The sequence below is a fragment of the Urocampus carinirostris genome, chromosome 16, assembly GCF_059441175.1.
Source record: "Urocampus carinirostris isolate Australia breed hairy pipefish chromosome 16, RoL_Ucar_1.0, whole genome shotgun sequence".
Classification (NCBI taxonomy): domain Eukaryota; kingdom Metazoa; phylum Chordata; class Actinopteri; order Syngnathiformes; family Syngnathidae; genus Urocampus; species Urocampus carinirostris.
The window spans coordinates 20603468-20847260 of record NC_142364.1 but is presented as its reverse complement, the minus strand read 5'-3'; the positions used below and the strand labels follow the sequence as shown (position 1 = coordinate 20847260).

The window sequence follows — 243793 nt, the reverse complement described above, 5'->3', positions numbered from 1 at the left end:
GAATAGCCTACTTGTATACTTTTTCATGATATTCTAATATTTTGAGATAGGATTTTTGAGTTTTCTTAAGCTGTAAGCCAAATTCAGCAATATTAAAATAATAAAAGGCTTGAAATAGTTCAGTTGATGTGTAATGAATCCAGAATGTATGACATTTTTGTTTTTTTAATTGCATTACAGAAAATAAAGAACTTTATCACAATATTCTAATTTTCTGAGACAGTCCAGTATACTGATCTGTCCCTTCAAACACATGTGAAGAATATTACTAGCTTTCTTCCATCTTCGCAACATTGCCAAAATTCGCCCTATGCTGTCTCAGTCGGATGCGGACATTATAATTCACGCGTTTGTTACCTCCCGTCTCGGTTACTGTAATGCACTACTCTCCGGTCTCGCGATGTCCAAAATCAAGAGCCTGCAGCTAGTACAAAAAGCTGCAGTAAGGCTTTTAACTAAGACAAGAAAGTTTGATCACATTACCCCAATTTTAGCTAACCTGCATTGGCTCCCTGTTAGCTTAAGATGTGATTTCAAGGTTCTGTTGGTAGTATACAAAATCATGCATGGACTTGCTCCCTCATAAATTTCAGAAATAATTTCCCCCTATGTTCCGGTCAGGAGCCTTCGCTCAGAAAATGATGGTTTACTAGTGATCCCAAGAGCCAAGAAGAGATCCGCAGGTTCGAGAGCGTTCTCCATTCGGGCCCCGGTGCTGTGCAATGCTCTTCCCCCTGAGATTCGATCTGCAACCTCAGTGGAAATGTTTAAATCAAAGCTTAAAACACACTTCTATTCTATGGCATATGAATAACCTATATTCTATGTTAATAATGTGTGTATTATTTGCCCTCATGTAGGTTTTAGATGAGGGGATGGTGTGATAATAGTCTGTAGTTTGCAATAGTCTTTGATCTGTGCAGCCCTTTGAGACTCTTTGTGATTAAGCGCTATACAAATAAACATGACTTGACTTGATACCTGATATCAATACTCCATGCCTAGTAAAAATCTACATGACATATTCTTTCATTCATATCTGTTAAATTAGGTTTGGAGGGTTGGTCATTTTCAGGTAAAACTGGTATTTCTTGTGTTTATTAATTTATATTCGTGTAACCCCAATCCAAACAATATGTTCTTTTTTTAAATTCACAGACAGTAAGTATTCGCCACTCGAGACGATTAAAACAAAACAAATCAGGCGAACGACACTGTGTTCCAAGCCCATAAACATCTATACAGAAATGATTTTAAGAAGTGTGCTTCTGTACAAAAATAGTCAATGGAAAACAAAGTGCAACGGATACGTTTTTTTTTTCCAGTAGCTAAAATCCACATACAAAGACTCCTCAGTTTACAAAAGTGCTGTTTTCAATTACCGTATAAATAATTGTTCTATGATTATCAAATATTCACGCGACGCAGAACAAAAAGCCCATACAAGTACACAGTACATAATGACCTGTGAACACACTGACATAAGCCTGACAGACTGAAGAAAACAACTTCCTGTATGTAGATTCCATTATATACAGTACACAACTGTTAAGCATCTGAGGTATTACCCTGAGGTGTTTCTTGACAAGTCCTTGCCAATAGAACCAGAGAGTTAATGACGGGCTTCGTGACTGATCGATACATTAATCGATCGTGCGGACTTCCCCCGAATGTGTGGGGTTTCATTTATCATGACTTGGTGGCCGAACCGAGTGCATTAGTTAACTGCAAACCGCAGGCGTGCTGTTTTACACTTCTACTAGTATTGCAGTATTTACGGTCAGTGACGTGCTGTCTCAGGGGGACCTGTCATCATGGAAATCAAACGGTTAGATATATTCAGTGACAAAGTTTTTTCACATTATACAATTAGTATGAATAGAATATAATAGAATATACCTTATGTATGATTGTGCTGTGTGTCCGCAAATGCAAAGTGAGGCGTGCGGTTCTAGTGAGACCTAGGATTAGGCACACACCACAGCCGAAAACAGTAGCATTAGTGACAGTATTACCAAGCTGACAGCAAGTCAAGCCACACAGTAGTCGTTTTTCTCGTTGCATGGACATTTTTCATATTGGAGGATTGCTTTTGTTCAAAAGTAGCTGCATATAGACCTCGTTTATTAGTTTAAATAAACAATAAAACATGTTTGTCTGTAGGCAGCACGGCGGAACAGTGGTTAGCGCGTGTGCGGCACAGTTCTGAGGTCATGAGATCGAACCTTCCCGTGTGGAGTTTGCATGTTCTTCCCTTGCTAGCGTGGGTTTCCTCCGGGCACTCCGGTTTCCTCCCACATTCAAAAAACATGCATATCAGGTTAATTGGCTGTTCGAATCTCTGTGTGTCCTGTGACTGGCTGGCAACCAGTACAGGGTGTCCCCTGCCCACTGCCCAAGGACAGCTGGGATGGGCTCCAGCACCCCCACGACCTGACCGAGAATAAGCCGTGCAGATAATGGATGGATGGATGTTTTCTGTGCTACAGTTTATGTATTGCTTTTATTTGTAAATCTGACTGTGCCTCACCAGACACAAACCGCACAGTACTTCACGGCTTACTGACTATGTTCGCGTTGGCTTACAACCTCTTTGATAGGTAAAGCATACAATAATATACTTACTGTAGTCAAAATATTAGAATGAGACGTTTTTAAGAAAAATACATTTTGAAAGTAGACTATTTTCTCTATTAAGTATGTGTTAAAGGATCTGAACCGAATTTGGAACTTTGTTACTCTCTGCCGCATTCTCCTGGCTCAAGATTGCAACCTAAGTCAGCCTATTTATGATGCACGTGCAAGTATGTGCATTTCTTAGACATGCTCAAATAAAGTTCTTTTTGTTCATCTTTCTGAAAGTTTGGACAGGAATATGGACTTTATTTGAAAAAGGACTATTACTACTTTCACCATTTTCATGGTACACTGACTAATATAATCTTTTTTTTGAAAATTGTGGGGATAAGCATTCTATGAACTTAACTTGTTCTGCATCAGCTCTAATAAAAGTAACACAGTGGAAAATAAAGCATAAGGGCTCCTTGAACTCAGTATGACATTGTTAACACATACTTAATAGAAAAATATCACAGAGCACTTATAATTTTAGTATTTAATATTAATTAGTTAATTAAGTATTTAAATGAATTAATGAATACAAGTTTCTACTTCAGTTTTTGACTATCGTGGGACCTTTTTGGGATGCAACCCCTGCGAAAAAGGAGGTATCAAAGTACAGTATAGTCCAAGCGCCAACCCAAAACCCTAAGAAAGAAGAGTTCATTGTAGCGCAACTAAGAAATGCAAATACTTGAAGGTGCATCATGAACAAGCTGACAGGCTGCAATCATGACTTTAAGCCAGGATGTGAAGGCAGAGTTAAAAAGTTCCAAACTCCGTACAGCTCCTTTAAAGAGGTTAAAAAGTTGAGGCACTCTAATGCTCCTTTTTTGTGAAAATATAATCTCAGTATGTTGTTATAATGGCAGCCGCGTCAACATAACCATTTGTTGCTGTGGCAGAGTGGATCCAGGCGGGGGTCGTCTGGATCTCATCGGGGTTTCCGTCCTCGCCTACCGTTTCGTCTTTAATTTTCTGGAGCAACAGCAAAGTGTCGTCGCTGCCCACTCGCTTCACCCGACTGTAGTGGCGATCATTGAGAGTGAGCGGCCGAGGGTAGCCCTCCCTGGCGTCCCACGGCTGAAGGATTACCACGTCGTCCTCAGCCACCTTCTGCACGCCCACATATTCCACGGACCAGCGAGCGGGTGATTGCTTATGACCGGACCCGGCAATATTGAGCTCGCTGCGGGCCTTTATCGGTTTGCACACAGGCGCCTCAGTTGGCAGGGAACGGTCCTCGGCGGGGCCGTCCAGGGGCCGGTCCGGCGGACCCTTAAACACGGAGGGCCACGTCTGACCTCCAGTTTCTACTCCAGCATGCTCCCAGTCTTCTCGTTCAGCTTGCTCCCTGACGGCGTCTCCGTAATCTTTAGGACGGACGCACTTTTCCGTCAGAAGGGTGTGACTGTCGCAGCTACCCCGGCCGGAGTCGCTGTCGGAGGTGGAAATCTCAGACTTGAAACTGTCACCGCTGTCAAGCTCCTTGCTCTTTTCTAACATGGCCTCTCGCTCTTCTGGGACATATACTTCCAGGTACTCAACCAGTAACTCGTCGCTGTCTGACGTCGATGACATCGGGGGAATTCCAGACAGCCCCAATGCGTTAAAGATGTCGTTAGACTTGCTGTCCTGGATTGAAATGTGTATATCAGAGTTGGGGAGTTAACTTTACAAATGTAATCCAATACAATTACTAGTTACCTGCTGGACAATGTAATAAGTACCGTATTTTCCGCACTATAAGGCGCACCTAAAAGCCTTTATTTTTTTCAAAAGCTGACCATGCGCCTTATATATGGATCAATATTAAGTTGCAAAGTCTTGCAACTAAAGCAAGCAGCCGCCAACTAGATTTTCCCCCGAAGGCGAAGTCGTCCGCGGTGTATGCTGGGATTTATATACCGGCGTTTCATTTCCTAACCAATGTGTCAATCATCATTTGAGTCACTATTGGCTAAAGTTTTTCGGAGGTAAAGGGGGCGGATCCTTTTTATCATTTACAGGGTCGCATAGGCTAAAGGGGCGAAACAAAGCCTGCAATTGGCAGAAAAAAATGAATGTGAATCACACATTGGTTGGGTTGCACTACGGCATAGAGAAAACATTTTTTAATACTCTGTATTTGTAAATATTTTACTCTCCTGGATTTACTGAACTCACGGTTGTAAGAAGACCATGGTTACGTATCATTAATGAACGTGAAGGCTGCAAGAGAACTTAGGTGAGCTATGCAGATTTATATTTTCCCGGTATCTTGTTTTAGAACGATAGATTTTTAAACTAAATTCAACTCAAAGTGTTTATTGTCATATGCACAGTAAAGAACCCCGTTTCCCTGCACAATAAAATTCTCATTTTGCTGTCCACACAGTTGCCAGCAAAAAATAAAATGGAAACTAAGAAATGTTTGTTTGGTAACATCCTACGGACACCGCATCCGCACGTGTCTACGACACGTATTTGCTTCTTTGCAAGCTTTTAGAATGTTAAGGGGGTAATAAGTTTGACTGAACTATCTGACTGTTTTGTTGACGTTCCCATTGTAGCGCCTTATAATCCGGTGCGCCTTATGTATGGAAAATATAGGACCAAAAACAATTTTTTGGGTGTGCGCCCTATAACCCGGTGCGCCTTATAGTGCGGAAAATATGGTACACATATTCCAAATACCAAAATAATACTTTCAATTAATCCAATACAAAATATGTGGTTAAAAGAAAAAGCAAATATAGCATAAATACAATTTTGAATTTTGTTTAAGATAAATGAACAATGTCACTTTCCTAATATTTCAATTGACCAGGGAAGAGTATTCATCAAGGTTTTTCAGCAATGAGTTCTACTACTCAAAGGTGTCTCATGCACAACCAATGTGTATTCTAAGCGAGTTTCCCTACTCACTAAAGTCATTTGCCTCTTCTGAATTTTGTCAACCTTCGGCTCCCGGAAACTGAGTCAAGACCCAGTCCCAGAAATAGTCTCAGAAGCCGTGGCCACGGTTTTTCCTGGAAGTTAGCTCAGATTCTGGAAACGCCGGGTATATTGAAATCCATCTCGAAGGACCCATAAAATGTCAGGTTGTACCCAAAAATACCCAAAAGAAGAGGCACAGAGGCTTAATTCTATTCCAGTAGGGAGAAGGCTGAGAAACAACCCCTCATGGTGTCCCACAGCCTCCTCAAACATTTTATTTTACTTTGGAAGCCCACACACAGATGTAACTAGATCTGTGCCTTCTTGACAAGACACACATGACTCGGAGAAAAGCTAAACTTGTCTTGTTTAACAGAAGAAAACCGTTTTAAAAGCATATAAAATTACTATTACACCTTAATGCTATCACACTACACTTTATATAAATGTTAATAATAACCAAATGTGTGAAAACTCTTGTTGGCGTCGGACAACCCTCCGACAACCAGGGGGCCCCAACCGAGGTTTGAACTGGGCACAAGTGTGTCCAATCGCCAAACACCGTATCTTGCATCCTTTAAAAAGGAAATGTTGCTCTCTACACGTTGTTGGGTCGTTGTCATTGTTCATTTTGTCTTCCATTGTCCTTCTGTTTTTCATTGCCGTTTTCATATCTGCCTTCATGTCAGGTAAGTTAGTTTGTTTCTGGTTTCTTAGTCCCTTGCGTTATTCCATTTCTAGTTTTGATGTTTATAGTTTGGACTTTGTCAGGTTTTATTTTTGTTTCTGATTTCTTGTTTTGAGAATTTTAGTTGCTTTGTGCCCATTGTTTGTTTGGTACCTTGGTCCTGATTTTTGTAAAAAAAATCCCAGCTATCTTTGGGCGGTAGGCAGGGAACACCCTAAACTGGTTGCCAGCCAGTTGCAAGGCACACAGAGACGGACATCTCACTTGCTCATTCACAGCTCGGGACAATTTGGACCAGCCAATCAACCTGACATGCATGTATTTGTAATGTGGGAGGAAATCGGAGTCCCGGAGGAAACCCACGCTCCATACAGGAAGGCTGGTAGCTGGATTTGAACCCATGACCTCAAAACTTTGCCGCGGACATGGTAACCACTCATCTGCCGTGCAGCCTCAAAGTAATACAGTAAGACCCCGGTTATCGCGGTTAATGGGGACCAAAACCACCCGCGACAAGTGAAAATCCGCGATGTAGTGGCGCACCTTCAAAAAACCAAAAACCCCCCCCCCCCAAAAAAAAAACTCATCTCATTATCTGCACCGCTTATCCTAATTAGGGTCGCAGGGGGGCTGGAGCCCATCCAAGCCATCTCCGGGCAGTGGACAGGGGACACCCTGAACTGGTTGCCAGCCAATCGCAGATGCAAATCACATTAGTTCTCACAGCTAGCTGCATTCTTCATCGACGCACGAGCCGAGTGATCCACCGCTAAGAGTCGTACAGCTGGGCGATTTTACGTCCGCCCGGGACGATCAGAGACAAATTCACAACAGGGTTGTTACTTGCGCTGCACCGCGGGTGCCGTTCGGTCGCTCCCGCGAGCGAGCCCCTAACCCGCGGTGCGGGTACTTTCGGGTGCGATACGCACGACACTGACAGTTACAGGGGTAGCCCGATCACGCCCGCCGCATTTTCTCGCGTCGCGCCGTGTGACACCGTGTCCGCCGAACTTGCTCCGTCGCACGGCCCGGGAGTGATTTTTATTTTATTTTTATTTTTTTAACCATTACAGACCGCGAAGCTCTGAAGCTGCGAACGTCGAACCGTGAAGTAGCAAGGTCCCACTGTAATTATTTTTTTCTAAATATACCTGTATATTGATTATGTCCTTTTCCCCTGCAACTAACAGAATACGATTACATTTTTGGTATCCTGATTACGTAACAATGTTACATGTATTCATTTCTTTCCCAAGTCTGGTGTTGAGCCACCGTTGACAGGAGATTGTGGTGAAAGCATGCCAAAAAAGTAAATTTTCTGAAATAATGTCTACATGGAAAGGTTTGATGACAGATAGATAGCTACATAGATAGATGGACAAAATGTTTGATGGATGGATGAGAAAGATAGACAGAACGATTAATGGATGGATGAGAAAGATAGACGGAACGATTGATGGATGCAACGATTGATGGATGGATGAGAAAGATAGATGGATGAAACGATTGATGGATGAGAAAGATAGACAGAACGATTGATGGATGGATGAGATAGATAGACCGAACGATTGATGGATGGATGAGAAAGATAGATGAATGATTGAAGCATGGATGAGAGATAGATAGATAGATAGATAGAACAATTAATGGATGAATGAAAAAGATAGGCGGAACGATTGACGGATGAATGAGAAAGATAGAGAGTCGGAACGATTGATAGGTGGATGAGAGATAGACAGAATGATTGACAGATGAATGAAAAAGATAGATAGACGGAACAAATGATGGATGGATGAGAAAGATTGGTAGACGGAATGATTAATGGATGGATGAGAGATAGATAGATAGAACGATTGATGATGGATGCAAAAGATAGCTAGACGGAACGAATGGTGGATGGACGAGAGATGAATAGAGAGACAGAACGATGGATGGATGTATTAGAAAGATAGATAAATGGAACGATTGATGGATAGATGAGAAAGATACATAGATGGAATGATTGATGCATAGATGAGAGACAGATAGAAGGAACGATTGATGGATAAATGAGAAAGATTGATACACGCAACGATTGATGGATGGATGAGAAAGATAGAGAGATGGAACAATTGATGGATAGATGAATAATAGATAGATGGACAGAATGATTGATGGATGGATGAGAGATAGATAGACGGAATGATTGATGGATGGATGAGAAAGATAGATAGACGGAATGATTGATGGACGGATGAGAAAGAGATAGACGGAACAATTGATGGATGGATGAGGGATGGATGAGGGATAGATATTTGGACAGAATGATTAACAAATAGATAGAAAAAAAGAAGGATAGATAGATCGACAGAATGATTGAGGGACAGACAGAGGATTCATTTGATCCATGCCATCTATAATTGATTTTTTGGGGCAAAGAGGGCGGGAAGTGGGCAGCACGGTGACGCAGTGGTTAGCGTGTGTGCGGCACAGTTCTGAGGTCATGAGTTCAAATCAAGCCATTTTTAGCGGATCGTGGGCCTTTGATTTGGCAAAATAATGCTAAGAAGAAGAAAAAAAATGAAGGGGACAATTACACTCCTTAACAGTAGATGGCGACAATGCCCTGCAGAGTTCAGGGGCACCGCACGGCCCAGACGACCCGGATAAAGGCACTGGAGTGCTATCCACGTAGGTGAATACCAGACATGGGACCAAGTCACACATGTGCAAGTCTCAAGTAAGTCTCAAGTCTTCACCTTCAAGTCCCAAGTAAGTCCCAAGTATTTTTTTCTTGGGCAAGTCAAGTCACAAGTCAAGTCCCGAGTCTTAGATTGCCAAGTCCAAGTCAAGTCACAAGTCATAAAAACAGCGACTCGAGTCGACTCGAGTCCAAGTCACTAAGTCTCAAGTCCCCATGTCTGGTGAATACCGTTCCAGAGCTACTCAGAGAGGCGTAAGAGTCTTTATCATCAGCAGATAAGCCGGGGACGCAGGACTTGCAGATGTAAGTAGCTTGCTTATCTTGAATCGCGAGGCTTAGGTCCTGAACTGACAGCCCAGAGCACTTGTAATGAATGTAGTGCTTGCAGTGGCTGCATTGAATCATCGCTCCATGGTCCACGGCACCGCAAAAACATGGTTTAGAGACTGCCTTTCGAGGCGCCATATCGAATAAATCAAAAACTCAGTTCAATTATTGAGCAAAACAAAACAAAAACTTCGACTCGACTGCAAAATACGGCATTTAGGACCCGCCGCATTTAGCGTGCTCGATCCCTTTTTCTTGTTTAGTCATTCGGCGCATTTGAGTGGGACCATATCTTATTTTACAGTGATTTTGTTGGTTTAAATTCTTTTTTTTACAGCTCATAATAATGGGTCTTAATAAAGTTAGTGATAAGGCGAAGGAAAGGTGGAAAACAGTGACAACAGCGATTGAGTCGGAAAAAAAGAACAATTGAAAAAAATAAAAATGGTCTGCCATTGAAGCGCTGCTAGAAGGTACAGTAAATGGTTTGAAAATGTTATAGTTTTAGCTTTTTACCAGTATATTCGTCTTTATTAACTACATAATTAAATCATTATTGATGTTTAGGTAAACACTTTATTAATATTTTGAATTGTTTTAAGCATGTGGCTATTTTAAAACCGTTTTAGAGGGTCACTTATATGCGATGTGGGCTTGCGAGATATGCAAGAATATACACAACGTTTTGGTTTTGCTGGTCATTTTGTTTTTGGGAGAAAAAAAGGGGAATATATTATGCATTCTCTGGTTTAAACTGTACAATCCTTTCCATGTGTAAATTTGAGATGTAGACATGTTTTCCTGTTTGAGTCACAGCTCGTTACTAGGGTCTTGAAGTCAGAACAGTTGGGAAGAAGTGCTTTGGCGCACCAAAAAATAAAATTCCCTGCGTCAAGGCAGAAAAATAAACAGTGCGATGTTACCAAAGGGACAGTGTATCATATTTAGTTTCTCCTCATGGTACCAAAAACTTTCATTCAATAAAATAAACAATTGATTTGAATAATGGTAAAAAAAAACACTTGGACTATCTTACCAATGTTAATTTTAATAAAAAATTATAGGTCGAGAAATGTGTATTTATTTTATATAGTGGAATCCCTTCCTAAGGTCGCCGCCTTGTTTGTCTGGCAACTTGCTGCTACGATACGCTGTGTGGCATAGGTCTCATTCACATTAGACATACAGTGCCATCTAGTGGTCAAATATTACACACTTTAAGGATTTTGTGAGACTTCAACACTACACATTTGAAAGCTGGAGTTTTATAACCAGGGCAAGCCAGAGGTGTTTTGTAACTATCTCTATTTTGTAGAATCTATTTGTAACATTTGTGTTTTGAAATCAATAAACAGCTATTACCTTTAAAAGCTGCTGATCGAATCCTTTTATTTTAGGACCAGGAACCGGCGGTAGGAGGCAGTGTTTCAAGCTTAATGGATAAAAATAAAGAGACACCACAGGATTACAAAAAAAGGAATGGTTATAACTGACATTGATCATTCTGCAGTATTCATTCATTTATTTTTTTACCTGCGAGTATTCACGTGCAGCAGCCACGTGAAGATAAGGAACATAAAGGCACACACGACTGCGATGACGATCCATGCAGACTTTTCCCGACGGAAATCTGGATGTAGAATTCAAAGCAAAACATGACAAACAGCACGTTCCATTTAATCAAATTGCTGTTTACGAACGAGTCATCAATACGTATGAATCAAGATTACGATACTTTTTATGTGTCTACTATTCAAGCCTAGGGAGTACAGAATACATGGAACCGCGCTACGGAGTTAGGATACCCAAAAATGTGATTGTATTCCATTGCAGTTAGAGGGAAAAAAGACGTAATTAAATTACAGCTATCCATTATCTGCACCGCTTATCCTCAGTAGGGTCGCGGGGGTGCTGGAGCCCATCCCAGCTATTTTCGGGCAGTGGGACACACAAAACTGGTTGCCAGCCACTTACAGGGATACAAAGACGGACAACTCTCTCGCTCATTCACACCGAGGGACAATTTGCCCCGGCCAATAAACCTGACATGCATGTTTTTGTAATGTGGGAGGAAACCGGAGTGCCCGGAGGAAACCCACGTAAGCATGGGGAGAACATGCAAACTCCACACAGGAGGTTCGGTGTCATGACCTCAGAACTGTGCAGCATACGCGCTGACCACTGCGCCGCCGTGCTCAAATTACAGGTATATTAAGTTAAAATAAGGATTTTCTTCTACAGGGTTACAGTTTTTATTTAAAAGTATATATATATATATATATATATATACATATATATATATATATATACATATATAATGCGCCAATAGAATTGTGTCTATCATCAATTTAATTAGGGCAGCACGGCGGCGCAGTGGTTAGCGCATGTGCGGCACAGTTCATGTCTTGGGAAGCTTCTGCGTCCAGCTCCAGACTTCCTGTGCGGAGTTTGTATGTTCTCCCCGTGCTTGCGTGGGTTTCCTCCGGGCACTCCGGTTTCCTCCCACATTCCAAAAACATGCATTTCAGGTGAATTGGCCGGTCCAAATTGTCCCTAGGTGTGAATGAGCGAGTGAGTTGTCTGTCCCCGATTGGCTAGCAACCAGTTCAGGGTGTCCCCTGCCCACTGCCCGATGATTGCTGGGATGGGCTCCAGCACCCCCGCGACCCTACTGAGGATAAGCGGTGTAGCTAATGAGATGAGATCAATTTAATTACTGAGACAAGAGAGAGAGAAAAATTGTGCGCGTCGTATTTGTTGCGCGGATTGTACAGGCGGCCATCTTATCCACCACTGCATATTTGTCACTATGTGTTACATGTGAAAGTACTTTTCTTTACATCTGCATCTTATTTATCCTTCAATGTTGCATTTATTTGGTTCAATTGGCGCAGGCCTGCAGTTTCGTGAGGCTGCCTACGTGTGTTTGTGTATATTAGCAAGCGCAGTTGCGCGCTAATGATGCGTTCATGGACATTTAGTAAATTTGATTGTCTTTGGTTTGCATTCTGCAGTTAATTCTTGTTCAAAATCCACTATACAATCACTGTATTGTTATCTTGTGAGAATGTTTCACTCAGCCAAATAAAATTGAATATTTTAAAGAGGTTTGGCATCCTCACTGCAACAAGTAAACCTTGAACTGAGTAGTATGTTACATTAAGATGTGATCGTAATGTAAGATGCTTTGTAACAATTTTCTTAAGCTAACCAGGGATAGGGATGAGTTTCCATGTCTTTATCCCCCCTCATTGTTCATTTATCTAAAACAAAATATAGTAATTGTATTTATATTATGTTTATTTTGTCTTTTATTAGCATATTTGGTATTTGAGTAATCCGAAAGTAATTGAAAGTAATCAAATTCTATTTCTGCAATATTATAGTATTCGGATTATTTTACGGGTTACATTTTTGAATAAGTAACCAGTATAGGATTACATTTTAAGACACCTTATCAACCGTGGTAATATTGCAACAATTATATATGTGAGTGATGTCTTACATTCAGGAAATTCGATTTGGGAAGTTGAACTCCACTCGCTCCAAAAGCCGTGGTCAGGTTTGCATCGCACCTGAACGAGGTACAGGCCTCCAGAACGCAGGCTGAAAATATTAAAAAACTTCTGCTGGCCAGCCACATGAGTCTGAACACACACACAAAACGCCTTTTAAAAGTACAGCCTCATTCCATCAAACAAAACCTTCAACTTAATGTAATAGTGTGACTCGGGGGTCGGCAAACCGCAGCTCAGGGGCCGCATGCGTCTCTTTAGCGCTCCCGAGTGGTTCCCCAGCGCTTTTCCCAAAATGTTTACAAATTGAAAAAGATTGGGGAGGAAATATAACTTTCTTTTCATATGGCTTCTATAGGAGGACAAACAGCAACGTTTCTAACATTTTCCAATGCTTTAAAAAAGTGTGGAATAATTATTACATTTCAACTACCTCACCACATTTCTCCTTTCCTCTCCCCGGTGTTATCTTAAAAAAATGCTCTTTTCCCCGACCGATGACGAGACAAGATCTGCGTCCTTGCAGGAGACGGATTATTAGGTGCTGTACGGAATTTGTAACTTCTTACCCACGGCCACCATCCCCTGGCTTGTGTTATCATTGCAGCCCCTGTCAGCTCATTCCTATAGTGTGTGAACAGACGCTTCCCTATTTACGACCATTCGAGTTAAGAAAAACGGTAGATACTAACATTTTTTTCGGGATGTCGAAAAATATCCGGACATTGCTGTAAGTTAGATTTTGAATTGTGTGCACCTTTTTCTGAGTACAGGACCGTACTGTAGTGCTTCTTTCTGCCGCTACCGCCGAGTGGTGCTGTAAGAGGTAACCCAGCATACAACCCGAAGAAGAAATCTTCTTCCTCTTCATAGTTTGTGTGTAAACATTCTGTATCTCCAGCGTGCTAAAAACTTTGCATCTGTTTAATATGGTTGGTGTAAAGTGTAAAAAAAAGGCTAGCCGTTTCTTTTGAAATGAAAGTGGAATAAGAAAGCTTGATGCGGTTGAGAAAATGGTTGGATCGCTTTTTTTGGGCCACTTTATTCCACAAAGAAGGAAGTTGCCTAAGTCTTGAAGCTCATCTTACAAAAGTAAGTTAATCTTAACTTTATTTATTTTTGTAGAGCATATTATTTTACAAAATGTTTATTTTTTCAGTACAAAACAATACAAGTTACTTATACAAACATTAAACATACTTATTTGAACCTTAAACATACTTATATAAACCTTCAACATACATTCCATACAAAATATAGCACTGAAGCAACTTACTAACAAATTCAACTTACAAACGATCGTTGTTCGTGAGTAGTGCATGTGCTTGAATATTCTTATCTTTCTTGGGGTTTGGTTTGGAGAAGCCCTCTAATTACTTTCACCATTTTTATGCTACACCTACTAAATAGTAAAGTCATGTTTATTTGTATGGCCCTTAATCACAAAGAGTCTCAAAGGGCTGCACAGACCACAGATTATTGCAAACCACAGACTATTATGACACCATCCCCTGATCTAAAACCAACATGAGGGCAAATAATACACAGATATCGTCAACATAAAATCTAGGCTATTCATTAGCAATAGAATAGAAGTGTGTTTTAAGCTTAGATTTAAAAAGTTCCACTGAGGTTGCAGATCGAATCTCAGGCGGAAAATAGAAATAGGGAAAAACCCCGTGCTTGTTACTTATGGATATCAATGAGAAAATCTATGGTTTTATATAGAAGAGATGCGTAAAGGTTTCAGAGCAACTAGTATTCCTAAAAAATAATATTGTTGTTTCATAATCACTGTAAGTTGTGTTGTAATTTTTGCCGACACCCCCTGACATGAAAATAAACAACATTTCCCACTTTAGATTATGCACTAGTGGAGAGGTCAACATAAAGATAACATCACATTCAACACAAAGCCGTGAATGAATGCAGCCTCCTCATCCACGGGAAGCAGCTGGCACTGGGGCCAGAGTATATGAGCTCAGGTTTCACCTGCTGGCCGCAGCCTTGGAGACTTCCCCACAAGACGGTTACCTATGCGTACCTCCCACTCATTTTCCCCTTCTGAGCGGATGCGTAGTTCGTAGATGAGAGTGATCCAACCGGAGCGAGTGTCGGCCTTACGTGGCGGCTCCCACATCACTCGGAGGAAGGGCCAGGTTTTGTCCTCCATGATGCTAAGTGACACGTTCTCAGGGGGATTGGGCTGGACTGGAAACAAAGAGTCAAGTAGAAATATGCCATATTTAATAAGGATTTTCGACCCCCCCAAATACACAGAGAACTAATTGATTTCTGAGTTGAATTATACTGCTATCTAGAAGGAGCTGTTCAGACTTTAGAAATTTGTTACCCTCTTTCGCCATCTCATTGCTCAAAGTAATGATCGCAGCCCCAGTTAAGGTCAGTGTTCATGACTCCACTATAAGAAAAACACTGGCCAAAAATAGCATCCATTGGAGAGTTCCCACGCGAAAACCACTGCTGTCACAAAGAGTCATCTCAAATTTGACAAAAAGCATCTTGATTATCCTCAAGACTTTTGGAAAAACATTCTGTGGACTTACGAGTCAAAAATTAAAATTTTTGGAAGGTGTGCAGCCCGTTCCATCTGGCTTATCAATGACAAAGCATTTGACAAAAAGAACTTGCTGCCTCAGGACAAGGACAACTACCGTGGTTGACGGAATAATGGTTCCTGGGGTTTACCAGAAAATGAAGGAGAACATCCGGCCATCAGTTTGTGCCCTCAAACTTAAACGATCAGAAACACACCAGCAAATCAACCTCTGAATGGCTCCAAAAAACAAAATGAAGGTTCTGGAATGGCCAAGTCAAAGTCTGGAATCAAATCCAATTGAGATGATGTAGAGTGACTTATAACTGGTAGTTCATGCTTGAAACCCCCCAGTTATATGGCAGATATAACAATATGGCAGATTTGAAACAATTTTGCAAAGAAGAGTGGGCGAAACTTGCTCCACAGCAATGTGAAAGAATCACAACGTTTGATTTCTGTTATCCCTGCCAAAGCTGGTCCAACTTGTTATAGGCATAGGGGGCAATTACTTTTTCACAAAGGTTTTGATTCTTTTTGTAACTTAATACATGGAATCAACATTTCATAACAGTTTTTTTCCTTGGGTGTTATATTAAAATTGGTTTTCTGAAACCTTTTTGAGTGACAAATATGCAAAAAAAAAAACAGAAATCTTGAAGAGGGCAAATCATTTTTCACGACACTGAAGCTTTTAAGCCTGGCGTACTTTTCTGTGGCAGCCTTTTAGCATGGTGTTTGCTGACCACGGTAATCTGACCACGGTAATCACATGCTCGATTGCATGGTAACCCTTCTCGTTTTATATTATCAGTAAAAGTTCTGTTTGCAACAATTCTGAGTTTTAGTGTTGCTGGTTTTACTTGATTATACAAAAAACAAAATTGCTCTTAGATCAGCCTAATGTAGGACGTTTGGACAGGGTAGGACGGTTTGGCAGAACATCGGCTTTCCTGCATTTGCGTCCACCCTCGCAAAACGTGACATCGCATTTTGAGAAGTGTTTATTTTTTATACACGACATCAGCCTTACTTAAGGAAGCTAGCATAATTGTCCCCAATCTTGCTGCTATAGCTACCCATAAAACCTAAAACCTCGCAAAAATCTGGGTAAAAAATTGTGCCGTTTGGCCACTTTGAGTCTCTATAGTTTGTCTTCTTCCTTGTGCTTTTAAGCACTTGTTTTCTGTTGCAATAAACAATATATTCAAATCTACCACACATATTCCCTTTAAAATCATTTTCCTATGTACTGCCTTACCCTCCTTTTTTGTTTTAATTTGACAAGATGTTCTTAAAGCAGTGTCTGACAAAAAGTTACCAGACACCAGGACAGACAACTCTGAAAAGTTGCCTGCCCAGCCATAAAGTCGCCTGCCCCATTTTTCACAACTTGAAACACAATAAGATGACTAATTATAAAAAAAAAAAACCATTGTTGCAAAGTATTAAGGATTAATAATCAGAATATATAACAGAACAAAACTTTAAATTTAAGTTTATTATAAATCTACTTATAACATTCATTGCATGTTTTCCATCTGCCATCAGTATGTATCTGTATTTACTCATCTTCATTCATGCAATGTTTGAGTTTCGTCGTCTGCTGCAAGCCACGTGAACTCCTCTTTACACGATGCTTTTAATGTACGTTTACGTTTTGTAGCGTCATAATATTTTTTAGCTTCTTTTGAATCTTTCTTCTGGGGCTGAGGATTTGGCTTGATACCTAACCACTTATCCATTTTTCTTGTGTTCTCTGAGGGTCTACTTTGGAAAATGATATGCAAATGCACGACCTTATGAAGCTCGGGAAAGTCCGAAAGTACGAAGTTATTCGATGCAGGCTTCTGATTGGCTGCCGAGTAGGCAAATTGCCGAACGAACCAAAATTCCGAAATTTCCAAACCGAACAAAGATTTTGAATTCAGAATAAAGCAGACGTTATTTCAAACACTGCTTAAAGTAAGATGGTTATTGTTTTTATTGCACGACAAGGATCTAAGCATATATTTTTCCTAAAAAAAAGGGGAAAAAAAAAATCACACTTTAACAGTTCCATAGAGGTTACAAAAACATGTAATTGAGGACAAGGTAGCGGCACAAGAGCCCTCACCGATATAGACCACGTCGACATCTACGGGGTCCGAGGAAGTGCTTCCAAGTCGGTTGGTGGCCACCACGGTGATGTTGTAGTTCACCCAGATAGATGTGTTATTCTTGTTGAAGAAACACGAATTCTCCCCACCTGTGGTGTAGTCTGGGCACTCGTACACAAAGTCAGAGCTGGCGAGGGGGAGCCATTACTGTCGATTACTGAACTTTACTGAACCGTTAGTTTACAAGGTAAATAACTCGTGATTACTGATTTTAGAGGGCTCTTTTGTTTAAATACAACAGTCACGTGAAAATGGAAAAATAATCACAGCACAAAGCACTTAACTATATCGGAAATGGAATAAGGTACTCAGCATCGAGTCGGAAAAACATGTCCAAATTTCCCAAAAGGCTTTGATGAGTACTATATGGTTGCTCACTCTTGAAAGCACTAGTCCTCTAATGCAGTGTTTTTGAGCCAGGGCATGTTTTTTACATTGGCAAAATTTTGCGGCACACCACTAAACAAAAATGTTATGAAATGTCACTGAACAGTATGTTTAATTACAATACAATTTATAATACCCCCAGTTTTTACAGCACAGACACTTAAAAATGACATGACATTTGCAGAAAATGATTCATAAATGTTTTATAAAATCTTAAATTTTAAAAAGTGTCATTGGAGCATTTCTCACGGCACACCTGACGATCTCTCACGGCACACTAGTGTGTCGCGGCACAATGGTTGAAAATCACTGCTCAAATGGTTTGACTTCAGGAACAACCACGACACCGAAATCACAAGCTTTGACCCAAATCAAGAAAAATAATTTCGCTTCTCAAATGTATCCAATGAAAGGATTGCGGAGTTTAAAGCAAAAAAACCCAAAACGATTTCCAGGACCTTGAATTCTCACGTAAAAGCCCACATTGTTTTTAAGCGCCCCCCTTAAAACTGCTTTTAAATGGCCACATATGAAAAGAAACTCAGAACATTAATAAAATATGTCCCGAAAAAAAAACCCCATTAATTATTTAATTATGAAGTTAATACAGATTAATACACTAGTAAAGAGCAAAAATATATAACATTTCTAAACCATTTACAGTACTGTACCTCCCTGCAGCGCTTTAATCGTACACAATTTTCGTATCTTGCGTTCGTTTTCTTTTTCGATTCAATAATTGTTGTCACTGTTCCTTCCCCCTTATCACAAACTTTTTGGGGAATCTATAATTTTGGGCAGAAAAAGGAAAATAAAACCAACAAAATCACAGTGCGCTGATTAACTTTACAGGTAGAAGAGATCGAGCAGGGTACTATTGCCATCTACTGTTAAGGAGTATAATTGACCCTCCGTGGTTTTCTTTTTCTTAGCATCATTTTGCCAAAGAAAAAGCCTGCGACACACTGAAAACAGATCCGCTACCCACTTTTGGATCCCGACCCACCAGTTAAGAAACACTGCATTAAAGTGAGAAATAAAAGCAGCAGCAATAATAGCTATGAGCAAACTATTGGAAATTGACTTTTATGTAATAACTATGTTCAAGCGTAAAAACAACTTTGCAAGACCAATTTACAAAATCCACAAATGACAAATATAAAAATCAAACCCTCTCTTTTGTTCACCTAAGACTTTCCAAGGAAAAACAAGCACGAAACAAATTTGAGTCCTAGTATTTTGCATTCAGATCTAAGTCAGCTTCCATTTTGGTGTGACGTGGAACATTCTTAAAAAGGTGACAATTGTGTGTAATACTACAATACATAAACTGTGTTTGGAGACAAAAAAATACGTTCTAATAACAGGGATTTGGTAAATTACAGAAGTATGTATCAGTACCACCACTTTTGTGATTACTGCTATGACTGGATGCTGGTTCTTCTTTATTGGTTTACAGGAGGTTATTGTAATGTGCAACTTATGAGTTAGAGTCCACCGAATTTTTCAAATTTCTTGCACTGGCAGTGCCATATTAATACACCTGTTGAAAATGCCGAGGTGCTGGGCAGGTTTTCTGAGAAAAAAAAAATCATTTAATTGGTATTGGAATGTCCCTACTGCTCATAGGTGCTTTAGAACAGTGTTTTTCAACCAGTGTGCCGGAGCACACTAGTGTGCCGTAAGACCTTGTCTTGTGTGCCGCTGGAATTTTCCCAATTTTATCTTTCCAAATAATCAAGCCATTATTCAGTATTTTTGCTTTCTTCAGACAAGGAATTGCAATAGTCATCCATAACAGTAGGTGGCAGTTGATTTTTATATACTTTTTGTATACTAATTATCTGCTCATGAGGTAGCACAGTACAGTTAATAACTTAATGTGTTTAACAAAGCGGTTTAAGATTGCACTGTAAAAAAATAAAAACATAAATAAAACACATCATTCTTTTTTATTTTAAGTATTATTTTGTTCTTTTTATATACTAATAACCTGCTTATGAGGTAGTACAGTGAAATATTTGACATAACTTCATTTTCAAACATTTTCGACCAACGCTGTGCCTCTGAACTTTTTTTATAAATAAAAAAGTACCTTGGTTCAAAAAGGGTTGAAAAACACTGCATTAGAATGCTGACATTGCAAAAACACAAAAAAAAGGCAGATAATGTTGCTTAATCTTTGCTATTTTAAAGGAACAGTGTGTATTATTTAGTTGTCTCCTAGTGGTTACAACCCGCAATTAATTGAAAAAAAAAACAACAACAACAACAAGAAACAATGTTGATTCAAATAATAATGAAAAATATTTTTAATATACTTGAGAAATTAGCTTTTATTTTACATAAACATGAGGTTCACCGAAAATGAGCTGACATAAATGCCCGCCATCTTGCTGCTAAGGGTTCCCAAAAACCTTAAAAGGCTCGGCAAAAAAAGAAAAGGAAACACTTTAGTCACTTTGAGTGTCCGAAGTTTGTATTCTTCCTATACTATTTAGCACTCATTTCTGATTGCACTACACAATACCGCAAAGTCTAGTGGTCAAATAATACATGCTGTCCCTTAAAAATCATTTCACTTATACACTGTATTCCCTGCCGTTTTCAAGAAATAAAAACATAAGAAGAAAACAACTACTTACCAAAAAAATAAAGTAACAAATATAAAATAATACCTAAATAGAGCAAAACAATTTCCAAAGAACAAGAGTATTTAGTTTTCTTGTCTTACTTATTTTTCTCAATTGTTTGATTTGAGTTTTTGCAGTGAATAAGTCACACAAGAAACAGAAGGCAAGAAATAAGGGAAGTACTCACCTTTCTTTACTGTAGTACAACACATGTTTGGTAGGCAGTCCTCCATCAGAGCCGGGCTGCCACCAACAGGTGAAAGTTTCTTTTTCGGGAGAGCGACAGCTGGTCAAGGTGGGCTTCCCTGGCGGACTGAGACCTGACAGGTAAAGCAAAGGAAATCTTCAGATCACATTAGAAGGACTTGCATCCTTTATTTTTCTGGATGAAGAATAGAACCATCCATTTTATATGCCGCTTATCCTCATCGAGGTTGCGGGGGTGCTGGAGCCCATCCCAGCTATCTTCAGGCAGTGGGCAGGGGACACACAGAACTGGTTGCCAGCCAGTCGCAAAGCAGAATAGAACCAAGTTTTTTTTATTTCCAAGCATAATGCCCCGGTTTTGCAGGGCATTCTACTTGGATGAAGTTGTTGGGGCCGTGTTTTTTTGAAAAAAATACAGTACAGTACATGCTGCTATTCGCCGCTCCCAGAGTTTCCCAAACGTAGACAAACTGGCAATCATGCTCTTCGTGTCACTGTCACAGTTCACAGACGAGGAGGAGGAGGGTCTGGCAAGACACAGCCATCATTCAATCAGCCCAAATTGAAGACATTTTTGCAAAATTCCACAAAGGCTCTGATTTTGTGGAAGGAATAACCCGGAAAAAGTGTTGACAAGTCGGACTTTCGCTAGGTCTGCCTCGCGCATTTCCGACAGATTAACAAAAGCCGGGAAAAGCAGACGTCATTGGATCAATACGTCTACCCAGCTTTAAATTTCATTGAAACTGTAGGTGATGACAATAAAGGTATTTTATTGTATAGTTTTCAATCAGTTTTTCAAGAAATGCAAAGCAAAAAGGTAAATGATTATTAATATTATTTCTTTTATTCTTCGTTTTTTTAACATTATGTACCCCTAGTTTTATATGTGTTAAGCGGTAATCAAATTTCAACATGTATTTGTTTTATGTTCTGATGTTTTTTTTTTAGGATTTATCAAAACAATATCATACTGTTGTTTTGCGGGGCTTGGATATGCTAATAAAAGACAAAAAAATTAATTGAATAATTGAAAAATTACAAAATTGTGTTTAACCAAAATGAACAATGTAACCTTGAAAAAGAATAGGAGGAAACCAAGGTCACATAGTATAGTTTATTATGGATAAATAAAATATATGCTCTGTTTTAGTTTACATTAAGAGGACATTAAGAACCCAATATTGTTTGAAGTAATCACTTTCTAAATTTCTAACAAACCTTATTATTTGTTAAAAGTGGAGATGCCAAACCTTTTGAAAGTATTCAGATTTACTAGGCTAAGGTAATTGTTATCACTACATAACAATGCAGTCATCGAGTCGTGGATTTTGAACAATTACCTTCAAAATACAAAAAGAAGATAATCCCTCAAATTTACCCATTGTCCCTGAACGCATCGCTAGTGAGAACCTTCGCTGCCTCGTGCCCAATACGCACATGTTAGCAGCCTCACGAAACTGCAGGCTCACGCCAATTCAACAGTGTAAGAGCTACATTGAAGGATGAATAATATTCAGACAAAATGAAAAGTACTTTTGTCTGCAACACACTCTGACAAACATAGATAGATAGATAGATAGATAGATAGATAGATAGATAGATAGATAGATAGATACTTTGTTCATCCCCGAAGGGAAATTCACATTTCCAGCAGCATCCCTGAGCTGAGAACAATCGAGAACAATCGAAAACATGCAGTGGTGGATAAGGTGCCGGTGTTGTGCTTAAAAGATGCACCCGTGTGAAATGTCCCGCCTCGCCCAAATGTTACTAAAAAGACTTTGTATCTAATTTTCAGGGTAATATGATAGAACAATAAAGCACCTTGCATTTGCGCCTTGAGAAATCACTTTTGGGCAAGTTGACAATATGTACTTAGACGAAACGACTCGGCTTTTTCTTACCAATCATCCTTCCATTATCTGCACCACTCATCCTCAGTAGGGTCACGGGGTGCTGGAGCCCATCCCAGCTATCTTCGGGCAATGGGCAGGGGACACCCTTAACTGGTTGCCAGCCAGTTGCAGGGCATACAGAGACATACAAATCACTTGCTCATTCCTACCTAGGGACAATTTGGACCAGTTAATTAACCTGATATGCCTGTTTTTGGAATGTGGGTGGAAACCGGAGTGCCTGGATGAAACCCACGCAAGCACGGGGAGAACATGCAAATTCCACACAGGAAAGTTTGATGTCACCACCTCAGAACTGTGCCGCACACGCGCTAACCACTGCGCCGCCGTGCGCCTATGCCTTTTCTTACCAACCAATGGACAACTAAACGAGTTCCTTTAATTGCGATTGATCAGCGTTTCAAAACCGTAGTTTTCCGAATATCACATGTATTGAAAACTCTTATGTGTTCTACCATAAATCTTACTTGGCTGAACTGAACTGACAAATTCTCAATGGATACAACGGGAGACAAACTTTCAGAAGATAAGGCGACATTTTGACAAAATAAAGACTTTAAACCTGCTTAAAGGTGATGTCTATACAAGGTGCAAATGCGCCGTGTTTTTTTTGTTCTATAGAATTCCCCAAAATTAGAAAATAAGTCGTCTTAGTTATGTTTGCACAAGGGGGACATTTCACACAGTGGGTGCATTTTTGAGCACAACATCGGTCTGTATAATCTGTGCAACAGTTTGAAAACCTAATTCTCTATCAGTCTGTCATTGAAATTATGACACAATTTGTCTTTTGGTGCATTTATATACAAAATATATAATGCATCTAGTTTCTGCGCTGCTTATTCTCACTAGGGTCGCGGGGCGTGTCGGAGCCGTTCCAAGCTATCTTCAGAAAGACTCACTCATTCACACCTAGGGACAATTTGGACTGGCCAAATAACCTGACATGCATGTTTTTGGACTTTGGGAAGAAACTGGAGTGCCCCGAGGAAATCCACGGGGAGCAAATGCAAACTCTGCACGAGGAGGCCACAGTAGCAGGAATTGGACCTTGGACCGCCGCACCGTGGGTTTGCATGCTAACTGCCCAGCTGCTGTGCCGCCCATACGAAAAATAGTTGTTCATAAAATTGTAATTCTGCAAAGTAATCCTTATTTTGATAAATATACCTGTAAATCGGGGCAGCACGGCAGCGCAGTGGTTAGTGCGTGTGCAGCACAGTTCTATGGTCTTGGGAACCTCCTGTGTGGGTTGAAATCCAGCTACCGGACTTAATGTGCGGAGTTTGTATGTTCTCCCCGTGCTTGCGTGGGTTTCCTCCCACATTACAAAGACAGGCATTTAAGGTGGATTGGTCGGTACAAACTGTCCCTAGGTGTGATTGAGCAAGCGAGTTGTCTGTCCCCGTGTGCCCTGCAATTGGCTGGCAACCAGTTCAGGGTGTCCCCTGCCCACTGCCCGATGATTGCTGGGATGGGCTCCGGCACCCCCGCGACCCTACTGAGGATAAGTGGTGCAGCTAATGAGATGAGAGATGAGACCTGTAAATCGATTACACCTTTTCCCCCTGTAACTGTAAAATAAAACAATTACAGTTTTTTTGGTATCCTGATTACTCCCCGACCCTGATGGTTGTGTACAATGTACCTTCAATGTTTGGTGTGATGACCAGCAACAACAGCAGGCCTAGATCTTTCCTCATTGTGGTGCCAAACAACCTTGACTGCTGCGGGATGAGCAGAAAACATCAATACACAGAGTGAATAGAATGAAGCAGTCGCAGTGGGGGTCAAGAAATACTTTTACAAAACGTCTGTAGAGGGAAAGAGAAGTTATTGTTATGTTACCTTGGTTCTGTACTGTCATGGACTTCTTCCATAACCTGGGTCTCCAACCTTTTTCAAGCGGAGAGCTAATTTTTGTAACTAATTAGTGCAAAGTGCACCCAGTTTTTATATGCATTTTTAAAATACAGTAGCAACTTAGGTAGATGGCTTGCTAAAGGACGAAAATATAGTGTGATTGTTATCGAGAAAGGAGCCCAGCATTTAGCTTGATAAACAGCAAAAGAAAAAATGTGTGCTAGATACCGTGCAAAAAAATGTAAAAAGCTAGCCAGCTATCTAAAAAGTGAGGAAGAGAGATAGCTAAATAGCTAAAAAGGTAGCCAGATAGCTAGCTAAAAAGAACTGAACATTTACTTATTCGCTTTATAAAATCCATACATAGGAATGTAGTTTGTGAAAGCAACTATGGTTTCCTATTCCCAATTCGTTTTCAAGGTTACCGTTTTCATTAATCTTAAACAAAATTTTGTAATTCTACTTATATTACATTTATTTTGTTTATGTAGATTTTTGCATGGCACGGCGGCTGGGTGGTCAGCGCACAGCCCCACGGTGCAGAGGTTCAAGTCCAGCTCCCGCAACCTCCCCGTGTGGAGTTTGCATGTTCTCCCCGTGCCTGCATGGGTTTCCTCATTTTCTTCATTCAAAAAAAGTCTCTGTGTGCACTGCGACTGGCTGGCAACCAGTTCAGAGTGTCCCCAGCCCACTGCCCGAAGACCGCTGGGATGGGCTCCAGCACCCCCGCAACCCTACTGAGGATAAGCGGTAGATATATGGATGGATATATAGAACTTCAGTGGGTTTCAAGTAAAGAATAAATTAAAAAAAGTAACACAATTCTCATGTTACGTCAATCCAACACAAATATAGTGTACCTCAACAGAATTGTATTCTCCAAAATAAAAAGAGGATTAATCAATGTACTGCATTCCTCCATACAGCACTGCATTTCATTTCCCACTCGGGAGGGGTTTATGCTAAGGATTAAGCATAAAAATACATAGAATCCTCTCCATTTCTGTCTACCTCCAGCAGCTGGACCAGCGGGGTCAGCGGTTGCATAAGCAGGCTGCAGCTAACACTTAGCGTTGCTCGAACACAGCGTGACCCTTTTCGTCTCTGAGCTTGGCTAGGTCGTCTGATCCCTGTAAGCTAGCTCGCTAACTAAAAGGAGCGCATCTGGTGCAACATCCGTTTAAACACAAATCGTGAAGTGGTTAGCGATCACAATGCTAGTTTCATAATAACGTACTGCTCTAAAGTTCACTACACTTTTATGGGATACGGACGCTCCCCTACTTACGACCATTCGACTTACGTAAAATGGTAGATCCGAAAAAAACTTTAGGCATGTAGACGAATATCCGGACATTGCTGTAAGTACGATTCTGTATTGTGTGCACATTTTTCAGAGTATAGGACAGTACTGTAGTGCTTTTTTCCACCGCTACCAGCGTGTGGTGCTGAGAGAGGTCACCCAACATCCCCCTCGAAGAAAAAAAACAGCTTCCTCTTCTTAGTTTGTGTGTAAACATTCTATACTGTATGTCCAGCGCGTTACGAACTTTGACATTTTTATTGTTTGATATCTCATGCGTCAATTCAATATGGTTGGTGTAAAGCATAAAGAAGAGGGGAGCAGTTTCTTTTGAAACGAAAGTGGAACAAGAAAGCTTGACGCGGTTGAGAAAATGGTTGGATTGCTTTTTTTCGGCCACTTTTTACCACGGAGGAGGACTTCTTTAAGCCCTTCTTAAGTTAAAGTAAGTTAAACCTTACTTTATTTATCTTTATAGAGCATATCATTTAATGAAATGTTTATTTTTTTTGTACAAAACAATACAGGTTATTTATACAAGACTTAAACATACTTGTACAAACATTAAACATAGAAAATATAGCACTGAAGACACTTATGAACAAATTCATTTTACGAACGATTGTCCGGAACCTATCTTGTTTTTAACTCGTCTAGAGCGTCTGTATCTTAATTACACATGCTTTTCTACCATGGACTTTTTAAAATCTCAATATAATCAGCGATCTTGATTCAAAGACATGTCAGGACTTAAGAGTTAGCAGAGCTGCCACTGTTTATTCCTCTCTAACCTTATTCTTTCTGCTTCAGTGGCTCCGCCCCCGGTCGCTAATCCAATCAGAAAACGCCGGGGGGGGGGGGGGGGGGGGGGGTGGTGCGTCGGGGCAGTATCAGAGACAGACAGCAGGAGAGAGGGAGAGAGAAGCTTGGCTGCATCTTAGCCTAAATTACTATTAAAACCACTATATTTATTCAGCCTGTTGAATAAATAAGAATCCAAATACCGACATTCATCAAATTCCCAAATATTGGTGCTTATAATCGGCTCCCCTGATAATTAGTCGACCTCTAGTCACCATGATCTGTTAATTGGTATTACGGCCACGCCAATGGATTAGTTTCCTGCTGTATATAGCGGCGCTTACGTAACGAGAGAGCCCTACACCCAATAAGCTGCTAAGCAGACAGAAGAGCGCTATCAAATAGTGTCAACTATGAAGCCTTTTAAGTGTCATGCAGGGATAAATTTCGTGTTGCTTGTAACACCACTACCTAAGTGACCACGTCTCTAATTCTAGCGTTAAATATAAGTTTTCTAACACTCTACTATTATATTTAAATTATCCAAAATTATAAAGACATATGGAGGTTTTTCAACTTTGCATTCAAGGATGTTGCCTAAGTTGTTCTTTAGTATTTAAAAAAAAATAATCTGAATGTTTTAAATGTTTTATGCTGAATCTTCCAAATGGCAGTGATTAGATTGTTGGGATGCTGACATATGCCAGGAATATTCTGTGATAAAACTCTGAAGAAACTGCTTATCTTAGTTTTTATGTTGATACAAAATGAAAATGTGGCGGAAAAAAAGTGCTTCCTTCTTTCTGGACAAAACCAGAACTGTAAATTTCCATTAAGTAAATGCAATATTAAGAGGAAAAAATATTTTCAGCTTTATGGATTTCTTAAAATAAAATTCTCAATTCTTTGCTGAGGGAAAATAATTTCATAAACAAATAATGTTCCAGCATAAAAATAATTGTCAGCCATTTTGACTGCATACTTATGAATCCTAAAACTATTGTCTTGCAGCTCATTTGTGCCTGGAATATTCTGTAATAAACCTTTGAAGAAAATGCTCATCTCAGCTTTTATGTTGACTGTCTCACAATCTGGATACAAAATGAAAATGCGAAGGAAGAAAAGAGCTTCCTTCTTTATGGACAATACCAGTACTGTAAATTGCCATTAAATAAATGCAATATTAAGAGGAAAAAATTTGTTCAGCTTTATGGATGTCTTAAAATAAAATTGTCATTTCTTTGCTGAGGGAAAATAATTTTATGAACAAATAATGTTCCAGCATAAAAGTAATTGTTAACCAATTTGACTGCATATTTGTGAATCCTAAAACCATTCTCTTGCAGCTGATCTGTGTTCGGAATATTCTGTAATAAACCTTTGAAGAAAATGCTCATCTCAGCTTTTGCTTGGACGATCTCCGAACCCAAAACAATACAAAACAAAAATGCGCAGGAAGAAAAGCCTTTCCTTTTTAATGGCCAATAAAAGTGTTGACTATATTGTCATTCAATAGATTCAATATTAAGGGAAACTAATCCGAAAATAAATTATCTGTTTGGATTTACAGTTTTTGTAAAATAAAAAGATGTCATTTATTTTCTCCATGCAGGTGTATTTCTTCTTCTGAGGAGGTGCGTGACAGAAAATTGTTAAGAAGCACTGAGTTAAATCAATGGAAATGTGAAATTTTCGGGAATAAATGGTGGATTTTTGGTGTTGTGGGTAAACTGTGCATTAAAGTCTTTAAAGATTTTAGAAAACTTAGTAAAGGTAGGATCACGTTAATCACGCCAAGGTTGCCAATGGAGCCCAATTTGCCCCGCCCGTTTGGTGCCAACTGCGGCTCGTTGACTGATTCGCTTCCCTCCTGTTTAAGCTCAGTGCTCTCAATCACCCTTTGTCAGTCCATCAACGAACCTCTGCACCCGCAAGAAGTGGGTTCTGACTCTGTCCGGCTTCCTGCCCGTATCGTTCCTGTCTATTTTGTCCTTTTTAATATTGATTTCCAGTTTCGTTCCCGGCTATTTAGACCTGTTTAATATTGATCTCCAGTTTCGTTCCCGGGTATTTTGACCTGTTTAATATCAATCTCGTTTCGTTCCCGGCAATTTTGTTCTGTTTGATATCGATCTCCAGTGTCTGGTAGAGTTTCAGTCTAGTTTGTCCTGTTTAATTTTGATCTTCAGTGTCTGGTATCATTTCCGTCTATCTCGTCCTGCTTGTTATCGGACTCCAGTCTCCAGTGCCTGATATCAATCCTGTCTGTCCCGCCCTGTTCGGTATCGACCTCATCCGTCCAATATCTGCTCGTGCAATTGGTATCGATAGTCGGCCTCCTGTCATTCCACGCCAGACTACTGCCTTACGTCTTCCGTCCAACGATTGCCGAATCACTGCCGTTTGGGTTAACGTGCATGACTGCCCCTTTTCCCCTTAAAATAAAAGTTGTGTGAGAAACCTCACGCATCTGGGTCCTCCTCCTGTTCCGGTTCTTGACAAATAAAGCTTGTAAATGGTGCCGAGAATGACATACAAGTGAAGGCTGAGGCCTTTACACAATGAAGGCATAATGAAGTTTGCCGTACTTTATCCAGACTAATAATTGGGTGGACACTTTGTCTTCAACAAAGATAGTAAATTGCGTCGATCAGGGCGATAAAGGCAATTCTAATTCTGGTTCTAACGATGGAAAATCTGTGCCAAGAGAGTATACGATCATGTGAGCTGAATACCTGTAAGTGAATTCTCTTGCACATAAAGCTATCCTTTATTTATCATTTCTTCACTAGTGATTAGTATTTTGGACAATCTAGAGTTGAATAGAGTTACATAGATGGGATGCTTTTTTCCCCCCTCCTAAGTTGCTTTTGTGTATAAACACTGTTAAGGTCATGTGCATTCAAGATGTGTATACATTGTAAATAAAGAGCTGCACCAACTGCTTTTATGAGGCATCTCAAGGTTTGTGACCAGAAAGTCATTGCAACAAGAACTTCTTGGGTTTTCACAAGCAACCAGTGCATTCACAGTGTATGGTTTAGCGCCTCCTAGTGAAAAAATTCACTGAAGAAAAAAAAAAGTTATTATTTTAAACAATAAGCAAACATAAATAAACTATCCTTCACAGGTGCCATTTTAAAAATTATTGTAGGTTGACAAATTTGCATTTATTTTACATAACATGAGCCTAATGTTAGCTGACATAATTGTCGGCTATTTTGATGAAGATACCCCCCAAAAAATTCCTTTTTCCCAGCCATTTTTCTTTTAGTGCTTTTCCCCTATTTCTTTGTTTTTTCCCTCTTCTTATTTTTTTCTTCTACTCTTTCTTTTTCCCTTTTCCCTTTCTTCTTTTTTTATTTATCTTTCCTAATTTCCCTCCCACTTATTTTTCTATGTTTTCTTGTTTTGTCTCTTTTTTCCTTTTGCACACTGTCCCTTTAAACGTATTTTAGGGGTTTCGCTCAGTTGTGATGGCCTAAAAATATGTCACTATTGAACGGGTTGCAAAAAACACTTTCACATTTTGAGTTTTATGATTCATATCAAATGTAATGCTTTAAAAAAGGGGTGAGATACATTACTTTGCTTTATTTCTGTGTGTGTTTTCAAATCAACTTAATAAAAAAAACAAATACAAAATGTAAAAGTCTGCATTTGCATCAATTCAAAAATGCATATCAGAAAAATGCATATTTTTCCACATGCATTTCTGAGGTATCGGAATCGAATCAAAGAATTGTTTTTCCATCGTAGCCCCAAACCTCTGCCAAATACTTTTCACCCAATGCGGCCCGCGATTCAAGAAAGTTACTAATTTCTGCTCTAAGCCATATGTTTGTCCTTTCTTTGGGAAGTTTGCATGTTCTTGCAGTGACTGAGTGGGTTTTCTCTGGGTACTCTGGCTTCCGTTTGCATTCCAAAAACATAAAAAGTGGGTTAATTGACAAGTCTAAATTTTTCCTTGGTTATGCTTGATGAGATAGCTCTATGAATAACAATAATGATTGTAATTGTATGTTTGAGTAAAACCTTTCAAATCAGTCATTGCTAGAGAGCTGAGGTCTGGGCTCTATGTGTTGATAAAGAATTCAATGAGAGAATGGAATTCACACATATACAGTGAAGAAAACAAGTATTTGAACATGCTGCTATTTTGCTATTTCTCCAACTTAGAAATCATGGAGGGGTCTGAAATTGTCATCGTAGGTGCATGTCCACTGTGTGGGGGATAAACTAAAAAAATCCAGAAATCACAATGCATGATTTTGTAACAATTTATTTGTGTGATACAGCTGTAAATAAGTACAGTATTAGTCCGCCCATTAGAAGTCAACCTGCACTCCAGAATCATCCTGAATCAGATGCACCTGTTTGAGGTCATTAGCTGCATAAAAACACCCAATACAATCAGTAAGACTTGAACTTGTAACATGGCGAAGACTAAAGAGCTGCCCAAAGACACCAGAGACAAAATTGTACACCTTCACAAAGCTGGAAAGGGCTAAGGAGCAATTGCCAAGGAACTTGGTGAAAAAAGGTCCTCTGTTGGAGCAATCATTAGAAAATGGAAGAAGCTAAACATGACGATCAATCTCAATCGGAGTGGAGCCCCATGTCAGATATTACCTCGTGTGGTCTGAGAAAGGTGAGGAATCAACCTGGAACTACACGACATGAGTTGATCGATGACCTGAAAAGAGCTGGGACCACCGTTTCCAAGGTTACTGTAGGTAATACATTAAGGCGTCTTGATTTCATGTCATGTCAAGGCCCGTCTTAAGTTTGCATATGACCATTTGGACAGTACACTACAGAGGATTCATGGGAGAAAGTTTTGTGGTCAGATGAGACAAAAGTGGACATTTTTCGTCATGACTCCACTAAACGTGTTTGGAGGAAGAAGAATAAAGAGTACAATTCTAAGGACACCATCCCTACTAAGAGCACACAGCCAGGAAAACCAAAGAGGGGCTTCGTAAGAAGCATATCAAGGTTCTAGCATGGCCCAGCCAGTCTCCAGAACCAAACCCAATCGATTCTTTGGAGGGAGCTCAAATTCCATGTTTCTCCGCGACAGCACAGAAACCTGACTGATCTATAGAAGATTTGTGTGGAGGAGTGGGCCAAGATCCCTCCTGAAGTGTGTGCAAACCTGGTGCAGTACTACAGGAAATGTTTGACATTTTTAACAGCAAACAAAGGCTGCTGTACCAAATATTAACATTCACTTTCACAGGTGTTCAAATACTTATTTGCAGCTATATCACACAAAAAAAACGTTAAAAAATCATGCATTGTGATTTCTGGATTTTTCTTTTTAGTTTATCTCTCTCACAGTGGACATGCACCTAAGATGACAATTTCAGACCCCTCCATGATTTATAATTGGGAGAAATAGCAAAAGAGCAGGGTGTTCAAATACTTATTTTCTTCACTGTACATGTTAATAAGTAATTGACTGAACTTTAATTTAATAAAAAAGGAAAACAAGTTGATCAGGATTTAAGTGAATCCAAACAAAATTGACCAATAATTTTGAATAGCCATGGTCAAACAGGCCGCTATTTACAAGAAAACCATACATTGTTAATAAAAAGAAGAATAAATACTTAAAAATAATGAATCAGAAACACTGCCTACTAATTAAAACATCTTTTTAAATAAAATCCTCCCAATGTTTCCATTTGTGGTAAAAGGACAAATTGTACATTGATATCACTCAATGGGTAAAATCCTCAAACCATCTCTGGCCAGTAAATGCGCTGTTATGAATTTCCTTTAAACTGTGAAACAAAGGACTCAAGCAGCTACAATTATAACTCAAGTACTTTCAATCACAGTTAAAACGCAAGCTTTTGTGCTGCAGTTTGACAAAAAAAATCTCTATGAAAGGATTTGAGACCCTAACACACCGAGAAAAAAACATAGATGTCTTTTTTCGCAAAGGCTCAATATGAAAGTATAATATATATCGATATTAAATTATGGAAGGACCTTGAGTCGCTATTTATGCTGGGTTTCAGTTCAATACAGGACAAACAATAAGACAAAGCTACAGTCAGAAGCGGGTAGGATAGCTAAAACTTAGTAATAGTACTGTTACTTAAGAATAATATGACTAAAGAAGAAAAATACAGGTAGTCATCTGAATAATTACTTGAGCAAAAGTGAAAAAGAACATGGTGAAAAAACTACTCAAGTCCTGAGTAACCATAGCAATATCTTATTTATTGTTTTTTATTTTTTTTAAGGAGAGGAAAGAGGAGTAGAAAACCAGCGAGGAGGAATGCGCGTGATTACTTAAATAATGGGTTCAATGTAGCTTAATGTAGCGGAGTGAGAGTACAGTTTCTTCCTCACAAATCTACTCAAGTAAAAGTAAAAAATACTCCCAAATGTGCAAAATTCAAATTCAAAGTGTTTATTGTCATATGCACAGTAAAGTCCCACGTTTCCCTGCGCAATTAAATTCTTACTTTGCTGTCCACACAGTAGTAGCCAGTAGTAGCCAGCGTAAAAAAAGAGAAACTAGGAAACTATATACATAAAATAATTTGTCCCTAAACCCACTCAAGTAACTGTAAAGGAGTAAATGTAACTCGTTACTACCCACAAAAGATAAGATCAGGCCTAAAAAACTCAGCGCGACCCGACCCGAGTCGCAGTATGGAAACCCGAACCTGCCAAAAACCCATCGGATTAACTTGATTTGATAAACGAGCCCGAAATAAACCCGAAGCTTTAATTTGCCACCGGAATTAACATGAATCTTTACTTTGGCCGTGCGACATAAGCACTGAACTGTGCGCTTCGGCTGAACTACGCAGCTTGGGGTTTACTTGGGGCCGAGTCCCTAAAATTAAGTGTGCACTATAAGCGCAGCGCCATAATGAACGGTTTGGTGCTGAAGGCCGCATTTGGGGCAACGTTCTGAACGAAATTGAAATTGAAACTAAACAAGATGGCAGCGAAAAGAAAATCAAATTATGCAGAGAACAAGCTGCAAATAGTGAAATATTTAGCCAAAAAGCAGAAAGAAAGTTGGTAAAGCTTGAGGGAAGCAGAAATGACATCTGACGTGGGGAAGGTGGTGAGAGGAAGCCGCTTGTCTCTTACCCCAAAACCGAGGGGGGAAATTTATTTGGATTTAGTGAATTTGAGTTAAATTGAAATAGTGGACAATGAATTACATTGTCTACCATTGTCACCAAACATGTTTTGGACACACGCAAAAGCGTCTGCAGAGGTGGGTAGTACATTTACTCAGTACATTTTGGGCAATGTACTTCTAGGAGTATTTTTAAAACCCAATACTTTTACTTGAGTAAATTTGTGAAGAAAAAAACTGTAATTTTACTCTGCTACATTAGGCAACCGTGAAGTTGCTACTTCATTACTTATTAAATCCTTACTACGAAAGTACACGTCTGTCTCTATGATGACGGAGCTCCGGCAGGCTCTACTATGATTAACCAATCAAACGTATTGGCCTCGTCACGTGACCATATTCAACTCCAGCGGATGGAAATTGCTTACGGAGGAAACGGATCGAAAATGTCGCCTAGCAATACCGACTATGAAAACATAGAAGAGGAGGAGCAACCCTGGCCTTCTTACTTGCCTCAGTAAGATTTAGGTAACTTTCAAGCCAATACGGTTTTGATTACATGATTGTAGAATAGAGGTGTATATTGGAGAGGAATGGGCGCTGCCAGGCTGTATTTGCCCAAGCCCCAACAGAGAAATCTATCTATCTACCCTGGTCATATATTTCGAGAGGGGTGACCGACAGCAATGCAAGCACATACAAAAACAAAGAAAATAAAAAAAGGGAAAAATTAGCAAAAAGTTTTTGGGGGGGACCATGGCCAACCCAAATGCCCAAACACCCAAACAAGTTAAGCACCTCGGCACCCAAGTTGGTCACGCTTTTGTCCCTCCACATGAAACGGGACACAAAAAAGCGGCCATGTCACTCGGGTCAAGGTCAGGGTCGGTATAGTGCTAAACTATACTTAGTGGTCAAAATGTGAGCACTTTGTTGTAGGACTGCAAGCAACTACTACCTGATCTTCCCCCATTTCTTTTTTAAGGTTACATTGTTCATTTATCTTAAACAAAATTTAGTAAGTTCCTTTACAATTCGTTTATTTAGTCTTTTATTAGCATGTTTGGTGTTGGAGTAATCCAAAATTAATTGAAAATAATCAAATTACATAACTGCAATATTACAGTATTTGGATTACGTTACTGGTGAGCATTTTCAACAGGTAACTAGCAACTGTATCGCCTAACGTTTTTAAAGCAACCCAACCCTGTATACGGGTATATATATATATATATATATATATATATATATATATATATATATGAGTTAACACATATAAAGCCGAGGTGCAGTACAGTAACAGCGGCAATGTTTCCATTGTAATCTACTTCTGACTGATGTTCTTGTTGCTACAACATCACCTTCCCCCTCGACCGGCTTGAACCAGACTCGAGAAAACGCCAGCGGACATGCAGATCATGCTCAAGGAAATCCTATTACAGGATCTATTGTGAGGCTTTTAAGCAGGTGCAAGGCTTTTACGAAAGACAAGAATGGTTACTTTGAATGGCAGTGAGCAACATTTTTCGATTAACACTGCTTGTTAGTTGATGTCATGCTGTTCGCTTTCTTCATATTTTATCTAGCTCATAACTCATGGTAATTTCTCCATAAGATTATAGAACTACACGAGTTACAAATACACAGACAAATTTCAAATCTACCATGAATATGTTGTCAAAGGTGGAATGACATAAATTGACTGTTTTGCAAAATCCATGTTATTATTTTATTTGGTTGAGAAAGTGTAATGGGTGTTTATTTCTGTCAAATGACATGCACAATTGCACACTCAGACTTAAAAACTAAAACAAATATTCTCATACATATGTTATTTCCTTTACAGGTGTTGCAGTCTTGCAACAGGTTGCTGCTATTGAATTAATTACTGATAACCTTCATCTTATTTATCCATTATTCAATCAGTGTATATTTTCAATTAAATAGAAGTTTTCAAAATAATTCCATTGCATCCTATCCAAAGAAATTTATATTTTATAAGCATAACTGTGGATTCAAGTTTTATTTACATCTATATAAAATCGTATCCATATTAGCATTCTGTTTAAAAAACATATGTATGCACAACTTCTTGCAAAACCCCAATTATTAAATAATATTGAATTTCCGTGTACAATGCATGGATGCACGTGTCATATACAGCCTGGCATGAGTCCACATCTCTCCTATAAAATCTAGATTTGTAAATAAAAAACAATTGAACTTAATATGAAAAAAAAAATAACTTACAAGCAAGTCAAGCGTTTGAGCACCGTATAATCAGGCAGTGACCCTCCACGCAAGAGCAGACCAGTCCAAGTAATTCTGCCTGGAGGAGAGGCGGACATTTCTGACGAAGCTGCAGGCTTGGATCCGCCTCGGTGTGGGAGGAAACGTTGCTCCATCCCTCTGCCTCCAATCATATAGAGACCTTAGGGAGGGGAGAGCGACTGCCTGCTATTCCGCACGCCCTTTTCACACCCGACAGGCGGAGCTGAAAAACAATCTGCAGCCATTCAATTACAAAGTACACACCACAACCGGTGATTTAACTAAACTGGAAGCAAATCAAATCTATTTGCCTGAGATTGCCTTCTGTAAAGCTGATGATGCTGATGAGAAAGTGTTATGATGAAGAGGCCTGCTGCGTTTTATATTGGCCATGGTTATGTGCAGTCTCTACACTTGAGTGTGCTTTTGTTTTCTACACCTGTGAACAAAACTCTTGAAAAAAATGCTGTTCAGCAGCCGAGACGGCCTTGTGACAATCTCCTCTTCAGCTGTGTTTGGACTTATTTATGTTATATAACAATGCCATCTGCTCTGCCGTCCATGCAAAAGTAAACAGCTGGGTAGATTCCACTGCAAGGACTCATTGGTGCCCTCGGTAGATGGATGTCAATAGTTTCCATTCAATTTCCTCACTGTCCCTGGCATGTTTTTTGGTTAGTGTGTGTTCATTATGTCACAGTACAATAGTGGGGATAAAACTTCACGATGAAATCCACATTCATTTTATGTTTTTAGGACGTGGGTCATATAAGGAATGAGGATGATCATCATTTTATTGCACCTTTGGTCATACAATACATGAATATTGAATTCCAAAACATTTGGAGTGGTAATGTTCCGACCCACCCGTTCATAATCACTCAGCGGGGACATACTGCCCCCCATTGGTGAGATTGAGTTTACAAAACCACAGCATTGTTTCATTCATTGCTTGATTTACACATTATTTTTCCACGTTTTTCAAACACAACTTTTGTATAATCAACGTTTATTTTATTTATTTAACGTGGGTGGCTTTTATTTGAATGGAGTTATGTGAATCTGTCATTATCTCTTTTGAAAGTAAGCATACCTGTCAACTTGTACGTTTTTGCCGTGCAAAGTATGTTTATTATGCATTTTAAAACGTGTACGACGTACGAGAAAATCTGTACGGAAAAACGCAAATTTGTCAATTATGAGTACCATCCGGTATACACCGACTATCACGAAACGGCAAATCAATCGAGTCAAACGAGTTTGCCGCGGGAGCCACTATCTCGGTATCGGGTTTTTTCGTTGGTAAACGAAGTGAGCGGCATGATGTAGTGAAAGTAAGTCCGTCTCTTTTTGGAGTACGAGGTTTTTCGGCTCAACTCATTAAAGAGAGCAAGTAAGCCGTTTGAGAGCCGGCTCTCTTTAATGAGTTGAGCCAAAAAAAGCCGGTTCTCTAAAAAGAGACCGACTTCCTTTTAGCCCATAACTACCACATGAAATCCGAGGTGGCAGATGCATGCAGACAGTAGCATAAAACCGCTCGCTTCGTTTGCAACAAAAAAATAACGATACAGAGATAGAGGCCACCGCGGCAAACTTGTTTGACTTGATTGATTTGCCGTTTCGTCATAGTCGGTGTATACCGGATAGTACGAATAATTAACAAATTTGCGTTTTTCCGTACAGATTTTCTTGTACGTCGTACACGTCTTAAAATGCATAATAAACGTACAGATTACGGCAAAAAGGTACAGGTTGACAGGTATGCTTACTTTCAAAAGAGATAATGACAGATTCACATACCTAAATTCTAATACCGGTAAATGGCCACACACGTTGTAAGGCAGTTTTGCCCTCAAATAAACGTTGATTATACAAAAGTTGTGTTTGAAAAACGTGGAAAAACAATGTGTAATGTCAAGTAATGAATGAAATAATCTTGTGGTTTTGTAAACTCAATCTCACCAATAGGGAGCAGTATGTCACCGCTGAGTGATTATGAACGGGTGGGTCATTACCACTCCAACTGCTTTGGAATAGAATATTCATGTATTGTATGACCAAAGGTGCAACAAAATCATGACCATCCTTGACAAATTTGAATTTTTTGAGACAGATTTTCTTGTACGTCGTACACGTCTTAAAATGCATAATAAACTTTGTACGGCAAAAACGTACAGGTTGACAGGTATGATTATATGTATAGTACAGTGGAACCTCGGTTCTCGACCATAATCCGTTCCAGAACCCTGTTCAAAAACCGATTTGTTCATTCACCGAAATCATTTTTCCCATTAAAAATAATGTAAATCGTTTTAATCCGTTCCAACACCCTGAATGTTTACCATAAATGTTTAACGTAAACATAAAGCTAACCCAGGCTAATCGTACGTTCGAGTTGTCGTAATCTTCCGTACGAAAGATTACGCTAACATGAACGTGTAAAAATAAAAAAATAAGGTCGTTTACAAGTCATTCAGCACCCCAAGTGGCTAGCGCTTCATTGGAAACGGGGCTCCATTTTAGCCCCTAATTATGCCTCCGAAGAAGATCGGTGCGAGCAGGACAGGTGAAAAAAGACAAGTTGTTCGTACAACTATTGCCTTTAAGAAAAACATAATAGCTAAATATGAAAGAGGTGTACGAATTTCCGATCTTGGTAGTGGATACAGCATGGCTAAATCTACTATCAGTACGATAGTAAAGAATAAGGAGGCTGTGAAATCGAGTGATGCGGCTAAGGAAGTTAGCGCTATAAGCAAGCAACTGCCGCAAGTTTTGGAAGAGGTTGAAAAACTTTTGAGGATTTTTCTCTCCCCACCATCCACCACAAAGGTAAGAAATCCTATTCATAATCCTTTTTTTATTTTTACACGTTCATGTTAGCATATTCTTTCGTACGGAAGATTACGCTAACACGAACGTACGATTAGCCTGGGTTAGCTTCATGTTTACGTTCATGTTAAACATTCAGGGTGTTGGAACGGATTAAAACGATTTTACATTACTTTTAATGGGAAAAACGATTTTCGGTGATCGACCAAATCGGTTTTCCTTCACGGTTCTGGAACGGATTATGGTCGAGAACCGAGGTTCCACTGTATATGTATATGTATATATATATATATATATATATATATATTTCGTGATTGCCTAAGTGAAGTCACCTGGGGCAATCGTTTGGCGCGCTGGAGCGCACTTCCTGATTGGCTGATGTTCTCCACTTAATCGGTCTGCGTCTAGAGATGGTCGTCCGCAGGACGAGTGTTTCTCCAGACTACAAGGTACCCATGACTCCTCTTGCCTGATTCATGCCTGCCTTCCGGTTTTGACCTGTTTCTGTTCCACGTTTTGCGACCTACTCTCTCGCCCCGGCCATCGACTTACCTGCTCAGCTGTACCGTCCGTCCACCCGTCACGGAGCTGCCATTCCGCCCGAAGAGGCTGACGACCGACAAGCGCAGACGTCCCAAGCCAGCTTCAACACTCTTTCAAATAGAAGCACTTTTGAAACTAACGCTATTGGATCCGAGAGTCCGTTCTGGTTCATGACAATATCTATCTATCTATATATATATACACGTAATGAACTGATGACAAAATAAACCATAAACTTTATTGACACCGAAACACGGTGTCAAATGCAAATTAAAGTCGTCAACTTAATTGAAATATTGAATTTCATGCATGTTTTAAATTCAATTGTAAAACGTACACGTATGAATGCTGTCATTTTCTCTAGAAATTAAGGAGTATTAGATTACTGACCTCTTTGGTAGCTTTGCAACGACCATTTTAACTATCGACACATTGTCGGCAACTATACAAAACGTAGAACTTCGTTACCTGTGATTGGCTAAGTGTTCTAAGGCCCGCCCTCGACCTGTACACCTCAAATACAGATGCAGCATTGTTTTCTCTTTCTCCTCTTAATATAGTATGTTTGTACACTTATTTGTTTGTTGCATTGACATTTGAAAATCATTGGGACATAAATTGGGACATTTCAGCTCAACACCCCTGTTTACCTTCTGACAGGCCAACGGGGACGTAAAACACACAGTTGCCTCCAATTGGTCGACGTCCCTAGCAATCAAGCCTACCCGGTCGGTGATTGGTGGAATTGCCTCAAAGTCAAGTGTCACAACGTTTTCGACAAGAGGTGCATATGAGCGTTTGACAAAAGCGATCTTGTCTCCGCTGTAAGTGTTTTGGACTCAATTCAGAGCCTGGTCGTGTTGCAAAACCGTTTTGGCATCTTGGAACCTAAACCCGATCCTTCCTCAAGACTAGATTCGATCACAACGGGGGCAGAAAAGTGGGACAATTGTTTGAGGCTAGCTAACTAGCTCTGCCTCACTTCCACCTTTAAGCGGCGATTAGCGGCAACCGCCGGGCTTTATGGCTACGAATTACGAGCCGATCTACGGACTGTCAGAGGATGAGGTAAGCCTCGACCGTCGTGCCGCTAGACGGCGAGAAAGTCGCACGGATGCTGCCGATGCTAACGTTAGCCAAAGCGTCAAGCTGTAGCACCCCTCACCCACATACCGTAGTAAAGCCCAGTATTGTTTTCTCCTAAAACACCCCTCATTTGCATCTACGATATTATACATCGGTATCTATAAAAACAATACTGGGAAATAAACCCACCCGTGGAATCAATGAGATTCGACTTTGTTGTTTACATGCAAGGTGCATCACGCCAAGTTTGGGTATAAATAATATTGCCGATCACAGCATCAAAAGTAAATTCTTAGAGACTGGCCCAAGTTACAATAACCCTGCAATGAAAATATAGTGCATCGTCACAATAGTACAATGAAAAGTAGTGCAATATCATTAGCAGCAACAGAAATTACCATTAACATATTAGCCTTTTTTTAGATTTTCTCAAGATCGGGATATATTGTGTCCTAAAAAATAGAACGGAAGCAAATAAATGAGATAATTCAAGCGCATTTTCTATGCTTTCTTTTGAGTTTTAAGTTATAAAAATGACGTTCGATTAGGAGTCCCTTTGTTTGTTTGTTTCGCAATTGACACATAAGGTAAACAATCGAACAGAACCACGCCCACTAAACAAGTCCTTAATAAATCATGCACCATTTAAACCGCTCCCATTAACAATTTTCTTTGCCTTGCTAAGCAGCTAATTTTCTTTGTTTAGTTTACCACAAAATTTTAATTTAAAACAGTTTCTGATGTTGTAGTTTCGCCCGTGTTCGGTCTTTTCTTTACATTTTAAAATCACAAGTTGAGGTCAAATCAATTGATAATTTATTTGTATAGGCGTTGAATTGCAACTCAAAGTGCTGTATAAAAACATTCAATGTACAATACAAAATTAAAATTATCTCCAGTTCAATACATTAAAAAAAACACTTAAATATGGATTTCATTGTGAAGTTTTATCTCAAATTTATTTTGGAAACTGAATTCCAAATGTCCTCAGTAAAAACGGTAAGTTAATGTTTAAACACGTTTGGAGGAGGTTGCATATTTTTGTTACACTTGAATGGCTGAAATATACTTTTTTTTTAACGATTACAACATCAAATTTCAAAATGTTCAGAACATTTACACTTGCATGCGATTCACTCTGAGAGTCACTGATATTAGTTTAATTGTGGAACTGTCTATCTTGGCTAACTCAGATTTGTCACTTTATTTAAAATCACTTGATTAAATAATGTTTCAAAATGTTATCTTTTACCTCTAATTAGACCAGCCTTTTAATTGCAGTATTGTTCTGACATACTTACATCTCCAAACACTAGCCTGTAAATATCTTTTCCTATTATGCTTTTAGCCTGAAGTGTCATGTCTAATCTTGTAAACATGGTTCACTACGTTTTTAATAATTACAATAAGTACAGTTGTAATTTAATATCTGGTCTGCAGTTATCACTTTAATTAAAGGGGGGTGTTTTTATAATTACTAGAATATGTATTATTTGGGGCTTGGTAGATGCTGAACTCAATAATGAAGAAGTGTTGACTCTAATAATACCAAACAGGACTGAAATGTTTTAGTCATATTTCATGAGTCAGCATCGGCCTTCTTCTGTCAGTCATTATGAGAAAGTAACAGGACATAGGTGAGCCATACATTCCACTGCGTAGTGAACTCTGACAGGGGCTTGGCTCGTCTTCAGTCATCTACTGTGCAGTAACTACAACACGACAAATAGTCATTTGATGCCTGAGGCTGCAAAATTCTTCCTTGTCGGCTCAAGAACATGCCACCGATCGCAAGTCAAGGCTAAATTGATTATACTGAGCGTCTAGTTACAATTGCACTGAAGTGCCTATTAGGAAAATTGCTTAACATGTTTGTTATATTAGCTATAAATCAGGAATTAACTCGTCATGCCATATTGATATGCTTGAGTTTTAAAGTGGAGGTCAATCCAAAGAATTTCCTAACAATAATATGTTGTGTGGTTCACCATGAGTTCAAACAGGACATTTTTTGTTAATATTTAGTTGGTAGATAACAGATTAAAAACAAAATTCACCTATTTTTATATTTCTCTTGTAATGGCTATTATGAGAGTTGTGTTGAGTAAAGCATGATGACATAGATGAATCCCAGCTCATCCAACTGCTAATCTCAGTTAACCTGCTTTCTAAAAGAGGGCCATTATTGGTGATAAGCAGAAGCCCAATTGACTGTGATGTCACTTCTTGACATACTCTTTCAAAATCGCCTTTAAATGGATAGAAATAGGTGGATATTGCTTCTTTACTTTAGATTTTTATATGTTTTTAGACTATATACCACAAGAGTCACCAGCCTTCTTTAAGCTGAGAGCTACTTTCTTGTTACAGATTATTAGGGCTATCAGTTGGATATGCATGTTATTACTATGTTATTTATTACCAGGTTGTAATTATTAGAGGGTAAAATAGGCTCAGTCAACCACTAAACATAGTGACAGTTATAAATCAAATTTTCTTCAAAATTACAATGATCCATAAAACATTTTCGGAACCAGAGCGCGCAGTCAACCACTAAACATCATGACAGTTGGAAATCAAATTTTCTTAAAAATCGCATTGACCCATCATGATATTCAGGACCAGTTTGCGGCTACTCAGTCAGGTCAAGTCACATCACATTTATTAGTACAGCCCTTACCAAAAAGTCTCAAAGGACTGCACAGGCCACAATAAGACCATTTACTGATGTGAAACCAACATCCGGCAAGGGAAAACTCAAAACATCTACATGAAAAAAAATAAGAAACCTTGAGAAAGGCAGCAATAGATGTTGCATTGGAAACAATACACAAAACGTAGTGAACATCAATAAAAGAAAACATAGGTAATGTGTAAAATTGTCCAAAAAGTCCCATGACAGCAACGACGCAGCTTTCCATCTCAGGCGGCTGGTCAATGCAGATGGCATGCTTCAGGTCCAGGTGCTGGACAGCTGACTCATCTCGATCTGTCCTTCTCCCTTATTTCACCACAAACCAGCCAAAAGGATAGGAAAGGAAAAGCATTGATCAAAAGCTATAAAATAGAAGTGTGTCTTAAGTCTAGATTTAAAAACTTCCACTCGGGTTGCAGATTTTATCCCCGGAGGCCGAGCATTCTGCAGCCCCGGGTCCCGGTGGTCTCTGGGCACCACGGTGGACACCCCTGACATACCGACTACAAAACATTATATACTGTAGTAAGGGAATCCTTTGGGTTGACTCTATTGTAAATGTAAATTTGTCAGGGTATAACACAATGATATTTAAATATTTCAATGTATCCATTTATTTAATGCTGTTAAAAATTAGTCTGAACTAAACTTGAATTTGGTCTAACTGCACATGCATTTTTGAAAACATTAAAACATGCTATTTGTTGTTTCTCTATTGGTAACTGTAGGACAATTTACCGAATGAACTGTTGATTGTCTGTGCCTTTATATATGCGTCATTTATCAACAATTATGTCACATTGTCACTGTGCAGCCAAAAGTTCTTAATGTCCTTAGTGGTAATCAGTCATATCTGGGTTAGCCTTATTGCATCAGATGAGTGTCTGATTAAAGTACCCGTTGGCAGTCAAAATGGATATTGCCTCGCATGAGTTTGATTTTTGTTTTCCCTTCCCTCAGCATGAAACCAGAGTGCTACGTGTTAAGGTCATCGCTGGAATTGATCTGGCCAAAAAAGACATCATTGGAGCCAGGTGAGTTTTGCTGACTAATAATAATGGGAAATATTTGCTGGTAGTGAGTCAAAATGTAACCACATTATGATAACACGTTATTATCAGCATAGGCAGGTGTTATCCAATGAATTGCTATAATAGCACTGCAGCTCTGGTTACTCTTGCAGTATGACATTACTTGGAATGGTGTGGTTGCTTCTAGAAAGTTGCTCCGGATTCCCCGCTAGCTTATCAGACAAATAATAGGCTAAGAGCCAGTAAGTGCAGTATCGAGGTGGTGATCATGTAATTAGTCTTCTACACTTGATGGGAGGACAGTCACTCAAGAAAAGCAATCGAATTTACACAAGCAATATTAATAAATATTTTGATTTTTACTAGGGATGCAGCAAAATTAAAATTGGGGGCAGAAAACAAAATACAAAAATGTGTAACGCCTGGCCAAAATACCCAGGCAACACCAAAATCACCTGACAAAAGGAAGCAACAGCAGGAAGTTGGGCTTCCTCGATGTGTGAACAAAGACCTGATCAAAGCCACTCCTGCCATCTAATGGTGATTTATCATGCTGAAATCATACCCAGAGGCTTGATACATATCGATGAGTAGAGTGAAACTTTTTATATTAGTTTTTTTAAAATAGAACAAGAAAAAACAATTTTCAGGTTTTGCCTTCAGGAATAATGCTTCTGATAATATATTTCTACGTGATGGCATCAAATGAGTTAAACATGACACATCCTGAAGTGTGTTTATAATTCAAACTGTTGACGTCCTGGATGCTCATGTGCTGTCGGGGATTCCGACCTTGCATTTTTTAAATACAAGCGCCATGAGTGTTGCTCTCCTTGACGCTGTTGCGGTGCTTTTGTCTGAATCCAGCGTGTCCTTTGTTGTTGTTTTTTTTTTCAAGCCAGGAAGACAATGGAGAATTGTCAGTAAATTGTAGTCGCAGTGGCCCTGTTGTATCAGTTTAGTCAGAGCAGACATGCTCACTAACACAAAATTAGAGACAGCGGGGTTTCTTCAACCAGTAATAATAAAAAATCAAATTGAGCTCTTTGAGAGCACTTACTACAAACGCTCCGCTATTTACGTCCATTCGACTTACGAAATCGGAGTACATCCGATTATTTTTTTTCGGGATTTTGAAAAATATCCAGACATTTCTGTAAGTTAAATTTTGTATTGTGTGCACTTTTTTCTGAGTACAGGACAGTGCTGTAGTGCTTCTTTCTGCCGCGTGGCGTTTTGAGAGGTCACCCAGCATCCACCCCGAAGAAAAAAATCCGGCTTCAATTCCCTCGTTTGTGTGTAATGTTAAATACCTTGCACTGTATCTCTAGCACGCTAAGAACTTTGACATTTTTTATTGTTTAACATCTTGTGTATCCATTCAATATGGTTGGCGTAGAGTGTAAAGAAGAGGTGAGCCGTTTCTTTTGAAATGAAAGTGGAATAAGACAGCTTAATGCGGTTGAGAAAATGGTCATATTGCTTTTTTTCGGCCACTTTTTACCACAAAGAAGGACCTCTTGAACCGAATCGCCCAAAAGTAAGTTAAACTCAACTTTATTTATCTTAATAGAGCATATTATTTTATGAAAGTTTTATTTTTTAGGACAAAACAATACTGGTCACTTCTACAAGCTTTAAACCTACTTATATAAACCTTAAACATACAAAATATAGCACTGAAACAACTTACGAACAAAGTCAATTTACGAACGATAATCTCGTTTGTAATTAGGAGTTTTTAAAATTAGGAGTAGCACTATGATAGATTGACTTCAATCTCAATCAGGAGGAATTAATTTACAAAAGATTATAGACAAAACAAAGAATTGCTTATAACCATTTCATTTTTGCAACTCAGTAATGAGGGAAATTAATGAGTAGTTGGGCAATTTAAACCAAGCTCGTTTTTCTCAATAAATTCGCTGGATATCTCATGCTGTCTTGTGAGCTCCTTTGTGAATACAGAATTTGTTCGTAAGTTGCTTCAGTGCTATATTTTGTATGTTTAAGGTTTGTATAAGTATGTTTAAGGCTTGCATAAGTAACCTGTATTGTTTGTACTAAGAAATAAACTTTTCATAAAATTATATGCTCCATAAAGATAAATAAAATTAAGTTTAACTTACTTTTGGAACAGTTAGGTGACTTCCTCCTCCGTGGTAAAAAATGGTCGAAAAAAAGCGCTCCAACCATTTTCTCAACCACATCAAGCTTTCTTATTACACTTTCCTTTGAAAAGAAACGACTCGCCTCTTCTTTACACTTTATACCAACCATGTTGAATGGATGCAGGAGATATTAAAGAATAAAAATGTCAAAGTTCTTAGCGTGCTAGAGATACAGTTGCAGTGTGTTTACACAAACTAGGGAGTAGAAGCCGGATTTCTGCTCAGGGGTGGATGCTGGGTGACCTCTGGCAGCGCCACGCGGCAGAAAGAAGCACTACAGCACTGTCCTCTACTCGAAAAATGGTGCACACAATACAAAATCTAACTTACAGCAATGCCCGAATATTTTTCGACATCCCGAAAAAAATGTTTTAACTACCATTTTTGCGAAAGTCGAATGGTCGTAAGTAGGGGAACGTCTGTATGCTTTTCCAATGTTCAACCCTGCAATTTCATTAATGAGTTATTATTGACAGACATCTCATCACACAATTTTCAAAGGCAAGCTTATTTCTATTTCTTTGTGAACTACAATTCAATGGTTGTAAACGGGGCAGCTCTCAGGTTGTGGCACTGATCTAAAAATCAATTTTTCCTCATAATTTGGCTGGTGTAAGGGATGACAACAAAGAGCCTTTTTAGAATGTTGCTACTGATAAGTCTTAAGAGAAAATGTCGTTACCATGGTTAAGAGAAGAGTGCAGCAGGGACTGCAGATTGAATTTTCAAATGAGGAAAAGGTAGATAGTATTAATTATAACTCCACGACATTGAGATGACACTTGAACGGTGATCATTTTCTTCCTGGCTTCTCTCTCTTTCTCACTCTTTTTTTCATGTTTCAATTAAAAAAATAGGAAGACAGGTTTAGAAAATGGAAAGATCTAACCTTTATCCTATAACAAAATTGGTCCTTGGAGGTCTGAACTAAACCATTCTGCAAACCAAGTAACACTTAAATATATTCAATAAAAGTACAAAAGGAAGAACACAAATGTATTTTACACAAAAATGTGCCCTAAAAATGAACAGGGGTGGATTTTTGCGGTTAATGTTTTCATATTACTTGACATCAGATTCAGCCGTATTGTCCTTACGCCTCTCATTTAATTCAAATGAGACATAATCAATACGGTGCAGAGGTTCAGGGTTCAAATCCAGCTACCCGCAGTCTCCCTGTGTGGAGTTTGCATGTTCTCCCTGTGCTTGCCTGGGTTTCCTCCTGGCACTCCGGTTTCCTCCCACTTTCCAAAAACATGCATGTCAGGTTATTTTCCCTGTGTGGAGTTTGCATGTTCTCCCTGTGCTTGCCTGGGTTTCCTCCTGGCACTCCGGTTTCCTCCCACTTTCCAAAAACATGCATGTCAGGTTATTTGGCCTGTCCAAATTTTCCCTAGGTGTGAATGAGCGAGTGAGTTGTCTGTCTCAGTGTACCCTGCGACTTGCTGGCAACCAGTTCAGGGTGTCCCCTACCTACTGCTCGAAGATGGCTGGGATGGGCTCCAGCATCCCAGCGACCCTCTTTAGGAAAAGCGGTGCAGATAAGGGATGGACGGATAATCAATTGGATCAACTATTGGGAGCTTTTGGCCATTTATTGGCCATTTCCTCAAAAATAAACTCGCAGTCGAGGTGATGTTTTACTCAGATTATCAACGGGAATTCCAGGTGTGAAAATTTGAGTTTGAAAGGGCTAAAATCACAGAATATTTAACTATTATTTAAAAGTTTCCTTTGTGCTCTTGGACAATAACTACCACTAGAATGTCCACACCTTTGCAGTGTTATATTTTTGTCATTTGAGTTTTTGTTTTTTTGTTTTTTTTGTACTTCCAACCTCTCTAAATGTTCACAGTGACCTTATTTACTTGTGCATACAGTATATGCTTTTTCATGCCCTCCGTATTGTTTTTTGCAATGCTTTTTCTTTGATAATGACTTATCAAAAAGACAAAATAAGTAAAAATACCTCTCGAGGCTTAAGCACATAAACCAAGGGGTGTCATCAACCACTCTGACACATTCTGCAATGTTCCTTTTTACGTAGTATTTACGTAGCCATCTCCTTTGCTTCTTCTTATCTATGATCTCCTAAAAAAGTCAGACTGTACTAAAGAGAAATTGAGATGAAACGTGGCAATGTTAACCTATGTTTATACAATCGAAAATATTGTTTTCTTGTATTGTAATATTTGATGTCTGAGTAATGGAGTTTTCATTTTTGTTTTTTTCTGCAGTGACCCTTATGTCAAACTCTCTCTCTACGTCACGGATGAGACCCGAGAACTTGCCCTGGTCCAGACAAAAACGATAAAAAAGGTAAGTAGCGAACTAGCATTGTGCTTCTTCTTCTCAAGTTTGCGTGAGTTATATTTGGTTTGACATTATCAGATTAACCACGCCTGTTCTAATCATGTCCTCTCGCGCAATTACTGTCCTTGCTGCTTACGTTAGCTTCCTCTCACTCGGATGTTTCCGGCCCTCGTCAGGAAATGTGTGGCTCGCGTAATCATAGAAGTGGTGGCTTATGCTACCTACTACCTCCAACGGAGATCGTTCCTTTTTATAGACATCATGCTCCAATTAGTTTAAGCAAGGTGCTAGCCAATTAAAGAAGATACATGATACCTAAAACCGACGCCTCTTGTTCGTTAATCGAAAAAAAAATGGTCGTAATTTATCCCAGTTCACAAAGGATGTGGAGTATTTTTTGTAAGGCTGCTTATAATGTTTATTTTTATAATTTATGAATCGGTTGATTATCTCTTTTCAATTAACCAATGATTTGAATTTGAAAAAAAAACCCACATTTTTGATTTCTTTCTCTTTAGTCAAATATCGAATTTTTGGACGGATAGAAAAAACACAACAGAATATTCTATAATATATAACAATGAATTTGTTTTCGAATAGTTTAGCAATAAAAAAAGACGTGTACAAATTTATGCTAGACACCTGCAAATATGTAAGATACAGTACTATTTTCCTACCACCTTATCCAAAGATCATATTACATCTGGAGTTGTCATACCAAACAAAAACAAAGAAAGACCAATACATTTTCTTTCTTTTCAAAATGTTGTCAACAAATTTGTTTTTTTGTTAAATATTTGATTATGATTCACATTACCAATGTGCAAATGATAATTGGTATGCTTAAGAGTCTGCCCCTTGTTTTGAGTTAAACATGTCATCATTATCATTTTTCCTTTGACTTTCTCTTCTTTTGTTTCTTATTCAATTTTCTCATTTTTTTTCTCTGTATTTGCGCAACAGTTTCTGTTCCCTTGAAAAATGTAAACTTTGTGATGTTTGACTTTTTCATGCCAATTCAGTTTGAAATTTTTGCAATGTTCAATGAAAAAGGATTTTCCCAAAAACTACCATTTTATCAAAACGGCTTAGAAACGCCCTCTGCCGGACTTAAGTGGTACTACAATCCTTAAGTTCATAACAAAATTCATTGCACTTATTTGCATTGATTTAACATGCTTAGTGGCTCATTAATGGTGAGACACAACAAATTAATGATTAAATTAGTTGCCAGTGTCTTAATAATGGATTTTATTTAATTTTATCGATTCATTGTTGCAGATCTAATTAATTGCAATACAACCTCTCGGTTTAATCAGTATAAAGTTTATTCAGCCAAAATTAATGTACCAGTCAAATGACATTAATCGGATGTCATGGTATACTTGTGTCGAAGCACATTGTTGGAAACCTTTTGAAGTTGCCTCCACAATAAGCATAAAAATCCACCTGTTTTTATGCAATTATGAAGCGGCCATATTTGCTACTTGGTTCAACAATTGCAATTTTTCCAAAAGTGTCTGTCACTGTCCTAGGTGCATGCCTGATATGTTGCTTTTTATTTTTTGTTGTTTATGATTTTGAGTACACAGGCACATAGCCAACTATGTTAAGTCAAGCCAAGGTGAACCTGGGGAGGGAGTGTTGTTGTATTTATTTGTTTGCTTATATAGCACATTCGCGTAAAATGCAAAAGGTGCCTGGTTCAAGAACGGGCGGAAACATTTGTTGGCCTGGAGAGGGATAGGTGCCCACAGGCTGTACATGCCCAAGACACACCACAGGAAATGGTGCCCTTTCGACCCTAGTGGTTAAGGAAAACATGTATACTACGCTCAACAGGTCAAAAGGAGACTAATGGTTGCTCATACAACTTTAATAAAATTAGTGTCAAGATTAAAACTTGAGATTGTATTAGGATGAAGAAAATAACACACTCTGAGTTGGAGATTTAGGTTCAAGGTTTCTTTATTTTCCTCATTTTGAGGTTTTTGAGTTTTTCCTTGCCTTCATGTAGGTTTTAGATCAGGGGATGGTGTAATAATAGTCTGGAGTTTGCAATAATCTGTGGTACTCCTTGTGATTAAGGGCTATACAAATAAACATGACTTGACCTGATAGCTCTTCCATCGGTGGCGCTTCCAGAATCGGCTCAGTAAGGAAAACGTGCTTCGCCTATGGCTAGAGGCTCATTTTTAAAAAGCTCACGCATATAACAACACATCTGATTTGCTTAAGCGAGGTCTTATGAAGACAAGAAAATAATGTGATTGGTTTAAACAAAAAATGGTGTGGATAATTCTGGTATTTAGATGGCGTGTGAGCATGATAAAATGAGCAATAAGGATGGTGAAACTTTGAAACATAGATTATAAGCTCCGTCTCTGTAAGAACGAATGTAGGAAGGGAGGCAAGATCTTGAGCGGGCTTCCCGGCACTAAAGTGAAGGCCATCTTGGTTAAAAGTTACTGGGCCCCAAGAGGATACCACTGTAAGCTTTTCCCAGCACCAAAACAAAGGCTGTCTTGATTAATAGTTAGCAGGCCCCAAGAGAGCAACAATTGTTGCAAGAATGCTAACGGCACCTGGATATATCCTTTCGCTTCGTTAAGGTACTTTTGAGGATAACATTATACAAAGGCACATTCAAACTACTGTATGATCAAACTATAATTTCCCTTACAATTACAAAATCAATTAGTGGATTTCCACTTTAAACCCAATCAAGAGTCACTTCTGTTGAGTTTTTGAGTACTGGCTAACTTCCCACTTACCCAACGTTACACTGTTGTCATCCAGCCCAGCTAGCAGGCAGGCATTGGCCTCAAACCCCATGCAGGCAGAGACATATGCCGCCAGTAGCCATGCTTGCCTTAAAGGATATAAATAGCTGACAATACACCGCTATGTGGAGCAGAAAAAAGAAGCTTCCTCTTTAGTGCTTTGTGGCTTTAAAGTGGGACACCTTTTCATTGCTTTTCTTTTTGTAGTGTTAGGTTTGGGTTGTGCTGAGAGCCTCTCTCAGCACTCTGGTGGGGTAAACAAACATTCATATTGCATGTATTCCTTATTTGGATCTGAAGAGTGGAGGTGTTGCTAGCGATGATGTGTTTTTTCATGGTCTGTGATATCGTTGGTATTCTCGCTCTAGGCCGTGTTGTTGACGGATGCCTTTTAATAGTTATTGCAGGGATGTTAAACTCCGTTTGGCTCTGAAGACAGATCCAGTCTTTCTGTTCTCAGACGGGCCGGATAGGTAAAAGAAAGTCAACACCAAATTTTGAGCTTTCTTTTATGCTTTATCATTCAGCCTACAACAGCAATCATCCCTACATATTATAATTATGGATAACAACTGCCAACACTACTGCATTACGCATTAGGCTACCGCTTTTTGCCCTTTTAAAACGCATACCACTTTTAATAGAAATTACTTTTTGAAATTTTAACAATAAAAAACAAAAATTAAATGAAAAAAAAACTTGACTTGAGACTGGTATTTTGTAATACAGCAGTTTTTTTTTTTGTCTTTGTGCAAACATAAACCGCGCCAAAATAACATTAGTTTTCCGTTTTGCTAAAAGTTTTCTATGTGCAACGAGCAGGTTTTATTTTAAACTATCTCATGACGGATTGGGTTTTGTGTGCAAAAATGCCGCGTTTTTCATCGCATTGAATGTGTTCACGTGAATGTGGTTTTACACAGGGAACCAACTCACCTCACGATACAAACTCAACACTACACTCCAGCACCCAAAGAGCATTTGTTTTTCATTCATTTAAAAACTCCTTCCTTTTTATGTAAATTTCTTAGAAACTCCTTTCTTTTATTGACATACTCAGAAATTTATGGCAGGGTTTGATTAAATCATCCAACGTGCTGGATCCGGCCCACGAGCCGTTAGTCTGACATGTCTTCGTGCCACAAAGTCCTTTGGTGAATAGAATACCTAAGATCAGGCGATTTTTTTTTTTTTTTTTCTTTTGAAAAGGTTTCATTTGAGTTTGCAAACGTTGTAGTGTATCTTCTTTAAATAACATACTAAGATAAATGTAGAAATAAATTCATTGTTATGATTTGTAATAGATAGCTTCAGTTTCAATGCCAGTATAATAATTAAACATCCTGGGTCTGCTGTATATCATGACCTAATCTCCTGTTTTAAGCCCAGACAATAAGTTAAGTTCAAAACACAATTACTCAGGAATGATTTCCATTGTGCCCCCTATTTTTGATTGATGTTTTCAACAACTACTCCCCAGTGTACAAGGTCTCCAACAAGTTACCTAAGTAAAATTTTTAAATGTACATTGTGTATTATTTAGCACCTTCTTATGGTAAAAGTCAAGTCACGTTTATTTGTATGGCCCTTAATCACAAGGAGTCCCAAAGGGCTGCACAGACCACAGACTATTGCAAACAACAGACTATTATTACACATTCCCTGATCTAAAACCTACATGAGGGAAAGGGCCTGCAAATGAGGAAATCCCCCTTCCAGGAGGTTGCAATATCAAACAATAAAATTAGAAATTAAATATACAATAATCAAAGTATAATATCCATCCATTATCTGCCTTGCTCATCCCCAGTAGGGCCGCGGGGTGCTGGAGCCCATCCCAGCTATCTTCAGGCAGTGAGCAGGGGACACCCTGAACTGGTTGCCAGCCAGTCGCAGGGCACACAGGGACAGACAACTCACTCGCTCATTACATTTACACCTAGGGACAATTTGGACTGGCCATCGAACAATTGCATGTTTTTGGAATGTGGGAGGAAACCGGAGTGCCCGGAGGAAACCCACGCTGGCACAGGGAGAACATGTAAACTCCAACCGGGGAGGCTGTGGTAGCTTGACTTGAACCCTGAAACTCTGCACCGTGGAGCTTCGTGCTAACATCGCATCCACCGTGCCGCCCTCAAAGTATAATATAAAATAGAAATAAAAAGGATGACCTGGTTTCTTTTTTTTTTTTTTTAATAATGATTTGAGTAATAAGCAAAAAGAACTGAACTGGCATATAAACCCGCTTTTAAAAAAATACTCCTAGGTCAAGGAATTTGAATTCATTTTACATAACCTGAGGCTCACCTAGACGGAGCTGACATGATTGTCTGCCATCTTGCTGCTTAGGCTACTCCTAAGAACCAAAAATCTTGTTAAAGGCTGGGCCGGTTTTGGTAACTTTAAGTCCCTGCTGTTTGTATTCTTCGTTGTGCTTTGTAGCAATCGTTTTTGGTTGCACAACACAATACAGCGTCATCTAGTGGTGAAATACCACATAGGGTCCTTTTAAGTACACCTGTTTTAGCATCACAGTTTCTGACAATGCGTAGTGAAATCCCAGTCTTATTTACATTGTTAAAATGGTACAGTATTTGTATTACATTTATGCAAAATGAATTCCAGATGTGTTTTATTTCTATGTAGAAATGTGGGGATCTATATTCGTGATGTAGTTTCTCAATTGAATATGTGCAACATATTTCTTCACCAGACTAACCATTTTGAAACTTGTCGTTCCAGACTCTCAATCCCAAATGGAATGAGGAATTCTACTTCAGGGTGAGCACAAAATCTCATGTATTTTTTCTAAATTTTCATTTCATGTTAGCTTTGATTCTCGCTAAAGTTCTGTTTTTTTACTACAGTACGTTAATAGGTGCTGTAAAGGCGGACTTATTTCCCTCTTAGCTTGATTTTTCGGTGACATCGTTCTGTATAATGCAATTAGTGTGTGAAGGGGCTTAAAGATTTTTTCTCCTGCTGTTGGCAATCACACAGATTTTGTTTTTTTTTTTGCACTGTCTGGTTTGCGTATCCGAAAATATGACTATGTGTAATAGGCTAAGAGACATACAGTGCCTTGCAAAAGAATTGGCCTCACAAGAATTGTTTGTCATAGAGCCTTATTTCAGGCTTTAAACTCAAAATATTTTCTAAGAATCAACAACAGGGGAGATGCAATTATGAAAAGTATTCAACATTTGCAATTATGCTAACAAAAAAATAAATAAATACTTGCTTGTTTTAAGTTAATGCTTTGTACAACATGTATTGCTGCGATCACAGCCACAAGTCTTTTGTGGTATGTCTTCAAACAGAATATTTACCCATACTTCTTTACAAAAAAAGCTCAAGTTCTTAAAGGTTTGATGATAATTGATTGTACACAGCATTTTTCAGATTTTTTTCAAATAATCTACAGGACTGAGGTCTGGACTTGGGCTTGGCCATTCTAACATCCTTATGGGGGTAGTTTTAAACCGTTCCATTGGAGAGGCTTTATGTTTAGGGTTGTTTTCCTTTTTGGAAGGCGAACCTGCGCCCCGTTCCCAGTTTTCTTTCAAACTCCAGAAGATTTACAGCCAAAATCACCCTTTATTTGGCTAAATGCAGCTTCCTATCAATTCTGATGGTTTTCACAGTCCCTGCTGAAGAAAAGCAACCCCAGAGCACCACCATGTTTGACAGTTAGGGTGATGTTTTCAGTGTGATTTTTTTATTGTTAATCTTACGCCAAATGTAAAATTTTGAATTCAGCCAAAACATTTTGGTCTAATCTTTACCAGAGCACCCTGTTCCTTGATATTTTTGTCTGCAATGTGGCTTCTTGCAAACACCTAATGGGACTTTTCATGGTATTTTTTCAGAAAGGGCTTTCTTCTTTCCACTCTTCCACATAGGGCAGATTTATGCAGAGTACTACTAATAGGTGTGCATGCCTGCAGGTCATCTAATGTGACCATGGGCATCTTGGTTGCTTCTCTGATTAGTTTTCTCCTTGTTTGAGAAGACCGTTTAGAGGGACAGCCAGGTCTTGGCAGGTTAGCCGTGGTTTTATGCTCTCTCCTCTTTGATATCATTGCTCGCACAGTGCTCCAGGAGATGTGTAAATGTTTCGAAATCTTCTTATACCCCATTCCTGCTTTAAACTTTTCCACAACCCCAATCCCAGACCTACCTGGTGTGTTTTTTGGTCTTCATAATGATGTCTGTTCTCCAGTGTCTGCTTTCGCAGACCTCCCGAGCCTATCTCAGAGCATTTGCATTTAAACTGAGACTTAATGACACTGTCATTTTTAGTCTTTTAGGTCGATTAGATCATTCAGAAGTCATCAAGAAACATCTGGAGTCAGTTAGCTGAGCTGGGAGGACAGGGGACCAATATTTTTTTAACACCTCCCTTACCTTGGAAATATTAAAATTTGAAATAATTTGCTTCCACTTCGAGATTTTGTCTCACATGTTGTTGATTCTTAGAAAATTTTAGTTTTCAGCTTTTAAGGGACAGTTTGTATTATTATGTGCCTATTAGTGGTATAAACTAAATTCCTTTGGTAAAAAACAAACAAACATTGATTTAGATATGAGGCAAAAATGCGTGAAATATAATTCCAGTGTTAATTAAAGAAAAAAACCATAGGTCGAGAAATTTGTAATTCTTTTACAGAGTAGAATCCCTATCTTGAAGTCGATGCCATGTTTGTCTGTCATGTTGCTGCTACGCTGTGCTCTTGGCACTGGTTTACACTTACATTTGACAATACAGTGCCTCGTCATCAAAGATTACACACTGGGCTTTAAGTTTGAAGCCTGAAATGTGGCCAATATTTTTCTTGGCACTGTAAATGAGTGTCGATTTTGCTTTTATGCCCGTTTTCTAAACAATGTTTTTTTTGCTCTCATCCAGGTGTGTCCGCAGAATCACAGGCTTCTTTTTGAAGTGTTTGATGAAAATAGACTGGTAAGTGTCATTCCTTTTCGTTCTAAACTTGTTAATGGTTGTTTTCGCAGCATCATTTTTAGTTTGAATACAGGATTTAGTTTCACCCATGGAATTCATTGGCTGTGTGTTTTGCTTTTATAAATGTGTTTTATCCATTATTCTAGACATGATAATTTTTCCTTTACTTCCTACAGATTAATACATTCCAAATGTGATATTATGATGACAAATAATGTTTCCTACATGCTTTTACTCTATCTTATAACACATTGGGGTTTATTAGGTTTTTACTCCGTCTTACCACAGAAATCATCTTTCAACATTATGAAACTATGAAGCAAGCAACCTATGTGGTTCGTACGGGTGCTTGAAATCCTTGATTATGCTTGGTTTTTAATTTTATGTTAGCAAAAATTTAAAGGTGCTAGAATTTTGGGTGAAATGCATGTAAATGCTTGCCATGTTTCTCAAAAAGTATTCCTAAAATTAAGCTCATACTGCTCTCCGATGGCTTGGTTCGCCATTGCATTTCTTCTTCCAGCGTCATTAACGGCAGCTGGCCATAGTTTGTATGGTATTATCCTATGAAGCGGTAACCCCCCTTACAGGTTACGCCCAAGAGTTCGGGTGCATGCTACACCCAAACAGGGCACTACGAAATGTGTATCAGTGCAAGGATTACTTATAAATTATGGCTATTATTCTGGGTGATTCAAAGAATGAAGGTAGAGACTCACAGTCTTAAATTGTAATTGGAAACATTTCCTGTACCTGAAAAGTTAAAGTACATATTACACAGTCATTTTTACCAAATACCTGTATGGGGAGAGATTCTTCTCAAATATATAATATATATATATATATATATATTTGTTGTTTACTTAGGATCTAAAAATCATATGCATGTTTTGAGAAATGCACATGAAAGATTAAAAATCACATATGTGAATTGCAGATATATTTGTATCTCTGCAAAGTACAGAATTCACAATGGATTTCTTCGTTTAATAGTACTGGAGAAATGGGAAAACTGGCTATCAAAGTCCTAAAGAAGTGATTGAATCTGGCCCTGAAATAGGTGTATAACCCTGGACCTAATCTGCACCGTAGATTTTTTTTTTTAATAATCCAAACACTTTTAATTTAAATATCAAATGATTTTCTTCAAGAAAGAACAGCGACCATTGAAAAACGTTTTTCTTATCATTGGAAAAAGGGGTTGCCTTGACTGAGATTGAGTATGTAGTTGCCAAAACAACTGTGAAAGATAAAAATGTCAACAAAAGTATGTCACTATAACTAAAAAGACCGGTCTAAAACAGAATTCAATTATGAATCAAACATTTAGTTTTTGCTGAGAAAACCCGTACCAGGGAAACGATACACAGAATCTGTCTTCTCTGGAATTACTTTTCCTTTAGCAGGTGTTTTTTTTTTTTGAGCAGTTTCTCAGTAATTCTAGCTCGAGGAACGTCATTATAATGATGTTTGGTAGAACCATTAGTGGATGCTTCCCAGGGTACAATTTATGTCTCTGGCTGCCTAAGCCCATTTTACAAAGCCTTTCAGATTTTTCTTTGTGAGCTGATGAAGGACAAATCCTCAAGCAATTTCTGTGTCGTCATATAAATCATACGTATGTAATCCTTGCATCTATCATTACTGCACCCTAAACATCAAACGGCCGTGCTAGCGTGTGGCCTTCCTAGAAAAGGGCAGCTCAAATTTTCCCCGACACCAGCGTTGTGTTGCAGCGGCAGCGTGATGACACATGAAAGTGGAGCTTAGGCGGCCCCAAGACTTTTCTCTCCTTATATGTCTGAGGAGGGCTTTTTCATCTCACAGTGCATGCAAGGACATTATTTTCTTTTTTGATCTTCAAAACAAAATTCTACCTTCAGACTTAGTTGGAACGGTGCATTTTTGTTTGCATTCAAGGGATCCATGAATTTTCCCAAGAGGGTATCTTAATATGTGGCTTTTACCTTTTTTGGTTTTGAATAATTTATAATTTTTCTTGTCAAGTCATGTTTATTTGTATAGCCCTTAATCACAAGGAGTCTCAAAGGGCTGCACAGACCACAGACTATTGCAAACTACAGACTAATATAACACCATCCCCTGATCTAAAACCTACATGAACGCAAGGAAAAACTCAAAACCTCAGTCTGAAGAAAATGGAGAAACCTTGAAAAGGGGGACCGCACATGAGGTATTCCCCTTTCCAGGATGACCATGCTGCAATGGGTATTATATTAACAAACAATAAAATCAAAAATTAAAGAGAGCGATCGAGATCTCATGCCTTTGCTCTTTCTCTGTTTTTTTTCCCTATCTCTCATTCTTAGGATCTTTCTCTTTCTCTCTCTCTCTTTTTGATTTCTCCTTGATTCTCCCTTTTTCTCTCACTAGACTTAAGTACGTCCTTCCTGAATCGTTGTAAAAAATGTATCCTGTTAGTTTTTTTGTCCCCAACTGGGATTTGTACCACCACATTTCACAAATGCCATCATGCATTGACAGTACATAACACAGTGTTTTGCATTACTCAACAAACTTCTATTCTGTTCTTCTGATTGTTCAGTTCACTCAGAAGTCAGCACTGACAGTATCCTGGTTACGTGCTTTCTTTATTTGAGACTGTGTTAACTGTGTTTCTAGACTAAATCAGCCACACAGATCCATTATCCATTGTGACTCTAAAAGGGGGGGCAGCACGGCGACGCAGTGGTTAGCGCGTGTGCGGCACAGTTTTGAGTTGGTGGGTCCGAACCCCCTGTGTGGAGTTTGCATGTTCTTCCCATGCTTGCGTGGGTTTCCTCCGGGTACTCCGGTTTCCTCCCACATTCCAAAAACATGCATGTCAGGTTAATTGGCTGGTCCAAATTGTCCTTAGGTGTGAATGAGTGAGCGAATTATCTATCCCTTTGTGCCCTGCGATTGGCTGGCAACCAGTTCAGGCTGTCCCCTGCCCACTGCTCGAAGATGGCTGGGATGGGCTCCAAAGAAACAAAAGCGATAAAAAGAGAAATAGTAAGAGAGGTGGAAAGAGAGAGAAAGAAAGAAATCCAAAGAGAAACAGAAGTATAGAAATAGAAAAGGAGATAAAAAGAGAAGGAGAAAAGAGAGAATGGGGGAAAGAGAGAAGTGGAAAGCAAGAGAGAGATGGATAGAAAGACAGTAAAAAGGAAAAATGGAAAAGAGATCAAAAGAAGGTAAAAAGAGAGAGAGACAGACAGACAGAGACTCTCGCTGTTCACTTCCAAGAGCCGGCTTCTACAGTCGTTCTGTTCGCGAACGATTAATCACTGGTTTCATCGTGACCATTAGAGGGTGTCTTGTTAGAGACCCTCCCCTCATTCAGCCATCTAAACAAGAGGAGCGTCAGAAATACAAGCACGGCGTCTTTGTGAGAGGCACCTGGCTTTTGGCAACATCAAGGGGACATATTTCAACCTGCAGTTCGTTTTTCTCTTGCGCTTCTCAGAGCGTTGTCTCGCGGGCCGGATTCAATCCCTTAGCGGGTCTGATCTGGCCCACGGGCCGCCTGTTTGACACCCATGTACTAGAGGTAGACCGATTATCGGGCAGGTCAATTAACGGGCAGGCTGATACTCGGGGCCTATATTTGGGAATTTGACTGATATCGGTATCTGCGTTTTATTGATTTGACTGGCCAATTATTTAGGCCCCCAAAAGCAGCACAGCTCTCATTCTGCCCACAATAGGGGCAGAGCTACTGAAGCAAAAGCTTTTTCTGACTCCAAACACTGCAAACAGTTCTACCAACTCCGACATGTCCCGACATGTCTTCAGAGTAAATTAAGCCGCTGATATTATAATGCCCCTACATGTCGCTGATGAGGTCCAAACGACGATTTAATAAACAAATAACAAGCGATAAAAGCTACATGCTACAGACTGAGAACAGAACTTCACCATCAGTCTCCTGGCTCTTCCCTGACGCCACGTCTCCCTTAAAGGGTCCATCACGAACATAAACAAAAGCAACAAATGTACCAAACGTTTCAATATTGGCATTTCAAAAAATCTGTGGTAGAAAAGCGTTTTTGTGATCAAGCGATAGTGTACAAAGTCTAGTTACCTTGTTCAAGGAAAATGAGATAGAGACTGATTAATCAGCTCTTTTAACATTAGTTCGTCAATCTGGTTCAAAAACACGATTGGTGACACTTTTCTATTAGCGAGCTTCGTTGAAATTTCCATTGCTTTTTGCACTTTTTGTCTGAGGTTTTTTGAATTCATGTAGTTTGTCGTGACTTGCTTTTTTATTTTTGAAAAAAGAGAGCTATTTATGTACTTTTATTGGAGCTGCTGCTAAGCATCATTTTATTTCCTGCACTGTTAGTTTTGTTTTAAGTGAAAGATTGGTCATATTAGTTGTGTTGTTAATGTAATCTATTCAAAGCAGGGGTGTCAAACAGGCGGCCCGCGGGCCAAATCAGGCCCGCTAAGGGATTGAGAGGGCGTGTCCTGCGAGTCAACGCTCAGAGAAGCGCCAGAGAAAAACGAGTTGCAGGTTGAAATATATCCACTTGATGCTGCTAAAACCAGGTGTCTCACACAAATCTCTCGCTCTTTCAGAAGCTCTGTCTTTTTTTCCTCTTTCTCTCTGTGTCTTTTTACTTTCTTTTGCTCTCCCTTCCTTTTTTTCTTTTCTCTCTTCTCCCTTTCTCTCTCTCTTTCCCCTTCTCTATTTCTCTTTCTCTCTTTCTATTTTTCTTTCATTCTCTCTCTTTCTTTTGCCCTCTCTCACTATTACTCTTTTTATCTCCTTGTTTCTCATGCTCTCTCTCTCTCTCTCTCTCTGCTTTTCTCTCCCTCTCCCTCTCTTTCTCTTATTTCTTTCTCTCTTTTTTCTTTCTCTCTAATCTACTAGTCCGACCCCCAAAATAATGTTTGTTCTATCGTGTGGCCCCCGTGTTAAAATGAGTTTGACACCCCTGATTTAAAGGTTTCATAAAGCCAAGTTTGATTTTAATTTATAACAAATATTTTTTTGTTTATTTTTGCATGATTTGAAATTTTGTATGCCAATTTTTAAGCTTTTACACCAAATAAATATCAACTCCAAATATCGGTTATCGCCCTCTCAATACTAATAATCATGTGTTTAGGCCCTGAAAAACCCATATTGGTCAATACCTAGTTTTTACTCGTGCTCAAAATCCTTGAAAATGCTTGAATTGTAATGTTTTATTTTCAAGGATTAAAAAGTGCTTGAATTTGGGTGAAGTTTTTGTAAATGCCTGAATTTTTTGCAGTGTTTCTCCACAATTCTATTTAAAAATGACGCCAACACTGCTCTCTTCACATATTTCTTCTTCCCTCGTGATTCATGGCAGCCTTGGTAAATTCTAATGGGAAGGACTTGCTGCATTGGGAGAAATTTATCTCCAAAACAAAAATATTCGCGAATTATTCGAGATCTAAAAATCATATGTCTTGATAAATGCACAAGCATTATTAAAAATCACATTTGTAAATCACAGCTATCATTTGTGGCTCTCCAAAAAAACCTGATTCACACCAGATTTCTTCTTTTAACGGTACTGGAGGAATCTGAAAATTGGCTTAGTCCTTAAAAAGGGCTTCAATGGTCATGAACAAGGGTTACGAACCCTGTTCCTTGCCCTATTGCTAAACACCCCACCCTTCTCGATTTTATCCCAAGGGCAAAGGAGCCTCAATCCCCAATTTCCTGCTACGATGTATCGTGTTGCTTGTTATCACTTGGCAGAGCTTCGGCGCACACTCATGATTTCAGCATTTTGGACTAAAATAGTATCAAAGATTTGCAGTAACTTGAGATGCCTTTTGAAGCCCCTGGTAGCTTTCTCATCACAGTTTTCTCGTTTGTCTGATACCTCAGATATTTAGCTTTTTTTACTGATTTCCTTTTTCAGTATATTATGGGCTTTATCTGTCCTTTTTATATTTTTATATTTTATATCTATTTTTGACCCTGCTGTTTTTTGTATCTTACTTATTGCATGTTTGCACGGGGGAAGAGGAAGTAATTTAATCTTTGCTGTTGTGGATATTTGACAAAGTTAAAGGTGGAAGACCTCCCTGTCCTCAGCTGATAATAAATAGGAGGATTAACCACTTATCTGTTGTCCCTAATAGATATGTCACTTGTTTTTGTCAGTGGCCTGTCCAGTAAAGCGGTGTTTCCTAACTAGTGTCCTGCCTGGTTTGCCATAGGACATTGTCCAAACTAGATTTTATGCCTTATTTTTCCTTTTTCGCCAGAAAAACTAATTGAAATATCATCAAAGAAAAAGCTCAATTTTCAGATAATATTCAGATTTCAATATACATCCATCCATTTTCTGACCTGCAAGCTAATATAAATAAAATCAATTACAAAAAGGCAGGGACAGGTGAATTTAAAAACAGGTCACTTAAAAAGAAAATGTTGACACTTTCCTGGGACGTTTTACAAGGACTTTTCAGAGAGACTGTCTGTTTACCATCACTTCCATTATAGATCCTTGAAAAGATTGATCAATTAATAAATTGATCAGTTAATCTAAAAAAATTAATTTAAATAAAGAAAATTCTATGAACAGCCATAAATTAATAAATTATTTATTCATACTTCCTTCTTAGCTATGGCCACCGCAAGTGATGAATTATTTTAAAGACACAAAGAGCATTATTTTTTCAATGAAGGCTATATTCTATGTAGACTCCTTGCCAATTTAAATGTTAAGAAATTCTGCAATAAGAGTTTGATTTCCGTTGCACCCATTAATATGCAAATGTCAACAACCGTTCATGTCTTCAGCGATATGGTGTAATTACTATTGCTACCCAATGTGAGCCCCATTGCCACCATTGTTCTGCAAATGTGGTCAGCGTTAAAATTAATCGAATTATGGTTATTGCACAAATATGGTAACACTATTCCAATGTATGTATGTAAGGCGCATCCGATTATAAGCACATTTTAATTTGTGGCCAAATTTTTGGTGGACCTTATAGTCTGGAAAGTACGGGACCTGTGTTGACGCATTCTATGTGTGTGGGAGTAGGGGTCATGTATAGTCATGTGACTGATAGGCAACCCCACTGTCACCCTGGAAACCAGAAGCGCCGGCCGCCCTTATCCAATCATGTAAGGAATGCTGGCTGTCAGAAGGATCAGGCTATTTCTGCCGTTGATCGCGAGTGGTTGGTAGCGTTAAGAACTTAGTATACACGTTCTGTTTTTCTTTTACTTTCCTCATCCTCATTCAGAAGCGTGGTTTGTGGCCCTTGTTTTTGTAATATGACACTCAGTTTTCATATTTAGTTGTGGAAGGGAGTTGAGGGGGGTTGGACCTAAGGGGAGCGGTGCTAGAGTGAGAGGAAGAACAACAGGGATCATTTGGCCAGCCCAAAAAACCACAGTGGGAAGACGGACGACGGGACAACCATACAGCCCTTCGGAGGGAGCCGAGCCTGTGAGGCGGGACTTACAAAATGGCACGTCTGCGTTTGTATTTTGGCTCCAACCGCAGCAATACAGCCCCAGAGATCCTGGAAGGCGACTTAGAAGAGCACCAAGGAGACCCTGATGTCGCCATGACACTTCACACCGGTCCACATGTGGAATTAAGCTCCTCTCGGGAGTCTGGGGAGCACCCCATTCCTCCACTTGGTTTTAGTTCGCGCTCAGGACTACTGCTTAAGCGCAGTTCTTCTATGTTCATCCCCCAGCTTGCTGCCTATGCTGAACCACGACCCACGAAAAGTTCCTTCATGCATATCTCACTTCAGCGCTCTGATGGAGCAAGTAATGGAGATTCCAGTGATGAAGTTCCACCACCTTGCTATACGCCGCCAGGACCGGCACCCTCGTACGCCGAAGCGTCTGGTCAAGCTGAAGTTCCGAGACAACCACCTCCTCCGTACTGCGCCCCAGATTCTGCAAATTTTGGGCCAAACTTTCCGAAACGCAGGGTCTTTAGCATTGGTTCTAATGATCACAACGTTTACAGCAGGGGCCAGCAAAGTATAAGTGTTGGTGGCATTCGCATTCGGAGAAACTCCACGGATAGTTCAGACATCCAGCATCTAAGAATTTTTCCTAACAGTGGTTCTGGATGGACTGTCCAGCAACAGTCCCCCACTGCTAGTTCGGGAACACAGCGAGTTGTTTTTCAACTACAGCAAAACCAGAACCAAGATGTCAACCAATCCAGGCAGCCATCAGATTTACCCCAAGAGGAGCAAGCCAACATAGACCTGGCTAAACCATGCAGTGGACGCTTTGTCCGCTACCCCAGAATTAGACTGGAAAGAGGTTTGTCGCCTCTGTTAGTAGACAAAGCACCAGACAATGTGCCAGATAGTCGGACTGTTTGTCTAGATAGTCAACCGATCGAGGAGACTCTAAGAGAAGACGCACAATCGAATGGTTGTACTTTTAAAATCAGTGGGGATGCACCTCCAAGGCAGCCCCATCTCAAAATTTACTTCACCCCAAGTGGAGGCGGGGAGCAGGATGTGATCCTTGGTAATGACTCATCAACATGTAACCCCAAGGTAAATATTATTTTTTAACAAAACGTCCTTTTTAATTAGTTTTGAGTTTGACACTTAGCAAATACAGGCTCACTAAATGTTTTTATGGTGCGTTTTGCCTGCCCGTTGACATTCAGCTGTGTGTTAAGCAAACTGAGATGAGCATTTAATAATTTCAGTGAAAGATGGAAAGCAGCTGTTTTTTCACTTTTTTTTATCCCCTCCAACTAAGATCAGGAGAGACGTGCGTCAGATATGACTCGTGCAGACAGAAGGCGATGACATTCCATGGAGCTCACACACTTTTTTTTTACACTTGGCAACCACAAGCTCCCTAATGAGTTGTTAATTTCACATTGACTAAGAGTACTTGGCACTCAGCAGCAATAATGAATGGTTAATTTCACCGTACACTCTTTGATTTCACAGACATTTAAAGTTGCTGCTAATCTCAACTGAGGGCAGTGTTTCTCGGTTACTTCTATCTTTAGATCGCCTCAAGTGTGTTTGCTGATTTGGAAGGCTTGCAGGCTCTATTATGCTTCGGACTTGATCCTCTGCTTTAATGGTGGTAGGATGTTTGCTCAGGTGATGTCAAACAATTCTCAAATTTTAAACCACATTTTAAATATTTAACCTAGTAAATACTAGTAAATACAACTGATGTGTCATTATCCTAGCATCCTCTCGCAATTCTCACACAGACAGCAATGACAGGTCTTTCCCAATTCCCCAAATACGTTGTTATTCAAGAGGCAGAATTAATTGTTTTCCAACTTTAACATGGCTTACCAGGACTGCTTGCTCACTGGTGGCCGTTCACGAAAAACTTCGCTAACCAACGCGTGTTTTCCTGGAACCTTTCTTCAATTAGGTGCTTGAGTCATGCCGGAATAATGGGCAGTTTCACTGGGTAATGGATGCATCTTTTAGATTGGATTGCTTAAAATATCTAAGGTTATAACAATAGATTACATAGTTCTTTTTGTGGAATACGTTTGTCTTAGACATCTATCCAAACAGTAAAACCTGATATTATATATCAATTGTGTCCAAACTACGGCCCGGGGTTTCTAATGCAGCCCCCTGACCATTTTTCAGTGCCCTCAACTTGTGCTGAAAGGAGACTGAAACTTATTTTACACCACGCAACTTAAAAAATGCAAACTGAACCTTTTTGAAATATATATTTTCTTATAATTGATAATTTTGATTAGGATTATAATCTGAGTACTGTAAATCAAAAAATAAACCAATCTAAGAACAGAGTTCTGTATGCTTGTTAAATGAATTATAATTAAGAAATACTGCGTCCATTGGGGGAAAAAAAATATACATTTGTCACGGAAAAGGTCCTTCCCCTATCTCTCTATCTTATTCATCTATCTATCTTTATCTCTCTTTATCTCTTTATCTGTGTATCCCTGTATCTCCCAATCTCCCAATCTCTCTACCTATCTACCTATCTATCTCTACTATCTATATAGTAAATGGTCTGCATTTGTATATATATATATATATATATATATATACTGTAACTAGTGTGTATGAGTTACGATGCGTGTGCAAGAAATATTTGTGTTTTGTTTCTTTCAATTATGTGTGTGTTTTTTTTTTGCTGACCTCATGTTAAATGTGATTTCAAAAGGCATTCTAAAAGTCCTAAAAAGTATTGAATTTAACTTGCCTTAAGCTGTAGGAACCCTGATAGAGTAGTCACGTGGAGCCTCATTCTCCTCAGGATGCGCTGCATTAAACATTTTGATAGTAGGTTGTTGTAGATTATATAGTAGTAGCATTAAATTATATAAAATATATATAATATAGCAGTCTGTTCAGTCCTTTAAGACTTCTTGTGATAAAGGGCTATACAAATAACTTAACTTGACTTGACCTATATATATATATATATATATATATATATGCACATATACCAAAGCCTTATCCTTCTAGTGGAAGGTGGCTGGAGTCAAAAACACACTCACATTCACCAAACTTTTATTCCCATTTGCGCTTCCCAACCTGACACCGAACATTACGCCCCCAGCAGCATGTTATCATCCAAACATTTTTCCAAGAAGTACAGACAATTACATAGTTGCATCCTTAAAAGCATGTATGTTTATTTGTGACTTTAACAAGAGGTAAAGAGGTTGACGCTTATTGTAATTATACATTTCAGACATTGTAAAAGCATATCTTCTGAAAGCACTACAATTCCTTCCAGCATTTTCCTGAAATCGGCTAGATCAAGGAAATTGCACTCCATTATCCCAGTGCTATATTTAGTACCATAATTGTGCTTTTGTAAACATCTGTGTCTTTTTTTCTAAGCAAAGTTTAACCCTACATTTTCCCCTACATTTCTTTTTTTTTTTAAAGAACTAAACAAAAAAAGAGTTGGGCAGGCAGCTTCAGAGAGGTGGTTCAGAAATTTTGTCGACGTTTGGGAAAAGCAGATGTACGTGTTCCCGGCTGTAATAATCCATTTGCTGGCTGCCTCTTTGGGCCCTTATCCCTCATGCTGTTGGTCATTGGCGACACTCTGCCAAGCCCGAGTGTAACCTGGCCCAGGGAGGCAGCTGCATGGCTCAACTGTGACCCTTTGATGACTCTGCAACTGTAACCCTCGGCGTACACATACCCGCAGCTTAAAATGCTCCCCCTGCGTTAAAGGACACACAAAACAGCCGTGTCTCCCTAGGGCGCTATCGTGCATGCTGTTTATCACCATAATGAAAGTGCCGGTTTAGTGCTAATAGGTGGGGTACGTTGTTTGAGGTGTCCTTAAAAAGTTGAAAGTTAAATATTTTCTCTATTAAGTATATGTCAACAATGCCCAACTGAGTTCAAAGAGCCCTTATCCTTTACCTGCTGCGCCTAATTGGTTTTATCTTACTTTCATCGGAGCTGTTCGGGGCTGAACACATTAGGTTCGAGGAATTAGGACTGAGGGAGTGCTAGAGAGTGACGTCATGCTTGTCCCCATGTTTTTTACTTTATTTGTAAGTGTAGCAAGAACATTGTAAAAGTAATTAGAGGCCTTCAAGTCGAGTGCCCTCGATAAGGCGCCTTGAATGGCTGACTACGCTAACAGTGTATGAGTGTGTGTGTGTGAATGGGTAAAAGTGTAAAGTACATTTTAAAACACTTCTGGAGGTCTTAAGTGACTTGTTAAAGTGCTATATAAAGGCAGTTTTATTTACCATCGAGTCCAAATACCAACACAAACCCCCAAAAAGATGAAAAAAGAATATTCATGAATTTATTCAAACAAATCTAAGAAATGCACATACTTGCACGCACATCATGAATAGACTAAGGCCACAATCCACCAGGAGATGGCAGCAGAGAGTAACAAAGTTCCACATTCTGTACAGCTTATTTAACTTTTTAAGTGAGCGACTGGATGAATGGATTAGATTTAAATTAGATGACCCGTTAGAAGCAATTCATTAGTCAGTTAGTGTCATACTTTTCAAACCAAGGTGGTCAGTTAATTCAGGAATAGACACAGCAGCAATTCCTAGTTAAGAGTCGTTCATGTTAAGAATTTACTAATATAGGTATCCAATATCGGTCCAATCGCAATATTTTCGAATTTATTTATTTATTTATTTTGTTATCCACTCTGCATCGTTCTTTTTTGTGTCTCTGCCTCTCTCGCTCTTAAATTGCAGCACTGAACTTTGTTAAGACCAATTTGGTTTTGAAAATAAAAACAGTAAAAACAACAGGATGTGTAATAACTGATATCGGAACTCGCAGTACTTTACGGTGCAATATTGGTATCCTAACAGAAGTAAAAATATTGAATCGGGACAGCTGTAGTTTATGGTTCGCCTATTAGGATGTTTGATACTCATTAAGATTTTCCGCTTGGTTTACAAAATGAAAGGAGATGCTGTGATTCTTTGTACCACCTCTTGTACCCAAACAGGAATTGACTCAAAGTATCATTCTGTGTGTATTTGTGTCTCAGCGCAACAGGTGTTTTGAAGTGTGTATGAAATTCACTCACACTTTTTTGACATAAGAGCACTGCAATCACCAACAAGCTTTTCCATGTGACTGACCATAAGTATTCTAGGTCTGTTAGCCTAGAGCAGGCTTCACCAACATGGTGGCCACGGGCACCAGGTAGCTCCCGTAGAATTCCTGAGTAGTCAGTGGACTGGTTCTGTGAATAGCTCACCAGTGATGGGTCATTTTGATTTTCGAGGAAATCGGATTCTTAACTGGCGTAATGTTTAGTGGTTGACTGATCCTATTTTAACCCTACTTCCAAGAGGTACACCCTGGTTTTAACATAATTAAAACGTCGTAACAACATAGTACAGTGGTACCTCTACTTACAAATGTCTCTACAAACACAAGTTTCAGGTTACAAAGTACCTGAATGGGTAAATATTGCCTGTGGTTAGAAAGGCATTTTAGGATACGAAGTCAAAAATACACTACAGTACGCGCTGCCATCCGCCACTCCCAGAGTTCTACCTGGCAAATGGTGCATATGAGTGAATCCCGACATGCTCTTCGTGTCCCCAGTTAAAGTTAAAAGGTAAATAAAATTTTAAATTTCTTCCTTTGTTTTTAGTTTTTTTTTTTACATTATGTGCGCCTCATGTTATGTTTATTGTGCGATAATCTAACTTTAACATGTATTTGTTTCATGTTCTGATGCTCTTATTATTCAATCAAAACAATATCATTCTTTTGCGGGGCTTGGAATGGATTAGCGCATTAACATTCTCAAGGTGGCTCTACTTACAAATCTTTCAGGTTACGAAGCTACTCCCAGAACAATTTAAATTCTTAAGTAGTGGTACCACTGTAATAACAGTAATAACATGATAAAGTGTCATTTTAGAAATGTGTATCCAACTGGTAGCCTTTTACGTTATTCTTTCAGCTTCCTAAAGATTGGTGAGAGTGTTAGCAGCTGCAGAATGGGATGGGTGTATACGCCCGTTTTATCTAAATCTAGTCACTGAAGTTTTTTGTGATATTCTTTTCGGTGGGGTAATCATGTAGCAGTTAAGGAGTAAATTATAAACTTTCAACATGGTTAGAGGCTCTAAAATCTATCTCCCCACAGCCAAAATTTTTATAGTCTGCCATCTAAAGCAGTTATGTCCCATACACAGGCCTCTACCAAGAATGGGCTTTTCCACATTGGACAGGTAATCGTCAACCCTCTTGAAGAGGGGGACAACTGTTGAACAAGCCAAATCATTCGTCTGTATTTCCTCCCTCTTTTTCTAACCTTTCTAGTCTGCTTTGATCACTGCAAAGGGATGGACAAATCTACAGGTTTCTTTTTATTTGATTCACAAGCCACCTTTCCTGGGTTTATTCCTAATGTTTTCATGGCATCAACCCTCTTCTTTCTGTCCAGCTCATGTGGCTTCTGTGTTGTGGTTGTATGTTCTTCTCTGGGTTTATGGGGTTTCTGATACCGCATGTCCGCGAATACTGAGCTGTCCGTCTCGGACACAAGTAAAAAATCGTGCTCTTTGCTTGTCACATAAGATCCTGATAAAGATAATAAGACATAGTGTTTTGTAGCTGTATCAGATTCTCATAAAGAAATGGAGGCAGGTTATTTCTGGGATGGACGTGAAATCAATACCTTTCTCTTGGTCTTTGAAATTGTTCCTGTTTTTTTTCCTTATCTCCTTGGCAATACTACAATACCTCAACACTCACGGTGTTTTTTCCTTCTACTCCCCTTTTGGAATTGTGACTCCCTTAAAAAGCTTTTACTCCTCCTGATCCTAATTTTGTTCTTTTCTAGACTCGAGATGATTTCTTGGGACAAGTGGACGTCCCTCTCAGTCATTTACCGGTAAGCTCTGTGTGTTTTTTTCTGAAGCTTTATTTGCCTTGACAGGCTTTCAATTTATTGAATACTTAGTTGCCAAAGTGATTAGATCTTGAAAATAATACAGGTTTTGTGTCTTGTTGCTGACCCTGTTTCTTGAAGTAAGGCTATCTTGACACTCGCATGCACAAATCCTGCAGTAATAAAGTCGTGAAACTCAAAATGCAAGAAATGATGGTTATAGTTTTCAGGATGTGTAATTAAAAAAAACAATTGCACTTCCAATTTACCTCCACCAAAACCCATTTCACCTAGAAAGTTTAGAGATTGGTAGCCCTATAGATAACACAAAGTCTGGAACCCTATGCCTAAAAATAAATGTATTTTATTATTAGACTGTCCATTTGCTAGCACAATTTACCCAACCATTTTTGAGAGAATAGCTAAACATTTCAGTTTGTTAATCTTTTCATGTGAATAGTGCAAAGATTTATTGTTTTACCTCAATTTCTGTATATGCTACTCATTTTGTAAGAACACTTAAGTTCTTGTTTGATGTCCCTTCCAATTTTTCCCAGATTGTTTAATTTTATTGTTGTTGCGGTAGTTTTAAGTGTCAACTAAAATACATTGTTATAAGACCCTTTTCTCGCCCTCCTTTGACCTTTAATTTGGGGTTTTCTTTTCCAAGAGTGTTTTTTTGCTGTGGCTCTCAAATGAGGGTCCATAAACTCCATTTGGCATGTAAGATTTTAAAATAAATTTGCACTGCAGGAAAGAGGTCTAAATATAGTGGAAGCTAGAGCTCTTGTTGGTGATAGGAATGAGTAGAGAGGTGTTGTAGTGGGATGTTTGGATGCATTCTAAGGGATGGGCAGGGCACCCGTACAATCCGGCAGGGGTAAACCAGTGAAAGCTGTCGGGCCCTGCTGTTGAACAGAAGAATGTGTTGTCTCACCCTGACCCGAGTGACATGGCTGCTTTCTTGTGTCCCGTTTAATCTGGAGGGACGAAAACATTGGCCAACCTGGGTGCCACGGTGCTTAAATTGTTTGGGTGTTTGGGCATTTGGATTGGCCATGGCCCAAAAATTTCGGTGTTTTTTTTTTTTTTTTGCTACTTTTTCCCTTTTTTATTTTCTTTGTTTTTTTTGTATGTGTTTGTCTTGCTGTCTGTCACCCCTCTCGAGGGATATGACCAGGGTAGATAGATAGATGGATAGAAAATTATTTTTTTTGTTCATTTGTTATGTAGTCGTCTGAAAAAACCTTTCACACGGTCAGCAAGTAAATAAGAACCATCGCTCTGGTATAGAGAAAATGCTCACACAAGTAGCTTCTTGTTGTGGCTTTTATAGCTTCGCAGGGCTCCCTGTTTGGCAAGACTGAGACTCTGAGAGATATCCAGAATGTAAACAACAAGGTGACTGTCCCTGATTTGGACCGCATGGAAAAAGCCAACTCGGTCAAATTTACATTGGCCTGGTGGGAAAATGCAAGCTTCGGTGACCTGTTTAATATGCTGCTAAAATTTTAGTTATAAGGTATCTTAATCTGGTCCAATCTTTAACTTTACATCCAGTATGCTCCGATGTTTGCATTTTTTTTTAAATCCAATTTTCTCTATTTAGTTACAAAATATAAAAAATAAATTTTTAATCTGTATTATTTGAGTATTGTATCATAGAGGACTTTCATAGAAAATTTGAATATTTTGATAATGTTATTTATTTTATGTAATTTGATTTAAGAGTGGGCAGCACGGCGGCGCAGTGGTTAGCGTGTGTGCGGCACAGTTCTGAGGTCGTGGGAACCTGAGTGGGTTCAAATCCAGCTCCCGGCCTTACTGTGCGGAGTTTGTATGTTCTCCCCGTGCTTGCGTGGGTTTCCTCCGGGCACTCCGGTTTCCTCCCACATTCCAAAAACATGCGTGATCAGGGGCATGATCAATCTAAACCTAGATACTTTCTCACAAGCCATGGATGTTAACTTATGAATTGTCTCTTTGTCCATTGTCACAACTCTGAAAAGTGGCAGTGTTTGTTTGCTTTAAACTGCAAACGCTCTGGCTGTTGCAAATGACAAAGTAGAGTTTCTGTTTTTCCAATGTGCAACCGGAGAAGCTTTGCACAACCGCAGTCCAAGATCAGAGCCATGTTATCCAGAGCCTTGACTCCCCAAAAAAGCCTACTTATTTTATCATTGCAGACTGAGGACCCCGCTATGGAGCGCCCTTATACGTTTAAGGACTTCCTGTTGCGGCCCAGGAGGTTAGTATCATCCAGGTAAAACGGCAACAAATGAGTGGAAATAAATGAGATGTTGAATAATCATTGAGAAGATTTGCAGGTTTCATCCGAACTTGCAGGTCATCTAAGGTCATTTCTACCTCACTAATTCCTTGCCATTGTTATTTTTAAGTCACAAGTCCAGGGTGAAGGGGTACCTGCGTCTGAAGATGGCTTATTTGCCTAAACAAGGAGGACCTGAAGAAGATGCAGGAGATATGAGGGAGGAGGCAGATGTAAGATAATTCATACAATTTTAAGTACATATTTTATCAATGTTGTCATTGATGTGGTAATATTTTATCTTGACATATTTTAAGTAAACTATTAGATATATAAAGAACACATACACTAAACGGAAGTTCCCCAAGTTTATTTTGGAAGATGTTCTGGTGCTAAAAAGATCATTACCTACCACATGAAATCATGTGCATGATAAAGGGTTTGAATTGGACTCCATGAAAGTCGGCGGAGTATTTTTCACTCGCTTTTAAACATGATCATACAGCAAATGAGCTATGACACTTGTTGTTTCCATTGGTTTTTACAGTGCTTTTTTAATTTTAATTTTTTTACAAAACATTCTTCTAGAGATATGGTCCAACCATTATCCAATTTGGATGTTTACAATAGAAATGTGTTAGGTAAAATAACAGTTGAATCTTATAATGGTGTTGGCCGCATCCAATTTTCCGCTAAAGCTTACAAAGACAAATTTCAATATAATTGTGACTCAACCTTACATAAGCCATGGTAGGAAACTGGTCGTGATGCCTTCCAGTCGAGACGGAAGATTCCAATATTCCCATTTGATGTGGAAAATCGACATCAACATTGATGTCTAGACTGAAAGAAACGGGTGGGTTGGTATTTGTTTGCTAACATATTTTTTTAATCAATGTTTTCAGAATATAATAAACAAATATTTTATGTGAAGAAGTAGTTAAGTACATATTATCATTCCATTGAAGTTTTGGATAATGTTTAATAGAAGCTACATTGCCGCTTAATTATTTTAATTTATTATACTTTATTCCGGGTATATATATACAGTACAATTTTTCCATTTGGCATGTGCCCTGTTGAAGATATTTTTATGATAAATATTTTTTTAAAATATTAATTTGATTTTTTTTTTTTGTGTTTTTGAGTAGTTTTTAATGCTTTTTGTAACTTATTTAGTATTTTGAGAGTATCAATGTCCGTCAATTCTATGCCAATTGTTACTAATGACAATGTACTGACGTCACGTAATGTGAACTAATGGCAATGCACAAACACAAAGCTTGAGTCATCTCCACTATCTGCATGCCACCCACTCACTCGACTCAAAATCCCTCAAAATAAACCTTTTGATAATTTCAAACACGTGGGAGAATCGCAGTCAGTTTCACATACAGCACTCAACAAAATTGGCCACCTGTTATCGAAGAGATTATTGAACGTCATGAAGCACTTGAATAAGTACAGTTTTTCAATATACTAGAGCTTTCAATGTAGTAAGTAGAGGTAAGATCTTAGGCCCGAACTTGGCTCGAATTTTGGGCTTAAAATGTCAATTATTAAGACAGGCTTCTCTCTCGCCGTTTTTTGTTTTCTTTTTTTGTTCTTTTTTTACCTTCTGGAGGATCTACACTGCATGCACTTACTTTTCCTCAAGTAATTATTTAGATAAAGAAAATGCTTACCAAACTACAGACGCTGCCCTACTTACTAACGAAATGGTTCGTAAGTTGAATTTGTTCGTAAGTTGCTTCAGTGCTATATTTTGTATGTTTAAGGTTTATATGAGTATGCTTAAGGCTTGTATTGTTTTTTACTAAAAATGAAACATTTTATAAAATAATATGCTATATAAAGATAAATAAAGTTAAGTTTAACCTACTTTCGTGAGATGAGCTTCAACAGTTAGGCGACTTCTACCTCCTTGGTAAAAAGTGGCCGAAAGAACGCGAGCCAACCATTTTCTCAACAGGCTCAATCTTCCATATTCCACTTTCATTTCAAATGAAACTGCTCGCCTCTTCTTTACACTTTACTATTGAAACAACAAAAATGTAAAAGTTCTTAGCGCGCTGGAGATTCAGTATAAATTGTTTACACACAAACTCGGAAGAGGAAACAGATTTTTTTTTTCTTTTGGGCGGATGCTGGGTGACCTCTCACAGCACCACACGCCGGTCGTGGCGGAAAGAAGCACTACAATAATATTCTGTACCTGGGAAAAGGTGAACAATACTAAATCTAATTTACAGTAATGTCCGGATATTTTTCGACATCCCGAAATAAAATGTTTGTATCTACCGTTTTTCGTAAGTCAAATGATCATAAGTAGGGGAGCGTCTGTATTAGTTTAACTCAAAATCAATAAATCCAAAGAAATTCTCCTCCTCTGTGTTGGGGTAAAAGAGGCGTGGCTCCCTCCTCCCACTTTCCTCCCATCAGACGTCATTTCTGCTTTTTGGCAAGATTTTTCGAGCTTTACGAAATCTCTGCTTTTTGGCAAATATTTCATTATTTGCAGCTTTGAAACTGCAAAATTTGAATTTCTTTTCGGTGACATTTTTGTTTAGTTTCACTTTCGTTCTCTGCACGTCGCAGAGATTTAGGCCCTACACCTGCAGTGCACATTTGATTTGAGGGATTCGGCCCCAAGTTGTGTAGTTCAGCATAAACATACATTATTATTGATACTAAGCAAGTGGGATCGGTTTGATACTATTGTCCTGGGATCGATACAATGCTCCTTCATCAATTTCCTCAAAGTGCAACTTGTCTGTGCAGAATTTCTTTGTTTACTCTGTGTACCTTCAAAATATTGTGCAATGGAAGGTATAGTTGGAATTGTTAGATTTGTTTTTTCATTACCTTTCTCTTTTTTTGATTTTACTCTCTTGCCTTTCATTTGAAACCCTTGTGTGATTTAGTTTTGTTGAGTATTTGAAGTGTTGCAATGACGAAACATTCTAGCATAATTTTTTTTTATAGTGATAAAGGGAGAGTGTGTTTTATTCAGCATCCTCTTGTGGTAAAAAAATAAAAGAACGATTAAAGATCAATACACCTTATTTTGTCTATGGCCATATTTTCGATCCACAGTGATACCATAAATGTAACCCCAATTTTCAAAATGTGGTCATTGTTACAGGTTTTTGTCTTGAATTTTAAAATGTGATAAGCAATCCCAGTATACAAACGATGTATGATATACTAAAAGGGACAGTGTGTATAATTTATCGTAGTGGTAAAAAAAAGGGATTGCATTAAAAATCAACAACATCCATCCATCCATCCATTGTCTTCCGCTTATCCGAGGTCGGGTCGCGGAGGCAGCAGCGTTAAAAGGGAAGCCCAGACGTCCCTATCCCCAGCCACTTCCTCCAGCTCATCCGACGGGACCCCGAGGCGTTCCCAAGCCAGCCGAGAGACATAGTCTCTCCAACGTGTCCTGGGCCGCCCCCGGGGCCTCCTGCCGGTGGGACATGCCCGGAACACCTCCCGAGGGAGGCGTCCAGGAGGCATCCTTATTAGATGCCCGAGCCACCTCAACTGGCTCCTCTCAACGCGGAGGAGCAGTGGCTCTACTCCGAGTCCCTCCCGGATGACTGAGCTTCTCACCCTATCTCTAAGGGAGAACCCAGCCACCCTGCATTGATTTGTATTATTAATCAAAATACTTGAACGATTATTTTAATCGTGCATTTTTCAAAATACGCGTAGCTCGAGAAATCAGCATTTATTTTACATAACATTTTTACATAACATTAGCCTCACCTAAAAGGAAAGGAAAAAAGTAGTAAAATGTTGCGTTTTGCTCACTTTGAGCCTTAGTAGTTTGTATTCTTTCTTGTGCTTTTTAACACTTGTTTTCTGCTTAACTACACAATGCAGCAACATCTAGTGATTAAATGAAGTTAAAGTTTGCATTTGAGTTATTTATATAAATAATTTTTGTCCTGTGTTTATTATAACTTTGCTGTCCACCAACTACCCTATACCACATTTGATTTACATGCACTAGTCTGTCTCTTCTATCTGTCTGTCTGTCTTTCTGTCTTTCTGTCTGTCTGTCTGTCTGTCTCCTGAGTCATACACAAAGGGAAGGTACATTTTTCAATAATGACATTTCCAAGCAAAAAGTATCAATATCAGAATGGTATCAATTCATACTACCTAGTATTTACTTGAATCGGGTTGATAATACAATTCCAAGTGTCACTCACCCCTACTTTCTATTCATTTCAGGGGTGGGACGAATCAGCGGATTCAGGTTCACAGCGCCCTCAGCAGCTGTTGCCACCTTTGCCTCCAGGTTGGGAAGAGAAGGTGGACAACCTGGGACGTACCTACTATGTCAACCACAACAATCGTTCCACCCAGTGGAAACGGCCTTCCAACATGTATGTTTTTGTCACTTTTTTAACGTACACAGTAACGTACTTTCTGTACTATAAAGTACACCGTATTATAAGGAGCACTAACAAAAAAATATTCTTTTTGGATTTTTTTTTTCATGTGTAAGGCACACCAGACTATAAGTTGCATGGAAGTAAAACTTAAGTTTAAAATAAAAAAGTAGCGTATTTGTGGATTGATTGATCAGTCGGAATTCTTCACTGAGCCTGCTGTGGTTTTTAAACTGCACACTTTATGAACACGCATGCCGGCTGAAAATTGCAGTAATATGCATAGGAAAGGACTGAACTTGGCCTTTTTAGCTTGGCCTTGATGCCAGGTCCTTAGCTTGGCCTTTGCCATGATCTTTGATTTTTGCATTCCGGAGATGGAATAAGAGCTTGCTCTGTCCACTCCACGCATCGGCCCGGTATTGCAGTACCTCCGGGAACGGTGCATTCGCAATGATCGCAGCAAGGTTTTAGGGCTAGGACCTTAGCTTGGCCTTTTGGCTGAGAGTAAGTGTCCCGGCTCCTAGGCTTTGTAGCGTATTATGAACTGACCGATAACGGATAATGGATAATGAATAACGAAGATAGATCAATAACCCTTAAAAACCCCAAACCCCCCTCACAGTTGCTTTATAATGAATGCTACAGTAAATGAACCGGATGGCAGCAGGGTTTTTTTTAAGGGTTATTGTTCTATCTTCGTTATTCATTATCCATTATCCGTTATCGGTCAGTTCATAATACGCTACAAAGCCAAGGAGCCGGGACTCTTACTCTCAGCCAAAAGGCCAAGCTAAGGTCCTAGCCCTAAAGCCTTGCTGCGATCATTGCGAAAGCACCGTTCCCGGAGGTACTGCAATACCGGGCTGATGCGTGGAGTGAACAGAGCAAGCTCTTATTCCATCTCCGGATTGCAAAAATCAACGCCTTGTTGTAACCGTCACATGCTGACAGAATTAGAATTTAACATTCGGCGCATGCCAGACCCTATCCGCTTGACCACGAACGATACAGACGACACATGAAAAGGCATTCCGTTTTATCCCATCATCACACTATTTTTAGTCACGGTATCAAATTGTCTGCGACAGGTCCATGGTACAGAAAATGTTGTGGGACAACTGTAATACAGTATTGTATTGCAAACTCACAAAGTCTCTACGAAGCGCACAAGATTCTGAACTGAATGAAGATAAAGACATTGTGGGAAGTAATTTGATTGTCCTGATAGACAAATGGGCGCATGTGTTTAAAATGTTAAGTTTGAGGTGAGGAAAAGTGAAACAGGATTTTATACCGATTTTTCATCACTTTGTTTTCTCATTTCTCTAATATACCTAGTTGGTTGGTGCTTGGTTAGATCCCTTAACCACTTTGGTTGTAGGGCACTATTTCCTATGGTGTATCTTGGGCAAGTACAGCCTGGTTGCGCCCATCACTCTTCAGGCCAACACATGTCTCCACCCGGTCTCGAACCAGGGAGCTTTCGTGTATTAGGCAAATGTGCTAACCACCACGGAAAGTACCGTGACTTAAAAATAGTGAGATAAGACCTAATTCTTTATCATGTGTCATCTGTATCCCTAGTGGTCTAGTGGATAGAATCTAAGCATCCAATGTTATGCTATTGTGAACAACTATTCATGTCCAAATCTGCCTGGTGGTTAGGACATGGCGCGATCCCTGTGTCCATCATTGCTATGCAATTGTGGTCAGCTATAACATTTATCGACAGGTAGAAAATTGCCTAACTATGGTAACGAATTTCCAATTTTTTTCGCATATAAGGTGCACCGAAATATAAAATTCAAGTTCAAACCACTGATCTAGTTAGTTTTTGGGTGCGCCTGATAGTCCAGAAAATACGGTACTTTATAGATGACACCATCATTTTCTAAACCTTGTGTCCGCAATCTCGTCCCCACCTCTTAAGAGACGTGATTTCAGAAACTGAGAGTGACAATCGCCAGCGTCAGATGAACCAGGAAGCTCACCGCGTCTTCCGATCAAGACGACACATCAGCGAAGATCTGGAGAACGAGCACATGGAGCCCAGGGACCTCATTGATAACGTGAGAAACACACATATTTTAATAAAGTATTACAGTATAGTGGCTGTCTTTTTGCATTACAGCACTAGAGTTGTTTGAACAATGTTTGTGGCAAATGTGTTTTTGTAATCTTTTATAAATATATATATTTTCATTATCTGTTTCTGTACCTAGCGTGCTGAGGAACTTGCTTTTATTGTTTGGACCGGTGGTCAGCAACACGCGACTCTTTGGCACTCCCTAGTAGGCTCCCTGGCACTTTTTCAAAACAAAAATCAATATGGGAGTCTTAAAGGGACACTGTATAATATTTAGTGCTATCTTGTGGTCCAAAAAAACTTTAATTCAAAAAAAAAAAAAAAAAATATATATATATATATATTGATTTGAATACTAGGCAAAATTATCGGAAATTGTATAGCGATGTTGTTTTTATAAAAAAATCATGGGTCAAGAAATTTGTATCCCTTTTACATAGTGGAATCCCAACTTAAGGTTGCTGCCATGTTTGTCTGGCAACTTGCTGCTACGCTGTGCTCTGTGGCATTGGTTTTCGTTCGCATCAGACAATACAGTGCCGTCTAGTGGTCAAATGATTGATTTAAATACTTGTCTGGACGATGTCACCAGGCACTGAAATATGTCATGCCGTATATCATTGGAAAGCTTGAACTTTTGGGATTCAAGATATATTGACAATTTCAAAATATACTAATCAGAGAAACATCACGATCAGTCTGAAACAACATACCCGAAAACTATACAGCTGGTGTAAGTCGCCAGTACTTCCCCTGGGCTGTCTTTAACTTCCTTGAATGTCCGGAAAAATGGCTTTGTTCTATAAAGAACAATCCATTGAATCCAAGCGTGTAAAATATTTACTCCAACACACGATAATGCCGAGAGATGAATAGTCATCCGCCTTAAACATTTCTGGTTCGTTGGACGTTGCTTCTTTTAATTTTTTTGTTTCGTTATACTATTTCCATTTACAAATAAATAGCCTCGTGAAATAATTCCCAATATGATCGTTAGCGCTCCCCTATCTGATTGACACCTTTTTCCATGATGAGGGTTTGTTCATGCTAGTTTTATTCATGCACAAAGTTACATTAAAATTGCGTCTTCCTCGACACATACATTCCACCTGTCTCACTCTTAGAAAAAATAAATACATGGGCCACATCGTTGCATAAGCCGCAGGGTTTAAAGCTTGGAGAAAAATTACGGCTTATAGTCCAAATTTTATGGACCTTATGTGATGCGTTCCTTATAAGAATTATATGAATCTTTTCATTTTATGCAGCTTCAAATTCATGTTTTTTTTTTTTCGTGCAATAGGGCTTTTTCAACATTTTGGGTTGCCAACACCTGGGTTTAGACTTTCTGTTTTAACGGATTTGTTGTATTTTTCACAATCTTTATTTCAATAAAGCTGAATTCCCCAATTTGAAATTTGACCTAAAGTTTGCTGGAATACTACCTCACCTGTGCTCGGAATTTTAAACTTTTGTTCAACTTTTGTTCTTTAAATAATTGCAAAATGCTTTGTGGCCAAATGGCCAATAAGATACCATTCTCCATTTATCCTTGTCTTCTTAATTTTATTTTTTAATACCAGCTTCCAGATTTATGTAATTTAAAACGTGATTATTATTCCTTGACGAAAATACATCACACAAAACTTTACCTTGGGGTAAAATTTTAGTAGATGTATTAAAAAGCTTGTATCAGTTCCCTTAAAATGGTTTTCAAATTTAGAATACAAATGGAAATAAAAGAAAAATAATATATATGGAAAATAGGACACATTTTTAAATTAAAAAAGGTCAGACAGTAAAAGTATTTTTTAAATTAAAAACGTATTTTTAATCCCTCCTAAATTATTTTTTTCCTAAATTGGGTTAGAATAGAAATTAGAATGACAGTTTTCTAAGGAAAGTACTTAAGTATCTTATAAACAAAACAGTAAACAACCCCCAATAATCAGATGGGCGCTTTGCATGGCTGACTCCTATTGTTGTGTGAGTGTGTGTGTGAATGGGTAAGCGTGAAGCACATTGTAAAGCGCTTTGGAAGGTCTTCATTGACTTGAAAAGTGCTATATAAATGCAGACCATTTACCATTAAAAAAAATCTATGAAAATACAATTAACATTCAATTTGAAAAATGCATTCTGGGGCTTTTATGGCCATATCCTTGAAATCCTTCCAATCAGTAGTATTATTCTTCTGACATGGTGGACTCTTATCCTTTTTGTCTGCAGTCTTGGGAGCTTATCACAGAGGAAGACCCAAATGACAGCCTGCCCCAGGCCCAACCGGGTACGTCCTCCCTGCTGACCCCACAACCCCCATCGACGCCTGTCCCCCAGGAATTCTCCGATGATTTGAGCCTGAGGCTTTCCTTCCCCTCTGACGCGAATGGCGAAGTGCCTGGGCCCAGTTCAGTTTTGGTGAGGGATCAAACCACGTTACATTGTGTATAAACAGAATACATATACAGTAGTACCTCTGCATACAAGCTGAATTCAGTTCGGGATTGTGCTCATAGCTCGAATAGCTCGTGTAACGAGCAAATTTTCCTGATACGAAATCATGAAAAACTAAAAAAATGGCCAATAAGATACCATTCTCACTAAAACACATTCAAATAATAGTTAAACATAAAACATACACTAATTAGATGATATTAACAAAATCAAATACAAAATTATATTGATGGCAGAAAGCCGTTACGGAGGTGCTTGGTGGTGCAGGAGGAGTGACAACGCACGACTTTTGATGATACGTAAGTAGTGCTGCATCAACGAATCGATAAAATCGATTATTAAAAGCGTTGGCGACTAATATGATCATTGACTGTGTAGCTCAATTTATGAGCCACTAAGCACATTTAATGCAAACAAGTGTATTGGATTTTGTTGCGAAGTTAAGGGTTGTATGACCACTTTGGTCTAGCAGAGGGCGCAGAGACCTTTTTCATTAAAAAAAAAAAGTGAAAAGAAAAATAACAATAATGACATGTTAAACTCAATACAAGGAGCAGGTTCTTACGCATATTATAAATGGGGAATGTTTATCATGAAAATAATCTTAAATTGCAGACCTAAACTTCCTGTACGCTTAAAATTAAAGTTACTGCAATTTATTCTTACAGCACAATTTTTTGGGGGCTGTTTTATTTTCTTTCAGAACTTTCTTTTGCCCTTTTAGCCTGACTGGGAACACTCACTTTCTACAGTTCTTTTGAAAGAAGAAAAAAAGAAAAAAAACTCTGCCCCCCCTTCAAAATGGTACAGAAATGCATAAAGCAAGTGTCATTAAACAGAGCTTTCGCAAGACTAGTTTCCACGTTTTCTGGATGTTTGTTTATTTTCAACGAAAGCAGTGACTTCCTCCCACTTAGCCAGCATCTCTGTCTTTTGTGGATGCCAGCTTTTTTGGTCCGACCTATTCGTTTTTTTTTTTTTTTCGCAACAGCAATATAACCTCCCTGGGAAATTAATGCAGCGACACGCTGCGCAAATTCTTCTGAGACTTTGTGATCGGCACTCGCTGCTTCACTATTATAGTTTTTGGCTTGGTCACTTACTGTAACACCGCCCTTGTTTTTCTATTATTTCTTGCTTCGTTTCAGTTTTTTTTTTTTCCCAGACTCCTCTGTTTCCATTTTCGGAACTCCTTGTTAAGGTCATAAAAAGTCACAAAAAAGCAGATGCTATAAAAACGCGATTAAAAATAAATCTTGCTGAGGAATACCTTTAGAATACAGATATAACCAGGGGCGCAGAATCAGGTGGCGGGAGGCACATGAGCAAAATGGACCAAGCTGATGGCGGCAAATAGTCACGACCGATGAGCTGTCTCTATTGATAGCCTCTCTTGAACTGGATTTTCCTTTGTAAAGCATGCAAAATTAAGTTTAAAAAAACCCAAGCTCTTGTCTCGAAATTATTGTTTGTAGAGGTGCTCGTGTAAACAACTGTACAGCAAATGTGTAAACAACTTATTAAATATGTTTTCGGCAGAACCAGTTGTCAAACCGACTGCGCTCCTCCAGTATGACGGACGGCGTTAGCGATCAGGCCCAGCCACCTCCTCTCGCGGTAAATATTTGCCAACTTGGCATTTTCTTCTGTCCCGTCTCCGCTCTTCCTTTGTGTTCTGTTACTGTTGAGCATTCTCATTGACCCCGAGGGCTTTATAGGCTTTTCCTTCACATCTTCGTTGTGGGTGTACAACACATTAATCCCGCTTTCCCCACCTCCTCACCGGACAGGTGGTGTTTCTAACTCTTCACTTCTCCCCCTTGTTGTAGCTGTCTTTCCTTTCTTCTTCACTCAGTGGGATTACCGCACCACTTCCTTCCCGTCTTCATTGCTGACTTCAAAGAAGGCTCTTAATCCTCAGAACTAAAACCATTCCAGTTAGACACCCTTGCATGTTTCCAAAGTTCATTAGTCACAGTCGCTAAGTACCACTGTCCCATGATTCTTGAGGGTGTCACACAATTGAGTCAGCTATGAAAAAATAAAGAATACTCTAATGTCAGCAGCAATGACAAGCCATTAGCAGGTTAGGTAATCAGGCAGGAATTTGCTATCATCAGTCATTGCTTACCATCATTGCAATGTTGTTGAGGTCTGTATATTAACATACAATGCAGTATTTTTTTGCTGTGATAATATATTGCGGTAAAAACTGTACAACAGCACACACTGCACACAAACAGCTGCAACATGACTGCCGTACATCTGCAGTACACAATAAAAAACATAGTTTACAGCAGTGGTCCCCCAACCTTTTCTGTACCACCAGTTTAACGTCTGACAATGTTTTCACAGCTCGGCTCAATACTAACAATAATAATAATAACCCAAAATCCACTGTGTAATCCCCTGAAATATTTGGGTGCGCCTACTCACTGCAACACACTCTGGTCGCTGTCATAACCTTTAACGCAACATGAATGAATAGTCTTTATTGTTATTATACAATGAAATTGGGGCGCTTCTTTCAGTGAAAGAACTCATGTAGAGAGCGGCCCGCTAGCTGCACTCCAGCATCAGGAGTCCTTGGCTTGACCCAGGTCTCCATGATGATTAAAATACAACAGTCAAGAACGTAGCGATTTCCCACAAGTTGTAGCTCCAGGTATTCCGTTCCATGGGTGATTAATCTAGCGTTTATGAGATACTGGCACTGAAGAAGTGGCTTGTGTGGCATTTTACATAGCAGCTGAAGTGATTTAGCACCCCCAGTTTCTAGAATGTAAATGCAATATTACAATGAGTAAATCCAAACAGCAGTCAGGTCATTGTAATTATTTTGGGTAGACATTACCAGCAACTCTGTTGCCCACCAAAACAGTACCGCATGAAGAGGCATCTTAAAGTGTCTAGTTCTTTGTATAACATTTAAAGTAACTTTTGATTTATTAAACAGTGTTAAATTTAAGGTAGTTCTTTTTATGTGACCACACTTCTATTGAATAGTCACCTATTTTGAACTCTTATTTCCTCCCTCCATATTTTTTTCACTACTTATAACTTGGGCTATACTGTTACATACCTAAAAATAAACTTTTTCTTTGCTAAATCCAAACCAATCAACAACTGCACTCAACATGACAATCAATATTCTATTTTGCCTCTGTTGATTCCCCACCACTATCCCTCATCCAAAAATTCCCATCTTCCTTCCTGAACACAATCACTTTATATCTGCACCCTTTTGTATTTCCAGTGTCCCTTCAATATAATCCCCCATTTTAAACACAACCCCCCCCCCAAAAATCTTATCCCATTGGCTTAAAATTGTGCTTGTTTTAGGTATCGAGTTTGTTCCTTTTTCAAGTAAAATAAGAACAATCTTCCTTAAAATGAGGGAAAATGCCTGATTGAGCACATGGTAGATAATATTTCCGACTTCAGGCATTTATTAATTCTCTGATTGGAATGATAATACTTAAAATGAGCAAAGGCTTTCCTTTTTGGGAAATTTTGCTCTTATTAAGGATTTGTTTTTCTTATTTTACTAGAAAATTAACTATGCTGACATAAAAAGGCACTTTAAATGCCAATGTGGTAAGACTTTTTTTTTTTTTACATAAATACCTGCCCCACATATTAATGCCCCCTCCTGACAATACTGTTATTTACCACCAGCAGCGTTCCCATTCCAGAAGAACCAGAGCTCAAACAGTCTCAGGTGGTGAAGATACCACGGTAATGTCTGTTTATGTACAATACAAATTATTTGTACGTTCATAAAACAACCCCAGTTGTTTGCAATACTTTAAAATGTACCGTATTTTCCGCACTATAAGGCGCACCTAAAAGTCTTATTTTTTTTCAAAAGCTGACCATGCGCCTTATAACACAGTGCGCCAACTATAGTACAACGAAAGTGTAATATTTCCCGCTGGCATCGGGGGATACCCAGGCTGAGCCAGGTCTCGGTGATGATTAATATACAACCGTCACAAATGTAGCAGTTTCCCTGGTGTTGTAGCTCCAGATCATCCGTTTTTTTCTTTTTTGTAATGGATCCGGTGTTCCTGAGATACAGGCTAGGCAGGGGTGGCTTGTTACGTTGCTGCAGCAGTAGGCCGCTGCTGTGACCCCAATTATGCTTCATCTCCTGTCGCCGCCTCATACTACTCCCGGACACAATAACAATCCACGGAGCACTTTATGGTGATACCTGCGCTTTTCTGACTTTTCTTAAGAGTCCGATTTAATTGATGAATTCCTTTTCATTGTAAAGAGCTGCTAAAATACTAGCTGTCGCCGTGCTTCTGGACACATTGACTTTTGCCTCTGCCCGGCTGTTTGACTGACAAGGCTATCACAGTCGCACCCACACAAAACACACACGCACACACACACACACACACGCACACACATACACACTGTGTTTCATGACCTGCCCCCGTGAAAGCGTTCGGTGTGTGTTGTCTGCTAGAGAACACAATGCACGAAAAGTAAACCGGATACTGCAAGGGATAACTGTACCATGAATTTTTGTAGATTGTACCTACTTGAGGTTGGCCTCAGTAAACCTACCTGTGGACTGTAGCATTGAAAGTGATTCGATATTAATTTGTTGTTGTTTTTTTGGGTAGAGGGAACATATTGGAAAAAACCCTTCTTATTAACTGGATGATGGATAGGGTAGACTTAATTGACAAAATATTACATCAGGTATGTTCACTGCCATTTTTTTGCCCAGACCAATACCTATACAAGTTTTATAATACTTACTGATACTTAGTACCGAGTGCAAAGTATGAATATAAAGAATATATTGTCAGTCTTTCTTGTTGAACACATGAGTCTTCATATTTTGTAGAAGTTTCTAAACCGATATTTTGCGGTACACCGCCACTGGTATTCATCGAAAAATTAAAGCTTTCCCTCCTGGAGACGTCGCTTTCCGATCTTCTGACAGGTTTATTTTTGCTCTCTTTCCACACCGGGCGCGGCCAGTCTCCTACAGCGACTGCATTCAACCTGACCACCCCGGGCCTGCCCCCTGGATGGGAGGAGCGGAAGGATGCCAAGGGGAGAACTTATTACGTCAACCATAACAACCGCACCACTACCTGGACTAGGCCCATTGTACAGGTACAGCAGGTCAAGGAGGCGGAGCTGAACTTGCGTCAACATTGTCTCGGTTTTCGATTCACTTTTCGTCCACTCGTTGTCAGCTTTTTATGCTGCCTGTTTTTTGTGCGTGTATGTGTATTGTGTTTTTTTGAAACTCTGGTTTGGACCCATCTCTCCCTGTGTTTGTTTCCACGATGGCATTGTGTCGAGCGTAATGCAAATGGGTGTCTAATATCTCTTTTTATCCTGATGGTTGTTTTTGTGTCCATGCATTTGTCTAATTCTCATCAGTTTCAATCGTTGATCAGAAGGAAGAGATCGCAGTCAAATGATTTCTGATTTCAAACTCAGTACACCTTCGCCAAGGCTGAACAATCTAGAATTTTAATGTTTAGCGGACTGTCTTTTTTTATGGCAATTCTGGTCAGTAAAACAGGAAGAATAAAAACCTTGGCAAAGGGTGAAAGGTGTGTTTTTCCGTGGTGCCCCTTTTCCACTGCAAAGTATCTATGCATAAGATAATTAGAAAATTCAGATAGTATTTGTGAAAAAGCCTGGATAAAACGTGCGTATACCGGTATATTTTTATCAATGCATTATAAAGTTGGTAAAATGTATTTTGAAGAAATTGAAGCTCACTAGTTAAAGTAGTTAAATTAAAGTGGTCCCTCCTTTGTGGATCACTAATTTCAGATTTACTCTCTATATTTGCATTTTAGGCCAATTTGCTATGTTGCTTGTTTAAGTAAACCATTTTTAGCTTTAGATAATAAAATTCATTCATTATTCATTTTAACTGGTGCTTAAAAAGGGTTGCGTGCATTTTTCATGTCTTAAAAGATGCCTCGCCCGAATTAAATAAACAATTAATATCCCCAAATCCAAGAACTATGTTGTCCTTAATTTGAGTAATATAACTAACTATTTAGTGAATTCTATGACAAAATAGTGACTAATACAACCAAGAATCAAGAGTTAATACTTTTTTGTATTGGTTGTTCAATAGACAAGATAAGAATAAGTGCACACTAATGTCTCAAGGTACCATAGTTAAAAATAAAGTACGGTATTTGTGTACTGGTGCATAACGCGCATCCCTAATTTTTTTCTAAAAATTGGTTTCTCATCTCAAATTAAGCATTGTAATTAACAAACATTAAATACGTGCAGCCATGATTAAAATCTCCCATTGACAACGTAAATTATGAATACAATACAAACATAAAATTTACAATATATTTATTTAATAATCAGAATCAAGTGTTCTTCCTCGTCATACTTTTGTGTTTATATCTTTCAGGACGACTATGTTTTCTTTATGCACTAACATGCGTCTCTGGTACTGTGAGTAAAAATAGTGTGATAATGAGATAAAATCGAATGCTTTTTCGCATGTCATTTGTATCGCTAGTGGTTTAGTGGTTTTGAAACAGCCCTCAATGCCGCGAACCGGGTTCAATTTCCATTGTTCTGTGATTGTGGCCAGTGATCTTTCTCGACTGATCATTTATTGCGCAAATGCTGTTAAACCTCGTGTATCACGCGAACCCAAGATTTGAGCTCTTTTTTGGGTAAAAAAAAAACAAAAAACAAATCAACAACGCATAAATATAGTATCTATTTTTCTGTAGATAACTAGAAAGCTAATGCTAAGATTCCCCCGTTTTTTGTAATTTATCTCAGGAAGCTGCAATATAACAGTCCACTGTCAAGCCATCTTGTCGCTTTCATAAAATTTTCTATGCCATGACAAAGATGTTTAGGTTATTTTACTCACTGCAAAATAGGATAACGGTTCTGTATGAAAAGTATTCTTATCTGTCATTGCAATTGGAACCAAAATTCAAGCTTTTGCATGCAGTGTAAAAGGGGCTAACTGTTCTCAAAATATGCCTTCTATATAGTGTGTTTTTTTGCAGTTTTGGAATCCGGCTTCCCTCTACTGGAAACAGTGTGGCATCCCTATTGTTCGTTCCCAACCCGTCTTAACTGGAAAAGTATTTTTTTCCCTGGCAGCTGACTGAAGATGGAGCTAGTACCTCAGCAGGGGCGGCGTCGCCATTAGGAGCAACTGCCGCCTTGACACCCGCTCCCTCCCCTTCTTCCAATGCCTCTTCTAATGCCTCCAACAACCACCTCCATGAGCCCCAAGTCCGACGACCTCGTAGTCTCAGCTCCCCCACTGTAACCCTGTCTGCTCCCTTAGAGGTGAGACCCACTCGCCTGTCTTCCACAACCTTTCTAAACAAGGATTGGAGAACCTTGGCCTCCTTTATAATTAAGTCTTAAAAGCCACTTCATTTCACACATAGGCCTTCAGTAGTGCTCCGTCTGAATCCATCATAGGGTTTGTACAGATGCTTGGAATCCTTGTAATTGCTTGATTTTCAATGTTGTGTTTTCAATGATTGGATCGCACTTGAATTTTGGGTGAAGTGATAGTAAATGCTTGAAATTGTTGCCATGTTTCACAACGAGTCTGCTAAAAATGACGACGACACTGCTGTCTGGTGGCTTTCCCTTGCAATTGCATTCCCACGTGATTAACGGCTGCTTATTTAGTTTATATGGAATTGTCCTATGAAGCGTCATCGCCCCCCTACGGGGTCGTGTTTTAAGAGGATGGGGTTGTGCTACACCTAAACAGGGCACTATGCAATGTGTATTAGTGTCAGGATTTCATATAAATTATAGACATGTATTATGGGCCATGAAAAAAAGTGTCGCGTTTCCCAACGGTAAATTTTAATGGGAAGAACTTACTGCAACCGAAAATGTCATTTTTCGGAACATCTATATTGGGAGAGATTTGTCTAAAAAAATACTCTCGTATTGTTCTGATGCACAATTATATTCGCGATTTACTCAACATCTAGAAATCTTGAAAAATGCACGCGCAAAAATAAAAATTGCATGTGTAAATCACAGATACTTTTGTGGCTCTGCAAAATACATTATACACACCAGATTTCTTCTTTTAATGGGACTGGAAAAATTAAAATACTGGTTTTGAAAGTCATTTAAAAATCCTTGAATTTGGCTGTGAAAAACGTGTATGGAACCCAGCAATCAATTCCTATAATATCCTCAATAAGTATTTTATGGCTATGGATTATTTGCTGCAGCTTCAGTTGTAACACATATAAAAACAACAAATAGCCTTATAAAATTGCAATATTATTTTGGAATACAACCACATTCCACCATCCAAAAATCCTCCTTTCTTCACTTATTATTGGACAAGTAGTAATGTACCGTAAATCTGTTTCTCTCAGCAATGAGAGGAAGAAGGTCCACAAATTTCCTGCTTGCCCAGGTTATGACAAACTTACCAGCTTTGGAGTTGTCCAACCTTTCCTTTGATGCCCGGTGTTTTCTTTCTTACATTTATTTTCCTTCAGTAATTGTGGGTTGACAAAACCACTATTTCATAGACCCAACAATATATTTGTTTGATCAGCTCACCACAAATACAGTTTGCTAGCTCGGGTTAGCACATTCAATCAATAGCCAATCATTCTTCTTCATCCTCCTCGAGTTAACAGCGGTTAGCTCCATCACTTTGGTGCATTTGAGTCCCCTGGCCAATCACATTTTCTGAAAACTGAGATGTCCCTATGCAGGCTAGAAGGCCCTGGTTTTGCAAAATCAAAATCTGATTGGTCAAGAAACAGTTTTTTCAACACATCCGGGAGAACTGATTGTGAAGGCCTTGAGGTAGATTTGTGACCCTGGCAACAAGTAATGGCTGAAATGTAATCATTTAAATGCTTAAATATGAAACACATATCTGGAAGCAGCAAAACCCGGGGAAAAACAATGAAAGGAAGCTGGCAAACAATAAGAATTATTTAATAAGTATTAATGGACAAAATATAATTGAAATCAGATGATTCTGATATTATTAAGCCAGCATAGAAGGCTTTGCGAGGCCTGACGACTCACCACTTTTAAAAGTGTTAAAACAAAAGGGGAAAATACAAAGTTCTCCAATCCTTGTTTTCCAAAAGCACCCACAACCTCACCTGTCCGACTTATGTCCTTTTCTCACACTAGTTCTCCTCACTTCAACTTCATTGAAATAACTTTGCACAAGCTTTTAACAGTGAATTAAAGACAAGTTTTTAAAAAAAAAAACACTTTGTGACATAAGCACTAGCTACATCCGTTGAACCTTGCAGTGTTATGATAAGTAAGGAGGAGAAATGTGTCTAATTAAGATGTTCTTTGTCACTTGCCAACAAACTACCAAGAGAGCCGACCTGTTGGCGATTTAATTAAGGCATGTGTAGGTGTATGTGATAAGATGCCATACTGGAAAGGAAACATAATTAGGACTTAAAGAGAAAACTCATTAAACACTTATTAGCATACATCGTTTACAATGAATTTTAGGTAAGGTCATAAGACATTAGGTGATAAATCAACTCCAGAAACCCATTAATAGCATTATATTTTTGCTGCTCTAAGTAAGGTAAAGCATAATAAAGTAATGCTTGGTAGTACTTTGTAAACACGGACAATGGCATTAATATATTTTAATCTAGAAAATAACAGAATGAGCCTTGGTGAGGTTTTGTTTGTTATTCCAACTGGGTTATAAAATGACCGGGTTCTTTGTGTACTGAAACAATTTTGTCCTTTGCGTCCACTAATCATCTTTTCTTTTGGGGGCGACAGTAGCTCAGGAGGTAGAGTGATCGTTTTAGGATTAAGGGATCCCAGTTCGAATCCTGGCCTGTCTGTGTTACATGTTGAAGTGTCCTTGGGTAAGACACTGAACCCCCAATACCCCCAATAAGCAGGTTAGCGCCTTACATGGCTGCACAGATCACGGCCGCTATTGGGAAATGTGAAGCACAATGTAAAGCGCTTTGGGAAGTCATTGACTTGAAAAGCGCTATATAAAAGCAGATCATTTCATTTCATTTCATTAATCATCTTTTGTTTTCTATGGGGGACCAAAAACGCTAAAGTTTGAAATAAACAGTTTGAAATAAACAAATGAACAATTCATTGAAAGTAAGAATAAAGTGCTTCGGGACAAAAATCCGGGTGGAAACATATGTTGGCCTGGAAAGGGATGGGCGCCACCGGGCTGTACTTGCCAAAGATACACCACAGAAAATGGTGCCCCGACAAACCTGGTGGTTTAGGGATCCAACCATAGTCCAACCCAAGACTTGCATAGGACCGCCAACTCATTTAAATAACATTTCATGACCCATTTTATGCCTACAGTCTCCAGCATCAATTACATTATCAATATATTGGAATTTAATAAAATTTGTACTGTATATTTATATATATATTTTTTTTTTCAAAATAATTTTTACATTAATGTGGTCATTATTTTGTATTCATTCTTTAATTTATATTTTACTTTTTTTTTATTCAAATTTATATTCATTTCTATTTTATTTTATGATCATTTTATCATCAATTTGAATATATTTGTTGGGCCATTTGGTTATTTGTTATTATATTTAGCAATTTTGGTCCCAAGTATTTTTCTCCCACACCAAAGGCAGTGCCTTCCATTCCACTTAATAATCTATCGCTGCAAGTTGACCTAACCCAGGGTTTTTCAACCATTTTCACGCCGAGAGTTACTTTTTGTTACTAATTAGCTCAAAGCGCACCCATTTGATATGCATTTCCATGCATATCGACTTTTCATGTTATTACTATGCTTTTACAATGTTATTACCAGGTTGGAAGTAAAGTTTAATTGGCTCCGTCAACCACTTAAAAGAATCATTTTACTGGCAAAATCGCAACGGCCCAGCACTGATGAGATTTAAGGGCACCTTAGCTGTCCTTAAGGGGGCGCACTCTGGTGCCCGAGGGCACCGCGTAGGAGGCCCCTGATCTAACTTGTTCTAAATGTCTATCTTAGACATTTGGGGCTAAAGTTGTTGTAATTGCTTGTTCAGGGGGCCAACAATATCCAGGCAAGGCGGGCAGTGAAGGACACCTTCTCCAACCCTCAGTCGCCACAGCCTTCGCCCTATAGCTCTCCCAAGTCTCAGCATAAAGCCCAGCAGAGCTTCCTGCCGCCAGGCTGGGAGATGAGGATAGCCCCCAATGGACGACCATTCTTTATCGACCATAACAGCAGAACCACAACATGGGTGTGTCACACCTCTATTCACACTTTTATGAAAAAAGCATCAAATTGGATACTTTGCAGATCCTTTAAATTAGATTTAAAACCAAAAGTGTTACTGAAAATGATTTTGTTTTTCTGTTTTGCCCTTCCTTGGAAAAAACAAGGAGGATCCCAGATTAAAATATCCAGTCCATATGAGGAATAAAAACTCCATGGAGCCTGGTGAACTTGGTCCACTTCCTGTAAGTACATTTTGCTGCAAATTTATTTTTGGAATGTACATGCTGCATCAAAGTGGCATTGATAATTCTATTTCGTTAAGTAATTTTACACAAAGTAACCTAATTGCAGATTATTTTTCCTCTGTAAGTACATCATATTTATACTTAAAATGTTTAGTACAACCACAAAATTGAATTGAGTAAAGTCTACGTACCCTTTTTCAGTGATTTGCTAAAAAAACTTATTTATTCTGATAATTAAGCTATGATTTAGAGAGGGCATGTCAAACTCAGTTTGTTCTTGGGGCCAGATCTAGACTTTCTGTTCTTCGTTGGGCCAGACCATTTAAAAAATGTCAACTCTTAGTTTTTAGCTTTGATTTTTAGTGTTAGGCTTTATCCTTCCGCCTACAATAGTAACCTGCCCTGTATATTGTAATCACGCATGGCAAGGGAACTTTTCGAAACTCACCACATTTAATCACAAAAAATGAGCAAAAACATTTTCTTGTTTGGCATGGAAAGCTTGTTTAAAAAAAATCCTAAATTATGATGAGCTGGTTTAAATCATGCAACCAGCTGGATCTGGCCTGCAAGCTTTACTTTTGACATGCCCGATTGAGATCTTTTGCTTAATTTGGCTGACTCGGTGGAGACCATTTGTAAACCACAAAGGGAAAATGTCTTTGGTGATTAATGAAAATGAATAATGGCAAGCTTCTGACTTTGAATTAACTATATGTTTTTATCTTCCGATATGAGACGGACCAATTAATTTGGATACCCTTGTCATTCCGTGATAATATACACAAAAATCTTGAGAGCGATACAGTAAAAATTGTTACGAATTGCATGGTTTTTCCTTTTCTTGCATTTGCCCAGCCAGAACTCCACTGTTTGAAGAATGTCTCTTAGTATACTGAGAAAAGAGGCACCCAAGTTTGTAGTCTGGAAACAAGATTTTTTTGAAAATAGTTTTACAGTAGCTCGACTGTGATGTTGGCGGAGTGTGTGGCTAGCGTGCATGTGTTTGTTCTCTTATTTCTCTATTGTGTTTTGGTGGCTCTAATAATGTCCACTACTTTCTCCGCAACCCCCTCCCGGTGCCGTGTGTGTTTGGCAGCACCTACCAGAGGAGGTTGGTCGGCTCCCTCCCTTCGCCTGCCTTCCTACCTGTGTGGTCTGCCACGCTGTGGTCACGTCCTGCCTGCAGACAGCACTGCGTTTTCTTTTTCTGTTTTCAGTGTCTCTATTTCTCCTGTGACTTGCATGAATGGGTTATACCAATTTGTGCTTATTAATTTCCCCCTCCAGTTTTGTTTCTTCGCACGGCCCCATGCACCGGCACTCCCCCTGTTTGGCTCTCCCGGGGACTCTAAAATTACACCGTGTCCGTGTAACATTATCATTAAGGGACAACACAGCACATATTTTTAGCAAGCAGGGCAGTGAATGTGCAGTTGATTATTGAGATGGGACATCCAAATTGGACTAACGGTAGTTAAACCCAGGGTGTCAAAGTCAAATGGATGGAGGGCTAAATAAAAAACAAGAGCTATGTAGAGAACAGCCGAGATCCTCCATGATCTGCTACCTTATCGTGGTCAAGGAGTGTGTCCCAATGATCCTAGGAGCTATGTTGTCGGGGGCTTTAAGCCCCTGGTAGGGTCACCCATGGCAAACTGGTTCTAAGTGAAGTCAATTCATACCTCCGGCAGAACTTTGCCCATGTCCCGAGGGAGGCAGTGGACATTGAGTCCTAGTGGACCATGTTCCGTGCCTCCATCGTCGAGGCGGCTGATCGGAACTGTGGCCGTGAGGTAGTCGGTGCCTGCCGCGGTGGCAACTCTCAGACCCGTTGGTGGTCACCGGCGGTGAGGGATGCCGTCAAGCTGAACGAGTCTTATCAGGCCTTCCTGGCCTGTGGGACTCCAGAACCAGCTGGAAGGTATCGGCTGGCCAAGCGGAATGCGGCTTTGGTGGTTGCTGAGGCAAAACCCCAGGCATGGAAGGAGTTTGGCGAGGCCATGAAAGTAGACTTCTGAACGGCTTCAAGAAAATTCTGGTCCACCATTCGGGGTCTGAGGGCTGGAAGCAGTGTTCCATCGACACTGTGTATAGTGGCGATGGGACGCTGCTGACCTCGAGCTGGGACGTTGTTAATCGTGGGCACAGTACTTCGAAGTCCTCCTCAATCCCACCGACACATCGTCCTCTGAGGAAGCAGAGGCGGGGGACTCTGAGGTGGGCTCTCATATCTCTGGGGCTGAAATCACTGAGGTGGTCAAAAAGCTCCTCAGTGGCAAGGCCTCAGGGGTGGATGAGATCCGCCCAGAGTTCATTTAGGCTCTGGATGTTGTGGGCGTATCATGGTTGACACGCCTCTGCAACATAGAGAGTGTGTTCCAACAACGCAGAATCACACTTCTCAGCCTCCCTGGTAAGGTCTATTCAGGGGTACTCAAGAGGAGGGTCCGCCAGGAAGTCGAATCTTTGATTCAAGAGGAGCAGTGTGGTTTTCGTCCCGGCCGTGGAACACTGGACCAGCTCTATACCCTCTGCAGGGTACTTGAGGGTGCATGGGAGTTTGCCTATCGAGTCTACATGTATTTTGGAGAAGCATTCGACCGTGTTCCTTGGTAGTCCCTGTGGGGGGGTGCTTTGGGAGTATGGGGTAGCGCACAGTCTTATCCAGGCTATGCGGTCCCTGTTTGCGTGGTGCCAGAGTCTGTACCGCATTGCCGGCAGTAAGTCTGATTCGTTTCCGGTGAGAGTTGGACTCTGCCAGGGCTGTCCTTTGTCACCAGTTCTGTTCATAACTTTTATGAAAAGAATTTCTTGGCTCACCGTTGGTGGGGAAGGGGTCCTGTTTGGGGGCCTCAGCATTGCATCACTGCTTTTTGCAGCTGATGTGGTGCTGTTGGCTTCCTCAGGCTGTGATCTTCAGCTCTCACTGGAGCGATTCGCAGCCGAGTGTAAAGCAGCCGGGATGAGGTTCGGCAAGCTAAGTCCGAGACCATGTTACTTAGCTGGAAAAGGGTGGCATGCTCCCTCTGGGTTGGGGGATGAGATCTTGCCCCAAGTGGAGGAGTTCAAGTATCTCGGTCTTGTTCACGAGTAAGGGTAGGTTGGAACGAGAGATCGACAGACGGGTCTGTGCAGTATCTGCCGTCATTCGGTCCCTGTACCGGTCCATCGTGGTGAAGAGGGAGCTGAGCCGAAAGGCAAAGCTCTCGATCTAGCGGTTAGTCTATGTTCCTACCCTCACCTATGGTCATGAACTTTGGGTTTTGACCGAAATAACACGATCCTGGATACAAGTGGCTGAAATGAGTTTCTTCTGCAGGGTGGCTGGGTACGTCCTTAGACATAAGGTGAGAAGCTCAGTCATCCGGGAGGAACCCTATGTAGAGCCACTTCTCCTCTGCATTGAGAGGAACCAGTTGAGGTGGCTCGGGCATCTGATAAGGATGCCTCCTGGACGCCTCCATCAGGCGACTCAGGAGAGACTAAGTCTCTAGGCTGGCCTGGGAACGCCTCGGGATCCCGTCGGATGAGCTGAAGGGGGTGGCTAGGGATAGGGACATCTGCGCTTCCATGTTAAAGCTGCTGCCCTCGCGACCCGACGTCGGATAAGCGAAAGACAATGATGGATGGATGGATGGATAAGCTGAGGGTCGGACTGCCTAATTGTTGAACAATTTTAAAATAACCCATATTGTCTAGTAAACCAAATTGAACCTAATGAAAAGCTAACAAATATATTCTTAAATGATCAGATAAACAAAGCAATATTTTCTTGTGGCTCTGTCAGCAATCTCTAACTTTAAAACAGGGACAAAAGCCAAAATCCCCATTACATTTACATGAACAATGAAATAAGTCAGTGTTATTCAGGTACCATTGATAGCCTATATTTAATATTTTAGCAAAGGTGGGCTAAAATAATTTCAAATAAGAAAAATAATATAAATTTTCTATCATTTACTAAACCACATTAAAGTAACGTGTAAGTAGAGGTAACTAGGGTTAGTCTGGTTGCTCTAAATCTTTGTAAATTCTTGAATTTTAATGTTGTGTTTTCAAGGATGAAAAATTGCTTGAATTTTTGGTGAATTGCTTGTAAATGCCTGAAATTGTTGCCATGTTTCACAACAAGTCTGCTTAAAAATGACACTGACACGTGTCTCTGTTGGCTTCACTTTGCCATTGCATTTCTTCCCTCATGTTTAACTTTAGCTAGCATTAGTTTGTATGGCATTGTCCTATGAAGTGTCTTGACCCCCTACGGGTTAATTTGCCGGTTCAAATTGTCCCTAGTTATGAATGAGTGAGTTGTTTGGCAACCAGTTCAGGGTGTCCCCCTGCTCACTGCCCGAAGACTGCTGGGGTCCAGCACCCCTGCAACCCTAGTGAGGATAAGCCATGCAGACATGGATTTTTACATTCACGATTCACAATTTATTCAAAATCTATACATACATATGTAAAACAAAGATATATTGGTGGATATGCAAAATACATGATCTAATCTGGATTTATTGTTTCAATGCAACTGCATATATTGAAAAATTGGCTTTGAAAGTCCTTAAAAAGTGCTTGAATTTGAAAAAAGGTGATACAATTATGAATCAAGATTATAAATAAAAAACCTTCTTGGGGGCTGGATATGGCCCGCAGGCCTCGATTCTGGCATAGGTGACTAAAACAAAACAAAAAAAAATTAACCTTGCTGGTGTCAAAAATTGTTCAACCCTGACTGTAGAAGAACCCAAGAACTATACATTTGTATGGTAGGATGAAAGAAACATAAGTTTGTGAACATAACAGCAGATAATTGTAGATTCGGCATTTTTAAGCCCCCTCCCTACTCACTCCCACTCTTTATGTGCATACTTGAATTGCTTGGTGCTGCGTGAATCTGTCTAATTATGTGTGTGTGTCCTTTGATTATTAAGTAATGGCTCTTCGGTAAGAACCTCAAACCTGTCGTGAAAGTCGTGACGAGCCTTCTGTGTCATGTCACGTATGGTGTTATCTGTTGTCCTTGCAGCACTGACTCAAATAGTGAAGACTTGAAGGGAGAACATGTTTGAATGACGATTTGAGCACATCCTGTTCTTTGGTGGTGATCATATTTGTATTTTCATACATCTCATCAGTCTTTTTATTGTATCTTTGTAGCCTGGATGGGAAGAGAGAGTTCACACAGATGGACGCACCTTTTACATTGATCACAGTAAGGAAATCTTAAAACCTTTTTCTATGTGGTGCTTACTGATCTCCTAATGTGACAAACAATATGTCCTACATGCTGCAGTTAGGGTCCTCAAGGGCAAAACAGGTATCAACGTTTTGTCTGAGTTTAAAAAAAAAAATGCACTGCAAGAAAAAAATCTAACCCCATTGACAGTAAAAGGCCATAAATTTACTATAGTTAAAAAAAAAATTAAAAATGCGTTTCTCTATTAAAATAAGAAAAACATCTTTAAAGTGAGCAAAATAATATATTGCAGATAATTTTTTTTTTTTTGCATTTTTAAGAATTGTTTTTTTCATGAGCTATTTTTTTCCTTATTTCAGGTAGTTTTTAAAACTGTCTTACCAGATAAAACAGTTAAAATAATAAGTAAATAGATAAGAAAAAAATACGTAAAAATGTGTTGCAGTATGGCAATATTGCATAGAAAATTTCAACAGTTTTTGATGTTTTTAAAACTTGGCAAGTAAAAATCCACAAATGTGAGAACTAAGTTTCAGTGTACTTGCTAATAAGAGATCAAAGTAACACCAATCTAACAATTTAGACTATTTGGAAAAGGCTGATTCAGAATTAGGTTTATTGACCAACTATTTAAAAACATTTACAAGAATTTGTGTTGACTGTAACGACCCTAAAAATAGACAGAATGGGAAGCTCTAAGCACCTCAATTTATTGGAGGAAACAGGAGAATTAAAAGGAATGCAAAATGCTCAGTAAGAAAAAAAATGCCCAGAATAAATACACCTACTTTAAACATTTTTTCTTGAATTGAGCCAAAATGTATGGAACTTAGCTCTTTTTGAATCAGTGTTACTAAAGAAATGGTCGAAAATCAGCAATCATTGGTGCATTACAAATAACATTTCAAGTTAGTGTTTTATTTATATATTGTTTTAGATTTCCTATATTTTCGACAGTCCTTGAATGAATTTCATTTGTAGTTATTACAGAACTGCCTGGATTACAGTGTACATGCATGTTTGTGTGGATGGTTTTATTGGAAGCATTCCAATGTTATTTTTCCTCAACTAGATACAAAGAACACGCAGTGGGAGGACCCTCGTCTTCAGAGTCCTGCTATTACCGGACCTGTGAGTAGTTTCCCACTCTGCATTTGAACCTGCACACACTTTTTTTGTTAACAAAAAAGCCCTTGTGAGTCTGTTGCGCCAGTCACTTAGCATGCCAAAGCCTTAGGGTCGACATCGTGTTACACCAGTCTCACGTTGTGTTTCTCCCAAATATTATCAGTATCCACTTTTGGGTTATTGCATTTATCTGAGCATCACAGTTAAATATTACCGTCGCAAAGTATCACGTTCGTAAAGATGCTGCTGTTTTTGTTTACATTGCATGTCTTGTCCCCAGGCTGTTCCATATTCCCGAGAGTTCAAGCAAAAGTATGACTACTTTCGGAAGAAGCTAAAGAAACCAGTAAGTGCTTAAGCCTATTATTAATGCAATTGAACACCTTCCATGTTTTCATGATGATGCTTGATTGCAAAGACCTACTGTCTTTGAATGCTAATCACTGTTTCTTAACATCACTTTTAAGTGTATATGGGATATTTTCTGATCCTGGGGCTTCTGAAACTTATTAAAGGTCAATATCGCAATGAACGGAGTGCAGGAACAACCCCCAAACTATTATTCCTTCACTAAATCAAATATAACAGAAATATCTACATAAGGGGGTCAAGAAGTATGGCTCCAAAGCCAGGTGTGTCTCTTTTATTGAGTACATCTGGCTCTGAGACAAAACACCCTATTACTACCACTAGAAGCAGGAGCAGAGTAGTGCTTTTCTAGTAAGAATTGATGACATCAGGATTTTTTCCGTGTCTCTTAACCAATCCACTTTTTCTGCCCTTCACATTTCCTGGATTTTTTATTATTATTATGTTTTTTAGGAGAAAATGACAAATGGTCAACGATGTACATTTTAGACAATTGTTTGCAGATTTTAAATATGAATCGCATCTATAAAACAAAGGTTACAACTGAGACCATGTCAGATAGTTGGAGATGATGCATATGTATCCTTCTTGTCTGTTTGTGGCTGTCTAATTCGGCACCGCACAAACAAAATGACATGAACCATTGACCAACAAAAGGAAACAACACGATTTTTGCACCCAAAATTGTTGTGCAATACAATAATAGACCCTATTTAGTGTATTTATTTGTGCATAACGTGTAATTTTTTTCACCTAAAAGAACTCAAAAGTTTAGTAATGCATTATAAACGAGGTTTTAGAGAAGTTTAATACCGTATTTGTGCAATAATTGATCAGTCGAAAAACATCGCTGACCATAGTCGTAAAACATTGGATGCAACGAGAATCTAACCCTGGTAGCATTTAGTGACTTTAGTGAGAACGGGGCTATGAATTGAATCACACTGAATCCCTTCTTTAATGGTACTGGAGGAGATGGAAAATTTACTTTGAAAGACCATAAAAAGTGCTTGAATTTTGCCATGAAAAGGTGTACAAACCCTGGAGTTCCCATTCATCACCGACCATGCCCTTTTCACACTTCGTGTGTTTTATGGAAAAGTATAAGAACATTGAAAGAAACCCTGCTATTCACCAAATTGGATTTTTTTCATGTTGAACAGTGACTTCCAGGCTTATTACGTTTTCTGTAGGAAACCCAGGTAGCTCTCAAACGATAGATTTTCTTTAATTGCAGGCTGACATCCCTAACCGCTTCGAGATGAAGCTTCACCGCAACAACATCTTCGAAGAGTCGTACCGTCGAATCATGTCGCTCAAGAAGCCCGACGTCCTTAAAGCGCGCCTGTGGATCGAGTTTGAGTCTGAGAAAGGCCTAGACTATGGGGGGGTGGCCCGAGAGTGGTTCTTCCTCTTGTCCAAAGAAATGTTCAACCCTTATTACGGTCTCTACGAATACTCCGCCACGTAAGTCCAAGAAATATTTGCACACTCTTGATTGAGAACACAAAAATTCCACCATCGTCAAGCTCAAGTGTTTCTTTCCCCATTGGGACTTGTTTAACAACCCTTCACTCTTCCTTTCATTCAAACGCAAACTTGTTTCCTATTTTCCAAACAAGGGAATATAACGGAAGGTTCCTGATTGCCTGCTTTTGTTGGCACCAGCAAGTACAAAACTTATTATTTTTTGTAGAGCAAAGGTAGAACAAACACAACTCACTTCACAATTGGTTGAATAGGCATTGCTGCTTTGTCTGTGGTCTAAAATTAGTACAAAAGAAAAACCTTGTGCTTAAGCTGTTCCTTAGCAACGGCAGGTGATCTCACGTGTCACCGTCATTCTGAACTTCTGCACTAGCATTTGCACATTTGTAATGCATGATTTCTATTCAGAAGAGACTTAAATCCAACCTTAAAGGTAATCCCAAATCCTTAAACATGCTAAATGTGAATTTATGAAATTTATACTTTATCGGTATTCTCCACTTATTCTTCGAGATAATGCATTCTAAGGACAGGATGTCATGTCATTGTTATCCGGAGATATCACTTTATCGGAGAAACACCAGCAATCTAGCAAGCCAGTCGCCATATTGCTTTACGTGTTAGTCCAAGAGATTACGAGTGTTTTAAGCAAAGTTTTAGTAGTTTGGGTGTTGTGTCGCAGGTAGATGCTGTAATAATACTACAAAGGGCGAGCTGCCAAATAGGGGCTAACTGGCAAATAAAAAAAATACACGCAGACCGATCAGCGCAAAGGCAGCTGCAGCTTCGACAAAAAAACACATGGTGAGCTGCCAGGAACCAACAACAAAAAGCGGTTATGGCGACAAACGCAAAGTCGGTCGGGATTAATGCAAGGGACACTGCAAAACCGGCGCTAACGCCAGGCTAGCTGGCCAAACAACACACGGTGGGCAGCAAACGATCGCCAACCGAGAGTAGACAAAACAGTAATTTCCTTTGGCAGCCCCGACGCTAACGGGGAGCTAGCAGTATAAAATTATACCAACCACGCACACGTAGTGAATAACCTAAAGGGATATCCACAATCTCTTACCTCCAAGCAGATATGAGGGATATGCAATCGCTGTTCACAACAATGGCTGTCTGATTTACCGCTGGCCATACATGTTGTGTAATGTGATTCACCATTTTGTGTTGTGTTCTTTCAATGACGCCACAGCTCTTGAGGAATCAAGCCAAATGGGTCATTTGTAAGACAAAATTTCTAGATTTGCATACCTGTGGGTACGAACACTACCCGTTCTGTGCCTAATTAAAAAAAGTACATTGATTATACCTTTAAGATAAGAGATTTATTTGCCATTTTTGCACCATAATTGCAGTCATCAATGTTAAGTTCATCCATATGATGTAAATGGTCCCGATAACGTCTTCTAAATGCATTGATTGTTTGTGTGCCGCTTATGCAGTGACAACTACACCCTCCAGATCAACCCCAACTCCGGCCTGTGCAACGAAGACCACCTTTCCTATTTTAAGTTCATAGGGCGTGTGGCGGGAATGGCAGTGTTTCACGGGAAGCTGCTTGACGGTGAGCGCCTGGCATTGCATTTGCACCTCAGGTTTTCATATTTTTGGCATTTGTTGGCACCAGCCCACCTCAGATTCTCATGTTTCCAAACAAATCACTTGTGCCCCCTGCAGGTTTCTTCATAAGACCGTTTTACAAGATGATGCTGGGGAAACAGATTTCCCTAAAGGATATGGAGTCTGTGGTGAGTTATTGCAGTCCGGAAGTTTTTGAGTCAAGTTTGCAGACCCGGTTTAACTGTCTTTATTGTCCCCACAGGACAGTGAATACTACAACTCTCTCAAGTGGATACTGGAAAACGATCCCACGGAGCTCGACCTGCGGTTTTGCATCGACGAGGACAACTTTGGACAGGTATTTGACTCAACACCCGTTATTCCCTTAAGTTTACCTCATGAGTATTTGATTGATTGTCTGATTGAAGGTTACAATGAGTTCAGAATAAACAACTTTGATAAGCAAATGACAAAACCGAAGGAAGGGCAAAAAGCCAGAGCTTATCTTGGTCCCCTCTCCTTAACAATCCCAACACTTATCACATTAATCAAATCATGTAATCAAATTATTACAACATTGTTTTATAAGTTAAAAAACACAACTTATCATCACACTAGGGAAATAATCATGAACACTTTATAAAAGAGCACAGGAAAAGCGTCCTTCTCGTTTGAGATACGGAAGTCGAATGAATGATACCGATTCTTTCATACCTAGAAACGAGTGAAAATACCAAATTACACAGTTAAAGTTGCCTAAAAGTCGATGGCTCTGATGTTGTAGGGAGGGCTGGGAATTTTAGTATTGATCCAATCGAAGTACCTAAGTAACCTAAACTCGAAGTAACCTGGTCATTCTTGTCATTTTTTATTTTACTCTATAGTATACTTTAATTATTTTATTTTTAATTTCATTGCTTGTTAATGCAACATCCATTGCAGCCTGGTCGTCCTGGAAGGGGGATTACCTCATGTGCAGCTTTCCAAGGTTTCTTCATTTTCCTCATGTTGAGGTTTTTGAGTTTTTCCTCGCCCTCATGTAGGTTTTGGATCAGGGGATGGTGTAATAATAGTTTGTCGTTTGCAATATTTTGTGGTCTGTGCAGCCCTTTGAGACTCCTTGTGATTAAGGGCTATACAAATAAACATGGGCAGCACAGTTCTGAGGTCATGAGATCGAACCTTCCTGTGTGGAGTTTGCATGTTCTCCTCCTGCTTGCGTGAGTTTCCTCTGGGTACTCCGGTTTCCTCACACATCCCAAAAAACATGCATGTCAGGTTAATTGGCTGGTCTGAATTGTCCCTAGGTATCAATGAACAAGTGAGTTGTCTGTCCCTGTGTGCCCTGCGACTGGCTGGCAACCAGTTCAGGGTGTCCCTTTTCCACTGCCCGAGGATAGCTGGGATGGGCTCCAGCACCCCCGCGACCCTACTGAGGATAAGCGGTGCAGATAATGGATAATGGACAAATAAACATGACTTGACTTGACTAGAAACTAAACATTTTCCAGTCTAGTTTAAAACGTAATCTTGATTGTAAAACTTTTGTTTTAAACTTAAATCCAAGTTTAAAACCCCAAATGTATTATATAAATGAATGATTTGACGCATTCATTATTATATCTCCCTACTTGATCATTTTAAATGAATATATTCCCATATTACTGAAATTATAAAGTATTATTTTTATAATCTTAATTACAAAATGTGATAAAAAAACTCAACACGAATTGTAATTGATTAATATTTTTGAATATTGTTGCAAAGAATAAGAGAAAACATTTCTATATGGACAGTCACTTGTCATCGCCGTTTTTTGTTATTGTGGCAAGAAAATGGCAAAACTAAGAAAAGGCATGTTTCAAATACAATCCAAACGCTAACCCATTTCCTCAAGATGAAAAAATAAGAGTTTATTTGAGCGTGTCTAAGATACGCATATACTCATGAAGATCTGACTGAGGCGACGATCATGACTTAAATCCAAGAGATTGTGGTAAAAAAGACACATTTTCAAATTCTAGATAACACTTTTTTAAGATGAGGCTGATTTGATGTGAAACCAAAAGCTAATTTCTCGACCAAAAGTATTTCTAAAAATGCGTTTGTATGATACTTCATCTATTCTTGCTTGTCATTTAAATCAATGTTGTTTTTTTAGATTAGTGTTTTTTACCACTATATACACTCGTATATGATATACCTGTACTGTATTTGTTTAATACAAAAAGTAGTAAAATGTCTCTATTTGACCTACTTTTTTCTCTGGTGGTAAACAAAAACACCTAAAAAAAATACGTAAAATGCCCCTTAAAGCATGTTCGAAACAAATTGGAAAAGTGATATTTTTATGATTGATAACAATTGTTGGTTTCATTCTTCAAGTTTCTTGGAGTCTTTTTTTTTTTTTTTTTTTTTTTTTTTTTTAAAGGTGGGGTCCGCATCTTTAAGATATTCTACTCGCTGTTGCCATCTTCTGGCTAAAATCATTGCAGCTCCTTTGTTGCTCGTGCAAGTATGTGGAATTCTTACATGCGCTCAAATAAACTCATCCTTGTTTATCTTTTTGGGGGTTTGGGCTGGCATTTTGACTGGATTTGAAACAGTCATTTTCTTAAAAGAGCCAGCACGCGTGTGAAATCACTCTATACCCCCTGCTTCCTTTCCTCAGGCATAATGCGCTCCATGGGTGGAACACGAAGGTAAAAGATAAAAGCAGGAAGGCGCGGTGGTAAAAAAAAAAATATATAACGGAATATATAACGGGTCTTTGGAACTCATTTTGGCATTGTTAACACATACTCAATAGAGAAAATGTTTAAAATTAAACTATTTAAGGACACCTCAAACTACGTACCCCACTTTTAAAGTGTTGACAAAAAAACTATTTTTTCTTTCAATTAGGCACAGAACATTTAGTGTTTCTCCCCACAAGCATGCAAATATGTTGCCGCGGGACTCGAGAAATTAATCCTCAAAGTTGACCGATGGACCTCATATCCCCTAGAGCTGTGACGTCACTGGATGACAACAAAGACTCATAACAATGAAGGGTCCCGTTACAAAAAATAGAGTGGTTTTATTTGCTTGGCTGAATTGTAACTTTGCTTACCGAGTCCCTGGGCGACTTCTGTCCTGTCCAAGTTGCGGGTAAGTTTACCTGCCATAGTGTACAGGGTCAGTTCCATTTTGCCTTCGCCTCCTTTTAGGTAGGTGATTGTGACTTTTCCCTTGTGTTTTTTACAGCCCGTATTTCCATTGAATATAATATTCTTCTGATAGCTTCCCTGTTAGCGTCCGGGCTAAGGCTTTCAGTTTTGTTTGGTCCAGGTTAGCCCTGTTAGCAGTCAGCTAGCTGTCTAGCCTGCTGTGAGGATTTGGTATATTTACCAGTGGCTTTGTGTTTGCTGTTATGGACGTTTTTTTGTTGTTGGCCCCTGCTTATCTTTCTTTCTTACTGCATGCTTTTGGTCTGCCAGCCTCCCGTTTCTCCGCTGATTGGTTCGGGTAAGCCCCTTTTAGCAGCCAACTAGCCTGCCGTGTCCCGGTTGGTGTCTTCCGTTAGCTCTCTGTGTGTTATTCATGCGAATTTGCCCCTTTCCGGCTGCTCGCCATTTGTTGTTCCATTGCTGCACCCACCTGTGTCACAGAGCCTAGGCATTCAGATGATGTCACAGCTTAGGAAGCCAAAGATGAGACAGACTGTCTTCAAAATGCATTATCCCGGAATATATTTGGAATATACCAATGACATTAATAATATATATATATATATATATATATATATATATATATATTCAGATATACCTTAAATTCCGGACTATAGAGCGCACCTGATTATAAGCTGCACCCACCACTTTTTGAGTGATTTGACACTTTTGTACTTTCACAAGCTGCACCCATGTATAAGCCGCGGGCGCCCGCAGTAGAACTTGCGACATAGTCACTAGTTTAACCCGGGCTACACTTTAAGTTCCACAATTGTAACTTCATAAATCGTAGACAAATTCAGAACCACAGTTGACATCACAAATAGCAAATGATACCCGTAATTAAGGTATGATGCAGACTTCTAAAGTCGGGTCCCGTTGAAAGTAATCCAAGGAAACAAAATGTATATTTCCAAAGTTAAGGGTGGGAAAAATATATATCCACTATTGTTCGCTGCGACAACAGACAGATCTACCGGTACCTCAGCTTTACCACATTTCCCATCAGGCCGCGTTTTCTCCGCCCCTTATTTTTGATTCGTCCGTAGAACACATAACAGAATAAATCTCTAAAATAAATACATTACAAAAATATACAGTTGCAAATACATATTATACATGGTTACACATATTTACGAAGAAAGACTGTACACCGAGAGAGTTTTCAAAGCTTTAATAATGATAATATAATTTTCATCCCAAACCGTGCCTTTGAAAGGTACCAACACGCTAGTAGGATCACGCTCGCAATGTATCAAACATACTTGTGAAAAAAAGGCACCCCGTAAATGTGTAATTCACGGCAAATCGCCTTGAACTTCCTTCTTACAACTATCGTCATCATCCTCAGTATCGGAACGTACATTAACTTTACAGAAAATATATGCTAAAACTTAGAGATTACAGTCTTTCTTGGCTCACATATTCAACTGGTCTTAATCTTACCTTTTAAATTCCTGCGCCGCTGGTGGCCGTTAGAAAAATTCCATAAATTAGCCGCTTCACTGAATGTCATTCTTGTACACGTGTATACAGAACGAAATGTCGATACATCTGACCCGCAGTTTTCTTGAATGTACAGATATAAATAAATGTTGTACTGAGTTAGAGTATTGAAGTACTGATAATATGCTAAATAATTTATAGCTATGGTATAGTATTATACAGTAGTGCAAAGAGTGCAAGAGGAGCAGCTAACCAGATGTGCAAAATGGGCAGTCAGGTAAACAAGTCATTATACAATAACAATAACACTGGAGTACGATAGTGCAGAGGAGAACAGATGTGCCATGGGGTGGCTAGGTACATTGTATATATATATATATATATATATATATATATATATATATATATAAATCTTTGCTAAAAACGTTCTTTTTCTACCCCTTAGACGTACCAAGTGGACCTCAAACCCAGCGGCTCGGACATGGTGGTCACCAACGACAACAAGAAAGAATACATCGAGTAAGATCTTTAAATGTAAAACAATGTAGTTCTTTAGGTGGTGACCATTTTTCCTCTTGTCAGCCTGGTCATCCAGTGGCGGTTTGTCAATCGGGTGCAGAAACAGATGAACGCTTTCCTGGAGGTATTTCTGTGCTACAGCCTTATTGCCATTTGGGGGCAGTGTAACCCAAACTGAAAAACTTGTTAATTTGTTTTCAGGGCTTCACCGAGCTCATCCAAATAGATCTGATCAAGATTTTTGATGAAAACGAACTGGAGGTACGCATGATTTACCAGCGTTTGGCGTGATACTGAAAAAATGTAATTTGTTACAGTTGCTAGTTACTTCATTAAAAAAGTTACCCCCCAGATTACTGACACACAAAAGGAGCGTGTTACCGTGAAAGTAACTGTCCTGCTACAAATTACCTTGTATAATCACATTGAAGCTAACCCTTTAAAAATTATCATAGCCATATAATAAATGAAATAGAAGAAAAAGTGCACACACCAATGTGTGGAAGCTGTGAACTCTTCATATTTTTTTGAATGTGTAATCTTGAGAGCTTGCAAACACTTAGCCGAGACACTCTATATCAATTTTGTCTTTTGTCTTCAAAACACTCAAAGATTTCCTTCTCTATTTCTGAGTACTGTCAAAGTCTGAGTTTATTTCAACATGCATGGTGCATTGCAAAATCGTTAAAAAAAAAAAAAAGAAAGAAACGCAATACTATATTACTGTAAAATCTGTGCTTATCCCTGCCTCTGTGGTTTTGTTGTTCCTGTATAAGCCATGGCCCCTCCACTCAACCAAATATGCACATTTAAACTGACTCCTTATTTCCCATTTTATTTTATAGTTGTAAATACGGCTTATTTGCACATATATACGGTCTGTACAATATCAATATCAGCAGAGAGAAATGCAGCACCCTCGTACTCTGTGTTTGAGACAGCGCCACTGTAAATGTTTTCTGCTGTATTTTCAGGGTTTCCTGCAGTTGCCTGAAATCCTTAAAAATGCTACAATTTTAATGTTGTTTTTTCAAGGATTCGGTGAAGTGCTCGTAAATGCTTAAAATTGTTGCTATGTTTCTCAACAAGTCTGTTTACTAATGTTGCAGACACTTCGACATTTGGTGGCTTAGTTTTGCCATTGCATTTCTCTTTCCCCTGTGAAACGGCAGCTGTTCTTAGTTTGTATGGCATTGTCATATGAAATGTCATCACCCCCTCCAAGAGAACAGTATGCTATAGCTAAACAGAGCACTGTGAAATGTGTATTAGTACAAGGATTATGATGGGCTATGCAAAAAAATGAAGGTAGCGTCTCACAGTGGTAATTTGTAATGGTAAGACATTTTACCCATCACCTTTATGGGGAGCGATTCCTCTCAAAAATACTTACAAACATATTGTTTTGATCCACAAATATAATAGAGAGCTGAAAATCATAAATGCACACACAAGATTAAAAATCCCATATGTAAATCGAAGATATATTTGTGGATCTGCAAAATGGATGACGCACTACTGATTTTTACTTTTAAAGGTACGAGAGAAATTGAAAAAAAAATGGCTGTGAAAGTCCTTAAAAAGTGTTGGCCATCAAAATGGAATAACCCTTTGTTTTGTAGGTAAATATAAACATGCCCGCGCTGTGGTACTTTACTTGTGGATTGAAGGTTGTATCTTACTTAGGAAGAGGAACTGTCAACAAACAGAAAACATAGTAATTCATGGTCTGCTATCACAAAGTACCATTGTAGCGCACAATTTTTTAACGAGTTACAAAATGTTATTGAAAATGCGTCACAGTGTTCGTTACCAAAAAAAAAAGGCAGTGTCTTTCTAACGCTGTTAAGGTCAAACTTAAGTAGAAACTCAGAATAACTTATGAATGACCTATATTTCAAGTTGGCAATATCTGTGCATTATTTGTTATTGCAACATCCGTTGCAGCGTGGTCATCCTGGAAGGGGCATTACCTCATGTCCGGCTCCTTCTCAGGGTTTACCTCATGTTTAGGTTTTGATCAGAGGATGGTTTAATAATAGTACGTAGTTTGCAATAATCTGTGGTCGGCGCAGGCCTTTGAGACTCCTTGTGATAAAGGGCTATACAAATAAACATGACTAGAATAAGGCGAGAATAAATCAATGGATTTTGAACTTACAAGGGGAACTGGGAGAGGTGCTTTCAGATAAGAGAACTCCATCCCTCAGAATGAACTCATCAAACGTGTCACTCCGAACCTACCTTAAATCTACCTTTACTAATATGCAATAATCATTTGTGTTGGTGCAGTTGCTGATGTGTGGCCTGGGAGATGTCGACGTCAACGACTGGCGGCAGCACACGGTTTACAAGAACGGTTACTGTCCCAACCACCCGGTCATTCAGTGGTTTTGGAAGGTCAGCCCCGTTTATTCGCGTTTGTGTGTGCACAGCCAACTCTGTTGCTGTTATGTTTGGCCACGCTCGTACGCTCCGCCGGCGTCACCTTTGAAGATCAAAGTCTGTTTTAAAGGACAAGCTTGTTTGCGCTGATGAAAGTCTCTACCAGTCCCTGCTTATCATCTCAGTTGAGTTGAGGACTTAAGCATGCACTGCAAACACAACGAGCAAAAAAATCAGTTAAAAAAAAAAAAAGTATGTGGTTTTTGTTTTGTTTTCCTCACGCTGAGGTTTCTGAGTTTTTCCTAGTCCGCATGTTGGTTTAAGATCAGGGGATGGTGTAATTGTAACCTGTGAAGTCCTTTGAGACAACTTGTGATTAAGGGGGGGTTTTGGGGTTTTTAAGGGTTATTGATCTATCTTCGTTATTCATTATCCATTATCCGTTATCGGTCAGTTCATAATACGCTACAAAGCCTAGGAGCCGGGACACTTACTCTCAGCCAAAAGGCCAAGCTAAGGTCCTAGCCCTAAAGCCTTGCTGCGATCATTGCGAATGCACCGTTCCCGGAGGTACTGCAATACCGGGCCGATGCGTGGAGTGGACAGAACAAGCTCTTATTCCATCTCCGGATTGCAAAAATCAAAGATCATGGCAAAGGGCCACTCGGCCAAAAGGCCAAGCTAAGGACCTAGCATACAAAAATGTGACATGACTTGACAAACCTGCTCTTTTATTTGGGCACTAAAACATTAGCCACTAATTGCAGGGACATTGTTTATTCAAGTTTTCGTGTGACGTCATGATAGTGATTGAGAAACCGAAGCTTACTGACTCAGTGAATCAATATGAAGCAATATGTCGAAATGTTTTAGTATTATGAAGCATTTGCCACCAATCAGTGTGGTGAGTCACAACACTACTTCACCAATGCTTTATAAACCATTGAAGCAAATGTGTTGAAATTTTTCAGTGCTTCGAGATGTTTTACACAATTCAGTTTGATGCCATCTGCTGGACAAAAACATACAGGCGCTGCCTTACTTACGAAAGAGATTCCAGACGATCGTTCGTAAGAGGAATTTTTCGTAAGCTGCTTCAGTGCTATATTTTGTATGTTTAAGGTTTATATAAGTAGGTTTAAGGCTTATATAAGTAACCTGTATTGTTTTGTATTAAAAAATAAGCATTTGATAAAATAATATGCTCTATAAAGATAAAGTTAATTTTAAATTACTTTTGGAAGATGAGGTTCAAGAGTTAGGTGACTTCATCCTCTGTGGTAGAAAGTGGGTGAAAAAAAAGCGTTCCAACCATTTGCTCAACCGCATCTAGCTTTTTTATTCCACTTTCATTTCAAAAGAAACGTCTCGCCTCTTCTTTACACTTTACACCAACCATATTGAATGGATGCACAAGATATTAAACTATAAAAATGTCAAAGCCCTTAGTGCTGGAGACAGACATGGGGACTTGAGACTTAGTGACTTGGACTCGAGTCGACTCGAGTCGCTGTTTTTATGACTTGTGACTTGACTTGGACTTGGCAATCTAAGACTCGGGACTTGACTTGTGACTTGACTTGCCCAAGAAAAAAATACTTGGGACTTACTTGGGACTTGAAGGTGAAGACTTGAGACTTACTTGAGACTTGCACATGTGTGACTTGGTCCCATGTCTGGCTGGAGAACTAGGAAGTAGAAACGAGATTTCTTCTTTGGGGTGGATGCTGGGTGACCTCTCAGAGCACCATGCGGTGGGAAGAACCACTACAGCACTGTCCTCTACTCGGAAAAAGGTGCCCAATACAAAATCGAACAATTTTTCGACATCCCAAAAAAATGTTCGTATCTACCGTTTTGTGTAAGTCGAATGTTCGCAAATAGAGGAGCGTCTGTATATAAATCAGTGCATAAATCAGAGTGTCAATGAATGCCTATTTTTCTGCACTCTCAATGGAATCTAATGTATCATCTGATCTAACTTCACCTCACTCTTCGTCGTTTTCAATATGACGTAATGCTCGCAGAAGCTCTCCTTCTCACAAGCCACAACATTTTGAGGGATGTTTCCCCCTTTTAGAAGCATTGTGAGTTTGACTGAAGTAAATTGACTCGATCTCTCCTTACCTGAGTGACACGTCTGGTCACCTGCCAACGCGCGTTTGACGTCACCACGCTTTGCTTCTGTAGTCACGTGATTTTTTTCTACCACTGATCGGAACAACATATCAAGACCCTTAACATGCAAGCACTCGACACCTGTCGAGCATCTACTTCAAATGTCATGCCACTAAATGTGTCACTGGATCCAGCGAGACATTGAGAGCACTGTTTGTGATACTTCTACCGCGAGCACTTGACCCTTGTCTCGAGCGTCTGCTTCGAGCGTAACATCACTACTTTACGCACAGACCCGAGTGGAAACAGTTGGCCGTATTGGAGTCCAACAGAAGCTGTTTGATGTTTTTATATATATATAATATATATATATATATATATATATATATATACATAATCAGTCAGATCATCACAAAGAGCGGCTACCGATTCTGTAGCGGGACAGCAACTAGCCACCTATTCTACATGAATTACATCAAGCTGTACACCAAGAGTGAGTGATAAATAGATTCCCTGATCCACACCACCAGGATTTGCAGCAATGGCATAGGGATGTAATTCGGATGAGACAGGTTTGGCCAGAAGGTCTTGAAGAGGGACAAGATGATCAGAACCAAAGGGACTGACCTACCAGATGTCAACATAGATGACCAAGGTAGATACAAGTAACTGGGCATCCCACAGGCTAATATGAGACATGAAGAAGCCACAAGGGAGTCAACCTCGTGAAAATCTATAGAGAGTAAGGCAGGTCCTAAAAAGCTAGCTGAATGGTCGAAAACCAGTCCAATCCATCAACATATATACACTACCAGTCATCAGATACACTGCTAGTTCCATAAGTGGCCAAAAGAGGAGATAGAAGCTGCTAAAAGCTCCTTCCCATGCACGGAGGGTGTTAGATGCTAGCAGGATCAGAGAGAGAGGCACGACGATGTAGCTGGGATAGTATACAGGAACATCTGCAACCAGTATAGTATAGAAGTACCCAACTCCTGATAGGCCATAACACCGAACCTTGCTGACAAAAACGGGGCCAAGCTCCTGTGGGACTTCAGCTTCCAGACTGACAAGCAGCTCCTGGCTAACCCACTGGACATCGTGGGGGTTTGCAAAGAAGAGAAAAAGGTGGCGATCCCAGCTGACTCCAACATGAGTAAGAACAAGCATGAAAAACTGGAGAAGTACCAAGTGTTCAAAAAGAAGTTGGAACAGATGTGGAAGGTCAAGGCGCCTGCGCCATGGCAGTATTCCCCAAACTGGAAGAGTGGCATCAACAGATTCAGGGAACAACATCTGCAGCATAATAATATATATATAGCAGTGTGCGAGACTTGTGCTATCCTGTGGCCACAGACGTGCTGAAGTCATTCACAGCAGAGGCCTGTACACTTCCTGCCAATTGCTGACTTGTAACCTTCAAAAGAATGCTCCATGCCAAAGTCATTATTTTCCTCTAATTTTGATGGGTGTGTTTTCTGGAAAATACTTCTTTGTGTGAAATGCCTTTAGTCCTTTTGTAAAAAAAATGTTAATTTTGATCTCCAGTGTACCGGTGTATATAAGATTATATTTCATTATCATTTTCATAGTATCATTTGACATTTCCAGTAGCAAACTGCCGGGATGTAATTTCAATATTTGTCCAATTTGATGTTTATTACTTTGAAATAATGCAACAAAAATGCTTTATATGTGCCTTAGGTTGTCTTATTAATGGATGCCGAAAAGAGGATCCGACTTCTCCAATTTGTGACGGGAACGTCGCGGGTGCCCATGAATGGATTCGCTGAGCTTTATGGTGCGCCACTTACACTTACAAATGAAATGTATTTAATTTTTCATGCGTACACTAATTTTAAGATGACCCATTGTTGTTGTTTTTCTAGGCTCAAACGGTCCTCAGCTCTTCACTATTGAACAGTGGGGAACCCCAGATAAGCTGCCTAGAGCCCACACGTGGTACGTCTTTGTTTTTTGGGGGTTTTCTTTGTCGAGAATATTCAGTTTTGTGATGTAACATCTTCCTCGGATGGATAGTCTATCTTTTCCTTTTGACAACATTTCTTCGGGTTGTTTTATCCTAGATATTGAAAACAAACTTAAATCCATCTTGTTTGTACCTTATCGGTTTGTAGTTTGAAAGATTGAGCCTCAGTAGTTTGTGTTTTTTCTTTGGAACACTCATTTTTGGTCGAATCACACAATACAGCGACTTTTAGTGGTCAAATAACACACTGTAACTTTAAATAAACTAAACGATGGTTCCCAAACATCTCCTGAGAAAAAATATGTGATAGCATTTCAGTTATTGTGTATTACCTAGTCAGAATATGCCATACCCTATTTTCTGTGTTATAAGGCACACCCCCCCAAAAAAATATTCTTTTTTGATATATTTTTCATATATAAGGCGCATGAAGTTAAAACTACAGTAGGAACTAGTAGGGTCACATACCAAAAAAAAAACATTTAAATTAAATTATTTCACTAAACATGAGACATTGGGTTCACTTCTAAAACTAATTTTATCAACCAAAAATTAACATGTTAACCACCAGAGGGAACTCAAAGATCAATCTATATATTTATCAAAGGCAGAACATTTACCGTATGCTGTATCAAGTTCTGTGCTATCCTTTTTTTTGGCCTTTTAACAACAAAATATTCACAGGTTAACCACAAAAGGGTTAATGAAAAAATATATTTGTTTCTCAAAGGCAGAACAGTTACTATATGCAGTATCATTCGACTTAAACCATGCATTTTTAATCGTATCCACAGTATTTCCCGGTATATAAGGCGCACTTTCGCATTTCTGGTCAATTTGGGGTTTTTAGGGGCACCTTGTATTCCGTAAATTATAGTTATTTTCTTTAGGTTTCTTTTGACTCATGTCTAACTTATTTAATTTTTTGTTTTATATTAGTTTCAACCGCTTGGACCTTCCCACCTACGACTCGTTCGAGGACCTAAGGGAGAAGCTGCTGATGGCGGTGGAAAACGCGCAAGGCTTCGAGGGAGTTGACTAAACATGGGACGGGGCCCGGGAACAAGCATTTGACAAACTAGAAACAGATAAACAGCTGTCCTAGCATATGGTTAGCCAACGGCGAACAGTTAGCCATAACCTTCCGTACGGAGAGTCTACATGCTAAGTGTTCGGCAGGAAGGGGCAGCCTCCTCGCCCCCAGCAAGGAAAAGAGGGTATTTAATTCTTTGGCATGAGCATGAGAATACCTTCCCGTCACCATGACAACCTTTTTAAGCACTACTACTAACCACCGAACTACTAACATTTCATTACTTAGAACAGCAGCCAAGGCCTTAACACGGCTCCTAACACCGGATTACCTTAGCAATCCAACTAGCCAATGACATTTCAGGAAATCTGCCACCTCTTTCTCTCCTTTCCTCTTTCTCTTCCCTTATGTAGCCACCAGAACCTTTTGGCAACTAAGGGGATGATTTTTTTTTTTAAAACTATATAAAGTACATATGAATATAAATGATTCTTTTTTTATTCCTTGTTATGATTCCTTCAGGAAATAGTCTTTGTACTGATGTTTACTGTTTTGACAATTCTCAAAGATCATGCAAAGTGCACAATGAAAAAAACTCAATTTGTCACGGTGATTTTTTTGTTTTTTTTGTTTTGTTATTATTACCGCTGTCCTGAAAGTCATCATAGCGCGCCGCAAAAGCAGCATGAAAACAACACTGCTTACGTCGTGTCGCCTCGTGATTGAGAGATTTAGGGCTAGTCTCTGTAAAAATCAATAGTCCTGGCTTGTTGATAATGCTGTAAATGATCTTCTTTTTGGACAATGTATTAATTTATGTATGTTTTACAATTAACAATTACTGATCAACACAAAAAAATGAAGTGTGTGTGTGCGCGCTAGGCGAGCGAGGAAAAGACAAGCTGTGATTTCAAACTCTTGAATATTATCAAGCAGCACGTTTCGTACAAAAAAATGACTCGAATTTCTCCTTTTTCTAACAACGCGGAACTTAAAGGGCACTTTATACATCACTGAGGTCACCTGTTGTCGTCAACTTTTGAATGTGATTTTACTTCTTATGCAACGCTTAGCCGCTGCTATAGAACCCAGACTAATGTAGATAAGCTGCTAAATTCATCACATTTTGAAAAAATATATATATTTAAAAAAAACAAAAAACAACACTTTATTTCCACTTGATGCTATTGCTTTCAACCTTGTCATTTATCCTTTTTTGTACGTGCTTTTGCTCAGTGTTCTTTTTTTCTAAAATGGGTGACTATTATGTACGTGTAAACAGGTTTGGAAACACGTATGTGTGTGTATCGATATCTAGATCCAGAAAACGATACAGATTCCACTTCTCTCAATTCTTTGTGGTTCATTTATCTTCAGTCCAATAAAAGTAAAACTTGTTTTAAATCGATTGTCTTTTTCTTAGTTGGGGTGGTTTCTTCAGGTAAGTGCAAATGAACATACAGGAAATGGAGCTTAGTCTAACATTGTTATCTGAGAGGTCAGGATTTTAACAATTTATTTATGTTATACAGCTGCAAATAAGTATTTGAACACCTGAGAAAATGAATGTTAATATTTGATAGAGTAGCCTTTTTTGCAATTAAAGAAGTCAAATGTTTCCTGTAGTCTTTCACCAGGTTTGCACACACTGCAGGAGGGATCTTGGCCCACTCCTCCAAACAGATCTTCTCTAGATCAGTCAGGTTTCTGTGCTGTCACTGAGAAACACGGCGTTTGAGCTCCTTCCCAAGATGGTCGATTGGTTTCAGGTCTGGAAACTGGCTGGGCCATGCTAGAGCCTTGATATACTTATTACGGAGCCACTCCTTGGTTATCCTGCCTGTGTGCTTCGGGTCGTTGGCGTGTTGGAAGACCCAGCCACGACCCATCTACAATGCTGTGACCTAGCGAAGGAGGTTGTTCCCCAAAATCTCACAATACACGGCCCCGGTCATCCTTTCTTTAATGCAGTGCACTCGTCCAGTCCCACATGCAGAAAAACATGCCTAAAGCATGCAGCTACCACCCTCATGCTTCACAGTGGGGATGGTGTTCTTGGAATTGTACTCTTCATTCTTCTTCCTCCAAACACGCTTAGTTGAATAATGACCAAAAAGTTCTATTTTGGTCTCATCTGACCACAAAACTTACTCCCATGACTTCTCTGTATCATCCAAATGGCCATATGCAAACTTGAGACGGGCCTTGACATGTGCTGGTTTAAGCTTTCGTGCCGTGCATGATTACAAATCATGACGTCTTAGTGTATTACCTACAGTAACCTTGGAAACGGTGGTCCCAGCTCTTTTCAGGTCGTTGACCAAATCCTGCCGTGTAGTTTCAGGCTGTTTCCTCACCTTTCTTAGTATCATTCAGACCCCACAAGGTGATATCTTGTATGGGGCTCTACTCCGATTGAGATTGACTGTCATGTTCCGCTTCTTCCATTTTCTACTGATTGCTTAAACAATGGACCTTTTTTCCCCAAGCTTCTTGGCAATTGCTCCGTAGCCCTTTCCAGCCTTGCGGTAGCTGTATAGCACAAATAAATTGTTAATAAAAATCATGCATTGGGATTTCTGTATTTTTCTTTCTCATTTATCTCTCTCACAGTGGACATGCACCTATGATGAAAATTTCAGACCCCTTCAGATTCAGATTCAGATCTACTTTATTGTCATTCTAGTACACGTGTATACAGAACGAAATGTCGATACATCTGACCCGCACAGTTTCCTCGAATGTACAGATATAAGTAAAAGTTGTATTGTATTATGGCTACGTATAGTGTTTTACCATACCATAGTGCCGATAGTGCAAGAGGAGTAGCTAACCAGATGTGCAAAATGGGCATTCAGGTTAACAAGTCAGGTAAACAGTAACATTAACACTGTAACAGTAACGCTGTAAGTACAATAGTGCAGAGAGCAAATGTGCAAGGAGTGGCAAGCTATAAAGAACTGCCAGTAGTGCAAAAAGTCAGATTAGCAGCCGTTAAGATTTAGGTTAACTATATGTTAGATTGACCATTTAACAGTCTAATGGCCAGGGGGACTAGACTACTGCGGAACCTGGTGGTCCTGCACCGCACACTGCAGTACCTCTTCCCAGAGGCTAGCAGAGTGAACAGTCCATGATGGGGGTGAGAGGGGTCCCCGATAATGTTCTTAGCATGGGATAGGCAGCACTTCTGGCCAATGTCCTGAATGGAGGGAAGTGTAGTCCCGATTATTTTCTCTGCTGTCCTCGTTACCCTCCTCACACTACCCCAGTCGGTAGCGCTGCAGCCTCCACACCACACAGAGATACAGCTGGTCAGGATACTCTCTATGGTGCCCCTGTAGAATGTGATGAGGGAGGGTGGGGGCAGGTGGGCTCTCCTCATCCTCCGCAGGAAGTACAGGCGCTGCTGTGCCCTCTTAACCAGTGATGCAGTGTTCACGGACCAGGTGAGTTTGTTTGTAATGTGCACCCCTAGGAACTTGATACTGCTGACAACCTCCACAGCCTTGTTGTTGATGCAAAGTGGGGCATGGTTGGGCTGGTTTTTCCTAAAGTCGACAATGATCTCTTTAGTTTTGTCAACATTCAGGACCAGGCTGTTGTCCCTGCACCAGGCCACCAACTGCTCCACTTCCTCTCTGTAGGCCAGGTCGTTGTCGTCCCTGATGAGGCCCACCACTGTTGTGTCGTCAGCATACTTCACGATGTGGTTTGTGGCGGACCTAGGGACGCAGTCGTGTGTCATCAAGGTGAACAGCAAGGGGCTCAGGACACAGCCTTGGGGGGAGCCCGTGCTGAGGTAGATGACATCTGAGATGTTCTGACCTATCCGCACTGATTGGGGTCTGTCACTGAGGAAGTCCAGCAGCCAGTTCCGCAGGGGGGTGTTGAAACCCAGGATTCTCATTTTGTCTACCAGATGTTGTGGGATGATGGTGTTGAATGCTGAAATGAAGTCCAGGAACAGCATCCGCACATGGGTGTTCTTCTCCTCTAGGTGTGTCAGGCTCAGGTGAAGCGCAGAGGAGATGGCATCCCTGGTGGAGCGGTTTGTCCGGTAGGCAAACTGAAAGGGGTCGAATGAGGAGGGGAGACTGGAGGTGATGTGCTCTTTAACCAGTCTCTCAAAGCACTTCATTATGATAGGAGTCAGTGCAACGGGCCGGTAATCGTTGAATGATAAGATCTGGGGTTTCTTTGGCACAGGGATGATGTTGGCAATTTTGAAGCATGATGGTACTTTGGCTTGGTCTAGCGAGGTGTTGAAAATGTCTGTTAGTACACAAGCCATTGCTGGCCAGCACTCCCTTCACTTCATGATTTCTAAGTGTGAGAAATAGCAAAATAGCAGCGTGTTCAAATACTTATTTTTCTTCACTATATATATATATATATATATATATATATATATACGTGTGTGAAGAAAGTAAGTTATGGTCAAAAGTTTACAATTAAGATACACTTGTGAAGAGCAATGTCATGGCTCTCTTGAGTTGCCAGTTATTTCTACAACTCAGTTTTTTCTAAGTGATTGGAACAGATGGTTCTTTGTCACAAAAACATTCATGAGGTTTGGTTCTTTTATGACTTTGTTATGGCTTAACAGAAAAAGTGATTAAATCTGCTGGGTTAAAAATATACATACAGCAACACGAACTAGGAATTTTGGTGACTTAGAAAGATGTGTCAATGAAATGAGCTTTAAGCATGACCTCTTGACTTCTTATGAGTGATTATGAGCGACTACAGCTGGGGACTTCTCTTAGGCCATTTAAATAGGGCTCATTGGATGAAAACGCCCACAAACTCTACAATGGGAAAGTCAAAGGAGCTCAGCATGGATCTGAAAAAGCGAATCATTGACTTGAACGAGTCAGGGAAAGTTACTTGGTGTCATTTGGAGCAACAGTGCAAACAAACCTTTTTTTATGAAAAACACAGGAAACATAAATTAGAATATTTACAGATGTGCAAAACGAAAAAATAAATGTCAAGTCAACAGCACAGAATCCCCGGGGGAGAAAATGTGTCCAGAGCCGGTTCATTCACAAACGACACATCACTAATGTGACTGGAGTGAAGGCGTAGGTGTAAACAGCACACTCCGCCACTGAATTCTCAAAACTGTGTCAATGTTCCACGAATATATTCAAAAACATTGTCCGGAATACATCTTCACAATTGAGAAGAGTACTAAACAGGCATGCTAGCACAAACTGATTTAACCACCTAACCACACACACATCCTAGCAGGTCCCCCCCAAAACACAAATCCATAACACTCCTTGATAATTTGTGATGGGAAAATGCATAAGTGTTTTTCTGCTGAATTAGTAACTAAGAGTTTGTGTTTTTTAAACGTGCCGCACGTGTTTACGGTGGAGAGACGTCCGTTCGTTCACTCGCACAATCTCTGGAGTTATCAGCTCCAAGGACGAGCAAATAAAAGCCAGCCTGCCAGCACCAGGACATTTTATCAAAGCTCTCCATTGCCTTACAAACAAGCCGACAGCCAAAAATTAGGTCGAATGAAATTAAATATAAGGCTTCTTTGTGGCGTCTTTCTTTTAAATAAGGGTTTGTTCACAGAAGAGCACAAATCATGGGTAAGTATAGTGCGTGTGGCAAGTACTTTGCAGATAAAACAGGTCAGATGAGTAGTAAGCCCTTTTTGACCGACTTCAGCTTCTAACACGCAATACATTTAACTTTAACCTCACACATCCAGACTTATTCGGCTAAACACCCAAAAAAACTTCCATGTGGAATCTGTCTGCCTTATAAATGATTTCACAATCATAACTTTGGGCTGTTTTAAAATGGCTTTTCGTTTGGTTCATTTGCAATGTGTACTGTATGGTTTTGAGGTGGGATAGACCCATGTGGGGGAGACGGAAACTAGAAGCAGTGGTGCTACAAACAAGGATTGTATTTATTGACAAAACGAGGACCAAAGTAACAAACAAGTGGGTACAAAGCAACTGACAAAATGCCTGTAAAAGAAACCAGAAACAAAGTCCGAAACTGGAAATGTGAACCACAGAGAGCAAAGTAACAGAGTAACTAGAAATGAACAAACCTGGCGTCCTAGTGGAAATGAAATGGAAAACCAGTATAACAGTGTCAATAGAAATGAAAATGTTCAAAATGGGAATTCATAGGTTTCTGGATAAATGGTCAGTTCAAACCCCAGTTGGGGCTCTCCTGTAGTCGGAGGTGTATCAGACGCTAACAGTGTTACATGTCTTCATCAGGTTGGGTTATTTCCTGTACTCATCTACTCAATTGCTGGGCTACATTTGAAACTGAATGATCAATTATCGGTTTTGGATCAATAATGTAGATTATTTTATTCACCTGTTTTATCCAATGATCTACTGTTGAAATAGTATTACTGTAGGTCAGGGGTCTCAAACTCAATTTACCTGGGGTCTGGGCTCGGTTTGGTAAAATTGGGTTTTCCACAAGAAAATCTAAGAAAAAAATAATAATACAAAAAAATATATATATATATATATATCTATATATATGAAAAACGGCTACACAAAATAAGCAGCAAGACGTCGGCCAATTATGTCAGCTCCCTCAAATGTTATGTAAAATAAATGCAAATTTCTCGGCCTACAAGTATTTTAAAACCTGCTTGTGTGTATCATAGTTCATGTATTGTTGCTTATATTTTGAATTGATATTGTTTTTTTACTCTGTTCCTTTAAAGTTTAATACTGAGGCAGGGGCCTCACACTCTCATCCAGCAGACTGCAATTAGCCCCCGGACCGCGAGTTGGAGACCCCTGCTGCATATACTTAAAAAAATACAAATTAAAAATCCAAGTGTTAAAAAATAAGAAACAAAAATCTGGTTTATTCTCATAACCCAAAATATTGAGTCAAATCAGTGAATAGCATTCAACTCGTAGGTAACATATTACTGTTCTGAGCATCTGCAAACTGCACACAGAGTGAGGCACACGATTCTATTGCCTCACGGCTTGACTTGCTGTTAGCTTGCTAATACTATCACTAATTCAATTTGGTTGGGGCTTAGGTGTGCACCGAATCGAAATCTTTGGTTTCACAATCACCCTCTGCCATGAGGCAAGAGAATTGTGTATTGTAATCCTGTGCAGTCCTTTGAGACATTTTTGTGATTAAGGGCTATATAAATAAATGTGACTTGACTTGAATTGCATGCCATGCTAATCTTTAATCGAGTCAAGTCATGTTTATTTGTATGGCCCTAAAGTCTCAAAGGGCTGTACAGACTACTATTACACCATCCCCTGATCTAAAACCTACATGAGGGCAAGGAAATTCTCAAAAACCACAGCATGAGGAAAATAAGGAAACCTTGAGAAGGCGGCACACATGTGGTACTCCACCTTTCATTATAGGGTGCAATGGATGTTGCAAGGGCCTCAGACAAGACACAGACATGAGCAACTTGAAATACAGGTAAAGAGATAGTGTCCAGTTGACAGCTTCCTGAGGTCAACATCATTCATTAGGTATTCAATATAAGTGTGTTTTAATCCTAGATTTCAACACTTCCACTGAGGTTGCAGATTGAATATCAGACTGCCGAGCACTCCGTTATGTAAATCGCTCTCAAATCTGCAGATTTCTTCTTGGCTCATAGGATCACTAGTAGACCAGCATTTTCTGAGCGAAGGCTACGGGCAGAAACAGATGGGCGAATTAAATCAGAAAGAAATAAGGTGGCATGTCCATGTTTGCTCCCCCACATAAAACAGATAGTACTGGATTCCATGGTTACCAGTAGAAGGAATAGTCTCCGATCTGACTCAGAGACAGCACCTTCATCATCTGGTCGCCGTTGATTTTCTGTGTAAAGCGCCATCCTGCTCTTCAGAGATGAGCCGGACCTCGGCATTGACAGGCAGCAGAATTTGAAAATTTTTTTGGGGGGTTTGAACAAATTTATTGACACTAATAACAGCAAACAAACAACGTGAGGTTTTAACAACCCTTCTCGACAATCTTAACAGCAATCAAGCATATTCACAATTTCGTTATGTAACATCTTTGATAGTGTCAATAGATCCGTCCAGTTTGAACAAATTCATTGACACCAATAACATACTGATAGAATATTCTAAATCACTGGGGAAAACTATTTTGGAACAAGTAATAGAGTATCACACCGCACAATACGCATGACATCACTTGTGGCTTTCATGTTTTTGTTAAAAAAAACTTTGTGTCAATGACAGGTTGTCCTTTGCTTTTGTGACATATTAAAGTATCAAAGGCTCTTTACTCACTAAAATGCAGTACATGTCAAGTCAAGTCATGTTTATTTGTATATCCCTTAATCACAAGGACAGACAGATGATTGCAAACCTATTATTACACCATGCCTAGATCTAAAACCTACACGAGGGCAAGGAAAAACTCAAAAACCTCAACATGAGGAGAATGAAGAAACCTTGAGAAGGGACCGCACATGAGGTAATCCCCCTTCCAGGATGACCAACTGCAACAGATGTTACAGAAACAAATAATACACAGATATTGTCAACGTGAAATATAGGTCATTCATAAGCTATAGAATAGAAGTGTGTTTTAAGCCTAGATTAAAACAGTTCCACTGAGGTTGCAAAACGAATCTCAGGGGGCAGACAGAGCATTCCACAACACCGGGGCACGAATGGAGAATGCTCTCGGACCTACGGATCTCTTCTTGGCTCTTGGGATCACTAGACCAGCATTTTCAGAGCGAAGGCTCTGCCAAGTAACATAGGGGAAAATTAAATCTGAAAGATATGAGGGATCAAGTCCATGCATGATTTTGTATAAAACCAACAGAACCTTAAAATCACATATTAAACAAGCAGGGAGCCAATGCAGGTTAGCTAAAATCGTGGTCATGTGATCAAACTTTCTCGTCTTAGTTAAAAGCCTCGCTGCAGCGTTTTGTACCAGCTGCAGGCTCTTGATTTTGGACTTCGGGAGACCGGAGATTAGTGCATTACAGTAATCGAGACGGGTGGTAACAAACGCATGAATTATAATCTCCGCATCAGACTGGGACAGCATGGGGCGATTTTTTCTATGTTGTCAAGATGGGAAAAAAGCTGCTCTAGTAATATTCTTACCATGTGTTTGAAAGGACAGATTGGGGTCAAATGTGACACTTACACTTTTGACTGAGTCACTCTGGGTGATATTACATTTGTCAATGTTCAAAGCAGTTTTTGAGAACGATTCACAGTATTTAGATAGACCCTAAATGATTGTTCTTAGATTTATTTTCAAGTCGATCAAGATTTATTCACTTTTATTATTGGAGTCAGGGGTTCAAAAAGCAAGTAAATTATTCTACTATTCACCATATTCAAAATAAATCCATCACATTGTGACTGTATAAGAGGAACCACACTTGTTTTACTTACTGTCACTAAAGCCTGATCCATTTCTATATTCATCTGTTACTTATGAATAATATTTATCATAAAATGAGAAAATTCAACAATTTTGAAAAAGAAAATCCAGAAATTGTGAAGTTAAATGAGACAATACTAACAGTGAATGAATATAACCATCAGCATTGGAGCCAAAAATGAGGTACAAAGTAAAGGTAAGTTGGGCCTATCAGTATTTTTTTTTATTTTTTTTTGCATGCGCGCTGTTTGGCACGCTTACTTTTACACAAGTAATTATTTGGATGACTACTGGAGTAATATTATTCCGAAGTAACAGTACTTTTACCAGAATACCCCATTTCGGCGTGGAAGTGCACACTTGATTTGAGGAACCGAGCTCCAAGTAAATCCGAAGTTGCCCTTCGACACTGCATTTCAGCGCCTAATTGTGCGCTTTGATTTGGAGTTCAGCTTCTAATTTACTACGAGCCGGGTCCCCTAAATCAAGTAAATCGGTCAGGCACAGGCGGGTCTGTGTCATGAACCAGAACAGGATCAGGACCCAAACGCGTGACGTTTCTCACACAAGCCTTTTTTTTTATGGGAAATGGGGAGTCATGCACGTTAGGCAGCAGTCTGGCGTGGAATGATAGGAAGCCAGAGGCCGACGAGATCTATAGCAATTGCCCGAGCGAATATCGGACAGATGGGTCGATAGCAGACAGGACGGGACAGACAGGATTGATATCACAACAGGATATTGAAAATAAACAGGACAAACTAGGCGGGAATGAAACTGGAAACCAATATTAAACACGACAAAATATGTGGGAACAATATCGGACATGAAATACCAACAGGAAACGGGACCGAGTCAAAACCCACGTCTTGCGGGGCAGAGGTTCGTTGACGGACTGACAAAGGAAGAGTGAGAGCCATGAGCTTAGATAGACAGAAAGCCAATCTGTCAACGAGCCGCAGCTGGCGCCACACGGGCGGGGCTAATTGGGCGCCATGGCAATCGTGACAGTCCTGGCTTTTAAACTCACAGGCTGGGTCAGGTTGGGTTGGAGTTTTAGGGCCCGATCTAACCTCTAGTACAATTTAACAAACAAGTGGTTACAAAAAAAACAAATGTCAAAACTAGAAACAAAAACCAAACCTCTCAAACCAAGTTGAAACTGGTTTTAGGGTGCTGTATTTTAGTTGGTGCAGTAATGTTACACTGAGTCCTTACTGTGAGTCCGATGTAAGGTCTTAGGCCCACGCCTGAGCCGGCCCCAAAATGTAAATCATCAAGTCAGGTCAGGCTTCTCTCTTGAATTTTTTTTCTTCGTGGACGATCTGCACAGCTCGCACTTACTTTCAACTTGAGTATTTTTTTTTGAAGAAACAGTACTTGAGTAACACACTTCGGCGCTGCAGTTCGGCGCCGAAATGCGCACTTCGGAGCCGAAGTGTTCATTTTGGCACTGCACTTCAGATTTGAAGGACTCGGCCCGAAGTAAGCCCCAAGATGCTCAGTCCCTCAAACCAAGTTATTTAGTCGGGTTCCGGCTTATATACCCGCAGGCCGGGTAAGGCTGGGCTTAACTTTTTTAGGCCTGATCTTACCTCTAATGAGAGTCGTATAAGGAGGATTAGAAGCAGGTGTGGGAATTGTACAGTTCTTTGTTCTTTGGCGCCCTCTGGTGAACTGTGACATGCTAGGTCATGCCAAATGTATCACAAAGGAAGATAATTGCTTTTCTCTATAACAAGTAATGTAACTTGTTACTAATAAAATGTTGTGTTTGTAGCATCGTTACCACATTGAGCGTAATTGAGTGATTCGATGAATCCAGATAATGCGTTACAATGTTCTCCAACTGCTAAAATGAAATACATCATTTACCTTGTCACATAAAATCCCCTACTTAACTACAAAGTACCTCTAAGTACCATTACGGTGCCACGTCTCAAGCACAGAGTATGAGGGCACTGAATTTCTTCACATGGAGATATTCTCCCTAACCGTTTACTGTATTCTCGCGAAGCTGAATTGAGGTATTTTACACAAAACAGTAAAATCAGGGGGTTAGTTTATATAGGCATATTTGGTCGTGTGTCACCAGTAGCAAATGACAGGCATTGAATGGGGAGGGGGGGTCGTGGCTTTTATAGGTACAAAAAAACAACGGGAAAACAAAGGAGCAAACATAAGCACAGATTTTACAAGAAAAGTGAGCTGAATCTTTGTCTTTTTATTTTGTAAAATAAACTTTGCAATATACCATGCCTGGAGATAAACAGAAAACGTCTTGGACAGTACGCAGAAATGGAGTATGACATCTTTGAGTGGTTTGAAGCTCAGAGAACACATGGATATGGAGTGTCTCTACTAAGTGTTCCCAAGATTGCATAAGCCAAGAAATATGTGCAGTTCACTGTTCAGAAATTTTGGTTTACAGACTTTCTATTATATTTATAATGTGGCTATATCAAAGCTCTTTTAGGGAGTTGGTTGTTTATGCGAGTATATACGGTAATTTGTAATTTAATAGTTACTTTCAGAGAAACGTGCTTTTGTTTGTATCCCTGTGGGTAACCATGTTACTTTACAAAACAAGTGACTATTTATTTTAACTGTTTTTCTGGAAACACTCCCAACAGTGCAGGTGAGGCACAACTTCACCTGTCTCCCCTGACGTCACTGGTGCAAAATTGACTCATGATTTGAAAAAGGGCATGTTGGGAAATTTAACTTTAAGCGTAAAAGACCTCTCTTGCCACAGCCGGCCTTTATCTTCCCCTTTATTTTTCTTTTTTTGGTCCCACCTCAGCTCACCCCCGGTCAGGGTCGATCAATACTTCCCCTGTAGCTTATCACAAATGTGCAAGCTGCTGTTTGTCTACACAAAGACTTGGACGGGGCACGGACCTCCCTCGGCTCCCCGCCTGCCCCGTCAGCTTCTGGACTTTTAACCGCTTTGCAAAGATCCTGGAAACTATATGAAGAGGTCCGGACACATTCGGGACGGGAGACCGGAGAAGACCGTGGAACAGAGGTGAGCAGATTTCGATTCTGAGGAAATTTCTGGGATTTCCACAGATGGTGCTGCTTCACCTGGATGCTCTTATCCAACCAAATCTGTGACTTATATTGATGATTCCTTCTTATATTCTGTCTCTTTTTCCTCCCCAGTTGCCTGATGGGAGATTTTCATGACTTCCTGATTCATTCGACCGCCACGTTGTGTCCGTTCTAGGGAGCTGTGGAGTGTGACAATGGTGTTTGTGTCCTGTCAATCAAACGCCATCATCACACTATATAGCTACAGGGTGGAAAATTACACTTTGGAATTCCTGCTGTTTCCTTTTACTTCGTTTTTTTAAATTAGGGGTCAACAACCTTTTAAAAGGTGAGAGCTACTTTTTAATACCGAGGGTCTGACTACCTGTTTGATATGCATTTCTAAAATGACAACTTATACTGTTATTACTATCTTATTAATACATAACTAAGCTCTAAATTCTCTCCCAGGCATGCTTTCTCGTTTAGATTATTGTAATGCCCTGCTCTCCGGTCTTACCAAAACCAACTTTGCCAGCCTGCAGCTATTACAAAACTTAGCAGCACATGTGTTTAAAGGGGCCGGGTGGAGGGAACCCATTACACCAGTTTTTAAATTGCTGCACTAGTTCCCTGTGCGTTTCAGGAACGATTTTAAAGTGCTTTCGCTAGTTCTTATATGTCTAAATCAGGGGTGTCAAACAGGCGGCCAAGGGATTGAATCCGGCCCGCTGAGGGAAGCGCAAGAGAAATCAAGCTGCAGGTTGAAATATGTCCACTTGATGTTGCCAAAGCCAGATGCATCTCACAAACGCTGTACTTGTATTTCTTTCTCTCTCTTTCTGTCTGTGTCTCTCTCTCTGTCTCTCTCTCCCTCTCTCTTCCTACCTTTTTCTCTCACTCTCTGTCTCTCTCTCACTTTCACTATTTCTGTCTCTCTTTTTTTGTTTCTTTGTTCCTCTTTGTCTCTTTCTCTCTCCCACTGTATTTTTACCTTCTTTTGTTCTCTTGTCCTTTTTCCTTTTTTTCCTCTCTTTTCGCTCTCTCTCTCTCTCTCGCTCTCTCTCTCTCTCTCTCTCTCTCTCTCTCGCGTTCCCCTTCTCTCTTTCTCCCCTTCTCTCCTTTTGTTTTCTCTTCTTCTCTCTTTCCATTTCTTTTTGGATTTCTACATTTCTCTCTCTTTCTCTTCCTCTGTCTCACTTACTCGTTTCATCTCTTTTGTATTTCACTCTCTCTCTCTCTTTCTCCATATATTTTCTCTCTTTTTTGTCCAACCCTCCCCCTATCTCTCTCCCTCTCCTCTCTTCTTTCTTTCTCTCTCTTTTTCTTTCTCTCTAGGGTACTAGTACGGCCCGCGAGAGAATGTTTTTTCTATCGTGTGGCCCCCGAGTTTGACACCTCTGGTCTAAATAGTCTTGGTCCAGCTTATCAGTCTGATTTGCTTTCATTATATCAGCACTCGAAATTAAACGACACTATAAAACTATGTTAAAAAAGAGGTACTTTTCAGTGCAACAACAAATAAACTATGATTTACGAGAATAAACTCAGTTATTTTTAAATAAAAAAATTACAAAAGTGAAACATAGATCACCAAAAATAGCACAAAAATATTAATTTTGAATCGAGAAGAATTTAAGCGTGATAGAGAGAAAAAAAACATAGTTAGGAGAGCCAGCTCGCGTCATTCAGTTCAAAAAGCCTGATCATGGAGCCGTTACATTCATTTGGATACCGACATCTTTTATGTCTTTCTTTCGGACCTGCAGGGGTCAGTACAACAGTTAACAAAAGTTCCCAACTTCCTTTCAGGTAACAGGAACTTCCTGATAGACTGCCATATATAGAATTCAAACCCAACATGTGCTTGTGAGACAGTACAAGCAAAGGTTTGTAAAGCAAAGCTTGAATAATCTGACAGCAAAATCCTCAGATTGACAGTTAAACGCAACTGTTGGAGATAGACTTTATTAAGATACTTGCCTTGTTGACAAATGAAGAGCGTTCATTTAGCTCTTAATCTCTGGTGTGGAAGATGTGTGTTCAGGTTTTGTTTGCAATCGGTTACTTAAGTTTAATATTATAAATATTCCATTTTACTTTGGTTTGTAGTCTTACCTTGAAGAATTTACACTGTTTAATTGATTGTTTGAACTATTTGACTCTTGAAAGTGAAGGCCAGATATTACTTTGGCTTATGTTTAAATATAATCAATTTGATTACTTCTATGTCCATTTTCGTAGATTAATGATGCTTATAGTATGTTTAATGGTTATTTGAGTTACTTGCCTCAAAGTTTAGCTCAATCTCAAACCTGAGATGTCTGTAATGAGCCAACCTGATGCTAAGCTTTTGGATATTAGGCTATTTTATTTGTGGTTAATTGTAATTATAATCATTTGTTATTTGTTTTTTTATTTAACCTGAAACAATTTGTACCCTTTGTTTAACACAATTGGTTTTCCTCTCTTGTGTATTAAGGAGAGGTGTTGTAAAAGTATAGTAGGATGTTTAGACGCGTTTAAGGGATGAGCAGGGAACCTGTATGATGCGGCAGGGGTAAACCAGTGAAAGCTGTCGGGCTTTGAACAGATGAGTGTGTTGTGTCACCCTGGCCCGAGTGACATGGCTGCTTTCTTGTTTCCCGTTTCACCTGGAGGGACGAAAGCACGACCAACTTTGGGGTCGAGGTACTTAACTTGTTTGGGCTGGCCAAGGTCAATTTTTTTTTGTGTTTTTATGCTACTTTTTCCTTTCTTTGTTTTTGTGTGTGTGTTTGTCTTGCTGTCTGTCACTTTCTCGAGGGATATGACCAGGGTGCATAGATAGTGTATTAAGGTTTTCAACCTGATAACTGCTTACTCCCTGTGAACCCAATGATAAATAAATCCATGTCAATTACGATAAACCTAGAACCCCGTCATCCTTGAAGTTCAATAAAAAACAAAGAAGGGAAAAAGACTGAGATGTTCCTTGCATGACCAAAACTCTTGTAAGTTGGAGTGCAAACTGAGGACAAGATCAAACTAAACCAGACCAAACAACTTGTCAGATACGTTTTCAACGAAACACAAAACTAACAATTCTGTTACAATGCATTGGCTTGTTTACTTTCATAAAATATTAACATAAACATTACATAAGCATCAAAAATGTTCAAATATATTCTTTGCATGAGAAGTTCATCATTTTGATTTTCGCCTTTATATTAACGAAAGTCAGAACATTCAAGCACTCACAAAAGAAATCTTCTATTTCTTTGCCTCGCTGTTGCATCAAAATGATCATCCAATAAACCCAAATTAAGTCCAAGAACTCAATTAAACAATAAAATCAAAACTCAAATGAATGAGGTACTATTTTAGACCTGCACATCATTTCAAATCTGCAGAATATCTGCATTGTAGGACTAGTACCTTAAAGGGAAAGTGTGTACTATTTGACCACTAGATGTCACTGTATTGTGTTGTGCAACCAAAAGCGAGTGCTAATAAGCACAAGGAAAATTAGAAGCAACGGAGACATCGCGTTATGTCAAATACATACTTAATTCTCAACCTATGGCTATTTAAAAAAATGCACAATTATGTTGTTTTTTTTAAATTTATGAAATCATTTTTTTTTAAATAAATGAATTCATTTTACCACTAGGAGGCACTAAATAATACACACTGTCCTTTAACACCTGTAAACCTCAGCCAATTGATCCCCTTATTAATGATTGCAATCATCCTTATAACAATAACAAACCTTACAAACACAAGGTGGTACCTATTTACTCACAGCAAGATAAACTACGTAGAATATTGCGAGATTCTTATCAATCTACGACAATGTCGTATGCTACCAGTGTCCGAGATGATCCGGATTGGAGTCAAAACGGGCGAGACAAGATCGGTCTAACAAAACTTCCCGAACAAAACTTGTTAAACAGCGTACACAATTTGAAATGATCAAAAAAAGGATGCAAGACCGGGAAAGCAAATAATTTGGCAGGTTTGCATAAAAACAAGAGCGTCTGCTTGATAAACTATAATACAACAAAATCAGCACAAAAGAAGTCAACAATCAGCTATTTGCTAAACATTAACAAAATGAAAGGATTGACAACTAATCCATCATGAACAATAATTATATATCTGTTCTGCAGTTCATAGCAGCATTTCCTCCAATAAATTAAATAAACAGTTCATTAATTTAATGAACTTATATCAGAGAAGACGGTCAGTAGTAAGACATGAAAGTTCCACGGTGCAAATCCTATTCGAGTCCAAGCGCTTGTGTCCCTCTGTTAGATCTTGACCTTGGGCGCAGGTCCGAATGTTTTCTTTTTGGATCCGGCTGAAGGTTGCGCTTTGCTTCGGGGAAGACAGGCAGCCTTTTTGGCAGCTTTGGGTTGCAGGGAGGCCAGGCCCAATATCTCACAATACGTGTTGCACTGGTGCAGCACTTTGAACTGGTCGATGAAGGAGGTGGCGCAGTTGCCTTTGAAGCCCTTGTAGCTGCGAGCAGGAAAAAAACATTGAATTCAGGTTTGAGGACTATGTTAGTAGTGACAAGATTGGATAGACTGAGAAATGAAATTGTGAGAGACAGAACTGGAGTAGTCGTGGAACTGAGCAAGCGTGTTGATGTATTTCAATGTATTTTTTGCGACACTCACCCTTTCTTGCAAGTGGCTATTCCCACATCGGTGAGCTTCATTCCTACTCCTGCAAAACACAATTTGGTGTAAATTATGGAAATTCTGTTGTAATATTGAAATGTGTGATATATAGTCATGATTGTATGATTGCTTCATTTTTTCTTATTATTTTTGTCATTTATAATGTCTTCATTATTTGGTCGGAATTTATTAACTTCTTCATTTATTCATTTATTTGGTTTTAATTGTGTATGGTGGTACACCATTTACAATATAATGCATACCCGTCAACCTCCACGGCCCCATGCCCGTACAAACTGTCGTATTTTTCCTTACAAAATACAAAATAATCGTACACCATATTTTTTTTGCATGATGGGAAATCCCCAGGCGGCAGACGCATGCGCACATTAGCAGCAAACCGCTCGCTTCGTTTGCAAAGAAAAAAACGATACCGAGATAGAGGCTTCCGCAGCGAACTCCTTTGACTTGATTGATTTGCCGTTTTGTGATAGTCTGTGTATACCCATCATTGACAAATTTGCGTTTTTCCGTACAGATTTCCGTCGTACTCGTCTTAAAATGCATAAAAAACGTACTTTGTACCGCAAAACCGTACAGGTTGACAGGTATGATAATGGTACAGATGGTGTTGACTAAAGTCAGGCAAACTGGAGGATTTGCTTAGATCTGTAAATATGTCATTAGGAAGACTCTAGGGGTCGATAGTTAGCCCTGCTAATGCAATCCTCAGTTTCTCTAAAGTATCAGGAGGTAAAGTACTCGTCTTGGGATCAAGAGGTCACAGGTTCAATTCCTGGCTTCTCTGTGTTATATGTCGAAGTGTCCTTGGGCAAGACACTGAATCCCTAATGCCCCCGGTTGGCTAATAGTTGCTTTGCATGGCTGACGCTGCTATCGGTGTGTGAGTGTGTGAATGGGTAAGTGTTAAGCAAGGTGTTAAGCGCTTTGGGAGGACTTCAGTGACTTGAAAAGCGCTATATAAATACAGACCATTTACATTTTAACATGTATTCAGGTTTTCCATGCTCTCAACCCTGTTTTTTTTCCTGTAGCCAGAAAATACACGTTCCTGTTAGAACCGGTTTGGGGAATTTCCCCTTCAGGTCTCTTGAGGTAGAGTGGGAATATGAGAACTACAGATTTTGATTTCTCGCTACTTCAAGTTTCATTATTGTCATGGCCCGCCCTCCTAGTATAAAAGTGATCATCAGTCACTTTAATATTTGCACTTGTGACAGTCTTGTTCTGTAGCTCGTCTGTGCCCGGAATATTCTGCGAGAAAAAGATTCGAGGGACTGCTCAGCTCTAACATTTGTTTTTCCCATCTCACAGCCTGTATGTTAAACAAATAAGCGGAGGAAGAAAAAGTTGTTTTCTTCCACGATTCCCAATAAGTGACATGTTTGTGGGTAAAATTTCCCTTATTGAAAAATATAACACAACTTGCTGCAAATCGTAAAATTGGCCACTAATAAAAGGACAATCGCTATTTCGATGTCTTGATGTTATGCAACAAAGATTTTAATGTAACACACTCACTATTATTTTTATATCATTTACTCTCAAAAATAGATCCTGATGTTATAATACATAAAAGGAGCAAAACAGGGGGGCGGTGTCAGTCATTTATTCAATATTAACTACTCATAATATTTAAATTTTCTCATCCACAAATCAAGTCCTCAGTTGATACATCTGAATTGAACAGCACTGGAATTCAACTATCACAGATGCTTCTGTTCTCATTCCGTGTCATCGGAATCATTGTTAGGTTGCTGGAGTTTCCTGTTATCCTTAAGAAACGATTATAAGCGAATGCAATTTGATTCGTCACCGCAGAACCACCAATGACAACAACAGAAAAATCATGTTCATGTTGCGATCTGGCTCTCATATCCACCTTGTGGTTGCCTTGGCGTTGTCGTCTAGAAATATAGGGCTCACATTTTACGTGATTTTAGCACTCACTTGGTTTTCTTTCGGTATAAAAGTAAATATGTGATCGTTTTCATAATCGCCGTCTTGAATGGTCACATGATCTGAAAAGACCTGATGTAAACAACTTGGAGCAGCGCGGAAAACGGTGTCAGGTATGCAGGAGAAAGGTACCAGTAGCATTCTGCATTCAAAGGCGTCAAGGCCAGGTGTTGGCCGGGGTTTAGCCTGCGGCCTAAAATCTGGTGCGGCTTATACAAAGCCAAATTTCAGTTTCCTTCCCAAATTTGAGCATGTGGCTTTCGATCAAGTTTGCTCTCTAGTCCAGAATTTATGGTATTTTTTTAACCTTATTTTTGATTGTCATTTTACTAATATTCAACATTCTACCAGTAAGGCCACAAATTTGAAAGGACCAACCCTGCCCATAAAAAAATAAATCTTTCTATCACCTTGCATGTCTGTGACCAGCAGGTTCCCGTCTGTCCGTTGGTAGACCCAATGCTGGAAGGCGCAACATTTGCGCCCAGCTTCGGAGTCGCGCCTCAAAAGGTTGATCTCTTTGCCGTCCTTAACCGAATACTTGACAAAGTCGCCGATCAGCTCCTCCTCCAGCGTGGCGTACGGGATGTTGCTGGACGGCCGGTGGACCAGGTAGATGGGAATGATCCTGTGCCGGCAAAAATGGGAGGACACGGTGATGACCACTTTGTTTGACCCGAGAGCAGTTTAGGCCCCTGCTAAAATTTGGATATGGGTCAATGGAGGAGTTCTGGTCACTTACTCAGGTACTTCTCCGAAGGCGTCGAGGGACCGGGCAGCGGCGGTGTACTCTTTGATATACTCCCGGGCCGTGTTCTGAACGTGACACTCCTGCAAGACACGTTAGCACATGTTAATAATAGCATATATGCGATGCCAAGCGTCCTATCACGTCTCACACTTCGGCTAAGCATGTGGCATGATTTATTTACCGCAAGTCGACCGACTGCAGTAAAACTGGTTTGTTACATGAGTGGTTGCTGAAGATTAACAGTATGTATCACACATGTGTAGGTTCCTTAACAGTAAGCGTGTCATTGGCCTACTTCTCATCCTCACGAGGGTCACAGACGTGCTGGAGCCAATCTTAAGTGTCTATGACCAGTAAGTGGAGATACAACCTGAACTGGTTGCCAGAGTAATTCACAGTAGCCAAATCAACACACCTGAATACCGTAGATTTCCGACTACAGATGTTCTCCTACTTTCGACCATTCGATTTACGAAAAACGGTGGATACGATCATTTTTTTCAGGATGTTGAAAAATATCCGGACATTGCTGTGAGTTAGATTTTGGATTGTGTGCAGCTTTTTCCGAATACAGTAGATTCCTGTAGTGCTTCTGTCCGCTGCTACCGGCGCGTGGTGGCGCTGTGAGAGGTCACCCAGCATCCACCCCGAAGAAGAAATCCGCTTTCTCTTCTTAGTTCTATACTGTATGTCCAGCGCGCTAAGAACTTTTAGATTTGTATTGTTTAATATCTCTATAGTTGGTGTAAAGTATAAAGAAGAGGCGAGCCATTTCTTTTGAAATGAAAGTGGAATAAGAAAGCTTGATGCGGTTGAGAAAATGGTTGGATTGCTTTTTTTTCAACCACTTTTAGTAGGAAGTAGCCTAACTCTTGAAGCTCATCTTCCAAAAGTAAGTAAAACTTTATTTATCTTTATAGAGCATATTCTTTTATGAAATGTTTTTTAGTACAAAACAATCCAGATTCCTTATACAAGTCTTAAACATACTTATATAAACCTTAAACATACATTCCATACAAAATATAGCACTGAAACAACTTCACACATTCAACTTACGAACTATTTTCCAGAATCTCCTTCGTAAGTAGGGCATCTTCTCTACAAGTTTTTACCACATTTTAAACAACATTTTTTTGCTCTTTTCCACAGAGCATGCGCTCTGATACAAAACACCACTCCTAGGTCCAGAAACGTTTGTGACGCCTTTTGAGAGAAATTAGTTTTTTGGGTTGACATTTTTCATATAATATATAACAGGAGCAAAACGGGAAGTTTGACAGTACTTTATTCAATATTTACGACGTATTTATATTTCAACTTTTTCCCCCACAAATCAAGTTCTGAATTTGTGCATCTGAATGGAAAAGGGGGTTTGTATCATCTGTGTCAATGTCATGTCTCTAGAGTATGCTTTAATACTCGAGGAACAATAACAAACAAATTCTATTTGGTCCATTACCACAGCAACCACCAATGACACAACGCAAGGAGACACGTTTGTGTTGCAATCTGGCACTATTCTCCACAGGATGGTTGCCCTAACGCTGTTGTCTAGAAATTTAGGGCTCATATTTTACATGACGCACCCCTCATTCGCGTTTTCTTTCGGCGCAGTGAACATGTGCTATATGTGACAATAGCTGTAGCAATCCACTTGTGCGTAGACTAACGTGATTTACGATCAATCTTATACAAAAAAGGGCAGTCCTGTAAGCTGATTGAAAATCGATTCCAAGTCAAACATACAGTTGAATAGAGAACTATTCTAATGATGACAGCCCCGTCATCTTTGGGGGAATTTTTGATTAGTGCCTCGCTTTAATGCATCTGACCACAACTCTCTTCTTTTTCTTTGATCAGGAGCGTCCGCTGGGATCATGTAAAACTTCAATTTACGATAACTGTTTCTCTCCAATTTTGGCACACAAACACACAACATGATACCAACTAGCAGCCAAGATAGCTTTCTTTTCATCAGTCTTCTGACCACCGCTAGTTAGGGGAGGTTATAATTGTGGATTGTGCAGTCCTTGAGTCATATTGTGATTAAGGGCTATACAAATACATGGGATTTGACTTGACTTGCTTTGTATTTAGCTTCGTTATTAAACCATGATGTCAAAGACAGCCATTCTGATGATACAAAGCTAAACTTTTAGCTTGTAGCTTGAGGTATCATCTCGCCCTTGCTTTTGCCACCACCAGGCTAATCCTGCCCACTGGAAACATCACAATGTTTAATAACAAATTAAAGGTTCTATACAAATAAACATGACTTAAAAAAAGACGAACCTACTGATATCTTCAGGGTTTGTGCACCTTTTTCATGGCCAAACTCAAACACTTTTCAAGCACTTTCAACGCTTATTTGTCAATTTGTCAAGTTTTTTTCTTGTTGACTTTAAAGACTTAAATAAAGCTGCTTTTTTGCTGCTAGCACATACTTTGTGCTATTTCGCGCTGTTCCTTTTTGTGTCAATGGGCTGCTATAAACTGTATTTCTGCCATTCTGCTTTAACAATGCACGCGCAGCTTGGCTACGTCACACTTGTTTACGGAAAGGGCTCTACAGGTTTTGGGTCATAATGGTGTTCAATACGTAAGACCAAAGAAAAAAAGAAGAAAGAAAGTACTGTATGTATTGAAAATATATATTAGAACAGTAGAATATTGAGGTAACTTAGGAGTCAAATAGGTGTACCTCGGCCTCACCTGACAGCGCATGCTGCACACCCCAAAAAAGAAAAAAATGATCAAACTGTGACTGGGTAAGTGTGAAGCACATTGTAAAGCGCTTTGAGAGGTCTTCAGTGACTTGAAAAGCGCTGTATAAATGCAGTCCATTTACCATCAAAACTTTTCTTTTGGAACATACAATTTGGCCCCAAACTCAGACAGACCCTAGCTCCAAAGTAAATAAGGGTTTGAGAACACTGATGTAGAGGGAGGTGACCAAATTGTCCTCCATCTTGTTGATGAGCAAAATTTGGACTTATTATAAAATATTGATTGCTGTGAAGCATAGTGCATCGAATCTTTCAATCTTAGAGACTGCTGATCTTTTGCTTTACTTATTTTTAGCAACAATTTCAATATTTGTTAAGCATTGTTCCCCAAATTCAATCGTTTTCCTGACCTTGAAAACACATTCCAATTTAAGCATTTTACAGCACATATTTAAACTTTCATTGACAGTGAGTGCAGAGGAGCGCATTTGAAAATAATTGGCATAGATATATTTAAACTTACTTCAACCGCCAAGGTGTAATTTTTGTGGACGAGCTCGTCGTTGTCCCTGATGCTGTAGCTGATGGCGTTGTGCACCTTGAGGACGCAAGCGGGTCCCGACAACAAGTGCGGCGGTTCTTCACCTCTACGCAGCCGGGCTCGAAATGCACGCCGGTGCATTCCCTCCCCGAAGTGGGCCTTTTCCGTCACGATGCTGACGGGCCGATTCTCGCTGAAGTAGCGTTCGGAAAGGAAGTCGTCTTTGAAGAGTAACTGAGCGCATTGGATGTCCTCTGCCTCCATGGCCACGGCAACGGCTAGAAAAATGATAAAGAACAAGTTAAAGAGAGGTGAAGGAGCGGACGCCATTTTGTAAGGACTCACGTGTGACATTCTGAGATGGAGGGATGACAATCTCACGGAGAACTGGGGAAAAAAATATAGTTATTATTAACCAGTTGGAGTTTAATTTAGATGCTAAACGGAGTTTGAGGGCTCTTTCACAGCTGTGTGATGCTACTAGTGCACACTGGAACTGGTTTTGCTGTTAAACTGCTGTTAAATTTCACAAAAACGAACAAGGGAGATCAAGGATATATTTAATGTAAGATTTATTTGCATTCTATCATTTTCATGTTGTTAAAACTAATTTTTTCTTACTAAGTAAGGAACTGGCATGAAACAGATGTCAACATGCTTCCAAAGGGTCACGATATTATTGTTCCGTTTTTCTTTTAAAGCAGCCGCCATATTGGATTATAAACGACAATTGAAGAAGATGCAAATACAAATCGATATGCATACCTAACAGGTTCAGTCGTGGTTTCATGGACTAGATACAAGGAAGAGGTTAGGGGATTTATATTGTATAATTGTTCCCCTGATTAGTGATTGCGATTCCCTTTTTTTAAGCGATAATTAACCTTACCTGCACAATGCGACACCTATTTGCTCACAGCAATACTGAGACAACAGCAATCTAAGAAGACATTACTGTCTTCGACCTGTGCCCAACACAACCTGGATTAGAGTTAGCTGAAATGGGTAAGACGAGATCAGCCTAACAATAAAACAAGTATTTTTTACTTTTTATATTTTCCGTCCAAAATTTTGTATAGAGCGTACACAATTTGAAATTATTTTAAGGTTAATATACATAAATAACACTACAGACAACAAGTCCTCTGATCCCGGCTTTTCATACATCATGAACTTCTTACGTGTCCAAGAACAAAATGAATATTGATTCCAATTGATTTTACTTCTTTCACCCGGCAGTTGAGTTTCTAATGAGAGACATATGAAAAAAAGCCCAAATTGGGTTATTTTCTAGCATATAGGTCAGGATGTAAATTATTACATTCTAATTATTTCTTTAAATGCGTAAACATTTAAGACAAAAATTTTGTGGGCCATTTCTCAATATCCTTATATTGAAATAATGATGTTATAAATTCACCATTACTATTTGGAGCTATAAGGCGTCTATCAAAACAACTAGGTAAGAAAGAATACTTTGATAAGAAAAAAAACAATATGCTTGCATAAATTAACATTCTTTGTTTCAGGATGATAACATATTTTAGCACAATTAAATACATAATGAATATTTTCCAAGTCCAGTGGTTGGAATGGTGATTACTAGAGTGTTAAGACTCCTACCTTGGTAAGTGAGTAGGTAGTCAAGTGTGACGGAGCCCTGTAAGCTGGTAAGACGGCACTGGTAATTTCCCAAGTCTTTGTGGGAAGCATTGAGGATGTTCAAAGACGAACGACTCTCGTCCCCTGCACTTCAGAGATAAAGATTGCGTCACAAGGGCAGAGTAATTTCATAGTATTGTTAAATGCTTCTAACATAACATATCAGTGTTTCCCATAGAGTTTTGTGAAACCCTGGTGGGATAACAGTAAAGTGTAAGGGTCGGCGACACGTGGGTTAGGAACCGCATGCGCCTTTTTAGTGCTCACGAGCGCTGGCGCTTTTCCAAAAGTATTGTAAAAGATTGGGGAGGAAAATATATTTTTATTTTAATATGGTTTCTTCTGTAGGAGGATGAACATGACACAAATACTCTGAATGTTTTCAAGTGTTGAAACATTTTCAAATGGTATGGGAAACACTGCAAATCATATTCAACTTTTTTTGCCTGTACTAACAGAAACAGCATGCATATGAAGATTGTAATGCAAAAATGTGAATTTTCTTGCCAGAGGTAATCAAGTGACATTACCTATGCTTGACCTCAGCCAGAAGAGCGCCCTCTAGCCTCCAGGTGAATGTGTGCTCACCCGAGACAGTAGCAAACTGACACCACAGACTCAAACTTTGGGGGTCGTCGCTCACGGACACCACTTGGATTGGTTGAATTACCTTTGGCTCTGTAAGTCATTATTTAAAGAAATTGACTCACCTAATAATATATTTTTGTTTATTGTTAGAACAAGAATCATTAAAACAACACACAATCAGGGGCGGCAATAGCTCAGGAGGTAGAGGGCTCGTCTTGGGATCAAGGGATCCCAGTTCGAATCCCGGCTCGTCCGTGTTACATGTCGAAGTGTCCTTGGGTAAGACACTGAACCCCTAAAACCCCCAATAAGCAGGTTAGCGCCTTACATGGCTGCAAGGCCGCTATTGGTAAATGTGGAGCACATTGTAAAGCGCTTTGGGAAGTCATTGACTTGAAAAGCGCTATATAAAATGCAGATCATTTCATTTCATTATACTTGAGTATTAGTCAAAAGCTCACACCGTCTAACTGAGCATTTTTACAGTATTGGACTAATTTCAGGTTAAACTTTACTCAAATCATGAAAACACTCATCTGATACATGCATTTTATCACCAGAAAAATGGTTGCAACTCATGAGAACATACATGTGACTTATCCATTCCTTGTAAATTTAAAGGAAGAGATACAATTACCGGTAATTTTGGCTATTTATTAACCAAACTGATCAATCGTGAAATTCTATGCCTCGAAGTTTAAAAGAATCCATTAACTATTTTGCATTGGCTGCCTGTGTCAAATGAGACAGGTGAAACTGTGCCTCACTTGTCAAAGAAATACGAAATTACATTTTTTTCATGATTTTATTTATTCTGTGTTAAAGTTAATGTTTTTTCTATGCTTGATTTCATGTATTGCCTTTTTACTCTGACAAACAAATGATGAATAAGATCCATTTATTTGCATATCTAACTGTCCCACCAGACCCAAACGTCAACACACATAACTGACCACCATGTTATGGGATCACATTTAGTTGAACATGTATTTTAATGATTTTTTGCAACTGATTCAGGCACCATAAAGCCTAAATTTACTAACAAGTTTTGTCTTTGATAAACTAAATATTTCATAATTTAATGCAGATTCATCGAATCATATTACATACCAAACGGATTGGAATAGTAAAAGTTGAATAAGGTGAAACAGGGGAAGAAAATCTGAATTTTACCTCCTATGTGTGAGCTTGTTTTGTTTTTGACCACTTCAATGGATGCCCTCCTTCTAGATGATTTACCATCCATCTTTTGTCCCTCCGCTGCATTCGCCTGATTGGAAACGGTCCCTTTTGAATCTAAAAGCTTTGCAAACGTATCCTTGGATAGGCGGCGTTTTTTGTGGATTTCGTCATCACTCGTATTGTTGTGTGCTGTGTTGTACTGAGTATGTCCTCCTTGTGAAGGTTTGGAAGCGTCTGCTTTTTTATTTTCTACTTCATCTGACCTCCTTCCGTTGTTGCAGGCTTTGTTGTGTTTGGTGCTCATTTTGATCTCGAACATTTCGATCCGTCCTTTTGCGCCCTTTGCTTTTGCGCTGATGTCTTTCTCAACATGAGGCTTGGCCGCAGTCTTTGCCCCAGTGTGGTGGTGTTTCTTCTTGCTGTGTGGTTTAACGGTCTCAATGACCACTGTCTTCTCTTGAAGAAGCTGATTGCAAGTATTTTCCGAGGTTTCATTTTGTCCTCCGATTGTGACGTGAGATGAGTTCTCCTGTTTTTTGGGAGTGCCTTGTTGGTGGGCAGCAGATTTTTCCTTCTTGGAGTGGGGTTTTCCCTCTTTCTTATGCGGGTTTTTTCCCAATTCCCCGAGACTAGGTTTTGACCTAGCCACTTGATTGCTTAGATTTGATAGCTTTGGCTCATCTAGAATGGTGAGGTTTTTGTCAGGGATGATGGCGCAATTGCAAAGTTCCTTGGAGAGTTTGTGTTCCTCCTCGTCAGTTGGTGCCTCATTGCAGAGCGGTAAAGGAGTCCAGTTATGAGCCTGGATGTCATTGAAAGTCCTTATCGAATCTCCTTCCAAACTGCTCCTGCGATACTCCAGGGCAGATCTGATCTCAAGAGGAGCTACAGGCACAATAAAAGTGGGACACACCCCTTGTGAGCTTGCTCCACCGGGGTCTGTCAAAGTTACAGGCGCCAGAAGTTGTCCAAAGTGAGGAACTGGCTTGCGGGGGTTCATCTTGTCGTCCTCAGAAGCTATCAGTCCATTGCAGTCAATATCTGTTGACACAGAGTTGGGATTTGCAGCCTGATTGGATGAAGGTTTGGGAAGGGGGATAAGTTCATCCTCTGTCACCTTAAGCAACTCATCTCCCAGCAGCTATGAAAAGAATAGAGAAGTTGCATTGATTAGCATTAGTGTTAAGGAACACACTGATCAAGAGGAATCACTGTATGTTAACATCCATCCATCCATCCTGAATCCCATTTATGCAGCATATTTGTGAGCCCAGAGCTTCTAGCACATTCTGATGGTTAAAAATATAACTTGCCACATGTATAATGTAAGTGTACCGATTCAGTAAATAGCACTCCAAATACTAGTGCATGCCACTTTTCCGGCTAACAATACCCCTGGAAGCCTTTTAGACATGTTTGTATACTTCACCTTATAAATAATCCCAGGCTGGATACTTTTGGTCAATTTTCCTCTTTTTCAAACAACATCCTAGGAACTTTTGAACCAGTAAATATCTTAATCAGGGTCAATGGTTTACAGGGTCATCGCTCCCAAATTCCCAAGTTATTGGAATATTACCAACAGCATTTTATGTCTCTCTCCTGGCATCTGCAAGGCTGATTTTTGAAAGGCAGCGCTTCGTCACTGGGCATGCAAACATTTGCAAAGAATGAAAACTAAAGAGTGAGCCAAGCCTTCTCTGGTTTGTTTTAATTGTTCTTAATGACTTGTGATACGTGTTCTTTATACTTAATTTAATTATACTTAATTTAATACAAACCAGCTAATTTGGCTTCCTTTCCTTTCTTTTGCCAGGGCAGGGTGTTGACAACATATAATTAATATTAAATACATTTACAATTCAGATTGACAAAATAATAATTGCTTACGATGAGCTTCTTAGCAATCAATTGTATTGTGTCTTTGGTGACTTTGGGATCAAGGCAAGTAAAATGTTGGATAGGCAATGAAGTATCAGTCTTCTAACCTGCCTATTTTTGGGACCCTTACCCAACTTCGCAATGAGTTATTTTGACTCGAAAACCATTTGAGATGCAAGATACAAGGACAGTTTCACTGTAACCCGAAATGTCCTCTTACCTAATAAAATAAGTCCACATACCTTCTGGTCGATCTCCACAAACATCCCATACAAGAAACCCTTTGTTTGTATCCAAGCCCAGATGCCATTTGTGTTGCACACGAGTGACTCTTGTGAGCGACTCTCAGTCTGAGCTGACTAGCACCCGGTGCAAGACCCCCTTGTTGGTTCTTGCCTTTTCAATAGGAGGGATGTGATGGTATGGGGAAAAAGGGGTTCGTGTTACAATCAGCAGCTATGCCACTCCCACAGCACCCTCATAGACCATGCTATTATCATCGTTGTCCTGACCTAAATTTAGGCTGTTCTCTTGGTTGCCCCTCATTTTCCTTCACCTGTCACTCTCGCACAGCACAAATGTAAAAGCGGTATGTGGTCGCTGGAATTAGCAAGCCCGGGCGATAATATTTTTGTTGCCCCATTTGTTTGTGTTCACCTCTGAGACCGGGGTGGGAAACGGTGGACAGCATGAGAAGTCTGCAAATTTCTTTCCTAGAGGTATGTCACGACCACCAGTCTGTGCTTGCTGTGCTGTACATTATGTTCATGTGTGTGACTGTTTGTTTTTTATGAGGGTCCCTGTGACGTCATTGTCGCTTAGACACTTTCCATTTGTTACACGTTTTAACCTCAGCATTTGCATTTTGACCAAACCTCCACACTACACATATTACAGCCTCGCTTTAAAAAATGATCATGATCAATTTTGATTGCAGCAACGAACTTTCATAACGATACAAAAAAAAATGTTTTGGACTTTTGGCAGCTTTTTTAGTCAGTAACTGATAGAACAACATAAAATCTTAGAAACCTATAAGCTAGATACACTTTATACTTATCAATTAGTTTATTTTCTAACTTTTCTGTAATTGCTTTTGCTTCAATTGTAAATGGTCTGCATTTATATAGCACTTTTCAAGTGAATGAAGACCTCCCATTAAAGAGATAAACATGCGATGCATGCTTCAGAGTCTTGACTTCATTTAGTTTCTGACACGATTAGACAACCAACATTATGTCGGCAAACCGTGTCATTGATATTAGTCATCTAAAAGCTTAACTCCTCTTTATTTACTTTAAGCATTAATGTAACCATAGTTGATTATCTATTTCTACCTCCTTGAAAATAATCAATTAGGGCAATGTCACATGAGATACTAAAGTTAATTGTGGCATATCTGATTTGGTTTCTGGTGATGGTATTCAAAATTCTCCTTAAATCCACTTACCTGTTCACACATCGACTGAGCAGGTTGGTCTGTCTTTTCTTCATAATCCACTACATTTATAACTATCTTGTCGTCTTTCAAATCAATTGTCTCTGAAAGTTGGACAAACTGAAGAAAATCCACATTATCTATTGGAGCCCAAGCCGGGATTATGCTGTCCAACTCCAAGTCTGAAGAAACCAACGCTTGGTTGTCAAGTACAACGTTATCTTCCCAGGTTTCCGCTGGTTCATTTCCAGGGTTTACTAATGAATTGCCAAGAAAATTAACATTGTCCCCCATCTGTTTTTGGAAAGTGAAGCATTCCTGTTCACACAGAATTGATTCTTCTTGGATAGTTTGTCCAACTTGCTGGTCCTGGACTCCCATTCCTGTTTCCGTTTTGTTACAAGAGTTAATGTCTGCTAGCGCTTCAGTCAGTGCATCTATCTCAGCTCCTATCTCTGAGAAGGCAGCTGTGAACTCCTGCCTTGGTGTCACTGCAACGTTCCAATCTGAAAGTGCACTGGACCAGCTTTCCACTGAGGACCGCCTTTCTACTGATGTACCCCGACCCGATGTGTCATCTTTGGCCCAGCCAATCCAGTCACTGTTGTAACCAGACACGCAAATCTCTCCCAAAGATAAGTCACTGGAAATGGGTGAAACATCCGTCTTATCCATATACTGACAGGCGTCCGCCCACAGCTCAACAGGACTGACGCTCCTCTGCCCTCGCGGAGTTGTCAGGGTGACCTCAGCAGGTGGCTTGTGCCTTGAATCTGAGTCAAACATCACCCAATCCGTATTTGCAGCAGTATTATGTGTCACACTCTGGGCTAAATCACAACACATGAATGGAGAGGCGTCATGGTTTTTATCCAGTTTATCCTGTGGGACAGTTGGACTCAGAACAAATTCTTGTGTTTCGTTTTCAAAGATGTACAAATCTGACATGACGCCCATGGCTGAGTCTGTCCCTGAGCTATCTGACAAGGACCTCTGATAAATTGGATTATGGTGTTTAGGACTGTGGTTTGAAACCGTGGAGTCCTCCAGAATCGGTGTATCCACCCAGAACGAGTGTTTTGTGTCTTCTTTGTGTGTAGGTTTGGTGTATATATCAGACATTTGTGAGGTAAAGTAAGGTTGTAGGGGGAGCATTGGTTTAAACAAGTCCAAGTATCCACCAAAAAGAGAGAAATAGCCGAAATCCTGACTGATTTGACTTTCTGGGTACACAGACGGCAACTCTCTTTGTTTGTTGGCAGTGATTAATGTTGGATCCATCAATGCAGTCTGATTTTACTCCTCCTGGATTTCTGTCCTGTATAGAAATCCAAAACAAGATGATGAAATGAAGAACCTCTGATCACACATTTAAGACTCTAAACATTTAGTCTTGCCTTCAGATTATGAAAGTGTACCTTAGAGTATAATTTTCCAGATTTTAGCCATATTTTAAGAAAGCAATCAATTTTTAAATGGTATTATTTTTGTTTCATTAAAATATTAACTGACTACATATTAACAGCAACATTGTAAAAGAGCACAGCAAATTACTAAATGATTCTGGTAAGAGAGCAAAGCTTCCTTTATACATTGGCTTTTAATTTTGAAAAATTGTAATTTTAGTCAACGTGTCTTCTGGCCACTTAGTGTGTTTTAGCTGTCGCTGGCGTTATGATGTGTTGAAAGCGGCTTAGTTGATTTACACGAGTACTCGAAAGACCCGCTGGTGGCAAAGAGGCCGGAAAAATACCAGGGCATCTTCACCCATGGCCTGCATTTGTGGCATACTCGGCGAAGGGCACCTCGCTGGAGACACGCTATGTGACAACAACAGCACGTGTTTAATACCATTTTGCAATATAGACGACTTAGAAGTGGGCCATATACAACAAAGGACTTTCCGGCTTTGTGCGGGACTAACAATGAAGATAAGAATGGTGTCTGCATTCGCCAGGCAATGTATCCTTACATATGACCTCCGAATATCGATAAAATGGGTGGCAATATTTGCTATTCATAGCTGAAGTACAGTAAGTTTAATTTTCCCGCTGCAATTTGACCTAAACATTTTTTACATTTCTAGATATTTCATTCTCACTAGACTTCATCTTTAGTTCAAGACTTCAATTATTTATAGACTACAGAACAGGAAATTGTATCTAAGTCATGCAGTACAGCTACAATCTACTCCACAAAGTATCCAGAAGTGACATTTAGGTTGTGACCAAATGTGATGGAAAGTCCATCAATCAATCTTAGAAGGCAGTGCAACAATTTAGATCATGTGCCAGCTAAAATACCCTGTGGGCCATTTTGGAAACTAACAATCCTGTGGAGTGGACTCAAGGCTAATAAAAATGAATAGGCCGCAAAGTACGTACCTCTCCCATAGACGTGCTTGACGATTTAAAGTTGTGATGCAGTGCATGTGCCTGAACTGTCCCTCAAGTGAGTGGGGAGGGAGGTGCTATTTTTAGGTCCCCTCCACCATCACAGACTCCTCACAAGCGCAAAGTTACATGATAGTGCGAACATGTGCCAATCTTCAACATTTAAGTGGCTTATCTATATTTATAATGATGGCCTATTTGCTGGCGTCAACTAAAGTGCTTACGACGTACTGTTTTTATTTGCTAGTGAATTGGAATATGGGGACAAAAATATGTGGACGAGTCACAGTGAAATTCGTGGAACATTTGTTTAAATCTGGACAAATTATCTTCAATCCATATATATATAAATACATATATATAATATCTCATCTCTCATCTCATCAGCTGTACCGCTTATCCTTATTAGGGTCGCGGGGGGGCTGGAGGCCATCCCAACCATCTCCGGGCAGTGGGCAGGGGACACCCTGAACTGGTTGCCAGCCAATCGCAGGGCACACGGGGACAGACAACTCACTTGCTCAGTCACACCTAGGGACAATTTGGACCGGCCAATTCACCTGAAATGCATGTCTTTGGAATGTGGGAGGAAACCGGAGTGCCCGGAGAAAACCCACGCAAGCACGGGGAGAACATACAAACTCCACACAGTAAGGCCGGTAGCTGGATTTGAACCCACGCAGGAGGTTCCCACGACCTCAGAACTGTGCCGCACACGCGCTAACCACTGCGCTTGGAGCCATTTCAAATGAGCTGCAGTTCCCAAGAGCAACAGTGCAAACAATTGTTTGTAAGTATCAATTGCATGGCACTGTTTCGTCATTGCGACAAACAGGAAGAAAACGCTAACTGTCACCAGCTGCTGAGATAAAATTGGTCAGGAGGGTGAAGATTTAACGAAGAAACACTAAGAAGCAGATAAGCCAAGAATTAGAAGCTGCTGGAACACAGGTGTCAGTGTCCACAGTCAAGCTGAGAGGATGCCGAGCAAGAAGGAAGCTCTTTCTCCAAAAGTGGCACCTCAAGGCTCAACAGAAGTTTGCTGCTGATCACATGGACAAGGATAAGACCTTCTAGAGGAAATTTCTGTGGTCAGACAAAACAAAAATCAAACTATTTGGCCACAATGCCCAGCAATATGTTAATGAATTAGCTTTTGTCTGCAGGGCGTTTTTTTTTTTTATTCTTTCTTAAAATATATGGTGTGGCTCTCTTAAAATAAAAAATATATATATTTTGCTTTCATGGCTCTTTGGTTCAAAAAGGTTCCTGACCCCTACTCAAAGTGACCAAACAGCAACATTTTTTTTATTTTTCCCAGGCCTTTCGCAGGGGTTTTGGTTTGTAAGGGGTACCCGTAGTGGCAAGATGACTGACATTCATGTCAGCGCCCCCTCTTGGTAAGGCTTATGGTATGTAAAATAAATACAAATTTCCTGATTCACACATATTCATAGAAATGCACATTTATATGGTATTTCATGTATTTTGCTTTTTATTGAAGTTGATATTGTTTTGTTTTGTACACTTCTATTCTATAGCATATGAATAACCTATATTGTATGTTGATAATGTGTATTATTTACCCTCATGTAGGTAATAGATGATGGGATGGTGTCATAATAGTCTGTAGTTTGCAATAGTCTTTGATCTGTGCTGCCCTTTGAGACTCTTTGTGATTAAGGGCTATACAAATAAGCATGACTTGACTTGATAAAAAAAAAAAAATACAAATTACGTTTTTTACCACTAGGAGGTGTTAAAAACTACACAACGTGCCTTTACGAAAAAAAAAACGGCTGTATTTTGTTAAATTTGTCAGCGTTGAAAGAAATATTATGTACTTGTGGTGTCTGGCAATTGTATGAATGGAAACGTTAATCAAAAATAGAAGTGAAAGGTTTTGCAACTCGCCACGTACAGAAATGTTACACCTTGTGCGCAATGTTGTTGTGGCGTGTTGAATTGAGCTTATGCACTCAATAAGACAGAGTGAGACAAGTGTCCTTTTACAACAGCATGATGTATTTTTATCCCGTGTTGTTGCAGAGCCTGTCGTCTGCCTTCCTTACCAGGCTCAGATAGAAAGCGATGGGGGCTGGGTCATTCATTTGTATTGTTGTTATGACACGTCCTGGTACACTCAGCAAAATGGAATTACACGTCACATAACAGTCCTGTTTTTGAAATGTATAAGTCGTTGTTAGCAAGAGGATGAAGTAAAAAAATGAACAACGTATTTTTAAAAAAAAACATTTACGTAACTAGTGATGTGCCATTCAGTTGCAATGGTAGCAGTTAGATGCTAAACAAACCAAGAAAATAACAAACCTTTGTGCACAATAGATACAAAATATGTGATGACAGCAAAAAAAGTAATTTTATGAGAGATTGTAAACTAATTGAAAGAAAGTTCTCAAATTCTAACAAACAAAGGTAATTACTGGACTGTCTCAGAAAATTAGAATATTGTGATAAAGTTCTTTATTTTCTGTAATGCAATTAAAAAAACAAAAATGTCATACATTCTGGATTCATTACACATCAACTGAACTATTTCAAACCTTTTATTATTTGAATATTGCTGGATTTGGCTTACAGCTTAAGAAAACTCAAAAATCCTATCTCAAAATATTAGAATATCATTAAAAAATATACAAGTAGGCTATTCAACTAATCACCTGAATCATCTAATTAACTCGAAACACCTTGCGAGGGTTTCCTGAGCCTTAAAAACACTCAGCTTGGTTCAGTAAACTAAATCACAAGTATGGGGAAGACTGCTGATCTGTCTGCTGTCCAGAGGACCATCATTGATACCCTCCATCAGGAGGGTAAGACACAAAAAGAAATTTCTCAAAGAGCAGGCTGTTCACAGAGTGCAGTTTCAAAGCATATCCACAAAAAGTCTGTTGGAAGGGAAAAATGTGGCCGGAAACGCTGCACAACCAAGAGAGATGACCGCAGCCTTAACAAAATTGTGAAGAAGAGCCGCTTCCAGAATTTGGGGGAGCTTCAAAGACAGTGGGCTGAAGCTGGAGTCCAGGTATCAAAAGCCACAGTTCACAGACGTGTCCGGGAAATGGGCTACAATAGCCGTATTCCCATGGTCAAGCCACTTCTGAACTCAAGACAACGGAAGAAGCGTCTGACTTGGGCTATGGAGAAGAAGCACTGGACAGTTGCAGAGTGGTCCAAAGTCCTCTTTTCAGACGAAAGCAAGTTTTGCATTTCATTTGGAAGTCAAAGCGCCAGAGTCTGGAGAAAGGCTGGAGAGGAGCAAAATCCAAGTTGCTTGAAATCCAGTGTGAAGTTCCCACAGTCAGCAATGGTTTGGGGAGCCATGTCAGCTGCTGGTGTTGGTCCACTGTGTTTCATCTAGTCCAGAGTAAATGCAACTGTGTACCAAGAGATTTTAGAGCACTACATGCTTCCATCTGCTGAAAAGCTCTATGGAGATGAGGATTTCATTTTCCAGCATGATCTGGCACCTGCCCACAGTGCCAAAACCACCAGTAACTGGTGCACTGACCATGGCATCACTGTCCTTGATTGGCCTGCTAATTCCCCTGACCTGAACCCCATCGAGAATTTGTGGGGTATAGTTAAGAAGAAGATGAAAGACACCAGACCTACAAATGCAAATGAGCTGAAGGCCGCTATCGAAGCATCCTGGGCATCAATAACACCTCAGCAATGCCACAGGCTGATTGCCTCCATGCCACGCCGGATTGATGCAGTAATCCGTGCAAAAGGATTCCCAACCAAGTACTGAGTGCATCAATGGACATTTTCAAATGTTTGATTTAGTTTTGCTGTTATAAAATTATTTTTTTACTTGGTCTGAGGAAGTATTCTAATATTTTGAGATAGGATTTTTGAGTTTTTTTCAGCTGTAAGCCAAAATCAGCAATATTCAAATAATAAAAGGCTTGAAATAGTTCAGTTGATGTGTAATGAATCCAGAATGTATGACATTTTTGTTTTTTTAATTGCATTACAGAAAATAAAGAACTTTACCACAATATTCTAATTTTCTGAGACAGTCCAGTATATGGCATAAGGTGATATTACTGGATTGTCAAGAACCAGAACAGGATCAGGAACCAAACGCGTGACGTTCTCACATAAGCCTTTTATTTCATGGGAAAAGGGGAGTCATGCACGTTAGACAGTGGTTTGGCGTGGAAAGACGGGAAACCAGAGACCGACGAAATAGATTCCAATTGCAGAGTTCATAATGGACAGATGGGGTCAATACCGGACAGGACGGGACAGACAGGATAGATAATGAATCAGGATATCAAAAATAAACAGGACAAACTAGACGGGAACGAAAATTGGTGAAAATAATAAACAGGACAAAACTAGACGGAAACCAAAACTGGAAACTAAACAGGACAAAATAAAAGGGAACAATACCGGACAGAAAATACCAACAGGATCAGGACCGAGTCGAAACCCACGTCTTGCGGGGCAGAAGTTCGTTGACGGGCTGACAAAGGAAGTGTGAGAGCACTGAGCTTAAAGTAGACAGAAAGCCAATCTGTCAATGAGCCGCAGCTGGCGCCGGACGGGCTGGGCCAATTGGGCGCCATGGCAACTGTGACAAGAATTACAATAAATGAATAAATGATGTAGTGAATTTGAAATTTCACAAAAAATGACAGTTTATTTCAATTCCACTCATTGCCGTCGATGTGGAAATACTGGCATGTAGTGGCGCTGAGCTGTCACTTCGCATATTTTCGACAGTATTTGTGAGAAATATAGTTTTTGTCTGAGCTGCTTATTTTAAACCGATGAAATTTTAAGCTCTCTTTGATTTCACGTAATTATATTGTGGGCCACATTTGGCCCATAGGCCATGAGTTTGACGCATGTTTTGGACATTAGAGTTTTATGTAGGGAAAAAAGGGTTTACTTTTTCCATGCAACTTGGAAAACGAGGAGAAACAATTTAGATACATGGATTTTAACGTATTCGTTGATGTCTTCATTTAAGGGAAAAAGTGAGAATTCTTTGCGATCAAGAAACAAAACGATGTTAATGTATTAATGCTTTAAAGTGCAGACCTTTAAATTACATGAACTCAAGTAATTGAGCAAATATAGTTTGATAGAGAATGCATATTTATACTACAATATAATTTTACATCAAAGTAGATATCACATTTTGACTATAAAATGTTTTTTTCACAATAAAACCATAATTTATAATATCAAAGTAGATATCACATTTTGACTATAAAATGTTTTTTTCACAATAAAACCATAATTTATGATATGAAGCCTCATTCTAATAATGCAATATTAATAAACTAAGTACAATCACATTCATGATAAAAAAGACCATTGAATGAAAAACATTGTGTAAAATTGTTTTCATGTACTTAGTATCTTTAAAATAATGACTGAATGCCATTTTCATGAAACCTTAAGTTACTTTACTCTGTGCTAGTTAGTTTTTGAAAACACATGTCTATGATCCCTTGTTTGCCCTCCCAGTGTCAGACTTTCAGGCACCATCCAAAACGCCATCAAAGAAAGCCCACCATATTTGGGAGTAAAGAGTTACCAAGTTGGATTTAGGTCCGCTATGTGAGAGGACGTCATGCACTGCTTCAGAATCGCCGTCATGGAAGACGCACTGAAAGTATCAGAGATGCCATCATGTTAAACTGGATTACTACTCTAAGTCTCATAATCATCTTTAGCCCGCAAACTGCAAGGGTGCATATCTGAGCCAAGGATCAGCTAGTCCAAAACAACTCATTTCAAAATTTAGCCGAGAGAATACAATACTTGCCTGGGGCATCTGTATGTGATGTTGTTTCCTTTATTTTGTCTAGGAGCTTTTAGAACGTTTGTCTTTGCCTTAAAGCCCCAGGGTGTAATACTTGACCATTAGATGTCACTGAATTGTCTTATGCGTTCAAAAAACAGTGCCAAGAGCACAACTGAGCAGCAATATGCCAGAAAAACATGGAGGCAACTTCAGGGTAGAGATTCCACTGTTTAAAACAAATGCAAATTTCTTGACCTGATTTTTTTTTCTTTTAAATAAATCTTAACATTGGTATGATAGTTCATGTATTTTTGCCTAGCATTCAAATCATTGTTTTTTGAACCACTAGGAGGCAGTAAATCTTGCACACTGTCTTTTAACATCTTTGGTAAACAGTGTTGGGAACAACGCCGTTATGTGTTAAGTGTTTAATTTTTCAGTAGCAGGGTAATTTAACTAATTACCTTTTCTTCCGTAACAAAGTCAATATGGTTACTGAAGGTCAAACGTCGTGTGTTACTTTGAATAAACTGGTTTTCTGCTCTCCTCCAAATATGTTCACGTCCACATTCAAAATAGTGACTGCCATATAGTTATAGCGATTACGAACATATTCTTTACTAAAGCGCCGAAAGAAAAGGCGAATGAGGGCTGATTCACGAAGAATTTGAGCACCCCGAATCGTGTCGTTCATGAAGGAAACGTCTCCATGACCCGGTTCTTTGAAGTGGCAGAGGGCTACCCACCAATCAAGAGCGGATTTCCTTCGAGACGCTATTTTTCTTCTTTGATTGCTGGGATTCTGTGCTGTTAACTTTGAATTTGTTGAGTATAAAAAAGGATACAATTATTTTGTATCTTATTTTTTCCTTTGTTGATTCATAAATATTTTATGTTTCCTGTTTATTTCACCTTTAAGTGTTAATTTTGATTTATTTTCCCCCTTTTTAAGTCATTCATAATAATTCATGATAAATAAACATAAGGATTCAACAACCAAAACAACATGAAGAGCCATTTGGGAGTCGAAAAAGCCAGCTCTTTTTAGTGAGCCAAGCCGAAAAAGCCAGTTCTCTATAAAGTCTGAATTCCCATCTCTACAATGGACTATTCAAGTTAATTTTTTTATTGTTTAATGCTGATTGTTATTTTATGCTATCGTTAACTGTTTATTTTTTGTTGCACTTTAAGTGTAAGGTAAGTCTGTTGCTGGTGCGGTGCAATACATATCACAAGGTTCTATAACACAACTCGCTGTCTGTTGTTCTCTATTCAACTAACTCGAATAATGTTCAGAAAACGTCAATTTCTTTGTCATACAACTTATTAATATAACAGAAATAGAAACTTTCTCTGGTAATTAGTTACTTTGACTAAAGAGTAACTCAGTTACTAAGTTACTTTTTGGAAGAAGTAGTAAGTACCTAAAACTAGTTACCTTTCCTAAGTAACGTGCCCAACGATGATGGTAAATTACATTTGCCCATTCATCATGAGCAGCAAAGGATGGAGTTACTGTTGATACATTTGCGTAGTCGGCACACAAAAACAAACAAAACGACTTTCCACAGTTTTTTTTAATTTGCATTCTAAAAAATGTCATAATTTGTGAACACCTTTAATCAATGTCGTGCTGGGTTGGCTTTTGAAATACATTTGAGGAGGACGTAGGGCTTCTCGACCAGCGCTGTTAATATCACGCTCGACCCCAGGGTGAGCGCAAGGTGGCCGAGGAAAAGGTACATCTAAAAATTAAAACAAATAAAACATTGAATTAAAAATGTGTTTTAAATTATTTCACAATTCATGTGGCATTGCAATTTTTTTGGTGGGGGAGGATATTTATGATTTTAAGAAAGACAAAAATAAATAATAACCCGTTGGTAAGAGTTTTTGCTCTTTTAAGTTGTTATGTTCTTTCTTTAATAACGACAAATGTTTCTTGCAGATCGTGGATTGTTTTGCTAATTTTATGAAATATTCAATATAAATATTTTAAAAATACTTAATTAGCAAACAATCAAAACCCTGCCATATAAAATAATCAGGCTTTAAATAGAAATTATCTTACTTGAAAATAAGTTAAAATGTCTTGAAATTTAAAAAATACATTTGAAATAAGACACAATTTCTGCCAATAGTATATTTTTCCAGTTGGTAGATAGTTTTTCCTATTTTACGAAATATTTTATATAAAGGTAAGGAAAACATACTTAACTCATTCAGTGTCGTAATCTATAAATGTGTCCCTGAGTGCCAAAACATAGAACTACTTTTATTTTTTTTTAACATTTAAAAAAAAAAAAACTATTGTAAAGGGTCTGGCACAGCACATCAGTAAGTATCAGATTACTGGGAATGATCTCTGTATGATAAAACCATTAGATGGCAGGAGTGGCTTTTTTTCTTCGCCCACACGTCAAAGGAGCCCCCACTTCCTAGTGTTGCTTACTGTTTCCAGCAATTGAAGCGTGTGGGCGACACCATATAGCGAGTGGGAAGTGAAGCAGTTTGTGAAAGAAGCAAATACATCTAGCAGTACAGACAGAGCTTTTTTCTTTCTAAACAAATACATGACAGTCCCTTTGTCATCGTCGGGGCAGTAGGTTCTTCCATCGTTCATGCTTAAGTTCCGAGTTTTTGTAAAAATAATTATTTTGCAAGCATGGTATCCCTGTATTTATGATAAGCATTACGAATGCAAAAAAAGCACTGATCTGAAAGTCTTTCTTGAAATACATCCATTCAAAAAAGCCGTTTTTAGCAGAATTCTTTTAGAAACTAGTATTTTCAACTGTTGTTTACCAAACAATGGTAAAAGGTAGAAACATACTTTTTTTCTAAAGAAAGATGAAGGTTGAAGCTTTATTTTGATATGCCCTAGGCCTATATGGCTACAGAAGAAAATCTTCTGTTGGCCCTCAAAAATGAGTCGAAATAGCAAAATTTGGCTGGCCCTCGCTCTTTCCATTTGAGAGAAACGTATGGCATGAGATGAGTTAATCAGCAAAGAATCTACCATATAGATTAATCTTGCTTGAATAATAAGTTGAAATATCCTAAAACCTAAAAATATTGCACCTAAAATAAGATCAAATTGCTGCCAATTTTTTACAGAGCACAGTTCGAAAGAGCTAACAATAAAAAAGTTATGATGTTAAACGATCAATGAGTTTATTTGCATGTATTTGTTTCATAGTGTTGAGAAATCATTTATAATAAATAAAAGATCAGTATTTATCAAGGTTTCACAAAAGAAATCAATTTAGGTGTATCTTATTCCTTAGTTGTTTTTCTTTTTCTCTTTTTTTTCAGGATAAAGTTTTTGGGCCGGCCAATTTTAAGTAACCACAAAGTAGTCCTTACAAAGTTGATGTCATTGTAATGGATGGGCGTTTCTTGTAGTCCAATGTAGACTAATATGAAGACAGGATGGATCATGTAGCAGGCGAAACTGATGTTCGCCAGAGGAACCCACAGAGAGAATGACAAGAGGCTATTGATAAAGCCTGTGGATTGACAGAAAGGGTTTAATCCAATTCCAATTTGCACTTAGTTTATACTGGTACACACTCGTGAAAAGTTAGCAGTGTTTCCCATGGTATTTTGTGAGACCCTGATGGGTGGACAGTCTAAAAGGGACCGGAAGAAAAATGTGAACATTTTAATTAAAACTCATTAATCTTTTTTTTTCAAATTCGATAAGCCAGATCTATGAAGAATGTGTGCACTTGTCAAGTATTCAATCACGTATAAACTAGTTGTGAAAGGCAATTACACAGCAAACAAATCACACCCACAAATCACAGTAAATGAGTTCACTGCAGAAAAAAACTTGCTCTTCAGCTAATTAGACTAAAAAATAACTAATTTTGTCCTGATGCCGTACTATTTTAAGGTGTAGTATCAGCGAGTAAGCAGACCAAATCACCGATATGAGTTTTAAATTTGATAGAATGTAATACTCATGGCGGTGATTTGGTTAATTTCAGTATTAAATACCGTATTTTAACGACTATAAGGCACACCTAAAAACCTTTATTTTTTTTCAAAGGCTCACTATCCACCTTATAATACAGTGCGCCTTTTATATGGATCACTATTGTGTCGCAAGGTCTCGCAACTAAGGCAAGCAGCCGCCAACTAGACTTTCCCCTATAGAAGAAGTAGTCTGCGATGCATGCTTGAATATATATACATATATATATATATATATATATATATATATATATATATATATATATATATATATATATATATATATATATATATATATATATATATATATATATATATATATATATATATATATATATATATATGTGTATATATATACAGGCGTTTCATTTCCTAACCAATGTATCAATCATCATTTGAATCGGTCACTGTTGCCTTAAGTTATTCATAGGTAAAGAAGGCGGGTCCTTTTTAGCAATTACAGGCTCGCATAGGCTAAAGCGGGGCAAAACAAAGCCTGACATTGGCCGAAAAAGATGTGAATCACCTGTTTTGTTGCTCTAAGGCCTGGAGAAAACTTTTTTTGGTACTGTAGTCAGTAATTATAAACGGGAATTATGGGGCTAAACAGACAGCTAGCAAAAAGCAATGTCCATCGATGCAACCAAACCCCCATTAAATCGACTTTAGCTGCCATGTGGGTTAGCTAATGTTCAGTCATTGTTCATAAATATACCAAAAAGTATAGATAAAAATAAAACATTTGGCTAAGTAAATGCAAAAGATAAACAAATAAAAAATAAAACAACAACCGAATCAAAATAAGAAAATATAAAAAGTCAGATAAATGTCTTAGCACACTTTTCCACTCACTGTTCCTGGACACATAAAATAGTGAGCAATTTTTGTTTCTGTTTAAATCTCTGAATGTTTTTCAAATGTTTCAGATTTTGGCTTTATCGGGATGTCGTTTTGTGACAAAAGCCTGCAGGTTTTCCCAGCAGGCGAAAACTTCCTTAATTTCTGCTGTCTATAACGTGATCGTGTACCCAGTGAGCTCTTTTTCTTGCATCCATATCATAAGAAGCTTTTCCATATCTTCATTTGTTGCCGTCTCACTTTCGTATTTTGCGATAATATTTTGTTTATTTTTAAACGTAAGAGAAGCACTGGATCTCTTTTTCTCTCCTTTTTTTCGCAGCACCCATGGCTGAAAACTTAAAGCACAATGTCAAATATCAACTAAGCCAGGGGTCGGGAACCTATGGCTCGCGAGCCATATATGGCTCTTTCTATGAGTATCTGTGGCTCAGAGACCAATTTGATTGCATGCAAAATTTCTCCATCTTATTCAAAACCGGAGTTGTCTATCCTATTCAGGTACACGTAAAGCCAAACTAAAGCTAAATTTGAAAGTAACACTTCGCAGTATATATAGGGCACGTTTTTCACTAAAATTTACAGTCAAGGTGTCGCACAAAAAAAAAAGGGGGAAAAAAACCTCGTTTTGGCAGTACAACGCTAAAGAATCCTTTATTTAAAAGTTCACTATATAATCTGTGTTCAGTGTTCAGATACTTTATGATGAATCAACAGAACTGTAAATACGCCAAAACACCGGAAGAGAACTTAGTCATTTGATTGGGTGAGTGGGAGGGATGGGTGGAGCTATGCAAAAAGTACAAGCATTCCCTCCCATCTCTTGCCAAAGGTAAGCACATAAGGCTCCCTATTCTCAGAATGTTGTGACGTTTTTACAAAATAAATGCTTGCATCTGGTTTTGAAACCAATATGTATGAAAAAGGGGTCAAAAGGAGTTTAACCGATCTTGAGTAATTGCAAGAAAGAGACAAGTTTAAAGTGGTCTGTTTGTTGAATTTGGGACAGGGGCTCTGGCATTATTCTCTTTTCATAATTTTTATCAAATCATCAAAAATAAATGTGCTGAAGACTAAGCTTTTGTCTGGGGCGCCGGTTTAGCAATTTAGTAAATTTGTCTCATAATATATGGTGTGGCTCTTTCCCAAAATAGAATTAATATTTTTTGCTTTTATGGCTCTTTGAGTCAAAAAGGTTCCCGACCCCTGAACTAAGCCCTTGGTGGCTTAACGGACTAAACCATTTGGCAATTAAATCAGGGGTGTTGCAAGGGTCTCATTTAGCTGATAAACAACGAGGACGCTGTTGGAGCGTACCTAGGGAAACCATGAGTGGTAGCATCACTGACTTTAGATACTGGAAAACTGATCACATAATGAGGAGTATTTTAATTGGACAAAAACATTCATAAAATGGGTCGATCGTAAAACGAGGTACCACTGTGCAAATCTTGGGGGACCAATTAAACCCTAGCGACCAATGGTCCCTCTAATATTCCACGGGTCTGAGCGTTCACACAAAGTCGGTGAGTAACGCTTGAAACAACAGTGAGCAACAGCAATCCCAAGTGTGGCAACTAAATCATTATCAAGCATGTCCGAAACTTGACATCAAGTTACATTTTGCTGAGTTTCCGGCAATGCAAAATTATTTTTCTCTTTTGAATGAATTGACTCATGTACTATTGCAAAGGTTGTACGGCCTACAAACGTCGTTTGTTCTTACAATTCTTTCACAAGATATCCATTTCTTTTTATTTCCTGACATATTTTGTCGCATAATATTAACATTTTTGGGGGCTTATTTAGTCGGTTGTAAGATACGGAACTGTACTTAATCACATTTTTTAGTGGAAGTACAATGTTGGCAACAAGATTCACTTGATATAATTGGAAATTATTTGAATGCAACACAAACTTTTTATTCTTTTTTCGGTGTTTTTTTTCTACTTTTTTTTAAAATTCCTTTAAAAAAAATCTCATTGTGTTTATTTTTTCCGAGCTGTTACTTTTTTCTTTTTGTTCTCTATTTACTTTTTTCCTACATTTCTTTATTTTCTTTTTTTCTGGCTTTTTTCTAAATTTTTCCTTCTTTTTTTTCTCAGCTTTTCACTACTTTTTCATTTTGGTATTTTTTTCTTTTTTGTTCTATTCCCCACTTACTTTAAGTCATTTTGTGCATAATTTTACATAATATTTGGTCATGTTGTGATTAAAGAAGCAAAAACAACATGAAGAGCCGTTTAGGACCCAAAAGAGCCGGTTCCTTTTAGTGAGCCGAGCCGAAGAAGCCGGTTCTCGACAAACTCTACTAACTTTACTCAACTTCGTTCTACTTCGACTCGACTTCAAAATACCGCATTTAGGACACAACTACAGGGGAACTCGTGTATTTTTACCTTCATGCACTGTAACTTTGACTTAAGTCGCTACCAGCTAAGTAGCCTAGATGGTAAGGCGCCCGCTTTGAGACTGGGAGGTTCGGGTTCGCGCCCCGGCCGAGTCATTCCTAAGACTTAAAAAGTGGTCGGCGGCGCCCTCTCTTGGCTGCGGCTGCATCGGGTCAGATGCAATCGACATTTCGTTCTGTGTACATTGTTACACAGAATGACAATACAAGGAAATTATTATTATTATTATTATTATTCTTAATTAGTACTTTTGAGCCCTCATTTTTGTGCGCTGGCTAGATTTTCTTGTGCGCTGAGAATGTGCTAGCAGTGCGCAATTGCGCACGCGCGCAGCTTAGAGGGAACACTGCTAGCGACACGCCAAAATCTTATTATGCATGGGAAACACTGGTTAGGTTACCAAAACAGCCCCTGATCTTATACCTCCGTAGCCCTCCTCGCAGGCCAGGATGATCCAGGCGATGGCCAAAGCCCACAATGGTCTGTGCAATCCCTGGTAGAGCGCGTGAGGCAATGAGGGGTGCGCAGGGATCCCCCGCAGGGTGTAGGCCAGTCCTATCACTGCCGCTAGGACTGACAGGCAACAGGACCAGCCCAGTACTGCTTGCCACTGCAGCAACTGGACTTTAGAGCCTGACTCAAACAATCGTGAAATAGTTAAAAACAAATCCTACCTTCTCCTTCAACAGTTTTCCGTTTTTAGTCGTCAGGTATATTCCTGTTAAGATTCCTATTAGAAATGGTCCGTATCTGGTGTGGGGCTTCACGTAATAATACAGGACGTAATTCTCTGATGTCCTGGAAAATAAAGAATTAGAACTGAGTACTATGAGAGTCAAATCGTGAGTAAAATGTAAAAGTTGTTAATTTCACAGCTAAACATTGTGTCTGTCCTTGCAAATTTAGCAAATCATTTTTGTCTTCAAAATCATCCTGCTTTCAGACAATAAAAATGGACAACAATTACCTTAATAAAAGTTGTAATATACTTTTCGTTTAATTAATGTCCATGCTTTTTCTTTATTCTCAGCCTTCAATCTCATAAATCCTCTTATTTAGGATTTTTTGGGGGTTGTACTACTTCCTTTTGTAATTCATGTATAAATTAACTCTCATTTTAGGTGTGTGTTGTACACGTTGTTTTACGGTATTATATTACGGTAATTGTGCTATGATTGATCAGTCAAAAAATATTGCTGACCAGAACTGCAAAAGATTGGATGCAAATTGAATCGAACTCTGGTCATGGCGGTGAGAGCGCAGAACCGAGCAGATAGACCACCAGTGATATTAAAGACAAACAGAAAAACAAAAACACAGTTGATTTTATCTCATTATTGCACTATTTTAATTCACGGTCTCAGAGAAAACAAAGTCGTCCAGAAATATGTGAAAAAACATAAAAAAGCGCAACAGTGTATCTGATATTGAATCTGACTTTAAAGGACATTGTAAATTTGATGTTGGAACTGAGAATCCATCACTACGTTAAGCAAATGTGTCTTTCGTACAGGGTTTACCTAACAGCTCAACAAGTGGAGATAGAAAAGAGAATCCTGAAACATACTCAGAAATTTTAGGCATGGTAAAACATGCATCACTCCAACTACTGGTTTGATGCTTTTAACATGATAAAAAAATACAAATAAAAAAATAATATAATAATGCATGTTAACTTGTGTGTTTTGTTTTAGCGTAATTTTATTGAAGTAAATTAATGAATGTCTCTCTTTAGAATTTAACCAAAAAGGACCAATGTCACCACACTCAAATCTCCATTTCGACCCTAGTAGTCTACGGAAGCAGACATGGAAGGGTCAAGCAGTTAGTTTCACCAATGAACAGTGTTCCAGGCCAGTTTTATAAAGTAATCTTAACTCAGGTACATTTTTTTTGCGAAATAAATGTTTTCATTTTCGTCCTTGTGCATTAATTTTTGACATCAGGGAGACACTAACGTTTTTGAAGAAGAGAGCTACTTTTTTGTTATTAATGCCAAGACATATCAGTTTAACATGCATTTTTAAGTTATATTATTACTTTGTTGTTACTTTGATATTACCAGGCTGTAACAATTACAAAACAGGGTTAAATTAGGCTCAGTCAACCACTTAAACATCAGCCTTGTATAAAGGTACTGAATAAATTCTATTCAGTAATTAGGCTGATTTTTTAGCTGAGAAAAAGTGAAACAAAATTGTAAACACTAATAAATACGGTAATTTTTGAAATCATAATGAATATTTCTTATTCTTTTTTTATTTTATTTTTATTTTCAAGCATAAACATTGAGGGTCAATTCCATTACTTCCTCATTCACTGACCCACTCCATCTTGTTCATCTTTCTCTTCCCTTTTCCATATCTTTCGTGAGGGAAGGTGACGGATTCCTTTAGGATTTAGAAATAGACTTCCTGCCTACAACATCATAATTTTGAGGTGAGCAAAAATGTTCCATTTATTTTTATTTTTGTTTTTTTCACTCAACTTGAAACGGTCACATTTAATCGAGGGACATGGTGAAAATGAGCTTGCGTAAGGGATAAAATTAAGGGGGAGGTGGAGTAATCGGATTGAGCCTAGATATATTTTTGTGAGTGGTAAATAAAATGATCCTTATGATATTAATTTTCACAATGGAGTTCATACTAATAGTTATTGTCGTCCATCTTTCAAAATGTGCTTGCCATCAATGAAATGATATGGCCCTAATGAAAATATTTCCCTACATTTTCTTGTACAAGTAACTTTTTTTACAATATTCTTGAAGAAGTAACAATGGTTTTATTAGAATGTCATGTTTTGATTTGTGAAGTTGCAACATTTTCTTATAGTATTGTATAAACCTTAATTTAGAACAAATTACAGAGACCCCTCGCTACATCATGCTTCAATTATCACTGTTTCACTCCTTTGCAGGGAAAAAAATCATTAAAAAAAAAAAAAAAAAACGACAGATGCTTTCAGGACCAATGAGTAACATTTCAGGCATCCAAGATTCAACCCGATTGGCCAGCACCTTTCAACTTGAGATCTCCGATGCAGATTTGCCAATTCTTATAATATCATTTTTCATACTGTATTGTAACTGGACACCTGCTCTGCATTCCCTGAATCTCGCTAAGAAGAGTTTGTGTCCCGCTCCTTTTACCATGCCGCCTAATGATGCATCTTTCTCTCTCTCTCTTTCTCTCTCGTGCATTCTCGCTCTCGCTCCTGCTCTCTTTTGGTAAGTCGGCAAGTCCCCTCTAATGAAGGCTGCCAAAAAAAGGAAAAAAAAGAAAAAATAAGTGCGACACTACTTTGCTGATTTTCACTTTTTGCGGGTGGTTCAGGTCCCCAATAACCATTAAAAGTGAGGGATCTCTCTACTACAGTTTTCCTTAAAAATGTTGAAAGATCAGTTCATTGTTCAATTATTAATTTACCTTTGTGATTTAAAAAATCCTTTCTCTTTTCATTTTCTATATTTTGTATTCAAAGTTTCCACCCCCAAATTTGGCGAGCCTGTTAATCAGGGGTTGTAAAGCTTGGGAACATATTTCAACCTAGAAAAAAATGGGCAAGTTTGTCCAAATTTTGTGGGATGCATTTACAGCGGTATAATTTTTGGGGTAAAACACCAATTTGGGTTGAGCCGAAATTAGGTTGATAATGGTAGAAGAAAATTTGTAATGCGGTTGGCCATTACTATTTCTCCATAGCCTTGTGGTTGGACATCAAAAGTCTGGTGACCCACCAAGCTTATAAAGCACTAGTGAAAACCCTGGTTTATTTTCAGTTGCTAAAGCTGCTTGACTTTGATGTGTTTGACTGCGAAGTGTCAGCACCAGATTATGGCTGCTTCCTCTTACAGTGTCGAGGGCTGGAAGACAGGCAGCTGGAGGAATCCTGTTACTATCGATGCAGCCAATGTGGTCATCAGGAGGAGGCCTCCCGCTACAAATGCAAAGACCCCTCGATTCCTGACGGAAGGCGCACAAGATGGACTGACTGCTGTTGATTCAAAATGATTCAAAAGTGTAACATACCGCCTGTAGAAATAAACCAGGAGGGGGGTTGTGGCGTAGCACTGGAAGTCCAAGGAGAGGTACCACGTCCAAGGAATACACTGTACAGAGACACTTTTACCAACTATTTAAAGATCAGAAGTGTCATTTACTTACTATCTCATGGACTGGGAGCAGGTTGCTAATCAGCAACAAGTTCCCCCACCAGTAGGCTTTGCAATCCATCAAGTTGTCAATGAATGGAAACCAGTAAGGCCCCCAGTGCACCACTGAGATAAGGCCAACAGTCAAACACATTACAAAGATATGCAGCGGCTGGATCCTGGAATGGGAGAAGATAGTTTGTGTGTTCTGTTTCCGGACTTCTCTTTAACGGGCTAAGAATTGACCTTTTAAACCTCTTAAAAAGGTAGGCAACCACTAGACCTGGGCTCAGCTTGTCTTCAGCTCTTTGGATGGAGTTCAGCAGAGACCTGGCGCTGAGTAGACCGCTGGAACAGAAAGAGCCCTCAAGTAATCCAGTGTCAATTTTGGAAAGTAGCTGTTATCTCACCCTAGTAGAAGAAATGTGTCCACTGCCATAAATACCGGTCCACTGAGAGAAAACGCATACAAAGGGTTTTTTTCTACTGTTTTCTTCCAGTCTTTGTAGTTGTCTGTGAAAGACACTTGCATTCAAATATTCGGGAATCCAATCAAATTTTCTGAAGCACTTTTCAGGCAATAATTTGCCACTCAAAGTGCTGCATAAAAACATTCAGTGTACAATAAGACAATATAATCCCGTCTTTTATCCCCACCCAACAACCCGAAACATGTAATATAAAGACACACAAAATGGTTAAAAAACATAAAAACACAATAAACAGTAGAAGAAATAAAATAGGATTATAGTAATACATAGAATAACCATTTGAGAAAAGGCCCTGAAGGAGCCCTAGCCTCACTGATAGGGATGGCAGCAAAGGGCCTCAGGATTTTCAGCCATTAAACCTCTCTCTACCAGTGTGCCCCTGCCCCACCCCAAAACGGAGAAACAGTCAAACAATAAAAATATAATAAACAACTGCAGTAGGCGGCAGTAGCTCAGGAGGTAGAGCGCTCGTCTTGGGATCAAGGGATCCCAGTTCGAATCCCGGCTCGTCCGTGTTACATGTCGAAGTGTCCTTGGGTAAGACACTGAACCCCTGATACCCCCAATAAGCAGGTTAGCGCCTTACATGGCTGCAAGGCCGCTATTGGGAAATGTGGAGCACATTGTAAAGCGCTTTGGGAAGTCATTGACTTGAAAAGCGCTATATAAATGCAAATCATTTCATTTGGGGCGGCAGTAGCTCAGGAGGTAGAGCGCTCGTCTTGGGATCAAGGGATCCCAGTTCGAATCCCGGCTCGCCCGTGTTACATGTCAAGTGTCCTTGGGTAAGACACTGAACCCCTAATACCCCCAATAAGCAGGTTAGCGCCTTAGATGGCTGCAAGGCCGCTATTGGGAAATGTGGAGCACATTGTAAAGCGCTTTGAGAAGTCTTGACTTGAAAAGCGCTGTATAAATGCAGATCATTTCATTTCATTTCAATAAAAGGTAAAGTATGTTACAGTAAAATGTTAAACAAAAATGATCAGTTAAAAGCCATCCTCCTCTTAAAAATATTAACGGTCCGCAAACACCTGATGTCTTCCGGCAGACTGTTCCATAGGTGAGTACCAAGATGGATGAATGCTTGGTCCTCACCCTAAGAACAGTCAACAAACATCTGCCAGAAAACCTCAGGGAGCGCAACGGCCAATATAATAAAAGCAAATCCGACAAACAGGGTGGCCCAAGACCGCCAAGCCATTTAAAAAGCACCTTAAAATCGACCCTGAAACGCACAGGGAGCCATTGCTGCGAACGGACTGTCGTAAATATTAATTTGTATAGTTTTACTGTACCTAGGTTGTTTATCACAGGGAATTGTGCAGAATGTCCACACATGATCCACAAGAGGCTGAGGATGCGGATGCCGTTCAAGGAGGAGTAGACGCCTGATGAGGTGCTGAAGAGACCCTGGCCAGTCGTCTGAAGGGAGAATGCTTGGAGGCACTGCAACATGAAGGTTTTTCGGAAACCAGCAGACCCTTCCCAGGTACTGTCTGGGGGAGACCGGACCTCGTAAGGTAGCGCATACACAGTAAATAAACGTTTGTGTTTTGTTGGTGGATGGGTCTGCTCATTAATATTTTAATTTTATGATATGTTTCAAATGTACGGTTTGTGTCATGATTACTGATGTGATTCACATGTGCCCGCTAATTTGGCGCCAACCGCCGCGGGCGCTGATTGGCTCCCTGTCACTATTTGAACCTAGTCCTGTCAACCCCCGTTGTCAGTCCGTGTGCGAACCTCAGTGTATACTAGGCAAGCCTTTTTCGACCCTGACTCCCACCTGTCTCGTTTTTGCTCCCGTCCTGTTTTGATTCTGACCATGTCTGCTCTCCCGTCATGGAATACGACCTCTTTTTGTCCCCGACTACGTCTACTCCCGTTCTGGCTCACGACTCGTTTCCGACCCCGACCACGCCTTGCTCTCCCAGTCCCGGCTACCGACCAGTTTTTCAGTCCCTGACACCGCCATTGCTCGCTACGGAAGATCCACTTCCGTGTTCGGCTCACAATCCGAGTACGAGAGCGACTTACTTTGTGCGTTCAGGGAACACCGGATCGTGGGCGCTGCCCTTCCTCTTTCCTTTAATAAAACTTGTGTTAAATGCAACGCAATTGGGTCCTGTTTCCATTCTGGTCCTGACACTTTGTTTTTATTCTTTTTCTTAAAAAGAATATTTTGTGCTGACAGAGGAACAAATTTAGTCATATAGTGTGACAAACAAATTGTTATTAAAACTGTATCATAAAAAAATAAAAGATAATTAAATAATATCAATAAAGATAAAAATAAATCGTGACTAAAACATTTTTATTAGTTCATTATTTTATTTTTAATTTTTATTTTTTAATTTTATTTTTCTGGACTTGTTGCTGTATTGTAAGACAAGAAATATCATCTTAAATTTTATTGTTATCATTTTTCAATACAATTTTGTTAATTCATCTTCTTTTACCATGTTTGCTCTATGGAGCCATCAGAATTCAGCAAAACGAAAAACAAAAAACAAACAGCATCATTAAAATTAATATATTACTTAAGTAATCAATACATATTTTGCTTAAGTTATTTTTGTCTTATAGTTTTAAGTGTTTGAACTATACATTTTGCAGTTTAGGGATGTAACTATTGAGGGGAAAATATATTATCATAGAAATATACATTTATTGTAATAAGAAAAATACTTAGATACTGTCATGAACCAGAACAGGATCCGGACCCAAACGCGTTACGTTACTCACACAAGCCTTTTATTTTACGGAAAATGGGAGTCATGCACGTTAGGCAGCAGTCTGGCGTGAAATCATAGGAAGCTAGAGGCCAACGAGATCGATACCAATTGCTCGAGTTGATATCGGACAGATGGGGTCGATATCGCACAGGACGGGACAGACAGCATAATGAAACAGGATATCGAAAATAAACAGGACAAACTAGACAGGAACGAAAACTGGAGAAAATAATAAACAGGAGAAAAATAGACAGAAACAAAACTTGAAAATGAAATCAAACAGGGCAAAATAAACGGGAACATACCAGACAGGAAATACCAACAGTAACAGGACAGAGTCGAAACACACGTCTTCCGGGGCAGAAGTTCGTTGACGGACTGACAAAGGAAAAATGAGAGCACTGAGCTTGAGTAGACGGAAAGCCAATCTGTCAATGAGCCGCAGCTGGCGCCACACGGGCGGGGCCAATTGGGTGCCATGCCAACCATGACAAAATAAAACTTTACTCCAAACATATATTTGGAAAATACAGGGACCTCGGCTATCGCTGGTTCACCGCTTTGCGGATTTTTAATTGAATTGTCTTTGAGCAGAGAGCAAAAAGCAGACAGCAAATGCTATCACAGGGGCAGGTTAAGGAGGGCTTTGCGTGTTGGGTAGGTGTGAATGTCTGTACCTGACGGTGATAGGCTTGTTTATACTGTCAGTCAAACACAGAAGCCCTCCAATGTCATTGTACTTCTGTATATTAGCACTGGACCATTCATTTTACTACAATTCTGTGTTCTGTGTTTTAATCTGTAGATCTAGAGTTGCTATTTTCTTACAGCCGTATACTCTCAGGTAAGGATATCTCATCTCATCTCATCTCATCTCATTAGCCGTACCGCTTATCCTCATTAGGGTCGCGGGGGGCCTGGAGCCCATCCCAGCCATCTCCGGGCAGTGGGCAGGGGACACCCTGAACTGGTTGCCAGCCAATCGCAGGGCACACAGGGACAGACAACTCATTCGCTCATTCACACCTAGGGACAATTTGGACCGGCCACCTGAAATGCATGTTTTTGGAACGTGGGAGGAAACCGGAGTGCCCGGAGGAAACCCACGCAAGCACGGGGAGCACCTACAAACTCCGCACAGGAAGTCTGGAGCTGGATTTGAACCCACGACAGGTTCCCATGACATGAACTGTGCCGCACAAGCGCTAACCACTGCGCCGCCGTGCTGGGTAAGGATATCATCCCGAAGAAAGTTTGACCCTTTGGGTTTTTAAACGTGTGACACTACTTCATGGATTTTCACTTTTTGCGAGGGTTCTGGTGCCCGCTAACCGCGATAACCGAGGAATTACTGCATTTTATTTATTTTTTTTTATCTTGAGTTTTTGTCATGAACAAAATTCCAGCTTTCACCCGTTGATTGACTATGTTTTTTTGAAAGGGAACCATGCTTGGATAAAAAAAAAAAAACGAATTAGCCTGTAGGATCAAGGTCTTGGACTTCCTTGCATCCTAATTCCACAACTGTACAAGTATGCTTGTCCTATTCAAATGCTAACACAAGACTTATAAGAAGTGGTACATTGTGCTCACCATTGGCTTCTGTTGGACTATCCTTTACTTCACAAGCCATAGAACCATTAGGCTTCAAGGAACCATACTGATTAAGGCTGGCGTTTAAACAGGCAGACTCTGTAGTTGGCATCACAGATCTATCCCGACGCCACTTCAAAATGGCTGAGAACAGGGTGGCAGCAAGTGGAACTGCTAACATTGTGCAACAGACAAACCTGCCATAGGAAAGAAGTTCAGTTAAGGCGAAAGAGACAAGCCAAATATGCGATAAGGTCATCTTACAGGCATGTGATATCCGACGCATCAGGAGCCATCGTGTTTGACAAGCAGTGAGTCATAAACATCTCCTGAGTGGACTCATTAACCAGAATAGAAGGTAGAGGAGGTACAAGGGATGTGCGTCCCATCTTAAATGTGTCTGTTAAAATGTGAATAAATGCAATATTGGTTTGAATATTACAATATCCGGGCTTTTAATTGTCTCACCATACAGGACCAGAGTTTGGACCTCTTCTTCACCACAAGAATCCGGGACACAAATCCCCACAAAATACTGGATGGTTCCCTGGGAGTAATGATAAAATTATATCATTTTCTTTTTATTTTCTATGTGGATTACAATGGGATTTTTTTCTGACCTGCTTGAGGAATACTTGGCAGTACTGTCCAGAAAATGAAGGATTATGGGCAGAATGGCACTGCTGCAGCAGACCTGGCTGGTTGGCATTGCCTCCTTCCACGTTGCTGCCCAGTTTCCCAAAAGCATCATACACTATTATTTCAAAAATACATTAGTTTATGTTGCATTTTACAATTTCAAACCATTGCTCAATCAACATCAGCGACGCCCCAATTGCATACACATTGTTTGGCCGCCCCCTTTGGGTAATCAGAGTTACTAAATAATTTTCTTTCTGCCCGGTCATTTATCAATAATTATCTTAAAAGGTTTTTCTGACTATAAATCATTTCATAACGAAAGTTGGTACGGTTGCTTGAAATCCTTTTAAATGCTTTCATTTTATTTCAAGGATTGAAAATTGCATGAATTTTGTGTGACATGCTTGTAAATGCTTAAAATTGTTGCAATAAAGAATTTGCTTTCTGCTCGGTCATTTATCAATAATCATCTTAAAAAGTTTTTCCGACAATAAAACATTTCATAGCGAAAGTTAGTATGGTTGCTTGAAATCCTTTAAAATGCTTTCATTTTATTTCAAGAATTGAAAATTGCATGAATTTTGTGTGACATGCTTGTAAATGCTTGAAATTGTTGCAATAAAGAATTTGCTTTCTGCTCAGTCATTTAGCAATAATTATCTTAAAAGGTTTTTCCGACAATAAAACATTTCATAACGAAAGTTAGTACGGTTGCTTGAAATCCTTTAAAATACTTTCATTTTATTTCAAAGATTGAAAATGGCATAAATTTTGTGTGACATGCTTGTAAATGCTTGAAATTGTTGCAATAAAGAATTTGCTTTCTGCTCAGTCATTTATCAATAATTATCTTAAAAGGTTTTTCCGACAATAAAACATTTCATAACGAAAGTTAGTATGGTTGCTTGAAATCCTTTAAAATGCTTTCATTTTATTTCAAGGATTGAAAATTGCATGAATTTTGTGTGACATGCTTGTAAATGCTTGAAATTGTTGCAATAAAGAATTTGCTTTCTGCTCGGTCATTTAGCAATAATTATCTTAAAAGGTTTTTCCGACAATAAAACATTTCATAGCGAAAGTTAGTATGGTTGCTTGAAATCCTTTAAAATGCTTTCATTTTATTTCAAGGTTTAAAAATTGCATGAATTTTGTGTGACATGCTTGTAAATGCTTGAAATTGTTGCAATAAAGAATTTGCTTTCTGCTCGGTCATTTAGCAATAATTATCTTAAAAGTTTTTTCCGACAATAAAACATTTCATAACGTAAGTTGGTACGGTTGCTTGAAATCCTTTAAAATGCTTTCATTTTATTTCAAGGATTGAAAATTGGATGAATTTTGTTTGACATGCTTGTAAATGCTTGAAATTGTTGCAATAAAGAATTTGCTTTCTGCTCGGTCATTTATCAATAATCATCTTAAAAAGTTTTTCCGACAATAAAACATTTCATAGCGAAAGTTAGTATGGTTGCTTGAAATCCTTTAAAATGCTTTCATTTTATTTCAAGAATTGAAAATTGCATGAATTTTGTGTGACATGCTTGTAAATGCTTGAAATTGTTGCAATAAAGAATTTGCTTTCTGCTCAGTCATTTAGCAATAATTATCTTAAAAGGTTTTTCCGACAATAAAACATTTCATAACGAAAGTTAGTACGGTTGCTTGAAATCCTTTAAAATACTTTCATTTTATTTCAAAGATTGAAAATGGCATAAATTTTGTGTGACATGCTTGTAAATGCTTGAAATTGTTGCAATAAAGAATTTGCTTTCTGCTCGGTCATTTATCAATAATTATCTTAAAAGGTTTTTCCGACAATAAAACATTTCATAACGAAAGTTAGTATGGTTGCTTGAAATCCTTTAAAATGCTTTCATTTTATTTCAAGGATTGAAAATTGCATGGATTTTGTCTGACATGCTTGTAAATGCTTGAAATTGTTGCCATATTTCTCATCAACTCTGCTTTAAAAAGAGGCCAACACTGCTCTCGAGCGGCTTAGCTTTATCATTGCATTTCCTCCCTTGTGATTAAGTTGGCATTAGTTTGTGTAGCGTTGTCATGTGAAGCGTCATTCCCCCCGACAGGTCGCACCCAAGAGGACAGGTGCATGCTATACGTAAACGGGGCACTATAAAATGTGTATCAGTGCAAGGATTACAAATAAATTAAGTATATTTATCATGGGCCATGCAAAAAAATGGAGGTAGCATCTCCCTGTAATAAATTATAATGGGAAGAACTTCCTGCCACTGAAAATGTAAGCTACATATTACTGTTATTCTACTCAACACCTACTGGACATATACAGACATACACATGTGCATACTGTTTGTGTATATGTATATGTTTGTGTAGATAAATATATTATAAATATATATATAACAACAATAATAATTTTTTGTTATGTAAAGGGGTGAGAGCTAATAAGCTAGCTTCTGCTCACTCCTTTCTGATATATAGTTTGTTTTCCTGTTCTTTTTTTCCTGTTTATGTAGCTTTTTCATTTGTTTTTCTTTTTTACAGGTTTTTGTTTTGAGAAATTGTTTGCCAATCAGGAACCCTTGCAGTACTCGTAATGCATATTCAGAATAAATGACAGCGACAACAACATCAAAAACAACACGTACGCACGCATACACACACGCACAATGTATCTATATTTGATGTTAATAATTAAGACTGTAATCTTTCCTAACTTTTTCTAATCTCACTATTGTGAAATTAAATGTTGAAACTCAATTTACATTTTAAATAAACATTTTAAATATGATATCTAGAGTTCTGGTTTCTTGTTCAATTAATTTGAGTTTATCGTAAAAACATATTAAAGTCTTTGTCCCAAACACGCAATTTCTTTGTGTAGTGACAGCACATCAAAGTTAGAAAAGAAATAAACATCACAATAGTGTAATTAAGATTAGATCCACTTACTGAGAACAGCATATTCCTTGGGTTTTTCCTGGTTTATTTCTCTCAGGAAAGCACTGGTATCTGATGCACATTTTTCAGACACCAGCAACGATCCAGTTGGATTCAGAAGGGCACTTAAACCTGCAACAAGAAACAAGCTCACCCATGCACGGGCCATCTCAAGAGTGCCTGCATCTTTTTGTACGAGTACCTGTTTTTTAAGGTAAGGAGGGATTTAACTACTACCTTTAAATCTGTGAGACATCCACACTTGCTTTTTCACGTTGGCTGCAAGGTATAGAGTTTCACAGGAAGTTGCGAATCTAAGCACCAACACAATTAGCACCTTCACTTGACAAAAGGGGACTGATGCTCAAAGGGTTGGGTTTCATAGAGTTTTCCCTTCATTCTTAAGACGTGTCGAATGGATTTGTTTTTAATTAGCGACATTTTCCTTTTGGCTTTGCCTTGTTCGGGGGGAACTGTATTGTAGCTGACAAAAACTACGGATTTTCTAGAAATGCAATATACATCAATGTTTTTCAACCAGTGGGCCGTACAACCTTGTCTCGTATGCCATTAAAAATTTCCAAATTTTAACTGGAATAAAAAGAATGCCATTGTTCATTATCTTTTATTTCTTCCAGGGATCCGCAGAGTAATTCATATCAATATCTGTAGATGGCTGTAAATAACTACTTTATTCTGTTCTGCCCGTGAGGTACTACGGGGAAATATTTAATAACTTACTTTGTTTGATGAGGGTTTTTAAAATTACATTGCAAAAATGGTCAAATAAAGCAGATCAAGTAAAAATCTTGTCGGTATATTGCTTATTTAAATGTTTTTTAGGTAAAAAAAGCACAAAAAAGCTAGATTGGACGGGGAAAAAAATAACATTTTGTTCAACTGGCAGATATTTAATTGGATATATTCGAGTATTGTTTTTGGTGTGTTTTGTTTCTTTTTTTTTTCCCAAAAAAACTAAATTTAAAAAAAATTCTGCAAAACTGGGATAACAAATAGAATGAAATAAAAACTTATAATAAAACAGTGACCACAAAACTTGAATACTGTCAGTTAAGGAATCATTAAAAAAGTAAAGAGGTGTCTCTTGATATAGTTTAAATTACATTTTAACAAACATATGCACCCATAACCATACATTTCCTTATATGATTCGATTTTATGGACCATGATACCCATCAGTGATTACAATTTATAACCTTAAAACGGGTCACTGGAGACCCCAACACAGCATAAGAGTTCAATTATGACCTTTCCTAAATTCTTTCTTCACTCCTAACCCAAAAACAAATTCACAAAAAGTTGTGCGAATGGAGAAAAAAACCTGACTTTTGTTTTAATGCTTATTATTCATATTTTTAACTGTGATTTACCAAGAACACAGAAAACCATGCATTTGCTTTTAAACAGGAACCCAAATAGCCTTTTATAAAATCAGTATAGAAATCTGCATAACACTGTATCCTTTTTAAAGGTGGTGTGCATAGTTAGAGGTCTCCTTAAATGTTGAACATAAAATATTTGTCTCGGGAATGCCCAACTGAGTTCAAATAGCCTCTATATATTTTTCCCCCCCACCACCCTTATCTGCTTTTATCTGTTACCCTTGGTGTTCCAGCCACGGAGTGCATTACGCTGGAGTAAAGGAGGAAAGGGGATGGGGGTAGAAGAGTCAAGTCAAGTCAAGTCATTTTTATTTGTATAGCCCTCAATCACAATTAGTCTCTAAGGGCTTCACAAGTTATTACATATAAGAAGTTTAGGTTATTCGTATGCTATAGAGTAGAAGTGAGTTTTAAGCCTAGATTTAAACATTTCTTTCGCGTGCCTGCAGATTTATTTCATTTCAGGATGAAAATGGTGAAAGTAAGAAAGAAAATGTTTCAAATACATTCCAAATGCCAACGCAAAGCTCCAAAAAGAGGACAAAGGAAGAGTTTAAGAATTTCACATACTTGCACACGATTGATTTATTTCTCTCATCCTTTCGTCCTGTCTTTTTTCTATCTTCCTCCCTTCATTCCTGTCTTCCTTTAGTTCTTTCTTGCTCCTTTTCTCTCTTTTTTACTTCCATCCTGCAGCCCTTTGAGACACCTTGTGGTTAAGGGCTATACAAATAAATATGACTTGACTTGACTTGACTTGACTTGTTGCACTATATTGCCAATGCTATCTGCTGAGAAAAAAAAAAAATACAATTACAGCATTGGCCGCTAGAGGTCTACATTGTTATTTAAAAAAATACACGCAACCCTCCAGTACTAATGGTATGCTATTTTGCCTTGCTTTAACCTTTTATTGACATGAAGAGCATCACAAGCATCTGAATAGTCTAGAAAACAACATAACAGCAGCGATAGTTGCAGCAACAAGACAACATTCAAATTCACAGACTGCTTCTCATGTGCAGTTTTACAGCAATACTAAAGACGCCTTGTCATAAAGTAACTTCCTTTCCAACCCACAGCGTATAAATATGTGTGGCTGTTTTGTAGAGATGTGTTTTTCTATGCAATAGCCACCTTTACATTCTTTAATGTACTGTCAAGTTGAAATACAGTGACTGAAAAGATAATTAAATTAATTAACAGACAGGCTGATTTTAAAAAATCTTAAAAGAATAAAGAACTTCATTTTCCCCAAAGAATCGTGCATGGATAAAAAAAAAACAAAGGCATACAAAATATCCACATTTGAAAAGTTTATGTTGATGTTTTAATTTGACAAAATGTTTCAGCCGGACATCATCTAGCTCTACACAATGCAAACTCTTCAAAATAAAATGCTCTCCTATATAAGTAATTCAAGTCTTTAAAAACATGTACAAAAAATATTTTGTTTAAATAATACAAAAGGGACTCTCATAATCTGTGTTTATATGTTCTGTATGAGTGGTACATGGACTAGGTTTTTATATTGCTATGTTTTGTACATTTCAGGACCGTGTAAGATAAAAAGTTTTGATTCTATCAATCCATCCATCCATCATCTACTGCTTGTTTGAGGTCAGGTCGTGGGGGCAGCAGCCTTCAAAGAAGCCCAGACTTCCCTACACCCAGCCACTTCATCCAGCTCGTCTGAAGGGATCCTGAGGGGTTCGCAGGCCAGCCCAGAAACCTAGTCTCTCCAGTGTGAGACATGACCGTAACACCTCCTTAGGGAGGTATCTTTATCAAATGCCTGAACCACCTCAGATGGCTCCTCACGACTAGAGGAAGCCAACAGTACCATATCATCTAAAAAGCTGAAATGCAATGCTGAGGCTTCCAAACCAGTCGCCTTGCACACCACAGTTCTGCCTAAAGTTCCATCAATAAACGTTATGAGAATCAGTGACAAAAGTCAGATTTGGCTGAGTCCAACTCCCACTGAAAACAAAGCCAAGTTATTGCCAGCAATGATTAACCGGCGCCTGTCCTACGCTCATGGGATCCAGCTCAGCCCCAAGAGACGATGTGGGTCCCGCTATCTATCGGCACACCACCAAAAAGAGAGACCTATGTGGTTAGGAACGTGGAGAGCCGGGTGGCAACCAAAGGCTTTGACCGTGGTGGACCTATCTCTGGCTACAGAAACTTGTTAAGGAGAACGAGCTGGTGTGTGGGTTTTGGATTTTAGTTAAATCATTTATTTTTCAAGCGAATTGAATCTTTTGGCCTTGATGAATGCCATCCCGTGCGTCCGCATGTGAGTGTTCAGATTCCCTTCAGTCTCGAATTGCCTTCTGCAAACTTTGCATTTGGTCTTTGGCATGCCGTCGTCGCTGTCTGTAATTTGGTTCAGATGGTTCTCCCTCATGCTCTCGTCGTCATCCCGACCCCGTAGTCGGCTAAAACCTTTCTCCTTCAGCCGGTGTACAATAAAGAGGTGTCGGGCCTTGGAGCGGGGTGAGGTGTAGCACAGTCCACACTCCTGGCACTGGAATGATGAACCGTCCGACTTGTGCTGAGGTATGTGCTTGTGGAAGGCAGAGATGTCCTCTGTGGTGAAGCAGCAGACGGCACACCTGTGAACCTTAGGGATGTTCACCTTGAGCCTTTTCAAAGGATGAAAATCCAAATTCCTGGCTTTCAACTTTGGGGATTTTTCATCATCTTCGTTCTTTCTCTTAGGGCTGGCAGTCTGTGCAGGAAATTAGAAAGATATGAGGAGTGACAAGCGAGCGGAACAAATAAACGTTTTATGTCTTTACCATTTTCCTATCTGACAAATCATCCTTGTTATCAGAGGTTACTGTCTTCTCCTCTAAGGTCCCATGCTTCATCTGAATATGCTGATCCAGCAGAATTCTCTTAGTGAAATGCTGACTGGGAGTGGGGCAATGTCTAGGGAAATGCAGTAAAATCATAGTTACATTGTCTGCGGTCACAATTTAATTTGTATAGGGATTTTTGAGTCAGTGTGTTTTTCTGTAGTCTCAGTCATCATCTGTAAATTATTGTGTTGCACAGCAAAAGATAACTCACAATCTAGTCTTACTCTACTACTCAATGATCAGTACCAGTAACGTGCAGTGAGGTTCGCGTCTGGTGAGGCACAGTCAGGTTGACAAATAAATGAACCTATGTCTTAGTCAGCTTTTGATTGGCAGAGCAAGAAACCAATATCTAAACTGTAACAAATGAAAAAAACATTTTATTGTCCTAACTTATGATGGTCTATCCCGATACATCGTTTGAATAAAATCATCAGTAGATAGGTAATCCTTCATTATGGAAAAAAAGACCATTCAAGGAAAAAAAATACTGGATTGGTTGATTTACTGTTATATTTCCAATATAATCTCTAATTCTATTGTTTGGGGCTAAGTTGTATGCCAAATCACAGTACTTGGTCTCGTTATCGCCCTCTGCCAAGAGGCAAGATAATTGTGTGTCTCGCTCTGTATCTCCAGATGCTCAGCAGAGTAAATCTTTGTATACAAATTGTATTAATAATATTCATTGCATGTGAAAATTCTGTGATCTTGAAAAAGAATCACCTGCCTTCCCTGACTGCACTTCATTGAGTAGGACATGTGCCTCAATGCTAAATCTATTCCACCCTGGTCATCCTGGAAGGGGGATTATCACTTATGAGGCCCCTTCTCAAGGTTTATTTTTTCCTCACGCTGAGGTTTTGAGTTTTTCTTTGTCCGCATGTAGGTTTTAGATCAGGGGATGGTGTAATTGTAATCCTGTGCAGTCCTTTGAGAGTTCTTCCTCCCATCCATTTTGTAGGAAAATCAGCTGTTATACTCACGGACAAGTGTAGACCTTGCACACACCCTTGTGTTTAAAGCGGTTGTGTCGACAAAGACTGTGTGCAGAACTGAAGGACTTTTCACATTGTTGGCACGGGTACTTCTTCAATATCTAACGTTAGAGAGCAAGAATGTGCGGCTGCAGATATTATTTATAGCTGTTACTTAATTTAACTCACCAGATGTTTCTGAGAAATAATTCATTTACCTTGCCATGTTCTTGTTTCATGTGAGCCACAAAGACCTCCCTGGAAGTGAAGTCTGTGTGGCATTCTTTGCACGTATACCCTAGGTCATTGTGAAGCTTCCCTGAGTTGTTTTTGGTTATTTTTTGTGTCGATGAAGGTTTAACTTTATGTCCACCCTTGTTTTGACCGTTGACCTTTTGTCTATCTTTGTTATCACTGGGTCCATTCAAATTTGTAGTCTTAGTACTGAGTGGAAGGTTTGGTGGGGCCTCTGTAGTCTTCAGAGTTCCATGTATGTCCTAGAAAAGTTGAGTTGCTGACTTTAATTGAGGTGTGATTAGGTTAATAGATTTGTGTATGAAATATTGAGGTCATACCTTTATATGTTCCATCATGAGCTCTTTCTGTGCATAGTGCATGGAGCAGTCGGGACATTTAAAGACGGGAACTTTATGATTGGACACATGCTGGTCAAAGTGTGCGTAGAGAAGAGACTGCAGGGTGAATACAGTATCACACATGGAACATTTGTAGATAAGCCTGTTGGATAGAAATAGGGCAAAAATTAAATCGCTCCTTCGTTTTGTGGAATACAGATGTCACAGCCAGCATGGTCGCCGTGGCGACCGGCTGGCCCCGCCCCCTGGGCACCAGCTGAAGCAGATCGCCTAATTTGCGCGTTAGCTTCTTAAGGGTGGGTTGTGGGTATTGCAGGTGTTGGTTCATTGCATTTTTTGTTCTGTTTTGCTCTGTCCTGTTTTGTTTGAGTCGGAGGAAACCTGTGTTTGCACGTTTTGAGTAAAAGCCTGTTTTGTTAGTATTCCTAGTCTAAGTTTCTGATTGTCTGTAAGCCTTGTTTCGTTTTGTCCCATGAGTGTTGGACGACTTTTATTTTGCTAAATAAAAGTACGGATCGTTAACGCAAATGAGTTCTCCCTCCCTGCCTCCTGCCTCCGTTCTGGTCCGGTTCCCCGTGACAACAGAACCAGAGCTTGGCAATTTTTTTGAAAGAATTTGATTAATTCTTCATTTTAAAAATTGTCAATACATGATAGCGAGTGTATGAATTTTCATTTGATTTAATTTACTCATAGCTTTGGCTGACGATCAAAATATAGTCTCTAACTTCTTGTGTCTTTTAGGCTTGTTAGTTACAAGCTACAGTTAGGTTGTTATTTTTATACATAAACTTCGACATTTAACTTTCGTTTAACATTGATTCAAAATATGTTTTATTGTCCAAACATTTTGCACGAATCATTTCTTTTTCAATCAATAAAACGTCATTTTAATAAATGTATTTTGGTTGTTTTTTTAATGTATTTAAATCATAATTCTCGAGACCAGAGGTGACCAATGTAGTTGCCACAGGCACTAGGTAGCCCAAAAGAAGACCTGTGTATCCCGCAGACCACTTCTGAAAATAGGTCACTATGATGGGTCATTAGAGTTCTCTAGGAAATGTATTTTTTATCTCTCATGAGAAATCTTTGACATTATCGGTGTCTTTAAGTACATGATTCTTCCAAAATTTTTTAAAAGATATATATTAGTTATATCAGGAGGCTATACAAGGCAGTATTAGAAAGAGCCTATTTTAACCCCAGCTATCATTGAAATCTAGTATTTACATAATTATATCATAGTGATTATTTTATATATTTTTATTTTAGTAGTGTGTACCAAGCTGGCTTCTTTTGGCAATAATCAGTAGCAATAAAAAAGTAGGTTTCAGTTCGAAAAATAGTCGGCGACCCCGGCTCTAGACTGACAAAAAAAAAAAATGGCCTATATCACCCAGCCCTTTACAGGTTTTAATAATTTGCAAATTATTGTGTTACACCTGCTTGTAAAGTGTATTCAAATGAGTCAGTTTAATGATGAGTATGAAAAAATGTATTCGCATTGTGTCTAAAGCTTAAAAAAACTGTTAATGGGAGTGTGATTTTTTTTTCCAAATTAAGTAGGACACGGCAATAACTTATCACAATCGGTTTCCAAAAACTAATTTCTCTAAATTAACCCAGGATGTTGGACTGAAGTCAACAATTGAAATTATGGGTAATATTCAAAAGTCTCTGGCAATACGCTGCCAATGCATAAAGAAGGCCTACTTCAAGTCCTACCAGATTAACTGATAAGTAATATTAAATGCCTTCAAAAGCTTTAATTTTAGAGTTTTTTCCTGACAGCATGTCTTTCCATAGCAGCTGATTTGACTCTCTTCACGACCCACTGTGACCAACATTAATGGCACAACACCAATCCTTTATAAAGACTCACTTGGGTTCTTCTGCTTTCATTCCAGGGTGCTGTGTGTATGCATGTGAGTGCGTTGCCGGCGCAGACTTGAAGGCCATGGGACAAAGAGGACATTTATAGAAGCTCTCACAGTGTGTGTTCTGGATGTGCGACTTCAGAGTTGCAACATCAGCGTAAATCACACTACAGTGGATACAGCTAACAAGCAGAGACAGAAAAACAATTTTAAAAAATGTTAGCCACTATTAAACATGAACACACTCTCAAAAATACTTTCCATGAGATGGTTTCAGCCAACGTTCACTATTTAAGCAAAGCAGTTATTGTAACACCTGTCTGGGTGGCAGTTGTCACATGATCTTGGAAGTGAGGACTGTTATTATTGGGACTAAAAAAAAAACGGGAGCAAGAGAGAAAAGTGCGGCATTTGTGTGTTTGTGTAAATTAAAAGAATGTTGGAAAGTAACTCTCAAACATTAAACTTCAAAATAAAAGAATTGTAATTCAAGAAACTAACCGGTAGCCAACCCTACGGGTGTAGTGAAGGCAGTTCTTCGTAATGTGCGACTGGAAGTGGACAGAACGACAGCTTGCCCCACATTCGGGGCAAATGTATGGATTCTTGTGCTGGTGGATTCGTTGGTGGGAAAGAAAACTGCAATGGTTTGGAAGAAGCATTTGACAGAGGGGGCAGGGTTTCTGATAGAACAGAAAAAAAGAGAAAAGGGGATATACAGCTGTTAATATCCAAAATTTTATTTTCCTTTGTTTCTAATTCTGCATGCGTCACACTTTGAAATTTCATTTCGGGGCAAGTTTCTTTGAGTCCAAAGTTAGCATTGCCTGATTTCATCTTTAAGGTTGTAGTTGCATAGGCCCTGAAACTTCAGCATTCAGACTTTTTGTTAAAGTTCCCTCAAGATTGTCAAACGTTCCACCTCATGCTACACTTATAAGGTAAATGGAAACTTTGGACAGTGTCTCGATTCCATTAGACAAATATAAACTACATTTCTGAAGAACAGTGTTTCTTTTTGTTTTGTTAGTTTCATCCAACATATAGCTATATCTCTTCCTGTCACCTATTATTCTTACTATGTCTACAGTGTCGTGCTTTTAAAGGTGGGGGGCTCGATTGGAAAACGTAATTCTGCAATCATGACTTTAGGCCAGGACGTGGCGGCAGTGTAATATGTGATTTGGGCCCAAGAACATAGCATTTCTTAGATGCGCTTGAATAGACTCTTCTTTTTTCATCTTTTAAGGGGTTTGTTCCACCCCGAACAGGCCTGATAAAACTAAGATAAAAGCAGATAGGTGCATTGGAAAATAAAGCACAAGGGCTCTTTGTACTCATTTAGGCACTGTTAACCTTTACTTACTGGAGAAAATGTTTAATTTTTAACATTTTAAGGACACCTCAAACTATACACCCCACTTCTAATGAATTCTATTCGGTTAGATTAGCATTAAACAAATTTCCTTAGGCATTTGAGTTTGTGTGTCTTGATTAAAATATTATGACCCTCTAAAACTGTAATAAGAAGTCACGTTAAGTTGTCATTTCTAAAATTATGAGATTGAAAATGTTTTTATGATAAAACTATGTAAAACAAAAAACAATTTGGTGCTCCAAAAGGAGAGACAAGACATAAAAACATTAAGTTTGCCTCTTCAGATTTGTCGATCGATTATTTATTAAAAACATTTATTGATTCTGAAATATTCTACACATTCATTCTGAGGTTTACATATGCTTCAGTCATCACATTGTCTAACTTTGCCCATTGGAGGTGCCAGCAATCCGTTTGAACATTCATATTGTCAACATAACAACTGTCCGTCAGTCAAAGTTCAGGTCTTCAATGATACTTCACGAATGAAAAAACATTTCTCCTGTGCCAAACTAAGATTTATTAAACATCATACCTGTCCATTTGTCTCCAAAAATTGTTGATAATGCGCTGCTAGTGAGCTGTCGTCCTGGAACATTTCATTACATTCCCAACACTTGGGGTTGTTCCTGCTGAGCTTTGATGCGTCGTCCTCTAAGGGCATGGCCGCCTCGAGAGGAGAATTGGTTGGAGTTGAAATCAGTGCACTTGGTGACCCAATTGTCGGAACCTTTACAGTCGTTTGAACTGATAATGTTTGTGCATCAGAGGTTGGAAAGATTATACTTGATGGAGAGCCAGAGAATGGTGATGTTGTTATCATCTGGTCTGCAGGTATAGGCTTTAATATGAGGTGTGAGCATTGCATGACAACACCTTTATCCTTATGGCTCCTCGCGTGAGACAGAAGACTGCATTTGTTGTAAAAGACAAGGCTTTTTGAGCAGTAGTTGCAGGTAACCTCAATCTGCACACTACGACGTTCATAGTGTTGGTTAAGGCTCTTTTCAAGAGCAAAGGAATCGCCACACTCCAGACACTTGTAGCCCAAACTGGGAATCGAAATACAGGCTGAGGTTGGCGGTGAGAGGTTTGGAACATATACAGGAATAGGATTAATGCTACTCAGAATTTTATTGAAAGCATCAACTACAGAGCTTTGAGCACTGCCAAAGACTTGAACCCGGGAGACTTTCTTTGGCGACTGGCCTTTTAGAAGCGTCTGCTGTTTAAGTCCTTGTAATTGGTGTGCTTTGGCCTGTTGAGAGGAGGACATTGCTTTCTGGAGCTCACTGGCAGTCAAAGACACATTTCTAGAGAGAACATTAAGATTGCTAAAATGGACTGCCTTCGGTAGGAGTTTGGCACTAGCTAGACTAGAAGCAGGAACCACGACGGTTTGTTGTTGCATGGAGTTTGCTGCTTTGAGAATGGCATTGCCCGCACTTTGTACAGATGCAGCTGGAATGACCGTTGCTTTGACTGTAGTGTTATTAGACAGCTTCAGGTTAATGACTTGAGAACCAGCTGTCTTAACAGCTGAGATTGGCAGGAAGGCTGTTGCTACCGGTTTAATGGTCATCTGCTTAGTTTTTTCAATCAGTGGTCCACCACAGGTCGCAACAATTTTAGTTGGTAAAGACGGCACTGTGGCGGATGAAACAAGTGCACCCTTGTTAGCCTTGACTTTTAAACCTTTTACAAAATTCTCTTCTTTATTCACTTCAACGAGATCCACATTTGGGATGACTCGCGTGACTGTGCGCTTGATCTGTCCAGAAGATGTTTTGATTGTTTTTATCCTGACTTTTGGAATGACCTTGGTGCTGCTACTCTCACTATTGACGCTAGAGGGGCTATCCGAGGGTCCTGACAGTAGGCGATTTGCCATTTCCAGTGCTGATTCCTGCTCATGTTTCTTAATATGAGCTTTAGAAGTTTCTTTGTCTGTGTTTGAGCCCATCTGTGCAATAGGAGAATTTGAAATATGGTGTGTCGTTTTTTCACTTTTTGCGCTTAGAGCAGCAATGGCTGCAATGCAAGAAGAAAGTTTTGCAGAGGTCTTGGACTGGATTTTGCCTGTTATTTTATTTTCTCTGCTATGTTTCAACTGAAGACTTCCTGTGGGTTCGTCTTGGAACCAATTTAATTGAATGGTGTTATTGAATATGGAGTCCTCTAGAGTGCTATTTTGATTGTTATTATGGTCTGGCTTTAAGTCCTTTTTGGGGGGCTTCTGAACTTTTTCCACAGATGTAGGGTATTTCAACTGTTTCTCTTTCTTCATGTTTTTGATAGCTGAATCACTTTCTTCAATCTTGTCTTCCTCAAACTCTTCAGCAATGAAGATTGGACTGAACTGATAATCTTCCGTGGAATGACTCCACCCATTTTTGGTGCCTTGACTAACCGTTGGTGTGCCAGTCAAGAAGCCATTTTGTAGTTTATTGCCATTTCTTATGTAATGAACTTTGTTGTGGGACTGCAAATCGTTTTCAATATGCTGAGTTGTATCTGCATTTCTGATATTCTTGACGATGACACTCACACCAACATCTTCGTTGTTTGATGGGGGAAACTTTGCTTGGTCAACTTTGTCTTCATGGTCTTCTTGCTGGCCGGAATCAATTGCAGCTTTAGGATCCACCATGTCCGGGATGTCAAAGGCCGCTAGGAGGTCGTCAAAGTCTGGTGTCTTCATATCACCCATATTCTTTTCCCTGTTGTAATGACAATCGCACCTGTAATGGGCAGAACATTTTTTCCAGTAAGTGGAGCAACTGTCCTCATATGCTCAGGAGATTAACTGTTTTGCATTCTTAATTCGGAATTAATTAACTATTGGTGGATGGATTATAAAAGACAGATACTCTTGATTTGTGAACATAAATATACAGGTAAAAGCTAAGTCAAACAAATCTATTTGTTGACGTCTCTTTTTTAAAACCAATAATTGAATGTTTGCAACACAAAGTGAAAGAATGAACACAGAAGAAATTTTATTTATGTTTTTAGGTTTGTGATATTTTATTTTTTATTTGCAATATTCATTCATTTTTTAAAAGCTTATAAACTGGGTTTCATTGTTTGGTCCAGGCTGTACTTTGCAATTGTTTAGCCAGATGTAAAACGGCTACTTAATCAAACCTATCTGGGCAGAGGTCTTGAAATACAACTTTAAAAATTGTTAAACAGTTTAATAAAATATTGACTTGCTTTTAGGCAGCACGGCGGCGCAGTGGTTAGCGCTTGTGCGGCACAGTTCATGCCGTGGGTTCAAATCCAGCTCCAGACTTCCTGTGCGGAGTTTGTATGTTCTCCCCGTGCTTGCGTGGGTTTCCTCCGGGCACTCCGGTTTCCTTCCACGTTCCAAAAACATGCATTTCAGGTGAATTGGCCGGTCCAAATTGTCCCTAGGTGTGAATGAGCGAATGAGTTGTCTGTGCGAATGAGTTGCCCTGCGATTGGCTGGCAACCAGTTCAGGGTGTCCCCTGCCCATTGCCCGGAGATGGCTGGGATGGGCTCCAGGCCCCCCGCGACCCTAATGAGGATAAGCGGTACGGCTAATGAGATGAGATGAGATGATTTGCTTTTAAATCCGAACCAATCTGAGGGTTTTCAGCTCTTCAGAAAAATCTTTCATTATTAAATGTGAAAACATATTTCACTCAAGCATGAGCATTTTATTTCTGAATTTGTGTTGCTTGAATTTATTCTTGTATTTTCCTTTTAATGGAAATGATACTTTTGTAAAAATGGAAATGCTTGTTGTTTCTGTCAAGATTTTGGATGTGCAGATGTGTGTGGGGTTAGTTTGCTTCCATTGACACTTGAGCTTTTCATGCCAAAGACTGCATACATTGATTACATCGCCTACATAGTTATAGTCCTACATATCAGGAGACCTTTCTCGATTTGGGGCGGCAGTAGCTCAGGTGGTAGAACGCTCGTCTTGGGATCAAGGGATCCCAGTTTGAATCCCGGCTTGTCCGTGTTACATGTCGAAGTGTCCTTGGGTAAGACACTGAACCCCTACTACCCCCAATAAGCAGGTTAGCGTCTTACATGGCTGCAATACAAGGCCGCTATTGGGAAATGTGAAGCACACTGTAAAGCGCTTAGAGAAGTCATTGACTTGAAAGCGCTATATAAATGCAGATCATTTCATTTCAATTCAAATGATGCATGGATTTCAGCGATGGTGGGGGTTGAGGAAAAGTGGACTGGTGAATAATTCTAGGATGCAAAAAATGGCAGCTGCAACGGTAGCGACGAGGAAGAGTGAGGCCTGGCTGGAGCAGAAAGCCTGAGATGTCTGATTCTGAAAGTGAATCGCAAATATGCCAACATATGTAAGGAAAACCACAAATAGCTCACACACTCACAAAAGGCAACAAAACCATTTGAGTGAAATGAAGATTCGTTTTAGAAACATGCAACATAATCAAACACTCCTCACCCTGTAGACCCGTTCCTCTGCAGCCACTAGCCAAACCTTCCTCTTTTCCCTTTTTCCCCATCCTGTAACAAATACTCAATACACTGCAAACCCTCCAAAAGCTGTGTGCGCTATGCACTGAAGCAACAACACCCCCCCAAAAAAATCTTGCCTCTTGACAAAAGGCCCAGAAGTCAGGGTAATGTTACATCCAGGGTTGTGCTAAATCCTGGTGGTCCATAGAAGGTCCTCTTTTGTCATTTTCAGAAGCACTGGTAGCACACAGACATACAAACAAGACATAAATATCATGCCCCGTGTTTGCGTGCGTAAGTGTGTGTGTCTGGGCTGCAGATTCGCAGACTCAAAAGCAGCCACCTCCCCCTCCACCCCTCGTCCTTTTCCCAAATCTCCTATCTTGTCTTCTCAGCGAGCTTTTGCCGCATAGCAAACCGCCGCAGGGTGGATCCTCATCCCCTGGTAGCCGGTGGGCAAGAAGCAAGGGGCTGCCATTGAATACCACCTAAAACTCTGAGGAGCACAGACATAGCATTGTTCCCGACGGCGCTGTCTGCCTCAAACTGGTTTCAGCTAGTTCTACTCTCCCCGACATAAAGCCCTGCGCTGCATTGCGGCCTCAAAACGCACACAGGAAGGAGACTCCCAGGATGCCAAATCCAGAATTTCTGACTTTGTGTTTCAAAATATGGATATGGGCAGGATCAGACACCTTTGTGAATATCAGATCAAATATGCATACACGCATAAATGATGTTATCAGAGTAAGAAATTATATTTAAATTTAGTGTGGTTGAGGATCCCAAGGAAGTCATGACACGGGGTGAGGATTGCAGGTCTGGATGTTGTATGTATGACAACAAAGCAAAGACAGGTTTAGTAAACTGACTTGGTCAATTGTTCTCAAGTGGACTGATTTTTGGACCATAACTAGCAACTTTTACTTTTTAACGGTTTTCTTCAATCTACAAGAATGATCCTCTGAATGGACCTCTGAACTGTGAGGCACACAAGCTGATAGCAGCACACTCTGGTCGCTATAATATTGTTTAACGCAAATCGTCATGTCGATCCCAATGCAAAGTAATTAAAGATAAAAACTCACCAAATGAACCGACCCTACGAAAATCTTTTTTGGTTTCACGTGGTCAGTGTTGTTTTCTTGACTTAGGGATTCATGCTACCTCCAACTCTCTCGCTAATGGTTTTTCCTTAGCGGCAAGTTAGTTAGTTTACATTTGTTCTAGCATGACGTAGGTCAACATTCTTCTCGCTGATTGCCTGAAATCGTAGAAGTTTGGTTCTATTTATCGTTTGCTGTATCTTTCTGTCATCTTTCTTTCCAACAAGACATTTGCAACTGCGCTCGCCCATGCAAACTAAACCGATTTTGGTTCAAACATACCACTTCAAAGCACTGGTTCAAATTCAGTCTGGAAACGTAACGCTGTCAGTAAAACAACCTTAGGTAAAACATATCGGAACTTGTTTTTCTTTCTATGAGGCCCAGTACCAAACTAACCACGACCCGTTACCAGTCCACTGCCCAGTGGTTGCACTAAGCTCTCGATCCTCAAGTAAAGGTGTCTCTTGCAAACATCACACATCTCTGCACCTAATCCATCTTCTTGGTCCTCAGGTAAAAATGAAATTGTTCAACATTTTGTATTAATGCTTCTGCTTCCCTTAGATGGCCAACCAAACCGATGCCACCTATCTCCACGTTTGTCCACAGATACATCCGTCCACGTAAACATGCACATGCAAATTTAGAAGGACATATTGCATACCCAGTAAGATGTTTCCCCCCACACCGGAAAATGGATCTCTTTCGGTTCTAGGCCTTAGCACCTGCCTCAGTGTCTCAGCCCAGCCATTGCAGCCTCCATCTTCTTCCTCCTCCCCCTTCCCCCTCCTCCCGCTCTGGTTGACTGATTCACTCCCAGTCCGGGCCTCCTTTCCGCCTTTGGCTGGTGCTGCCACCTTCACGGACATTCATAGAGGGGAAGGATAGAAGTAGGGGGGAAGATGGGTGTGGAGTTGGGGAGCAGTTTTCAGCAGGCGAATCAGGCCTTTTGTCTCTGTCGTTGGAGGGGGCGGCGGAGGCGGTAAAGGGACCCTCCACTCTGGCTCAGGAGCAGCAGCTGCTGCAGAGGAAAGAGAGAGAAAGGGAGGCAGATGGAGGTGGGGGAAAAAGAGTTGAAGGAAAAATGGGGGAAACGTCTAATGAGGGTGTGAATACGAGCTCCATTTTCATGAAAAGAGACCTCTCGCATTGCAGTTCATCAGTTTATGATCGAGTGGTGTGTATTGAGACTATCTATGAAGGAGGATTAACAGAGGTCACTAGGTCTCCATGAGTCCTGTATAGTGTTGGGAGTAACACATAACAAAGGAACACCTTCCTGGACCGCTTTTTCTGTTCTTGGTAACGAGTACTGTAACGCGTTGTTAATAACATTTTGGAACTCATCTGTCATTACAACATGGTGCGTTACTCTGCTATATAATTAAAGCACATCAGGCATGACAATGTATTTGTTCTTTGACGGTTCCTCCTTCGCTTATGAAGTAACATACAATCCTCAGTCCGCCAGCATCACAATGCTGGTTACAACAGTCTTGAAAGGTGTGCATGTTATCGACCTTCAAAATGAAACATGAAATAGTTGTGGTGGCGCCGTCTCAAGGACACTGAATTTCTCCCCACTGATATTTTGATATTCTCCCTATCGTATACACTTGCATCTGAAATCATTGGGTCAGTATATATGCACATATTTGGTTGCATGTCACCAGTAGCGAATTATAGGCAGTGCGTGGGAAGGAGGCGTGGCTTATACAGGAACAACAAAATCAATGGGACAAACCTGAGCACTGAAATAACGGTAAGAGTGTTGAACTTGTCTTTTTTGTATTGATTTTTGCAATACACCATGCCTTGGGGAAGAAAAAGGAAATGTCTCGTTCAATACCCAGAAACGGAGAAGGAAATCTTGGAGTGGTTTGAAGACAAAGACAAAATGGATATGAAGTGTCACGGCTGTTTCCAAGCTCTCAAGATTGCACAAGCCAAGATAAATAAAGGGTCAGGTTCAATATGAGTACATACGGTAATTTGTAACCTGATAGTTACTTTCAGAGTAATTGACTACTTTTGGTTTTTAGTAATCAGGGGTTGGAGGGGTTGGTTGGGTGTTAACGCAATTACTTTTTAAGTGAAGCAACTATTAAATGTGATAACTAGTCACACGCACAACATGGTTGATGAGGGAATCTTGTATGAGTAGGTTCAATGGCGGGGAATGGGAGTGTTATGTGAAAAGAAACACCACTCTTTCCTGATTTTCATATTCTTGTCGGTCTTTCCAAGATGAAAGAAGCTGCGAATTGGAAACAAGATGCTAACCTACCTGGCTGTCCCTCATCAGGCCTTGCTTACTAATCCTCGACACATCTTGCCAGCTTCGCACGACTCCCAGCCTTTATTGTGAACGGGGCCGTGAAGGATTCATTGGAGAAATGTACGGAATCACTGAGGTAGGAAGCATACGTGCACATAAGTGTAATTTAAGGCCGGAGTGGCGCTATCTTCCTCTCGCTGGTGTGATCTGTTTTGTGCAGGAGAGGGGAGCACGGCTATCTTACCCTCCCCCACGAATATGGTCCCGTGACGTCATTATTCTCCCCTGGATGAGAGTAGGCCAAAAGAATGAATGGATTTAAATGTACACGATGTATCGATCCTTTTGTGGTCCGTTATTCAACAAAACATACATTCAGATGGCTTGATTTCTGATTTGCATCAAACGTATCCCATATTAGACATGTTTTTCTTTTATCTCCCGTTGTGAAGGCCTCACTTTGTTTCTACCTTCCCTCCATCCTCTACGGGATTACAGGATCAGACAATATCTGCACTTCTGTCTTACATTTTGTAAGTGTATTTTTGGCCCCATTGTTTCTTCTAGTATTTTACTGTATTTCATGCACTATAAAACACACCTGTATTATAAGGCACACCCTCAAAAAAATGGTATTTTGTACTAACGGTCCGGCTTTGCCAGGCATTCTACTCGGGCGAGGTTGTTGGGACCGCAGTCTGTTGAGTCATGTGCATAAGAAACAATTGCATCAATCAAGGTGTTGGTTCTGGAGATTGGATTCAGCTGCTTGGAGTGGTCATTTGTCGGGAGCTGGAGTGAGTAAGAGACCCCATGAAACCAGACCCCATGAGAGCAGATGTTTTTATGTTTTTTTGGTGTCATGATTGCTGATTCGGGGCACCTGCAGCTGCCCCGGTGGCGCCGGCAACCCTGGTCGCTGATTGGCTCCTTGCCACTTTTTGAACCCCCCAGCTCATTGTTACCGGCGTCCGATCGTTGCGAACCTTCAGCTCCTGCTAAGGCAAGCCTTCCGAACCTGATTCCCTGTTTTTGACTCCCGTACATTTCCCGGCTTTGACCTGTTTCCCTTTGATCAAGTCTCTGCTTCTGCGCCCTGGCAACCCGACCTGCTTTTCCCTCTTCGACACCGCTATCGCTTGCCAGAGAAGTGCCACTTCCGCGTCACGAGCGAGCTGCTCCCCACAATCAACGATCACTGGATCGTGGGTGCCAGCTTACGTCTCTTTTTAAATAAAACTAAGAAACTAACGCAAATGGGTTCCTGTCTGCGTTCCTGGTTCCTGACAGAACGAAACGGACCAGAAAAAGAACCCAGCGGAAGTTTTTTACGAGCGCCGATCGGCGAAAGGAGACATGCAGCGTTCGCGTCGGGCTGAGGGGGAGGTCAGACGGATGGCGGGTGAAGTGTCCGCCATCCTTCAAATTGTCCAGCAGCAACAAGAGTGGCTTAAAAGCCAGCAAGAAAAACTAGATTCACTCACGGAAATACGTGCTCGTCAGCAGCATGCATCGGCCCCGCCCTGCGGTAATTCCACGACTGCCGTGGCGCCACCCGCCCCGCCCATCCCGTTCACGAACTCTCCCGCCATCGGATCGGCAGAACCGCGAGTGGGCGCATCTGAAAAGTTCTGTGGAGACCCGGCACAGGTTCACGCATTCATTGTGAACTGCCGACTCATTTTCGACCTGCGACCCCGAAACTTCGCATCCGAAGGGGCCAAAGTGGCCTTCACTATTAACCATTTGACCGGAAGAGCCCGACTCTGGGGAACGGCTGAATTTGAGAGAGGTTCAGCTGCGTAATCCTCATTTGATCTCCTGGCCCGGGAGATTCTCAAGGTATTCGACACAGGATCCTCATCAGTTGACGCGTCCAGATCTCTGATGAGAATACGGCAGGGAAGACGATCGATCGCTGATTATTCGATCGATATTCGGACCCTCGCAAGCCAGAGCAACTGGAATGCAGAGGTGTTAGTGGACACCAATCTTAACAGCTTGGCAGACTACATGAAGGACGAGTTGGTGTCTCACGCCCCGCCTACAAGCCTTGACGAGGCCATAGCGCTCACGGCCCGGATCGATCGTCAGGTCCAGGGTCGACACCGTGAGAGAGTCTGCCAGAGCCATCCAGTTTCCTGCTTACCCGAGGGGACTGGCGCCCCTTCCAATTTCCAGCAGCCATCCGCAACTCTACTAGACCCACCAAAGGCAATGGAGGTGGATCGCACGTCGCTGTCCGTCGAGGAGCGTCAGCGTCAACTCTCAGTGGCGGGCAAGGACACCGGATATCATCCTGCCCGTCTGAAGGGGGAGCTAATCGGACGATTGGAGTCGTCCGGTTAAGTTCCGTTCACACCCCAATCTCCCCGACCAGAAGGCCAAGGCTAAAGCTGCACCTTCGGAGCCTTGGGTCAATCCAGTCCCTGTCCGCCCTTGTGGACTCGGGCGCAGAGGTCAACGTCCTGGATGCGACCTTGGCCCGGAGAATGGGATTGAGGTGTGTTCCCCTTTCGACCCCAGTTCCTGCCCAAGCTCTGGACGGTCATCTATTGGGCACGGCCACGCAGGTTACAGAGCTGGTGGAAATGACACTGTCTGGGAACCACTGCGAGCGGATAAGTTTCCACCTGCTTCCTTCCCCCAGTCAACCGCTTGTCCTAGGACACCCGTGGCCGATTAATCACAACCCTAATTAATTAATTGATTTATTTATTTTTTTAAAACATTTAATTAAAACAATTTATTTAATCAAACATCTATCCTTATTCACACCGTTATCCTCTGTAGGGTTGCAGGGGTGCTAAATGCCATCCCAGCTATCTCTGGGCAATGGGCAGGGGACATCCTGATTTGGTTGCCAGCCAATTGCAGGGCACACAGAGACAGATAACTCAGTCGCTCATTCACACCTATGGACAATTTGGACCGGCCAATTAACCTGACATGCATGTCTTTGGAATGTGGGAGGAAACCGGAGTGCCCGGAGGAAACCCACGCAAGCACGGGGAGAACATGCAAACTCCTCACAGGGGATTCAATCTCACAACCTCAGAACTGTGCCGCACACGCGCTAACCACTGCGCCGCCGTTCTGCCCCCAAAAAACATATTTTGGGTACCGTATTTTCCGCACTATATGGCGCACCGTGTTATAAGGCGCACCTTCAATGAATGATATATTTTAAAACTTTTGCCATACATAAGACGCACCCAATTATAAGGCGCTATAAGTGCATGCTGGTTTAAGATCAGGTAATTGTGCAATTTTGTAGTTGTAATCCTGTGCAGTCCTTCGAGACATTTTTGTGATTAAGGGCACTTTACGGTAAATAAATAATAATAATAATAATAATTTCCTTGTATTGTCATTCTGTGTAACAATGTACACAGAACGAAATGTCGATTGCACCTAAATGTGACTTGACTTGACTACAGTAGAGAATGTAGTTACGTTATGCAAGCTCTAGATGTTGCCACGCTAAAGGGAATGTCAACAAAACATTCAAAAAGGTCAAACTTTATTGTTAACAAACAAGCTTTCCACAACTCCATTCACTCCCAAAATAAATAAACAGCCGTTTTATTATTTTCTCTGAGGTAAAGCATTTTCGTGACACATCTTTAACATCTTTGAACAACATCAAGGCATATCATTTTACTTTTCCTCCATTTAGTCAACACGCAAAAAAAAAACGTCTGATACTGTTATTTTAAATGAAACGTTAGTGCAATCGCAATAAAGTGACACTCGTAATGTGCAAAAACAACAAGTGCAAAACAATAACATAATAACTGTAAAATGTAAAACTTAAACACACAAAAGAAAAACAAAGATCACTCTATAAGCTCCTCATCGACGAATCCCTCGAATTCTTCTTCTGCAGTGTTCGAATTGACCATCTCAGTGAATGGGCCATCCAACACGTCCGGCTCCGTTTCATCAAGGTCGTCATTAATTGAGTCAGTGTCGCTGATGTTGTCTGGCTGTTCGGGGACAATTCCCGTCTTCTTGAAAGCTCGGACCACAGTTGAGACTGATATATCAGCCCATGCATTTACGATCCACTGACAGATGGTGGCGTATGTCGCCCGGCGCCGTCTCCCCGCACGTATGAAAGAGAATCGTTGTTTAATATTTCCCAGTATGCACAGCGCGAAAAATGGAGTCGGCGGCTGTTTCTCGTAGTTGCGAGACCTTGCGAATTTAATATTGAGCCATATATAAGGCGCACTGTGTTATAAGGCGCATGGTCAGCTTTTGAAAAAATTTTAGACTTTTAGGTGCGCCTTATAGTGCGGAAAATACGGTGACTATCAGAAGCCATTTCGTCATTGGTTGAAATATGAAAAGCTAGTTTTTACAATTAACATGTTAACCATAAGAAGGCACTCAAAGACCACTCTCTATGTTTCTCAATAGCAGAACAGTGACAATATGTAATATCATTTGAGTTTAACCACGCTTTTCTGATTGTATCCAAAATATTTTCCAGTATATAAGGTGCAGTGCATTAGAAGGAGCACTCTCAAATTTCTGGCAAATACGGGGGTTTAATTTGCGCCTTACAGTCCACAAAATACTGTATTTTATAATGATTCTTTGTCTCTTACATAGTGTAAGAGATAGGATATCTTTTCACCAAAGAACACAAGGAATTGAGTTCCTGTTAATGGAATTTTCTGTCTGAAAAGCCCCACAAAAATGTAAGAGGTAGCGCAACACAACTGCACTACCCCTCCTCACCAGTGAGTGGCAGGAAGAAAATGACGGCCAAGCAAAATTACTTGCAGTGTAGTTAATGCAAAAAACAGCAACCCACAAAAAACACATCTAGAAGTTAAACAATGAACTCAATAAGAAATGTTAGAAACTAGTGTAGCTATTGTCTCTCTACTGAGAAAGCCCAGTTAAAGTAAGCAATGATCACTGATATAAGATGGATGTTACTTGTCTCCTTGCGCTTTAATCCTGTAAATATTGGTCCTTTTCAGTGCCGTGACTCGTTCTCAAACAATGTTCTGAACCTTGACAAATGTAATATCATGCAGTCTGTCATGCTGACCCATTACATTCACCTGTGCCTACTCGTTTGACGTTCACTCACCTGTTGTAAGTTCATCAGTGAACCTCTGTTTTCTCAAGGCAAGCATTTTTGACTCTGACTAACGTCTGTCCCGTTTTGTCACCTGTTTTCCACTCGTCCGTACCTGATTTCCCCGTTTGTCTTCTGCTACGACGCGTTTTTTGACCCTGACCACGTTTTGATCTCCTGTCCCGGCTAACGACCTGTTTTTCCGTGTAACCACGCTACGATCTCCCACTCAGGAAGATCCACTTCCGATCCTGTGAACGGCATGCTTCCCGCGTCCAGCGAGCACTGGATCGCTGGCGCTGCAACATTGCAAAAATCCGCCCTATGCTGTACTAGTTTGATGCTGTGATTATAATTAATGCGTAGTTACCTCCTGTCTCGATTACTGTAATGTACAATTCTCCAGTCTAGCATTAAAAGCCTGCAGCTGGTACAAAATGCTGTGGCGAGGTTGTAAACTAACAAAGTTTGATCACATTACCCCGATTTTGGCTGACCTGCAGTGGCTCCCTGTTAGTTTAAGATGTGATTTTTAAGGTTCTGTTGATATATTTCAAGTCAAGTCAAGTAACATTTATTTTTATAGCCCTTAATCACAAAAATGTCTCAAAGGACTGCACAGGATTACAATGACACAATTACCTGATCTTAAACCAACATGCGGGCAAGGAACAACTCAAAACCTCAGCGTGAGGAAAAAGAGAAACCTTAAGAAGGGACCTCACAAGTGGTAATCCCCCTTTCAGGATGACCAGGGTGAATTAGATTTAGCATTACAGTACACAAACATAGTAAACACAAGGTAACATGTTGAAAATTTCTCCGGAAAGTGCATGACAGCAACGACGCCCCCAGCCTGTAAACTAGTCCAGAAAGTCCATGACGGCCACAACGCAGCTTCCCATCTCTGCCAGCTGGTCAATGCAGGCGTTGACATGCTTCAGGTCAAACGCTGGTCCACTGACTCATCTCAAATCGTCCTTCTCCTTCGTATCACAACCACCCAGGCAGTCGGAAAAAGACAGGACAATACAAAATATGAGGTGGGCATCAATCATAAGCTTTGGAATAGAAGTGTGTCTTCAGTCTTGATTTAAAAACTTCCATTGAGGTTGCAGATCTTATCTCCGGAGGCAGGGCATTCCATAGCACCGGGGCCAGAATGGAGAACGCTCTCAAGCCTGCAAACTTCTTGGCTCTCGGAGTCACAAGTAGACCGGCATTTTCTGAGCGGAGACTCCGTGCAGGAACATAAGGGGAAATTAAGTCAGAGAGATAAGAGGGTGCAAGTCCATGCAAAAATTTGTATGTTAATAAGAGAACCTTAAAGTCACATCTTAAGTGGACTGGGAGCCAGTGCAAGTTGACCAATACAGGAGTAATATGCTCAAACTTTTTTGTCTTAGTCAAAAGTCTAGCTGCCGCATTCTGAACTAGCTGCAAACTTTTAAAGCTAGACATCAGGAGACCAGAAAGCGATACATTACAGTGATCAACCCGAGAAGTAATACAAGATTAGCATGGACTTTGCCCTATGTTACTGCTCAAAGCCTTCGCTCGGAAAATGCTCGTCTACCAGTGATCCCAAGAGCCAAGAAAAAATCCGCAGGTTTGAGCTTGGTGCAGTGCAATGCTCTGCCCTCTGGGATTCAATCTGCAACCTCAGTGGAAGAGTTTAAATCTTGGCTTAAAACACACTTATATTCAATAGCTTATTAATTATAACCTCAGGAAGCTGTCACCCGGACACTCTATGTTCATTGTTGATGACTTCTGTGTATTGTCTGTTGATGCCCTTGCATCATCCATCACAGCCTGGTCTTCCTGGAAGGAGGATTACCTCATGTGTTGTCCCTGATCAAGGTTTCTTCATTTCTTCATGCTGAGCTTTTTTAGTTTTACTTTGCCCTCATGTAGGTTTTAGATCAGGGGATGGCGTAGTAGTAGTCTGTAGTCTGTACAGCCCTTTCAGAATTTTTGTGATTTAGGGGTATACAAATAAACATGACTTGACTTGCGTTGTTTGCCACCTCGCTAGCTTAGCGACACTACCTTTCTTGTGTTCAGCCGAGATCGATGAGACAAAAATGTAACCGTTTCTGTTACCCATTATACTATCCATACTATAGGTAAGGTCAGGCCTAAAACCCAGCCCTGCCCGACCTAGCCCACAGGTATAAGAGCCCGAACCAGCCCAAGCCTGACCGGTTATTTGATTTAAAGGACTAAGCCCGAATTAAATTTTCCTTTTGTCATTGTGAAAAGGAAGAGTGATTTTGGCTGTCTCCCATATTGGGTTCGGGCTCAAGATCTTACCTTTAGTCCAAACTAACAGACAGGAGGGAACTATGTTTAAAAATAGGAATAACTAGAGCAGGGGTAGGGAACCTATGGCCCGGGAGGCATATATGGCTCTTTTCATGAGTACATATGGCTCCGAAATAAAATGTAACTATTGCACATCTCTCTGTGGCGTTCCAAAGCCAAGTGATTTTATCGATTTTGGTCCATAAACAGCCGAAGCAACTTAATGCAGAAGTTCGATAAGAAACAATTTAAACTGCTGAATAAAAACGCTGGCAAACGACCTTGATTGGGTGAGCAGTACAGGTGGGCGGATCCCTGCACACAGCGCAAGGCACTTCCTTCTCGCTCTCACTCAGTGCAGTCTACACTGTAAGTGATTATGACGATATTCTTATCGTTTGCAGTAATTTGAGACATTTTTACAAAAGAACTTTGCATGCACATTGTTTTGAAATCGTTATTAAGGACAAATTTCATGGAAAAAAAATTGCCTCAACACTCTTAACTTAAGGTGGAAGACAAGTTGTAAATGTCATATTTACATTGATTTGGGACACAGGATTTGGCATTATTATCATGTCATACATTTGATTAAATCATCAAATGACACACAGCGAAATAAAACGTGCTGAAGAATTAGCTTTTGTCTAGACAGCGTGTTTGGCAGTTTTTTCAATTTTGTCTGAAAATATATGATGTGGCTCTCTCAATTTATTTTTAAAACATTTGCTCTTATGGCTCTTTGGGTCAAAAAGGTTCCTGACCCCTGATCTAGAGAAATATCACTTTAGGAAAAAATATGGTTTGGCTTCCGTGTCCTTGTGCTTTATGTTTTAACCTAAATTGTCCTCTTATAGTTCATTATTCAAATGGATTTGAGTGGCTTGTAACAATTAGCAGCATTTACTGTTTCCCACGTGTCCCTTGCTTCATACATAAAACAGAATAATACGGTAATAGCTTTGCGTTTGGCTAAACTAGTCCACACTGAATCAGTACAATTTAGAGTTAGGGCAAACAGAGTAAAACCTATAAACATTTGCTCTTAGTTGAATCTCTGATTCGAACTCCTGTTATTCGCTGAAACTCTTGTGCACACCAAAGGATTTCATTTTAGTACTTTAACGCCATCTGGTGGAGCATTAACTTACTTGGGTTTCATTCACTAGGCCTAGGGAAAGAAAAAAAAAGGACTGAATCGTAAAGTAACCGAAATAATCCTCATTTGAAGTAAAATATTCGTACCCGATCAAATGTTTCATATAAATATTTTTCCGGCATTTTTTAATAATTTCTTATTCGACACAATTAGGATGGCACTTTTTAACTTTGTTGTTGTTACAATGACAGTTATTTTTTATTCAAATGTATTGAGTCGTCAGATTTATAGCATAACTCACTTTTTGGGGCCAAGTTGAGATTTTTGCCCCAATCAGCTCAACCGATCATTTTGCAGATAACAAAACAATCAACATTTCTTCCTAAGTCATTTTCACTTGAACATTTTTTGACGAGAATTCATTTTCAAACTTAAAAATCTCAAAATAACTCATTAAGTTTGGGTGCACATTGTACACAGGGTTTTACAGAAGGGTGTATTCGTGCAACGATTGATCAATCAAAAATTATTGCTGACCCCAATTGCAGAACATTGGATGCAACAGGAATTGAACCAGGGTCGCGGGGTGCGAGCTAAACATTAAACCAACGATATAGATGATGTATGAAAAGGCATTCCATTTTATCTCATTTACACACTATTTTTATTCACAGTACTAGAGACGAATGTTACACGATGGAGAAAACAGAAAGTCGTCCTAAAAGAAAAGAGGACATGGGAAATAAATCTTTGGTTTATCTGATGATGAATTGGACTTTGAAGGACATTTAAAAAATACATTGTAAATTTTATGTTGGTTTTTTGTTCATAGTTTACGTTGTCAATTAATCATTTTAATTATGGCCGCAAGTATTCAATCTTTGTCACTTACAGTGGTTTTCATTCAAGAATTAGGGGCGCACGTTATACACAACCGTGCGTTATACACCAATAAATCCGGTGGGCATTTTTTTCTCAGAAGTCCTAAAAATGACTTGTGTTATTAGTGTGACGATATTCCTTTCCCTCAAAGCTATTAGCTCCACAGAGATTTTTTTTTTAAATTTTTTTGTTGTTGTAATTTTGGAGAAAAAGGCCCACTCTTTCAAACTGAGACCCTATTGTAATGTAACCAAGAGTACAGTAACGTTACACAGATAGTTTTACTCTGGTTTTCTATTTTTTTTGTTTTCTTGATTTTTTTCCCATTTTTATTTAATATTTTCAAATATATGTATTTGACAAGAGTGGAACACATCCGGTAGGTGCAATTTGATTATTCTTTTGTAGATTTATTTAAAAATGAAGGCCTATGTTAGAAATGCAATTTGGCAAGTGGTGTACAGAGACCCTTCGCTACATCATACTTTAGGTACCGAATGTTAAATTCTGATTGGCTCCCTGTCACTATTTGAACCCAGTCTTGTCAATCCCCTGTTGTCAGTCCGTCTGTGAACCGCAGTGTATTCTAGCAAGCCTTTTTCGACCCTGAATCCCATCCGTCCCGTTTTTTCTTCCGTCTGTCTCCGTCTACCACCCGTTTTGATCATGACCACGTCTGCTCTCCCGTATTGGCTTACAACTCATTTCCGATCCCGATCACGTTTTTGCTCTCCTGTCCCGGCTATCGACCTGTTTTTCCGTCCACTTCTGTATTCGGATCGCAATCCGATTGCGAGAGCGACTTAATTCCCACGTCTAGCGAGCACCGGATCGCGGGCGCTGCCCTTCCTCTCTATATCTCAATAAACTTGTGAGAAACGTTACGCGATTGGGTCCTGTTTCTGTTCTGGTCCTGACACTGGTTTGTATTTACCGCGGAAATAGAGGAATCCCTTCAAAGACTTTTACTTTTTGTAAGTTCTTGAACCTAATGAAGATCTTAAAATAATGATCAAAATCCACAAGGAGTTTCCAATCTAAAAAGTCTCCAACCGATGTACAGCTGCTTACGTATGTAATCCTGACAGCTGCTGGAGCGTTCCGGCTCTTTTTCCACAGATCACAACGATTTACCGCATGCAGAGATCTCTGACCGTCACTGAACATGGACCGAAGAACGTGCGTTTTGTGGCTGGCTTTTAGCGCTCTTGTTTTTCACTCTTGTTGCCATCCTGCTACACCGGCTGATATAAAACAACGCAGTCAACATTGGGCCGTCGGTAAGAGAAACCTTACTGTTCTATTATTAACGTTAGTTATTTAAGATCTTATTTTCACTAGTGATGATTTTAGTTAAAGTAACCTTGGATTCCCAGTATGATCCAAATAATGGACAGAATTAAGCAGTGACGTGCGGTGCGGTTTCTGTCTAGAGATTTATGAATAAAAGAACCTACACACTTCATATTCATAATCAGGGTTGGGTAGGGTTACTTTAACTGGATTACTTTCAATTACTTTTAGATTACTCCAATACCAAATATGCTAATAAAAGACAAAAGAAACTAAATATGAATAAAATGACTAAATCTTGTGCAGGCTTGGGGAGTAACGGAACACATGGAACGGCAAAATTGATGTTGGCAAGCTGTTTGGATTTATTTTCATTTTGTTTCTGTCGCATTTTATGTTAGTTTTGCCGGAGATCAAAGAGATCAAAGCCAGGAGAGAATGCTTACCACGTGTTGTGAGTCATCATTTTATTCATATTTAGTTTCAAGTTAAAGTAACCCTACCCAACCCTGTTCATAATATACAAACAACACATAAACTATAGCGTTAAAATGATATTTTTTTGTGTAACGTTAACTTATAAATGAAGTCTACAGTTGTGGTCAAAAGTTTACATACACTTGTGAAGAACATAATGTCATGCCTCTCTTGAGTTTCCAGTTATTTCTAAAACTCGGATTTTCTCTGATGGAGTTATTGGAACATTCATGAGGTTTGGTTCTTTTACGACTTAGTAGGGGTTAACAGAAAAAGTGATTCAATATGCTGGGTCAAAGGTATACATACAGTAGCGCTAATATTTGGTAACATGTATCTTGGACATTTTCACTTCAATTAGGCGCTTTTGGTAGCCATCCACAGGCTTCTGGCAACTTCTTTGACCACTCATCTTGACAGAATTGGTGCAGTTCAGTTAAATTTGAGGGCTTTCTGACATGGACTTGTTTCTTCTGCATTGTCCACAAGTTCTCAATGAGGTTTAAGTCAGGACTTTGGAAAGGCCAATTTAAAACCTTAATTATGGTCTGATACAGCCATTCCATTACCACTTTTGAGGTGTGTTTGGGGTCATTGTCCTGCGGGAACACCCAACAGCGCCCAAAACCCAATCTTCGGGCTGATGACTTTAGGTTTTATGATCCTGCTTCTTCATTATCCCATTTACTCTCTATAAAGCACCAGTTCCATTTGGCAGCAATACAGCCCCACAGCATACTACAACCACCGTGCTTGACGGTAGGCATGGTGTACTTGGGGTTAAAGGCCTCACCTTTTCTCCTCTAAACATATTGCTGGGCATTGCGGCTAAACAGCTTGATTTTTTGTTTCGTCCGACCACAGGACTTTCCTCCAGGAGGTCTTATCTCTGTCCATGTGATTAGCAGCAAACTTAAGTCGAGCTTTAAGGTGCTGCTTGCACGGCAGCGCTTGAGTGTGTACACTGGAACCTGTGTTCCAGCAGCTTCTTATTCTTGGCAGGTCTTGGTTGAATTTTCACCCTCCTGACCAATTTTCTCTCAGCAGGAGGTGATAGCTTGCGTTCTCTTCCTGGTCGTCGCAATGACAAAACAGTGCCATGCACTTTATACTTACAATGTTTGCACGGTTGCTCCTGGGACCTGCAGCTCATTTGAAATGGCTCCAAGTGACCTTCCTGACTTGTTCAATGATTCGCTTTTCAGATCCATGCTGAGCTCCTATGACTTTCCCATTGTAGCGTTTGTGGGCGTTTGCATTCAATGAGCCCCATTTAAATGGCCTCAGAGAAGTCACCAGCCGTAGTCATTCATAATCACTCATAAGAAGTTAAGAGACCATGCTATGAAGCTCATTTCACTGATACAACTTGTTAAGTCACCAAAATTGCTAACTTGTGTTGCTGTATGTATATTTTTGACCCAGCCGATTTGATCACTTTTTATGTTAACCCATAATAAAGCCATAAAAAAACAAAACCTCATGATTATTTTTTTTTGTGACAAAGAACTATCTGTTCCAATCATTCTATCGGACTTAAACCCGAGTTGTAGAAATAACTGGAAACTCAAGTAAACCATGAGTATGTGCTACTCCTTTTGAGAATCAATAGATACATAATCTTAGATTATGGAAAAGGTCTAGTAACAAGAAAAAAAAATAGATGGCTTAACTTACGGTTACCCTGTTAGCTACCACTAATTCCCTTTTTTGGGGCTAAGGTGTGTGCCAAATCATAATCTTTGGTCCCACTATCGCCCTCTGCCTTGAGGCAGGAGAAGTGCATGCCTCACTCTGCATCTCCAGACACTCAGCACAGTTATATGGTAAATACTAATTGATATTGAACAAAGAGCCAGAAATTCTGATGTATATTGAGAAAGAACATTGAAACATTGAATCACTGAAAGACTGAAAAAATGGCACATTTAAATATATTTACATGATGACTGTTGAGGAATAGCCATACTTGGCTCCCCTAAAAGCAATTCAATATAAAATATTAAAAATGTGGCTTTTTTCAAAAAAACACTTAACTTGTTTAGCCTAGGAAACGTTTAGTGCCATTGACGTTTCGGGACGTTGAAGATTAATCTCAACTTGTCTGGTACTGAATGTGTTGAGAGAAAATAACTGATTAAAAGCAGTGAACACCACAAAAGTACAAAATCACATTAGAATAAAATAAAAGGTGAAATGTCAAGAACACTAAACATTACATTTTCAAATTTTCAACCTTGATTTCAGGACATTTGATGGGTAAGAAGAGCGCTGAAAAGCAGACCAAATCTAGTGGAGGAAGATCTAAAGACTTCTTGGTGAATAGCATGGAATCGCTGATCTGGAACAAGGGTGCAAAAAGTGGTTTGTCCTGAGATTATATATCAACACTTAAATCCTAAATCCCTCGTAACAGTCACATTTTGAAACATGGCAATATGCGTTCTATTTATTTTCACTGTGTAGGTTGCAGACCGGAAGTTTCTGGCCATAGAGATGCATGAGCTAGAACTCCGCTTGAAAGCTTACGTTTGTTTCGACTCATTGAATGTGTGGAACTGTAAAGCATTGAGTATATTTGACTATTTGATATCTCTTTGTTTTTCGTCACCTGCAAATTATGTATGAACATTGATATGCTCCAAATAAAAATTTCAGTGCATCTGCATCCAATTTTTCCCTTTTAAAGGGACAGTGGGTACAAATAATGGTTTCCTTGTGGTACAAAAAACTTTCTGAAAATGCTGGTCTAGTGATCCCAAAAGCCAAGAAGAAATCCGCAGGTTGGAGAGCGTTCTCCATTCGGGCCCCGGCTGTGGAATACTCTGCCCTCTGAGATTCGATCTGCAACCTCAGTGGAACTGTTTAAATCTAGGCTTGAACCACATTTCTATTCTATAGCTTATGAATGACCTATATTTCACGTTGACAATATCTGTGTATCATTTGTTATTGCAACATCTGTTGCACGCTGGCTATCGTGGAAGGGGGATTACCTCATGTGCGGTCCCTTCTCAAGGCTTCTTCATTTTCCTCATGTTGAGGTTTTTGGGTTATTCCCTGCCCTCGTGTAGGTTTTAGATCAGGGGATGGTGTAATAATAGTCTGTCCATCCCTTTGAGACTCCTTGTGATTAAGGGCTATACAAATAAACATGACTTACCTTGACATGACTTAAAAAAAACATTGACTTGAATTCTAGGGGAAAATACATGAACTATCATACCAATGTTAATTTTCATATAAAGAAAAATCATAGGTTGAGAAATTTGTATCGTGGGATCCCTACCCAGAATTCGCCGCCATGCTTCTCTAGCATCGTGCTGCTATGCTGTATTCTGTGGCACTGGATTTTCATTTAAATTAGACAATGCAGTGCACATTTGGAGGGCATTATTACACACTGGGGCTTTAATGAAAACTTGCCAACCCACTAAAGTTTTTTTTTCCCAAAACAACAAAATACAGCTACATTAAACAATCAAATATTAAACATCCCTATAAGTATTTAGTCATCGAACAATAGACTTTCAAAAAAATAGCAAGCAAGATAAAAACAAAAACAAATACAGTAATATAATAATTTAGCTCATTTTCAGATAGGAATTTTCTTGTGTATGATTTTAAGATCTTTTATAATAAATCAACAAAATAAGCATTTTTTAGGACTCTTTGTTTCAAAAGTGTAGACACAAAAGCATAGAATAATATTCAGAAAAAATGATGGCTTTATAATCGTGTCAAATTATTTTTTTTAAATCCATCGGCCAATTATTTTACCCTTTTTATATATGGATTACGTAATCATTATTCAACGTATAAAGATTGTTGTTTATAGTACTGTATTTTTGTATCATTTTAATATATATATATATATATATATATATATATATATATTCAAATTATATATATATATATTTTACAAAATAATGGCGTTTTACTGTGTATTATACCGTATATACTTTCCCCAGCAGATGGCAGTAGTGAAATACAATAAAATTGTCCTGTCATTGATAACAACGTAGTGAACATTGTTTGCAACCACCCAGGGCTCCAGGATAAACAACACGCAATGAAGACTTAAAATATAAATATTAAATAAGAGAATATAAGGATAACTAGGAAAAACTATACATTTTTAAGTTCTAATTGATTGATGTGGTAGTAACACATTAATATATCTTTTTTATTTTATTTTTTGCTGATAATGTTGTGTGAGGGTGGACCTAATTTTTTTATGTACTATATTTTCTGTACTAGAGGGTGCACTGGATTATAAAGCGCACCAGATTATAAAGCGCACCCCTCAAAAACGTTTTTTGTCATATATTTTTCATAGGCGCACTGGGTCATAAGCCATATGGAGTTAAAAACTACTGTAAGAGCTGCTGTGTTTTTTAATCATATATTTTAGTGCAAGGAATAATCCGTTGAAAAATGTCACTGAACAAAACTGCAAAATACAGGATGAAATGGAATTCCAACCCAGGTCGCAGGAGCACCAAACCATAACCACTTAACCACCAATTATACAGATTATATACCTGAGGTTATTAGTCACAGTGCCCGAAATTAATTTTATGGACTGGAGAAAAGAAGTTGAACTGAACGATATGAAAAAAAAAGCACGACGGAAACAACTATTTGGTGTATCTGATGATGAATGGTACTTTGCGTTGATTTATATCTTTCCGGGCTTTCTGGTTTTTCCATTCTCAAACATTCATTTCTGGTCCTGTAAGTAAAAATAGTGTGAAAATAAGATCAAATCTAATGCTTTTTCGTATGTCATCTGTATCACTGGTTGTCTAGTGATTAGGATGTGGCACTCTCACTGTTGTGACCTGGATTCTAATTCCGTTGCAAACATTTAATGGTTATTTGTTATGCCCTTCATCCACAGATTATTGCAAACCACAGACTATTATGACACCATCCCCTGATCTAAAACCGACATGAGGGCAAGGAAAAACTCAAAAACCTCAGCGTGAGGAAAAACCTTGAGAAGGGACCGCACATGAGGTAATCCCCTTTTCAGGATGACCAGGCTGCAATCGATGTAGCATTAACAAACAATAAAATTAAAAACACAGTATAAAATACAAAATAATTCAAGTATAATATAATATAAAAAATGAAATAAAAAGGATGACCAGGTTGCATTAACGTAATGTAGCATTAACAAACAATACACAGATATTGTCAACATGAAATATCGGTCATAATATAAGTGTGTTTTAAGCTTAGATTTAAACACTTCCACTGAGGTTGCAGATCAGATCTCAGAAGGCAGAGCATTCTACAGCACCGGGGCCCGAATGGAGAACGCTCTCCAACCTGCAGATTTCTTCTTGGCTTTTGGGATCACCAGTAGACCAGCTTTTTCAGAGCTAAGGCTCAGAGGAGGAATAATATGCTAATAAAAGACCAAATAAACTAAGTATTTATGTATGATTACAAAATGTTGTTTCGGATGAAAGAAAAACGTAACTTTAAAAATTATTTTAATTTCACTTCAAGTGATTTAGGGGCATTCAACACTGTTCAGGGGTGTCACTTTCCATTTGTGAACATCACATTACATTTTATGGTTAGCGGAAACACTGTTACTAAAAATGCCCAGTTTTTCTCATTTTCTTATAGATTACACTCACACATAGACATACAGAAGAAGAAGCATGGAATGTATTAGACAACGATGCATACTATCCAACACTTGATAATTCCACCCAACACTTCACAGATTAAGCTGTGTCGCCTGACCTTGAGGGTCTTAAACATGTCTATAACTTCCTGGTGTTGCACTTGGTCAAACATGTTTTTCAATTGCCATCACAGCTGGAGTTTTTTTTGACCTGTTGTCTTTCGAAACCATATGTCATGAAACGGGTCGCGAATCAGGAAGTTGGAACTCATTTGCGTAGACGATCTGTCACTTTAATTGAGAAAGAAAAGTTGTCCAACACACAAACGGACCAAAAACAAAACAAAGCAGGCTCAAAGGCAGGCAAAATTACAATCTAGGCATTACTCAGATCAAACAGGCATGAACAGGTTTTCAACAAGTGTAAACAATGGTCTGGCCACGGGCAGTCCCAAAAGGAGCGTTTAAGTACTCCAAAAGCAATCAGTCCAATGCGTCTCAGCCGGTGTCAAGGGGCGGGGCCAGCTGGGCGCCATGACAACCGTTCACGACTTGACACCATATACTTATATTTTCATTTCACATTATTGTGTTTTTGTTCTACTGTTGTATTTATTTCTATTTTTATACTTAAATGTTTCCTCATTTTCTCACACTGGCTGGGTGAAAATCCGTAGCCAACACGCTATCAGTGTGGATGGCCCCCCTCAGGTTCCTTTCCTTACATGGTAAGCCTGTGCCTGGCCTTAAATCCTATTTAATTTCTATAACTATTTTTGTTTTTATTCATTATCTTCCGCTTATCTAGAGTCGGGTCAGGGAAGCCCAGACCTCCTTATCCCCAGCCACTTCTTGCAGCTCATCCGACAGGATCCCGAGGCATTCCCAAGCCAGCCTAGAGACATAGTCTCTCCAGCGTGTCCTGGGTCGTCCCCGGTGCCTCCTGTCGGTGGGACATGCCCGGAACACCTCCCAAGGGGGGCGTCCAGGAGGGATCCTTATCAGATGCCCGAGCCACCTCAACTGGCTCCTCTCAATGCGGAGAAGCAGTGGCTCTACATAAAGTCCCTCCCGGATGACTGAGCTTCTCACCTTTTCTCTAAGGGAGAGCCCAGCCACCCTGCAGAGTAAAGGATTTTATACATTTTACTATGGAGGGATTTTGTACGATTGAATACAAGTTACATTTATCGAGGGCAATGAAGATTTTCACTGAGTGAGCTTCAGGTCGCACCGTTCCAAATGCGGAATGTTTTGGCTGGGGAATTTTGATAACAGAACTCTGACGACGTCAGGCATTGTTTTGATAAACGCTCGGTGTTGTTTTGAGTTTCTTCAGACATCGAGGCGAGGGGGCTTTCCTGGCGCGCCCATGGGAGGAGCCGGCATGCCAGCTTGCGGAAAAAACCGTGGGCCGGGAGAAAAAAAAAAGAATATCGAAGGAGAATCGAGAGACTCAAGCGACACTAATTCGGCTAATTCGATGGAGTTCACTTAGTTAAATACTTTAAAAAAATAAATCTGCTCCCGTGTGGAAATGCCGGTCTCTTGTCCCTCTTTTCACATCAAGAAACGAGCACGCATTGTTAGGGGAATGAAGGTTGTGTTTGGTTAATGGAGTCAGATAACTCATTCGAACAATTTAGTAAACGGTACATTTTTTAATAATTATTTCCTAAAAGGAGGAAACTCATTTCAGCCACGGGATCGCGTTCTTTTGGTCATAACCCACAGTTCATGACCATAGGTGAGGGTAGGAACGTAGACGGACCGGTAGATCGAGAGCTTTGCCTTTTGGCTCAACTCCCTCTTCACCACGACGGATATGGAACAGGGTCCGAATGGCGGCAGATGCTGCACCGATCCGTCTATCAACCTCTTGTTCCATCCTATCCTCACTCAATGTTTTTATTGTAGTAAAACCCTTGTGTGTGTCTGTGTATTAGGGTTTTCAGGTTGTTGGGTGGGGAGAAAAAAGGGGACATTTTTGTCTTATTGTACGCTGAATGAACTTTGAGTGTCAATTTATTGCCTGAAAAGATAGATAGATAGATAGATAGATAGATAGATAGATAGATAGATAGATAGATAGATAGATAGATAGATAGATAGATAGATAGATAGATAGATCGATCGATCGATCGATCGATCGATCGATCGATCGATAGATAGATAGATAGATAGATAGATAGATAGATAGATAGATAGATAGATAGATAGATAGATAGATAGATAGATAGATAGATAGATAGATAGATAGATAGATAGATACTTTATTCATCCCCCCAGGGAAATTCACAAAAGTGCTCTACAAAGAGATATACATCCATCCATTATCTTTACCGCTTATCCTCAGTAGGGTCGCAGGGGTGCTGGAGCCTATCCCAGCCATCTCCGCGCAGCGGGCAGGGGACACCCTGAACTGGTTGCCAGCCAGCTGCAGGGCACACAGGGACAGACAATTCGCTCGCTCATTCACACCTAGGGACAATTTGGACCGGCCAATTAACCTGATATGCATATTTTTGGAATGTGGGAGGAAACCGGAGTGCCCGGAGGAAACCCACGCAAGCACGGGGAGAACATGCAAACTCCACACAGGAAGGTTGGTAGCTGGATTTGAACCCATGACCTCAGATCTGTGCTGCACACGCGCTAACCACTGCCTTGCTGCCCGTACAAAGAGATTTGATGTAATTTAATTTGATATACAATACACTGGAGCATCCACAGACTCCACTGCTATGCAAGCTACACCGGCCAAGCGAGAAAGGAGCGGAGAGAAGAGCGTAGAAAAGAGCGTAGAGAAGAGCGGAGAGAAGAGCGGAGAGAAGAGCGAGAGCGTTGCAAGGAATCAAACGGACTGAACCATTTTAAGGCAGTGAAGTATTTCCAACGCCGTGTTGTTCACATTTTTGTTTTGTTTGGCTGTTTTTATTTTTTATCTAGCGTTTTTCCATCATATTTAGACTAGCGTGTCTTGTATTAAGGAAAATAAAAACACTATAATTTGGGGGGGAACTTTGGTGGAATTTGGGGGTAGTGGACACCCACCAAAAACTAGCTGGTTACGTCCATGGAGGAAACCAAGATCAGGTAGTTGCTTGTAGTTCAACTAAAAAGTGTAGCATCCCTTATACCGTAATCTTCATGGAATATTTTTTACTCTATACATTTTTGTCCCCGATCTAAACTGTGTAAAATATTCAGAACAAATTTGTTATTTGAGGGTGGGGGGCTTTCTTATTTTTCATTATTTTCCCCACTTACTACATGATAAATATTCCAACAATAGAAGCAAAAATGATTTGGGCAGGGTTGGGTAGGGTTACTTTAACTGGATTACTTTCAATTACATTTGGATTACTCCAATACCAAATATGCTAATAAAAGACAAAATAAACTAAATATGAATAAAATGATGACTCACAACACGTGGTAAGCTTTCTCTCCTGGCTTTGATCTCTTTGATTTCCGGCAAAACTAACATTAAATGCGACAGAAACAAAATGAAAACAGCTTGCCAACATCATTTTTGCCGTTCCATGTATTCCGTTACTCCCCAAGCCTGCACAAAATTTTGTCATTTTATTCATATTTAGTTTCTTTTGTCTTTTATTAGCATATTTGGTATTGGAGTAATCCAAAAGTAATTAAAAGTAATCCAGTTAAAGTAACCCTACCCAACCCTGGATTTGGGGATAAGAAAAGATAAAGGAGAACTATAAACAAGCATGAAAGCATGAAAAAAAAAAAGTTTTACTTGGAACCCGAGCAAATATGAATTTTAGAATTTTTTTCGTATTAACTTGAAGAAAAAAAAGGTTTACAGTTGTTGTTTTTCAATATTAATCATATTTTTTGGCTTAGTTTTTTTTTTGCATAAAATAAATATTCTGACAATAAAAACTGGGCCCAAAAAAATCTCAGAGGATTTAATGAGTGTGTAAAATATTTGTTGAAAGATTTTCATAACAAACTTAAAGATAACAAATAAAGTAAAAAAAAAAAAATGTTTTGTTTTTCTGACTAATTGTGTCACAAGCCAGGAACGGAGACAGGACCCAATAGCGTTCGTTTTACTCAGTTTTTATTAGGAAAGAGAGCAGTGCTTGCATCCACGATCCGATGATCGGTCACGGGTAGCAGATGGCGGGAACGCGGAAGTGGCACTATCGTTGACAGCGAGAAAACAGGTCGATGGCCACAACGGGGGGAGCAAAACAGAAACGGGTCCAGAAAAGAGGTCGGCAACAGGTATCAGGCAGAAAACAGGGCAAAACAGGTCGAAGGCCGGGACAGAGGAGCAAAAGGAAAACAGGGCAGGATAATATCGGAGAGTACAAAAGCTTGCCTAGCTGTGAACATAGGTTCGCAGACGGTCTGACGCTGGTAACAGGGAGCCGGGGGGTTTAAAGAGTGGCAGGGAGCCAATCAGCGACCAGGGCTGTTGGCGCCAAAGGAACGGGCATAGGTGCCTCGCATCAGTAATCACGACCATTTGTGTGTTGTTGTTTTTTTAAATGAACAAATTTACTACCGTAAACTGGTGTAGGCGTCAAAAATATATTTTAGCTAGTCTGCTGAAGACCTCAAGGATCCATTTTTGTGTGGCTAGCGGTTATTGAGTTAAATAATAAATTTCTAGTCAATAAAAAAAGCAGAACTGACTAAAATAATAATGAATACGTATTTTTAACTTATACCACAAACAAAAACTGTGTTTTCTGAGCCAAATGTAACTTACGGGATTTATTGTGGATCAGCGGTTTTTGAGTTTTTCCTTTCCCTCATGTAGGTTTTTAGATCAGGGGATGGTGTAATAATAGTCTCTTATAGTCTGTGGTCTGTGCAGCCCTTTGTGATAAAGGGTGTCACAAATAAACATGACTTGAATTAAGCAAAAGTAAAACTTTCTCTTTCACATGGCAGACAAGCTATGCTTAGTTTTAGTTTCCATTCAGAGGAAACAATATTATTCCCAACACACGAAAGGTTCACTTTCTAAATTTCTAAAAATAAAATGACAATAAATAAACTCTGGGACGTATTGTCATCTCTCTGTGTCTCTCTATTGTCAGTGATTGAAATCCTGCAAAGTAATTCTCAAAATATACCTTTAATTAGATTACATCTTTTTTTCTGTAACTGAGACGGAAAACAATTGCATTTTTTTTGTATTCTGATTACGTAACACCGTTACATGTATTCCGTTACCCCCTAAACCTTGTTACAGTATTGTACACAATGGCAGGGATTTTTGTTAGGGGGATAAAACAAAGACGAGCGCTAATTACAAACAAGTCACTTGCACACGTTTAAAAAAACTTTGTAAAGAAAAAGGAAAAGTTTCCTCTAGCGTCCTCGCCCCCTTGTTTACTTTCCGGCATATTGGGAAACAAAAGAGCCCTAAAACTACTTTCACCCCGTGACGACGTCCCAAATCCTCCCTGGGGTACCGTTTACGGAGGTTAATGAGGGGGAAAGGAGTCATTCTCTAAATAAATAAGCCTCTGGGAGGAAATCCGCCGGGTTAATCTCCTAATCGTGTAACAAAGATGCTAAGTGTTCGTTTCACAAACTGGAGGTTTAAAAAAGTGCATTTATAAACGGAATATAAAAGAATGCCTTTTGTTTTTGTTACAGTATTCCATCGCTAGGGAGTAGATGGTTACGATCTTCAACGACTCACCTTGTTGACGGTATACATCTAAGTATAAAAGCCAAGAAAAGAAAAACGAGCTGAAGTTTTAAATATGTCCACTTGATGTCACCACAGCAGGGCGCCATTCAGAAAGACGGTGAAGCTGAATTTTTTTCTATCGCTCTTTCTCAGGTTCTCTCTTTCTGTATCTCTTTTCTTTTCTATTTCACCCTCTCAATAAATTTCTTTTTACTTCTCTCTCCCTTTATCTCTCATGTTTCTTCTCCCTGACTCTCATTTTCTCTCTATCTCTCTCTCTCTCTCTCTCTCTCTATATATATATATATATATATGTCTCTCTGTCTATCTCTCTCTATGTCTCTCTCTCTCTCTCTCTCTCTCTCTATGTCTCTCTCTCTCTCTCTCTCTCTATGTCTCTCTGTCTCTCTGTCTCTTTCTTTCTGTTTCTGTCTGTCTCTCTCTTTTTCTTTCTAGCTCTCTTTTCTCTCTCCCTCTGTCTCTGTCACTTTTCCTCTCTTTTTCCTTTCCTGTCTCTTTCTCTTTGTCCCCTTTTCTTTCTCTCTCGTTCCCAATGTGTCTTTCTTACTATTTATTCTCTTTTTCTCTTTTGTTTTAGCTCTTCTCTCTTCTCTTCTCGCTTTCTGTTTGATTCTCTCTCATTCTTTCTCTCTTTCTTTTTCTCCCTCCTTCTCATTCTTTCTCTTTTTTTCTCTCTTGTAATCTCTTTCTCTGTTTCTGCCTTTCTCTTTTTCTCTTACGTTTTCTTTCATTGTTTCTTTCCCTTGAATCTATTAGTCCGGCCCTCGTCAGTTTGTTTTCTACCGTGTGGCCCCCGAGTTCAACTGTGTTTGACACCCCTGGAGAAGTGCAACCAAAAACGAGTGCTACAAAGTACAAGGAAGAATAAAATCTAAAAGTGTCGAAAGGTGACTAAACTGCACCATCTGTATTCTCATTTATGGGCAGTTTTTGGTGTTTTGTTTGTATTTGTTTTTAACCGTGCAATGTGTCAAACTCATGGCCCTAGGGCCAAGTGGCCCACCTCTTCGATTTAATTGGCCCACTAGACGGTGCTGGGAGAAGCACGTGAAAAAAAATCAGCTGCATCTTGTCAAACGATGACATGTAGTTTTAAATATGTCCACTGGATGTCGCCAAAGCCAAGCGCCACTTACAAATCACCCACTGTAGCTGTATTTGCAGACTACTGGAAATGAACCAGTGAACGTTAAAAAAAAAAACCCATGTAGATGTTATTTTTCTTAAAATAAAGTCATTTGAAAAAAAACTAAAATGAAAACAAAATTGCACCTGGGTGTCTTTACAGAAGTCTTAAGAAGCTTTAGCTCCTTCCAATATTCAGTGTGAAATCTCACAGTTGCCATAATCCCGTAAATATTTTCTTTAAAAAAAGGAAAATAACAGGACGACTTCTAAATCATTAAATAAATCATTTAAATGAGTGTTTTCGTGCTTTTTTGTTACTTTCCACTCTAAACGAGATCAATTGTTGTTTACCTTTTTATTTTTATTTTATTTTTAACAAATGCACAATTACTGAACACTACACAAGATTAAATTTTAGTGAAGGAAATAAAAAAAACATAGAAGAAAAAAAACTGTAATAATAGTTTTAAAATCTAATCCCTAGATTTTCCCTGAATCATAACTGAATTGTGAGCCTCCAAAAAGACCCCCAACCCTCCAACTAGGCCACGCTTTGCATGCCAATTTTCTACCATGTGGCCCCCAAGCTTAAATGAGTTCGACACCCTTGCTGTACATATAAAGTTTATTGTTCCAAAAATATTCACACTGGAAGACATTTGTACAAAAACAACACATTGAAAAAGTTTTTTTACATGCGGACGTGTAAAATAAATAGACAATGTTTCCTGCAACAGGTAAGAATGAAAGTAAACGAAGATAAATCCGAGAGCTGCAATGTTTGCTGTTGTCTTGGTAACGCTTGGTCCACCATCACTCCCCTTCTCACCACGTCTTTCCGATAGACTGAATGTGTTCTTTGGCTTTCATCCTCAAGGACGCGATGCTGGAGTTCCTGGGGTCTGACGAGCACTGGTAGGCCGGGCACAAGGTCCCCATACGGGACAAGTGGGGTCCTGGCCCCAGGGCGGGGCCCCCGAGGAAAGAGGATGCCACAGAGGGAGAAGACGAGGGGGCGTAAGGGCCCCCGCCTCCCATGAATCCCGGCAGCGACTGCAGGGCGGCGGCCCCGATGGGGGACGACAACCAAGGCTCCAGGGAAGATGTGGCGGGTGGACGCCCGAAAGACAGCAAGGAGGGCGGCGGGGCAGTTTCTTGAAGTTTGATGGAGTTGACTTCCAGCTTCTCCTGACGTCGCCACTTGGCCCTGCGGTTCTGGAACCAAACCTAGGAAGCAACCAAAATGGAGTTCAATTGATGACTCATCGTTCCAAAACATTGATAGGATACTTTGAAAAGTTTATTGTGGCACTGTTACGTAACACTGTACTAACTTTTTTAAGAGACACTGCGTTATATTTGCCCACCGTATTTCGCCGGATTGTGTAGTGGAATTGAAAACAAGTACTACAAAGCACAGAGAACATTAAAAACTACTTAGTTTCAAAGAGACCAAAAAGCACAGTTTTTCTTCTCATATTTTTGCCTTTCAACAAAGTTTTTTTAGTACTTAGCAGCAAGATGGAAGACAATCACGTCAGCTCCCTCTAGGTGAGTGATACGTTTATTCTGTTTCTAGTATTAGACACCTGCACAGGAGATTTCCTAGGGTGCCAGTTCATTATTTTGACTATTATTGTACACAGATGTTCGTTGTTTTGACCATTACATAGTTGCTATCAGAAAATTATATTGCTGTTCCTTGATTTCTACAGCCATTAGGGCAGATATGCTTTCGTAACCTAAGATATTTAATATAAAGGAAGCACTGGGTGGTCTCTAAAACAGGTGGGAATTCCTTATCTGAAGGCTTCTCTCCCTGTCCACCTTGCAAGATCAAAACCTATGAATGTCTTCTCTGATTATTTGGAGTGCCTGCTAAAGTTTGAACCGTGAGCTTCATGTTATTTAAAGTAAATACAACTTGCTAAACCTAATGCTATTTCTTAAATGCACGTTTATATGATAATTCATGTATTTCTGCTAGTATATTCAACTCATATTGTTTATTTTAATGAATGATATTTTTTTAACCACTAGGATACGCAAAATAATACACAATCTGCCTTTTAAAAAGTGTTTAAATTTCAAACATCTGAAACATAACTGGGGAAAAAACCTTTAAAAAGCCGAAGCTTTTTCTTTAAAAATCTCAGAATTCTGACTGCTGTCTTGTCTTTAAACACACCATGATTCCAGTGCAGAAAACCTACTGGGCTTTTCACTTGGTTTATTTTTTTCTTAGTTAAAGGGACACTGTGTAATATTTGACGACTAGATGTTTCCGTATAGTGTATTTCGACCAGAAACGAGTGCTATAAAGCACGAGGAAAATGCCCCACAATTGGATCACTAAAATGGAATCATGTTTTTTTTCGTACAACACAATTCTGAAAAACAGAATATGTTTGTTTAACATACAGTTTCACATACTAACTAAAAAAGTCTGGGTCATTTTGTTTCAAACAAACCCATTTTATTTTTCTCACAAAACGACCCATGGTCTGTGTGCCAGCAGTTTAATTAACTAGCAAATACCGTATGATCAATTTGACTTGAATAATGCCCTTAATTAATCATACATGAATCTAAGGCCCCCTGAGGATTTTAACATAGTGACTTTTACCAGAAACCGAATACTCTTCCTTTTTTTTTTCTTAGGTTTGGACAAACTGATTATCCTAACTGTGCCATAATTCAATAATATCTATATAGCAGTTTATTTTGGGAAATAATTAGGAAATTACAATATCTTTGAGACTGATGAGATTCTCGAGATATTCCTATTTTTTTCCATTTTATTATTAAAATATTGGACCAGGGCTATTGCATTTATTTGCAATTGAAGGGGTGCGTGACGCGTTTGGGTGTTGTATTGTGAACCAGAGGTCACCAAACCTTTTCCTCTGAGGGCCACATAACTTTTCCATTCTCTGATGAGTGGCCGCATCAGTTTGTAACCAAAAAAGTGAAGATTGTAGGAATGCCTAAATATAAAAAAATATTGTTTTTCCAGAAAGTCACTATCACATTACCCTTTTGGATTCTTCACAGAACTAAAGTCAGAAAAGAAATAATACCACTATTTATAAGATAAATAGTCACCAATAACTAGACAACCAGAGGTATCTTTTACATGCGAAAAGGCACTAGATTTTATCTAATCATCACACTATTTTTAATCACAGTACCAGAGGTAAATGTAATTTTGTTGTGCATCTCGCATGTTAATAATAAAATACATTTTCAACTCTATTCTAAGCATTGTACGTGACGAATTAAAGACATGGTAACATGTGAAAATCACAACAAAATTAGCATTGGTCTCTGGTACTGTGACTAAAGATGGAGTGAAAATGAGATAAACACATTGCCTTTTATATTTTTATCACAGGTAGTCTCGTGGTATTAGTTCAGTACAGGTTTGAAGTTTCAATTATAAATGTGAGTACAGATTTTTTTTATTAGATATAAAGAAATGCATGTAAAAATATTTTTTTTGTATTGTTCTGGGGGTCAAACTAAAGGTGGTGGTGGGCCGTATGGCCCACGTTGTGTAGTTTGGGGACCACTGTTGAGGATCCTATATAGGTTGACTGTACCTAAATAAATTATGATCAAGAATTAAATACTAAGGAAAAATATACTGTTGGTGAGATGGAAATGCGTCTTTTTTAAACCGTTTTTAATATTGTGTCATTAGTCATACTGCAAAAGATGTATTCCCCTGATAAACGCTATTATCATTATTGCTATATTTTTGTATTGTGCATGTGCCTAAATAAAAAGCCACAAACAAAATATTTGCCTTACCTGCACTCGGACCTCAGGTAGGTTGACTTTCAGGGCCAGCTCCTCCCGGCTGTACACGTCCGGGTAGTGGGACTTCTCAAAGGCCCTCTCCAGTTCGTGCAGCTGGAAGGTGGTGAAGGTGGTCCGGTTTCGGCGGTGCTTTTTTTTAGGGTTCTCGTCATCCGAAAGTTTGCAAGCATCCCGGTCCGGGGAGTCTGGGGGACAGCACATCCCTACAAGCGCAAATACGAATAGCTAGAGTTATTATTACTATGGGAGTTTGTGCGAAGGGTATGAAAACGATTGAAATTAGGGTACAACTAAAAAGGAACCCTTGTTAACAAAATGCCAATTTAAAATGCATCTATATAATGGAAAATTAAATTAAATTAAATCTCATCTTTACATACATGCCAACTCTTTGAAATCACAAAGCGGTAGATGTTATCGCGCAATCTATTTTTTACGCATAAAACTCAATATAAATATTAAAAAATAAACAAAAAATACACTAACTAACAACTAGTGCCTTTTTAAAACCGGAAGTAGTAAACCTTTACCAAAACAGAAAACTAATGCGATCGTTGGAGAGGTTTATTCACGCATGAAGACTTTGTCTTGCTTTAAAATAATACAGCAGAAGACTAAAATACGAGTCTTCAGTTAAGATTTTCTGTTTTTGCTTACATTTGAAAAATAATGTTTGCTTTCAAAACGTTTTTTTTATCTGTCCTGGTAGTGTAACACATACAACGCTAGAGTTTATGACATACATGTCAACCTCAGCCAATTACCGGTACTTCCCTTATTAATGATGTTAATTCCTCTTATTAAGCAATAATAAACCTTACTAACACAACGCGGCACCCATTTACTCACAGCAAGATGGCCTATGTAGAACAAAAATACATTGAGTACAATTTTTTATTTTATTAACCAAATAAATATGTCCGTTTTTCTTTGTTGTTTCCCCACTTACTGTAAATTGTGTTGCTTGTACGTAGCAGGGATTTTTTTTTTTAAATCCCGTTCAAAAATATTCAAACGGCGTAAGCCTACACAATTTGAAATTATCAAAAATCCTATAGAATAAGGGGAAAACGTAAAAATTGACAGGAATTTGGTCCGTAAGATTTAAAACGCATTCACTGAATTCATCCAATTAACAAACATTTAATTAAACAAAACGTCACCGTCGTTAAAAAGGTGAAAATTCGATGTAAGCTAGAGTAAATAAGTTTGCCTTCTAAAATATATAAAGTAAAAGCTAAGAATAAAAGTAAAGTTATTAAATGCTTTTGAGGGCCTTTTAGTGTCCAAAAAGGGCTACATTTAATACACTATTATAGTTACTTAAGTTGTAAAATGTTAAAATAAAAAGCCTACTAATAATTATAAAAAAATAATTAAAACGAACATTACATTTGAAAGCAAACCAAATATAAAGTAAAATATTGCACGAATTAACACGAGTAGATTGTTGCAAACACGAATTTAAAACAAAATAAACGTTTTAATTATAAGTGAAGTAAAGGTAAAACCATAAACTGAAATCAAGCAAAGTGAATACACTCAAACAAATAATAAGATTCACAAATTTAACGAATAAATATTTCATGAAATTCCGATCACGTACCGTCCAAAGTTTGCGCAAATTGACTATGCTGAACATTTCGTTCGCGGCCGTCTTTGTCGCCAACTTTTGTCATGTTGCAGGTGACCGATTTGTGGAAAAGAAGGTCCTCCTTGAAGCCAAGAATGGCCTCGATGCTGTGCGTCCTTGTCGGCTGCTGCTGCTGCAATCTCTCGTTCATCATCATCATAGTCATCATTTTCTTCCTCCTGTGGGAAATTGATCCAAGCAGCCACATGGGACGGCGGCGACTGTCATGAAATGTCACCCTGGTGTTACGGGGCATCCCCGGCTTTTAAACGAACGCATCCCGCCCTACCTGGTGACGTCACGGAAGCAGGGGACGTCCCGGATTCTGCTGGGGCGGGCGGGGCCAAATACGCATCACGTGTCAAGACCTACTTATGTCCATCTTAAAATCATCTTTTCGCTCCTCCAGATGTCGTGTTTTTTCAGTCTGAGAGCGCGGGAACCCAGAAGGAAGATTAAAATGGCAGATTAAGGTACAACAGAATAATAATTATGATTTCTCGCCAGGATTGCCAGATTAATATTTCATCCAGAAAGGAAGCCTCGTCAGTAGGAGGGGTGTGATTGTTGGTGTTTGGCTAACTTGACAGCGGCCTTCTTCCCCGCCATTACGGGCCTCAATGTTCTGTTTCTTTAGATTTTAGTTTTCCCCAATGAATGTTTTTTATTGGAGTTCGCCTATAATCCTGGTGTCTAAAGCAGGGGTGTCCAAACTTTTAATTAAGCGGGCCAGATCTAGTAAACTTAAAATGCGAGAGGGCCGACTATTCAGCCTGGCATTTTTCCAGTTGCTTCACCTTTTCACAGCGTTCATTTCCAGTTAGCTTTTCTTATTAAACATGTTTCGTCTGGCAGTGCCTCTTGATACTACAGTATATTCTATGAAAACAGCCACAGTCTCTTGTCAAATTAGGCAGTTGTTTCAGATTTCGATACTCACAATAAACTTTCATTTTTTAATTTACAGTCCCCATGTTGGAAATGGGGTGGGCTAAAATTATCACATAAAAAGCCAATGGCAAGGTGGCCAAAGGGCTACCGCCTACTGCCTTCATCTGGTGAAACGGTGATTTATTTATTTTTTGTGCGAATTTATTTTACCCTGCAGTCAACCCTAATGGCGGACCATATATCATTAATTTTTTGAGCGAGGCAGCAAAGAGTAAAAATTTGATCACATGCCATAACTGGCCCCCATGCCTGGTGTAAAGGGATAGTGTTTAGTATTTAGTGCCTCCTAGTGGTCCAAAAATATAATTCTGTAAAAAAACATTGATTTGAATACAGGGCAAAAATACATAAACTATCATATCAATGTTAATTTTTAAAAATGCGAAAAATCTTATGTCTGGAAATTTCATCTCATCTCATCTCATTTCATCTCATTAGCTGCACCGCTTATCCTCAGTAGGGTCGCGGGGGTGCTGGAGCCCATCCCAGCAATCATCGGGCAGTGGGCAGGGGACACCCTGAACTGGTTGCCAGCCAATTGCAGGGTACACAGGGACAGACAACTCGCTCGCTCATTCACACCTAGGGACAATTTGGACCGGCCAATCCACCTGAAATGCATGTCTTTGGAACGTGGGAGGAAACCGGAGTGCCCGGAGGAAACCCACGCAAGCACGGGGAGAACATACAAACTCCGCACAGTAAGTCCGGTAGCTGGATTTGAACCCACACAGGAGGTTCCCAAGACCTTAGAACTGTGCCGCGCATGCGCTAACCACTGTGCCGCTGTGCTGCCCTGTCTGGAAATTTATATTTCTTTAATGGGATACATACCTAGCAGTTGCTGCCATAATTGTCTGGCATCTTGACGCTACACTGTGCTCATTAGGCACTGGTTTAAATCGCCTAGTTATTTAATTGATGACACAAAAGTGATTTAATGAGTTAAAATTCTGCTTTTTATTTTATGAAAATGTCTACCTGAATATGTAAACTTTGCTGTTAGATTTCATATCTATTATAGAAAGGATCTAAAGCTTCTTTAAACTTCTGCAAAGAATCCAAGGTGCTATTTATTTATTTATTTTTAACATTTTGCATTTTTCCTATCCCTTCTAAACAATTGGTCCATGACCTGGCTTTGTTGACATCCAGTGCACATATTTAAAGCTGCAAGTCATTGTTTGACGTGATTCAGCTCATTTTTCTCTTGTGCTTCCGTCAGCATCTTTTTGGGGGTTGGTCTGGCGTTTGGACTGGATTTTAAACAGGCTTTTTCTTACTTTGACCATCTTCAGGCTACACTAACCAATAAATTCCGGGAACGAGCATTAAATCACTCTCCACCCTCACCCCGTGTTCTGCTTCCTAATGTGTTGCGAGTCTTGTAACTGCGGTGCTGAAAGTAAAAGAAGATAGGCGCGGTGGGGAGAATATATAAAGGCTTTTTAGGCTTTGTTAGGCATTGATAACACATATTCAATAGAGAAAATATTCTACTTTCAAATTTCTAAAGACACCACAAACAACACACCCCACCTTTGGTGCACATTGGAGTAAAGGCCGCAAGAAATTAAAACTATGATATCTAAGGTTGCATAAAAAAGAATACCAGTAAATAATCCATCCATCCATTATCTTCACTGCTTATCCCCAGTAGGGTCACGGGGGAGTTGGAGTCCATCCCAGCCATCTTCGGGCAGTGGGCAGGGGACACTCTGAACGGGTTGCCAGCCAGTTTCAGGGCTATCAGTAAATAATGGATACTTAGTTTATGGCCTATAAACACTTTGAAATCTTGTTTCATCACCTAAATAGGTTAATTCATAAATGTTTACTGTATGTAGGATTCCATTTGAATTATGCATTTCGTCATCTTTCATTACAAAAAAGGCTGTTTCTACCTTTTAGCATACCTAGTTTAGTAACAACAGTTGAACATTGCCAAGTTTCTTAAAAGTACTCGTTTCCCAGACAACCTCTGCGGAAAACAGCTTTTTGTGAAAGGTTGCCTTTCAAGTAGAACTTTCACTTTGGCGCTTTTGCATTTGTGATACCTCAATTATCGAAACACGGCTTTCCATAAATACAAAGGCGCTTACAAAAACATATTATTGCACATATCCATGAACAATGCATAATCTTTGCAAAAACCTTCGCCTTCCTATCACCATGGCGATTGCATTCCTGTCAACGTGCACAAAACATCATCCCTCTCTACCCCAACAATGAAAAGAAGACTTTGTTATCTTTTTTTTCTTTTTTTAGAAAGGAAAAACCTTTGAAGTGTTAAATGCACTTAAATATTCACTTCTCTAATCACACTGCATTACTGCACCTACTCGCCATACGGGTCGTCTACACACTCTCATTTACTGGATACAAGAAGCAACACAAAGAAGTGGTGACTTCCTCGATGTGTGGACAAAGATCTGCTCAAAGCCACTCGCGCCATCTTTTGGTGATTTTCTTTTTTTTCATATTGAAATCCTTCCTAGAGGCTTGACATTTTCTGATGAGCTGTTTCTGAAAATAAAACAAGACACACTTTTACATTTTGACACTCGGGGATAATGTTTGTGAAAACGCTTTAAGGGGGATTACCTCATTTGCGGTTCCTTCTCAAGGTTTCTTTATTTTCCTCATGTTGAGGATTTTTGAGTTTTTCCTTGCCCTCATGTAGGTTTTAGATAAGGGGATGGTGTAATAATAGTCTTTAGCTTGCAATAATCTATGTTCCGTGCAGCCCTTTGAGACTCCTTGAGATTAAGGGCTATACAAATAAACATGACTTGACTTTAATATGTTATGTCACCAAACAAGTTGATATATTTTTGATTTTATATTTCCATGATGACACGCAAGACACAGCTTTACTTGCCTTCCCTGGCTCCATACAGATGATTAATGCAACACAGAAAGTCCGACTTAATCACCGGTGACTGACACTACTACACATTAAACAGGCCTACTTATTTAACTTTTTTTTTTTTTTTACGGGGTCAAACACACTCAAGACCATTTTCAGCAATGAGCATTTAAGAAGAAACAAAGATTGACAGCAGTGTGGCGGTAATCCCGCTTAAAGGCGGATTACATGATGTTGCTCAAAAGGGTTCCGAACCCCCTCAAACTATTTAGCTTTTGCTAATTGCGTAAAGTGACCTCATCCTTTGTGGTCCTCCACGGGGGAGGGGGTCAGGGGATGCTAATTAACACTACGGGGTCAATGGGCAACTTCCTATTTTTTATTTTAGCAGTTTTTCTTATGTTTTGCTTGTTTTGCAGGGTGATAGACCTTTGCAGGGAAAATCTAATGCTTTGGATGAGGGAGCATTCGAGCTGAGTTTGTGCACGTAAATATGTCTGGGGAATTCTCGCATGTGTATCCAAGTTGATTGATCATTTCATATAAGCATTTTTAGGGAGAGCTTAGAGGAGTCACAGGTCACACGTTTAGTCAGTACAAATAATAACAGGCCTGGGCGGAGTGGGAGGGGCCCGGGCCCTTGTGATCCTATTAGACGGTAATCTTCAGACTGCAAATCCGCAGCCGCTCAAACTTGGGATGCTGCGAAACGATAAACTGTTGCCTCCCCCTCCTCCTCTTTGACCAGTGTTTGGATAATGCCCAATTAAATTAAACCCGCCCCTCCGTCAGCCGCCAGGTATGAATCCTGCTTTTTTTTTTAAACGTCTTTAATGTTTTGCCCTAATCCAATCAAGGATTTGAAATGTTATCACATCAGTTAGATGATAATACCCCAACACAATCTTGTTGAAGCTTGCTTGAATTGATATGTGCAAATACCATGAGGAAGTGATAATCAAAATAGCGTCTATAGGGAAAAAACAAGCCGATTAACATGGGACTTTTGGTGAAAAATGTGAAAAACAAATATTAGATGATGATAGGAAAACACAGTCCTGCTAAAAATCATGATGGCAATATCGATGAATTCAAAGTTACAGTTGACTCGTTTGGTGAAATGTGTCTTTACTCATTTCTCTTACATATAATGACAGCAAAATTGAAATACACATCTGATTGTAGCTGTTCACAATAACCAGTACTAATATCATTTATGATTATTTATACAAATTCTAACAGTTTTTAGTAAAAAGTCAGTTTTTCATTACATAATGTGGTTACTGCGATGTGCAGTCAGGGTAGGCTGTGCCTCACCTGTCATCATTGAGAAATAAAATCACTGCTTTGATCTAAAGTCAACTGATCAGCCAAGTTGAAATGAATCTTTGACGTCTATAACCGTCAAGGGCATTGAATGTTTCCTAGGCTAAACTAGTAAAGTGTATTTTTTTTAGCATAAGTATGAGGCAGTGGTTAGCACATTCGCCTGACACGTGAAAGATCCCCAGTTTGCGACTGCTTGGAAACATATGTTGGCAAGAGAGGGTTGGGCACCTCCAGGCTGTAATTTCCCAAGACACACCACAGGAAAGGGTGCCCTTATAACCCTAATGGTTAAGGGATCCAACCAACCGTGACCCAGTGACGTGAGTGAGGGGAGGCAGGTAGGCCTTGCCTCACCTATCATCATGGAAATATCAAATTATAAATATATTTAACACTTATATTAATATATTTTACTTACCATTTTTTTTATTTCCTTTTTCAAAATCACAGACTTTTCACATTATATTAGGAAGATTATTAATTCAATTTGTTCGTAATGTATTACTTTACTCACCGTCCGTAATTTTTCCCACCGCACCTATCTGCTTTTATCTTACTTTTACCCTCGGTGTTCTGGCCACGGAGCGCATTACACTGGAGGAAAGGAGGTGGGGGAATGGCTGTTTCCTTTTATTTTACAATGAAAATGGTGAAAGTAAGAAATGGTCTGTTTCAAATACAGTTCAAATGCCAACTCAAACCCCCAAAAAGATGAAAAAGGAAGAGTTGACTTGAGTGCCATTTTCACATACTTGCATGTGCCATAAAAGTAGCTGCAATGATGATTCCAGTGAGAAGATGGCGTCAGCAAGTACAATATTTTAGCGTTAGGGACACCACCTGTAAGTACTGTACTATTTTTCTTATCATAAATATATACATATATATGTTTTTAAATGGTTGTCCATATCAGCAGCAATATTAAATAATTGTGCTGATGATGATGATCTGGTTTAGGATGAATGCACTGAGTAATCGGCACCAAAATATTTTTAGACAAAAACTGACCAAAATTGGTAACGATAAATGATAGGGAAAAAAGGCTTCTGAAAAAACTATGTTGTGATGAAGTCATTTTTCAGATTTAATTTCCCCATATGTTCTGGTCCGGAGCCTTTGCTCTGAAAATGCTGGTCTACTAGGGATCCCAAGAGCCAAGAAGAGATCCGCAGGTTCGAGAGTGTTCTTCATTCGGGCCCGGGTGTTGTGGAATGCTCTTCCCCCTGAGATCCGATTTGCAACTTGAGTGGAACTGTTCCAAGATAGGCTTAAAACACACTTCTATTCTTTAGCTTATGAATGATCTATGTTTCATGTTGACAATATCTGTGTATTATTTGTTATTGCAACATTTTTTGTAGCCTGGTCATCCTGGAAGGGGGATTACCTCATGTGCGGTCCCTTCACAAGGTTTTTTCATGTTGAGCTTTTGAGTTTTTCCTTGCCCTCACATAGGTTTTAGATCAGGGGATGGTGTAATAATAGTCCGTGGTTTGCAACAATCTGTGGCCTGTGCAGCCCTTTGAGACTCCTTGTGATTAAGGGCTATGCAAATAAACATGACTCGACATTTCTGTTCTCATGTATTTTTAACAGATAAGTCAAAATTCAGCAAAATAAGGAAAAAGATTGGAGAGAAAAAACAAAGCTCCTCCAAAACATTGCATAGTTCACATCTTTATTTGATTCACATCGTCATATGTACATTATGTATTCAATTCACATTGAGCCTTCCTGCAACGTTGCAGTCATTGTTAATATATAAATATATGTCATATATTTTAAAAGAACATCACAACAAGCAGTTTTGTTTTTTTTTTGGTCGACAATAAATACAACCTAAAAACGCGTCTGTCAACTCAAACACCACATACAAAAACGACAACAAAGCTAGCGTGACAACCACGGACATGAACGGGGAGTCAGAACACTCTCAACAGGCTTCTCGCTTGTCACAACAAATGGTGAAATAAACTTTTAAAGTCATGTGGCCACTCAAATGATATAAAAGTAGAGCAAAAAGGAGACAATCTACAACATTTTCCCTTTTTTTAACTGAATGTTTAATTTGTATTGTTTTGTCCATGATTATTTTTGAGTTGCTGTTTAATCCTATTGATTGCAGGTTAATTTTTATTTTTATTTAAATAAAACAAACAAAAAACGATAAAAGAGCTTGTACCAGCTTTGCGCTGGGGCTGCAGTTACACTTTGAGCCAGAGGTGACAGTGGTGAGTAAAAAGTGACAACTTCCACAATTCAACTCTGAAGGGACAATGTGTATTATTTAGCGTCTCCCAGTGGTGAAAATAACTAAATTTCTTAAAAAAAACAAAAGTGATTTGAATAAAAAGAAAAAATACATGATCATATAAACATGAATTAAAAAAAATACTTTTATAAAAGGGTCGCGGGGGTGCTGGAGCCCATCCCAGCCATCTTCGGGCAGTGGGCAGGGGACACCCTGAACTGGTTGCCAGCCAGTCGCAAGGCACACAGGGACAGACAATTCGCTCGCTCATTCACACCTAGGGACAATTTTGACCGGCCAATTAACCTGACATGCATGTTTTTTGGAATGTGGGAGGAAACCGGAGTGCCCGGAGGAAACCCACGCAAGCACGGGGAGAACATGCAAACTCCGCACAGGAAGGTTTGTATGAGATATGAGATGAGACTTATATACCAAAAAAAATACTATTATAAAACAAAACACAAACCTCACATAGAGGTAGCTGACATGATTGACCGCCATCTTGTTGCTACGGATAACACCAAAACTCCCCAAATTTGTGAAAGGGTGGGCAAAAAAAATTGAATAAAAATATTGTGGTTTGGTCACTTTGAGTCTCAGTAGCTCGTCCCTATGCTTTGTAACACTTGTTTTCATCGGCACTACAAAATAAGCAACATGTAGTGGTCAAATATTACACAGTGTCCCTTTGCCTAAAATATCTTTATTTAAATTGCAACGCTGAGGGTTGATTTTTGTATTTGTTTTTAAACTTTGATGTGATGTTAATGAATTCAAAAATATGCTTTTTTCGTGTTTTAAATTGATGTACCAAGCAGAAGTTGCTCGACCACCATTAGGTTTCTTGTTCAAACATTTGGAAAATTTTGTGAAGAAATATAACTACATTGGGACAGAAAGCAGGATCACTCTAACAACAACAACAGCAAAATTGCCCCAAATGTATGTGAAAATTAAGTGAGGATTTGGATAGAGACGTAATGATTAAATGTTACTGGTCACACCCATCTGGAAACAGGAAGTAGAAAGAAGCTATTTTTCTCAACTGATGGAAGCTGTCACGCTATTTCACGTTTGGTCAACTCGGCGTTCCTACAGTATTACAACAAACCCAACGGTGGCCTTTGCACGGTGGTTTCTTGGTCTTTGTTTTCTTCACATGACCGCACACTTCTCTTCGGCTTTGGTCTTGAGCTCGGTGACGGTTGCAGAGGCTTTTTCCTTGAGCTGGTCCATATCCATGTTCTGCAAGTTCTGAATCTGGCCCATGAGGGAGTCCTTGCCCTCCTCCTCGGTGGCATCCTCATCCACCATCTTGAGCAGGTCCTCCGGCACATCCACGTCGTCACCGGCCATCTCGATCATGTTCTCGTCTTGTTCGCTCTGCGTAGGAAAACAATAGGCACCATTGACGCTCCGATTTAAATTCGTTACCGCATTCAACGCTCTAACAGGTTTTCAGAAGCAATGTCCCTACGGGCCAAAACGTAAAATACTTTTTCCTTGTTTTAGTTTAAAAAACTATTATAAAGGGTTTCGTTCTGCTCATCAGTAATAATCAAATCTATGGGAATGATTTCAGTATGCTAAATCACCTTTAGATGACAAAGCATAGGGATAGAAATGGATGTTGTTTCCTTAAGAAGTGTTCTACTTAAGTTTTGTTTGTATCTCAGCTTTAAGTTAAAAATATAGCAAAATAATACGGCTACCGGGTTCCCCCTGTCACTGCCGCTTCTGCGAGTTCAAAATAAACAGAAGACTCAAGCTATGGTTGCATGTCCGATCAATGGTCTCAATGCACTGTGTTGTATTGCAGTTTTCACCGTCCGAAGAAGGGATTTGGTCACGGCCCTTCTTTAGTCGTTTAACTAGTCATATCAATAAGGTTATATGTATCTTTTGACAGCAATAACTTTGGCCGGTCCAAATTGTCCCTAGGTGTGAATGAGCGAGTGAGTTGTCGGTCCCCGTGTGCCCTGCGATTGGCTGGCAACCAGTTCAGGGTGTCCCCTGCCCACTGCCCGATGATTGCTGGGCTGGGCTCCATCACCCCCGCGACCCTACTGAGGATAAGCGGTGTAGCAAATGAGATGAGATGAGAACTCTTGAGGCAGTTGCTTTAACTCTGTTAATGTATTATAAGGTCTTTAATTTCAAAGCCAGTCTCACTTCAAATGTTTGATTCTTTGATTTTAAGTCAACCTGTGTATCACAACAGGCACATTAATGCTCCAACTTAAATTTTTTGATAGGAATCCTATCAGTTACCTTAACTTTGGAACCACAAAGCTAACTTGGCATGCCATTGTTTCTTTACCTCTAGTGTTATAGCTTAGAAGTTGCTTTAAATCTCAAACTAAAGCTTTGTAGCTGCTTTAACAATTTAAAGCAAGTATAAAGCTTTGATTTAGCGTAACTCTGTTTAATCTTTGTCGGATGTAACTCCGAAATCTAAGCTGTTTAAAATGTCAAAAACTCTTTAATGTCTAAACTGCTCTCATTTTAAAGCCGTTTTAACTATCAAGTTTAAAATGCTCTAACTCTTTCTCACTCCCCATGTGACAGTACGCACAAACAATGATCTGATTTTAATTGTTTGATATCAGTGCTGTCAAAGTTTGAGTTTTAAGGCCTATAAACGTTGGAGTGAAAGCTTAAACCCGATTTAAAAAAACAGTAGCCGTGGCCGGAACACCGAGGGTAAAAGTAAGCTTGAATGTTTCTTTGACTCTTTAGTCAAAGCTTAAACGCTTCTTTGACTCTTGAGTTAAAACTTAAATGCTTTTAAAACTCTTGAGTAAAAACCTTAAACAAAAAAGAAAAAGGTGATGATAATGACGATGATGAAGTGACTGCATCCACTAATAATATAAGACTGGATAGAAGGATGTGACTGAATAAGCATGAATGCTACCTTCTCCCCTCTCGTGCTATTTCTTTTATGTGATTATTATTATCAATTCTTTTTTTTTCTTGTCTACTTTTTGCTTTGAGCGGGTTATACATTTAATACTATTATTATTATTATCATCATTATTTTCCAATTTTTTTGTACGAGGAATCTGTGACAATGAATAGACATGAGGTATTTGTTATATGTAAATACACAGAAGAGCTAATTTGACTTACAAGTTTTAAAGAAGTCGGAGTAGGAGTAAATAAGCTAATGCTTCATTCTACTCCTTTCGGACATGCTACATTAAGATTGTTTTTGTTTAGTTTTTTTCTCTTGACTTATGTTCGAAAAAAAAAAATCATGTATTTATTCAAACACTTTTTAACCCCAAAATTTGTTAAAACTCTTGAATTAAAGCAGTGAAACTGCTTTAATGGTTTAGTTAAAGCAGGTACAAATCATTCCTTAAGTGTGACACCTTTTGAATTTGGTCAGCATTGCCTCGGAAGTCCGGGGAGCTTTAACTCTGAGTGAATGTGTTGACGTTTCTTTAACACAAAAGCTGTTTTAACGTTAGAGCTATAAAGCTGTCTTAACTTTTGAGTTAAAGATGCTTCAAAGCTTTAAGTTAGAGCCAAACCTTTGAATCTTTAACTTTTAGAGCAGTTGTTTATACTTTTTCTAAGTAATTCTCATTTCTCTCAGTTAGGAGTTTTTCTTTAGCAATTGAAATGTGGTTAGCCAACTTGTTTTGTTGTTTTCAACAACGCTCTGTTTGTTTGAAAAGGAAATGATTCAGATATTGCCCTAATGCTATGATAGTGTGTTTTCAAAATACCGGTAATTTATTTGTAGCTTTTTTGTATAAAGGGTTCATCTCAATGACAAATCATAGTTGAGAATAAGGTGGGGTGTCCTCCGCGTCATCGTTCAAGGTATTTTCGAAGAAAATATTTTTGTGTTTTTGAGGGATTATACCAACAATGATTTCTCTGAAATTTGGTGTACTACGGTGTTGCATGCTCAATCCTCGTGAATATGGCCAGAAACTCCCACGAGAAAGGTAAACAACTTTTTCCTGGATTAAAATGTTTTCCTCCAAGTGATGAAAGCGCCGCAAGATTGGATTGATTGAACATAAGATTATACACGCTGTAAACAAGTGGATGAGTATCTCTTAATCCTTGTTATTTCGATTATGAATCTGTTATTGTAGAAGAAGCAGGAGAAAATGCATTTTTTTTGCTGCTGTTGATTTTAAACAATACGATTTTTTTCAGATGACAAAATTAGAATGATCCATAATTTTATCTCATTCAATTTATTTCATTCACTGAATGGTAATAGTATTGGCTGTGATTGATTTTCTGACAGTAATTGGATTTCCAGAGAAAGGCTAATCACTCTTAAGTTTTCGAAAACAATAGTTGCACAAAATTAGTCTTATTTTTTAGGGTTTTTTAGCATGCATTTAACAAAATTCATCATTTCAATTATTGAGTTAATTCACTCTGCTGTTGACTGATTTACATCACGTAATTTATTTAAATCTGTGACGGCACAAAAATGAGTAATAGGTAGGGTGTCCTTAAAAGGTTTATTTTAAACTTGTTTATTTTTCCTTTATTAGGTACGTGTTAACAATGCCCAACTAAGTTCTAAGAGCCTTTCTATATTTTTTTCCACCGCCACTATTTGCTTTTATCTTTTACCTTTGGCGTTCCGGCTACAGAGCGCACTACACTGGAGAAAAGGAGGCTGGATTGTGGGGGGGGAGGAGAGTGTTTTCGTGTGCGTGCTGGCATTTTTTCTTATTCTACGATGAAAATGGTGAAGGTAAGAAAAGGATTGTTTCAAATACAGTCCGAATACCAACCCAAACCTAAAAAAAGATGATAACGAGTTTATTTAAGATATTCTAAAAATTTCACATACTCACACACGCAACAAAAAGAGCTGCACTTATTATTTCAACTAGAAGATGGCGACAGCCAGTACAATATTTTGAAGTGACGGACACCACCTTTAATGAAAATTATTAGCATTGCAATTAATAGCATTTGCAAGTGGTTACATGTCACATGATTCAAAATTCTAAGATTTCCTTTTTTGTTTTACTAAAACCTAGCATGGGTCTTTTCACGAGTACATCTGGATCAGTTAATACAAGGGCCATATTAATATTCTTTGTGACTTTCTAGTTTTAGTGTATGCTTAGTCAAAGCAACACACCAAGCTGCAGGTTTGGTTACAAATATGAAGGGCAAAGTTTCATGTACAATTGACTCTCACATTGTTACACCGACAGACCCAGTTATGGCTGAACGTCGCTAAGGAATCCTTTATATGGAAGCTCATTAAAAAATGTAAGTTCACTGTCGAGACACTTTATGATGAAAACCCACAGAACAAACCGTAAGGACTTAAAAAAGCTAGCCGAGCACCCAGAGTGATTGTACATCCCTGCACACATAGTGCACTCCCTTAAATACATCCCTATGCTTCTCGTTCGAGGTATTTTGTGACATTTTTACAAAATAACTACTTGCACCTTGTTTTGAAGGTTCTAACCTCTGCTTGGCAAAGGCTTTGAATTCAAAATCAAAGCGATCATTTTGTTTTGTGACTTCAAATTCCAATGCCGGGGATTAGCCGCAGGCCGCGGTCTAAAGATAACGTCCGCCGATTGGCACGGGACGCTAATGCCATAAGACGGACGACACCTTCCCCGGTATCGAGCGAAAGTGTTTCCCTTTTCAAGCGTCCCTTCCCCCTCGCTTCTAAAAAGGACTCCATTGTCTGCTCTTACTATTGTTGCCGAGCTGTAAATCTATTTCGCTTTAAATAAAGACACGGTGGCCTTTGTCACTGCAAGTACAATGTAAACATCATTAGAGAGTAATAATTCGATTTGTACTTAGATGCGCTTTAAAAGGCCACAGAGCGGCCTTTGTTTTAATTTTTTTCTCTCCAATCGCACAATAGCGGACAAGGTCACGAGCACGCACGAAAATCACACTTTTCTAAACTACGGTTTCGCTTTTGTTGTCGACGCTCGATTAGAAGCTCTATTTAAATAATGGATGACGTACCTTTTGTGCTCCCTCCATGCCTACGATGTACAGTTAACGTTCCTTGAATTTTTATCCTTTTTTTAATGCGCAGAAATACAAGGCAGAAAAGTCACGCGGACTGATGCAGTGCAGAGTGATCCTGAACTCTTTTTGGCTCAGGTAAACACTTTCCTGTCTAATCTGGTGACACGCTTTGCACCTCCTCTTCTAATCGCCATCATTCCCCTACCTGGCCATTCCCGATATCCAGGTTTCGTACGGGTGCTTGAAATCTTTGAAAATGCGTGAATTTTAATGTTTTCAAGAATTGAATTTTATGTGGAGTGATTGTAAATGCTTGAAATTGCTATCTTGTTTCACAACAAGTCTTAAAAATGAGGCTGACACAGCTCTCTGGTGGCTTCACTTTGTCATTGCATTTCTTCCCTCGTGATTAACGCCGGCTGGTATTAGTTTTTATGGTATTGATTGTATGAAGCGTCATTGCCCTCTACAGGTCACGCCAATAGTGCAGCTACAGCTTAACAGGGCTTTATGAAATGTGTATTAATGCAAGGATTACGAATCACTTATGAACATTTACTATGGGCCACGCAAAAAAATAAAGGTCGCGTTCCCCAGTGGTAAATTGTAATGGGAAGAACTTCCTGTAACTGAAAATTTAAGCTACATATTACTATTATTTTACCCAACATATATGGGAAGAGATTACACACGTATTGTTCAAATCCACAAATGTATTGATGCTTTACTCTAAATATCATGTCTTGATAAATGCACACGCAGGATTAAAAATTGCATTTTTAAATCGCAGCTATATTTGTGGATCCACAAAATACAAGATTCACCACAGATTTTTTTGTGGGTACTGGATGAATTAAGATATTGGCTTCGAACGTCCTTAAAAGTTCTTGAATTTGGCCATGAAGAAAGTGTACGAACCCTGTATATCACGCCGTAAAACTCGTGGCCTGTGGGCCATATGTGGCCCGCCACATCATTTTAGGTGGCCCACGAGACAATGCGGAGAAAAGCACAAAAAAAATGAGCTGGATTACGTCAAACAAATGACGTTTTAAAAATGTCTACCGGAGGTTGCCGAAGAAAGGGCACCACTGGCAAAACACCCACTATAGCTGTATTTGCTGAATATCATTAATCAATCAGAATATTGAGGAAACCCTGTCTGATATTGCACTTAAAATAAAAGTCAGGAAAATGCTTTTTAAGGCAATAGACAATATACAAAATGTACTCATTCAATGCCAGATGTTTCTCTCAGATGGGAAGAGGCATTTTGACTCATTTTTGAAGGCTTAAAGAAAATTTAGTTCTGTAGCTATATAGGTAATGACAGTAAAATAATGCTTCTTTAGTGTCTAGCTTATACCGTCGTTTAGTAAACAACAGTTTAACATTGCTAAGTTTTTTGGAACAGTTCAATTCCAAGAGAATTTCTCTTTTGTAAACAGATTTTCATTCCAAGCAGAACTTTCACTTCCTGTTTGTTGGATGTATTACACTTGTGCAACCATGCTATGTGTTTTTTGGAAACAGGTGAAGGTTACAATACTACCATAATGTTTTTCCAATGACTTTAGGGGCTCACAAAAACTTTCCATTTCAACAGGGGTGTAGATAGATAGATACTTTATTCATCCCCGCAGAGAAATTCCCATTTCCAGCAGCATCCCTGCGCTGAGAACGATACAATAATAAGGCAAAAGGAATACAATATACAAATACCCAATGTGACGTGCTAATACCCACTGTAGCGTGTTGTATAGAGTATTTAAATAGTGCTACATAAAATACACACTGCAATAAAAATACGGTAATATGCAATGTAGGGGGTGTGGTTTAATGTGGGCCATTACTCCGCCGGGTGGAGTTAAAGAGCCTCATGGCATGAGGAAGAAAAGATCTCTTCAGTCTGTCCGTGGTACAAGACAGTGACAGCAGTCTGTCGCTGAAGCTGCTCTTCTGTCTGGATATAATGCTGTGTAGTGGATGTGATGAATATCTGTGTACATGTTTACATTTATACATGACTGTCTGAGAAAATTTGAGTATTGCGTTAAGTTTTTTAGTGCAGTTGTTAGCACATTTACCTAACACGCGAAGGGTCCCCTGGTGGAGACCGGGTGGAAACATATGTTGGCCTGTAGAGTGATGGGTGCCACTAGGCTGTACTTGCCCAAGGCACACCACAGAGAATGGTGCCCCTACGACCCTGGCGGATAGAGGTAAGACAGGGCCTAAGGTATATCAACCCAAACCTGACGGATTAACCTGATTTGATAACCAAGCCCGAAATAAACCCAAAGCTTTAATTCGCCACCGAAGTAAACACAAAGCTTTACTTCGGCCGTGCGTATTTCAGCGGCAAACTTTGCGTTTGGGCTTTACTACAAAGCATGGGGTTTACTCGGGGGCGAGTCCCTCAAATCAAGTGCGCATTTCTTCGACGATAGTAAAGTGAAACTGAACAAATTGTCTCCGAAAAGTAAATCATATCCCGCACATTTAATACAGTTGGCCGAAAAGCAGAAAGAAAGCTTGTAAGCTATTGTCGAGAAGCGGAAATGACGTCTGGCGTAAGGGAGGTGGAAGGAGGAAGCGGCGCATCTTTTACCCGAACACAGATGATGAAAATTTATTTGGATTACATGATTTTGAGTTAAATTGATGGTTCGGTAAGCATGTTCTTTATCTTAATAATTACTTGAGTAAAGGTAAGTGCATGCTGTGTAGATCCTCCATGAAGGAAAAATAAAAAAACAGCGAGAGAGAAACCCAGTTCACCCAACTGATTGACATTTTAAGCACGAACCCGGCTCAAAGATTTTACCTCTCCGAGGGGTTGGTCTCCGACCAACCAATGCCATTCAACAAAAAAATGTCATGCATTCTAGATCAATAACAAACCAACTGAAATATTTATTTATTTATTTATTTTTGCTGATTTTAGCTTACAGCATACTCGTATACTTTTTCATAATACTCTAAAATATCGGAATATTAAGGAATATTTAAACTACTTTTGAACATTTTAGAATGACATGTAGTTTAAGAATGATTCTCATAATAATGTACAAATAATTTATTTATTAAAAAAAACTTTGATTGTAATCCCCAATCGTCACTGTTTTGTTTACATTTTTCTGTTTTTATTTTGGGAATGTTTTTTTTTCAGCATGCTATTTTCTGTGATGATTACTTATTACATTGGCGCCAGCTGCTGCTGGTAACCTGATTGGTTCCCCGTCCTACTTTAGCTAAGTCCTTTCACTCGCCTGTGGTCAGTCCGTCAGCGAACCTCTGTTTCTACAAGGCAAGCATTTTGACTCTGACTCCTGCCGGTCCTGCTTTTTTCACCCATTTTCCGCCCGTCCGTTCCGGATTTCCCCTTTTGTCTCCGGCTACGACTTCTTTTTTGACCCCGACAAGGTTTTGGTCTCCCGTCCTGGCTTACGACTCGTTTTTTGACCCTGACCACGTTTTGCTCTCCTGTCCCGGCTATCGACCTGTTTTTCTGTCTACGAAACTACGATCTCTCACTCATTCTGTGAGCGGCTTGCTTCCCGCGTCTAGCGAGCACCAGATCGCGGGTGCTGCCTTTCCTCTTCATCTCAATAAACTTGTGGTTAACGTTACGCATCTGGGTCCTAATTCCTTTCTGGTCGTGACAATTTCCCTCTACTTTTTTTCAAATCAACAAATAAAAAGTCTACAGGTATTTTCTGTATTTAAGGGCAGCACGGCGGCGCAGTGGTTAGCGCATTTGCGGCACAGTTTATGTCTTGGGAACCTCCTGCGTGGGTTCAAATCCAGCTCCAGACTTTCTGTGCGTAGTTTGTATGTTCTCCCCGTGCTTGCGTGGGTTTCGTCCGGGCACTCCGGTTTCCTCCCACATTCCAAAAATATGCATTTCGGGTTAATTGGCCGGTTCCAAATTGTCCCTAGGTGTGAATGAGCAAGCGAGTTGTCTGTCCCCGTGTGCCCTGCGATTGGCTGGCAACCAGTTCAGGGTGTCCCCTGCCCACTGCCCGATGATTGCTGGGATGGGCTCCAGCACCCCCGCGACCCTACTGAGGATAAGCGGTGTAGCTAATGAGATGAGATGATATTTTCTGTATTTAATCTAACAATACTCTCCTAGATAAATAAATATAATTACACAAAAATATGAAATATAATGACTATAGTGATGCATAAAATATTTGATTTTTGCTCATTCATTCCCATTGACTTATTTGGCTAATGACATTCAGTAGCCTTTTGGGGACGTTAGGTTAAAGTCAAACAGGAATTTAAAGGCACAGTGTGTATTATTTGACTTTCGCTGTAATTTCATGTTAATCCTCCCTAATTTTATAACTAATTCATTCTGTTTGGGAAAAAATATTACTCCATTGTCAGAAAATGTCTTTCATTTTTTTTAATTTTACGATATTTTTAGTGACACTCATATTTTAATTATACTTAAAATTGAAAAAAAAAATGTCTTCTAACAGACTTTGTATGATTTCTCCTAATTTTTCCTTAGCTTGCTGGAAAATATTTCTTAAAGGTACAGTGTTCATTATTTGACCACTAGAACTCCTATTTAAATAAACACATTTGGACCATTCAAGGTTTATCGTTTAATATTTTGGTCGAATTTGTTTAGGCAAAGTGTCATGTTGCCTATTTTGAGTATGTTTTTTTTTTCTCATTTTAAAATATTTTTACTTTAATTAATAATTTTTAGTAATTTAGGTGTACTCTGTTGTCTGGAATTCACGGTACTATGTTGTTACTACGTTACTATTAAGTTTTTACCTGGTTGTATTTATTCAAAGTAGGGTTCGCATTCTCGGATCTCTTAACCGCCATGGTCGTCGGGGTACCATTTCCTGTAGTGTGTCTTGGGCGATTACAGGAGTTACCACTAGCAGGAGAAGCCTCCTGATCTGACTAAAATGCAGCACTTTCATCATCTGGTTGCTGTTTTTTTCCAGGTCTAAAATGTCATCCTGTTCTTCTGAGATGAGCCAGACCTCCGCTTTGGTGGAGAGCAACATGTGAAAATACTGATACTTGATGCTAAATCACTCTGCCATGCAATTTTGAGGACCATATTGTACAATCGGCGACTATAGTTTGGAAATCAAATATCCTAGACAGTCACGACGACCCATCTGTGATCAGCTATTTTCCGTTGTTCTTAGGGAGCTACCTGGTTTACACGGGCTCCTTGTCGGTGACCCTCGCTTTAAGTTATTTCTATTCCAGTTTTTTTTTGTAGTTGTAGGAAGAGGCGGACGGGACTCGAACACGCCTACCTTAGGCAGTCTGTACTTTTCCCTGAGGCACACCCTCAGCGTCGCCCTCTCGGCCTTCTTGTGCAGAAAATCTGCGTCTCTCTCCATCCTGAAACACAACGTTCAAAGTAAGTCATTTGGCATTTTTGTGATGCTTTCCCGATACAGTTATCGTATTTTCCAAAATATAAGTCGAGGTTTTTTTCCATAGTTTGCCGGGGGTGCGACTTATACTCAGGTGAGACTTGTATGTAACATTATTAACAAGTTATCATGTTATTGAGTTTCAAATTTGTATTACCATTATATAATTCCACATGTTATTTTTTACACTAAACCGCAAGAGCGCTCTCTGCCTGGCCTGTGTTGATCATTTCCACCATTTTCAGTACAACACCGGTAATTTATAAAAACAACTCGGAAGTGCCGAACAAAAAATGGTAAGAAAATAAATAATGTTCTGGAGATTACATGCTGGAAACTGTAAAAATTGCAGCCCAAATTGGTAATAAAGCAGCAGAATGAACGTTTGGAGTTGAAGTGAAGGTAACAATGAGACTGATGTAAGCGATGTAGAGGTGGAAAGAGGAAGCGGCGCATCGTTTACTTCCCCACATTGTGGAGTTGTTTACTGGTAAAAGGGTCACCAAGGATGACATTTTTATGGGGATTTAGTGATTTGGAGCGTAATTGATAGTAGTGGTAAGCATGTTCTTCATGCTAAAGTTATCTAAATAACTCTTAATTCGGTACGTCAATACTGACACTACCATGCATGTCAATCATGTAACATTAGTATGCTGTACACTTATTCAGCCTTTTGTTCTCTATTTTATTTTAGATGCCTTTCAAGATGGCATGTATGCTTTTTGTGCTGGGTTTTATAAAAAAAATTAAATGCGACTTATTCTCCAAGTGCGTTTTATATATGTTTTTTCCTTATTAATTATGCAACATATACTCCGGAGCGACTAATCGTCTGGAAAATACGGTACCACAAAATCTTATGTTGCAACGTCAGGCTGACTTTTAAAAAGTAGTAATCATTAAAAAAAATTAAGGTGGCTCTCACAAGAGAAAGTTTTCTTGATTATTTTCTGTAATTTTTCAGGTAAAGATCAAATGCGCTCCACTGGTAGATATATCTTTATGATATATGGTATTCTTCAACCCCAAACTCTGTACACAACACAAAAGGCCTTTAATCAAGCATCATTGGTATGTGTTGGTCAAAATATTTATTTAAAAAAAAAAACAACAACATCAATAGAATGTAATTAGCAAATTCACGATATACAGTGAACCTTCACTATAACGTGGTTCACTTTTCACTGTCTTGCTAGTGCACTGATTTGCATCAGGCGTTGTGTTCTGCATTCTGATTGGCTAAACGGTCTTCTTTTTTTTGCCTGGCAATCAAAATTATTTGATTATTACTATTTGAGACTACAGTAGCTATTCAAGTCATTTATAAGAAAACACAATTTTATACAGTACTTGTGTTTGTTCTTTGATTGATAAAGTTGCCTGCCCCGTTTATCACAACTTGAAACACAATAAGACGACTAATCGTAAAAATAAAACCATTGTTGCAAAGTATTAAGGATTGATAATGAGAATATATATCAGAACAACACTTTAAAATTAAGTTTATTATAAATCTGCTTATAACATTCATTGCATGTATATGATATCGCTGTTTTCCATTTGCCATCAGTATGTACCTGTATTTACTCATCTTCATTCATGTAATGTTTGCGTTGCGTCATCTGCTACAAGCCACGTGAACTCCTCTTTCCACGATGCTTTTAATGTATGTTTATGTTTTGTAGCGTCATAAATTTTGTTAGCTTCTTTTGAATATTTCTTCTGGGGCTGAGGTTTTGGCTTGATTCCTAACCACTTATCATTTTTTCTTGTGTTCTCTGTGCGTCTACCCTGGAAAATGATATGCAAATGCACGACCTTATAACGCTTGGGAAAGTCCGGATCCACGATGTTATTCGATGCAGGCTTCTGATCGGCCGCCGATTATGCAAATTGCCCCAAAAAACGAAATCGCAAATTTTCCAAACTAAACGAACATTTCGAAATCGGAATGAAGCAAATGTTTGATTTGAAAAAAACTCTCAAGTTTTTTATTTTATTTTTTACTTTTTTCTTGAAAAAGTTGTCGGCCACCCGGGCGGAGACATTTTGTAAGGTGTACGCCCGGCGTAAAAGATGTATGCCCCGGGGGTCCGAGCAGACTTTATTTCACTGTTGTATTACTTTTCCTCAGTTCAAACTAAGGTTTGTAATTAACAGACATTGAATAAGTGCGGTCAGGATCGAAGTTCTTTATTGACGTAAACTATGAACAAAGTACTAACATAAAGTTTACAACGTATTTATTAGTTTGTGCTTCAAAGTCCAATTTCATTTTCAGAGTTGTTTCCTTTGTCTATATTTACTTTTTATCTTCACCATTCTCTAACATTCATCTCTGGTACTGTGACTAAAATGAATGTGAGAATAAGATGAAATTAAATGCCTCAGCGCTCTCACAGCCATGACCCAGGTTCGTTTCCCGTTACATCCAATGTTTAGTGATTGTGGTTAGTGATATATTTTGACTGATCACTGCACAAATGCAGTAATATACTACCATGAAATCTCTAGTTTCAAGTTCTTGTTTAGGTAAAACAAAAGAGGTGCGTTATGCACGATTAAATACGGTAGTTGTATTATAATTTTTTAAAAATACAGTAAAGGTTTCTACTTGAGGAATTTTGCTCATCATGGGTTCCTGTGGAAAATGAGACCTGTGATAAATAATGCTTCACTGCATGTTTTAATGTTTTGATACATTCAGGCTGAAATGTCACAATATGTGTTTCTCCTTTTTGATATCCACTGTATGTTTAAAAAAAATCCCAAACAAGAGAAGCTGTAAAATCCCGTTATGTAATCTGGGTTGACGGGATTTGCGTCATGCTGCAGGACACCGCCCCCAACTCGCCTCCTTGCAAATATATTATGTCAAAAATACCAATTACTAGAAAGAGGTCATGTCAATGATTTTTTTTTTTTTTTATATAATCATATATGTTTTGTCATATGTGCTTACTGGTAATTTTAACATGCTGATTTTTTTATTCTCTATAATTTCATGATGTGGGATTATTATAATTGTCCAAATGAGATTGTAAAAGATTATTATTACAGTGTTTAACACAAATTTACAACATTATGCATAGACCATGTAAATATTGCATCTGGGACTATTTGATATTTTGTTTTAGTTTATACAAAAAAAAAACAGAAATGTGATTATTAAATTTGTAATCCATGTGAATTATTGACAGTTTTTGAACCTATTAAATCCACTTTGTGTCAATCCTCATGTATGACATAGAAACACATGCCCGTTCCCAACCTAATGGAAAAAGCTCAGATTAGATAAAATTACTGATGCATTTTTGCACAGTATTTAATCTGAAAATACATTTTTTATTCTACATTAAATATTTAACTCGTAGAGATAATAGTTATCTCGATGTATTTGATTCCATCAATCGTGTGCGATACGTCCAAGGTCATCGCTCGTTAATCCCAAACGGAGGCCGTCACTTACTTCTCCTCCACCAACTGTTTTTGGTACTCCTCGTACTCCTCGCGGGTCATGCCCGCCGCCTTGGCCGGGTCCGAGGGGGTGGCCTCCTCTTCCTTGTCTCCTCCGCCGCCCAGGCCCATTCCCGAAAGCGGGTTCCCGATCATGCTTTTGATTAAAAAAGCCATGCCGAACGACTCTAGTGTTTTTTTCTGTTTTTTTTTCAAGAGGGCCCGAGGAACGATGAAAATGGAATGTTGGGTTCCCCCGCTCCGGTTCCTTTAGCACCCCTGTAGCTGTCGAGCTAACCTGCTGCTGGTCTACACGGCCAAGGACGCACTGATGACAAGTAACAAACACACGCAATCTCCCACGCACGTACACACAAAGTTGTGCGCTTCGGCCGTAATCTGGATTAAATCCCGCCCGACTCGGCTATGCTAAGAGACAGATGGCCTGTTTCCTATCTATTTTTATATCGAGCAGGCCTTTATGGCGCTTGCACGCTTTCCTTTTTAATTGATTGTGCACCAGAAAGCATGTTGTAAAAACAGAATCCAGGGAGTCGGCTCTCTTGAATGATTTAGAGGTACAGTTCCGAAGGAAGCGGGATTATGGGTGTTTATCTCTGATGGAACCACCATTCTACATGCCGTGCAGTGGGAGGGGATAGGGGTTTAAAGGTGGGAGGAGCTTGTTCATGAGCGCAACATTTATTCATCTCCCAGAACACTGTGCGAGCGATATCATTAAAAAAAAAGAGCGCAAAAAAACACTGCAAACCTATCAAGACCTGCCCTTCACTCGTCCCAAACAAGGAGAAATGTAATCAGAGACGCAACCAAAAGGCATATGATCCCATTGCATGACCTGCAGGCATACACAGCCAAAGTGGGACAATCTGTGCATAAGACAACTATTGGTCGTACTCTGCATAAATCTTCATGGAAGAGTGGCAAGAAAAAACATTTTCTGAAAGAATACAATAAAAAAAACGTTTGGTGTATGCAAAAATCCACATGGGAGACACAAATACTATGTGGAACAAGGAGCTCTGATCAGATGAGACCAAAATTGAACGTCTTGGGCTGAATACAAAGTTATCTTGGGCGTAAGAGAAACACTGAACATGGATCACCCTGAATACACCATCCCCAATATCAAACATGGTTGTGGCAGCATCATGCTTTTCGTTAGCAGGGACTGGGAAGATTGTTCTAGTTGATGGAAAGATGGATGGAGCCAATTACAGGGTGATTCTGTCAGTTTTAATTTGTGAGAGACCTATTTGGACTTAGGAATCTTCATGTGGAAAAAAGTCTGACTCACATAAATAAGAGGAGCCGAAGGAGGGAGCACATCTTCTCATGTTGGGGTACTTTTCCTCTGTGAGTAAGTCTTAGAAGGGACCATGAGCCCTGGACTTCAGCTCAATGTCAGCTTGTAGTCTCAAATTCCCTTCGTTCACGGCAGAAAAGTTCAGGTAAAGCAGCGCTTCGAATTTTTTAGTGCCAGTGAATCACCCTCAGCATCATCGCAAAAAGGGTGGCACATGGATGTGGCTACTGGCTCCAGTAAAACAAAAGGACTTCGTCACCTTTTTTCAAAATACATTTTTGTTAAAGTGTCTGTATTTATCCAAATATTCACTTTTCTCACCACACTGCTTCATTACGCCTACACACTCTCAATCACGGGATACAAAAAGCAAAACTAGGACGTGGGGGCTTCCTCGATGTG

General features: G+C 39.4%; 7 protein-coding genes, 2 long non-coding RNA genes and 3 pseudogenes across 15 annotated transcripts; 4 read left to right on the top strand and 8 right to left on the bottom strand.

The window, feature by feature from the left end:
* Positions 1-1082: 1082 nt before the first annotated feature.
* On the bottom strand, positions 1083-36316 carry prlra (prolactin receptor a). Of its 2 annotated transcripts, XR_015853038.1 has the most exons (10): positions 35945-36316; positions 24262-24340; positions 20675-20807; positions 17425-17594; positions 14796-14962; positions 12742-12883; positions 10770-10866; positions 10599-10668; positions 1900-4254; positions 1083-1806 (listed from the first exon to the last, which is right to left on the bottom strand). XR_015853038.1 is itself a non-coding variant. In XM_088355882.1 (9 exons), the coding sequence occupies exons 2-9, from the start codon at positions 24314-24316 to the stop codon at positions 3469-3471; spliced, it is 1620 nt and encodes a 539-aa protein (XP_088212008.1). In that variant the 5' UTR covers positions 24317-24340; positions 35945-36316; the 3' UTR covers positions 1083-3468. The 2 variants fall into 2 exon arrangements, 1 of the variants encoding a protein (XP_088212008.1); XM_088355882.1 differs by having other exon boundaries at positions 1083-4254.
* Positions 36317-39142: 2826 nt separating this feature from the next.
* Positions 39143-117298, top strand: nedd4l (NEDD4 like E3 ubiquitin protein ligase). Of its 4 annotated transcripts, XM_088355880.1 has the most exons (36): positions 39143-39246; positions 39358-39496; positions 40001-40408; positions 44082-44155; positions 48561-48642; positions 54165-54203; positions 56332-56385; positions 70177-70215; positions 70700-70750; positions 72934-72995; positions 73147-73249; positions 77259-77413; positions 79353-79491; positions 81738-81926; positions 83502-83579; positions 85641-85700; positions 86964-87101; positions 89100-89291; positions 93020-93217; positions 93360-93437; positions 94540-94554; positions 98601-98655; positions 98737-98760; positions 99713-99771; positions 100049-100114; positions 101375-101604; positions 103077-103198; positions 103312-103382; positions 103457-103552; positions 108295-108368; positions 108432-108492; positions 108570-108629; positions 110661-110768; positions 114576-114672; positions 114761-114833; positions 115801-117298. In XM_088355880.1, the coding sequence occupies exons 3-36, from the start codon at positions 40364-40366 to the stop codon at positions 115901-115903; spliced, it is 3090 nt and encodes a 1029-aa protein (XP_088212006.1). In that variant the 5' UTR covers positions 39143-39246; positions 39358-39496; positions 40001-40363; the 3' UTR covers positions 115904-117298. The 4 variants fall into 4 exon arrangements, with proteins under 4 accessions (XP_088212006.1, XP_088212007.1, XP_088212004.1 ...); XM_088355881.1 differs by lacking the exons at positions 70177-70215; positions 94540-94554; positions 98737-98760; XM_088355878.1 differs by lacking the exons at positions 39143-39246; positions 39358-39496; positions 40001-40408; ... (5 more) ...; positions 94540-94554; positions 98737-98760 and adding exons at positions 63783-64923; positions 70050-70085 and having other exon boundaries at positions 72934-73010.
* Positions 77753-77872, top strand: LOC148350686 (U2 spliceosomal RNA; annotated as a pseudogene).
* On the bottom strand, positions 78255-78343 carry LOC148350685 (U2 spliceosomal RNA; annotated as a pseudogene).
* Positions 111302-111442, bottom strand: LOC148350684 (U2 spliceosomal RNA; annotated as a pseudogene).
* A 6966-nt stretch (positions 117299-124264) lies between the features above and the next one.
* LOC148350682 (uncharacterized) lies at positions 124265-141416 on the top strand. Its single transcript, XR_015853057.1, has 3 exons — positions 124265-124369; positions 141212-141325; positions 141404-141416. It is a non-coding gene; the product is annotated as an uncharacterized LOC148350682 (long non-coding RNA).
* On the bottom strand, positions 132020-147035 carry alpk2 (alpha kinase 2). Its single transcript, XM_088356191.1, has 10 exons — positions 145767-147035; positions 142427-143576; positions 141196-141343; positions 140627-140754; positions 139349-139390; positions 138986-139281; positions 135725-135813; positions 135393-135610; positions 133000-133048; positions 132020-132838 (listed from the first exon to the last, which is right to left on the bottom strand). The coding sequence occupies exons 1-10, from the start codon at positions 147033-147035 to the stop codon at positions 132628-132630; spliced, it is 3600 nt and encodes a 1199-aa protein (XP_088212317.1). The 3' UTR covers positions 132020-132627.
* Positions 147036-155545: 8510 nt separating this feature from the next.
* On the bottom strand, positions 155546-173905 carry oacyl (O-acyltransferase like). 2 transcript variants are annotated; one of them, XM_088356245.1, is made up of 15 exons: positions 173740-173905; positions 170781-170914; positions 170629-170707; positions 170425-170560; positions 170161-170357; positions 167125-167325; positions 165746-165848; positions 165582-165683; positions 165349-165514; positions 165214-165293; positions 165037-165147; positions 161857-161980; positions 161606-161792; positions 157302-157444; positions 155546-155680 (listed from the first exon to the last, which is right to left on the bottom strand). In XM_088356245.1, the coding sequence occupies exons 1-15, from the start codon at positions 173894-173896 to the stop codon at positions 155558-155560; spliced, it is 2043 nt and encodes a 680-aa protein (XP_088212371.1). In that variant the 5' UTR covers positions 173897-173905; the 3' UTR covers positions 155546-155557. The 2 variants fall into 2 exon arrangements, with proteins under 2 accessions (XP_088212371.1, XP_088212370.1); XM_088356244.1 differs by having other exon boundaries at positions 165037-165293.
* A 2102-nt stretch (positions 173906-176007) lies between these two features.
* On the bottom strand, positions 176008-190870 carry znf532 (zinc finger protein 532). Of its 2 annotated transcripts, XM_088356227.1 has the most exons (10): positions 190702-190870; positions 189079-189435; positions 183367-185572; positions 181955-182136; positions 181459-181635; positions 179553-179715; positions 179196-179474; positions 178987-179099; positions 177938-178070; positions 176008-177867 (listed from the first exon to the last, which is right to left on the bottom strand). In XM_088356227.1, the coding sequence occupies exons 3-10, from the start codon at positions 185539-185541 to the stop codon at positions 177373-177375; spliced, it is 3717 nt and encodes a 1238-aa protein (XP_088212353.1). In that variant the 5' UTR covers positions 185542-185572; positions 189079-189435; positions 190702-190870; the 3' UTR covers positions 176008-177372. The 2 variants fall into 2 exon arrangements, with proteins under 2 accessions (XP_088212353.1, XP_088212354.1); XM_088356228.1 differs by lacking the exons at positions 189079-189435; positions 190702-190870 and adding an exon at positions 187292-187977.
* Positions 190871-201227: 10357 nt separating this feature from the next.
* On the top strand, positions 201228-204510 carry LOC148350678 (uncharacterized). Its single transcript, XR_015852999.1, has 3 exons — positions 201228-201358; positions 204096-204212; positions 204315-204510. It is a non-coding gene; the product is annotated as an uncharacterized LOC148350678 (long non-coding RNA).
* Positions 204511-214975: 10465 nt separating this feature from the next.
* Positions 214976-220000, bottom strand: rax (retina and anterior neural fold homeobox). The gene is made up of 3 exons (XM_088356268.1): positions 219753-220000; positions 218138-218349; positions 214976-215551 (listed from the first exon to the last, which is right to left on the bottom strand). The coding sequence occupies exons 1-3, from the start codon at positions 219985-219987 to the stop codon at positions 215150-215152; spliced, it is 849 nt and encodes a 282-aa protein (XP_088212394.1). The 5' UTR covers positions 219988-220000; the 3' UTR covers positions 214976-215149.
* A 6687-nt stretch (positions 220001-226687) lies between these two features.
* On the bottom strand, positions 226688-242416 carry cplx4a (complexin 4a). The gene is made up of 3 exons (XM_088319833.1): positions 242078-242416; positions 238483-238570; positions 226688-228565 (listed from the first exon to the last, which is right to left on the bottom strand). The coding sequence occupies exons 1-3, from the start codon at positions 242239-242241 to the stop codon at positions 228338-228340; spliced, it is 480 nt and encodes a 159-aa protein (XP_088175959.1). The 5' UTR covers positions 242242-242416; the 3' UTR covers positions 226688-228337.
* Between the last annotated feature and the right edge of the window lie 1377 nt (positions 242417-243793).

Excerpts from the sequence above, each read along its gene's own strand:
- oacyl (XM_088356244.1), bottom strand. The coding sequence starts at position 173,896 with ATGGCCCGTGCATGGGTGAGCTTGTTTCTTGTTGCAGGTTTAAGTGCC. Across the intron at positions 165,294-165,348 it reads TGCTCCCAGTCCATGAGATA|TGTATTCCTTGGACGTGGTA; the intron begins GTAAGTAAATGA and ends GTCTCTGTACAG. Across the intron at positions 161,981-165,036 it reads GTCTTCCAGCCCTCGACACT|GACATCAGAGAATTACGTCC; the intron begins GTAAGAGGAAGC and ends TTTATTTTCCAG.
- cplx4a (XM_088319833.1), bottom strand. The coding sequence starts at position 242,241 with ATGGCTTTTTTAATCAAAAGCATGATCGGGAACCCGCTTTCGGGAATG. Across the intron at positions 238,571-242,077 it reads AAACAGTTGGTGGAGGAGAA|GATGGAGAGAGACGCAGATT; the intron begins GTAAGTGACGGC and ends GTTGTGTTTCAG. Across the intron at positions 228,566-238,482 it reads AAAAGTACAGACTGCCTAAG|AGCGAACAAGACGAGAACAT; the intron begins GTAGGCGTGTTC and ends TTTCCTACGCAG.
- prlra (XM_088355882.1), bottom strand. The coding sequence starts at position 24,316 with ATGAGGAAAGATCTAGGCCTGCTGTTGTTGCTGGTCATCACACCAAAC. Across the intron at positions 14,963-17,424 it reads TGTCGACGTGGTCTATATCG|TCCAGCCCAATCCCCCTGAG; the intron begins GTGAGGGCTCTT and ends CTTTGTTTCCAG. Across the intron at positions 12,884-14,795 it reads AAGGGGAAAATGAGTGGGAG|ACTCATGTGGCTGGCCAGCA; the intron begins GTACGCATAGGT and ends GTGTGTGTTCAG.
- nedd4l (XM_088355878.1), top strand. The coding sequence starts at position 63,859 with ATGGCACGTCTGCGTTTGTATTTTGGCTCCAACCGCAGCAATACAGCC. Across the intron at positions 93,218-93,359 it reads ACAGCAGAACCACAACATGG|GAGGATCCCAGATTAAAATA; the intron begins GTGTGTCACACC and ends GGAAAAAACAAG. Across the intron at positions 103,553-108,294 it reads ACGAGGACAACTTTGGACAG|ACGTACCAAGTGGACCTCAA; the intron begins GTATTTGACTCA and ends TCTACCCCTTAG.
- alpk2 (XM_088356191.1), bottom strand. The coding sequence starts at position 147,035 with ATGGATCCAACATTAATCACTGCCAACAAACAAAGAGAGTTGCCGTCT. Across the intron at positions 143,577-145,766 it reads CTCAGTCGATGTGTGAACAG|CTGCTGGGAGATGAGTTGCT; the intron begins GTAAGTGGATTT and ends TTCTTTTCATAG. Across the intron at positions 139,282-139,348 it reads TCCATCTCAGAATGTCACAC|CCGTTGCCGTGGCCATGGAG; the intron begins GTGAGTCCTTAC and ends TCATTTTTCTAG.
- rax (XM_088356268.1), bottom strand. The coding sequence starts at position 219,987 with ATGTGGCTGCTTGGATCAATTTCCCACAGGAGGAAGAAAATGATGACT. Across the intron at positions 218,350-219,752 it reads ATTTGCGCAAACTTTGGACG|GGATGTGCTGTCCCCCAGAC; the intron begins GTACGTGATCGG and ends TTGCGCTTGTAG. Across the intron at positions 215,552-218,137 it reads TACCTGAGGTCCGAGTGCAG|GTTTGGTTCCAGAACCGCAG; the intron begins GTAAGGCAAATA and ends GTTGCTTCCTAG.
- znf532 (XM_088356227.1), bottom strand. The coding sequence starts at position 185,541 with ATGGGTGATATGAAGACACCAGACTTTGACGACCTCCTAGCGGCCTTT. Across the intron at positions 181,636-181,954 it reads ACCCGTAGGGTTGGCTACCG|CTGTATCCACTGTAGTGTGA; the intron begins GTTAGTTTCTTG and ends TCTGCTTGTTAG. Across the intron at positions 179,100-179,195 it reads TGAAACAAGAACATGGCAAG|ATATTGAAGAAGTACCCGTG; the intron begins GTAAATGAATTA and ends CTCTAACGTTAG.